General features: G+C 32.8%; 13 protein-coding genes across 13 annotated transcripts; 3 read left to right on the forward strand and 10 right to left on the reverse strand.

Moving 5' to 3' along the window:
- Positions 1-1,294: 1,294 nt before the first annotated feature.
- Positions 1,295-9,181, forward strand: LOC132729595 (glyoxal reductase-like; the record flags this gene model as incomplete). Its single annotated transcript, XM_060715381.1, is given in 8 exon segments — positions 1,295-1,452; positions 2,155-2,235; positions 2,618-2,725; positions 3,930-4,118; positions 5,185-5,276; positions 6,775-6,885; positions 7,818-7,911; positions 8,358-9,181. Coding segments are annotated over 8 exon segments (876 nt in total). The 3' UTR covers positions 8,504-9,181.
- Positions 9,182-10,580: 1,399 nt separating this feature from the next.
- LOC132729585 (uncharacterized) lies at positions 10,581-12,876 on the reverse strand. The gene is made up of 3 exons (XM_060715369.1): positions 12,366-12,876; positions 11,182-12,197; positions 10,581-11,057 (listed from the first exon to the last, which is right to left on the reverse strand). The coding sequence occupies exons 1-3, from the start codon at positions 12,668-12,670 to the stop codon at positions 10,657-10,659; spliced, it is 1,722 nt and encodes a 573-aa protein (XP_060571352.1). The 5' UTR covers positions 12,671-12,876; the 3' UTR covers positions 10,581-10,656.
- A 4,434-nt stretch (positions 12,877-17,310) lies between these two features.
- Positions 17,311-27,402, forward strand: LOC132729605 (sorbitol dehydrogenase-like). The gene is made up of 9 exons (XM_060715391.1): positions 17,311-17,459; positions 18,567-18,600; positions 20,993-21,157; positions 21,629-21,794; positions 22,635-22,753; positions 23,763-23,828; positions 25,850-26,025; positions 26,419-26,543; positions 26,927-27,402. Exons 1-9 carry the CDS (start codon positions 17,412-17,414, stop codon positions 27,081-27,083), a joined length of 1,056 nt encoding a protein of 351 aa, XP_060571374.1. The 5' UTR covers positions 17,311-17,411; the 3' UTR covers positions 27,084-27,402.
- An 869-nt stretch (positions 27,403-28,271) lies between these two features.
- On the reverse strand, positions 28,272-30,080 carry LOC132729612 (BTB/POZ domain-containing protein 6-like). The gene is made up of 2 exons (XM_060715406.1): positions 29,624-30,080; positions 28,272-29,359 (listed from the first exon to the last, which is right to left on the reverse strand). Exons 1-2 carry the CDS (start codon positions 29,878-29,880, stop codon positions 28,714-28,716), a joined length of 903 nt encoding a protein of 300 aa, XP_060571389.1. The 5' UTR covers positions 29,881-30,080; the 3' UTR covers positions 28,272-28,713.
- Positions 30,081-36,555: 6,475 nt separating this feature from the next.
- On the reverse strand, positions 36,556-37,868 carry LOC132729575 (uncharacterized). The gene is made up of 2 exons (XM_060715361.1): positions 37,715-37,868; positions 36,556-37,073 (listed from the first exon to the last, which is right to left on the reverse strand). Exons 1-2 carry the CDS (start codon positions 37,866-37,868, stop codon positions 36,556-36,558), a joined length of 672 nt encoding a protein of 223 aa, XP_060571344.1.
- A 17,491-nt stretch (positions 37,869-55,359) lies between these two features.
- Positions 55,360-57,847, reverse strand: LOC132729613 (BTB/POZ domain-containing protein 6-B-like). The gene is made up of 2 exons (XM_060715421.1): positions 57,542-57,847; positions 55,360-57,081 (listed from the first exon to the last, which is right to left on the reverse strand). The coding sequence occupies exons 1-2, from the start codon at positions 57,799-57,801 to the stop codon at positions 56,022-56,024; spliced, it is 1,320 nt and encodes a 439-aa protein (XP_060571404.1). The 5' UTR covers positions 57,802-57,847; the 3' UTR covers positions 55,360-56,021.
- Positions 57,848-61,034: 3,187 nt separating this feature from the next.
- On the reverse strand, positions 61,035-63,273 carry LOC132729521 (BTB/POZ domain-containing protein 6-like). The gene is made up of 2 exons (XM_060715301.1): positions 62,973-63,273; positions 61,035-62,584 (listed from the first exon to the last, which is right to left on the reverse strand). The coding sequence occupies exons 1-2, from the start codon at positions 63,230-63,232 to the stop codon at positions 61,540-61,542; spliced, it is 1,305 nt and encodes a 434-aa protein (XP_060571284.1). The 5' UTR covers positions 63,233-63,273; the 3' UTR covers positions 61,035-61,539.
- Positions 63,274-67,206: 3,933 nt separating this feature from the next.
- On the forward strand, positions 67,207-93,451 carry LOC132729621 (WAS/WASL-interacting protein family member 1-like). Its single transcript, XM_060715432.1, is given in 9 exon segments — positions 67,207-67,406; positions 71,632-71,828; positions 72,078-72,209; positions 74,317-74,403; positions 88,651-88,752; positions 89,690-90,265; positions 90,267-90,581; positions 91,223-91,330; positions 91,874-93,451. Coding segments are annotated over 8 exon segments (1,536 nt in total). The 5' UTR covers positions 67,207-67,406; positions 71,632-71,653; the 3' UTR covers positions 91,915-93,451.
- Positions 93,452-111,916: 18,465 nt separating this feature from the next.
- LOC132729654 (lysosomal cholesterol signaling protein-like) lies at positions 111,917-147,756 on the reverse strand. Its single transcript, XM_060715460.1, is given in 20 exon segments — positions 111,917-116,008; positions 116,710-116,850; positions 117,770-117,805; positions 121,521-121,585; positions 122,471-122,566; positions 125,754-125,867; positions 126,570-126,853; positions 127,328-127,483; positions 131,072-131,255; positions 131,720-131,813; positions 132,604-132,812; positions 133,416-133,499; positions 136,061-136,141; positions 136,143-136,208; positions 139,468-139,470; positions 140,155-140,326; positions 140,889-141,003; positions 143,140-143,424; positions 144,328-144,813; positions 147,655-147,756. Coding segments are annotated over 19 exon segments (2,835 nt in total). The 5' UTR covers positions 144,767-144,813; positions 147,655-147,756; the 3' UTR covers positions 111,917-115,797.
- A 16,628-nt stretch (positions 147,757-164,384) lies between these two features.
- On the reverse strand, positions 164,385-165,842 carry LOC132729533 (uncharacterized). The gene is made up of 3 exons (XM_060715308.1): positions 165,623-165,842; positions 165,049-165,211; positions 164,385-164,610 (listed from the first exon to the last, which is right to left on the reverse strand). Exons 1-3 carry the CDS (start codon positions 165,689-165,691, stop codon positions 164,429-164,431), a joined length of 414 nt encoding a protein of 137 aa, XP_060571291.1. The 5' UTR covers positions 165,692-165,842; the 3' UTR covers positions 164,385-164,428.
- Positions 165,843-166,391: 549 nt separating this feature from the next.
- Positions 166,392-171,545, reverse strand: LOC132729633 (uncharacterized). Its single transcript, XM_060715443.1, has 3 exons — positions 169,775-171,545; positions 167,336-168,222; positions 166,392-166,572 (listed from the first exon to the last, which is right to left on the reverse strand). Exons 1-3 carry the CDS (start codon positions 171,456-171,458, stop codon positions 166,432-166,434), a joined length of 2,712 nt encoding a protein of 903 aa, XP_060571426.1. The 5' UTR covers positions 171,459-171,545; the 3' UTR covers positions 166,392-166,431.
- A 324-nt stretch (positions 171,546-171,869) lies between these two features.
- LOC132729512 (dipeptidase 1-like) lies at positions 171,870-190,660 on the reverse strand. Its single transcript, XM_060715289.1, has 10 exons — positions 190,447-190,660; positions 189,160-189,543; positions 187,411-187,558; positions 184,811-184,943; positions 183,556-183,706; positions 181,461-181,545; positions 179,290-179,472; positions 175,349-175,476; positions 174,037-174,172; positions 171,870-173,269 (listed from the first exon to the last, which is right to left on the reverse strand). The coding sequence occupies exons 2-10, from the start codon at positions 189,531-189,533 to the stop codon at positions 173,177-173,179; spliced, it is 1,431 nt and encodes a 476-aa protein (XP_060571272.1). The 5' UTR covers positions 189,534-189,543; positions 190,447-190,660; the 3' UTR covers positions 171,870-173,176.
- A 39,433-nt stretch (positions 190,661-230,093) lies between these two features.
- LOC132729644 (uncharacterized) lies at positions 230,094-250,852 on the reverse strand. Its single transcript, XM_060715450.1, has 12 exons — positions 250,753-250,852; positions 249,998-250,064; positions 248,341-248,475; positions 245,516-245,641; positions 241,438-241,542; positions 239,538-239,579; positions 235,947-235,980; positions 234,475-234,570; positions 233,463-233,596; positions 233,196-233,244; positions 231,711-231,806; positions 230,094-230,515 (listed from the first exon to the last, which is right to left on the reverse strand). Exons 2-12 carry the CDS (start codon positions 250,037-250,039, stop codon positions 230,340-230,342), a joined length of 1,035 nt encoding a protein of 344 aa, XP_060571433.1. The 5' UTR covers positions 250,040-250,064; positions 250,753-250,852; the 3' UTR covers positions 230,094-230,339.
- Between the last annotated feature and the right edge of the window lie 25,260 nt (positions 250,853-276,112).

The raw sequence follows: 276,112 nt of genomic DNA on the forward strand, positions 1-276,112 counted from the left end.
GGTCAACTCGGCCCACTTTTAAAAAAGGGTAAAGGACATCAAAGGACTCCTATTGTCACGGGCTATTATTATCAATCAATGTGTATGTTAAAGATACCGAGTAATTAGGTGATAATTATGATTGACTTATTCATTCAAATTTGATTAGTGACCACGTGCAATTAATTAGAAGCTTATGCTTTTAAGTAAACACGTTTTTGTTTCATTTTTTTTTTTTTTGAAAATTACTTTACAAACAAAATGCATCTAAGGAAACACATTTTTATTATATCTATATTCACAGGCACAAGTATCGTACCTGGGAAGAAAAAATATGAAGTTATTTTATCAATCTGTTCATGTTTTTTCTTCCCAGGTTCGATAATCGTGCCTGTGTCTATATTAATTTTATCGAATCTGCAAGACAAGTAAATAACTTTTTTTCTAAATATACTTTATTTCAGCAGAAGTACAATGTATAATTATATAATGATAATAAGATATTTCTTATTATTCATTTACCTTAACAACATGCAAAGCAAAGTAAATACGTTATAGGCCTATATATTTTTGTAAAGTGGGCCGAGTTGACCCGTGCCGAGTTGACCCGTGCCGAGTTGGTATAGGGCCGAGTTGACTCTTTTCCCTAGGGACTGGTTCCCGGATTCCCTTGTATCTTAAAGCTGTTTCTTAAATGTATACAATGTATACCTGCTTAGAGTGATCGAAAACGATTTTAAAGCAGTATAATGTAGAAAAAAAAATAAAATATTTTCCCTTCTTTCTCTACGTAAAATTTCCCCCCTGCCTCTGAAAAAATAGGAGTGAATTCTCCCCCCCCCCCCTCCTAGAATAAACACTGATATACGCTCATTATACTATATATAAAGAATATTCTTTATATATAGTATTATGAGCGTATATGGGTAAAATAATTGTGTCTAGTGCCTGTGAGTGGGGAGGTCACGAGGGGTCCCTGTGTGTCCAGTAACACTTTCCGCGTATTTGTTCCGTTCGCTTTTCGGTATAATTTCTAACAAAATTGACAATAATAGAATTAAACATACAGGGTATCTTAAGCTTATTTACGGGTCTATACTTACACGAAAAGAGAGTTGGTTTGTTTCTCGTGTTGAAAGATGATGTCTTCCAATTTTTGAAGGGAGTTTGAACCAGAAAAATGGTATTTTTTCTGGACTATTTCCCGCGCCTCTGTTTTGGAAGCCTCCATCTTGTTTTTCTGTGATGTCATAAGCATGTGACTTCGAAACTCCGCCTCCTCCAGGAAAGGGATGTCAGAAAGTGATTACCTTAAAATTAACAGGCAACCGTGCGTTTGTTAAATAACCCTGTGGCTACTACATTTGAAACAATTTAGTTTGAAATCGAGACGGCTATCCAGAAATACAGATGCAATAATGAATCTGGTCAAGTTGTCATGCTTACATCATGTAGAAATGCCTATACTTGGTCGTGAGTATAAAAACTTGTTATTGTTACTCGTCAAAATTATCCCGGACTTTCTACACGATATTCGAATTTTTCTTTGGTCACTGTAAAATTTTATAACAAAGAGTAAATTATCAATTTTGTACAAAAATATAGAGTATGTTTAAACTAACGCCAATTTATTTAAACAAAGCCCCAGTATTAACTCGGGAATAGCAGGGATTTTGATATTTTTTACCAAATTGCTCTATCATTCACTCACTCACATACATGTAAGCCTAGTCCTTGCATTAATGTCAAATTCCTGGTAGGGACGTAGATATGTCTGCACGTCAAAGTAGCAAAAAGTTAAAGAGTTGTTTTAAAGAGGATAAAAGAAGAATATTAAAATTGTTAAAAAGAGGAGGCTTGAAAATTTGCATGAGACATCTTCAATACACTGCACTGAACTGCTCTGGGGCAGAGAACAGGGCTACTGCAGGGGATAGGGGTGTCAGATATTCTTCTAGGGGGATAACAACCAGACCATGGTGAATCTTGTAGGAAATGGATAACTAGCTTCTATACGTCTTGAGTTCCAGTTTTCAAAGCTTAAAGAAATTAGCCCAGTTATATTGCTCTTTAATATTCACTACAGATACATTTGTATTTTGTTATAGCATACATGTAGTCTAAACTTTAATCATTACAAAGTTTAAAATGAATTTATGTGTAAACATATTTCAGTTGGTACATTCAAGCTTAAAGGGAAAGATCTTATGTATAAAACTTTGGAAACAGCCCTTGCAGCAGGATATAGATCTATAGGTAATGATTCAGTTTGACATTTCTGTATATGGCTTTTGGTAAACCTTACCAGCTATACTTTTCAGTATTATCACTTTAAGTATAATGGTAGGTACAATGCACCATATTTGTTACCCATAATTATGAATACTTCTTAGAGTTTAAAAAGTATTTCAAATGATTTAAACCTGTTATAGCTTACTTGTGGCAACAAAATTTATCCTTCAACCAAGATCAGCTGTTTGATTTGATTTGATTTGATTGATTGATGGATGGATTGATTGATTGATTGACTTATTTAATTAGTTATATAGGTGGGTATATTGTACTAGGTTGCTTGTGTGTTTGTCTCCTATTTTGTTAGTTATTTTGATTAAATTATTTATTTTGTGATTTATTTCAGATACTGCTGCAGTGTACAGAAATGAGAGTGACATTGGAGACTGCTTGAAAGAACTTCTTCCAAAGTTCAATCTGGAAAGGAAGGACATTTTTATAACTAGTAAATTAGGTAATTAATCAGGTTTCAACAGCTCTATTACCATCTGTTTAGCTCAATAGGTAATAGCATTGGTCTGTGAATTGGGTAATCCAAATTTGATTCCCAGACTGTGCAGGTCCCTTTCATTATGTTTGATTATAAAATTCTTCCTACTGTCATTCGCACTGTACCTGTGCTCTGGCATGCACAGAAGTTAAATGATCAGTTCCTTAAGAAAATGGAGGCAACTAGTACATGTACTTGTAAACTGCTTGACAGCATGCACAGGAATAATGCGGTGACTGAACTTTGCTCTGGTATTAAATTCTATGTGGCTTACTGTCATGATTTGTAGTGACACCTACCAATACCACTACCACCTAGTAAAGTAATGGCAAAAAGGTAAATCAGCACAACATCTATTTTATTTATAATTTCACTTCCCAACCAAAGAAGTCAATACAGTTTTCAGTATGCCATGTGTCTTTTAAGTATGCCATGATAATTTTCCACAAGATTATTGCGAGAATAAACCAGTTCAAATTTTGATGAAGTAAAACTGAAAGCCATGCCAGTTTGCTTCGTAATATTTTCTATTACTTCTATTGTAGTGTTGTTTAAATATAAAATTGTAAGGATATATCTATTTACAGAAGTAAACTTTTGATTATCTGTGTAATTAAGTTTAAATGGTTAAAAAAAGGAAGTGGTTTTCTACAGTCTGCCTCTCAACCCAGGGGTTTATACTGATTAAAGTCCCACAGTGACTGAAGTCACAACCATGTTTCCTGATATTACACCAGAGTTCTGGTTAGTTGAAGGAAGCAGTCTGATACTAAATTGAGTTGATGATAACTGTTAGTTGAAACTTAAAAACTGACTTGCTATATAGATAGTTCCCAATTTTTACAATATTTACCTCCCTTCCCAAAGTGGCTGCCATTTTTGGTGATCATTATTCTATATAGTATAAAATGTATAATTGACGAAATATGAAAAATCAATATAAACAGCTTAATTAGATGAATTGTCAAATTCTTTTATAGAAATGAAAGAAAATATTAAAGCACCAAAATGTAAAAGATAATTTATCATTTTTCATGAAGATGATAGAATTATGAAAGATTTTTATCTTATATAGGGAATGTAATATATTGGGAATGACTCTCAAAATGGTGACCAGGGGAGGTAAAAATTGCTAGGTTATAAAGCATCTATTATTGAACTCTTACAGGACCTAAAGATCAAGGTAAAGGTAAATGTAAGGAAGCTTGCTTGAGGTCAATAGAAAATTTACAGACTGGTTACCTTGATTTATACTTGATACACTGGCCTGGAACTCAAGGCAAGAAACCTGAGGACCAGTCAAATATTCAGCAGAGACAGGAAAGCTGGAATGATCTTGAAGATCTTCATAAAGAAGGTAAATTCTTGTATTTTTTTCATAGACATGAAAACCCTATTTTAATTTTCAGATTTTACACTGGAGTCGGTCACATATACATGATATACATGTATAATTATGCAATGAAAAGTTTAAGCCAATCTTATTTAGTTTGACAACAAAAGTTCTTCAGATTTTTAGTTGCGGCAGGGTCTTACAAAATGAATAGTCTGGAAACAGCCCATGTAAACCCTTCTGGCTACAATTAAACATGTCTCGCTATAACTCAGAATCGTTTGCTATATGTGTTGAAGAAAAGGGCGAAAATTAAATACAACAGCAAAAAAGAAAATTCTAACAACATGGTTTGAAAGACCCTTGTTTAAAACCCCATAGAAGCAGTTGTCTTCTGTTCATGCACAATGTATCTGTTATAACATGAGCTGCCTTTATTATATTATTGAACTAGATCCGGGAAGAGTTAAAAGCTTTTAAATCTTCCCAGATTAGATTGTGTAAACATGTGCAGCATTCATAGTGGATTCGCTAACTTATCTATTGAGTTATTCCCCATGTTATTTTCAAGTAGAAGCAAAAAAGAGAAAAAATTGAAAAGATTTAACTGATTATAATAAGTAAACATTCAATTACAGATGTTTGAACTTTTTGGTGTGGTTATGGGGAAACATCCAATACATACATGTAACACACAGATAAATAGAGGATATTGAATGAGTGAAGGTTCAGTACCAAACTTATTGAACAAGTTGAATAAAATCATATTGTGCAAGCCTGTGGCTAGCATAGTATTGTTTTATTCAACAAGTTCAATATATTTAGTATTAAATGTAAAAGAATATAATCTTCTATTTATCACATTTCAAAATATATTATTATTAATTCATGATGAAAACTGGGTAAAGGTAGACTTTTTCTTGGTAACAGCAAGTAAAATTGATACCAGCCAAATAGGTGGCAGCAATTTTGTGAAAGGTCATGTGCAAATTTCAGTTGTAAATTACATGTAGAATATTACAAAAAAAATTATTGTAGGTCTTGTTTGTGGGTTAATTTATACAAGTTTATTCCATTTGGCATTTTTCAGGTAAACTTCGAGCTATAGGAGTATCCAACTATGAGCAGAGACATCTAGAAGAGCTCCTGTCCACTTGTTCTATCCCTCCAGCTGTACTTCAGGTATGTCATATCATTACAGGTGTATCATATCATTACAGGTATATTATATCATTACAGGTAGGTTTATCATTACATGAATATCACATCATTATAGGTATATAATGTCATAGGTATATCACATCATTACAGTTATGTGATATCATTTTAGGTATATCATATCATTACAGGTATATCATTATAGTAATGTCATATCATACAAGAAAAGTTTCCTTCATTCTTGTAGGCTCATGTAGGTTAAGTTGAGGAAGACTTATTTCTATATAGTTGCGTGATGTCCGTGGCCGAGTGGTTAACATTTTTGACTTCTAACCACTTGTTCCTCACAGCTGTGGTTTAGTTCCCAAGAGGGACTTTGTATTATTTCATGTGAGCAAGTTATCCAGCTAGCTTAGGGAACATCGGTGGTTCTACTTGGGTGCCTGTTTGTGCCTGAAATAATGTACAGAAGGGCACCTGATGTCTTTCTCCTACAATCAGTAAACTAAAGTTGCCATATGTAAAACCCAACCAAAAGAAATCTATATATGACATTGCATTTTGATGTAATTAATATGTTAAAATTGGCATTAAAACCAACCAAAAATGTCAAACAAAAAAGATAAACGATCTGGCTTAACCCTTTACTCCATAGATACGTGTTTTAACGCATATGCGACCAGTGCAGATCCAGATTAGCCTGCACATCCTGATCAGGATCTCCACTGTTTCTATTTTATATCCATAAAAGAATTTCTGACTGAAAAGAGAACAGTGGAGATCCTGATCAGACTGCATGGATGTGCAGGCTGATCTGGCTCTGCACTGGTCGCATATGCGTTAAAACATGTATTCATGGGGTAAAGGGTTAAGTAGTAACTCCATTTAGACTTACAATAGACGAGGCAAGATAAGTGAACCTGTGACAAGCTTAATAACATTTCTAGGACAGGCTTTATACATTTTATACATTAAATGAACATGAATGTTTATCAAGGGTAAGTTCTAAAGTAAAGCTCTATCCCAACACAATTCTAACACTCTGCTGTGAGGGACACATGCTTTGAAGCCAATGGCCTTTACCACTTTGCCACTGACGCCCCTAAAAGCCAAATCAATGTACATTAAATCAACAGATGCTCATTTACAACACAAAGTTTAAGCCTTTTTCATCTCAGGATTTCAGAAAATCTTAATAACCATTAAAAATGATTACATGATCATATTTTTGATGCCTAACTTGTAAGATATTGACACCTGTCAATTATAGACTTGGATGTTGCAATTATGACATTTTATAATAAATATGGGATATATAAAGAAAACAGTGACGGTTCAAATATTTACATTGAAACCAAACCAAAGTTACCTAAGGTCTTTCTCCACCAGTAAAGCTGGGACATCGCTATATGACCTATACTGTGTCGGTGTGACGTAAAACCCAATCAAACAAACAACAAACAAACATCATTTGATAAATAGTAGAAAGATAGATGAATGGAATGTCTTCTATATATTACAGATAGAGTTTCATCCTCATCTTGTACAGAGTTCACTAGTATCATTCTGTAAACAACATAACATACATTTCCAGGCATATTCTTCACTAGGGACAACTTCAGATGATAATAAAGTAAGTCCTTTTTGTATAATTATGTGACCAAAAAAAAACCATCTGTAATTTCCACGTGCTCAACAATCACAAGTTCACAACTTCTGATTTGTACCAAATGTGACAGTCTAACATTTTTCTTTGTATTGGTATATCATGATGCAGGATCCATAAATATATCATTATTAGACAAGCGTGTATGGCTTTTTAATGTGCCATCACGGAACAACATAAGTATTTTATTTCTTTGTTTGATTTTCAGTGGGGGGGGGGGGGGGGGGTCCCAGTTTTAAAACATATTTTGGGGGTTGATCTACCTTATTGGTTTTCTGGATAATAAACCAGTAATTGCCTACATTTCCACAAGTAACAAGTGGTGTCAGAGAGGCAAATGATCATTAGGCTCAATATCACTGAAAATATATGTGTGGCCTGAAAGTCAAACCAACAACACCTGGCTTACTAATGCAGTCCTCTCCCTATTGGGCTAAGTGGGCTGACTGCAAAAGTATTTTTACCAAGGGTCAAATGTTATCAGTTATCATCAATACTTTATAACTTAACTGTTTTTACTTGTATACCAATCAAAACATAAGTGCTCTGATTTCAAACTTTTAGGGAAAATCTATCTTACAAACCTATGACCAGTAGAAGCGTAAAATATAATTTCAAGCATCGAAATCTGTTTGTTTTACAAAGAAATTAAAGTTTATACAGTCAAGTTATTAATTTATTTATCACACTCTGACGTAAAAGAATTGTAATCTTATAGCTAAAGAACTTTTTTAGTTTCTACTAATGTATCTGAATGAATATTTAGCTACACATCTTTCTTTTTCTCAAAATGTTCAGAAGTGGCATGCATACATGTAGGTAAGTGGCCTGATTTTTAAGGTTGGCTTATTGACCAATTTTATCTGTGTTTATAAATAAAGATTCATTACTGCTTTCAGTTGTTAACTGATCTAACAGTTGCTGATATAGCAGCTAGATACGATAAAAATCCTGCACAGATTCTACTAAGATGGGCTATACAACAAGATATAGGTATATACTAGTATACCAATTTGTAATGCATGTATTTTCCATAGTATACCAATTTGTATTGCATGTATTTTCCATAATACACCAAATTGTAATGCATGTATTTTCCATAGTATACCAAATTGTAATGCATGTATTTTCCACAGTATACCAATTTTATAATGCATGTATTTTCAATCTTTCTGACTTTAGACTACACCAGATTTTATGGTTTTCGTCTTGTGACCTCGGGAGAGCTTCTTTAAAACCAGTGTTATGATCATTTTAGAATGGTTGCACTGATATCTGGCAGGCTAACAATGGTATCAGTCAATCACTGTTTTGTAAACCTATTTATAAATATCTTCATCATTGAAAACACTTAGTGATTTACATTTGTTTTTTTTTTAACAAATTTTTGTAGAAAATTAAGTTTAAAAATGTGTTAATTCATTGAATTTCTATTTCAGGTGTCATTCCAAAGTCTACTAATCCTACCCATATTAAAGAAAACATAGATATATTCTCATTCAGTCTGGCTGAATCAGATATGTGCAAGCTCAGCAACCTTGATAGTCAACACCATTACTGCTGGAACCCGGCCTCTGTCACCTGATTAACGTTTACTCAGCCAGGTGCCAGATGTCATTTCTACTTGAACCCAGCCTCGTTTACTTGAATAATGTTAACTCAGCCAGGAGCCAGACGTCATTACTGCTGCAACCCAGCATCTGTTACCTGATTGATGGTTAACTTAGCCAGGAGCCAGATGTCATTAGACTTTTGATAAGTGATATCATGTCACAAGTTGTTAAATACAGTGTAAAGATGCTAAACCATTTGCAAACCATTAAAAAACAAGCGGAGAACTTTAAGCATATTGTGTTCTTTCTTTGTCTGATTCTCAGTAGATCATTTTAAATTTAGTCATAGCCAAAGTTGTCATTCTAAGTGCTCCATCTTGAAATATATAATAACTTAGTTATCCTTAAATAGACCATGGCTTTAACTGTAATCTTAGCCGTGAATAGACTGAGATAGGAAAATCTACATGTGTTTGTTATGGACATTATTTTATCTTTTTATTGGGTTTTAAATAGCATCAGCATTGCCATGGTCAAAGAGTAAGTTTAGTTATAGAAAAATGCTGCAAACATGGCTCTGTGCAGGTAGAAACAATGAAATTATGCAATTATATTTGTTGGGGGGTGAGGGTAAAAGTTGCATGATACATCTCAGTCATATCTGTTCCAATCATTGACCATTCTTTAATAAATATCTTCTTTAAGTTTGACTTGTTCTTGTGACTTGTTCTTGTCTGTTTCATTATACTCCCTTAGAAACATTTATATTTACAGTCGGATTTGGTTTTGAGACATCTATGGAGTATCGATCAGTTTTCAATTTAGGTATTTTAATTACATATACACGTTCTTGGTTTTTCCAGGTATATATACCATATACCTGGTTTTTCGTACGACTATCAGACTATTCTTAGTTTGCTTGAAGTGAGTCTGATAACACATTTGGAAGTTTTACATTATCTAATTTATTTCCATTATACTTGTATTTAATTCCAATGTATTACATCTTTGTTTTAGTAAAATTTACGCACTTTAGATAGGGAAGGCAAGACATATATGCAAAGAAATGAACCGTAATTACTTTTAACCTTTATTATTTCATGATATTTTAAATGGAATTTGCTTTTTAGCTCGACTTTTCTATGAAAAGGGGAGCTATCCTACTCGCCCCGGCGTCGGCGTCGGCGTCAGCGTTGGCGTCACACCTTGGTTAAGTTTTTCGTACCACCCCACTTTATTTCAGAAGTATTACAAGTATGGCTTTGAAACTTACCATACTTGTTCACCATCATAACCTCCATCTACAGACAAGAGTACATAACTCTGTCAAGGTTTTTGACAGAATTATGGCCCTTTTTTGACTTAGAAAGTGTATTGAGCTTGGTTAAGTTTTTTGTACCACCTCACTTTATTTCAAAACCATTGGAGGTATTGCTTTGAAACTGACCATACTTGTTTACCATCACGACCTTCATCAACAGACAAGAGGACATAACTCTGTCAAGGTTTTTGACAGAATTATGCCCCTTTTTGACTTAGAAAATACATTGAATATGGGTAAAATCCACTTATTGCCCTAACCCTTTGAGATATTGCTTTGAAACTTTTAATGCTATTTCACATCATTACCCCCATCTGTACGCAAGAGAAGGTAACTCTGTCAAGGATTTGTTTTAAAAATTAAGGCCTTTTATCGACTTAGAATCTTGGTTAAGTTTTTAGTACCAGTCCACTTTTTGACTGAACTGTTTGAGATATTAATTTGAAAGTTGGAATACTTGTTTACAATCATGATTCCCAAACATGTCCAGGAGAAGGTAATTCTGTCAAAGATTTTATTTGAATTATGGCCCTTAACTGTCAATGTTTTGTATTATAGGCAAGCACTAAAAAACTTAAAAAATCTAAAAAAATTCATTCCTATCCACTTGTTCACTTTACCATAAATTATGTCATAATAAAATAATTCTTCACTAAATATCTTAATGCTCATGGCCATTGTTCACTTTAAAAATACAGAGATTCTTGTATTGCCTTTTACTGCAAAAACTTTTTTTATTGGCAAGCAATAAAAAAGTCGAGCGCGCTGTCTTACGGACAGCTCTTGTTATACATGAATATTATCTGAAAAACGATGTTTTACAGCACCTACATATTTAATTGAGAACGTTACTTTAACATCGCATTAAGCTTCAAAAACATGCATTTCATTTGAGCAGTTTGAAGATATTAGGCACTTTGAAGAAAACGAGTCATAAACAATCGCCTGGGGATTTATGACATTATCTGATTCCTTTACCAGAATCTCGCAGCTTTTCATGTCTTCATTTACCCGGAGAACGTTGTTTGATGCATATCCACAGACAATAAGGTCACCCGCATGATCAACGCAAATGCCACGTGCTTCCGCCAATTGTTGTGACGTAAATGAATTCAAGTATTGTCCGTCAACAGTTATTGTAATGATTCCTTTATAATTATCAGCTATATATATTTTCGTTTCGTCTGCACTGATAGCCAAGTACATCGGTTGCGGTGAAACTATTTTTCCGTCTCTATCCTTAGTAAAAGACCTCAAAAAGACTCCTGTAGAATAAATAAAAAAAACAATGTAAAATATATATACATTTTAAAGATGAAGCATTTACGTTGTACATGAATTTATTACACTTACTCATATCTTAGAATATAGATGTGTAAACATAAATACCTTTTGTGCTATAAACACGTATTTGCCCGAGACCTTCGTCGGCATAAGAGCCACCTCCACATGCAACAAAAAGCTCCTCTTTCTCTCTACTGTAAACTATACCCCGACAATATTCTCCTAAAGATATATCAGTCGTCAGTTGTATATTACAGTTTCCGATCTGGTACAGATTGACTACCTTATCTCGGACCATTGACACGGCAAATTCGTCATCTGTTATACAACATATACTAAAAGGTTCAAATGTGCGTTGATCATCAGAGTTTTCAATGTCAACTTTCAAGTCAAATGTTTTAATGATATTTAAATCAGTATCTAAAATCTTGATATTCTTATTTTCTGCGTCTAGTATTAGAAAATGTCCCGAACTTGTCTGGATAGCATCTTGTATGTCGCATGTTGCACCATCGTCCTCCACATGAACAGAGAAACCAGTCATCTTTACACGAGAGGCGCTTTTTGCACCTGTTGATCTCTTACACGTGCCAATACTTTTTAAAGAACAAACATACTTTTCTAGATGTTGATTTGCGACAAAATTTACTGATGTAATATTTCTTTTATCCCGTAATGATTCGCGTATTTGCTTCATGTCTTTCAAAAGTTTCTGTCCATTCAAAATATTCAAGTTAGATTCAGCTAGATTTTTATTAGATTTTTCCTCTGAGTATCTTATTTGTTTCAGACCCATGTCTAACAAAGTTATAGAAGCTTCCGATTGTCTCAAGTCTGATTCTATAGCGTCATCTTCTTTAATACACTCTGTGTTAATTTCATCAACAGCAATTTTCTCTAGTTCATCAAATTTATCATTGACTTTCTTCCGTAAGTCACGAACATTTGACAGAGACTTGGCAGTGGATTTTCTCAACAGTGACCGGTCGTTTCTTCGTGATACGTTTAAATCTTTAAAGTTGTTGATCATTTCCTGTAGATCTTGAATAAGAACTTCGACGTTTGGTTGTGATTCTGTTTCACCAAATAATTGGTATAGGTCTTTTACGTTCTCACATGAACTGAAATGGTCGTGAAATTACATTATAACTGTGTGAATGCAAAGGAACATCCTTTAATTTCAATATTTAATATCTATTTAAGTACAAATTATTAGATTTCAAAGTTCAAAAAAGAAATAGCTCATAAACGTTTTTTTGAAGTTTTTGATGAAAGTTTTTAATTCTTACCTATGTTCGATTACTACGCATGCGCCGCAACATAAAATTTCATGATCCTCGCAATATGAATCAAGCTCATTGTCAGGGTGCCTTGTGCAATTATTTTCTGTTTTGCTTGCATTTTTGAGCCATTCTGGCATTTCATCTCTGCTCAGTAGTTTATGTTGTTTTGAAACACTAGCAAACTGTTTTATATGTTGTCTTAGACAAGTCCTGCAGAAGTTCTCATTGCAATCGGCACAATATTTAACGGCATCAACTGTTTTATCATCTCTGACACATGGTGTGCAGAGAATTTTAGCTTCAACTGACATCCTTTTCTTCCGTAGAAAAAAAAACACTAGAAAATCGTTCAACTCTTTATAAGTGAATAGCTTTTTATGAAATAAGATAAAAGGTAAACGACTTGTAACAAAACGGTATTGGGTTCCTTTTGTTTCTATTTATTGTGTACGTATAAATGTCAGTTTAATCTATCGCTTGACTAGTGTAATGAATTGTTCTGTCCGTCAAGCTATTCACTAGGTTTTTAAATTTGATATTTCGTTAAATAGAAATACCAATGACGATTTCATTTAGTAATTCAATATTTTTAAAGGCTGAGAATAAGAAACGCTACTAGTATATATTCTATACTTTATTATTTTATAATACTGGAAAAATAGGTCACATATAGACAGATAAAAGTACATGTATATGATTTATTCCAACTACTAGTATCAATTTTATTTTGATACCAGATAGTTGTATTTTAATAAAACTCTTTGCTTAATTCATTAATTCAAGATATACCTGATAAATTATAATTTGTATGACCAATACTGTATTAATTGCCTTTATTTTAATATTTTACACAGAATATTGTCTTCATTTAAAGCTATATATAACATAATTTTGAATACCAGAGTTTCCTTGGCCAAATACTTTAGAGCACAAACTTCTTACTACTTTCTTTTCCTCTCCGCTGCGAGTATTTCATTTTGAAAGATATATATACAATCTTTGTATTAGATGCATTAGATAGGCACTATTTTGATCGATCTAGATTTAGTTTTGTGTTTGCTGTTTTCTTGAGTCACCAACAAAGTTCCTGTATTTGGGTCGACACACAGCGATTGTAATCGTCCGTAACATTGTATCTCTCGTACTAATATACCATACGTTGACATGATAAGAATCTTTCCTTTGACATCTGCAATAAACAATTGGTTAAGGTCCACCGCAAGACTACAAGGCTCTAACTCATCTTGACTGTATTCCCATCTGGTCTTTCCCAACTCATTCATGCAACTTACTTTTCCTCCTACGAAATCTGACAAGTATATTTTACTACCGGCATCGGACATAGCTATTTGTGGAAAGTGTGCCTCTATTTGTATCCTTGATATCAAGGAACCATCGTCGCTGGAAACTATTCGTATTTCTCCGCGGCGACAAACGGCGAACCGATTTTTGCAGTATGCTACACTGTAGCTTCCCCCTCTTCCACTTATACTTATGTCTCTTTTATGACTAAGCGCCCGATAGGAGGCTGTATAGATACTGATGAAATCTTTCTCTATAAAGCTGACTACCACCCCGTTTTCTGAAATTGTTGCTATGTCACATGGCTTAAAGTGAAATACTAATTCGTCAAGGACCTCGCTATTCCTGTTAATTAACTGCACACACTTGTGTTTTTGATCACAGACAACCACTCGACCACTAGTAAGTGCCGCTACGCCACTTAAGTTACACGACCCCTCGTGATCTGAACTAAGAATAATAGGATCATCTCGGATACCTTCTGTCTCTTCATATTCATCTGTAAATTCATTGCCGTGTTCATTACGGTATGTTACTCCCCCGTTTGATCTTCTATTAAATTGGGCATTGAAGGTATGATAAGGATTCGAAATATGCATACCGTATTTGTTTTTTATTCTGTTGTTTGGATACTTTTGTAATAAACTTCTAGGAGAATCATGATTTCTGAAAGATAATGGTGTCGAATTTCCAGCATCTGCGTTTGATGGATAATTGGTCGGTATAGCCGGTGACCTTTGCGACAGTGGTGACGATTCCGAAAACTCGTTAAACTCGTCGAATGGTATCTGGAGCGAAACGTCACCAAATTCCTGGACATTATCCATAAAGTCCAAGATGGCATTTGAAATTCGGAACTGCAATGACTTTGTTGGCATTTTCTCTTGCTGGACTCTAAGTTCTGTCTTTTTACTCTGAAATGCAGATTTCTCCGAGACCAGTCCTGATATAAGCGCTATGTCATCACTTGTTTTTAAGCATACTTTGATACTGTCCTTCATCTTATAAAGATCGGATTCTAAGAGTTGTATGTCGCTCTGATCTTTGGTAAAAGCTCTGCCACTTTTTTCGACAATCTGCTTTAGTTTGTTTGTTAGCTTTTGCTCTATCAAGTCTAAATGTCTGTTCAATTTATCGCGTGTTTTCCTAATCTCACCTCTTATGTTTTTCTCAGAGAGACGTAACCTCTCTTGATACCTGATTCTGTCTCGTTTTAATGTTTTAGATGTTTCAACCATCAGTGACATTTCATCTTGAAGAATTTTTCCAACGGATTTCATTTTCTGTACACCCTCAGATATTGGCATAAAATCACTTAACATGTCGTGTTGTTCCATTGCACATTTTAAACACATGCATTTTTCAAATCTATTTGAGAAAATGGTAATTGGCTCGCCGTGGTGACGACGGCATTGTGGAGGAACTTTCGTCTTTCCGTTCTGCTGTTTTGTTGAAGCCATAGTTTTAATCTTTTCTGTTCGCTTAATGTGAAAAAACAAAACAGGATGTTGTTACAAAACAAAAATGGCACGAAACAGTGAATTTAGGAAATAAACAGCACTATACTTCAGCTTAAAAATTATCAAAGAAAAAAATAGAATTATCAAATGAAAAAAAAAATAAAACGCCCGTGTACTTCAATTTAGCATTCTTATTTTCTTTAGTCATAAGTTATTTTTTGTGAGACGTAGTTTTCTCCTTTATACGACGTATTATAGAGCATTTTAAAAATAACTTAACCATGTTACAAAAGTAAAAATTGTTACGAAAAACTGTTTCGTTTAATCTTGAAAAAAGAAAAATAAGTGCCCACTTACCTATTAAATAAGATAATTCTTTTATCTTTTCTATAAATTACTATTATGGTTTACTTGTTTCAATTAAACGATAAGAATAAACTTTCATTTTAACTTTTTAAATGACTTGATTTCAGGTTAACATAAACAAAGAAGTCACAAAACCATAGCGTGTTCCAATTGTTTGATTTTTCTATTTAAATACCATGCAATGCAAACTTATTATCGGTCATAATGTAAACTTGTATATTATTTCTAGTAGAAATTGATATATCTGTGGTGCCTAAATTAGTAATTTACAGTAGATAAACATGATACATGTGTTGTCTTTTAGAGAAATGAACCATTTGTAAATGAACCAATAAACCGATGTTTCACTTATTTGCCCCGAAAGCAGACATATACAAACATTAATGTATAATAATAGGGAAACAGTAACCATAAAGGCCGACTTAATTTTCAAAACTAAAACAAAAAAGTTGCGAGAAAAAATTTGACTATGACTGTTCATGTACGGTAGAGGTTGATGCAAGTTACCTGCGAAGATCCTTCCACGATCTAGACTGGAACAAAGGTTAGTTAGGTGTCATATAGTATAAACTATATATACGGGAGTTATTTAAAACAAAAATGTTGCGGGGGAAAATGATAAAGCTTGTTCATTGACGGTAGTTGTTGATGCAAGTTAACTTCCACGATTACGACTATAGGCACTTGGTTTCGGGATTTAGAAATCCTTCTGAGAGGTTTGTAGAACTCAAATTGGATTGAATGTAACGATTATTTCAACGCAGATGTCTCGATTTTATAAAACGTCATTTTTCCGATGTTACTAAGTTTTTTTCCTACAAACCTCTCGGAAGGGTTATGCCGAAACCAAGTGCCCATGATCAGGACTGGCGTGAGACTGAAAATAGATTACTTAAATTATCTTATAGTATAAATTATATATAGGGGAGTTATCTATTTAGGTGATGTGCCTGAATTTTTATAATGATTGCGATCATTTGTTGACTTTGTCTTGTAGAAAAGAAGGGATTGATGAAGGGTAGATTATTTCAGAATTTACACATTATGTCAACTAAAACAAATCCCCCTCCCCGCTACCGCAACACTGTTACTTTGACTCGAAAATGTAAGATTTCTGAATAATTCAAACCAAGCTATATTTCTGTCATGCACTTTTCTAGAAAATCTTGTAATAATTAACACTTTTCTGGACAAGTTGCCTCTAAAGGTTTTAAATGGTAGAAATATATATTAGACCCTCTGAAATTTGTAGATGATTTGTTTGTAAATAGATAAAACTCATTACAGCGGGATAATATTTGTAGATTTACAACAGAGCAGATGGTTAATGCTCATGTGTAGCAAACTAATAAAATATTGTTATGGAACATTTTATTCTGTTTATATAAATCGTTTATTGTATAAAAAATACAAGATATGATCGCATGAGTACGACTGCAACCTGATAATCAGATTGTAAAGTCAACAGCTATGACTGTGTCGAATGTTATAAGTCGCAAACATACGTTTTTTGAAGTTTACTTCAATAGTTTACACATCATCGACTTTTGCTGATCTTTCGTTTTTTAAAATTAACACATCCTAGTATGCAGAAAAAAAATTAGTTCGTGACAGATGTTGCATAACCAAATGGGTATTTGAATGGATTATATGTATTTATGAAACATATGTATATAAGTGGAATAAAAACTTGATAATGATATGTTTAATTATTATATAAGCGCAGTATCTTGTTTTATGGATATTTTAACTTGACATGAGAGTTTACTATTTCGTATCATTCAATCACTGATTTGGTTAGTTTTATCAGCTTGAGAGTCATCTCATACTGAGCCCAAGTATAGATTAGACCTTATATAGTTGATGACCGTGCAATAAGGGAGTTATAATTACATCTGTGTCTTTACTTTTCGGTCGTTGCAAAATGGAATCTCTGTCGGCCGTTTTGTGTGGGAAAGAAACGATAAAATTTGTAAGTTTTTATTTATTTTATTTCATTTTTTTTTTAATTTTATTTATTTACAAAAACCACTTAAAGCAATACTTTAAATTATGTTGAAAAGTGCGTGGTCCTATATATTTAATATTATATGTGCTAACTTACAACATGTGCTATTTTTTCATACTGTAAGCTAACTTCAAACATTTGCTGTATACCTATCGAAAGTATTACATACTTTATAAAATTTAAAGAGATGAATCACTTTTTTTACAAAAATAAACAAGAAACTATTTGCTTTTCACAGTCATATAAAACTTTGTTGTTTTCTCCGAAATTGTCGTGCTCTAAGAACGTCATGTCTATTGTTATCTACTGGCTCTTTTGTTAAAAGCAGTCTAGTGAATCACTTACCGACCGCTTAAAATTCATCTTCTTTCATTTCGTAAATTATATGACACTTGTCGTTCGACAAAATGACCCAGGTAATCCGAAAATCCGAAAAACTAAGTATTATATATGCGTTTCTTGTACTGTTTAACACCGACAAACCAAAAAGTTGCTTCTATAGTCCGGCGGCTTGGTCATTGATCATGAAAAGCAAATACTTTCTTGTTAATTTTTGGAAATAAAGTTAAAAGCCGTATTCGCAGATTCATTTTTTTTTAAATTAGATTTAGTATATAATGTATATGCATCACAATGAACACAACAAGAATGTTTATACAATGAATGCTTTATAAATTATATAATAAGTATGTTTTCACAATAAATTTTTCACAATTAATACTACAAGTGAGTACAACAAGTAACGCTTCACAATTAATACAAGAATGCTTTCTTTCACAATAAACTTTTCAGAATGAAAGTTCATGTATGTTTTAACAATAAATGCTTCACAATGAGTGCAACAAGTATGTTATGACAATAAATGCTTTACAATTAATATAATAAACTTGTATGTTTTCACAATGAATTATACACAATGGGTACAAGTTTTTATAAGCGTAACTTAATTTCACTTAAGTTATATCAGTGCTATTTTTTAAATTAAAATAAGCACATGCAGTCAGTATTTCATTCCAAATCAAAACTACATGCACTTGTATATTACACAAAACATAAATTGTCTATTTGTAGGAAAATCGAATTGTACAAGAACCCGGTCCTGGAGGTAAGAAAAAATTGAATATTTCTACTCGAAAACCTTTTTTTTTTCTTTCATGAACATTTTCCTGAATTGAAAGACATTTATGAATTTGCCATGTAATTCATTTGAAACTGTCTTGGTTTAACGATGTAATTTTTTTCAATTGAAAAAAATGCATGTACTTATAAGTTTCAGTTTGTCTAAATATTGGCTATATTTCACGGAAGAATGTGCATACTGGCCTAGCTCTTCTCTGTTGGCTTGGGCAAGTCGTTATGACAGTTTAAACAATTAACTGATCAAAACGAAAGATGATAATAATTTACTTTGTCAGAATGAAGATTTGTATTACATCTTACCACTTTTTTAGAATCTATGTGAATAATTAGAGATGTAAATTTAAGACAAGGAATTGTATCTTGGTTTTGGGAGATATAGAAAGATTTCCCAATGTTCAGATGAGGAACAATTTAACTATTCTGAAGTACGACAACTTAGTAAAGGTCTATTAAGGCACTAAAATTGCTATTTTATAATACATTATTGTATTTCAAACAACTTTTTGTACGTTTTGTTGCAGTATTACAGTTTCGTTTAATGTAATTATTAGCCAGGCTGCTGAGCCATCTTAAATTGATTATTGGTTATTATAATTAATACAGTAATAGTGAATATGTAAGGAAAACATGATACCAATTTATATGTGTTTTGCTTTAATCATGAAAATATTTCATATTCAACACTGCTTCTGATCATACGCGAAAAGTATATACCATTCTCTAAATTCATTATTTATGCATCAAACACAATTGTGGGTTTGCCTTATCCCATGATCATATGTATCTCACTTTTTCAATCGTACCAAGATCAGATCCATTGGTAGGACCTTAATAGACAAGGAAACGTTATGAAAAAGATTATATAGAAATATGATCGGTATTACTTTAGTTGCATTCTTTACTTGATTTAAATCAGAAACATTTAAATGCTTTTCATTTAAAGGTAATTTTGCACAATAAAAAAATTAAAATTATTATTTTGCAAGAAAAGAAAAGCAAGTAAGCGGATGATGTTAAATATTTGCACACAAGTTGTTGATATAGACCTATATCAAATGGTGTGAAACTCTCGGGGAAATATTTCAAGTCCCGTCTGCATGCCAAACTGCTTGCCTCCAGATGAGTCAATTCACACTTCTTGATAAAAATGTTCTGAGATTAAAAAATAATGTAGACCGATATTCAAGATTCAAGTCAATATTTACATAATATATGCAAATATTGACCGATTTTACAGTATTTATCGCCATATTCGTTCTCTACTTGTTGAAAAATAATCATCTTTCTATATAAGTCCTAAACCAATTATAGGCGACAGGTTAGAACGTGGACTTCATTAATCAGCAAAGATAAAAAAAAAGATATATACATATGTTACTATATAACAAAAACCTTGACTTTGATATACGATAAATTCTGAAAAGTAGATAGACGAAGAGCGGTAAACAACTGAAAATGGGTCAGTAACACTAAGGATTGAGAGATCGTGAAACAGGTTTTTGACTTACTATCTACATTTAAATGTTCTTGCACTCCTATGTATTAAACAGGATTTAATACAAAATGAATGTTTACGTTGCGTTTATGCATCGACAAAACGTATTAACTGCATTTAAAATTTATTGGCAATTAGAGTGTTATGATATGTATGTAATTATTATACTATAACATTAGCATATACATGTATATGTATATGACGCAATGCTAGATATTATCAAGTTTTATAAGCATGTACAAATGTTCATTTTAACGAAATACAGTCAAACACGTCCTAAAGACCACATCATAAGGAAGGTAAGGCATATACTTTACTTTTCAAGGCTGGTCGTAGTTGATAGTACGAAATATTCACCCGAAACAAATAATGTCGACCGAAGCGTTGGCCAAGGTTCAAAGCCGCAGTATGATGTGATATTATTGAAATATACCTGGAACTTAAAATAAAATAAAATAAAATAATATATTTTAAGTTTGAGAATATACCAATAAAATCAAATTTTAAGAGAGATATGCCAACAAATAACCAGTGGGCCGTTTGATAATAATTATAAGCGGTCGGAAAAATGATGTTTACTTTAAAAATGATACTTTATGAATATTTTTGCCCTCTGGCGTCACAAAAAGGTTATATAAAGAGAATCGCGTAATCAAATGAAAGATATACAAAAGCAGTTTTATAAAAAAAATCAAAAAAAGTAGCTCTTGAAATGAAAATAAAAATGTAATGATTAAAATTTCAATCTCGATTTATTATGTTTGCTTATGCATGACTATTGAAAATGCAACATATCACACTCCCTAGCACCGATTTAAGCAGTATCTTATATATTTAATTTATTTTCCGATACTTTGAATAGAAGTGCAGCTGTCAATGCGCAATGTGGGTCTGTGTGGATCTGATGTGTACATGTATAAGAACGGATGTCATGGCACTCATAGATTAGGCGGATCAGGAATATTGGGCCATGAGGCAAGTGCTGTTGTCACAAAGGTGGGAGAAGGAGTAACAAAACTTAAAGTTGGTAAGAATATTGTGATGTTACCTTTTATACATTGTTTATTGGTTATTTTGTTGTGGGAATATTTTAAGACATGCATTTATTTAGTTCAAGACGCCTGCTTGTTTTCAATAGTTATTATAAACAAGTTCATACATTTGCTTGTTTATACATTGAACATGATTCTCTAAATTTTCAATTTTATGTTATCTAGGATTAATGATAAGGTCTTGAAATTAAAGATTGCAAAGTGCAGTATGACACCAGGGTCAATGAAACGAGATGTTGGGCGGTGTTATAGCATTGTTTTCATTAAGCTTAGGCCAAGGAAGAATGGATGTTTATTGTACCTTGCACTATCTTTGACGAATCATAAATATTTTTTTATTTTACAAATAAAACTTTACAAAAGCATATGCTCTCGAAAAGTTGCATTTATAAGTACTCTGTGGCGACAATTAATGATTGTATTAAAAGTAAAAAAAATATATTCAGGCGATCGAGTGGCTTTAGAACCAGGAGAAGCATGTAATAAATGCAAGAATTGCCTCAGGGATGTCCGTAATATGTGCCTTACTGAGAAACCGTTTGATGGCAACACTTCCAAGTATGATGGTTATATAACAAAATGCAAACTAATGAGAGCAGACTATTGTTACAAGTACGTATACATTTTTTTGATATAACAAATTACATTTAGAGGACCATTTAATCCTAAAACGATACAATTTTTATTTCATTTTTGGTGTACGTTTCATTGTGGCCTAAGGTAATTAGCCATATACCTTACCACTCTTTTGTTTCTATTCAGCAAGTGGCATGCAGTACAGATAACAATTTTTCATATGAAAGTCAAAAGACCACTTTGTTTACAGTTTGCTACTTTTGTGATAACATATTTTATAATAAGCGTTACTTTTCTCCTACGATATACATCTTATATGCTCTAGATTCATTATTAATACAGTATCAAATGCATGTTTTGCCCCTGTCCATAAAGTAAAAACACAAAAGTATCTCAGAGCTAAACGTGGCTTTAATTTCAGTTGCATGAAAACACGATGTCTCTCTGGTGGAATGGATTATTTTTGCATTAAACATTACACTAATGTCAAAATTTGGCTACTATTTGCTTAATGCATATTTAAGTAATTTGGCTCTAATGTAATGGACTGGATAACTGGATAAGTTTTTAAATGAAATCAGAGCATTTTAAGCTGACAAGTATCATTATGTAATGAAAAGTAATAAAAGTACATTTAAGAAGATTCAAAGTGATGGCAAACGTTTAGTCTGAAATTGTCCTAAGAACAACATTTTTTTCTTTAGTTTAAACTTATTTAGTTCGTCACGAAAGGACATATTTACTTACATGACATGTACAATCAATACAAAAAAGGATTAGACTGAAAGCAACCTAATGCTAATTGAAGTTTTTCCCAACTTTTCTTTACTTACATAAATAACTATAAAAATTATATTGTGTTAAAATGCAATTCAGATTGCCAGATAATGTGAGTGATGAAGAAGGGGCATTGATGGAGCCATTGGCTGTAGCTGTACAAGATTGTAGACGAGCCGGAGTAGAGGCGGGAAAATCTGTCCTTGTGCTTGGTTCAGGTAGCACTGTATAATTTATGTAAAAAGAGCTGATAAATTTATGTATGCTTTTTAGATTATCAATATACCACAGATAGGTATTACTGTAATTATGGTTGACAGAATATTCCATTTTTTCAATTTTGTGCTTATGACAGCTTCAAAGTTCTGTTATGGACAATCCATGAAACATAGCTTTTATCAACACCTTTGTTTTTACAAAGGTATCTCTATACATATTTGCCTATTTAAACAGTTGAAATTACACAGGTAAAATGTGAAGATTCTGATGGAACTTACTAATGAATATATTTATTAAAACGTAAAGTATCATATGTTGAAGGTAGTTAAAAATATATTCATTCATCTCTTGAATAATCAACCATTGTTATAGGTCATTGGTCATACCAATACGTTGCAAAATCATTACTTGTGACTTTACATTTTCAAAATTACATATATCAATCAATATTTTTAACGTTTATCAAAATACTTGAAATTCTCATTGGAATAATTGTTCACAGTGTTACCTATTACAATTTTATTTTATTTCTTGCTCCTGCAGAATATAATACATATGCATTGTGTCCTTCCACATAACGGTTGTATGCATATGGGTCTGTAAAACATTAAATAAGCAATTTTCTCAAACGTGGTATTTTCAGGACTTTTTTAAAATTTTGAAATTCACCATTTTCATGTGTAAATGTTGAATTCTGACTGTTGCTAGTAGGCGTTGACGGTATCTTGCAGTTATCACTGTTGTTCATTTATACGCTAAATCAAACCGAACCTGCAATACATATAACTATGTTCAATTTGTCATTTTGGGGCGCTCCTTAGGGATTCCGTTTCTCTGTATTTACATGATAGACCCATACTGTTGTTAGATAACCGAATTATTTTAATCTTTTGAAAAACATCTACATGATCTAGTTTTGTCTTCATTGATATACTAGTACATTATATCAAAATAAAGTGTCATGGCTAATCTATACGGATATGATAGACTTGATAAAACTTCTTTCAGGTACGATTGGCTTACTCTGCATGATAACTGCTAAAGCTATGGGAGCTACAAATGTTTGTATAACTGGTGAGTGATGGGTACACGTTTTTAAATGTTTCTTTATCTTATTTTAAAACAATACAAACTGTTATGATGACTACTGCATCTAGCAAGAAAATTTTATTTAATTAAATATTTAATAGAAGTTGATAAAACAAAACTGCAAATGAAGATGTCTTTAGTTTAAATTGTAAAAAAACTATATATCTGATGTAAAAATTATTATTTGAATTTTAAGAATAAAATACTTCCAAAATGCTTGTATGAAATAATTATGGTATGGTAATTTATTGCTTTTAAAGTGAATGATGAATGCACAAAATCATTGCTAAACGGATAAAACCCTACTTAAAATAGCATTCTAACACTATCGGATTTTTTTCTATATAGACAAAGAAGGCCGGAAGCGTGCATTATTCTACAACAATGCACTCGCCGTTCTTATTATCTCCCTGTGTATTTTCACATTGAAGGCGCCATTTTGTTTAAAAAATCTGATAAATTAAAACAATTTTTTTCGAATTTTGTTGTGAAAACTATCTAGAATGAAAGAAAATGGTCTAACTAAGAAAATTAATCCGAACACCAATATCTTTAATTCAGTCGTTAACGCTGTACAGACGTTTAAAGTGTTGTTTACGTGACGTCACAATGTAGCGCCAAACAGCACGTGCAAAACAATCAAATCAAGTTCGCCATTTAATGTCGCAAACGAGTTTAGTTTTACATTTATTTCACTTTTAATAATTTGTATTTCGCTTGGAAAATTATAAACTGAAATAAATAAACAAACAAAGTTGTATCAACGTTTTCAAAATTCGTTATTTTCAAAATGTTTCTACAAACGGTAGATTTAACAGTTTTTTTTTTCAACCCACTGGAACGGCCTCTAAAGAACGTTTCTATTGGAAACTCTGAGGCGAAAACAAATTCAACCACCAAACATAAAGTCCAACGTTATAATAAAAATTATATTTTTTCTTGACGTATTAGAATGGAAATAGATATCAATTCTTCGTGCATTATTGTATAATAATGCACGTTTTTCGTTCAAATGCTTTGTAATTAATCACTCAGGCCTATCGGCCTTCGTGATTATATTACTACGCATTTGAACTCAAACCGTGCATTATTCTACAACAATGCACTCAGAATTGATATCTATTTCCTAAATATAATGTTTTGTTCCGGAACATTTTATTCTGTTTAATACGTGCATTATTTATGTGTATAAAATAACAGAGACATTTTATGTTACAATTTATCGGGAATCAAACCACGGATGTAAAATAAATCCGTGATCAAACATATAATAATGGAACCAATATATTTCTACTGTTAAGATAAAGATTTATACCCTTTAATGTGCGAAATGTCATAAAACATAGAACTTAAAATGCAAACGAGTGAAATATATACTTTTCTCGTTAATTAACTGGTTCTGATCTCCTTATATATAATTCATATAACAAATTACACATGCCAAGTGACTAAGGTCGTTAACTTCAAACCACTTGCCCCTCACTGCTGTGGGTTAAAATCCCGCCAGCCAGATTGTGGGGAGTTATTCTTCTAGCTTACGTAACATCGGTAGTTCTACTCAGGTGCATAGAATAATGCACAGAGAAGCATCTGAGGTCTTCTTCCACTAGTAAAGCTGGAATGTTGTCGCCATATGACCTACATAAAGCGTTATAAAAACGCCTACAAACGAGATAGAAAAAGGGACAGGGAAATCATGCTTTTTGACCAATATATCTCATAGGAAAAAAATCAAAGGACCATACTTCTGTCAAAAAATAATCAAATAGATAATAAAATACCAAATACTTGATGACAAACATTTTGTGAAAGTTTGGTTGAAATTTAGGGCTGTTTGCGCACAGAAGAAGTTGGTTATGCACAACCATTAACCCGCTGACATTTACCAATCTAGAGAGCTCTGTTGGAAAAACCTTGTTCAAATTTGTAATTCTTAAAAAGTATATATAACATGTAACACGTATTATAGAGCCGCTATATTTATCATATTTATGATCATATTGCAGATGTTGTTGAAGAAAGACTGAAGCTTGCTAAACAGTTAGGAGCTACTCATACTGTTCTTACAAACTCTTCTGACGTGGACTCTGTCGTCAAAGAAATTCACAGTATCATGGGAGAAATGCCTGACATAACTATTGAATGTACAGGGAACAACTTTTGCCAACGATTAGCTATAATGGTAAGCATGGCATTTGACATATCTGCTTGTTTAAAAGTATGTTCGTTGATAATATTTTTTTTGTACGTGCCCAGCGCTGCACAGTAGATTTCGTAAAGAATATCCTGCATGAAATAATAAGTCGCACTCGACTAATACTTTGACAATGTGTAAACATAGCTCTACTGAATTGAGACCTTAAGATATGTCTTGCTTTGCCGTAATTTGTAAACAACCAAAAAGAGTTACATATTTTGTATATACATATGATACAAATAGTGTGAATTTACTCATTTTCGTTAATTTAATTGTATGGTGTGTTATACCTTTGTGTTTCAAAGTATTCATATAAGTGGTCACAACGAAGTTAATGAATTTTGAATAAATCAAGTCATGGTGTCTGTTCAATTACAGTCTACAACACCAGGCGGCTGTGTTGCTATAGTAGGATATGGGGCAGAAGAAGTAACTTTACCTTTAGCAGTACTGTGTCAAAGACAAATTGACCTCCGACCTTCATGGAGATACGATCAACATTGGTAAATTTTACTTGATGAAATTAATTTCTTAAACATTTGAATTGGATCACCAATGAATGACCTATCTTTTATATCAAGATAAGAAATGGCTCCAAACGATGTTAACCCTAATGGTTGGTCCATGTCGCAAACATTCAAATGGGTTGCACCGTCATAATGCATTGTTTGAATATTATAATTAAATGGCTAATTTTCTGATGCAAATTATATATGTATTAATCAGTACATTTATTTGTTATTATTTGGAATAAGAATGAGTACCTTCAAGAAAAGCAATACGTAAAATAAATCTGCATAATTTTGACACTTTACATCTTATATGAAACAATATATTCAGTAGCTTTTATGTTTTAGGTTCAACTATACATAATTCTGTGTTTCAGTTATCCAATAGCAATAGATATGGTAGCATCTGGTAAAGTCAACATTAAACCATTGGTGACACATAGATTTACTTTAGAGCAAACTACAGATGCTATTCAAGTGGCAGCCAGTCGTAGACCAGGGGTCCTTAAATGTATGATAACTTGTAACGAGTGATACCTGAAGAACAGATACAGTAATACAAAGACCGCTACAGTCGAATTTTTAGTTACATATTATTACTATATCTTCAAGAAAAGATATTGATATGCAAAACACAATAGTATGAATTCATTATTGCATATATTACAAACGATAACGTATTATGTACATCTTGTATTAAAAAATAAAAGCAAAAATGTTAATGAGATTGTATTTTTGTGCTTGTGATGCTAATATTATGTATAGCAGATAGTTTTGTCAATTCAATATTATATAACGTAATATATATTTGAGGTTTTTTTGCAATTAGTATGTTATTAAATGATAAAATTATCTATTTGTTCGGTTTTATATCAAAATATGCTTGAAAATTAGATACTTGTACAGATTTGCTTAAGAATTATGATTTAGAATAATTTATGGTGTTCAAACTATTTTTCCAATGACATATGTTAAGAAACTATTGTTTCGGACTTAATCTACATTAGTGCAATACTGCATAAGAAAACACAACATTGCAATAAATTCATTTTCTTCTCCTAAATATGAAATGAGAAAAATCTAATATATAACATGTAGTAAGTTTTGGCAGGGAAAATGGCGGCCTATAATTTGTCGATATTTCCACCCATATGCATTTGATTCGATTTCTTGTTGGTACTCGGCCATTCCATATATGTCACCTAGTAATAGTTAGTCGAAGATCGGAGTAAACACTTGATATGCATGTAGGTTGTATAACTTTATTTCTTACTAGGTTGTAAGTATTTACTTCTTTCTCGAGTTTAATCAATATGTTTCCATACTTTATTGACATGGTTGAAAATAAATGTAATTTCTCAGAGATTTATTTTAAAAAAATGTTTATTGTCATTACAGTGTTTTATTTTTTTTTATCTTCATATACATCGAATCTATGACAAATACACGAATTTGTGAGTGATGCATGTTTTTATCAAGTTTTCGAAATAAAAAATTCTTATTTTAATACATCAAATATTACCACTGACGACGAAAGAATCTGAATTCTTACATTTCGAATTGGTAATACTTTTATGATAAAATCCTGGCCAGTAAACGAGAAAGCAATGAAAATATAAAGCTGAGCAAGCTAATTTAAACAAAAATATGAAATTTCTTTTTGTTCAATAGTTATGTTTGTCAAATGCGTTGTTTTAAATTAGTTATCTCCTGGCAATTTTTACATTAAATATATCAGTGTTTCATTCAAATTATTGATACTGTTTGACCTCAAAAGTCAATGAAGGGATTTGTCCTCTTGTTGCAGAGGTGCCATTTTTACTATTATCATTTTGTAAGAAAAGAACTTCAAGTGGTCCAGATACGACTTTTTCTTGACCATTTTCTCCACAGAATGTATCAACTCCTGTTAGTAAGGTACATATAGTGTACTCTGTTCCTGGTCTAATATCCACTGGTTTATCAAACAATACTTTTTCAGAAAACTTAGACTTTTCGTACATATAATCTTTAAATTGTCCTTAGATGTCATTTCAGATGTGCTATTTTGCAAACTAACTTTTCCTTGTAAACTTCCTGTTGAATTAGGAGCAAATAAACTTAAACCTAAAAGCTTACACGGAATCGAAACTTGAAAATTCAAAACGTCAGGCTTTCCACTATATCACAAACGCTTACAACGATTCGGTACAAATCTTTGTAGATCAACAATTTCTACTTTAGCCAGTCGTTTACGTGATTTTGTCTGGAAGGGGAGACATATATTACTATTTACTATTCCTGCTATAGTTTGAAATACGTACACTTTTTCTTCTGGCGTCAATATATTTTCAATGGCCACATTCTCAGCAAATGTTTTGAAAGACATTGTAGCAAACCTCACTAGATATATGAGTTCCCCTAACTCACGCCTCAGCTCTTCCCATGAATGTTCCTGTTGATCAGTTTTACTATTACGCTGTGCAATTGCCCAGCTCTTGCATGCATCATACACATTTAATTCGTTAGCACAAAGTTCATCTGATTCAATAATTTTCTTTAAAACTTCTTTGGAAATAGTCGAAAAACCGTCTGATTTTAAGGCCGTTTCAGCGTTCTGCATCACAAACTTTAAACATCGGTTTTCCAAATCATCTTCGTGAAATTCAATAGCATGTTGCAATATTGTAAAGACATTTTCGCAAGACATATTTGTGTTGAGGAACTTTCGACAGGCTCCTTTAAGACGCTCCAGTTCATACTTCTTTGAACAGTATAGTAGAGCCATAACATTATTCTCGTCAACGCAGCATTCTTCCGTATAAATGAACCTTTATAATAAAAGATTGATAAAGTGAATAAGTAGCATAGAAATTTCGTTAGATTGGCATAATATTGCAATATTTGTATGAATCTGTGGCTTATCTAACAGTCAACAAATGATATTTATTGCAATTTCATTATATTACAATGCAGAATTGTAAGCCATTGGTATGTTAGATGCAGATGTCTCTACTTCAAGCAGGATTTTTTTTCTGTCAAAACTGTTTACAAGCTGCTGTAATAATTTTATAAAAGTAAAGCAATTAAAATACCTTAACAAATCGAGGAATATAGCAGGTTCAATATCAGGAACAGGTATGTGATTGGTCTCTGGAAGTGATCCACAAAACATTGTAAAGAAGACTGGACTTCTACTTGCTAAAATAAATCGGTGTGCCATTATTTTTTCTTCCTTTTCGCTCCCCACTAGAAAAGTGATGTCGCAAAGTCTTTCATCCTGCAACATTTGCCAATTGGTTTCTTCAAATGATCTCATAGATTGCCACGAAGTTCCTTTTGAGCACGTCATGCTTGACTTATTCTACAAAAAGATAAGCAATATCTACAAAATTGAAAACTAAAAAATGCGGGCAAAAAGTGGTAAAGAAACATGCAGAGACTATAGACATCATGACAATTCAAAACAATAGTGAGGCAAAGAAGCATGTCGGGATTCCCCTGTATGCATTGAACTTTTCAGTTTTGGTACAGTACTCTGAACCCACAAGCATTTTTGAATTGATAGATATCAATAGATAAAAGATGAGACACTTAAGTATTGAGATCAGTGGATAAGACATCTTTAGAAATGACTTATCTGTACAAAAAGTTTAACTATGTACAATGTAGTAAATAATACAATCATAAAATTAAAGATCTGTATTTTTGTAATACACTAAAATTATATAATTTCTGAAGTGACAAAGAGCTCTTAGCAGTCAAATGAGGTTTATAAGGTTGGTTTCTCCTGATTTTATGTGCATTTTTGTTTATATTGATTTGATGGGCTTCTATATACATTGTTTTCTTTCAAGTTCGATTGCCATACTCTGTAAGTTCGGAAAGATTGTACAATTGGTGAGCGTTAGTTGAAATTTAAAACAAGTGCCTTATTCTGACCGATAAATACCATTAATATAAAGAGTTCAACTGAAGTTGATAACACAAATCATGGAAAGGAAATATAACACATGTTTGTATTTGAATTGTACCAGTGATCTTGCAAACACCAGGGAGCTCACTTCAATTGTGTAAAAATAGTCATTTCCTCGTTCCACTAATATGTTTTATACATTTATGTGTAATCTGTATATCAAATACTTACACATGACAAAGTGTCCAAGAGAGAACAAAAGTTGTCGCCGCGAGGTCGACTTATCAAATATTGAATGCAATTACGAAAGACAAATTATGGGGAAAATATAATATAATTATATCTGCATCAATATCAAGAAATAACAAATGTTATATTCTTTTAACCACATAAAAAACACCCAAAAACTGTCTGGCAACCCTCTGAAATCTAAATCCCTTCGGTAGCAAAGATGAAAAGAGTAAAAACTCTTTCAAACAAAATTCTTAGTTCAAAAAGGTGAAAACTCTTGAAATTAAGACGCTAAGCTATGAACCTTGTCATATTTGTGATGTGAGGGGTGTCAAGAAACAAGTATCTGAAGTCTTAATAAACATTATCAGTAACAAAGAAGATAAAAGTAGGTTATGTAGGGCTTAAGTTCTCAATATTTTTGTTAATAATTACACCTGACTCAATGTCAAAGTAGTGATCAAATTATTTTGCAATGTCATTACCCCCTTTAATCCTCGGCAGCTGCGCGGAGGCTGAAGCCCTTTCTGTGTTCTGTAGTCTATATTTAATGAGGGTCCTCTACCATTTTGTAAATGCACAAAAAGAACTATTTTTTCACTATCGAGTACTGACCTCGGACATACCAACAGCATACCTTTAAAATTTTAATTTTGAAGCACAAAATGTTGTCCGAGCATTTTCCAAAACCTATTACATGTATTAGTTACAGAATGATTTCTGAGTCGATAGAAGGTAACTGTGACGTAGCCCTGCCTGATAAGGGCAGCTTTTGCCAAGCATAAGACCCGTCTTTCAAGTCATCACTAAGAACTTTGCACTCTGGCATCCTGTTACAATTGTAACGTTTTGAAGGCACACAAACCCTGTTTGTGAAAAAGCTAGCTCACCACCGAGAGTGGTTTGTGTCCTTATATATGGGAAATATCCCCTTATGTTAATTTAACAACTTTAGTTTTTGCATATTATCATGCTCATTATGACGTTCTCCCAACGTCGTTAAATTACTTTCCCCTCCGAGAAGTCTCGTCCCGAGACTTGGCCTGGGAAATCTTTGGGTACGGCAACTCCAGTCCGGCAGTTGTCTACACCCCCCACACTGGCCACCAAATGTAACGTTTTGAAGGCAAACAAACCCTGTCGGTGAAAAGCTAGCGCACCACCGAGAGTGGTTTAATTGTTTCCTTATATACGAGAAATATCCCCTTATGTTAATTTAAGTTTTTGCATATTATCATGCCTATTATGACGTTCTCCCAACGTCGTTACACAATATACATAAGTATTTAGTTACGTTTATCACGCCCGGCAAACTGTCGCTCCACTTCAAAATTGTGGTGTACGGTAAAACGAGCGAACGGCATTTCCGAGATAGAGCGGAAGGCCGATTTAAACGCCTAATTGTAAGTATTTTTTATGTTTTTGTCTGTTATTCATTTAAGTTGTATTTTTTTCGAAAAAGGAAAATGGGTTCCGTGTAGGATTGATTTAGGCTTCCAATTATCTAAGCTGTTACAAAAAAAATTGTATTAAGCCCGGGAGAACTTTTCTCCCTGACGAAGCGAACGATGATTTGTAGAATATTGAATTTCCCACCATAGAATGCCATACCTTTCGGATTTCTTGAAAAAGTGTATTAGTAAATTATCAAACCCGTAATAAAACTTGTCCTTCGTGCAAAATAGATTACTCCTGAAGGATTTCTTAAATTTGTAAACCGATATTTTTCGAAAGTAGTGGAGCGAAAGGGCAAGAGATGGAGCAAAAGGTTCGATGTTGAGCGCAAGGCGATATTAATTTGACGTATTAGGAGGAGCGTAGTCTATGATTTTTTACATATAAAAGCTATAGAAGTTAAAATAGACGTAATCAAGTGTTCAGACCGATATACATGTATATACCTTTTGAAGACAACTGATAAAGTGTGATATCATTTCAACGACTCTAGCGTAATAAATGTAATCGCGAAGGTGTCACCTAGAATAGAATTTATTCAAATTTTGCACGATCTTAGATTAATTATAATTGTTGTTATTATTATTAGCGAGCTCGACGAGCTGGCCCGAAGGGCCTGCTCGCAAAGCTAGCTTTACGGTAACGCGAGTACCTGCTAAGTGATGGTTTTGAAAACTTTCGTTCGAAGTACCGAATTTGACACATCGCAACCTTTCGAATTTAAAGATAACGATAAAAACTGAGGAATTCTGACTGAAAACGGATGTGTAAACTGGTAACCCGCGCACGTCTAAGGGAACCATAATTGGACAGGAAAACCAAATAACGGAAGCTGTCGATAAAATAACGAACGGAAAAATTTAAAATGAAAATTGAAGGCGCCATTTTGTTTGAAAAATCTGATAAATTAAAACAATTTTTTTGTCGAATTTTGTTGTGAAAACTATCTAGAATGAAAAAAAATGGTCTAACTAAGAAATGAATCCGAACACCAATATATTTTATTCAGTCGTTAACTCTGTACAGACGTTTTAAAGTATTGTTTACGTGACGTCACAATGTAGCGCCAAACAGCACGTGCAAAACAAACAAATCAAGTGCGCTATTTTAATGTCGCAAACGTTTTAAGTTTTACATTTATTTCACTTTTAATAATCTTTATTTCGCTTGAAAAATTATAGAGTGAAATAAAATAAACAAAGTTTTATCAACGTTTTCAAAACTCATTCATTTAACGACAGGGGCGGATCCATATTTAACACAGTACGTGTAACGTCACACGCACTCGTCAATGCATTTGAAATAAAATGCGCGATTATTTAATACTATTTCACGTTAAAAGTACATCGAGCTCGCTTTGAGGCTTTGCCTTTTTCATATTAGCGAACTCGAAGAGCTGACCCGAAGGGCCTGTTCGCAAAGCGAGCTTTACGGTAACACGAGTACCTGCTAGATAGTGATGGTTTTGAAAACTTTCGTCCGAGGTACGAAATTGACACATCGCAACTTTTTGAATAACAAGATAACGATAAAAGCCAAGGTATTCTGATTGAAAACGGAAGCTTAGACTGGTGCCCTTCGCACTTATATAGGAATCATAATAGGACAGGGAACCAGAAAAAACGACAGTAGTGTATGAACTACAGAATAAAAATTTTAAAGCGGAAAATGTAAAATAAAAATGAACGATTATTTTATACTATTTCACGGTAAAAGTAAATCGAGCTCGCTTTGAGGCTTTGCCTTTTACATATTATTAGAGCAACTTTGGGTAATGTCAACATTGGTGTAAATTCGACACCTTCTTCCTATTATATAATAACAATAAAGCACTATTTTCTACTTGATTTAAATCAATTTTACTATGTCAGAACTATATGTCACGTCATCACTTGCTCTTGGTCTTTTAGGCACTCTTCGTTTTCTAGAAATTTCCGGTCTATAGATGTCATTGCTCGTAATCTTATCCGAAAAAACGGCATTTACATAATCTTATAAGAAGGGTCGATAACTCAGGCACATAACTTTATCACCATTTCGTATTTTTGTATTGGTTTCGATAAAATTAAACCTAAATATGAATGTTATGAACATTTAACCTTGAGTTTATTCTCAATTATAAGGCGCACAGGGGTGTCGAAATTGAACGATACTTATCTTCTCTGTCGGCCAATTTCGACACAAAGTCATAGAAATATTAAAACTTTATATTAACAATAGTTACTAGCTCTACATGCATTAATAAATAATTCAAATACATGTATGTTTATTTAAAAAAACAAAAACAAAACACACACACACACATTATGTTATATTAATTTAAAGTTGCCAAACTGCAGAATGCTATTCATAATTTCCAACGCTGTATTGACATTACAAAATTGACTTCATCAATTTGGACTAATAATAGTTTATAATTAACATACATATAAAATAGATAAGATGGGGAAATAAAAGACAATTGGAAAACTTCCGAGAAATAAAAACAACGGCTTACCTCAATGGTAGTCAGAGCGCTTCTCGTCTTTTATGACGTCAAACCTTCACGTCCAAGTGTTCGTTCAAGTTTGACGTCATAAAGTGACGTCATAAACGTGTCCATAAACAGAACCGTTGTTACGTAATAGTTATACATTTTGTAGTTATAATATATGAAACGAGTTAGTTACGAGGGTATAACACTGGCTCGGGCGACATCTCGGGATGTTTCTGCTAAAAAAATGTCGAGGCCGTTATCATTATTATTATTATTGTTATTGTTATTGTTACTATTATTATTTGCTCCTGGGAATGTTCGTTACCGCTGCCCCAATGGAGCCTCAGTGAAAAATCTACACAGATATATACAATGTTCGAAAAAAAACTAAACCGATATATAGCAGTTGAGTTTTTTTTTCCTATGTGAATCAATGAAAAAACTGTACTGCTATATATCAATACAGTTTTCAAAAGCTCATTGAAAGTGTAGATCTATAATGTATAATGGGTTAGTAAGAACAAAGGAAAAGTTCCAACCCATGCGATAATAGCAATTAACACACAAAACGGGATAAATTTACGTTGGCGAAAGTGCCAAATACTTACGTGTTTAGCAGCGTAATCAAATTGCCTAACTTGAAACAGGAAAAGTGATCGTATAGTGTTTGAGGAGTGATCGTATAGTGTTTCAAAAGTGATTGAATAGTGTTTCAAAAGTGATTGTATAGTGTTTCAAAAGTGATTGTATAGTGTTTCAAAAGTGATTGTATAGTGTTTCAAAAGTGCTTGTATAGTATTAGTAGTACCATAATGGAAATAAATATATCAAAAATAAATAGAAGTATAGTACATGTAGTACTTATATAAAGTAAATTGGTATCTATTACATATAAATTCTTATCAAGTGGTCGATCAGTTTTAAGATTTTTTTTGTTTTTACGATTTTACGTCGCATCAACATAAGTAGTAAAAGAGGTCATTCATGACGACTTACTTGTAAGCTTTACTCGTGGAGGAAGAATCGGTGCCTCCCCCGTGCATTTATTTCAAGCACGAGGCAGCCACCGACGTTCGTAAGATGACTTGATAGCTTCCTCGCAATTTCAATATATTAAAAAAAGGGCATATTATTATACATATTGTTTATATTACAAAACTTGGTAGAGTGAAGTATAAGCTTAAGGTATATGTCTGCAAAATATTAAAAAACCTGGAAGTCATAAGCACTGAGAAGCACTGTCAACGCATTGTAGGTAGTGGTGGCGCGGCCGGAGTGGTTACACGCGTTGGACTAGTAATCTAAATAAGTAATCTAAGGATTGCCTGACCGGGTGGGTTTCAAACCCCCGTTGGGGGCAAGCCGTTTATTTCAGTCAGCAAAGAAAGTTTACACCTATTGGCTAGTTACTGACTGGTTCTAGGAATGGATTCGATTGTTTCAATAAAAGCTTATAGCTTCCAACACAATACCACCGAAGTTTAATAAATTGGTATAAACTAAAAACATTGTAAGCCTAAATTTTAACGGCAGACACCGCGCTGTCTTGTCCTGTAGTTTTATTATTTTTATATTATTCATATATTAAAATTTAAATGGCATTCCTTTTTAGTATATTTTTAGTACATTTTATTATTATTGTTTAGTATAAATCTTAACTAAGTATCAGCTTATTACACTTCTATATCTCAACTACAGGTGTTGTCTCAAAAATACACCTTTGAAGATAAGAAAATACACCTATATTTCTTGGTCAAGCAGATAAAAAGCATACACTCTTCTCCCCTTATAATAAATAAAACGAACATGTATTTGTAAATAGTTTAACACTTTATTTTATGCGGGACAAGAACACCGAAACAATCAGTATATAAAAAATCGTTAATGAATTATGATGTTATACTCTTTCTAATTCCAATGAACCAGTTATGATTGGAAAGTATGATCAGTCATTTATAAATCTTGTTCAGAAAAAGTATGTTACTAATGAAAGAATAGCCCCAACCATTACCATATTGATCTGCTCTAAATCGTTTCAGTTCAACAACTTCAGTTTTAAATTGTCTTCTTGGTATTGATGGAAACGGAAAAGATGTTTTCTTGCTAGCTATTCCTGCTATAGTTTGAAATACGAACACCTTTTCTTCTGCCGTCAATATATCTTCAATGGCCACATTTTCAGCAAATGTTTGTAACGACATTGTAGCAAACCTGACTGAATATATGAGGTCCCCTAACTCACGCCTTTGTTCTAGCTCTGAGCCCTCATGTTTATCACTTTTACCATTACACTGTGCAATTGCCCATTTCTTGCATGCATTGTATACACACAATTCATCTGCATTAAGGTTATCTAATTCAATAATTTTCTTAAAGACTTCTTTGGAAATAGTTGACAAACCATCTGATTTTAACACATTTTCAGTGTTCACCATCACAAACTTCAGACATCGGTTTTCTAATTCATCTTCGTCGAATTAATTCGCATGTTGTAAAATTGTGCAAACGTTGTCTGAAGAAATATTTGTTTTCAGGAACTTTTGACATGCTTCTTTGAGACGCTCCAATCCTTACTTCTTTGAACATTATATTAGAGCCATTACATTATTCTCGTTAACGCTGCAGCCTTCCGTGTAAATAAACCTTCAAAGGGTCATTATAATTTATAAATTCAACAACATTGTAGTATTTTGATATCGATAAAATATTGTTATATTTATATGCGCTCTTGACTTCTCTGATAATCAACATGGAATATTCGCTATGCATTTTTATAAACATACCATGCAAAATCTTAGTGAATATTATTTTGTATGCAGTCTAAGCCTAAATCTTCAATCAAAAGTGACATTTTTGTATGTCAAACATGTTTGAAACGGAACGTTAATACTATTTTTCACACAAATATATTCAAACATTTCCTAGTATATTCAACCAAAAGTTCGCAAAGTTAATTCTTATGACGACTGTAAAAGTACTTCTATAAAAATATTCCTAAATACCTTAACAAATCGCGGAATATAGCAGGTTCAATATCAGGAACATCAACTGTTTTATTGGTCTCTGGAAGTGATCCACAAAACATTGTAAAAAAGACTTGGCTCCTACTTGCTAATATAAATCGCTGCGCCAATATGTTTTCTTCCTTCCCGCTTCCTACAGAAAAAGTGACGTCACAAAGTCTTTCATCTTGCAACATTTGCCAGTTAGTCTCCTCAAACAATCTGTTGGATTGCCATGCAGGTTCTTTTGAGCTTTCCATGTTTGTTGAGTTTTGAATCAGCAAAAATTTTGTTATATCTACATGAAAAATATGAACACAATCGATCATGCAAAGATAGCGTTAATCGTGAAAACTAAAAAACGAACAAACAAACAAAAATGAAAAAAAACTTAGTGCATCAAATCAGTTCTTCACGAATGCTTTGTTTTCTTAACGATTGTTCTTTGTAGCCCAGAGGATTTATATTTATTGATAGGTGAGACCCTTGAAAATTATATTGAAACCAATTTTAACCTCCATCCCCACAATAATTTAATAAAGTGCGCAATTAAGTGCATATACTGAGTGAAAGTCAAAATAAGTTTACATTTTGCCAAATTTCTTTCAATTTATAATTCATTTCGCATAAACGATAAATAACTAACAAGGCCCAAGTGAGTTTATATAAATATACATCAGAATAAATTTGTAACGTTCAAATTTATAAAAAGAGTGGAACAGTCTTTTTATATTTTAAGCAGATAAATAATTTATCCTTAACATTGTTCAATATCAACTATTATAACAGCCAGTCTTTTAAAATATAAAGTCAATTCAGTTCAATTGGACAATGACGAACTGTCCATAATGACACTTCAAAGATGTCATTACAAGATTACCATTTGTTTAAAGAACTATCAATTCCTTGCACTTATACACAGCATCAAATTTAGGAGACAAGTTACACATCACGGATTTCCATAGGTACACGAATGACAAAATGAAGCAAATAAATCGTAGCAGAACTCTTTGTATACTCTGAACGATCTGGGGGTTGTCTGTTTGTTTTGTTGGGTTTTTTTGTCTGTTTTTTTTTTTCAAAGCTTCAAAACACACAAGAATACCATCAATTACTTACGTGTAATTTGTACCGTTGTGCTGTGTTTGTACTAAACGCATAATTATAAAAACACTTAAATGATATAAAAAAATATAAATATTTTACGTTTAAATGAATATTCCGCTTATATATTATAAGCATAGGTTTTTAGGACTGATCAGGGGTAGTAACTGCTGTGGGGAGTTGCATACAAAGCTGTACCTAAATTGTATAAAGGGCGATCATTTATTTTAAGTTTTGCATTTAAAGACATGTATCTTTGTGTAGCCCTGTTTCAAATGTCTGTTTCTATATGGTGCTGACGTCATAATGTGAAACGGTACGCTTAAAGTTAAAACACGTGCGATATCAATATATGAATACTATTAAAACGCTTAAACACCAAATATTGAGTAATCTTAAACTTAATTAGAGCAAGTAACCTTCAACTTAGTATGACACAGTTTAAATACCTTAATATAAAGGAAAAGCTTTATATTCACTTACTTGTGTAATAAAGACAGTAAATATTTAATCAAACTGTTTCCATCCTCTAGTTAAAATTCCCCTCTTTGTTTAAATCTTATAAAAATCTTTTTTTTTTTTTTTGAAAAACATTGAACTTCCGGGTAGTTTTGATAAAGTTGCAGTAGTACACTGCATGTTGATAAAAAAGAAAACATACCGATATGCATAGTCAGCACTAATCTCAACAAATAATGTCTTGTGTGGCCTGAAAAGCAAATTATTGAGTCATCTTTTTGTGTCGCCCTCTACAGGATAGTGGCGACATATAGGGATCACTTCTCCGTCGTTTAACCATACGTCTGTCTGTCTGTCTGTCTGTCTGTTTGTCCGTGATCCGTCTGTCACAAAACTTGTCCGGACTTCTCCTAAAAATTTCATCTTAATTTACAGGCATGATTTGTACCAAATCTAGTTGTTCATATCGCCGCCATTTTCGGCATATTGTGAAGAATTGAGTTCATATGAGTGCATGCTGTGTTATACGTGCTAAACGATGCACAGCAGATTATGTATAAAGTCCTACGAAAAAAAGTGAGTCGAAACTGATTGATACTGTGACAATGTGTAAACATAGCCCTACTGAATTGAAACATTAAAGAAATGTCTCACTTTGTCTATAGATATATGTGAACAACTAAAAAGAGTTACATATTTTGCATACACATAAGACACAAATTGTGTGGGGTTCCTTTCTAATTCAATTAATATGTATTTGTTATAACTCAAAGGTTCTCAAAGTATTTGCATGTGTTTAATTGGTCATAACGAAGGTAATGAACTTTGAATTAATTAAATCATAGCGGTTGTACAATTACAGTCTACAATACAGGGCGGCTGTGTTGCTATAAAGTAAACGGAAAAAGGGATCGAGTAAGCGTACACTTTGCATATTTAGCCCCGCCTATAAATTAAGCACGAATTTCTTATAAAGCGTTATCATCATGATTAAAATAGACTATAAATCTGTGGAAATGATCAGTGTTACTGTATGTTAGTGCATATGCTTAATCCCCCTAATAAATATACACGAATGTCTTATAAAAATGGAAAAAGGCTTTAAAGTGTTAAGTCGTGCAATAATGGTGCTTTCACTCATATGCCAAATGATTTAATCAGCATATGAACCTATGTGAGGATATCAAGTTAGATGACTAAAGGATCATCTGAATGTACATACAATGTATACTTATGTTCATATGAAAAATATATTAGAAATCACATTATAAGAGGACCAAGTTTATACGGATCAGGGGATCATCTAGATGTGCACATACTATAATATTCATTGAACAGAAATAAAGGGATACCGATCACGTTAGATGACCAGGGTATCATCTACATGTAAATTTATTCTTTCTTATTACGGAACAGATATATGGGTATCATGTAAGCTGACCAGGGGATACGATCTATATGTACACATACTTTAGTATTCATTGAACAGATATAAGGAGATCACGTAATATGACAAGTGGGTCATCTAGATTTACATAAACTATAGTTTTCATTTGGAACAGATATCAGGTGATCACGTAAGTTGACCAGGGAATCATCTTAATGTACATATACCGTACTTTTCATTGAACAGATATAAGGGGATCACGTAAGATGACCAGTGGGCCATCCTGATGCTACATATACTATATTTTGCATTGAACAGATATAAGTGGATCATGTTAGATGACCATGGGGTTCATCTAATTTTACAGATATACTATAGTTTTTATTGAACAGAAATTAGGGGATCACGTAGATGACCAGGGGATCGTCTAAGATGTTGCATATAGTATAAGATTCATTTGAACAGATATCAGGGGATCACGTAGATGACCAGGGGAATTATCTACATGTATCTACTCTTTCTAATTATGGAAAGGATATATGGAGATCACGGATAAGATGACAAGGGGATCAACTATATTTAAGATTTACTATAGTATCAAATTGAACAGAAAATAAAGGGATCACGAAAATGAGCAGGGGATCATCTACATGTACATTATTCTTTCTTATTATGGATAACAGATATATGGTCTATCATGTAAGCTGTCAAGGGGATCATCTAAAGATGTACATGAACTCTTTCTTATTATGGAAGGGATATTAAAGGGATAACGTAAGATGACCAGGGGATCATCTTAATTTTACATAATGTCTATATTTCATTGAATAGAAAATAAGGGGATCTTGTAAGATTGACGATAGGGAAATCATCTAGATGTTGCATATACTGTTAAGTTCAATTGAACAGATTATAAGGGTGATCACATAAGATGACCAGGGGATTCATTCTACATGTACATATCTCTTTCTAATTATGCGAACGGATATACAGAAATCATCGAAAGATGACAACGCGGTTAAACTATATCAAAATTTACTATAGTATCCATTGAACAGAATTAAAGGGATCACGTTAGATGACCAGGGGTCATTTAGATGTACTTATATGACTTTCATATTTTGGAGCAGATAAATGGGGGGATGATTTTAGCTGGACCAGGGGATCATCAGATTTACATATACTATAGTATGTCATTGAATAGATCTTAAGGAGAATCACGTTAAGATGACAAAGCTGATCGTCTATTATTACATTATACTATAGCATTCATTGAACAGAAATAAAGGTGATCAACGTGGTAATGAGCAGGGGATCATCTACATGTACATTTTCTTTCTTATTATGGAACCAGATATATGGGTATTATGTTAAGCCAGACCAGAGGGATCATTCAGATTTACATATACTATAGTATTCATTGAACAGATCAAGGAGATCAGTAAGATACAAAGGGATCGTCTATATGTACATATACTATAGTATTCATTGGGATCACGTAAGATGACCAACGGGGATCATCTAGATGTACATAATACGAGGGGTTGTTCAAAAATAGTAATAGGAATGAGCAGTCTTGCATATTCATATTCCATCCCAATCCTAAAATACTTTCATTATGTATCAGTGATCGGTAAAATGTTTTTCTACAATGTATGCATAAGTTTATTTCATATTATTGTGATGAAAGGGCGCGTTTCCCTGTGATACTGAATAACCATGGTAACACGCACCGGCGCGCACAATTAAAAATAGTTTATTAAAGCTATGTTGTACTTCTAATCAATTCATAATTATACTCCGGTTTGTTCCATAATATTCCACCAACACATTTCCTTCATATTGAAATGACATTATATCTAAATTTGACGTCATTCAGGCATGAAATGGCATAATTATTTAGTTTTGAACAGCTGTGCGGTAAATGTAGAAAATATGGCACTCAGTAAACAAACGAAACTTAAATTAAATTACTGTTTGATCGTTAAATTGTGCCAACGAATTGGCAAATATTCTTACAGATACATACAAAATGATAAAATTAAGTAAGGAAAATTATTCTGCCATCAGGACACTCGTTTTCAGCTGGTACAATCAATTTAAAAACGGCGAATACAAAATCTCTAATAGGAAATTGTGAGAATGAAAGCGGAAAATTGACGGGACGTTAGTGACGTTAATTGCAAAAACGCTGTAAATGGATCGACGGTAAACGGTACGCGGACTGTTCCGCGCACTCTTTTTGTCTGCTTCGCGATCTACTTAAGTTTTCACCAAAGAATTGTATATAAAACCATTCTATCAAACACTATTTCATTGTCTCTCATTGGATTATACTTGCAGTTTAAATAAATTGATATAATAATGATTTAACGGTAATGATTTAGTAGTATTTTCCCCCAATTTTATTTTAATAGATGATACTTTTCATTATACATATTGTTATTTTACTTAAATATAATCATATTGATTTAAAAACGTATGATGTGAAAAATAATAACATAAATCAATTTTGCATAATTTAGCATTAAAAGTCCATGCTTGTTGATTTCCCAGTTTACTCAAAATATTCGAGAAAAGTGGAGAATGGCCAGCTATCGGGCATTTTTCTTGGAGAGTTGAACGAAATTGTGATCGGTTTCTTTCTCGATAAATCTCCACATATGAGACATGATCATATGAACATGATTCAATCACCAAGAGCACTAGGAAGAATACTTTCAAGATGGATGACACTTGTTATATTTGCATTTAGTTAACGACGTCATGAAAGTCATTTTCTGTATTGTCAGCGTGCGCCGAGTTTCGTACCCCTTGTCATTTGAAAAATTCAAAAAATTGTTATTTGTAAACATTTTGTATTGATTTTTTCACTTTATATAGAGATCATGTTCCGATATTTGTGTCTTGTAATGTTATGTACGTAAATAAACAAGTGTGAACAGTAGAGCTACAGTCCTATTACTTTTTGAACAACCCTCGAACAATAGTATTCAGTTTGAACAGAAATAAGGGAATCACGTAAGATGACCAGGGGATCATCATTAGATGTACACATTACTATAGTATCATTGAACAGAAATAAGGGGATCACGTAAGACGAGAGGGGATCATTCTAGATGTACATATATATAGTATTCATTGAAAAGAATAAGGGATCACGCAAGATAGGCAAGGGTATCATCTAGGATGTACATATACTATAGTAATTCATTGAAAAATAAATAGGGGATCACATAAGATGACCAGCAGATCATTCTAGATGAACACATGTATAGTTTTTCATTAAACAGAAAGAAAGAGATCAGGTAAGTCGGTCATCTATGTGTACAATCATTCTTTTTTCATTATGGAACAGATATGAGGGGGTAGTATCGCGTAAATGGATCAGGTTGATCATCTTGCCATGTTACATAATTATACTATAGCTTTCATTGAACAGAAATAAGGGGATCACGTGAGATGACCAGGTTGGTCATCTAGAATGTATAAATAATATTTTTGCGTCCGTGGGCCAAGTGGTTAAAGGTCGTTGACTTCAAACCACTTTGCCCCTCACCGCTTTGGGTTCGAATTCCGACAGGCGGACTTTGAGATTCTTTCATGTGATGAAGCTATCCAGCTTGCTTACGGAACGTCAGTGGTTCTTATCAGGTGCCCGTTCGTGCCTGAAATAATGCACGGAAGGGTACCTGAGGTCGCCCTCCACCAGTAAAGCTGGAACGTCGCGATAATCTTACGTGATCCACTTATTTCTGCTCAATGAAAACTATAGTATATGTACATCTAGATGATCCTATCGTCATTTTACGTGATCCCATCAAATCTGTTCCATGTTGAAAACGAGTATGTGCATCTACATGATATCCTTGTAATCTAACGTGATCCCCTTATTTCTGTTCAATGATAACTATAGTATATGTACATCTAGATGATCCACCGGTCATTTTACGTGATCCCCTCATATATGTTCCTTAATATAAAAGAGTATATGAACATCTACATGATCCCTTTGTCATCTACGTGATCCCCTTATCATCTTACGTGATCCCTTTAATTCTTTTCAATGAAAATTATAGAATATGTACATCTAAATGATCCCCTTGTCATTTTACGCGATCCCCTCATATATGTTCCATAATGAAAAAGAGTATGTACATTATATGATCTCCTGGTCGTCTTACCTGATCCCCTTATTTCTTTCTCTTTAATGAAAACTAAAGTATGTGTTTATTTAGATGTACCGCTGGTCATCTTACGTGATCCCCTTTTTCTGTTTAATGAATACTATAGTATATGTACATCTAGATGATACCTTTGTCATCTTACGTGATCCCTTTATTAAATGTATTTGTTCCATTATAAAACAATAGAATATGTACATCTACATGATCCCCTTGTCATTTTACGCCATCCCCTCATATTTGTTCCATAATGAAAAGGAGTATGTACACATAGATGATCCCCTGGTCGTCATATCTGATCTCCTTATTTCTTTCTGTTTAATGAAAACTAAAGTATGTGTCCATCTATATGATCCGCTGGTCATCGCACGTGATCCTTTTATTTCTGTTCAATGAATATTATAGTATATGTACATCTAGATGTTCCCCTGGTCATCTTACATGATCCCCTTATTTCTTTTCAATGCAAACTATAGTATATGTACATCTAGATGATACCCTTGTCATCTTACGTCCCCCCTTATTTCTTTCAATGAAAACTATAGTATATGTACATCTAGATGATACCATTGTCATCTTACGTGATCCCCTTATTTCTGTTCAATGAATACTATAGTATATGTACATCTAGATGATCCCCTTGTCATCTTTCTTGATCCCCTTATTTCTGTTCAATGAATACTTTAGTATATGTACATCTAGATGATCCCCTTGTCATCTTACGTGATCCCCTAATTTCTGTTCAATAAATACTATAGTATATTTACATCTAGATGATACCCTTGTCATCTTACGTGATCCCCTTATTTCTTTTCAATGAATACTATAGTATATGTTCATCTAGATGATACCATTGTCATCTTACGTGATCCCTTTATTTCTGTTCAATGAAGTCTATAGTATATGTACATCTACATTATCCCCTTGTCATTTTACGCGATCCCCTCATATATGTTCCATAATGAAAAAGAGTATGTACACATAGATGATCTCCTTATTTCTGTCTGTTTAATGAAAACTAAAGTATGTGTTCATCTAGATGATCCGCTGGTCATCTTACGTGATCCCTTTTTTTTTTCAATGAAAAATATAGTATATGTACATCTAGATGACACCATTGTCATCTTACGTGATCCCCTTATTTCTTTTCAATGAATACAATAGTATATGTACATCTAGATGATCTGCTGGTCATTTTACGTGATCCCCTTATTTCTTTTCAATGAATACTATAGTATATGTACATCTAGATGATACTATTGTCATCTTACGTGATCCCCTTATTTCTGTACAATGAATACTATAGTATATGTACATCTAGATGATCCCCTTGTCATCTTACGTGATCCCCTTATTTCTGTTCAATGAATACTATAGTATATGTACATCTAGATGATACCCTTGTCATCTTACGTGATCCCTTTATTTCTTTTCAATGAATACTATAGTATATGTACATCTAGATGATACCCTTGTCATCTTACGTGATCCCGTTAAACGATGTATTTGTTCCAAAATAAGAAATATTATATGTACATCTAGATGATCACCTGGTTATATTACGTGACCCCCTTATATCTGTTCAATGAAAACTATACTATATGAACATCTAGGTGATCCCCTTGTCATTTTACGCGATACCCTCATATCTGTTTCATAATAAAAAAGAGTATGTACATCTAGATGATCCCCTGGTCATCGTACGTCGTCCCCTTATTTCTTTCTGTTCAATTAAAACTATATTAAATGTACATCTTCATGATCCCCTTGTCATCTACGTGATCCCCTTATCATCTTACGTGATCCCTTTAATTCTTTTCAATGAATACTATAGTATATGTACATCTAGATATTCCCCTTGTATTCTTACATGATCTCCTTACATCTGTTCCATAATAAAAAGAGTTTATGTAGATTAGATTATCCCCTTGTCATTTATTTGATCCCCTTATATATGTTCCAGAATGAAAAAGAGTATATACATCTAGATGTCACCTGGTCATCTAACGTGATCCCCTTATGTCTGTTCAATGAAAACTATAGTATATGTACATCTAGATGATCCCTTGGTCATTTTATTTGATCCCCTTACATCTGATATGTAATGAAAAAAAGTTTATGTACATCCAGATGATCTTGTAATCTTACGTGATCCCCTTATTTCTGTTCCATGATAACTATAGTATATGTACATCTAGATAATCCCCCGGGCATCTTACGAGATACCCTTATTTCCATAATAAAAATGTTTATATGTATTTCCCTCACATATGTTGTTTAAGAACTACAGTGTTTATACACCTTAAAGACCAGATGACCGTTCTTCATATATATTCCATCACTACTAATGTATATTTACATCTAGATGATTCCCTGCTCATCTTACATTAACCTCTCATGCATCTTCTATCAAAACTAGTATATGTTCATGCAGATGATCTCTTGGTCCTCTTATAATGTGATTCCTCATATATCTTTAATGAACATAAGTATGCATTGTGTATAAGTGCATTCAGATGATCCTATAATCATCTTACTTGATATCCTAACATAGGTTCATCTGCTGATTAAATTATTAGGCATATGAATGAAAAACCATTATTGTACAATTGTATGTCCTGAAGTTTAAAGCCTGTTTCCATTTTCTAGACATATGCATAAATTTATTAGGAGGATTAAGCATATGCATTATTTCACAGTGACGCTAATCAGGATGATAACGCTTTATCAGAAATTCGTGCTTAATTTATAGGCGGGGCTAAATATGCAAAGTGTACGCTCACTCGATCCCTTTTTCCGTTTACCGTTGCTATAATAGGATATGGGGCAGAGGAAGTAACTTTACCTTAGCTGTAATGTGTCAAAGACAAATTTACCTCCGACCTTCATGGAGATACGATCAACATTGGTAAATTTTAATTGATGAAATTAATATCTTAAACATTTGAATGGAAACACCAATTTATTATGTACATTTCATATTATGACAAGATATGGCTCCAAACGAATCTGATTAGTTGGTTGCCAATTTGAGTCTTTGCCACGCCTCAAATATCCAATTGGGGGAGCGGTTGCCTAGTGGTTAAAGTACCTGCCTCTCTACCCAGGAATCATGGGTTCGAGCCCTGCTTGGGTCACGACCAGGTTTCTTCATATGACACCAGTTCTGGTTGGTTCCAGGAAGCAGACTAGAAAGTGATTCATAAAAGTTGCAATAACTTGTTTCGCAATCGAGCTAAAATAAATATGGTAAAATTATCCATTTGAATCGTACATTGGGCGTCTGTGGCCGAGTGGTTAAGGTCGTTGACTTTAAACCACTTGCCCCTCACCGCTGTGGGTTCGAATCCCAACAGGGACTTTGGATTCTTTCAAGTGAGGAAGCTATCCAACTAGCTTACGGAACGTCGGTGGTTCTACTCAAGTGCCCGTTCGTGCCTGAAATAATGCACGGAAGGGCACATGAGGTCTTCATCCACCAGTAAAGCTGGATATCGTCGCGATATGACCTATACTGTGTCGATGTGACATAAAACCCAAAACAAAAACAAAGAATTGTACAGTCATATACATTTTTAATTATGTCTGCTGGAACAAATTATCTATGTTTAATTAAATTATCTTTAAAATGTTATAATTTGTAATATGGATGATAACCTTCACGTGAAACAATACGTAAAATGCATCTGCATAATTTTGACACTTTGCATCTTATTCTAAAAAATTGTAGTTTTTAATGTTTTATGTTTTAGGTTCAACTATACATAATTCTGTGTTTCAGTTATCCAATAGCAATAGATATGGTAGCATCTGGTAAAGTCAACATTAAACCATTGGTGACACATAGATTTACTTTAGAGCAAACTACAGAAGCTATTATATAGTATGAATTCATTATTGTTTGTATAAATTTAAAAAATATGATACCGCATGATGTACATCATGTATTCAAGAAATACAAAAAAAAGTAAATGAGATGGGATTTTTGTGTTAATATTTCGTATCGTGCGAATACGGTATATATTTAGCGGCCAGTTTTATTAATGCAATATTCCATAACGTAATATATATTTGAGCTTGTTTTGCAAATTGAAGTATGTTATTAAATTCGATATTTACTAAGTGTTTTCTATCAAAATATACTTAAAACAAAGACATTTGTGCAAGACTTGCTTATGAAGTATAATTTAGAATAGATTGTTACATTTGAGTTAATTTTTTCCAATGAGTTATATTACGAAATTCTTTTTGGAGGACTTTATTGAGTGCAATAATACAAGAGAAAACACAAAATTGCAATTTATATATTTTCTTTTTCTTGATTTAAGGTATCTCGTGGCCACGACTTAGCTATCTCGTGGCCACGAGATAAATAAAAATACACACATGTCACCTTTGTGCGACCGCAAAAAAGTCAAAGGACCATACTTCTGTCAAACAATAAACAAATAGATCATAAAATACCAAATACTTGATGACGAACATTTTTTTAAAGTTTGGTTGAAAATTTAGGGATATTGCACATAGAAGAAATCTGCTGTGCATTTACCTGATGCCGATCAAAAATCTAATTGTCAAAGAACTCTGCTGGTCAAAGAACTCTGTTGGAATTACTTTTTAAATGTATCTTTACTTGAAAGGATACATAATGTAACACATTTCCCGCGCAAGTAAACCTGTTTTGATTATGATCAAATTAAAGATTTTGTCGAAAAAACCCTTAAACTTGCTTCACAGTTTTGGGCTACACATACTGTTCTTACAAACTCGTCTGACGTGGACTCTGTCGTTTAAGAAATTCACAGTATCATGGGAAAACCATTGAATGTACAGGGAATAACTTTTGCCAACGATTAGCTATAATGGTAAAATATGATAAACAAGATCAACAAGGAAAGGCGTAAGTATGGGCCATTGTTTTTTTTTTTGTTTTTTTTTTTGCATATCTCCTTGTCTATTAAATAAAAGATTACTTTTTGTACGAACGTTACACAGTAGATTTTGTATATCCTGCATAAAAAGCGAGTCGCCCGCGAATAAAGCTGTGAAAATATTTTAACATAGTCCTTCATAATTGAAACCTTAAAGATATGTCTTACTTTGCCAATTGTCAAGATATTACAATTTTGATACCTATATATGTGAACAACTAAAACGAACTACGTACGTATTTTGGAAGTATATATTATACAAATAGTTTGAATTTACTCAATTTAGTTAATTTGATTGTATTTGTTATAACTCAAATGCTCTTAAAGTATTTAGATAATTGGTCACAACGAAGTTGATTAACTTTGAAATAATTGAGTAACATAACAGTCTACAATACCAGGTGGTTGTGTTGTTATAGTGGTGCATGGGGCAGACGAAGTAACCCTGCAGGCACATCAACGTTGTTTCAACGTTGAATAATGGTCAGATTTCAACGTTGAAATAAGGTTGGATTTATATTCGGATTTGAAAGTTTAAACAACGTTGAAATTTCAACGTTGATACAACGTTGCAACTTCAACGTTGGCACAACGTTGAAGTTTCAATGTCATTTCAACGTTGAAAACCCACCATACTTTGATTTTAGGATATAAAGCAAAGTAACCGAGTTTAACAAAATATCAAGACAATATTAAATACTTCATATATTTTATTTCAAAAATACAGTTCAAGTGCAGCTTAAATTCACTATAATACTCAACAATTAAGCTCTTTTCTTTTAGATCTTTCTGGGTATGATGGTGTTTGAGTACTTCTTTGGCTGTCTCTTACTGCTTCTGCAAATAAAAATAAAAAGTTTGTAGTTAAAATTGACTTAGTCAACTTCAAATTCTATATATAATTACTCATCTTAGTGATTTGTTTTTATCTTTAAATGCTTATCTCTAAGATTTACATCATAAAACAGCTTAGCATAGAAATTGACACATAGCTTAGTTTCATACTGACAGCAAATACTGTACATAAAACAACAAAATCTTTTTAAAAAAGAAGCTATTTAAAAGTCTCACCTATGATTGGTAAGAAAAACTGCTTTTCAGGGTTTTCAATTATCTACAGAGATATATAACTTGTTTTAAACTAGCGATCCTTCATGACTAATGATTTTCGGATTTGCGACGAAACGGTCAAAATAAAAAGTAAAGAGTTTGTTGTCGATATTGGGGTACGAATGTTATATTTTCAATAAAACTGGTTTATGACTCAAGTAATAATTTCCTGCGATTTCTTCGTCCATAACAGGTATGGCCATCAGGATATCGAATAAACCATGCAATACGACGTCTGATGAAAATTGATGTTTTGTTGTACGACATGAGGGACACTGTTAATCTATTCGATTTGCAGAGTATCCTGCCAATACCTAAAATTGTTGCCGACATGCTGTGATCAAGAAGAACCAAAATATGCTTCATAAATAGGGGTCATATGAAACAGAGAGACAAGTAAATACCTCTTCAATTATCCAATCTTTAAATCAGTGCACGTGATATAAAACGATGGCCAATATCACAATACCAAAACTTTTGTGTTGACTTCCGTTGAAATATTCCAACAAAATTTCCCAAGCATATAGCATGTATAGGCAATATACAAATTTAGTTTAACACGCAGCCAGTGTGAAATATGTTAAATATATATTTCTAAAGAAATTCTTACATGTGATAATACAAGTATCTGAAATCTTGTTATATACGTGACTATCAGTTACTTTAATGATAGCATATAAATGCACGAGTATTTACAACACATCCCTTCAGGTTTTACAATTGTGTTATCGCAACATCTTAGACCGACATAATATTGAAAAAACAAAACAATTTTAAGCAATAAATAAAACAAAAATGTAAACTACTTCAGTCTACGTTGTGGTGTTAGAAACATATTAATACTACATCTTCATAGAAAAACTTTTCGATATTAATATTTACTGTTTGTTTGTTTGGGTTTCACCACAGGTAAACGTTGCGTGGCCATGACTTACACTAAACCCCCGTTCCCCCTCTACAACCCAAAACCCTAAAAAAATTATAAAAAAAAAATTTTTATGACTTAAATATTATTTAAGTCATAAAATTTTTTTTTTTCATAATTTTTTTTTTAGGGTTTTGGGTTGTAGAGGGGGAACGGGGGTTTAGTGTAAGTCATGGCCACGCAACGTTTACCTGTGGGTTTCACGTCGCACCGACACGGTATAGGTCCATATGGCGACGTTCCAGGTTTAATGGTGGAGAGAGACCTAATGTGTCCTTCCGTGCATTATTTCAGGCACGTTGTTTGAAATCAACGGCCACGGACGTCTTCGATATTAATATGCAACACACAATAACATGAATCATTTTGTCTTTATTAAATATTATAACGCATAATGTACATCATGTATTCAAGAAATACAAAACAAAAAACTGATGATGTTTGATTTGTGTGCTTGTGTTGCTGATATAATATATCATATGATACGATATTTTTCTAGCGGCTTTATCTAATGCAATATTCAATGAGGTCATGAATATATGAGCTTGTTTTCAAATACGATATATTATTAAATACGATATTTAATTACTAAGTGTTTTCTATCAAAATATGCTTAAAATATAGATATTCGTGCAAGACTTGCTTATGAAGTATAATTTAGAATATTTTGTTATATTTGAGTTATATTTTCAATTCAGTGTAATTATACAAGAGAAAACACAAAATTACAATTTATCTGTTTTCTTTTTCTTGATATAAAATCGAGAAAAGTCCTGTATATTACATACGGGAAATGGGAGCCTATAATTAAGATGTCGATATTTCCACCCATGGGCAATTGATTCGAGCTCTTATTGGTACTTGAATATTCCACATATGGCTCTGAAGAATCGAAATAGAAAACAATTGATTTGTTAACAGACTAAAATGTAATTTTAAAAACTGCCCATGATTGAATCGTTTTAAAAAAGTATGCTACAGTTACATATAGGCATAATAACTGTATACGCGAATCATTTCAACTTGCATGGTTTTAAAATGATAACAAAAACAAATTGAGATAGGTGACGCCCAATTGTTTCGCATGAAAAACTTCATATTTCTATAATCATATTGTAAAATCCATGATAAGTTAAAAGCCAATAAAACTGTGCATGGTGTTTTGACATAATGTTATTATTTCGATTTTAAATATTGAAATATTATGAAGTTTGGAACTATTATTCCGTTGTTTTTTCCAATTATCTACAGAAATGTAGCGATCCGTATTGACTAATGATGTCCGGTTGTTTTGTGCAGAAAAGGTCAGAATGAAAATTACAATTTTGTGATATTGGTGTTCGATTCTCATAATTTAAAAATAAAGTATGTTTAATGACTGTAATAATTATTTTCCTTTAATTTCTTCGTCCATATAGGGTATGGCCATCAGCCTATCGAATAAACCTTACAATATGACGTCTCGTTAAAATTGACGTAACGTTGTACGACATGTAATTTTCTTTGTTTGAGAGTAGCGAATAAGAAGAAAATTAATTTCCCTGAATGTAATGAGTGACCGCTAGGTGTCGCTATTCGTATAATTTTTGCACGTGCAAAATTATCGATTCAATAGTCATTCAGCTTTGGACAGTCAGACTGACCTGTACGCTTATTTTAAATTTTTAGCAAGGTTTTCATATATTGTGGACCAACATTATGTATAAATGATATTTCAAGTTTTTCATATAGATGTGACGTAATCGTATAAAGTAATATTGCTAGTATTTCATTTAAGTATATTTATCAGAAATAATGATATTATAAATGATTACGTGTTTTGCAAAATTGTTAAACATGTAAAAGTCAAGTTTTACTGTATTATTATACAATAATAAGGTTGTATGATGTCATATTATAAGTGTTCATCTGACTGTCTAGACGCTTACTCAAATACAGAATTTGTATTGCAACTAGTTGTTGTTTTATATTAAAACAGTTTTAGGTATAGTCATACTCTTATGTAAGGGAAGGAATAGTATAAAGGAAATGAGGGATACTGTCATTTTATTCGATTTGCAGAGCATCCTGCCAATTCCTATAAATTGTAAACGCAATGCTTTGACCAAGAAGATTCCAAATATCCTTCATAGAACTGAGGTAAAAAAAAAACAGAGGGACAAGGCAATATCTCAACAATAATCCAATCTCCAAATCAGTACGCGTTAACAAACACACGACCTTATACCAATAATAAAATACCAATCATTACTCGTGTCATATATCACTTTCTACGGTGCAACACTTATACCACAATATCGGACTTTGCTTGTTGACTTCCCTCGAAATATTCCAACACATTTTCGAAACATATATAAAAATGATATATACGCAACCAGAATCAACAATGTTAACCATATAGCTGAAAAGAAATTTTTACATATGATCATACAAATATTTAAAATTTTATTAGATATATACTTTTACTGAATGAATATTTAAAGTGTTTTTGAATGAAATTTTTTATCGCAAAATCTGCTTGTACCTACATAATACTAACTAAACCAATTTTTAAAGCTGCATTTGTTACATTTCATAAAAGCAGAAATAGCCACTTTTCGTTTATAAAATGGGTTTCATATCAATTTTCTCTCTTATTTTGGTGTTCAGACGACCAAGGCGAGTTTGATTACCGTAAATATATGCAGCCTCCTGGTGGCAAAATTGACATTGCATGAGAAACTCCAACTTTGTGTTATTCGAACAGAAAATCAACATACGTGGTTGGTGCCTGTGCTGGTGCCTGTGCTTTTTATAGTCTTCTTTTGCATGTTACAAGAAAAATATTACATACATTCGTATGTAATATAGGTACGATTGCATACTACTTTTTGTGAAGACTTTATGTTTGCTGAATTAAAGGTGTAATGTAAAATGAACAAACATGTCATGAGATATTTTATATCTTTAAACATTTTCATGGAATGTAATAAATGTATCATCATATTAAAGTTGCATGCCTTCAGATGAGAAAAATGATTTCAAGAAAATCAAAATATGAAAAGAAAATTCACGGTCAATTGACTGCTTTGAAGCATAATCACAAAATAAAATTACAGGAAATTAAAAAACCTTTTTAATACACTTAAGGTAGAATTTCATTGTAAATCATAGTCACAGATTTGAGATATTATTATTTATTCATATTAACATCATTATTGGTTATATATTGATAAAAAAAACGAAAGACACAGTTTGTAAATATTTATTACAATAAAATATGAAAAAGGTATTTTCCATCCTATGCGACGCGCCGAGGTTAGCTATAATTAAAATTCCCGCGCAAAGTCGCGGTGGTGCTTGGGATAATCACTTGATACTGTAAATGGCAGCCATTTTACGATACGAAAATGCCTGGCCCTCCTCGGACAGTTTATCCTGCCGAAAAGATATGAAAAAATACTTGCAATTCAAAGTTTGTTTGCTACATAAAGATTATCGATTTACTCTTTGCACACTTTTTCTCTGCCTGATTGTAATAATATTGATGTGTTTTCATTGGCTTAAACCATCACGTTATCAATACACATAAAGGTGTGAACTAATTTCGTGTTCATTAAAATTATTCCGTTAATAGACATATAACAATCTTATTTACAAATGAAATGATAAAACAATAATCCCAGAAGCATTTAAGATAATAACAATCATTGGAAAAAAATAAATGCATATAAATTGTAAATTTGTGTATGACAACTCACCCCCTAAACAAAACATAATAGACTCAACCAAAACAAGCGCCTGCTTCTTCACCTAACTATGTAGTTGCATGACCATGATTAGCAATACAGTAGCAAACCAAATCTAAGAGATAAACCTATTGTAAAAATAATACTATGACCACAGCAGATTTCGTACAGATAATTAGTAGACGTTACCGAGAATGTTTCCTTTTAAAATAATATTTTACGAACAACATTTGATTAAATCTAAAACAATACTATGCAAAAGGTTAATAAAAAAGACCGATGGCAAAATATTTTTCTATATTTATAAAATGCGTCTTTAAGCAATTAAGAAAACAAAAGAAACACACTTTGAATAATTTTGAATTAAACTTGTTTTGCAACTCAAGGTTATGTGTGTTTCATCTAACTTTATTTCTCTATTAAACAACACTCCTTCGCTGACTAAAACAGCTTTTATTCAACGGAATACAGTAACGTATTAACAAATACATTTTTCATACACTGCTGCATCTGCGTTGTTGAAAAATCACTAGGTATTAAATAATTGTCTGCGTAAAAGGTTTGTGTAATTGCATAATACACAATTTAATGTTGCTTTTTGATCTCGAAAGAGAATGAGTGGAATTGTCCTTGTGATTGAGAAGTGCTATTTGTACTTTTAACGTTGTTTGAGAATTCAACTTCAAGTGGTCCTGAAACGACTTTTACTTTCCCATCACTTCCATAATATGTACTCGCACCTCTAAGTAAGGCGATTATAGTGTACTCTGTATCTGGTTCAATATCTACCGGTTTGTCAAACAAAACATTTCCATAATACTTTGACACTTCATACACTACCTTTATATTATTTTCAGATGTCAATATAGATGTGTCATTTTGCAAACTCATTGTACCTTCTAAAACATCCTCCGAATTATAAGGAGCAAACAAACTTACACCTACAATCTTACATGGAATGGACACTTTGAAGTTCAAAACATCGGGACTTCCGCCGTAGCACCATGTCTGGTGATAATTCGGTCCAAATCTTTGTACTTCTACAATTTCAGTTCTAAATTTTCGCTTTTTAGATATTGCTTGAAACGGAAATGATGTTTTCTTGCTAGCTATTCCTGCAATAGTTTGAAATACAAACACTTTTTCTTCTGAAGTCAATATATCTTCAATGGCCACATTCTCTGCAAATGTTTGGAACGACATTGTAGCAAACCTCACTGAATATATGAGGTCCCCTAACTTACCCCTTTGTGCTAGCTCTGAGCGCTCATGTTTATCACTTTTACCATTACACTGTGCAATTGCCCATCTCTTGCATGCATTGTATACACATAATTCATCTACAATAAGTTCATCTGATTCAATAATTTTCTTAAGAACTTCTTTAGAAATAGTAGACAGACCATCTGATTTTAACACCATTTCAGCGTTCTCCATCCCAAATGTAAGACATCGGTTTTCTAAATGAACTTCGTCGAATTGAATTGCGTGTTGCAATATTGTACAAACGTTGTCGGAAGATAAATTTGTGTTCAGGAACTTTTGACATGCTTCTCTGAGACGCTCCAATCCATACTTCTTGGAACAGTATAGTAGAGCCATTACATTATTCTCGTTAATGCTGCAGTCTTCTGTGTAAATAAACCTTCAAAATTAATAATAATTTTAATTTATTGAATAAATTCAATTGCATTGTTATATATTAAAATTGGTAGAAACTAGAAACCTATAATATTGTAATAAATTTATATTTATATTAGCTCTGGACTTCTCTCACAATCGCCAAAAACATGTAGAAGCCTAAAGCTGAAGTCTAATTGGATCAAATATATTTCTTTTCTTGTCAAACATACTTAAAGTTGGTGTTTTTCAAACAAATATATTCTCTTTTTACTGGTCTTCTTTTACGTCGTACCAACACAGTAAAGGTCATCTGGCGACTTTTAAGCTTTACTGGTGGAGAAAGACCTCGGACCCATGCATTATTTCAAAAAATTATATTCAAGGATTTACAGGTATATGAAACATTTTTAATTCTTACGACGGCTGCGAGTGAGGAGTGTATTTATAAATCAAAGTATTTGAAGAAAAATATTATGAAGTACCTTAACAAATCGCGGAATATAGCAGGTTCAATATCAGGAACATCAACTGTTTTATTGGTCTCTGGAAGTGATCCACAAAACATTGTAAAGAAGACTGGACTCCTACTTGCTAATATAAATCGGTGCGCCATTATTTTTTCTTCCTTCCCGCTTCCTACAAGAAATGTGACGTCACAAAGTCTTTCATTTTGCAACATTCGCCAGTTAGTCTCCTCAAACAATCTGTTGGATTGCCACGCAGGTTCTTTTAAGCATTCCATGCTTGTTGGGTTTTGACTCAGCAAAAAAATGTGTAATATCTACAAGAAAAATATGAACGATAATTATCAAAACAATCGATCGTGCAAAGATTACGTTAATTGTTAAAACTAAAACACGAACAAACAAACAAACAAATGGAAAAAACTTTGTGCATCAAATCATTTCTGTACGAATGCCTTGTTCTCTTAACGATTGTTCTTAGTAGCCCAAAGGATTTATTTATTGATAGGTGAGACCCTTGGAAATTATATTGGACCTCTCCCCCACTAACTTAATAATGTGCCCGATCAAGTGCATATACTGAGTGAAAATCAAAATATGTTTACATTTTGACAATTTCTTTCAATTTATAATTCATTTCGCATAAACGATAAATAACTAACAATACCCAAGTGAATTTATATAAATATACATCGAAATAAACCTTCAGCGTTCAATTTATAAAAGGAGTGTATTTTAAGCAGATAAATAATTTATCCTTAACAATGTTCAAGATCAATTATTATAACACCCAGTCTTTTGAAATAATGAGTCAATTCAGTTCAATTTGACAATGAGAATAATGAGCATAATGTCTCTTTAAGATGATATTATAAGATTACCAATTGTTTAAAGAACTATCAATTCCTTACACTTATACACAGTATTTAATTTAGAAAACAAGTTACACATCACTGCTCAATGACAGAATGAAGCAAATGTTAACATAATTCTTTATATACTCCGAACATTTTTTTTAAAAAGCTTCAAAACATAAAAGAAGAAAAAAACTAGTTTACGCTTAAATTGAAGAAAAAATATGCACCGCTTATACATTATGTTCAAAGGTATCTTGTTTACCATTATTTTGTACTGATTATGGGTAAGTTACCGCTGTGTGGAGTTACATACAAAGCTGTACATTAATTCTGATACCTAAATTGTATAAAAGGCGATTATTTATTTAAAGGTTTGCATGTATCGACATGTATCTTTATGTATCTATTTCAAACTCAAACAAACAAACAAACAAATATGATGCTGACTTTATAATGTGATATGGTACGCTCAACATTAAAACACATGCGATATCAAACTATTAATACGATTAAACTCTTAAACATTACATATATTTCGTGATATTAAATTTAATAAGAGTAAGTTACCTTCAACTCAGTATGACATAGTTTAAATACTTTAACATAAAAGAGAAGCTCTATATTCACTTACTTGTGTAATAAAGACTGAAAAAATGTTATCAATCTGTATTTATAATCTGTATCCCCCTTCTAGTTTAAATAATTGCTTTTGTGTAAATCTAATCTAAGTCCACCTTTTGGAAAACATTGAACTTCCGGGTCGTTTTGATAAACTGCATATCGATCGGTGAACTATAGTGGTTGATTTATGTCATGTATTTTCGCTCCACTGGGCGCCAGACGAAGACACGAGAATACGAGAACCACTTGCCCCTCATCGCTGTGGGTTCGAATCCCGCCAGAGACTTTGGGACGTTATTCTGCTAACTTACGTAACATCGGTAGTTCTACTCAGGTGCCTGAAAAAATCCTGAAAAAAGCACCTGCTGGGGGTTTCCTCCCTAGTACAGCTGGAACGTTGTCACAATATGACCTACGTAAAACGTAAAAACGTAATAAACGCCAAAAAAGCGTCCGATATAGAGTAAAGGACGAAAAAAGTAATGGTTTTTCGTCAATATAACACATAAGAAAAAGTAAAAGGACCATATTTCTGTCAAACAATAATCAAATAGATCATAAAATACCAAATACTTGATGACAAACTGTCTGTGAGTTTGGTTGAAATTTAGGGATATTGCACATAGAAGAAAACTGCTTTGCAAAGCCGTTTACCTGATGCCGATCAATAATCTAATTGTCAAAGAACTCTGTTGGAAATATTTTTAAATGTATCTTTACTTGAATGTATCACATTTTCCCGTGCAAGTAAACCTGTTATGCTTATGATCAAATAAAAGATTTTGTCGAAGAAACCTTTTAACTTGCTTAACAGTTTGGGACTACACTACTGTTCTTACAAACTCGTCTGACGTGGACTCTGTCGTCAAAGAAATTCATAGAATCATGGGAGAAATGTCTGACATAACTATTGAATGTACATGGAACAATTTTTGCCAACGATTAGCTATAATTGTAAGCATGGGGGATTGGTTTATTGACATATCTCCTTGTCTTTTAAATGAAAGATTACGTTTTGTACGTGCCGGACGTTGCACAGGAGATTTGGTATATCCTGCATAAAAAAGGAGTCACTCTCGAATAAAGATGTGATGTTTAAACATAATCCTTCATAATTGAAACTTAAAAGATATGTCTTACTTTGCCAATTGTCAAGATATATTACGTTTTTGATTCCTATATATGTGAATAACGAAGACGAGCTGCGTACTTTTTTGCCAATATATATGATACAAATAGTGTGGATTTATTCAATTTAGTTAATTTGATTGTATTTGTTATAACTCAAATGGTCTTAAAGTATTTAGATAATAGGACACAACGAAGTTGATTAGCTTGAAATAATTGAATAATGGTATTTTTCCCATTACAGTCTACAATACCAGGTCGTTGAGTTGCTATAGTGAGATATGGGGCAGAAGAAGTAACTTTTTCAGGATTTTCAATTATCTACAGAGATGTAGAACTTGTTTTAGACTAGCGATCCTTCTTGACTAATCATGTTTGGATTTGCGTGGAAATGGTCAAATAAAAAGTAAAGCGTTTGTTGTTGACATTGGGGTACGATTTTAATATTTTCAATAAAACTGTGGTGTATGACTCAAGTAATGATTTCCTGCGATTTCTTCGTCCTTATATTGTATGACCATCAGGATATCGAATAAACCATACAATACGACTTCTGATGAAAATTGATGTATTGTTGTACGATATGAGGGATACTGTAATTTTATTCGATTTGCAGAGCATCCTGCCAATTCCTTAAACTTGTTGCCGCCATGCTGTGATCAAGAAGAACCCAAATATGCTTCATAGAACTGAGGTCCTAGGAAACAGAGAATCAAGTCAATACCTCGTCAATTATCCAATCTCTAAATCAGTACACGAGATATAAAACGATATTTACGATCTTACGCCAATATCACAATACCAAGTGTTGACTTCCGTTGAAATATCCCAACACATTTTCCCAAGCATATAGACAATATAGTTTAACACGCATACAATGTCAAGAAAAATGTTAAATATATATTCCTAAAGAAATTCTTACATGTGATAATACAATTATCTGAAATCTTATTATATACATGATTGTCAGTTACTTCAATGATAGCATATAAATGCACGAGTATTTACAACAAATCCCTTCAGGTTTTACAATTGCGTTTTTGCAACATCTTGGACAGACATAATATTGAAAAATCAAATTTTAAGCAATAAATAATACAAAAGAAACAACTTTGAATGAAATTTAATTTTAAATTGTTTCTCATTCCAAGTTTCATTCAACTTCAATTTCTATAACATAACACGCCTTTGCTATGCAGAAGTGTCAACGCTCATCGGTGAAATGTTGACAAATACATTTTTTATTCATACGCACGAATTCTTGTCAAAGACGTTGTTTCAAGTTTTCACAAAGTTGACTTACAATCTTCAATAATAAAGGTAAACGATTTTTGCATATGAGTGTGATAACATCACTAGATCTGCACAAAAGATATGTGCAATTGTATACCATTCAAATTAATGTTGCGGTTAGAACTCGAAAGTAATCGAGTGGAATTGTCCTCGCGTGTCAGATGTTTTATTTGTACTATTACCGTTGTGTGAAAATACAACTTCAAGTGGTCCTGAAACGACTTTTACTTTCCCACCATTTCCATAATATGTTTTCTCAGCTTTGAGTAAGGCGAATATGGAGTAAATTCTTTCTGGTTCAATATCGACTGGTTTGTCGAACAAAACAGTTTCATAATACTTTGACACCCCATACATTATCTTTATATTCTTTTCCGTTGTCAATACAGATGTGTCATTTTGCAAACCAATTGTGCCCTCTAAAATACCTGCCGAACAAGGAGCAAACAAACTTACACCTACAATCTTACATGGAATGGACACTTTGAAGTTCAAAACATCGGGATGTCCGCAATAGATCCAGTGCTGATAATAATTCGGTCCAAATCTTTGTACTTCCACAATTTTCGTTCTATAATTTCGATTTTTTGATATTGCTTGAAACGGAAATGATGTTTTCTTGCTAACTATTCCTGCTAAAAATTGAAATACAAACACTTTTTCTTCTGGCGTCAGTATATCTTCAACGGCTACACTCTCTGCAAATGTTTGGAACGACATTGTAGCAAACCTCACTGAATATATGAGGTCCCCTAACGCACGCCTTTGATCAAGCTCTGAATGCTCATGATTATCACTTTTACTATTACACTGTGCAATTGCCCATTTCTTGCATGCATTGTATACACATAATTCATCTGCAATAAGTTCATCTGATTCAATAACTTTCTTTAAAACTTCTTTAGAAAGAGTAGACAGACCATCAGATTTAAACACTGTCTCAGCGTTCTCCGTCACAAACGTAAGGCATCTGTTTTCTAAATCAACTTCGTCAAATTGAACAGCATGTTGCAAAATTGTACAAACGTTGTCGGAAGAAATATTTGTGTTAAGGAACTTTTGGCATGCTTCTCTGAGACGCTCCAGTTCATACTTTTTTGAACAGTACAGAAGAGCAATTGCTTTATGTTCATTAAGACTGCAGTCTTCCGTATAAATATACCTTCAAATAATTACTATAATTAATGCAATAAATTCAACAACATTGTAGTATTTTGATATCGATACAATATTAATAATTTTAATACTTATATGAGCTCTTGAAAATAAACATGAAATATTATCTTTGCATTTTCATAAACATACCATACAGAATCTTAGTGAGTATTATTTTGAATGCAGTCTAAGCGTAAATCTGCAAGGTCTACTTCAATCAGTAATTATTCATTTGCGTGTCTAACATGTTGAAAACGGGAAGTAATTACAGATTTTTCAAACAATTATTTTTAAAAATTTCCTAGTATATTAATTTCATCCTAAGTTCACAAAGTTAATTCTTTTGACGGTTGTAAATAAGGATCAAAGTATTTGAATAAAATATTGTAAAATACCTTAACAAATCGCGGAATATAGCAGGTTCAATATCAGGAACACCAATTGTTTGACTGGTCTCTGGAAGTGATCCACAAAACATTGTAAAGAAGACAGGACTTCTGCTTGCTAATATGAATCGGTGCGCCATTATTTTTTCTTCCTTCACGGTTCCTACAAGAAAAGTGACGTCACAAAGTCTTTCATCTTGCAACATTCGCAGGTTTGTCTCCTCAAACAATCTGTTGGATTGCCACGCAGGTTCTTTTGAGCATGTCATGTTTGTTGGGTTTTAACTCAGCAAGAAGATATGCAATATCTACAAAAAAGGGAACATATGAACGATGAAATTAAAAGAATCGTGCAAAGATTACGGTAATACGGTAATTATGTAAACTAAATACAAACAAACAAACAAAACAACGTAGTGCAACAAATCAGTTCTTTAAGAATGTCTTGCTCTCTTAACGATTTTTCTCGGTATGTTTTGGCATATTCCATTTGTTAATGTACTTGTAAATCTAGGTAAAAGAACGTTTTAATAACTACTTCATTCATGATGAAACTAGTATTGTTTTACAGAACATTTAAGTTACCTTAAATCTATTTTACAAACAATCAAATGGTACATATATGTGCTATAACTGTATTACTGCAGCAGGATAGATTAGCTTTTAGGGGTGAGGCCGTTAAAATTTCATTGGAACCAATTTAAAAATACGCTTCAAAATATGGCCCTATTAAACAGATAGGGCAATCGTTACACAAGTGCATCATTATAAGATGTATGCACAGCATTAAAAACGAATTCTAACGTTACAGGTGAGAACACGAAAATACGAAAAAGTGATGAATTTCTCGTACTTTTGCCCCGTGGGTCAGCTGACGAAGACACCAGAATACCACAAAGTGGTCACCGTGACTCTTTTGTAATTTCTTGTTTTCGCCTGGCGTCACGAGTGGCGCCCTGCAAAGTGAAAGGCAAAAACACAAAAACAGAATCACAAAGTATAATATCGTATTTTTTATGTTACACTTATCAGATACAGTCTATATGGCATACTAGTATTCAATTAATACCTTTGATAAGCACTGTGTATCTATAAAATCAAGTTATATTTCTTTTTAATTTTACGAAATTTACAAAAACTTACCACGAAAATCTGATCACTTCCCCCCAAAAAGGTATCTAGTAACGACTCGTAATATATGTATTTGTGATAAATGAACAATGCGTATTCGGTAGAAAATACCGATAATATAAAGATATATGAGATATTTATCTAGTTCGTTATCGCAAGAATACAGTTATCAAGATTACGAAGTTTCTCCTTACACGATTTTTTTAATATACAGTATAATTGTCAATTGTTGAAACATAAAAAAAATACGCTAAAATGTGTCAAATAAATCACGGTGATAGTCCAAAGGGAACACACTAAAACTCACGTGACTCACTTTGATAGCCCTATCTAATATTTCCTATCTCATATAAAGCAGGGTGACAATTCCAAGGAAATACAGTAAAGGTCACACAACCCCCAGTAATTGCTTTGTCTATTGGTTTATATCTCAAGTTTACACATGGTGATATCATCAGGGAATACAGTAGAGCTCACACCACCCACGGTGATAGCCCTGTTTAATTATATTATACATTGTATTATAAGATGAAACTATTGCTTAAAATATCTTAAATTTTCAGGAACAATTGTTGACTCGTCAAATTTATAGCTGAGAGGCACATATCTGTTAAAAGAATGAGCCAGTCAGTTGTAACCATGCCCCCATTCATCCTAGGGTGGAACGAGGAAAATAAACCGAGTTTTTCTGTGTATCCCCATCACTATACGTAACGTAAGTTTCATAATGCTTTATATGGGTCTGCACGATACGTAGCTTTCTGTATCGAATATGGACCCCGTACTTGTCATGAGTCATACCATTTATTCTCTTTGAAGCACATAATTTGCCTCTGTGCAATTTCCAAAGTATTAGCCAACGAGATGAATTTTATGCGTAAAGTGCATGTGAAACGTCACTGTACAGTAGTCAATGGGTCACAGGTTATCGGCGTGGGACAAAGCCCTACCCCCAGGGTACACCTTAGGACCCTCTATAATTAGAATTGTTTGATTTTATATTGACATGTATTTTGAATGGGTTGAAGTATATTTGGGTAGTACAGGGGCTCCTGGGTGGTACCCTGTGGGTAGGGCTTGGTCCCACGCCGATAATCTGTGAATGGACACCAAAACGTAAAGTTACCTGAGACACTTATGACAAGGTGAGATGGTCCGGGCTATTATTGCTAAGCAAAGGGTCTGCCTTTGAAGCCTGCCTTTAAAAAACCGTCACTGCGTACTTAGGGTTTGAGTACCCTGGCACTCTCTCTCGTCGTCCTTACTTATTCTGTACGTATGGCCACTCAGGCCAACAGCAGCTGGTTCTCATGTTACAAGTTTCCGTTATTTTTCTCCGTCGCAAGACTTTTCAAAAGTTCTGACGATGCATGGTTAGCCTGTCAACGACTGCATGGGAATAGTGAGTATACATTTCCATCCGTAAGGCTGGTCCTTATAATGCTTGTATTTATGTGGTTTTATATGTTATTTTGATTTTTCTATAAACCAATCTTATGACACACTCGGTTTTAAGTTTCATGCAGCTTCGATCCTATAGCTTCTGATTTGACGAAGTTAATATTGAAGATATGAACCGATTGTGCAGATATTTTTAGAATTGAAATGTAACTATTCCACTCGGTTTATCTACTCGTTTGGTCAAATCTTAAATTCATCAAACAAGACTAAAGTATGTTTCTAGCTGTTAATACTGCTTAAATGTTTTAACTGAGTGTGTCATAAACAGTGCTTTAATTGGTGAACGAGCACATTCAAAATTTTCAACTTTTACCAACTTTTATCAATAGAATGAACACATACATGTAATAGACTGGTGTATGTCACCTACTTGTTTTCAGCAACTAATGACATGCGTATGTGGAGAGAGGGTACCGCTTTAGTAGATTTCGCAAAGAAGGTATACCGACATGGATATGCACCGTGTACTGACCAGGAAAGTAATTATATTTACGAAACTATTATTCCAGGTTATAGTTAGATCGGTAAAGTTATATTTTGATTATTTCATTCCAATTAAAATCTCCTCTCTTCCCCTCGGTACGTGCACGTCGTTGAGAAGACACGGGACATCGGCACCGGAACCAATATGCTACGTGCAAGACGGCAAGTTCGCATGTTTTCTACAGCTCTGAGTAACGTTTAAGGCGGCACGACTTTGCTTGCATGAAGTTAACTGCCGGTGTCCTGACTATTTAAAGGCGAGGGGAGTGGCCCTACTAAGTAGGCTGAGTTGTCAAGGATGGGGTACTAGGGGGTTGAGCCTCTAGTACGAATGACGGCTTGTAATGCAGGCTCTTTGCTTGGCACCAACAGCCGTTTTAAGGGCTACCTCCTTTCATTATTGTCTCAGGTTACTATACATTTAGGTTCTCATTGACCGCCGTACAACTATTTTTGGCTCAAAATTCATATCTTTGGCTAATACTCCGTGGTAAATTATCACTAATTTGTGCTTAAAGGACATGACCGATGACAAGTCCTTATTTCTGAAATTTTATTTTTATTTAAAAACTCATGGCCTTAAAGGAACAACAAACAATACAACAAATAATTATAATACAAAAATGGCACAGAAGTAAATAATTAAATAAGGAAGATGACTTAGTGAAATTTCAGCAGTATTGCTTCAACCAAGCTAGGTCTTTCAAATAGCAAATAATTATTTGAAAGACCCTGCTTTAACAAACATTGCCAGATTAAATAAATTATTTCTGTTATCACTTCACATTAACACGGACATCTATACATCTATATTTAACTCCATGACATTAAAGCCTGAAAATTTAAAATACTAGGAAAACTTGAATAGTAATTACTGATATACTTGTGTCTTTCATTAGTAAAATAGCTACATTTAAAAATATAGTGAAATTCCTCACCTACAAAGTGAGCAGGTTCTATTTTCTCTTTCAACATTTCTCTAAAGGAAGATCAGAATAGAGACATCTAAATTTACAAAGAGTAATTGATATAATACTTGGTAAACATAGTAAATAATGTTCTAATTTAAAATGAGTTTTATATATTCTGTAATTTAAACACTTAGCAGAATTGAAAAATCTGGGTCCGCAGAAAAAAAATGTGTCCCTCAGAAGTATTGGGATCCGCAAATTGACAATTTCACAACCCCAATTGGACAAATAGCTCGCAATTTTGTTTGACACAAACCAAAACAGTTCCTGATTGATATTTTTTGCAAATTTGGAGTACTGAAAAGACCGGATTCCGAGAAACAAATAAACAATAGCATGAGATTACTTAGATGGTTTTATGAAATATGACAGAATCAGGGATTATTGAAAAATTCAGGTAAAAACAGCAGAAGTCTGGGTTTGTTTTCTTTCGGATTTTACTTGTTTTCCGGTTGTTTTATTTCCTTATTGCAACAGAGTCAATATAGGTGCAAGAGTTTAAAGTTAAGATATTGAATGATTAATATTTTTTTTAAAAATTATTTGCTTACTTGTCCCAGTGTGTTGTTAACTTTGTCCCAAAATTGTGGATTAAACATTCCTTTGTATTGTCATTAGTTTTCGCGACATAGTTAAAATATCCATTTATCTATAAAGAGTGCAAATCAAAGTATGGCACTTCAGGGCACTAGACAACTTTTTGGGACAGGTACCCATACCCTCAGGAAGGGGAATTTTGTGTCATTTTAAGACAAAAAGGGGAATTTTAAGCCATATACAAGTTCTTTATATTTAAGTTTTACACTAACTCTTGGCACAATTTCCTACCATTACTTACAATAGCTAGTATATTTATTACTATAGACCTCACAAATAAAACATATAACATGAAGCTTTTCTTGAGACAGGCTATCTCATTGTTTTCTTTATTGCTTTCTTATTGCTCTTGACTGACTCAGACATCAATCAGAGCTCCGGATAATTATATGTTTTTGGCCAAGGGTTTAATACCCCTGAAATTCTAAAGTGAGGGGTAAAATGCAAATTCTGAAAAACGTTAGGGTTATATTAAAATCTATAACAAGCATAATGCATTTTGTTTATGATAAAAAATAAAAACTGACAGTTGTTTTTGTTGCTGTTGTTTAAAAAAACAAAACTTGTACAACAAAAATTGAATCAGTGCAACAAGCTCTGGAAAGGCAGACTTTCCTAGGCAAGGGTATGTTGTACCCAAGTTATTGAAACACAGCAAAACTATTTCCTATTAATGTTTTCTTTATTTTTAATCACACTATTTTAGAACCTGCACTGGTCAGTTCTTAATCTATTTTCTACATATTTCTGCCTGTTCTTTAGATTGAAACAATTATAACAATGATAATTGAAATAAGAATTAAATAAAAATAAACAAGAAAGTTTTATGCCTTTTCTAAAAAAGGTTTTGGTTTCAGAGGAAATTGTCTGTAACTGTAAAACTGGGTACGAAAATATTTGGTACGAAAATATTTGAGTACAAAGCTGCAAGAGAAATACGTTTTTTCCAACAACAACTGACAGTAATTTAAAATAGTTTTGTTTATTGACTAGTAGAATATGACAATGAATGTCTATTCTCTAAACAAATTGAATATAAGGTAAACTCCTACGATGATTATCTGCCACATTAATTTTGTCAATAATTTTACGAGAGTTACCTCCCTTGTACATTTCTCACTTCCTGCTACTTTCGGTTTTAACATACAGCGTTGTTGACAACTGTATTTTAGTTTTCAATCCATTGAAAGTTAAACAGAAATATATTTTATTTTTATACTTTTTTGGTTAAATATCAAACATTTACACTACAATTTTTTTAGGGGAATTTTCTACTGAAATAGGGGAAAAAAGCATATGATTTTGAGAGGGGAATGGGGCCGATATTCGGCCCCAAAAATGGCCAAACGAGTGCCCTGCACTTAAATAATACATATGCAATATGTGTACATAGAGACAGTATCAACATTTCTATGGTAAGTAACTAATTGATTGATATTTGCCAGAAAGAAAACCAGTTTTTTTTTTTAGGAAGTGGCTAGATAGTTGATAAACTGGCCCGTACATGAGCGTTTCAGCCATGTATAAGGCACGTATGGCTAGCCTATACACACTGTATACTGTCGTCGTACAGTATTTTTTCAATGATGAAGTCAGTAACTTGCACATCTTATTATAGATTTTCATAAAAAATGAACATACATATTTTTTCTACAATACATAGTTTTACAGACGATGTTAGGCCATATATAATATGACAAGATATTGGATATATCTATCAGGAATAAATTCAGGGATGGCTTTTCTAGGCGACTTTGGCGCAATAGTCACTCTGTCTCTGCATTTCACCCGGTTTGCTTAGAAAAGCGAAAACAAAGTCGCCCTTATTTGGATAAACACAGCAGTAATTTCCCAAGTGTCAAAATCGTCCACGCTCCACCTATTTTAAAGCAGACTGTAAAACCTATTTTCATTGGTCAGTAAAATTGGAAAACCAATGAAACGCGGAGATACAATTGTGCGGGTGTTGGAAGTCAACAGGTGACATCTTCCGAGCGTTGATTATTGCTGATTAAATATCAATAAACAACAATTAAATAGATTAGCGTGACTCGTTTCAATTGAGACCAATAAGGGGCATACAGTACTTAGCGCATAAATTTTTCAGTAAGTCTAGTGATCATGTCGTATATGTTAGGGCCGTCGTCTGAAATTGTGATATTGATGTATCATCGATTCGATATCAGTACAAAATTTTGAATATCGGTTTAATCATTCAAATAAAAGTGTCAAAATGTAATGAATAAAATATAAGAACATTTCAAATTTAAATCCTTACAAGTTTGTCATTGCAATTGAAATTTTAATCTCCGACCAAAAGCAAAACAGCAGCCATTAATGTTTACATTGTTAGCTCATACATCAATCTTATGACATCAGGTCAAAAATACCAAAATTTTAGAAATTGAACATTTTGACAATAAACACTTGATTTGTGGTGCGGCATGTTTATTTTCCGAAATTTAGTGTGCATTATTCTGTAGACGACAGTGATAATAACGAATTACCAGGCTTTTTAATTTGCATAGCAACATGGTGGCTACGCCATAAATTGCCAGGTTTGTTTGAATAGGTTAAAAAAATAGCTTTGTATCTGAAAAATTTTGAGTTGAAAATAGTTTGTAAAGTTTGCCATCTAATTATGCCATACAGAGGCAATATACCACAAATATAAGGTCACATATTGACAAGAAAGCATTGGTCCGTGTATGCAGAGAGTTCAGTTCCTGTGAGTTATAAATAGTTCTTAGTTGTAAATTTTTTGGGGGGATTATGAATAACAAGAGAACTTGGTTTCATCTGATATTGTTGTATATTTTATGTAAACCATGCAAAATAATTTATTCAAGTATGTTTGCATATGATATCTCAAATTTGTTTCGATGTATCAATGTATCGTTGATATTTACCCTTCAATATATTGATACAAAAATTTCTATCAGCCGCAGCCCTAGTATATGTTTGCTTAACAAAAGCGTGTCACCAAAAACTTAAGTCAAACGTTTTGATGTATAAAAAAAAACAATTTTTTGTCAAATGAAAATGATAGTTAAATGGATTTCTTTAACCCATTACTGCATTTTGTGAAAAATGGCTGTTTTCATTGAAGCCTCCCGTTACAAGTTCAAATTGCTATAAAACTATAAAAACTTCTTCAATACTCATCAAAGTTCAAACTTGGCACAAATGTTGACTGGACCATTGCCTTTGTAACAACATGCTCAGTCTTAAATTTCCTGTTACCATGGCAACAAGGGGACATCTTAAAATTGCCCAAATCACTATTTTGCGTAGATTTTTTCCATGATTTCAAAGTGCTGCAACTTCTCAATGGATTCAGATAGAGTCATATTTATTATTGTTTTAGGTTATGTATTTAAAAAATTCTGTATGGCTAGCTACAACAATGCGTATAGGCTAGTTGTACGTTACTCACATTTAGCTAGCAATACTGGCCCGTACAGCTAGCGACTGCTGCCTGTTTGAAATTTTTGGTATATCTTGGTCACAATTTTATAAATCAAAGTTGAATTTGTTTGTTTTTATGTGATAAATTGATAATGTGGTGTCAAAAACTTTTCTTAGGAAGATCAAAGATTGGGACAGTAAGGGTTGTATTTTAAGACAGGGCTGAAGTGACTAGAGTAGGCGTATCATAATGTCAGATCTAGTATAATGTCAAAAACAGGAGGTCTTAATTTCACATAGAATTTACTGGCAGTACTAGTTCGATTAAAAAGTAACAGTGCATTTTCTTCGGCTGAATATTTCATTTAGCCAAATCAGTTTGATTTTCTAATTTCATACAAAATTTGGTAAAAAAAAGAAAAGCATAACCTGCCTGTGTAACCAAAAATTGCTGTAGTGTAGCCAAAGATGTTTGCAAGTGGCTTAAATGGCAGAGCAAGCCATGTCCATCTGCACAATTTGTTATTGCTGGGTGTTGTTTATTTCAGTGAAAGATAGTGATTTATTGATTTTTTTTCTGTCGGTGAAAGATAAAGATTTATTGATTATTTTTTCAGTGAAAGATAGAGAGAATCAAACATGCCACCACCACCACCTCCTCCCCCCGGGCCTCCACCGCCCCCGGCTGTGAATGCACCAGCTTTAGGTGGTTCAAAAGGAGGTAAAAAGGAAAGAGGAGCTCTGCTTAGTGACATTCATAAAGGAATGAAATTAAAGAAAGCAGTAACTAATGACAGGAGTGCACCTATAACAAGTAAAAGTTTTCTCCGTATTTCATTTATAATTTTTAATTTGTATAGTACATGCTGTAGAATTTAATAATTTTGATGCAATTTACATGTAGTTATATTCATGTAATGCCAAATTAATTGTATGTTTTAAGATTTGATATCCAAAGATGCAATTTATTCAAATAATTTTAAAGTTACATAGAAGTTTATGAAATCTTCTGTTAGGTGGAATACAGTAAATGTATGGATTACAAAATGTAACTTGATTTCAGGTAACAAGCCATCACCAATGGGTATGGGAGGTATGGGAGGTGGCGGGCCCGGAAAGTTCAATACCGTAGCTAGTCGGCCAACCTCTGGCAGTCATGGTGCTATTCCATTTGGAAGAGGCTCTGTTGATGATTGTAAGTTCAAAAATTATGCTTATACCATATTTTTTCTGTTAACACACTTCTCAAAATATGTATTGTACCGTAATTTTCATAATCATTGCTCTTTTTCACACTTCATATAAGTTTTGCAGGTGTAGATGTTAAAAAAATCTGATTTAAACACTGGAAAATTATCCTTATTCCTGCTGTTGAAGCACTGCTTGAGATATAAGTATATATATTGTACCGTATTTCTCATTATTACAGCTCCTTTACTCATGCTGCATATCAGTAATATATGTGTAAGTCTTTTATTGAGTGTAGCTGGTTTAAAAGATCTTAATGCTTCAGATAGCAATTCATTTTCCGACGGTAAAATATTATTCTTTTGTCACAAAATTGCTGATATCCATTGTCAATCAGAAATATATCATTTATATCTAAATGATCGTCCTAAATTCTAATATCCCAAGATAAATTTATGAAACACTAAAAAATGTTCATGAACTATAACAGATCACAAAAAGAATTATGGCTATACAAGCCTATACTTGATACAATAATTATAACCACTACATTAACCCAGCAATTTTTTTAAGGAAAGGGTGGTAAAAATGCAGTGTCAAAAAATGCAGTGTCAAGCTACTTCTCAGGCTATCCTCGGGGTGAGGGCGGTGTAGGAGGGAATTAAATGAATGGTGCATATTACATGCATGAACTATATTCATTGTAGGAATATGTTAAATGGCAGTGCTGCAGTAAAAATGCACCAGCTCATTCCCAGGCTATCCTCCGAGGGGTCAGGGGTTGGGGGGGGGGGGGTGTGGCTTACAATTATATGAACAGTTCAAAATACATGTATCAGCCATTCATGGTCACAATATGTTAAATGGCAGTATTTAAACACATTCTTTTATCTCTAATACAGCTTTTAATAAAAATAACAAGAATAATATACCAGTAACAGGGAAAACAGATATATATGTATAAATGTATGTTTTACAGATGATTAATAACGTATGATACAAGTGATACAGGTGGCTTCTAGTTAATTAATGGCACTGTGCCAATTAGGAAATTACATCTCTGGTTAAGGAAAAATCAATCTACGTTACAGGCTGTGTGAAGGCATCCTTGAAATTCTTTATTTTGCTGTATATAAAAAATGTATATGAATTACTAGTAGCATTCAGGAAGGTTTGAGTTGTTCTTTTGATATTATTTATTTTATAATTTATACTATAACAGACTACATGTATATGATAACTATATGTAATGATGTATATGATATGTGCACTATCTCCTTTTGCTAAATTGTTTGGTAATCTGCTCTGAAAGCCAAACTGTTTAAATAGAATATAAGTTTATAGGTAAAGTGACTTAATTTAAGTTTAATATTACAAAATCTCTTTATGACATCACTTTTTTCAAGCATTCTTCCCTATTTATAGATCCCTACTTTAAGATTTTCTTTGAATAGCAATAGATTTAACAGCAAGCATAGACATGTGTTATTTTGTTAAGAAATGCAGTGTCTTATTACATTAATATGATTATTTGAATAAGACGGATTAAGGTCAAGAAGGGTCATGTAGAGATCTATGCATTCAACATAATTTTTATAAACTTTAATTTGAGTTTAAGTGAATTGAATATGGTAAAATTACATGTAAAGTATCATACCTGTGTATGATTAATTACGCTTTGTTAATTTGATATCTGACATACATTATAGTTGCCATGGTTACGGTTAGTTATTAGTGAGTCCGTCAGTCTGTAGACTTCACACTTCCGTACAATTTCATTCTACTGTATTCACCATAATTGATATATTATACAAGAGGTGTGTGCCTTAGTTCCAGTTGATAGCTTTAAGGTCAAATTCACTTATGATAAAGGTCAAAGTCATTTTTTGCAATATGTGGTTAGCAACAATTTTTTAAAGAGATAGCAAATATTTTCAGTACAAAATGTACTAAATAGTCATATTTTTATAAATTTTTGGAGACATTCATCATTTATGCATGCATAGTAATATTATTATGCAACAACCTGTTTGGTAGGGAACAGATAAAGGGTGTAATTATTGTCAGAGATGTTGTGAAAGTGTTACATGTACATTGTCGAGTGTGAATTTCAGGTAACGGCTCAAATCATATCATAAAACCCCAAAGGAGATCTAGTCGTGGGAGGCCGACAGTGCCAGCCCCACCCCGTCCAACCAATGGTATAACTATATATAGTCGGTCATCATGTTGTTTGTTTACGTACATTTTGTATTTTCGATTCGAATATTTTTGTTTATTGAATGTTGTTACTGTTTGCTTTGCATTCTAATTTTAAGACATTCGTTTCTAAACAAAGGCTATCCTTCACTCATGTGAACTACATGTAACTGTTGTTATAGTTATGCAATAAAAATGTTAATAATCTAGGAAAGCTACCCATGGCAGAATAGTTCAGAATTACTTACTCCTGGGTTCAAACCCTGCCAGAGACTTTGGACTCATTCATATGAAGCCAGGTTTGCAACTGCTCTGGTTGGGACTAGAGTCTGAAATAATATAAGCCTTATGGCAGCCAGCATTTTACTTAACCCATTACTGCATGAGCATTTTGTGAAAAACGGCTGTTTTCATTGAAAAGTCTCCCGTTACAAGTTCAAATTGGTAAAAAACTGCTTCAATACTAATCAAACTTGGCACAAATGTTGACTGGACCATTGCCTTTGTAACAACATGCTCAGTCTTAAATTTCCTGTTACCATGTTGGGAACATCTCAAAATTGCCAAAAATCAATATTTTGCGTTGATTTTTTCCATCAAAAGTGCTGCAACTTCTCAATGGATTGAGATAGAGTCAAAGGCTTTTCAGCGTTCAGGTTACATATTACCTCATGATCGACTTGGGGTCGTTTTTAACCTCTCACAAGTCAAAAAAAAATTTTGCGATGAGGGGGGCTGCCGCCTCCCTTCAAACCCCCATACAAAAGGGAGCGCATCCCCCTTCTGGCAACCCCTTGATGTATCTTTTGGATAGGGGGCGGTGCCGAAAAAATTGGTCATTTTTTAAACAATATTTCTCAAACAAAAACAAGTGTTGGGGGGGGGGCCTAAATAAGGCATTTTTTCACCATTTGAGACAACAAAAATAGGGTGAAAAATGGCGTAAAAAGCTGTGTATTCAGTATATCTGGTAATGGGTTAAAATCATCAAAGCCAGATAGTCATCATTTCACTACTACAGAGTCATGTGATATAACATGGAATTGCAATAAATATTTATAATTGATTACATGTAAGCACATATTATTGTTTTGCTCAGTCCTTACGTAAAGGAGTTTCAAAAAGCTTATGTAAATGAATTTCAAACAGCTACAAATTTTGTTTTCAATTGTCACAAGTTATGCCATTTGAACATTGCATATTAATCTGCACAGTTTTGGATAGCTTTTGTTATCATGTTTTATGAATTTAGGTTATTTAGTTATATTGTGCACTAAGTATATTGTGCATTGAGTCACAGTGAAGGACTTTTAGTTTACATATCAGAGCAAACTGACCTTTATGTTAGGGCATGAAAAGCCAGGAATGCTGTTTTAAAGATATGATTAGCCTACAGTATTTCTTTTGTCATCATGTATCAATACCTCTTTTCTCTTTTTGTTTAAGATGAGAACTCTGTTTCGTGACTTACTCAAAGTTTTAAGCATTTTAATGTAATATTGTCTATTTTCTTTTATGAGATGTTTTTAGATATAACTATACCTTATTATATGAATTTTGAAAAAAGGGTCTTTCTGTGTGAATTTTTTATAATCTCTCCTTGCCATTTTCATTTGCCTTAGATAGTGAATTTCATATATATATACATATATTATATTTATGTTACGAATGCCATTTTTATGCTCCCCGAAAAAATTTCGGGGGAGCATATAGTCGCCGCCTTGTCCGTCCGTCTTTCCGTCCGTCCGTCCGTCCGTCCCCTTTTCTTGTCCGGGACATAACTTTGAAACAACAAGAGGTATCAACATGAAACTTTGTAGGTAGATAGATCTCATTAAGTAGGTGTGCAGTGCACAAGAACCGTAACTCTGCCTTGCCTAATTTTTGAATTATTCCCCTTTGTTTATTTTTACACTTTGAACTTTGTCCGGGACATAACTCTAAAAGTATAAGAGGTATCAACATGAAACTTTGTAGGTAGATAGATCTCATTGAGTAGAAGTGCAGTGCACAAGAACCGTAACTCTGCCTTGCCTAATTTTTGAATTATCCCCCTTTGTTTATTTTACACTTTGAACTTTGTCCGGGACATAACTCTAAAAGTATAAGAGGTATCAACATGAAACTTTGTAGGTAGATAGATCTCATTGAGTAGAAGTGCAGTGCACAAGAACCGTAACTCTGCCTTGCCTAATTTTTGAATTACCCCCCTTTGTTTATTTTACACTTTGAAATTTGTCCGGGACATAACTCTAAAAGTATAAGAGGTATTAACATGAAACTTTGTAGGTGAGATAGATCTCATTGAGTAGAAGTGCAGTGCACAAGAACCGTAACTCTGCCTTGCCTAATTTTTGAATTATCCCCCTTTGTTTATTTTACACTTTGAACATTGTCCGGGACATAACTCTAAAAGTATAAGAGGTATCAACATGAAACTTTGTAGGTAGATAGATCTCATTGAGTAGGTGTGCAGTGCACAAGAACCGTAACTCTGCCTTGCCTAATTTTTGAATTATCCCCCTTTGTTTATTTTACACTTTGAAATTTGTCCAGGACATAACTCTAAAAGTATAAGAGGTATCAACATGAAACTTTGTAGGTAGATAGATCTCATTGAGTAGGTGTGCAGTGCACAAGAACCGTAACTCTGCCTTGCCTAATTTTTTAATTATCCCCCTTTGTTTATTTTACACTTTGAACTTTGTCCGGGACATAACTCTAAAAGTATTAGAGGTATCAACATGAAACTTTGTAGGTAGATAGATCTCATTGAGTAGGTGTGCAGTGAACAAGAACCTTAACTCTGCCTTGCATAATTTTTGAATTACCCCCCTTTGTTTATTTTTACACTTTGAACTTTGTCCGGGACATATTTCTTAATGTATAAGAGATATCAACATGAAACTTTGTAGGTAGATAGATCTCATTGAGTAAGTTTGCAGTGCACAAGAACTGTAACACTGTCTTGCCTACTTTTGGAGTTATTGCCCTTTGTTCATTTTGACACTTTGAACTTTGTCTGGGACATTACTCTAAAATTATAAGAGATATTGACATGAAACTTTGTAGATAGATAGGTCTCATTGGGTGGAAGTGCAGTGCTTAAGAATCATTACTCTGCCTTGCCTTATTTTGAAGTAATTGCCCTTTGTTTATTTTTACTTTTTGACTTTTGTCCTGGACATTACTTTAAAACTATTAGAGATATCATCATGAAACTTTGTAGGTAGCTAGATGTAATTGGATAGAACTGCAACGCTTCAAGAACCTAAACAAAGCCTGGTCTAATTTTGGAGTTATTGCCCTTTGTTCATTTTTTTTATACTTTCCTGTGTCCAGAACCTTCTCGGGGAGCATCACCCGGTTCAACCGGTTCTTGTTCTGTCATGAATTCATTGTTGCCATTTTGTGTAGATAATGGTAAATGCCATTTTTTATTTGGCTTGAATTTATATATAAATTTAGAATGATTTAGTGTGGTTGTTATAGATTTTATTGTTGATTCATGATTTTTTTTTTTTAGAAGATGTGTTTTAGTGTGCTGAATGGACACTGTTTGATACAGTTTAATTATATTTGTAGCAAGATTTTTACATACAAAAGATATAAAAATGATTTAAATGCCAAAGAAAAAAAGACAAAAACCTGTCAAAAGTAAAGTTTAAACTTATTTATCCTAACATATTTTGTTTATACTTTTGTTGTCATGGAATGTTTTTTAAACGCAGATTACCTAATTACAAGATTGTAACGATAGAGTAAACTTTAATTTGTATTTGAAAAAGAAAAAACAACAACAGTGTGTCGGTTATTTTGCAGGGAAGAATGCAAGTTTTATATTAACTTTGCTGTCAATATTTCTTCCTTGAACGACCAGTACTGGTGTCTTGATATGGGAAAACATTATTTGAGCCGTGTCATGACAAAACCAGCATAATGCTTTTGCGACCAGCATGGATCCAGACCAGCCTGCTCATCCGCGCATTCTGATCAGGATCCATGCTGTTCGCTTACAGACCCTATTACAAGTAGATGAATTGATAGCGAACAGCATGGATCCTGATCAGACTGTGGGGATGCGCAGGCTGTCTGGATCCATGCTGGTAGCAAACGCACTATGTTGGTTTTGTCATGACGCGGCTCATTTATTTGTCTGGTCCGCAGGTCTCGAGCGTACATATATGATCCAATGGATCAAATGGCAGGTATCTTAGCTGAACCACGACTCGACAGAAACAATTTTACATTGAAATTATAAATGAATACCCTTTTATTATACTAAAATCTGAAACTTTATGTTACGTGATATTTAATGAGGAAGAAATATATAGAAATATGTACTGTATGGACAAGTGTATTCAATAGTTACTGTATAAGGTCATTTATCATTATAGTCTGTATACAAACCATACTACTTGTATAGTAAGGAAGTTAGTTTAAAGTGTTTCATAATAGAGATAGCCTTATTTGATCAGTCAACACTTGAAATGTAATTGGGAATCCAATCAGTAAGGTGTGATTTATAAAATCAAAGGCCGGAGAAAATGAGCAAAAATTTATCGCCATGAAATTTCTGATAAGAATGATTTGATTTATTGATGTCCAATATAGATAACTATTTTTGCAAACGGATTTCTTATTTTAAAGGCACATTGTGCCTCAGAAATAAATATTTTTTTTAATTTCTTAACAAAGGGCAAACATGAGTTTTATAATGTTTAAATTATTATTTTAATGCTGAAGTGTAAATTTTCAGAGTTGTAGAATATTCGCCCATTATTCTTGAATAAAACAATACAAAGTTGTAAGATATTTGCAAAAACCCTGCAAATTTGTAGAATATTTGCCCTTTATTCTTGCATGAAAACTACAGATTTATTGAATATTCACCTATTATTCTTGCATAAAAACCATGCTAACTTGTAGAACATGTGCCCATTATTCTTCATGCAGGTATGCATTAACTTAGAAGAAATCATTCATCATGATCAATGGATAGTTTCATGTGATCTAGCTCCATTGTTGCGTGTAAATACATTGGAAAATTGGGTGCATTAGCCCTCATTAATCTAGAACATGACTTGTAGTATCATGAAATTTATATTTTATCATACATTATGCTGTATGATAATCATACAGTCTTACAAATATCATACAATAATCATGATCAGATGATTTCCTCAAGCAGATTATTTCAATTGTCAGGAAATTATTCAGTTATCTTTTGGAATATTTAATTGTGCATCTACTGGTACCGAGACTTTAGCTTTGTGTACCAATAGGACAGTTACGAATATCTTCCTGTTTCATTTCAAAAGGTGGAAGTTGGCATTATTATATATATCATTTTTGAGCATAATGAGAAATGAAAATCCTAGAAAGCGATGATAATTTTACAAATTTTGTGCAGTGGGTGTAACTATTGCCCTGTTTTCCCTTATTTTCTCTTTTCTTTTTATGTCCCCACAAAGTGAGGGGCATATAGCGTTGCACTTGTCCGTACGTCTGTCCGTACGTCCCGTCCCAAAATCTTGTGAACGCAACTCCTCTTAAACCGGATGGCAGAGTTTGCTTAAACTTCCAGGGATGAACAACCTTAATGTGTAGATGGTAGTACAGGAAGGAATTTTTGCTGCAACCAAATTTAACAGAATTATGGCCTTTTGTTGATTTTTTCACTATATACCATATAGACATTTTGTGAACGCAACTCCTCTTAAACCGGATGGCAGATTTTGCTTAAACTTCCAGGGATGAACAACCTTAATGTGTAGATGGTAGAAAAGGAAGGAATTTTGCTGCGACCAAATTTAACAGAATTATGGCCGTTTGTTAATTTTGTCACTATATACCATATAATTTTTTATATGTTGTCAGTGGGGGCATGGGCGTGTCCTTTGGACACAGTTCTAGTTTTTATCTTGAGCTCTCATAGAACAGGTTTTTCCTTATTGTAATAGACTTCCTGTTATGTCATAAGATTTTTCGCATAAAATTTCATTTCAGTCAAACTTGTAAAAAGGTGTTAATTCTCTATATTACATTGATTTAGTTTCCTTTTCATGAATTTCACAATGTTCAATTCTAAAAAAGTTGTTTGAAATACATTTATAGGTTTTGATAAACACTCTGGGAAAATATTAAGGAAGTTTAAAAAAATCTAAACATTGGCCTCAAACTATAGTATTGTATTTGTAATTGTAAAATTAAACTTACAGAAATACAAGCTGTCATTATTTAAAGGTGAGTGCACACAGTTCCAAAAAACACCCAACTTTAGAGAAGCATATTAAAAGTTTAAGGATCGTATAAATATCCATGATTTGTTATATGCAAAATTTATAATGAATATACCATAAAATTCCTATTAAACGCCCCCGGGGGCTAAACATTTTCCAAAAGGGGGCTATTATTACAACATGTATTTTCCTAAATCCAAACATCATTTAAAATACACTTAGTGTTAACAAGTGTTTGTAATAACATTAAAATGTGTTGATTTTAAGTTCATGTGATACATTTTTGTGTTTACTTATGAAATAAGATGAATTCTGAAGAATTTGAATAAAATTATGGATTTATTAAAGAGTTCACCACTGATGAGCAGATTTTTTTTCCATATGAAAAAGCCTGGGGGGGGCGGGGTTTATTGGGGGGGGCGGGGCGTTTATTAGGAATTTTACGGTACTATTTTTATTACAATTTTTCTCCCCCATTAATTATAGAATGATACCTACATTTTTATATGTTGGTAAATTGATTAAATATATTTTGTGAATTTAAAGTACATGTACCGGTAAGTTGTAACTTCAGAAATGTGCAAGCTTAAATTAAATTGCTTGTTCACTTAAGATAGGTTTTCCTCATTTTCTGCTATTTTAAGCATTTATTTATTTATTTTGAAATTTTCCCGGTTTGGTCCAGATTGAATAATAGAAATAATGCACGGAAGGGCACCTGAGGTCTTCTTGACCAGTAAAGCTGGAACTTCGCCATATGACGTATACTGTGTTGGTGTGACGTAAAACCCAATCAAACAAACAAACAAATGACAGACAAGTCTATTTTACATATTTAGCATAGTTAGGGTTAAATTAATGGACACAGTTCTTATTTTACAGCAAGATCCAATACACAAATTCATTGGGGCATTTCATTTAGGGCCATTACTTAAACTTCATAAAGTGAAAACTGGAGTAAAATCATTTTATATACTGTAGTACATGTACAGCAATATAAATATAAAGACAATTTATTGATGTTTGTTTTACCCTCAATCCTTTTTAATTAAATGTTCTATGGAAGCAATCAGTTCATATATTCTTTACATATAATTTTAGTGCAGTCTGATCCAAGATCTGGAATCTTTCATTATTATTGTCTGTTAAATTTTTTTACTGAATATTCTATTCAAGTAATTGGTTCATATTCTTAACTTAGTATTTTAAGTGCAGTCTGTCCTAAGATCAGGGTTTTGTAGTTATTATCTTTTAAAATGTTTGTTTTGACATTTAAATCCTGTTTAAAATTTTAAAAAAGTAGACAAAAATGATAGAAATTTCTATGTAATATAACTTTTTTCTTAGTTTTATGAGATATTATACAATGTAACATGTTTGTTCCATTAATTGAATTTGTAGTTTCCAGTATAAAATCAGAATCCAAATTGAGACTGCAATTATGATGCCTTTCCCCGAAATTCTGTGGTTTTCAAAAAAAAGAAAGGAAAAAAAGAAAAAATGAGGGGAGGAATGGAGAATAGCCCTTGATTATCTGTTATATATGGCTGGAGATTAGTAGATCTTGGCTTTACCATGTTTACATTGTCAAATACTGTATTTGTTTGCTTGATATTGTAAATATTTTACAAGCAGCCAAGATTAATTTCTTCTGATACATCAATAAAATACTGACCACACTTTATATACATTGTATAATCATTGATATCATTAATTTTTATGTTGCAAGTTAGAAATATAGGCCTTGGCATTGCATTCATAATTTATAGCTGCACGCCTCAAGATGAGCCAAAATATTTCAAGAAAATCAATATTGAGAAAAATGTACTAAAATTTTAAGAAAGTCAAAAATATTCAAGATCCAAGATATATTTTACATATACTGGGATCCTACATATTACCGGACAAAATATGATGTTTTATCGTTGTAACTTTTATTTAAAATAATAGAAAAGAATGAAATTTTACCCAAATAATTGTGGGTTCTTAATATACGTAAACATTCCTTAATCAAACATAAAATAAAATTTTTGACCGTAGAAATGTGTCTTTAAAGTAGGGCATTAAAAGAGGAAAAAAATCGTGCAGACAACTCAATTTACCGGACACTGTGTTTCAAAATATTTTGAAGTGTTAAATTGAAATTTAGCAAGGAAACTACGACTATTGAATGGCAATGTTAAGATACTGGAAAAAAACCAGTATGTCACTAAAATAGACACGGCAGCCATGCTTGTTACGAAGAGGCCAATATAGGGGTGTAATTGAAATAAACACTTTTAACTCAATTAACGTATTGATTCTTCATGATCCTTAAACGTATGACAAATGGAATTCTGTTCTTTCTCATACAGTTTCCTTTTGATCATCATGTAGCATGTTGCAAAAGCCATAAAGTCTATTTTTTTGTACATTTTATGTAGAGTTTCCTCCCATGTGCATAACCCGTTTCCTTATATGTTTTTAGTCCCCTACCGGTTTAACCGGAGGGGACTTTAGGTTTACCCTCCGTCCGTCTGTCCGTCCGTCTGTCCGTCTGTCTGTCAGTCCGTCAGTCCTTCCGTCCACAAAACTGGATCCCGCGATAACGCAAAAAGTACTGAAAATATTTTTATGAAACTTGATATATGGATAGATGGCAGTATGGAGATTATGCACGTCTTTTTTTTTTCTTCCTATGTTGAAAATTCTGGTTGCTATGGCAACAAATAGTCTGAAAATATGGCAAATTTAACACATAAACTGGATCCAGTGATAACTCAAAAAGTACTGAAAATATTTTTATGAAACTTGAAATATGGGTAGATGGCAGTCTGGAGATTATGCACATCTTTTTCTTTTCTTCCTATGTTGAAAATTCTGGTTGCTATGGCAACAAATAGCCTGAATTTCAAGATTTCTGATTTAAATTTTTCAGCTTTTTCACTATATGTCCTTTATTTCTTAAGGTGTTTACTTCAAACTTTAAATATAAGTTTCTGGTCATCAACCACATCATATGTGACAAGGTTTATAACTCTAGCACAAAAAATATCAGTATTACCTCCCTTGAACTTAGATTTTTTAGGGGAAAAAATGTTGTCTTTTTTAAATAACTTCTTTATTTCCTAATGTATCTACTTCAAACTTCATATATATGTTTCTTATTATCACTCGACATTTTTGAGAAGGTTAAATACTCTAGCAAGACTATTTCCAGAATTATGTCGCCCTTGAACTTAGATTTTTTTCGAGAAACTTGTATTTTCACTCCAACTTCTTCATTCCTTATAGGATTTACTTTAAAATCCCACATCGTAATAATATGACAAGGTTGTATAAACATAATTTACTTACTAAGTATGGAAACTTAACACATTACTGTGATATAGACAAACTTATTTTGTTATGTTTTGTGGTTGATATTTTCAAATACAGACTTCATCCTCAAATTCATTATAAATGGCAATACACAGGAGTGTATGACAATTAAAGAACTTTTTTGAGGGACCGGTAGGGGACTACTGTATTGCTCGCAATACTATCAAATGCTTGTTTAATTTGCATTTCTTTGTAAAAGACAACAACAAGACATTGTTTGAACGAAATTTAAAATCATTTTTTATCCTTAAAATATTTTACGATTGTCTCCTGAGTTAACATTGAGAAGAATTAAAAGTAAAATCTATCTGAATAAGTTAAATAACCCATTAAGGGCCTCAATATTCGGGTATGCGCAGAACAGATTATTTCCCCTCATTACCAGGTCATGGAATAACTAGTAAACTAAAGGATATGTTAGTAAATAAAGAACTGAACCAATAATATTTGCCTGAGAGTGGTTTTGTTGTTATTTACTTTGCAGTAGAAAGTGTGTGTACGATTCAGACCAAATGATTTTTGAATTGAAGCAAAAAATAAAGCCTTATTTGACAGGAATAGATTTTGTCCGGTAAACATGTAGGATCCCAGTATGTGCGGTTTTAGAGAGACTTTGCAGTATTTCATTACCATATCTTAAACCAATAATGGCTGTTTTTGCATTTGTTGCAACTTTTTGGTAATTTTCTTGGATTGTAAGTGCCGATTGCACTATGTTAATTACTTTATTTGTTCACCTCAATATTTTACTATTAAATATTCATTTCTAAAATTTTCATGAAAATTAACATTAATCTGGAGGCATGCTGCTTTAATGTCTCTAAAGTGGGTAGAAGTTGTAAAATTGAGAGAAATAGAATCCCTAAAGAACATACAAAACAGCACAATTGAACATGTTGCATGTTCAGTATGAATGAACCTAATTCATGGATGGTACAGGAAAGTGCAAGCTTATCATCCATTTAAGCATTGGCTTTAAGCGGAATTCAACATTAAGATAATGTTTAATTAGAATTAAAAAGATAAGGGTTTGATTTAAATTAAATGAAGTGTTTCAATCAAAGATCATGATATGTTTCATATAATTATCATTTTGTGACACATTTCATACAATCAACGCAGATATTGTGATTAAATCAATTGTTCTGAAGAACAATTGAACGAGAGCACTTGATTATTTCCTGCTGTTATAATGAGTCGGGGGTCAAGTTGGTGTCCTACGCTGTACCAACTGCTGCATCATCTACTGTGTACAGTATTAATATGTGTCGTCGAATCCGGAACTGTCTGTTTTAATGTGTTTCAGTTGTGTTTACTATGTATATACAATGTATATGTGGTTAGTTTATTGTGTAGGAAGCTATAAGTTTATATTATAATTATACACACTGACAAATCTGTTACTGGAACCAACCAGTACTGAACAATGAGTGTATTGTTTCACATTTTATTTTATATATTAAATTGTTATTGTATATCTTTATTCAAATGTATATATAATTTTTTGGCTCAAAACATTTGGAAACAAATTAGCTTACCCTGATGGAGTTTGATGCCACATGGCAAGTTATCCTTAGATTACTGTCAGACGCATTAACCACAGACACTTGGGGGTCAGACCAATAGGGGGTCAGACCCCCTGGCTTGAACTGCCCTTAACCACCCTTTTTACTATCATGGCGTGTTGTAGCAATTTTGAAGAATAACGTCCCCTATTCTATTTGGTTCTAATTTTATTGAACCCATAGAAAGGTGGTAATTAAGACCTATCTTTTTCACATCTTATAGTACATGTATAGTAAATGTATAAGTTGTGGCATTCGAGCATTTAAAGCCCACAACATCTGTGACGTAACCGTTCGTGTACTTTTACCTGAAAAATAACACCAAACCTATGAAGAATCGATTATTAGTGAAAGGATACAGTGTCATATGTACATTGTATATTTAGGACAATCTTCATATTTCATTGTGTTATATGTAATGAAAGAATTTCTTTACTTTTATAATTTGTATTCATATTTGAATACAAATAAATCATATAACTCCCCATCAGCAGCTATTTTTGATACAAAAAATGTACAGACTCAATCAAGCTGATCTGAGTCTGTAATTTTTATGTCATTTTGCTGTTTTTATCATGCTTCTGAAGGATCACTTTTTTCCAGATATTCAGAAAATTTGAAGAAATTGTGTTGTTGTTTTGTTCTATGCAATGTTGATAAAAGAGATTCCTTTGCATCTGCTGATGAAAATATATGTTACTGCTGTTAAATCTTTAATATAGTTGGATAGATATGCTGTAGGTTAGATGCATATAGGTGTTGTAAATACTTTTCGATATTTGAGACATTTTATTCTAGAGGTCATTTCTTGCGCTTCAGATGTTGATAAAATAGCATATTTTGGAATTTGATAAACAAAATAAATCAGTTTTAATGTTTTGATATGTTGTATAAATGTGTCAGATAGGATGAGGAATTTAGGGCTGTTATAAAACTTGATAAAGGGAGATAAGTAGGGAAAACAGCTGCAATAAACTGGAAATGATTGAACGAGATTGTGCCACACATGTGTTGATAAGGAAACACTTTTCATATTTATATTGCACTTATATCTTGTTAAAATTTTTAAGATGTTTCTCTTAACAAACTAAATTTGAATAATGGACTTTTCCTGGTTTTAAGTTGGAACTGTCCACTGGTAATGTTAGGGATGTTGAAAGTGAAAATGGTAGGAACACTCCATTGGTAACTGGAGGGATATTGATGCAAAATTTAGTGTGCCTGTCATAATTTAGTAACTGAGTTTTGTCAGATTGCATGCCAATGTGCTGCCAACATTTAAAGATATTTTACGTGTATTTTGTTTTATAGAACTTGGAATATTAGACTGTTTGCATAACTGCAACTTTGGTTTTTCGACTTCTTATAATTATTCCTTTGGAAATAATTACCCAAAAGAGGTTTATCCCTTAAACTGTCAGAACCGGAAGTGATAAGCCTTTGCTAGAACTAGTATAGAGACAGGCCAGTCTGCACATCTTGCAGTGCAGGGTGACCAGAAATCTATAATATTGATAGCTTTTTGTTTTTCAGTATTGAAATCCCTTAAACTTTGAATGGACTGAGTCAAAGTCAATGTAGAACAATCCATTCTACCAATTGTATAAATTTAGTCTTGGTTTTAATATGTGGCAAATACATGAATGACACTGGGGTCTGTCTGCCATTTGAGATTTTAGTGTCAAATTTATAACTAAAATTCTTTCCAAAAGAATGTAAAATGAAAAAAAACCAGCTTGATTGGGTCAGTGAAATATTTATAAATCCACCTTAAAGCGGCCTTCAGCTTTTCTAAAGGTTAAATATGTTATTTTGGATAAAATACATAAACAATAAAGAAACATCTGACAGTACCTCTAATCTGCTGGTTCGCTTTCTATATTTAAATCAGTAAAGCGGACAATTTCTTACCCTGATCTTCTATTTTTAGAAAGGAACGTCACTAACGCTCTATATATCTCTAGGAACACTGTTTTAGAGAAAGTTTAACAGGGATATGATTCACTTTTACAAAAGGAAATTGCTTAAATACTTTGTTTGAAACAACACAGAATTTTTTATGCCCCCACAATGTGGGAGCATATAGCGTTGCACTTGTCCGTCCGTCCGTCCGTCAGTCTGCCGTACGTCCCGAAATCTTGTGAACGCAACTCCTCTTAAACCGGATGGCAGATTTTGCTTAAACTTACAGGGATGAACAACCTTAATGTGTAGATGGTAGTAAAGGAAGGAATTTTCGCTGCGACCAAATTTAACAGAATTATGGCCCTTTGTTGATTTTTTCACTAGATACTATGTAGAAATTTTGTGAACGCAACTCCTCTTAAACCGCATGGCAGATTTTGCTTAAACTTACAGGGATGAACAACCTTAAGGTGAAGATGGTAGTAAAGGAAGGAATTTTCGCTGCGACCAAATTTTACAAAATTATGGCCCTTTGTTGATTTTTTCACTATATACTATGTAGAAATTTTGTGAATGCAACTCCTCTTAAACAGGATGGCAGATTTTGCTTAAACTTCCAAGGATGAACAACCTTTATGTGTAGATGGTAGTAAAGGTAGGAATTTTTGCTGCGACCAAATTTAACAGAATTATGGCCCTTTGTTGATTTTTTCATTATATACTATGTAGAAATTTTGTGAACGCAACTCCTCTTAAACCGGATGGCAGATTTTGCTTAAACTTCCAGGGATTAACAACCTTAATGTGTAGATGGTAGTAAAGGTAGGAATTTTTGCTGCGACCAAATTTAACAGAATTATGGCCCTTTGTTGATTTTTAGTTTTCAACTTGTGGCACATGTAGTCCAAAAAATATTTGACCTAGAGTCATAAGATTGACAGAACAGTGGCGTGTGGGGGCATCCGTGTCCTATGGACACATTTCTAGTTTCTAACAGAAAATGAAAGCTGAAGGTGGCTTTAATTTCATATGTGAAAAGTTTAGCCAATTAATTTTAATATGTGAATATATATATGAAATAGGTCATAAACCCAATTATAAGCCTTGTATTTGTTTCCAGTATTAGCTTTTGCCATTACTGTAAATAATTAACGATATTTGTTTTTCTGTATTTCAGCTGCACCAGCGCCACCTATTGGCGGACTAGGGGGATTATTTGCTGGGGGTATACCACGCCTACCTAACAGAGGAGGAAGAACTCAAGGAGGTCCAGGAAGGGGTAATTTGTTTTAAGTTTGACTTTTTGTAGAATAATGGGTTATTTTTCTTGCCATGTTTTTGAATCTTCATAACTCGAACATAATCAAGCTGATTCATCTGGAGGGACGTGTACAGATTGAAAGAAACTAGTTTTTTCAGCATGTGAACATATTTATGTACTTTGATACATAAGTCATTGATGCAAATTGATAGGAGACTCCGAGTTATGGCCCTTGATTAAGCAAAAAAAAAATTTATAGAATTGAGTGACATATTACTGAACAAGTAAAAACTAGTAGAGTAATGAAGTGTTCAAAGAATAGTTGTAATCATGTACATTTGTATACTCATGTACCTGGGTATTTTTTACACAGATTTATTTGAGATCTGCAGAGTTATTCTCCCTGATTAAGGAGGAAACACCTGTGTTGTGAGTACTTGACTAATCGCAAAACTGCTAGAGTGATGAAATTTTCTAAGAATAGCTGTCAGCATGTGAATTATGCATATGTGTTATTTGACACAAATTTAATAATTTGACACAAATTTTTAGTAGATTTGCAGAGTTATGTCCCCTGATAAAACAGAAACAAACATTGATTTAAAAGTACATGTACATCTGGTAGGAGTAAGAATATTAATATGCCATTAAGTGAATTAAGGCACCTTGGTACAATGTAATTAATTCTTTGGAGTTTGGCAGTTATGGCCCTTGAAAAAAATGGCAAGGCGCCTTGGTAATTTAATAGTTCTTTTGAGTTAGGCAGTTATGGCCCTTGAAAAAAAAGGCATATATTTGGGCTTGTAACTCCAAAAATGTAACTCATATGTTTATATCCACTAGTAATTGCACAGCATTTTTGTGCAAAAATACAGAGGAATGTATGATCATACGTGTCTGATGGACACACACCTAGTTTGAAAATTTTTGCTTTAATTTTTGTTTTATTTTTCAGCCCCAGGATCAGCACCATTACGGCCTCCAGGAGCCAACAGTAGGCCAGTACATTCAAATAGCAATAGTGTAAATCATAATGTAATGAATGGACCATCAAGGGGAGGGCCACCGCCCCCACCCCCGACGACAAATAAACCAAGACATGCTCATAGTGAAACTGACTTATCTGAACATAAATCAGTGTCTAATTCTATAGCTAACTTTAAAAAAAGTAGTGATAATATTATTTCTAATTCACATCCCAGTAGAAGTTCAGGGGCAGCTCCAGGAGTGCCTAAATCACAGCCTCCGCCTCCACCAAGCAGAGGACCGCCTTCAGCTCCGCCTGGGGGTGGATCACATGGTGCTTCCAGTTCAAACAGACCTCCTCCTCCAAGTTCAAGGCCGCCTAGTATGGTCGGACGCCCACTTCCTCCTCCCCCTTCTCCAGGATTAGGAAACAAACCTGGCGGGTCATTCCCTCCCCCACCACCCCAAATGCAAATAGATTTGCTCCTCCCCTCCCCCTTCCAGTGCAAGCAAACCTCCCCCTCCCCCTTCAAGTGCAAACAAACCTCCTCCACCCCCTTCAAGTTCAAATAAACCTCCTCCCTCTCCCATGCAAAATTCAAGGTTTCCACCTCCCCCGCCAGCAAATGTCCCACCTCCACCCCCCTCTTCTCGTCCACCCATGATGAAAAGTGGACCACCACCTCTTCCTCCTTCATCTAATCCTCCTGGACGACCAGGTCCACCTCCCCCTCCCCAGAGAACAACCCCTGTAAATGGAACGATAGGAAGATCAGGAAGGTCGGGTCCTCCCCCACCCCCATCCAGACCACAACATTCCCATGCACCTCCACCCCCAGAGAGAAGATCTTCGTCACATTACTCAGGATCTGGAGGGGATGGTTTGTATTTTACTTCTTTTATTTGTTACATTATTTTCCATGCTTCATGTTAATTGGGTCAATGTGAAGGCCAATGAGGCTAAAATTATGTTTTTCTGCATTTTAGCTCACCTGAGCAATAAGTGCATAAAGGTGAGCTATTAGAATCAGTCATTGTGGTCGTCAGTATTTTGGAGTTAGAAACTTGAGGGTTTTATAGTTTTGATAAAATCAAATATCTGTATTTTCTTTTTGTCATTGATTTATGTTATGAGCACCTATCTATGTTATATATGTATTATTGTTTGGCATAAATAATTCTAAAAATATTCATGTATATACATGAAGTTTCATACATGATGTCAAAGATATCTTGACTTAACAAGCTTACGGTAATACAATCAAGTAAGGGGTTGCCTATTCAACCAGTGTAGAACAAGTTTAGCTTGCATATGTGCTGCTTGTGGAGTTTAAAATTTTGATGAAAAAAATAATTTAATCTAGATTAATAACAATGAGTCATTTCGAATAAAAATCTTGGCAAGTTTATTAAGTTACACTGATTTTGTGGTATTAAGGTTCAATACTAACATGCTTTTGGTTTACATTAGATCTTTTGAGTATTTTGTTGTAGCTGATATATATATATATATATTTTTCAGAATTTGAAGTACGATTCCACTTTCATAACGCAAATGAATTTCCTCCTCCTGAGCCGATGGGAAAACAAAATAAAACTTACCCTAGTAAAAATGTGAAAACAAACAATGGTACAGTATAGCTTTGTTTTATACTTTATGTATTTTAAATTGGGCAGCTATCCAGTTTCTTAACTGAAGGTTGAAGGAGCAGCTGTGGCAGAGTGGTTAAGGTCATTTGACTTAAAACCATTTGCCCCATACTGCTGTGGGTTAGAATCCCGCTACAGACTTCGGATTCCTTCATGTGAGGAAGATAGCTTGTGGACTGTCGGTGGTTCTACTCAGATGCCTGTTTTTGCCTGAAATAATGCTCATAATACCCTGTTGAATCTACCCAAGCAACCAGTTCAGACCAACAGACCAAGTTTGTGACATTGGATCATGGTCTTCACCATTCAATCAGTATTTTTAAATTTTCCCTTAAAATAATGAATGGTTCTGTCTGGATTGAAAGATGGACAAGTCCATTTAAGATATTTAGGGTGGTAAGGTTTAAATAACACAATGGACAAGCTCCTTATGAATAAACCTCTGAATTTTCCTGTCTATAGTTCTGTGACTATACTGTCTTAAACTATGCTGTGTTAAATCAATATTTTTTTTTTGTTACAGAAAGAAGAGCACCCCCTCCACCACCCCCAGGTAACCATTGATCAAATTGTATAGACCTAGTGACGGTAACAATCATATAAAATCAATCACTTACGACAAACAGAATCATGACCATACTGTACCTTTTTTTATGGTCATTAGTCTGTTATCACTTTCTTCAATGCACGCATATCGACAATTTTCAAACTTAGAAAATGATACGAATGTCAGATGCATAGCTGCTGTTAGTAATGTTGACTGTGCATTTCTATTGGATGGAAGTTCTTACTGGAATAAGATGTTTTTAGTTTTGCCAATGGATTCAGGGATGCTGGTCGACTTGACCAAAGGTGGAAAAAAATTACTTCTAACAAAAGCTCTACTACCTGAAAAACAGAAAGGAAATAGTGGATATTAGTTTAGAAAGACTTGAGGGTGCAACTTGTAAATGAGTATTATGTTCTAAATTAAGAGTGTTCTCATTTTGGTCTGTGATCTTGATTGTGTGGAAGCTTCTGCTTCAAGATGAGATCCATGTCCCCAAGAATGATGATATTTGAAAGCTTTTGACAATGGTGATCAGATCTGAATCTTTGAGGAGCTTATTTAATGTACTGTTAGTGTGGCATACATTCTTTGATCTTGATTATTTGAAAGCTCTTAACATTTGAGAACAGATCTGCATCACATAGAAGCTTAGTTTGGTGCTGTAAGATAGTACTGCCTTTGCATGATGGGAATGTTTTATATATGTGTCTGCTTGAATTGACAGTTGTATTTCTCCATAGAAATGATTCTTTGGTGAAGGGACCTAGTGAGATATAAAGTAAAAACAATTATTGGAAAATGTGATATTACTAAACCAGTGTTTTTACAATACCCATGTATTATAAATTGCAAAATTGTTAATGTCTGAACAAGAGGGACTCTGATGAAACTGATCAAAAGTCAGTCGATATCAAACATATATGCACAAACACAGATTTAGGGGAACGAAAATTATACTGAACTGTGGGTGGAGCTAGGAAGTGGGTGGAGTCTGAAATTTCCAAGGAGCTGCAACTCATAAATCAAATGTGCATTCAAAGTACTAAAGAGAACCCTGAAGAAATGATGATTTTTATTTATAAACGGCACTGGTCGAAGACGGCCATCACAGTCAATTTGATAACCAGAAGAGAGTGATATTTTTATATCATTAAATCCTGTTCATTCCAGTGATTCTATTAACATTATGTTACGGGGGAGAAAATAGTTATAGATCTATAGTCAACATTTATGATTAAATTCTGTTCATTTCTTGAACTGCTGCCGTATTCTATACTTTAATCAAACAAAAATTTCATTAGTCAATTCAAGCTTGTTTTTTTTGTTTATAATCATGTAAAGATATGACAAAATTTGCCATTACCCATTAATTAGTCATTATTTTGTGGTCTTTTTTTATCAACATTGATAATTTAATATGAGAAATTGAATTTTCAATTTTTGTGGATCATTCAGTCACAAACAGATGCGCAGGCTGGTCTGGATCCATGCTGGTCGCAAACGCACTATGTTGGTTTTGTCGTGTGGCGGCTCAATTATATTTATTTATCATCTGTTTTCAAAAAAAAAAAAAAAACTTTTGTTTCATCAAAACTTCACGAGTGAATAAATTGATATAACTTGAGACACTATAATTTTGTTTCTTTGTTAAAGATAATATTTTAAGTGCATACAAAATGGAATATTTACACTTTAACAGTTGGGATGTTTTCAAGCAAATTACTTATACCCGTATCATGCTATATTTATGTAATTGATTACCTTGATTGAATTTGGAGCGGCCCATTGCTCATGTGTGGGGGGGTTTTTATTATCAAGCAGTAGGCAGTAAACATTGGTCAATCTGAATGGTTGCGCAAGTGTAGCCGCGACTCTTTACGAGTAAGTAAAAGATAGTCGAACCCGAAACTATTTCTTTTAAAAATTGATAAAAAGGTGCTCTTAGTTTTTTACTTCCAAAACCTGAGTCTGAGATTTACCGTATGATAATATGATTATTAATTGCAGTATCGGTCTTACATATGTCATGATATTATATAAGTTAAGTCGGGGGTACTGTAATATTTATAATCAAATATTTGAACTTATTTCAGGTTATAGGTCTAAATATTTGCTTGGCTTACTGCATATAATTCAATAGTTCTCTTTTTTAAGTTTTGGCGTAGAGAAAATGGCAGACAGCAAATTTTGTTTGTAGATTGTTATATGTGTACGATTTTATTTTATATACAGTTGTATGTATTTTTATGTATGTATTTTTTTGCGATTTTTTTTCCGCTTAAGCATTCCCTTCTTTTACATTTCATGTGCTATTTTCAGAGAGGGTGTAATGAATACTGTATTACTATATGATTAGATATACATAGATATATATTTAAAGTATTGTTTCCAAATTGTATATTTATCATTTTTACAAATTTGTAAAAATATAAGATAAATTAATTCCATTACTGATTAAAATAATAAGATCAGTGTTTAAATAGTTTGAGCTCACAAAAAAAAAAACAACACAAAAACAAACCATAAATTGTTAAACAGATTTAAAGTCTACTTTGAGTTGCATTGTGGGTTTTTCCTACAGCAACATTTTGTTGTCATCCCATTAAATTAATTTGCCGGGCTATTTTGGTAAAAGGTAGCCTTGCTCTCAATGACATATATTATCTTTTAAAAAATGTCAAATTAAGGCAAAGAAATAATAATAATGTTGGTGTGCCAAAACATACATTTGTAACTGTGTTTGTCTAACATGGATGAATATAGCTACAAATTCTTGTGTAGAAATACAAATTTAAAGGCTTCAACACTGTAAAAATGACTGATTTTTCGATTATTTTTCGATTGTTCAGGTATTACTTTGCCACTTAATCAGGAATCGAGTTTACACATGACATAATTAAGAACTTTGGGCATTTTAGATGAAACTCATTTCAAAATTATTGGGGTTTCAAAAATATGGTATAAGCATACTAGCTTTATTTTGTTTATTGTTTTTTAAATTTTGTAAATCACTTAAGAGGTTTTTTTGTTTTTAAAAAAAAAAAAAAAAAGATTCATTCAGACATATTTTGTGAAAAAAAGATTCATTCAGACATATAAGTACAAATGTAAGTTTTAAAAACATGACTGTGTACCACTTAATTGATTTCTTGCTAAACCATAGGTCATGGTGTTATATAAATCATTGTGTTGGGAGATTTTTTCCGCAATTTTAATCAAGAATTTGGATTTTTATTTGCATAGTAAAATATATACAATAAATTATATAATCAGTTATACATTTCGGAATTGTGTTTTCAGTATATGATGAAAATATAAACCAGTTATATTCAAGATGGTTTTAAGATTATATACAAAATTAGGTTATATAACAGTTATATGGCCCAAATATAAACAGAAAAAGTGTGTATAACCTGAGGCACTAGGTAAGTGTGATGTTGCAAATAAACCTTACCCAGACATATAACCTGTTAGTTGTCAACTTGGGTTATATTGTAAACAAGTTATAACAAGGTCATATAACCTGTAGCTTGTCAACTTTAGCCATTAAGCAAAGGTTATATAGCAAACAAGTTATAAAATAGCCATATAACCTGTCACTTGTCAACTAACACCACTAGGCAAGGGTGATACTGCATAACATGGCCATATAACCATTCAAAGGTCAACCTGAGTCATTAAGGCAACAGTGATATTGCAAACAAGTTGTAACATGACCATATAACCTGTCACTTGTCAACTTTAGCCACTAGACATGGGCGATATTGCAAACAAATTATGTTTGGACTTATAATATGACATTTGTCAACTTAAGCCACTAGGCAAGGGTTATATTGGCAGACAAGTTTAAACATGACCCATATAACCTGTCACTTGTCAACTTTTTAGGCAAGGGTGCATACCTGCAAAACTAGGCAAGGGTGATACTGCAAACAATTATTAATACATGTCAACCATAGGACATAACCTGCCTTTATGATATTAAGTTCTCAATTTAGCCACTAAGGCAAAGATAATATTGCAAACAAGTTATAAAAAATATAACCTGTCATAAGTCTATTATGCCATATAATCATTAGTCCTTTATATGAAATACATTTATGCACAATTGCTCTCTATATAAGATAAAAATTAATTCATACAATTTAAAGCAGTGGTATATATAGATAAAACACATATAAAAATTGTGATTGTCCAATAAAAATTGATGTTACAAATTTAACTTACAGTTATATAATACGGTGTATAAAAATGAGTTAAAATCATTTTGATTGTTACCTGAATTTTTTTCTTATCTGAATTCTATTTGATATGTAATAAGATTACAGGCAGTAATAAGGATACTTTGCCAGAAGAAAGGGGAACCTGTCTGAAAATAGATCCCTGGAAAATATGCTCAAATTATTATTTTTTTCTTTGCATTCTTTTTGTTTGTTTGTTTGCATTTATAAACTGCTGAATATGTTGAGAGAAAAAAAAACACATTGATTTAAACAAAGTTTTCTTGTAGCTAAAGAAAAATTACATTTTTGAACATATGTTAAATTTATACATTTACATGTTTGTATTGGGAACGTCTTAAAGGAATGGACATTTTGTTGAATGAAATTTGATATACCTATTATTAAATTGAAATGATATAATGAAAAAAAAAAATGAACTTGCATTTATATATTTAATCAGTGATACTTTAATTCTGTATATACAATGTAGAAAATGGTTAGATTTTTAAAAATCTTGTGTATTATACTTGATTGAGAGAGATCTAGTTTATTGAATGAAGTTCAGGCTGGATTCTGACTTAATATTATAGACGTAGTTCTTTTTAGAAATAGAGGTATGGTGTACAGTGTTGGGTATTTGGAAATAATGAATTTTTTTTTTATATAACGAGAGATGAAATTCATTTGAATTTTAAGCTCACTAGTAAAATTTATACTTTTACATAGAGCTTTCTTTTTGCAGTATGCTTGATTTAACCTAACTCTGCAGGGAACGAAAAATGACTAGAGCTTGTGGCACCAGTATAGAGCTTAGGCTAGCCTTCTTCTCCATGCAGTATGATCAGGCTAAATATTGTTGGATGAATAACTTGAAAAATTTCATCCTGAAATCCTAAAAATTGATAATGAACAGTTCCAAAATTAGAAGCTGGGCAAAGTCCATTTAATTCAGCAGAGTGAATTGATCTTTGGTTATTACCATGATGATACTTATTTTGATTGTTTTTACCCCTTAAAACATTAAATTGAATAGTGGACTTGCCCTTGCTATGCAGTTGGAATCTTCCATTGTTTATTTATGGGTGTGTCAGTGAGAAAAAGTGAAAATTCATCAGCCCCCATAAAACATTGAATTGTATAGTGGACTTGCCCTTTCTATATAGATGGAATCTTCCATTGTTTATTTATCGGTTTGTCAGTATGAAAAAGCTAGAATTCATCAGCCAACAGTATAGAGCCTGGGCATGAATATTCAGGCTGGCCTGATTGTATATTGGTGGCGGTGGCAAGTCGGCACTTCAGCTGACATCGACATGTAGTTATAGGGAAATAAAATGTTCCAAAATTATTCATAAAGACGATATTTATCGGCCATTGCTGATAATTAGAAACACATTAAAAGAATTCTTTTCTTACTAAGAATCTGGTTCTTTCTTTACCAAAAAATTTGTAAATTCTATCGAAATAAACTAGAAAATCTCACTTATTTCAAGTTTTAAAAAATTCCTTCCAACCCTTTGTATACCTTTATATATATTAACTTTTCTAATACATCAGTCAGTGAATTCACTGCATTTATGTTTTGTTCACCTATATTTATTTGTAATGCAATCATTTGATTCATGTCTTTATTGTTACAAAAGTTTATGTGTTACATGTCAGATCAATATTATTTTTACATTTTTTTGTCTTGTCTTAAAAGATTATGTCTTGTCTTAAAAAATTCTGTTTAAAGCCATATCAGTAAATGTTGTTAAATTTGTGCCAGTTTTATGTTTTATAATTGAGCCGCGTCACGACAAAACCAACATACAGTAGTGCGTTTGCGACCAGCATGGATCCAGACCAGCCTGCGCATCCCCGCAGCAGATCAGGATCCATGCTGTTCGCTTACCAACCCTATTACAAGTTGAGAAACTGATAGCGTTTGCACAGGCTGGTCTGGATCCATGCTGGTTGCAAACGCAGTATGTTGGTTTTGTCGTGATGCGGCTCAATTTATCTCTTGCTCCTCTGCCTGTAGTATTTCATTTATAATCCTGCCGTGCTTATTAAATGGGAAGATATTGATGGAAATATATCGAGATTCATCGTAGCCAGTACTTACTTATGTCAGTTATTCTAGGTTCCAATTTGACATTCACTGAATCTGCAGAATTTATAAAATGGATTTGCCCTTATTTTGAATTTTGGCAGAGTCCATGTGAAAATTTAGGGATTTCTGTATGAAAATAACAAAATTGAGCTACCAACAGTATAGAACCTGGTCAGACTACATGATTTTGCCGGCTTAGTTTGGCTCTATACTGCAAACAAAGGCAAATCTCATTTGGTTCCAGCCACATATGAGTAACTGTTAATGTAAGAAAATTTTCCAGTTGAGATTCAAAGTGTTAGGAACTTGCTCAAGTTTCTCAATCTGATTTTTTATAGATCTTTAGAAATTTCTTGATCTGAGACATTAAAGTCAAGATCTTAAAACTCAGCTTTAATTCGTTTGTGAAAACTGGGCCTTGATAATTCTAATAAACTGTATACTTATACAATATTAATTAGATATTATATTTGAAGGGTTTACATTATTTAATGAAGGATTGGTGCACTAAAGTCATATCTTATATGCAGTTGTAGAGAGAGATAAGAACCTTTTTGCACTGATTGTAAAAATTGAAGAGTTTTCTATATATAGAAATGCATCACCGCTACATACTTTCTTCCCCGCTAGAAATTCATTTACCGTATATATTTTAATTCAAAGATAAATAAACAGATATGAATAGAAAGTTTATATATGATATTGTTGATAAAAATTATTCTGATTTCTATTCAAAGCTGACATTGATATTTATTCTGTTATACGTTTTCATTTGTTAAGTCAATGTTTTCATGTAAAATTCCTGTCATCATGTACACAACATGTATTTATAAGCGAAAAAAATATATCAGTTTGGATTAATAGTTGAATTCATTTAGTTGAGCAGTATTTTCATGCAAATGTAATATTTAATGGATATTTATTTAAGTATATGTAAAACACCAGTATTGATACTGTGATTTTTTTATGGGAAGGGATAAAGTTAATTAATATTCTTTGAAATATTTATTAATATCTGTTTAAAAATTTATGGCAAAGCATAAAATGTAACTGTACAAATATAGGTAATGGAATTTTTTTTCCTGGGCTCTTATTTTTGTTCTTTGATTTAAATAAGTTTAATGATATTCATGATTGTTAACCCTTTCGCTGCCAGAGGATTATTGTTTTATTGATCACCTTTTTGCCAGAGGTTTTTCTAAGAAATTACTATATTATTAATTAATATAATAATTATTATTTGTTATTAGTATTATAATAATTATATATGTTTCCAAATCTGTGAGTATAATAATAATTATTGTCGATGGTATAATTTTCTTTATATTTACACATGTATTATTATTTTTATTATTATTATTATTAATTTATTATAATTACTATTATTATTATAGAAACGGCTAAAACTGTCCATATGGCAAATACGCCGAAAATTACAGGGACGGCATAAGCCGTTCCTATGGCAGTGAAAGGGTTAACAATCTCACTTAACTTCATTTGCATAGATGAATATTGATAATTTACTTCATTTGCATATATGAATATTGATTATTTCCTTCATTTGCATATATGAATATTGATATTTTGCTGGTATGAATAATATTTTGGTCTCTTTTTTTTTCTTGTCTCAATAATTTTATATTCCTTTTAAATAGATACAAATTTTGGTTTCCATTTTTGTCTGAAAAATAATACATCCATATACTTTAATATACAAAGCATATATATGGAAAGTTGAACATGTAAAATTTACCTCCTTGCTGTTAACTTAAATATTTATTACAGACTTTGAAGGGGGAGTAACTTCTGAAATATTATCATACATGGGTCTCTCTGCTGAAAAGGGGGCACATCCTATTGTATTAATTTTACATCAGTCTGTCCGCTTAATGGGAATGTCAAATAAAATATTTTTTCACAAGGGTCTGTAAACTAAATTTGCGTAGTTGAATCGTTCAAATTAAAATTTTTAACAAAGACCGGTCTGGTTAAGTAAGGGGTGGGGCAACCTATATATTAGTTTATTTTAAATGGGGGATAAGTCTGCTATATTAGCAGCAGTATTTTAATTCAGACAGCTAATATGTACCCTGCTTTGAAAGCTGTACATCACAAATTAGTACATTATGGTTATATTAGAAAGAAAAATTAAGCATTGAATAGCAAAGACTGGTACAGATGTTCAGGCTAGCCTGTTACTATCAATTAAGCATCTGACAGTGTAGACTGGTACCAATGTGTAGGCTTAAGCCTGGTTCTATTAATTAAGCATCACACAGTATAATCTGGAACAGATTTTCAAGCTGGCCTGGTTCTAAAATAGATGTTCAGGCTAGCCTGGTTCTATAAATTAAGCATCACACAGTACAATCTGGTACAGATGCTCAGGCTGGCCTGGTTCTAAAAAAAGATGTTCAGACTAGCCTGGTTCTATAAATTAAGCATCACACAGTATAATCTGGTACAGATGTTCAGGCTGGCCTGGTTCTAAAATAGATGTTAAGGCTAGCCTGGTTCTTTAAATTAAACATCAAACAGTATAGACTGGTACCGATATTTAGGCTAGCCTAATTCTATAAATTAAGCATAAAACAGTATAGACTGGTACAGATGTTCAAGCTAGCCTGGTTCTTTAAATTAAACATCAAACATTATAGACTGGTACCGATTTTCAGGCTAGCCTATTTCTATAATTAAGCATCAAACAGTATAGACTGGTACCAATTTTCAGGCTAGCCTATTTCTATAATTAAGCATCAAACAATATAGACTGGTACAGATGTTCAGGCTAGCCTGGTTCTATAAATTAAGCATCAAACAGTATAGACTGGTACCGATGTTCAGGCTTAGTCTGATTCTTTAAATTAAGCATTGAACAGTATAGACTTGTACTGATGTTCAGGCTAGTCTGATTCTTTAAATTAAGCATCAAACAGTATAGACTGGTTCAAATGTTCAGGCTGGCCTGGTTTTATAAATTAAGCATCAAACAGTATAGACTGGTACCTTTGTTCAGGCTAGCTTGGTTCTATAAATATACCATCAAGCAGTATAGACTGGTACAGATGTTCAAACTAGCCTGGTTCTATAAATTAAGCATTAAACAGTACAGACTGGTACCGATGTTCAGGCGTAGTCTGATTCTTTAAATTAAACTAAAAACAGTATAGACTGGTACTGATGTTCAGGCTAGCCTATTTCTATAAATTAAGCATCAAACAGTATTGAGACTGGTACCAATGTTCAGGCTAGCCTGGTTCTTAAATTAAGCATTGAACTGTTTAGACTGGTTCAGATGTTCAGGGTAGCCTAGTTCTATAAATTAAGCATCAGACAGTATAGACTGGTACCGATATTCAGGCTAGCCTGGTTCTATACTGATGGTATAGGTGTATGTGATGATCACCGCTAGCTCTCTGAATATATAACCATTATAAAGATTATTATTACAACTTATATCAGATAACGTATGCGTGCTTGTAGTTCTGTGCCTGGTTTTTTTTAGCCATTGCAGTTCAAGGGCAGGATTGAAACTTGATAAAAATTGTTATACATTTATGATTTTTTTTTAATCTGCAACTTTCACTTTAAATATGGTGAAAAATAATTATGATACATTGCCTGGAGATGATTTTTTTTATTCTGGGTCAGGAAATTAATATTGCGATTATTATCAAGTTTCAGTTTAGCTTTTGACAATTTTTGTGTAAATATTCTCTCTATTGCCTCGCCAATATTTATTTGTAACAAATATAGTGAAAATATGTATAATAATCAACCCGAATTGTTAAAAAAAGAAATTTTTGTTTTTTAATTCTTTGATATATGTATATAAATGAAAGCTATTAAAATGTAAGTAAACTTTTTGTGTTGTAGTCCTTTTGATTTAGCAGTAAATGATACAAGTGTATGGAGAAAAAGGCTCAACATTTTCACTAAAAATTCCAATAAAGTGCCATTAATCTAGGATCAATAAGGGTCATCTACTAGTCATAACCAACCTTAATACCAAATATGGAGACAACCAAAGCAATCTTAAGCAATTGATCAGACAAGCTTTTTGAACTACAGGCCCCTGTGACCTTGACCTTTGACTCAAGGACTTCAAAATATATAGGGGTCACCTAATGGTCATGATCAATCTCCATGCCATATATGAAGACTGTGGGTCAAAGCAATCTTAAATTATTGAGTTGACAAAGCTTTTTGAAGTGCCCTCAAAATCAATAGGGGTCAATTACCTATCATAACGTACCTCCATGCCAAATATGCAGACTGTGGGTCAAAGGATTCTGGTGTTATTGGGTGGACAACCTAAGTCAAGGTGCTTCTGACCTTGACTTTTGACCCAGTGACTTCACAATCAATTGGGGTCACCTAATGGTCATAATCAATCTCCATGCCAAATATGAAGACTGGGTCAAAGGAATCTTAAGTTATTGGATGGATAAGCTTTTTTATGTCAAAGCCCCTGAGACTTTGACCTTTGACCCAGTGACCTGAAAATCAATATGGGTCATCTAATGGTCATGACTAACCTCCATGCCATATACGAAGATTGTGGGTCAAAGGATTCTGAAGTTATTGGGTGGACAAGCTCTTTTAAGTAAAGGCCCTTCTGACCTTGACCTTTGACCTCTAAATCAAGAAGGGTCATTTACTAATCATAACCAACCTCAATATCAAGACAGTTGACCAAAGCATTCTTAAGCAAATGAGCGGACAGGCTTTTTGAACCAAAGGCCCCTGTGAACTTAACCTTTGACCCAGTGACCTCAAAATCAATATGGGTCACCTAATGGTCATGACTTACCTCCATGCCAAATATAAAGATTGTGGGTCAAAGGATTCTGAAGTTATTGGGCGGACAATCTTTAAGAAGTCAAGGCCCCTGTGACCTTGACCTTTGACCCAATGACTTGAAAATCAATAGGGGTCATCTAATGGTCATGACTAACCTCCATGCCAAATATGAAGACTTAAGGTAAAAAATTCTTAAGTAATTGGGCTCACAAGCTTTTTTTTAGTCAAAGCCTTTCTGACCTTGACCTTTTACCTAGTGACCTCAAAATAAATAGGGGTCATCTACTAGTCATAACCAACCTCAATTTCAATATGAAGACTGTTCAAAGCATTCTAAAGCAATTGAGTAGACAAGCTTTTTGAACTAAAGGCCCCTTTCACCTTGACCTTTGGCCCAGTGACTTCAAAATCAATAGGGGTCACATTATGGTCATGACCAACCTCAATGCCAAATATGAAGACTGCTTGGCTAAGGAAGTTATTGGGGAGACAAGCTTCTTTAGTCAAGGCCACTGTGACCTTTGACCAAGTGACCTCAAAATCTATTGGGGTCTCCCAAGGGTCATGATCCACCTCAATGCCAAATATGAAGACTGTGGGTCAAAAGATTCTTAAGTTATTGGGCGGATAAGCTGTAAGAAGTCAAGGCCCTGTGACCTTAACCTTTGACCCAGTGACCTCAAAAATCGATATGGGTCATCTAATGGCCATGACTAACCTCCATGCCAAATATGAAGATTGTGGGTCAAAGGATTCTGAAGTTATTGGGTGGACAAGCTCTTTTCAGTCAAGGCCCTTCTGGCCTTTGACCGCTAAATCAGGAGGGGTCATTAACTAGTCATAACCAACCACAATATCAAGACAGTTGACCAAAGCATTCTTAAGCAATTGAGCGGACAAGATTTTTGAACTTAAGGCCCCTGTGAACTTAACCTTTGACCCAGTGACCTCAAAATCAATATTGGTCATCTAATGGTCATGACTTACCTCCATGCCAAAAATGAGTTAAGTTCACAGGGGCCTTTAGTTCAAAAATCTTGTCCGCTCAATTGCTTAAGAATGCTTTGGTCAACTGTCACTGGGCCAAAGGTCAATGTGAAAGGGACTTTTAGTTCAAAAAGCTTGTCTATCCAATTGCTTTAGAATGCTTTAAACAGTCTTCATATTGATATTGAGGTTGGTTATGACTAGTAGATGACCCCTTTTGATTTTGAGGTCACTTAGTCAAGGTCAGAAGGGCCTTGAGTAAAAAAAGCTTGTGATTAATTACTTAAGAATCCTTTGACCTTTAGTCTTCATATTTGGCATGGAGGTTAGTCATGACCATTAGATGACCCCTATTGATTTTGAAGTCATTGGGTCAAAGGTCAAGGTCACAGGGTCCTTGACTTCTTAAAGTTTGTCCGCCCAATAACTTTAGATTCCTTTGACCCGCAATCTTTATATTTGGCATGGAGGTAAGTCATGACCATTAGGTGACCCATATTGATTTTGAGGTCACTGGGTCAAAGGTTAAGTTCACAGGGACCTTTGGTTGAAAAAGCTTGTCCGCTCAATTGCTTAAGAATGCTTTGGTCACCTGTCTTGATATTGAGGTTGGTAATGACTAGTAAATGACCCCTATTCATTTTTAGGTCAGTAGGTAAAAGGTCAAGGTCGGAAAGGCTTTGACTAAAAAAAGCTTGTTTGCCCAATAACTTCAGAATCCTTGGACCCACAGTCTTCATATTTGGCATGGAGATTAGTCAAGACAAACAAAGGTTAAGGTCATAGGGGCATTTAGTTCAAAAAGCTTGTCTGTTTAATTGCTTAAAAACGCTTTGGTGAACTGTCTTGATATTGAGTTTGGTTATGACTAGTAAATGGCCCCTATTGATTTTGAGGTCACTAGGTCAAAGGTCAGAAGCACCTTGACTTAAAAGAGCAGACAAGGAAAATCTGACGGATGGCTGGATGGACAAGCTGATTCTAGTATACCCCCCTTACAAATGTGTTGTGCGGGGGTATAATAAAACATGTTAGTACTACGGTTGTTTACATTTTTACTTTCTTCTAATTGAGAACAAAATCAAGCAAAAAGTTATTTATGATTAAGGTCGAAATAGTCGGGCTGGATGCCATTTTGATTTTGTTTGTTTCATTTTACGCCTTTTCCAACAATATTTCAGTCATATAGGCGGGTAGATTCCTAACCATCGTTCCTGGAGAGTTACACCAGTACTAGACTACCTTCCTCCGCGCTAAACTACCAAAGCATCTCCCGGGGATCGAACCCACGCCAGAGAGGTAACTGGATTAGAAGTCATCGACTCTAACCCCTCGACCACGGAGGCGGATATGCCATTTTGAAGTGACTGCCAAACGTTTGTTTAACCTTTATCAAAAGTCTCCTAACTTGCAATTCTCTTCCTAGAAGAGCCAAATCGAACCAGCCAATAGTTTTTACAATCCATCTGTTGAGTGGCAAGGTGGATATACGATAGTTTTGCTTGAACCAACAATGGCACACAATTAAGAAAACAGAGATCTTGGTATGTTACATAGCATACAACATTCATTTTCCACCCAAATTATCTTCCCTTTATGGACTTTGCAATCGTGTGTATCTTAAGTCCTGCAATAAAATATTTTATTCAACATAAATCTTAGTTTTCAACTAAAAAATTATTGCCAGCAAAAAGCCATATGTTGGTATTTTCAATGGAAAATTTTTCGATGGAACAAACAATTTTTTACAGCTTTATTTAATATACAATATCAGAGTAGTTTGAGCATCTGAAAAACCAAGATATAATAAAATAAACAACAACAAATATATATCGTACATATTTACATAAATAAGCTAAAACTTGTTTTTGTTGGATCTTAAGTTTTCTAATTTCTTAAAATCCAACAGAAACAAAACAAAGAAAAACTAGAAAAAAACAACAAGATCTTATTCTTCTTAAGTAACAATTTAGATTTTTTTATAAATCCTATTATCATAAGATACACATTTTATGTTTATAATATAATAAGAATATAATATCATAATTAAATTAATTTTGTATACATTTTTTGTTGTTTATAATTTAACTGTTACTGAAACAGAAAGATAAATTTGAGACAAAGCATACATATAGAATAAAAGGGACCAAAATGGTACAAAAATGATTATGACTAGCCTAAAGGTTTTCATTTACTTTTTTCATGCTTTGATATTTCCGAGGTAGTCTTTAAATCACTTGCCCCTCATCACCGATGGTTTGAATTCCACAACGGAGTTCAGATTCTTTTATTTGAGAAAGCTATCCAGCTAGAGGGGCCGATTTTGAGCCTTGGATAATGAAAAATATGGGTAACTTAAGCCTTCACCATCAAAAAGCTGCGAGACATAATATCCCCTATTAGTGTTTGTATTACTAAAAACCTAACCAGAAAAAAGACTACAGTAGAATCCCTCCTTAAGACCACCCCGGAATTAAGACCACCCCGCTATTGAGACCATTTTTAAAAAGTACGGAATTTTCTGTTCTTTATGTTAATGGTTACATGATCCAGAATTAAGACCACCTCGCTTATCCACTTTTAAGACCACCAGATTTAGTCCCAATTCTTTGTTTTGTTCTTTATTTGACCCCACTATTGAGACCACTGATTTAAAGTCAACACCTACCTAGATCTTAAATTTGTTGTTATCAGCTTGAATGCTCTAAGGCATGACACCTAATTTCACAAGGTGTCAAAAACACATTATATCATTGGGATATTGTATGAAATAAGGTGAGAAAGTAAATTTTAGAGTGGTTTAATCTTGCTTTAAGCACATTGATTATGCGAAGAACTAATTTCTTATTTGATGGGTGAATAATGTACATCATAAAATAATTAATATTGAAATTGATATTGAAATCAGTCAAAATAGAATTTGATATTAAATTTCTTTCTTCCCATCAGATATTAATTTATAACATATTTTTATGTTGTATTTGCAGGTATATATATTGTTTGTTCATACAAAATGACTAAAATAGACCATGGTCAAAAAGTGTGTAAGCGTTGATAAGAATATTCACAATTAAGACCACCCCGCAATTAAGACCACTTTGGTCCAGTCCCGATGGTGGTCTTAATTGAGGGTTTTTACTGTACATGTATAACCTTAGATAACCTAAATTTTAGACTAATAGAAAAATTATTATTTTTGCAAACAATTTAAACTGACAAAGTAATATTCCATGCCATAACTTCATAGAAGTTAATGCCTAAGGGCTTTATATACATATATGAATGTGGCAACAAATTTCAAAACAATCAATAAGAAAAGCAATGAAGTCTGGGTAAATGCTTGATTCAATTTTAACAATTTCCAGAATGATAAATTCAGAAGATGTCAATGCAATGTTAGAGTGATTGTAAAATAATATGAACAAAAAAATATTTAATACTGAGAAAATGTAAAAAAAAATGGAGTAAATATCATATCTAAAAGCATAAAAACTTATTTTTTGCAGAACTTTTTGTATGAATGTACAGAAATTATACAATAATTGTAACACATCTCTTTCTTTTTGCAGAATATTTTGCATTTAAAGCAAATTATTGAAATAATGGAAACTTTAATTCAATACATATAACAGCAATGAGGCCAGATGATGTTTAAAACAACACTAAATGTTACAAAAACCATGTGTGGTCTCAAAGCTTTAATGTGAAGAGAATATAATAAAATATAATTAAATATTTGAAGAATCTAACATACAGACAAAGAACTAATTGGACCCAATACATAGAAAAAATCCTACCAATATTTTCTTTTATTATAAAAATCTATAAAGAGCTTTGAAATGCCTTTGTTCCCTGATTGGCTAACAAGCAACTTTATGTAAAAAATAACAGGTCAATATCAGAGTATATTCACTGTTTTTTTCCCCCCTAAAAATAGATTTTCAGAGTATATTCACTGGTTTCTCTTCTCAAAATAGAGTTTCTGAAAATCCCCGAGAGACTCGAAACTATTACGTGACGTCAAGTTCGTTCTTATTCTTCTGAAAAAAATGTTGGGCGACTCGTAAATAAGAGTCAAATTAGTCTATTTTAGTTACCGTCTTTACATTTTTTTCAACATTACAATTGAACCTGCCAATGCGCTCATTTAAAAGACAGGGCCAAATTATGGAAAAAGTAGACAAGCTGAAATTTAAAATTTTCGATTTCTGTTGTATGCAATGACAGATTTGATAAGCCATATAAAAGATATTTATAAATTATATAATAAAACAGATATGAAATTTTAGCTGGTGAATATGTGATATGTACGGAAAAATTAATATTGACCGAGGCGATTGCTGAGTTCAATATTACTTTTTTCCGTACACATCACATCATATTCACCAGCTAAAATGTCCATATTTGTATAATATATACTCAGTATAGCCTTACCAGCCTGTTCTATACAAAGAGGTCAAAATAGGCCTTGAGTTTGTGAACATACATGACTTAGACATATTGTGTATTAAGAGTATTTCTGGGAAATTTGATTAAAAGCCCTAATATAAACCTGAAAAAAAATCTTTCTTATGTATATAATATCAACAACAAAAAACTTTTTAAATGTCTTTCTAAAATTATATAACAGATGATCTTTTAAAGAAAGTGACAATTTTGTGACAAAGAATAATTAATATCATAAGTAAACAAATTATATGAAAAGAGGCTGCCATCACTATAAATTTTAGACTACAATGAATTACCCTTACATTGAACACCTCTTTAAGTATGCAAATTAGATTTAAAGGGCTACACAGGCAAATTAATGACAAAAATATCAAAATTATCTTATGTACTCAAATTACATAACTAGAACTCCGCGAGTGGGATGTGTCGCCTTGTGAACAATATAGTTTAAGAGAAATGGCAAAGACAAAAATGAAATTTGAAAATTAACAAAGAGCAATAACTCTAAAAAATAAGAAATGCAGATCAGCAGTTTCTGTGCACTGCACTTCTTATCAATAAAATCTCTCATCCTATTAAGTTTCAAGTCTAAAGCTTTTATAATTTATGAGAAATGGCCTGGACAAACATAAAGTATGAAAATTAACAAAGGGCAATAACTCAAAAAATAAGAAATGCAGATCAGCAGTTTCTGTGCAATGCACTTCTTATCAATAAGATCTATCATCCTATAAAGTTTCAAGTCCATAGCTTTTATACTTTAGGAGAAATGGCCTGGACAAAAATAAAGTATGAAAATTAACAAAGGGCAATAACTCAAAAAATAAGACAACGACCCCGACGACGACACCGACGCCGACAAAAGTAACCCCTATATGTCGCCTTTTTCAAGGCGACACAAAAAATGACATTTGTAAAAGTCCAAGCATAAATTTCTGTAAAAAAAAAAAATGTATTTTGGGTTTGAAGTGTAAATATATCTATATATTGAACGAAATTTAGACGCAGAAAGAATCACGAAGTAGTTTTAAAACTAGTCATGTGACTTGAATAGACCCTGGAAATTAGAACAACAGATATTCTGGATATTGTATGATTGAAATAAACCTAAATCATTCGATATGCTCTTTAACATTTCCAGAGCTCAATGTGACAACTATTGTTAATTCTTTACGCCCTAACCTGACCCACATGGGTCAAGCTAGGAAACCACCATTTTATTCTTTATAAGAAGAAAAGTTTTGTTCCTGTGACTGCCTCGTGTATTCATTTTGAGGACATTTACAGATTAATGAATGAAAAATTCAAAACGAAGAAATGAAAATTTTGCCTGTGTCTCCCTTTAAAGATAATATATTATCAAAAGTTACAACATTTCAACAAAATATCTGACAATTTCATTCTAATAGGCAGTGATTATTTCTATAAGAAAAACAACAAAAAACTAATACATGTAATATATTTGCTACTTATATCAAAGTAGGTTGGGACTAGCTTTTCAAGAAAAAACTAAAATGTGCCTAAATTGCTCACCTGAATAAGTGAAAAAAGTTGCAAAGGTTCGAATCATATTCAAGAAATGATTTTGTAAACGCTCATTAAATAAGTAAAGGTACAAACCAATTATCTAAGTTATTACATCAAGGCCCTATAATTTTAGTGAAAAAATTACTTGAAAAATTCGTTATTTCCCCTTTTGTATAAGAGTTGCAGAGTATGGCTAATTTCAAACCTTGGTCAACTGCACTATGTGATATTGTAAAATAAAATATCAGGGCCTTGATATGTTTCTGACAAAAAAGGAACCACTTATACATGTACACAGTCAAGGAACTTGTCATTATGTGACTGCTTCCAAGGATCTTGAGGAGAAAAAGGTCACCCATATGACAGAGGAGTCTCTTAATACAGGTTCTCATAGAAAATTAAAATTTAAAATTTACCATCAAGCCTGTTCTATATATCAGTTGGTGACTTAACATATAATGATAACTGTATAACAGGATGAAGGGACTCCACACCTATAAATTGCAAATTACACATAGGGTACCTGTAAAATATATATAAAATAAGAACATGTATAATTGGAATCATTATGGTACAAATAAACTTGAATTTGATCATTCAAATCCTTAAAATAAAATATCATTCTTTTTTTAAACAACATATCCATATTAAGTCTGGTATCAAAACATTTTTCCGTATTATACCCATGCAGCCATCAATATAAGTTATAAAAAAAAATTCTGCTACCTAAAGAAATCTTCGTTTGGCACTACCCATAAATTTTTTATTTAAACACAAGTCTTAAATACCAGTTTACTCAGTTCATTTACCACCTTGGACCTCAATTTTGTTAACACACATCAAATTGTATCCCAACGCTACGGACACTCCAGAACGGCTACGTCAACATCTTGACACCTCATATATGCACATGTAGACAGAATCAGGTGTGTAGAGTTTGTTTGAACAGTCTACTGACTACTAGGATTATAATTGACTTAATTATTTTGTCTCTCTGGTGTTAAAACGGTATTATTTATCTGATTAACCGGACAATTAAAGGAGTCGAAAAGTCGTTTAAATCAGACTAAGCAATGCATTGGGGACCAGATATTAGGGTCGCTTTTCACATATGACAGGGAGTCGTATAATTCAGACCATTTATATAGGAAAATACGTTGGGAGGACTGAAACAAGGTCGGATAAGACAGGGAGTCGTTGAAATCAGGGGGTCGCTAAGGCAGTCTCGACTGTATATGAATTTTGCAAGGTCAACCTGATGATCATTTTTTATGAAGTTTCATCAGAATCTATCAAGCAATTTTATAAGATATGTTGTCTTATGAAAAAATGGACACCAACTGAAGAGGCACATAAAACAGACATCTGTGTTAACTTTTGGACCAATCTGTGTTGACAGAAACTTAAAGGTCAAAGCCTGTTCTGGAAAATAGTTATTGTCTAATAAAAATATCTAGATAAATAACAGATGAGATTTAAATACAAAACAATGACTAATTAGTTAATTATTAAGCACCTTAATATATATATTATCAGTAAAATAAAAGTACATGTGTATTAAATAAATTAATGAGAAAAATGAAAAAACAAACAATCGCATTAACAATTATCTCAAATAAACAACTGTTATAAAAAAACTTTTTCTAAAAATTACATTAATTAAAATAATCAAAATAATGTGGAATTACAATATATTAATTATATAGTTATACATTTGCAATTTCTATCACAGGGGTTAAACAAAACTAAACAGACCTGGGGTAGCAAACAACCCTTTTTTTTAAAAACCAAAAATTGCCATTGATTTAAAAGGGGAACTGTGACTTTGGCCCTTTTATACCTATCAAACAAAATACTGCACTGAAAACCACTTTTTAGAATGAAAACATTTTTTAACTTTTTTTAAAATTAATTTTAAATTCTGATCTTAAATTTTCATCCCGATTTCCCGCCAAAAATATAAATAACCACTTACAAAAATAGAAAATGGACCAGTCAATTAAAGAAACACAGGAGGTGAACGGTTAGTGAAAGATTCAACATTCTCCACACAGACATTGTAGCATTAATGAACAATTAGGTATATCTGACAATGACAACATATTGCACAAACAAAAAAGACAAATTATAGAACAAGAGGGCCATGATGGCCCTGAAGTCGCTTACCTGTATATAGGCCCCTGGAGCGGGGCCAGTTTAAACCCCAGGGCTTTTATTTGAACAAACTTTGTAGACACTCACTAGAAGATGCTTCGTGCTTAATATCTAAACTCTAGCTATTTGAGTTTTTTCAAAGAAGATTTTTTAAAGTTTTTGTATAACACATATAAGGAAAAGGAATGACCCCCGGAGCGGGGCCAATTTTAACCCCAGGGCTTTTATTTGAACAAACTTTGTAGACACTCACTAGAAGATGCTTCGTGCTTAATATCTAAACTCTAGCTATTTGAGTTTTTTCAAAGAAGATTTTTTAAAGTTTTTGTATAACACATATAAGGAAAAGGAATGACCCCCGGGGCGGGGCCAATTTTAACCCCAGGGCTTTTATTTGAACAAACTTGGTAGACAATCACTAGAAGATGTTTCATGCTTAGTATCTAAACTCTAGCTATTTGGTTTTTTTCAAAGAAGATTTTTTAAGTTTTTTCTATACACATATAAGGAAAATCAATGACCCCCGGGGCGGGGCCAATTTTGACCCCAGGGCTCTTATTTGAACAAACTTGGTAGACATCCATTAGAACATGTTTCATGCTAAATATCTTAGCTCTAGCTCTTTGGGTTCTTTAAAAGAAGATTTTTTAAGTTTTTACTATATGCATATAGGGAAAATCAATGACCCCCTGGGGCGGAGCCAATTTTGACCCCAGGGCTTTTATTTGATCAAACTTGGTAGACACCCATAAGAAGATGTTTCATGCTAAATATCTTAGCTCTAGCTCTTTGGATTCTTTAAAAGAAAATTTTTTAAGTTTTTACTATATGCATATAGGGAAAATCAATGACCCCCTGTGGCGGGGCCATTTTTGACCCTAGGGCTTTTATTTGAACAAACTTGGTAGACATCCATTAGAACATGTTTCATGCCAAATATCTAAGCTCTAGCTCTTTGGGTTTTTTAGAAGAAGATTTTTTAAGTTTTTACTATATGCATATAGGGAAAATCAATGACCCCCTGGGGCGGGGCCAATTTTGACCCCAAGGCTTTTATTTGATCAAACTTGGTAGACACCCATAAGAAGATGTTTCATGGTAAATATCTTAGCTCTACCTCTTTGGGTTCTTTAAAAGAAATTTTTTAAGTTTTTACTATATGCCTATAGGTAAAATCAAAGACCCCCTGAGCGGGGCCAATTTTGACCCCAGGGCTTTTATTTGAACAAACTTGGTAGACATCCATTAGAACATGTTTCATGTCAAATATCTAAGCTCTAGCTCTTTGGGTTTTTTAGAAGAAGATTTTTTAAGTTTTTACTATATGCATATAGGGAAAATCAATGACCCCCTGGGGCGGGGCCAATTTTGACCCCAGGGCTTTTATTTGAACAAACTTGGTAGACACCCATTAGAAGATGTTTCATGCTAAATATCTTAGCTCTAGCTCTTTGGATTCTTTAAAAGAAAATTTTTTAAGTTTTTACTATATGCATATAGGGAAAATCAATGACCCCCTGGGGCGGGGCCATTTTTGACCCTGGGGCTTTTATTTGAACAAACTTGGTAGACATCCATTAGAACATGTTTCATGCCAAATATCTAAGCTCTAGCTCTTTTGGTTTTTTAGAAGAAGATTTTTTAAAGTTTTTACTATATGCATATAGGGAAAATCAATGACCCCCTGGGGCTGGGCCAATTTTGACCCCAGGGCTTTTCTTTGAACAAACTTGGTAGACACTTGCTAGAAGATGTTTCATGCCAAATATCTAAGCTCTAGCTCTTTGGGTTATTTAGAAGAAGATGTTTAAAGTTTTTTCTTTTGGTTGCCATAGCAACCAGAGTTCTGCATGGAATTAAATTCTTTGAACAATTTTTAAAGGTGACCACCAAAGGAACGTTCCTGTGAAGTTTGGATGAAATAGACTTAGTGGTTTATGAGGAGATGTCATTTAAAGCAAAAATTTACGGACAGAAAACGGATGGACGGATGGATGCCGGACGAAAAGCGATCACAAAAGCTCACCCTGTCACTTTGTGACAGGTGAGCTAAAAATTAAACATAGATAGAACAGGACACCGTCCTAGGTTATTAAGAAATTCTCTGAGCTCAGTTTCAGATCTCTGGTATTTGATTGGTCAGAAACTGCTACAGAGTATACACTGACCAATGAAAATCCTGAGATTTAAGACGGAACTCGGCAAAAAAAAATTATAACCTCTAGACCAGGCTTTGAGGTTAAAAAACATAAAAAAATATGAAAATTTCTCACTGAGAATTTTTCATGCAGCACTGTGTATGGTGGATATGAAAAGTGGTGCAATAAATAGTTTTTATGAAATACAGAACATATCTCACTAAGAAATTCCTGAAGCAAAATAAGAAAAATGCTTTTAAATTTTACAAAAAAAAAATATATTTTTTGTTATTTTATGGGTAGTGAAAGTCTTCACTTTGAGTTATATAAATTATATTTCACTAATGAAATACAGTATCTCATAATTCATCATTGGCTCAAAATATTTTTTTTTATTATTATTTTTTTTTATTAAAACTTTTTTCTTTAAATCTATACACTTTCATATAAGTGTAAATCCTTTTAAGTGTATAATGAATCAAAAGCCTTCAATACAACAATATAAACATAATGAGACAGTGTATCCAATAACAACTAAAACATCTGATTATCTGCATAAAAATTCCAGCAACAAAAATTCAGTTTAGACGATAAAAAGCTTCTCATAACAAGCAACATATTTCCAAGTAATTTTACTGTGCTGATGATTTTATCCAATTAAATCATAAATGCAAAAACAAGCTCCTTAATGCCCCTATGACAAAAAAACCCACAAAACAATCCTTACAATCGGTTTTATCTACAAAAATAAACTTGCAAATTCCTACAAGTCTGAAATGAAATTTACAAGTCCAGAAGATCCAGGTTTAACGGTAATGAAAAAGACAAAAGGACATATTAAGTTCAGGGCTGTAACCAGAGCCGACTTTTTAGTAGTAGTTTTAAGGGAAATTTACTGCATTATATACATAAATAGAACGTTAATATTTGAAATTAAATATTGTCAAAACTGGTCCCAAAAAATACATAAAGAGAGCTACCTCAATGTGCCTCCACATAACTGTGGCGCTGAACTTCAAGAAATAATTTACAAAAACCTATTTAAAAAAGTTATCACTATTCATTGCTAATTCTTTTTCATGAAAAAATTTCGTTCCGGTGCATACCCGAAAGATGGTTAAGCACAGGCAGATCACTTTTCCAGTTGCTTATTAACAAAGCTCGGATAACATGCAAAGTAATCTTCAATGGTGATCTATAGACAGCAAAGCAGATATTGGATGGCCACTTCTGACTGAATGTAACAATATTCATTTAAAAAGAAAATTTAGGAAGACTACCCTTTGCTCAGAAGTTTCAAAAATTACATCTGTGTGTTTTCACAGTAAATAAATACAGACAGAGACCTTTGTAAAGGTGTATTGCAACAATAAGACTAGATTTGTTTCCACATAAGGTGACAAAGTCTCCGGTATGCTCCAAAACGAAATTCTTTCAATAATTTTTTTTTAAACAATTAAACGAGATTTACCTGAAAAGAACTGATATTTAATTAAAGTAAGCTTTGATTAAGTTTTTAAATTAATTATCATCATTATCATCTAAAAAACTGTAAAAATATGGCATATCATGAAAATCGTGTTCTGCAGTCACATGACATATGACCTGGCCTTTAAGGAGTGTCTGTCCATATGTTACAGCCTCGCCCCTGCCTTTACATAGACCAACTTCAACCATCCAGTCACAGAATGATGTACCACAAAACACTCTGTTATATGTTCTGAACTTGTAACTGAAAATAGATTAAAAATCATCAACATTTTATCATCAACACACTCAAATTATATTTAAAATAAGTGAATAAAAAGTTTTTTTACAGGTTTAATAGCCTAGTATGAATAGTATTCAGCAGTCAACAGCTACATGTAACAACCATTAAAACAGTCCATCAAAATACTACCCTGTCAGGGGCAAATCGTTGCTTACTTCATATCATGCCCACTTACTTCCACATCATGCCCACTTATTGTGTATCATGAACACTTCATATCACATCCACTTCATATCACTAACAATTACTTCATACTACAAACACTTACTTCATATCATGAACAATTACTTCATATCATGAACACTTTCTTCATATCACACCCACTTACTTCATATCACCTAACAATTACTTCATACCACAAACACTTACTTCATATCATGAACCATTACTTCATATCATGAACACTTTCTTCAAATCACACCCACTTACTTCATATCACTAACAATTACTTCATACCACAAACATTTACTTCATATCATGCACAATTACTTCATATGATGAACACTTACTACATACCAAAATCAATTACTTCATATCAAGAACACTTATCATAAAAACTTATGTCATATCATGAACACTTACTTCATATCTCAAACACTTACTTCATATCAAGAACACTAACTTAATATGACAAACACTTATTTCATATCAAGAACACTTACTTCATATCACGGACAATATCCTGTTGACAATTCTCACGATGATATTTAACAAACTGATCACAGAGATGTTTCTCCTCCTCTGTCAATTCTGTCTTGGACGGAATGTGAACAATTTCAGCCCCATACATCCATTTACGCCACCTAAAATTAATTTTCAAAGCATAAATACACATAGATATGCTATGTTTCTATATCATTTATATATTTATATCTATTTTTTTTTTCTGACTCAATTTTTTTGTTTCCATATAAGTATTTATTCAATCAGATCTTTTACTGTTATCAAAAGTAAAGAAGTTGTTTTTTATTTTGGAACTCTCCTTGCATTTTATTTTATCAAATCCTTCATTTTTTAACCTCTATAAAATCACTTCTTATTTGCTCCTTCATTTGCTAAAATTTCTTTCTAGATTTTCTGCTCACAAAATAATATTGACATACAGTCGAACCTTTGTTAAAGACCACCTCTGAATAAAGATCACCATGTGTATAAAGGTCACTCAGAGACAAACTTTTATTAGATAATATAGAACAAGGTAACCTCTAAATAAAAACCACTTGTCTTTAAAGGCCATGTTTGGCCTCTCCCGTGGATGGCCTTAGTTAACAGGCTTGACTGTAATAAACAATATTGTCATCATTTATCTTATATAGATATTTGCTTAAGGTCTTAAAGATTATGCAAAAGAAAACAACAGCTGTCTAGAATGATGTCAACAACATTGTCATAAGACCATATTGATAAATGTTAAAGCAATAAAGGGTGTGGTTTCAACTTTTAAGGTGGGAGGAGTCAAGGAAAAAGGGGGAGGGGTTTTAGAATTTATGAAGCATATTAAAGGATAGAATACCATATGACAATCATTATTGCAACATTTTTTTGCACACAAAAAAAACAACAACACAATATTTTTAACATACCGATCTAGAAAACACAAAATAAACATTAATGATATTAAAAAAATATATATAACAATAACAATAAAAATAAAATAATTTGGGACAACAACATTTTCTTCACATGCATTCCGAGTATAACACTGCAATGGACAATGATTACCTATAAAACAGATTTTTCACAGCCTTCCATTGTTTGCTGCATGTAAGATATAAAGTAAATTATATCTATCACAATGTATTATAGTCCAAAATTTCAGCATAAAATTATTTTAATGGCAAATATACATACATACTTTACATAAACATGATACAGTCTATACAACTGACCCCAAGTGATTCTATTTTCTTTTAAATATGTGCAAATTAAATCTTGTCACTAAGGCTTCCTATCCGTTCTACTTAACAACATTTACAACGATGACGATTATGACAACGCAGCGATTATAAATTCATAATATCTCAATATTTTTTTCTTCAAAACAGACAAGCTAACAAGCAGTTTCTTTTCATACAAAATTAAAGGACAGACAGACACAAACCATTTGACATGACAAATATTGGACATAACAGACCAACAAAACAGACAGACAGTCAGACAAAACAATTAATGATCTTGATAACCATTGATGACTCATAGCTGATGAGTGATGATTTTAAACAATCCCCAATAATTTCTGAACACTATTCCCTCTCTTTGACAAACAACAAGGATTTTCACATCACATTTCCTTATTCCAAAGCATTTAAAATTGTATGACCCTTTGACCTTTTCTTACCTTTTCAACATTCTAAATTCAGGCCTACATTTGCATCTATAAATAAATTTTCCCAACTTGATTTACTACCTAGTAGCAAATATGGTGGTTATGTAATATATATCTTAAAGTCTAGACATATGTTTTTTTCCAAACAAAATATTTATGTAAAGTTTAAAAGTTACATTATTATTTACTGTTTTTGATAATAACATTTGGCTTGCAGCAACTAAATATAAATATACTTATACAACAAGTGCTGACCAAGATAAGCCAGTACATCCATGCCATCTGATCATAGACTGCATGGTTTGCTTTTCAGTCAGTACATATATATATATATTTTAAATTTTCCCTAAGCCAATAAATGGTTTTGTCCAGATTGAAAGATGGACAAGTCCATTTCAGATATTTTGTGTTACAAAGTTTAAGCAAGAAATGTGTAGGACACTTAGTATATAAATAAAAGCTTATTTACTGAACCAATAAATCACACAATTTTATCCTGGTAACCTATTTTCCATGATTTCTGGATTCTAAATATGTTTCTCACTTTTCCAATCTTTATAAACTTTTAAAAAAAAGTTATATTTGTTTACTAGTTGGGTTTATTTTCAGTGACCATTCAGTTTAACTTCTGGTACTAAAGTAACTTTTTGTGGTACATTAAGTTCACTATCTTGGACTAACATGAATTTGAAGGACAATTCTGTTAAATATCTGGGACTCGAACGATTTCGAGGATTATTCAGTTTAATTTCTGGGACTCGGGCAATTTCGAGGACTATTTAGTTTAATTTCTGGGACTTAAAATTTTTCATTTTTCATTTTCAGTGGACATTATCAAAGTTTAATATCTGGAACTTGATTTGTCTACAGTTAAACACCCAGTTTAAAATCTAGGACAAGAATAATTTACAATATCATTCAGTTTAATATCTGGGTCTGAATTTCAATAATTTCTAGGACTGTGGTCATGGTCAGGAACCAGTCAAAGTTGGGAATCATACTGTCCAAAAACTAGGACTGGGATCAGTTTTAACCTTCCCATACTAAAATCTTAAATGGACTTGTCCATCTTTTAATATGGATGAAGCCATTTATCATTTTAAGGGGAAATTTTCAAAATATATACTGGCTGCATAGTGAACAGTGCAGACCATGATTAGATGGCACAGATGCATGTTGGTCTGCACTAATGTCATGGGATTAAAGAATTGTTAACTTCATCTGTGACGGTGTGAAATTTCAAAACATTATATACTGACTGAATAGTGCATTGTATATTTTAAGGGGAAATTTCAAAATATCTATTGACTTAATAGCAAACAGTGCAGACCATGATCAGATGGCACAGATATGCTGAGTTATCATGGTCTGCACTGGTTGCATGGGTAGATTTTGAAGCTGACAGCTGTCTAAAAATTAAAGGATTGTTTAATTCATTTTCAATGGAAAAAATGTTATAAGGGACTGTATAGGTAATATCTTAAGATTCTAAGCATTTTGGTAAAATAATGATAACAAAGTAAAATAAACAAAACATTATCTGTAATACAGAAAGTTACAAGCAATTATCATAGTATTGCAAGCAATCCATAAGTCCCCTACCGGTTAGAACCCCATCAACATTCTGAAGGGCCATTGGCCATTCACTAATGTTTCAATTTTTCTCTATTTTAAGTAAACTTGTTGGAAAAGTTCTTTAAAAGTGATCACAGCAAACAGTTTTTATGAACAGACGGACAGACGGACTGAAGGACACTCTAAAGTTAATATTTGAAACATCCCTGTTACCAAAATATAACATTTTAAAAGCAAAATTCTTAAAGAGGAGATAACTCTTGAATTAAAGATGCAAATTCATAAAAAAAGTTCAGCTCTTTTTGACTAATCACAAATATTGTTATATTTGCCATGTTTTAAGCCTATTTGTTGCCAAGGCAACTGATATTTTTTCAAAATAGGAAGAACAGATAAGACATGCATAATCTCAAGACTGCTATCTACCCATATGTCAAGTTTCATAAAAATATTTCCAGTACTTTTTGAGTTATCACTGGATTCAGTTTATGTGTAAAATTTGCCATATTTTCAGTCTATGTGTTGCCATAGCAACCAGAATTCTCAACATAGGAAGAAAAGAAAAAGACGTGCATAATCTCAAGACTGCCATCTACCCATATGTAAAGTTTCATAAAAATATTTCCAGTACTTTTTGCTTTATCACTGGATCCAGTTTATGTGTAAAATTTGCCATATTTTCAGCCTATTTGTTGCCATAGCAACCAGAATTTTCAACAGAGGAAGAAAAGAAAAAGACGTGCATAATCCCAAGACTGCCATCTACCCATATGTCAAGTTTCATAAAAATATTTCCAGTACTTTTTGCGTTATCACTGGATCCAGTTTATGTGTAAAATTTGCCATATTTTCAGCCTATTTGTTGCCATAGCAACCAGAATTTTCAACATAGGAAGAAAAGAAAAAGACGTGCATAATCTCTATACTGCCATCTATCCATATACCAAGTTTCATAAAAATATTTTCAGTACTTTTCAAGTTATCGCGGGATCCAGTTTTGTGGACGGACGGACTGACGGACTGACAGACAGACGGACAGACGGACGGACAGACGGACGGAGGGTAAACCTAAAGTCCCCTCCGGTTAACCGGTAGGGGACTAATAACTTATTCCATTATATACAAAAATTAAGTTTAGTTGTTAAAATTGGCACTCTTTGCTTGTGTAAAAAAAATAAAGGCAGTTATGTAAGATACAAATCATTTATCTTTACTGCCACTGGCACTTTGACAAAGTTAAAGTCATTGCCTAACTTTAAGGGAAATGTAAAGAAAATGCAGCCACTGACTTAGACTTTCACTTGAAACCTCACCAAGAGCTAGAGGTTCATATATAATATATCAACCCACTTAATACATGTATATAAAATTTCTGAGTCAATTAAGAAAGGTGCTAGGAGAAATTTGTTAGAAAATAAAACTGAAGGATGAAAGAACTGACTGCCCCCCCCCCCCCCCCGCCCAAAAAAAAAGATTCAGAAGCATATAAAAGAACATACAATAGTATATGTTACTGTTAGTTTACATTTTTATTCCTACCATCCAATGAAGTATTAAAAAATCTACACATACCTTCTTATACATGGTAGAATCATCAGACGTGTATCAAACCCAAATATTGCAAATACAACCAACCCCTGTCAAATAAGAACAACAACAGAACACTTTAAAAACTAAACAATATAAAACTTTAATATTCCTACACAAGAATTTTACCAAAATCATAACTAAAACGAATAAGTTCAAGAGATGGCATGGTTTTATTGCAATTCAATGTGTCACCAAATGTTACATTATGATATTAGAGCATATTGTCTGTGTGTTTTTTGTTTGTTGTTGTTGTATTTAATTCCCGGGCTTATGACTTATGTACAGTCATGTAAAGACTCAATCAAACCAAGTCTGCAATTTTCATGTAATTTTGCTTTTTTTAATGCTTCACAGGGCTCACTTTTATTTTTTTAAGCACAGAGACTCAAGATGGCCACCAATATGGCTGCCAAAAACAACAGAAAAACTATATATTGTTTTGGTTTCTTTACTTTTAACTTTAAAAATTATGTACCATTTAATTCATATGGCACAATATCAGACAAAATATGTCTTAAATATGTTTAACTTATTGTCAGAAGAAAAATACCCATAGTGATGTCCAAATCTCCAACTCTAGGTAACAAAGTCTATAAAAATAAACACTTGACCTTACTGAGCCACATAACAGCCGTCCGCTTAGCTCAATAGGTAGAGCAATGGACTGTGAATCAGGTGACCCCGGTTCGACTCATGGGTCACTTTTGTTGTGACTGATCATCTGCTCTGGTATGTACTGAAGTTTCAGTTTCTTGTGAAAGTGAAGGCAACTAGTACTGGTTAACTGCTTGACAGTCTGCCCAGGAACAATGTGGTGGCTGAACTGTGCTCTGGTAAATTCAATGTTGCTTACTTCCATGTTCAGGAGTGAAAACTACCAGCACCACCACTGGGCCACATAAATAACATCAGGCATTATAGACTCAACATACCTGGCCATAGTTTAGAAAACTATCTAGAAACTCTAGTTCCACATATATTCCTGACTTGCTATTGTTAAATAATCTCCAGAGACAGATAAATAACCCCTGAAAAATATATATATAAATTTACAAAAATATATACATGTATAACAAATAGACATTGAAACTGAATTTAAGCTGCAGGCCTCAAGATAAGCCAATTTTATTTTCAAGAAAATCAATGTTGAGAAAAATGTAATGAATGACATATTTTGCAGTATTTATCACCATATTTCTACTGCTCAACTAACGCAGTAAGGATAATTTTGCATATTTTGACCTTTATTTGATCTTTTACGTAATAGAAAAGTGTTGTTTGCAAAGTGTTTGTTTGTTTGTTTTTTTGGATTTACGTCACATCGACACAGTATAGGTCATATCGCAACGTTCCAGCTTTACTGGTGGAGGAAGACCTCAGGTGCCTTTCCGTGCATTATTTCAGGCACGAACGGGCACCTGAGTAGAACCACCGACGTTCCGTAAGCTAGCTGGATAGCTTCCTCACATGAAAGAATCCAAAGTCCCTGTCGGGATTCGAACCCACAGTGGTGAGGGGCAAGTGGTTTGAAGTCAACGACCGTAACCACTCAGCCACGGACGCCCCACTTGTTTGCAAAATGTTAATTACTTTATTTGTTCACACGACAATAATGACACTTTTAAATACACTTCCAAAATGTTCATGAAAATGAACATGAATCTGAAGGCATGCTGCTTTAAGCACAAGAATACATAATTATAGGATGAGGTACTCCAAAGTATTTTGATTCTTAAACATTGTACACAAATCTCCAATTAATTTCTTAAGAAAATGTGTTGAAAGATATTTGCATTGCTATTAATCAGTTCAGTTAAAATATAGTGCAACCCCTGCAAAGAAGTGTAATCTTTATGGATGTACATGCTGGCCTGGGTCTATACTGCAGGGACTACCTTGGACTGAAAATTTAGGGAGAAGTGACTTCTCCCTTCAGGAAAAATAGGGAGAAGTTTTGAAATTTAGGGAGAAGTGATCATCAAATCATTTCAAGTTATATCATTGGATTTTTTTTCTAATTACAGTTAAACTTCGTTCGCTCGAACTCGGATCGCTCGAATACCTCCCTTCGCTCGAACTCATCGCCCAGTCCCGGCAAAATTCCTATATAATATATATTGTTCTACATCGGATCGCTCGAACACCGATCGCTTGAACTCTCGAACCTGATCTCTGGTCCTTTCGGCAGAAATATAGTGAAAATTACACCTTTTCGGTCGAACACAAAAAGACAAGTCGGTATGTCCGAAATAAATGACAGTCGGCGACACATGTTTTTAACACCTCGTGATCGTGACAAAGGTGCTACAAAATAAGAGGTGTTGTAATCGATTTGTATGTTATGATAATATTGTTGATTTGCCGTTGATGGTAAAGATAAAAAGAAAACAACTTGTGAAATAAGTGAAATAGGCATGCCAATAAGGAATGACGTTTACCCATGGTAAACAACCGTGGTTCATGTATAGTGAATCGTAACAGTGTTATCTATTTATAGAATGATACTTGTATGTGTGTTTATTAGTAAATGACTATAAATAGATGCTGCTGTAAATGTTTTTAATAAATATTTCATTCATTTATTTTTTTTAATTGAATTCATCCCATTATAAACATATAAATATATTTTGAACATTCTTCAACAAGTTTGGTGTGATTGCCCAATCGAACTCAACCAATTACTATATTCATGAATATTGATTAACACAGCGTACCGTTGATACTATAAAACACTAGGATAATAATTCTGAATATGAAACATGTGAAATATTCGACGAACAGATGTACTAACAAACAATTATGTTGACGCACTTATCATTCGACCGATGTAAGCTAGGAAACCCTTTAGGCATTTGATCAATGTAATAATAGTTCAACCTCGGTTGGCTCGAACTACTGATCTCTCGAACAAATTTTCACAGGCCCTCCGAGTTCGAGCGAACGAAGTTCGACTGTATTTCACAAAATATACATGTACACCTTTATATGTACATGCATATAACATATACATGTATATGGCATGGAAAATAAACAAATGTGTATTGATGATATTTAATGAAGTACTAGTTGCATTTGATTTACACCAACACAACATTTTTCTATAATTTTTTTTTAGGTTCAACAGTTTCTGACTCTAACTTTTAAATGCAATTTATTAATTAAAATGAAAAGTTCTTTAATTCATAATAATTATCCAAATTCTATCAATTTACATCAGTTTTAATGATGAATATTACTATCTTAAATGTAATGGTGATAACAAACGTATATGGGATATTGTAAATCAAACAGGACATATAGGGGAAATAGTAAATCAAACAGGACATATAGGAGAACTAGTAAATCAAACAGAACGTTTAGGGAATATTGTGAAACAAACAAAACGTACATGGGATATTGTAAATAAGACACAAATATACGTATGAGGTAACTTAATTATCAATTAGCTTGCTTTTTATCATCTGCTGCATCCATATCAGGGTCTTTCACAGCTTAAATTTACTGTATAATCAATGCGCTATTTTTAGCGATGTGGATTTCCAAGTGTGAATTCCAAATGTTGCTATGGCCACGCTTCAGCGCGTGTGCTAATTACGTCAGATTACACAATTAAATCTGCCTCCAGGCAGTATTATCGAGTGGAGAAATATACATGTCAGACATTTCATAGAGATTTTAGGGCGACTAGAATTTCGCTTTTCAGATCATATAGGGCGAAGTGAAAATATTTACGGCGAAGTTTTCGCCTGACTTCGCCCTGAACGCAGTCCCTGATACTGGTGCACATATCTATATGTCATTATCATGTCTGCCATTAAAGAGGTCATAAGTTTTTATTTTCTTGTTGGAAAAACATTTCTGTGCTGTTTAATACTAAGTATTTCAATAATTTTATCCTGGAAATATGCATCATATCACTGTTAACAGCATCCCGAGAGCTTTTTATAGCACATCAGTGATGTTTGTTTCTAAAAATTGAATATCAGGAAAGGAATCATCCGCTTTACTAATTTCCATATAGAGCGCGGACCAGTAGATAGCAGGTAACGAGGGGTTTCCTTATTGTTTATGTATTTTATTGGCGGCAAATTTCATTTTCAGCCTTAATCTCTTTTCACTTGACAACTATATGAAAATATTTATCTAAAAATAACTTATTCAACCTTTAGAAAAGCTCAAGATCACTGTAAAATGGGGTTAAGTTAAATAGCTCACCATAAACATTGAAACTTGTAGAAACAATAGTAGAATGAGGAATTTCCCAGTCTGATACTCATCTGTTTCCTTGCGTTGTCTTACTTTCACCTCAACCTCTCCTGTTTCACCAACCTAATGTTTCCAAATATAATGTTTAAAATATTTATGCTTCCAAAATGTCACATAAATAGTTTTAGCTTTGTTAGCTTAAACTTGCTTGTGGTGAAAACTGTTATGTTTTTTGGTTATTGTCTTACAAGTCAACAGTTTCAAAACAAATCAACATACTTGTAGCTTAGGTTTGTTGGTAGGAAAACCCATTAAGTCGCTTGTTAAAAATTCAATTGGGGCAGAGGTAGCTTAAAGATGACTTTTTAATGAAAAAATAAGAGCCCAAGTAAAACCATCAAGACAATGATCATTCTAACTAGGAAAGGGCTTAATCAAATATATAGTCAGTGTAACACCAATTTCCTGGTGAATCGACAGAAATGATCCTAAAACTTATCTGCTTAGTGCAGTAAAAGGCTAACACCTATTCAATTTCAAGATGAGTTAGCCTTTTATTGCACTAAAGTAATGAAATGAGAAAGATATACAAGTAGGTAACAGAAGGTTGGTAGTTCTATTTTGGGTGCTTGCCAAAACACAGAATAAAGCAATAACTGAAGGCCCTTTTACACCTAACTGAACTGAAATTTTGTTCTGTGGCTGTGTGATTCAAAAACAACTACATATGAAGATAATTGCAAAAGCACTAAATAACCATCACTCCAGCTTAAACGCTACCAATATTTTAAGAGACTAATGAAAGATCAACAAAATAAAACAAACCTGTATATTTCTACTTGAAGCATTATAACATCGTAAAAGTCCTGCACATTGCCTTCTCTGTTGATAACTACACGTTCCGTTACTACACTCGTATGACTGTATGGTATCACAGTACGCATCATCACTAGTTGAAGATGACGATGAACTACTTTCCGATTTTGGTGTGTCTTTAGTAGCGGTCACTTCCTTGGCGTTACGATTACCACCATTTCTTTTGGGCCGATTTGGTTGCATGTTTTCAGGAAACGGAATGATATCTTCAATATTTGTAGAAGTCTGACGAACTGAAATAATAATTCTTGATTTTTTGTTACAAAGAAATACAAAGTATTAGCAAAGATAAATATCTGTATCATCATACAGTTTGAGTTTTAATGTAAAACTAACTGACCAGTAATTGCAAATTTCTCTACAAGTGACTGACTACTAATTCCAATATGATATTTGCAATCAATTATGTTAATGTAAATAACAGTAATATAAAATCAATGACATGGATGTATCATTTTGATTCTAACAAGACATCATTGAATAAATGCTGCCGTACCTGATATCAAGCTTAAGTTTGCCTGATTTGTCTCCGTACTTATTTTCAGCGTGCCACATTTTAAAAACTTATGTCACATGTCTTATGGTTATGTCACATGACTAAATATAGAATGTCAACAGTGATTTTATTGCATAATAACACACACTTTCGGTGCTTTTATGTTAAATAGGTAAAAATGCTGGTCATGTTAGAATGTAATAAACAATACCTGTATGTTTGTATAAATTGACCTCACAATCCTCTGTGCAAGCAGCACACGACATTGATTTGTATCTCCTATTATCACTATTCACATCTTCATCAGGTAGAAGCTTGGTTCTACTACTACTCTGTGTGTGCTGAGGGCTTGGAATTTCCTCATCTTCTAAATATAGAACATAATGATAATTCAGTGAAAACAAGTCACTAATTTGCATGCAAAATGTAAATATTTTACCTGCCCCTCATTAAAAATTCAAAACAATCTAATTTAGTTTGTTTTTTGTACTACATTAAACAAATGAACATCAGTACCTGGCATGATCTTCATATAACAACTGTTACTGACATGCAAAGATAATCAAAATATTATATTCACATAATTGTTCACATTTACACACAGTTTCAGAAAACTAGCTTAAAGTTACATTTAATGAATTTCATAAACAAGAGGGCCATGATGGCCCTGGATCGCTCACCTGACACAACCGCATCCAAGCAATGTCTTAAACAAGCATCATGGCCAAGTTTGATGACAACTGAGTCAAACATGTGACCTCTAGTGTGTTATAAAGATTTTTCCATATTTGGGCAATGTGACCTAATTTTTGACCGGCCACGACCCGTATTCAATCTTGACCTAGAAATCATCAAAACAACCTTCCTGACCAATTTCCAGGAAATTTGGATCAAAACTGCAGCCACTAGAGTGTTAAAAAGATTTTTCTATTTTTAGCTCCTGTGACCTAGTTTTTGACCGGACATGACCAATCTTAGCACTTGACCCAGAAATCATCAAAACAACCTACCTGACAAATTTCCAGAATATTTGAATCAAAACTGCAGCCACTAGAGTGTAAACAAGCTTTTTGTATTTTTAGCTCCTGTGACCTAGTTTTTGACCTAAGATGACCCATCTTCGAACTTGACCCAGAAATCATCAAAACAACTTTCCTGACAAATTTCCAGAATATTTGACTCAATACTGCAGCCACTAGAGTGTTTACAAGCTTTTTCTATTTTTAACTCCTGTGACCTAGTTTTTGTCCTGAGATGACCCATCTTCGAGCTTGACCTAGAAATCATCAAAACAACCTTCCTGACAAATTTCCAGAATGTTTGGATGAAAACTGCAGCCACTAGAGTGTTAACAAGCTTTTTCTATTTTTAGCTCCTGTGACCTAGTTTTTGACCGGAGATGACCCATCTTCGAACTTGACCTAGAAATCATCAAAACAACTTTCCTGACAAATTTCCAGAATATTTGGATGAAAACTGCAGCCACTAGAGTGTTAACAAGCTTTTTCTATTTTTAGCTCCTGTGACCTAGTTTTTGACCAGAGATGACCCGTCTTCGGACTTGTCATAGATATCATCAAAACAACCTTCCGGACAAATTTCCAGAATATTTGGATGAAAACTGCAGCCACTACAGTGTTTACAAGCTTTTTCTATTTTTAGCTCCTGTGACCTAGTTTTTGACCCAAGATGACCCATCTTCGAACTTGACCTAGATATCATTAAAACAACCTTCCTGACAAATTTCCAGAATATTTGGATAAAAGCTGCAGCCACTAGAGTGTTTACAAGCTTTTTCTATTTTTAGCTCCTGTGACCTAGTTTTTGACCTGAGATGACCCATCTTCGAACTTGACCTAGAAATCATCAAAACAACCTTCCTGACAAATTTCCAGAATGTTTGGATGAAAACTGCAGCCACTAGAGTGTTAACAAGCTTTTTCTATTTTTAGCTCCTGTGACCTAGTTTTTGACCGGAGATGACCCATCTTCGAACTTGACCTAGAAATCATCAAAACAACTTTCCTGACAAATTTCCAGAATATTTGGATGAAAACTGCAGCCACTAGAGTGTTAACAAGCTTTTTCTATTTTTAGCTCCTGTGACCTAGTTTTTGACCGGAGATGACCCATCTTCGAACTTGACCTAGAAATCATCAAAACAACTTTCCTGACAAATTTCCAGAATATTTGGACAAAAACTGCAGTGACTAGAGTGTTAACAAGCTTTTTCTATTTTTAGCTCCTGTGACCTAGTTTTTGACCTGAGATGACCCATCTTCGAACTTGACCTAGATATCATCAAAACAACCTTCCTGACAAATTTCCAGAATATTTGGATGAAAACTGCAGCCACTAGAGTGTTAACAAGCTTTTTCTATTTTTAGCTCCTGTGACCTAGTTTTTGACCCAAGATGACCCATCTTCGAGCTTGACCTAGATATCATTAAAACAACCTTCCTGACAAATTTCCAGAATATTTGGATGAAAACTGCAGCCTCTAAAGTGTTAACAAGCTTTTTCTATTTTTAGCTCCTGTGACCTAGTTTTTGACCCGAGATAACCCATCTTCGAACTTGATCTGTATTTCATTGAGACAAACATTCTGACAAACTTTGATGATGATCCAATTAAAACTGTGACTGCAAGACTGTTAACAACCCAATTGTTAGAGTGTTAACAAGCTTTTTCTATTTTTAGCTCCTGTGACCTAGTTTTTGACCGGGGATGACCCATCTTCGAACTTGACCTAGATATCATCAAAACAACCTTCCTGACAAATTTCCAGAATATTTGGATGAAAACTGCAGCCTCTAGAGTGTTAACAAGCTTTTTCTATTTTTAGCTCCTGTGACCTAGTTTTTGACCCGAGATAACCCATCTTCGAACTCGATCTGTATTTCATTGAGACAATCATTCTGACAAAGTTTGATGATGATCCAATCAAAACTGTGACTGCTAGACTGTTAACAACCCAATTGTTGACGACGAACGACGCACGACGCCGGACATAGCCCCATCACTTTACCTCACCATGACCACTTTGTGGTCAGGAGAGCTAAAAACTAAATAGCGACATTTCATTATTAAATTGGGTTTTATATCGACTCCAGGTCTTATTTTGGTGTCAAAACAACCAAAATGAGTTTTATTAGCATAAAAATAGGTAACCTCATTTTGGCGAAATGGGAAGTACAGTTTCTGTTTGCATGAGAAACTCCGCCTTCGGATCATCCGTACATCAATATTAAATCAACAAACATGACTATAAGTGGCAGTCCTAATTTAACGGTATATTTCCGCATTGTAACGGATGTTTTCATACAAATTTAATCTTTTTACGAGATGATTACTTTTACTGAACCCCAGGTTTAGTGCACCGTGAAGCTTAAACGGTTAAAGTGTGTTTGCACAAGAAAATATTACATTTGCTGTGTTCCGGATAGCAACTATAAAACTGTGACGTAGCGCATACACAAGCTCATTATAGTCTTCATTTGCATGTTAAGATTCGTATACGAACTTTAGTGTTACCGTGGGGTTTCCCGTTTAAGATCCTAATTTATGAACAATATTTGATGAGATTTACAACAAAACTTTTAAACAGGCTAATGAAACTGTAGAATGTTTGATTTTTAGGCAGACGGAAAAATATTTTTACATATTTATTTAATGTAACTTTAAATAGTATATTAAGTTAAGATTTAACTCACTAGTTTTGGAGCAGTACCTCTAGAAGCTTGCAGAAATCACGATCACAAATTAGGAAAATATCACTTTTTACACTTTTTACACTGCTTCGAAAAAAAGTTTAAGTTTAACCAAAAAGCATTTTGACAAGCACTTTAGACTGATTAAAAATTTCTGTTACAACTGTGAAAAAGTTACCTTGACCCTTACAATGACCTACTCCTTATTGACCTACTTCTAATTGTTCTTATAACATATTGCTTACCTGGTAAAAGTCTATCTGTAACTGACTCCTCGTCACCTTGACCTCTATGTCTTGACCTTTTGACCTTTGACCTGACCTTGATGTCATGTTTAGCCTTATGCTGGCGAGAATTTCTCTGTTGTAGCACGAGGAATGTGATATTGATAACTGAGCAAACACTCAGTAAAACCACAGATAGTACAGCCTGTAATAAAATGTTAAATATATACAGTTTATAACTCTATGCCAAACCTCTGATACAGAGCATAAAATTTATCTCAAATATAGTCTTTATCATTTCAAAATTGTTTATACATTAGAATATTTTCATGACACACACACACACATTCTTTATAATTTTTTTCACTGCTCAAATATCTCTTCATATCTTTACCACATGCATTCATGCTCAAATGTCCAATTTTTATCACCAACAGTTCTGCCCGACTTTTCATCCATCCACATTTTTGACTAACAATGAATGCTCTGCTAATAATAATAATAAATGACTTATTTAAAGAGGCAATACAGGTAGGCAAGACCAGTCTTTCCTATGAGCCTCTATAATGAAATGCACAAATGTTATTGAATTCCTTTTACTGTTTGTGAACAAAATCAAGATTTTATGTAGGGTTTACAGCATTTAATTATCAATTTATTTGGACATACCTGATCTACCCCATAGTGAAATGATGGATCAATCTCATCATGCATGTGATGTTTCCCTAGCAACAACAACATTCCCGTTGTAAACACTGGTAGGCTATAAATAGAATATGCAAATTATGTAACATTATTCATTTGCATTGCATACAGAGTATTTTTAACTATACAATGATAATTTAATAATATAACAAAACATTGATAAACAAAATTCTTCATATTTGTTGAAGTAAGAAGAAAATAAAAAGGAAGTCCTGACACTTTCCCCCTATATATTCTCATGAAAAACCTATATACTGCCATAATTTTTCATGAAATGAGCTTTCCAATGTTTCTATGCATTGTTCCTTACAAAGTAATTCATATACATTTTACAATAGGTAAAAGAATTGTGTGACTTGAAAACTATGATTTCCGGGATCATTTTTTTACACCTTTATGGCTGCCTACACAGCTTTAAATATGCATAAATCATACAAAAATAAGTGCAACAAACTAAAATACGAAAAGTATTATTACGTAATAAAACATGTGCACAAAATAGATATATACAACATGATATAACATGGATAACATGAACATGCAGTTAACTAATATTGAATCAATTAAGATACGACCCATTACAAATAATTGTTTGTTTTGTTTGGATTTACGGAATACCAACACAACTTACATCATATGGCAACACCAAGGGTCAAAACCATTTCACATACTGGAGCTAGGAAATGCATAGACTCCAGTAATTTGAACCCATATAGTCCCACTTACAATCACACAGGGATTAACGGAGGCTGCAATTCTGATGCCACAACCCTTAAAGGCAACCCCTCAGCCACAAGGGGACCATTACAAACGTAAGTAATTCTAAATTTTATGCATATTGTACTTACCCAAGACCAAACAGGTAAAACCAGATTTTGAACCGCAGTACAAAGCAGAGACTTCTGCAATGAAGCAGGTACAAGACCACGGACAACACAGCAGTGAAACATCGACTTGACAAAACTCCGACAATCAGTATGATGAACTGCGTGTAGTGTTCCCATGCTACCTTTGTGTCTAGTCCATCATATATAATCATTCCAATACATGATAATGTCTGGAAAAAATACAGATTATACATTTTATTATAAATATAATACTTCTTATATAAATCAAAGAGTCAAATTAATGAGTGAGATTACTATCATTCAATAATGGCTATTTCAAGAGCTATATATAAGTCTGATGGTTGGAATGGTTTAATGTCACAGCAACACTGTAAAAGTCATATAGTGATTTCCAGTTTAACTGGCAGAGGAAAACCTCAGGTGCCCTTCCATGCATTATTTCAGGATGAAGGGCACCTGATTAGAACCACCAACGTTCCATAAGCTAACTGAATAGCTTCCTCACAAGGTACCTGGCAGGATTCAAACCCACAGTGGTGAGGGGCAAGTGGTTTGAAGTCAAAAACCTTAACAACTTGGCCACAGACGCCCCATAAAATCAAAGTGTGTAACGTTACCCATCCCAGTGGAGATTAGTTTAAGATCAGATGATTGATGAGATAAATATTAAACTTTCTTCTTTACCTGCATGAATAGTGCAATACCCACAAATTTTGTTGAAGATCACATGGATAAAGCAATGAGATGAAAAGGCCAAACCAAACAGGCAAGATACATGGTGAAAATACTTGATAAAAGCCATTATCTCTTACCTGACAGAATACTAGACACAAAAGGAAGTGATGCGGCATCTTTTTATGTCGTCTGCTGAGACAAATCACGAAGAAAATCCAAACCTGTACGTAAAAGCAGTGACAAAGTTTAAACACAGTAATTCTAATCGTTACTCTAAAGAAAATAGTTCCTTCTTAAACCTACTCTGAAACAAGAGCTGTCTGTAGGACAGCACGCTCGACTATTCTAAGTGCTTGATAGTAAAAGAGCCTTTAATATTGTTTTAATTTTTTTAAGTCACAAAAGGGCTAATTTTTTTGTTATAAAATTCATGTTATAGGCCTTAGAGAGAGTCCTAATTATACAGTATTGGCTTGACTATTTGGAAGGTAAATGTCACAAGGGTGTTTATTGAGTATATATATAACTAATTACCTAATGAATTACATAAATTTGACAGAAAAGGTACAAAGGCTTGTTATTAAGATGTTTATCAAAGTAAAATCACTGCTTTATTATTATATGAATGCATAAATTGTCCAAAAAAAGGCACAAACCCTTCAGTAGTTATTGAGATAATCAGCTTACTAAGCAAAACTTTTTTTAGCGCATGAATTTCTAAGTTGAAAAAGGGGAGAAAAAATCAGCCTAAATTTAATGCAAGAATAGAATTATGGATTTTGTCAGTGACCCTATAAATGCTTATATGAAGTTTTTAAATTAATATCTTTAATAGTTAATTGAGATATGTAAAACTTGCATGTAAACATTAACCAAGAGACTAAGTAAGAAAAGGGGATATGAATCAGCTTAATGCAAGACCAGAGTTATTGGAACTTTGATTCAGTGGACGAAGGGAGCGTACATACAATTATGACCCTCCAAATTATGACCCTAAGTGCATGTGTAAAGTTTCAAGTAAATATCCTTTTTGAAGAACCTTTAAACAAAATTTCTAAGATTCAAAGGGGCAAATAATTCTGCCAAATATTGCAGGCAGAGCTTTATGCAATTTGCAAACTGATGTACATTGTTACTATATAAAAAGTATTTTAAATTTCAATGAATATCTCAAGCAATAATTGAGATATTTCACTTTTTACCAAAAAAACTTTAACCAAAACTTTTAAGTTACAAAGGGGCATAATTCTGTTCAATATTGTAGGCAGAAGTTATCCAACTTGTCAATCTGATGTACCTTGTTACTATAAATAAGTATTGTAAGTTTCAATTGAATATCTCAAGCAATAATTGAGAGATATTTGACTTTACACAAAAACTTTAAACCAAAATTTTCTAAGTTAAAAAAGGGGCATAAATTCTTGTCAATATTGTAGGCAGAGTTATCCAACTTGTCAAATCTAATGTACCTTGTTACTATATAATAAGTATTGTAAGTTTCAATTGAATATCTCAAGCAATAATTGAGATATTTGAACTTTACAAAAAACTTTAAAACCAAAATTTCTAAGTTAAAAAGGGGGCATAATTCTGTCAATATATTGTAGGCAGAGTTATCCAACTTGTCAATCTGATGTACTTGTTACTTATAATAAGTATTGTAAGTTTCAATTGAATATCTCAAGTAATAATTGAGATATTTGACTTTACAAAAAACTTTAACCAACGCAGACGCCGACGCGGACTCTGACGCCGACGCCGGGGCGACTACAATAGCTCTCATATTCTTCGAATAGTCGAGCTAAAAATAGTTCCATCTTAAACCTGATATAACCCCGCCCTTTTTTTCCTCCTATAAATGACCATTTAGAGGTGTTTTCCTACAAAAACATACTGTGTTACTTTCCCAAATTTTTAAGGATGGGCCCTTCCCTTTTTGAAGGGACCTTTCACTGTGAAACAAGCCCTGTTATAATTGACTTTTTTTAACCTGGAACTTTTGACATATTTAACATACAAGTATTTATAAATGTACTCATTAACCGGACAAATCCAACTGAAGGTAAAAGAAATGTATCTGCTCAAGTTTGTATGAGGTAAGACATCAATGAAACTACATGTAAATGCATTTATTTACTATTGGTACAGCAAAAATATGTCATTATTGTTTTTTAAGCATTCACCACTTTGGCAAGCTGTATGTAATATACAATTTTTAAACCAATGATCTAAAATAAAAAAAAACATATTTTAAAGGGACTGCACTGAGGTTTTTTGACATAACGGGGACTGGAAATGATTTTTTAATTCATTTTCAATTTGTTGAAGACCTTAACTTGTGTGCAAAATTTCAGATCCAGAATGTTTAAATGACCCAAAATTGAAAAGCGTTGCACAGCTTCAATCTATTTCTGAGTATATCTTAATTATCTGTTGCATATCTTCCTATTTTAAGGTGCCCCAGCTCATCTACGTAAGAAATTCCTCAGTAGAGTTCCTTTAACCCTCAGCCTGCTTAATTTATTATCAATTTATTATCAAATAATTATCAATTTATAATCAATTAAATATCAATTTACTATCAATTAAATATCAATTAAGAGGATATCACAATGAAAAATTTGACACTGATATCAGCCTACCGTATAGAACCTGGTCAGACTGCGGGAAGGGAATGAGTATAAAAAAAGAAGCCTCGTCAGACTTGTCTTAAATTTCTATAATGGTAGCAAAGGTTTAATCACTTTGGGTCCCAGAGGGATATAGGGATAAAACAACTTACATTGCACACAAGAGAAACAACACTGAGATCAAAGGATGTATCCACTAGCAACGCTTTGTAGTCCATCTCACTGTTTACTACAAACAGTTCATTCATCTAGTGATACAAACATTCAGAAGGTGCCTGACAGGAATGTACATGCTAATACCTTAGCTACCCACAAAAAATAAATTGCAAAAAATTTTAAGGCATGGTTCAAATTGTGAACTTATCTCATATTTTGGATTTTTCCATGTGTCAAATTTGAGCTGAAATTGGACTAATATATTTCTTAGATGACTGTTTTAATGGTGATTGACTAAAAGTTGATACTGAAGAATGTAAGGATAAGTTAAACCAGAGAGCCATTGATGGCCCTGAGGCAATCGCTCAACGTATATAGCCCCCCACAACCCCCCCGCCCCCACGTTGCAGGACAATTTAACCCAATGAGCTTTTTTTATTTGCACAAACTTGGTAGCCACCGCATGAAGAAGTGTTTTCATGCTAAAACATCTAAGCTCTAGCTCATTGGGCTTTTTAAAAGAAAGATTTTTTAAAAGTTTTTACTATCCACTATTAAAAAATAGTTTTTTTTTTTAAAAAAAAAACAAATGGAAACAAAAAAACCCCTTGGGGGGGGCCCCCCTCCCCCCGGGCCAGTTTGACGCCCAGGGCTTTTAATTCTGAACAAACTGTTGTAGACACTTACTAGACAGATGTTTTCTTGCTGTAATATTCTAAACTCTAGCTAATTTGGGTTTTTTCAAAGAAGATTTTTAAGTTTTTGCTATACACATATAAAGAAAATCAATTGACCCCCGGGGCGGGGCAATTTTGACCCAGGTCATTTATTTGAAAACTTTTGTAGACACTCACTAAAAGATGTTTTCATGCTTAAAATTCTTAACTCTAGCTATTTGGGTTTTTTCAAAAGAAATTTAAGTTTTTGCTATACACATGATAAGGAAAATCAATGACCCCCCCGGGGGCGATGCCGAATTTTTGACCCAGGGCTTTTATTTGAACAAATCTTGGTAGACACCCATTAGAACATGTTTTTATGCTAAATATCTTAGCTTCTAGCTCTTTGGGTTTCTTTAAAAAGAAGATTTTTTAAGTTTTTTACTATATGCATATAGGGAAAATCAATGACCCCCTGGGGCGGGGCCCATTTTGAACCCCAGGCTTTTATGATTTGAACAAACTTGGTAGAACACTTATTTAGAACATGTTTCAATGCTAAATATCTTAGCTCTAACTCTCTTTGGTTTCTTTAAAAGAAGATTTTTTAAGTTTTTACTATATGCATATCAGGGAAAAATCAATGACCCCCTGGGGCGGGGCCAATTTTGACCCCAGGGCTTTTATTTGAACAAACTTGGTAAGAAGCACCTATTAGAAACATGTTTGATGCTCAATATCTTAGCCATAGCTCTTTGAGTTCTTTAAAAAGAAGATTTTTTTAAGTTTTTACTATATGCATATAGGGAAAATCAATGACCCCGGGGCGGGGCCCCAATATTGACCCAGGGCTTGTTTATTTGAAACAAACTTGGTAGACACCCATTAGAACATGTTTTATGCTAAAATATTCTTAGCTCTAGCTCTTTTGGGTTCTTTAAAAGAAGATTTTTTAAGTTTTACCTATATGCATATAGGGAAAATCCAATGACCCCATGGGGGCGGGGTCCAATTTTGACCCCCAGGGCTTTTTATTTTGAACACAACTTGGTAGAACACTCACTAGAAGATGTTTCATGCCAAATATCTAAGCTCTAGCTCTTATGGTTTTTTAAAAGAAGATATTTAAAGTTTTTTCTTTCGGTTGCCATGGCAACCAGAGTTCTGCATGGAATTAAATTCTTTGAACACTTTTTAAAGCTGACCACCAAAGAAACATTCCTGTGAAGTTTGGATGAAATTGGCTTAGTGGTTTATGAGGAGATGTCATTTAAAGTAAAAGTTTACGGACAGACGATGGACGGACGGACGCCGGACGAAAAGTGATCACAAAAGCTCACCCTGTCACTTTGTGACAGGTGAGCTAAAAATCTGAATAAAATATAAAAAGAGACTGCTTCACTCTTTATATACATTGAAAACGTTACAGGTAAATTCTGATGGATATACATGTAAAATTTCCTTAGGCCAAGTGCGTCATTTAACGTTCAATTGAAGTAAGTTATAAAATTTAAAGAAATTATGGCAAAATGTGAACTGTTATTTTCACTTCACCTGTACACTCACTATAGAGTAATACCACTGGATGGGCATTATGTCACTCTAAAAGTTGGGTAATTTTTGCTGCTGTTGGTTTTATTTAGTTTCGTTTAAAGTCACACCAACAATGTAAAGGTCCTTTTTATATGGTGATTGTCAAGCTTTTTTGTTTGGTTGATTTCACGCTGTTTTTAAGACATTGTTTGGTCATATCTCTGAAGTCGGTCCACCCAATTGGCTTTCCGGGATAACTAACCAGTAATTACCAACTAGTAATTCTCTGCAAGTAACTTACTACTAATTCTACATGATTTCTGAAGCACCTATAAATGAAAAATGAGAAACTGAATGTCCTAGATCAACTGTCATGAAGAAATTTCGTCTCGTCTAAGGATCTAACCTGTGATCCCTTGATTGCTAATCTGATGCTCTTTCTATTCAGCTAAATGCTCAGATTGATAACTACATGTAACAAGAGGGCCATGATGGCCCTGAGGTCGCTCACCTGTATATAGCCCCCCCCTCCCCCCGGGCCAATTTTTACCCAAGGGCTTTTATTTGTTTATTTGAACAGACTTGGTAGACACCCATAAGAAGATGTTTCAATTGCTAAACATCTAAGTTCTAGCTCATTGGGTTTTTTAAAAGAAGATTTTTAAGTTTTTGCTATACACATATAAGGAAAATAAATGACCCCCGGGGCGGGGCCAGTTTTGACCCCAGGGCTTTTATTTGAACATACTTGGTAGATATTTACTTAAAGATGTTTCATGCTTAATATCTAAACTCTAGCTATTTGGGTTTTTTAAAGAAAAGATTTTTAAGTTTTCTGCTAATACACATATAAGGAAATAAAATGACCCCCGGGGCGGGGCCAGTTTTTGACGCCAGGGGCTTTTATTTGAACATACTTGTAGATACTCATTAGAAAACATGTTTCTATGCTAAATAATCTTAGCTCTAGGCTCTTTGGGTTCTTTAAAAAGAAGATTTTTTAAGTTTTTAACTATATTGCATATAAGTGAAAATCAATGACCCCCTGGGGCGGGGCCAATTTAGACCCCAGGGCTTTTATTTGAACAAACTTGGTAGACATTCACTAGAAGATGTTTCATGCCAAATATCTAAGCTCTAGCTCTTACAGTTCTTTAAAAGAAGATTTTTTAAGTTTTTACTATAATGCCATATAGGGAAAAATCTATGACCCCCTGGGGCGGGGCCAATTTTGACCCCAGGGCTTTTATTTGAACAAACTTGGTAGACACCTCATTAGAACCATGTTTGATGCTCAATATCTTAGCCATAGCTCTTTTTGAGTTCTTTAAAGAAGATTTTTTAAGTTTTACTATATGCATATAGGGAAAATCAATGACCTCCTGGGGCGGGGCCAATTTTGACCCCAGGGCTTTTATTTGAACAAACTTGGTAGACACTCATTAGAAGATGTTTAATGCCAAATATCTAAGCTCTAGCTCTTAGGGTTGTTTAAAAGAAGATATTTAAAGATTTTTCTTTCGGTTGCCATGGCAACCAGAGTTCTGCATGGAATTAAATTCTTTGAACAATTTTTAAAGGTGACCACCAAAGGAACATTCCTGTGAAGTTTGGATGAAATTGGCTCAGTGGTTTATGAGGAGATGTCATTTAAAGCAAAAGTTTACGGACGACGGACGGACGACGGACGGACGGACGGACGCCGGACGAAAAGCGATCACAAAAGCTCACCCTGTCACTTTGTGACAGGTGAGCTAACAAGTATAAAAGTATTCAACATTACTATGCTAGACTACTTAGGTAAAAGAGGAGTGATTCAGTCAGTTATTGAATTGTTCAGCAAATTATACCTTTTAACCATGAAAGTCACAAATTCTTACGTAACATAATCATAAAACTGTACTCACAATGTCCTGAGCCACAGAGAAATGACTAGCGTAAAGGAACACAGAGGGCGCTGTTGGAAACGTCCCATACAGGAAGCCATACATACTGAGAGATTTCGAGTTATTCATCTGGTTCATTTCCAGGGCACCAACAACTTGCCACGTAATACATGGAAGTAAAAGTCTGAAATATAAAAATAGTTAATTAATCAACATGCATCAACAATGCTTTAGATTCAATACTATATTAATCCTATATGTTTAAGTTTGTGAATACTGGTAGTGGTAATTCAAGCGTTTATCATAAATGAGCTAAAAAACTGAATTAAGGATTCATATAAGAATAATTTACCTTTTTTAAGTTACCATTGAAATATAAATAAATTTTAATACCTTTGCTATGTTGAATTGAGCTAATCTATCTTACCTTACAATGTTTTCAATTACTAGTTTGTACTATTTTCCTGGCTGGCAAAATCAGATTTTGCTTAACTAGTCTGTATTCTTTACTAGTCCATATAATATAAATAAAACAAAATCTGAAAAAAGTTTACTTGTCTGTACAGGCTGTTGGACAACCTGAGCAAAACAAACAATTCATTTTGCCACCATCTGATTTTATACAGATTTTATACAGAAGTGCAAATGCATAAAAATAACAGCCAAGCTACAGATCATTTTTAACCGACCATTATCTATCATAATATGGTATCATTATAAAGTAAATGTTCAACAGAAATTCTTACGTTTTGGCTCCTATCAGAAGCATTGGGCCAATGAGATTGACTCCCAGTTGACCTTGAACTTTACCCACTAGGCTCAACCCAAGATAAAACAAAGCTGTGGCACTGTATGCATTTCCTGAAAATTTATAAAACAGTATTATCATTATCCTGACCTCCATTGTTGCACAGGGCTTCCATTCAGTTTAAAAATTTGGAAGCCAGAGACTGCAAAATGTCTAACATAGGAAGTCACTTTATATAAGTAAAGAAGGAAAAGTATTAGATTTTGGAAGTCAAAAGCCAAAATCAAGGAGTAAATGACTCCCAAACTTCAAGTAACGGAAGCCCTGGTTGCATATAAATGGTTTTTCGCTTTTGCAAAACCCGCGTGTCCCCGCGGATGTGACTCATCGCGGACGAAAATTTGCTCAAATATTGTCCGCGTGACCCAGCGGACAGAAAATTTTCACCACCGCGGACATAAATCTACAGCCGTAAGCGTTTCCCCCGCGGAACACTGTGGTTAATTGCGGGGGGAACGCAGTGGTCAATCTCCGTGGACCGCGATGGTAGTCATCGTGAAAACGAATGAATTTTACAAGTATTTTATGGAACTTGTAAACTTTATGAAAAACATGTAATAGTACAGTTAAGAATTTATATTAGAGTCTGCTAAAATAATTTATTTGCATTTATTTTCCATTTCAGAATGTTTTTGAATGTCAATTTCAGAAGTTGCAACAGCTAGCGTCCGGGGCCGTACCGCTAGTCAAAAGTTATTGCAACCTGTATTTTTTCCCTGACCCCGATTATTTAAGTTAACGTAATAATGCATTTATTTCCGTGTGAATAGACATATTTTTTTAAATGACAAGCTGTACGGGCCCATTTTGCTACCAAAAAAAGTTTTTTCACCAGGTATTTTCCGTATTTTTCCAGTAAATCCGATCCTTCAATCAGTTACAGGTGCAAACATTTTTTTATACAAATGAGTATCCCTATTTACCGACAAGAACCGTCAAGGACCGACAATAACCCATGTGTTGTTAATAAACATGTACTCGTACATATTTAATACATGCAAGGCTTATTCATTTTCTTTTAATCTGAGTCTTTGTTTTTTGTTTCTTTTTTTTTTATATATAGAAAATTAAAAATATGGTGACCGACAAGAAAAAAAATCTGATGCAACGCGTGTTACATTCGGAGATTGGCAAGTAAAAATTTTAACTCTATTCTAATATTTCATCGTAGATTGTAAAAATTTGGGGTGCTGTTATTTTTGTTGCAAGACATGAAATAAACATGGGGATGTAGTAAGAAATGTACTATTAAAATTCAGAACTGTGTCAAACATTGTAAAATTGAGGGAACACTGTTTTTTTTGTAGAAAGATGTGTTTTCCGTTGACTAAAACATTCGGAGATTGGCGAGTAAAATTTCCACTCTCTATTCCAATATTTCATCGTAGATTGTAAAAATTTTGGGTGCTGTTATTTTTGTTGCAAGACATGAAATAAACATGGGGATGTAGTAAGAAATGTACCGTTAAAATTAGAACTGTACCATAACCAAAGAAATATCTTTTATATCAAAGAAAAGGCATCCTCAGTAACCCAGGCCGTATACCGGTATCGGTATTAAAAAGCAGTATTTACGGATAGTGTACCGTGGATTCTGGCGATGAGAAAATAAACAATTAAAATTATTTTAAAAATGCAAGGACTGCGTATAAATTACTTATTCTTCATGTTAAAATAAAAGCATATCCACGGTCATAGACTTATGTAAGTTTTTTTTGTTTGTTTACTTTTTTCTTTTCTTAGATTTACTTATTCTGACCCCCGCGTTACCCCGCAAAACACGGATGACTGATTTTAACGATAATATGACTGCAATCGTCGGATTTTGGTCCGCGGTGGAAACAACTAGACCCTGTGGATTGCGGGGGAAATTATTGTTTTTATCGCCGACCTCCACCGCGTTTGTCCGCGGTAGAAAAAAATCGTCCGCGGTGGTATCGCGGAAAAGGCAAAAGCCGCGGTGAGCGTACTGTATCAGCAATACAATTTTAGAAGTATTTAAACAGAGCAAAAAAAATTCAACCATCAAAGTACACAAAATTATTTCCATAATTTCTTCTTGTTTAAACAGATTATCTTTTTACTCCCTTACTTAATAATAAAGACATAAAACATCTAATTGATCCTTACCAAATTTTGAGAAGTAATATATTGAAAATTAAAAAAAAAATCATGAACAGTAATATTACCTAGAACTTCAAGAATGTCTCCAATCACTGTGGGCACGTTCTGTTTGAACAGGAAGTTGCCTGCTATCCCGATAAGCACCATGAAGACAATAGGATTGGACAATACATCTTTGGTCACATGTAGTACCAGGTGACATTTTCCGCTGCGCTGCGACACATCAGCATTACGTCGGTGAATCTCCAACATGGTGAATCCAACCGGATTTAGGAAAAGCAAGGAGATTGGTGCAATAAGATAGATATATTGCAAATATTCCGGGTTGCTCTCCGAATACAAAGCTTTCACTGCAAAAATACACATAAAATAGTCTCTTCTACCATAAAATTGTTATATCCTTACACACATTTGTCATTTTCTTTCATAAAATTGTAATGTTCTTCATAATATAAAGCTGTCATGTTCTTTATACATAAAATTGTCATATTCTTAAACAAAATAGACATGTTTTTTTTTATAAAAGTAACAGTGTAATAAAATACTAAATCAAAGACCAGTAGGCAATCTTTAGTAACTGTGTTAAAAAATCAAAATTTCAAAAGTCAAATATCAAAATTATTATGTTAAATAAAATCAACATAACATAGCATGCCAATTATTTGGAAATCTCAATTTAAAGCAACAGGATAGTGTAATTTGAATAATATTATTTATGTCTTTAAGAATCTTATATACTGAACCAAAAAAGAAACTTTCCCAAAGTATGTGCCAGTTGTTCAAGGGTACTACTTAGATGTACACACTTATATACATGTAGTAGCTTGTAAAACTCGTTTTGTTTGCAAAATTAGTCAGCTAATCCCCGTATAAAAGCCCGATATGTTTATTCAACGTAAAAATCGAGTTTCAAAAGGATTGAAAAACTGTACTAACATATCTACATTCAAACTTGGAGAAAGTTTCTTTTTTGTTTCAGTATACACGTTATATCTATTTCAAGGATTTGTTGTTTGTTTGATTGGGTTTTACGTCACACTAACACAGTTATGGTCATTTGGTGACGTTCTAGCTTTACTGGTGGAGGAAGAACTCAAGTGCCCTTCCGTGCATTATTTCAGGCATGAACTTAGTAGAACCACCTACGTTCCGTAAGCTAGCTGGATAGCTTCCTCACTATTTCAAGGAAAAAATTAAGTAAAATTGAATAATAAAATATATAAATGATAATATATATCATATGTAGGACTTACAAATAGGATACCCAAGTGCAAAATCATTGCTCTGAGTGGCAAATATAGCAAACATTCCAGCATATCCTAAGTGCATCGGTCTACGTATAAGCAAAGTCAATACCACCACTATTAAAAACACGCCTGTTTTTGAGATTGCTATTCCTAGTAAAAAGTACCAATTCACTTGATCGAAGTTTAGCTCAACCATGCTTTTGAACAACAAGGCTGGCAAACAAAATTTACCAACAAACGTCCCTATGCCTTGACCCTGAGACTGAGTGATCAGGTCAGCCCTCCCGGCAATATAACCAGCAAGAATAATAGTGAAGCACTGAAATATGGCTGGATAAAGGTTATCTATAGATAGTGTCCCTGAATGGGTGACTGTGCTGTTTGTTATATTGGTTTCCATGGTTGCTACTAGAGTGTTGCTAAGCAACGCGGTTGAGTTCGCCATGTTCAGCTGGTTGATGGAAGGTTCCTACAATGTATTTTGTCTTTATCCTGAAAAAGAGTACATACATTACATAAAATATACTGAATATAAATATATAAAACCTTATTGATAACTCTAATGTCAGACTCAGTGATAACTAAGCTTGAACGTTAATTTTAGGACAAAAGATAACAGAAGTACACAAATAGCCCTGATATTTGGTTCACCTAATCTGTCTTATATTTTGCTCCAGACATTGAACAACCAAGCACATGTTTATAGGGACTCATGCTGACAGGGGCTAATGAGCCAATTTGCTTCAAAATAATTAATTGGCTCGAGAAAATCTCAATTGGCCCAAACTTACAAAAAATATGCCTTCAGAATCTCAAGTCTACGGTAATTTTTTATCCCGTTATTTTAAGAATGGGAATAAGTGGTAATGGTAATGGATAATATAATCAACTAGTCTCTGTTCACATTTATAAATATTGTTAAGGTATGGTTGCGTCAACCATGTTACAAAATTGTTGTATGTATACTACAGTCAGTGTACATGGTTCCTCACACTTTCCCATTTTTCATTTTTTTCTTGAAAATTCAAATGAATATACTCAGTTTTCATTTGTGTTTCACTGAACTTGCATGTTTTTACAGGATATGACATCATCTCAGATCTTGCAACCCAGCCTCTCTTTGGAGAGTGCAGACGAAAATGTAAATAAATGTATGTAGCTGTGTATGTCACACAAAAAAGAACATCTTATTCAGCAAGTAAACCATGCTAATTTATATTTTAATGTTAAGATTATTATGAAAGATATATTTGAAAAGAAATATATGTTTTGCATGTTTTTGTTATCGCAAATTTGCTGTTAGTTATGAAATATATGCACATGAATTAACTTCTCCCAACTACCAAACGTCAAGTCATTTCACCTTGATTCTTATTTTAAAATAATACCAAACTCTTAATTGAGCAAATCATAACTAAATAGAAGTTAGATGAAAAAAAAAAACTTTCAATTAATGTTTTATGTCATTGTTTACAATCTACAAATGGTAAAAAAGTTTGTTTCCATTGCTGTTTAATGTTTTCTGTGTGCTGCTACATGTATGCTTGGAAATAAATGTTTGTAGATTGTAGTAAGAATTTGTGTTAAATTAATTTGAAGTCCTGAAAATTTGCAAAAAATCTATCTTATCTGGACTTAACCATTTAAAATAATTTTCAAACATGTTTAAGATGTAACACAACCTTTCAGTATAAAAATGGCCTTGTGTGCGGAGCCGGGCCCACTTTTTATTATGTTCAGACCATTCCTGTTGCTTAAAATCTAGCACGCCAAGAAGTATGACCTACTTAAGATAGAAACGTTTTGGTCATCAGTTTTGATTGGCAAAGGATGTAATTTTCAAAATAGTATCAATTATAAGAAGAATTTTGAACTATAAAATATTTTTCTTATTTTTCCTTTACACAGGCGCGTTCAACAACGTGAGTGCTCGATTAACCGATTAGCAGGCAAACAAAATTGCAATTGAACGCAATCGAGCGCTCTTTCGCAAACCAATATGGCGTCCGTTGATAAAGATCTTAGAAAAATAATTTTAAATGTTGTAATAGACGAGTTGTCTGACACTCCAGAAGTTATTTATAAATGAGGATTCAGTGATGGAATATTTAGCTGTTAACAGAAAAAGAAGACCCGAGTTGTTAGGTACCAGCAGAATTAAAAATTATGTGGATCAAACTGTCCCAACATACAGCGATCCATTGTTTAGGGCACATTTCTGTATGACACGGGAGTCAGTGCAGGTAAATAAAATGCAAAATCAACTTTTAATTGAAAAAAAATATTTATGTAGGTTTTTTCACACAAGCGAATCCGCTTTTTCAGTCCAATTTTTGCTTTTTTTTCCCCATTTACTTGTTCAGTGTTGTCCAAAATTCCATCCATCATCATCATTTTTACTTGTACACAAAATACTGCATGTACTTCCATTTTTATGTTCAGGTCAATTTAGGAGTGTAAATTGCTTTGCATTTACAAGATATATTTTGGGCCCGAGGCCTTAAAACAAAAATAAAGATATTTGAATATTGAACCTAAAGCTTAAAGTTATAAAGCATACAGTTTGGGCAATTAAAAGACTAAAGTTGGGAGTGCAAATAAATATCCCGGTGTAACCTAAATTCGGCGATATAAGAACAAATGTCAATGGCATTTTTAATAAACTACAGTAATCTATAATTATACTTGATATAATTTTACTACAAATATTTAAAAGTTACTTTAAGTTCATTTCTAACAATGTAATCGTTCAGCGGTTGCCAAATATAAACAAATATGGCTGATGTAAAATCTTACTACGATCTGAAAACGTCACCTAAATTCGGCGATTCTGATTGGTTGCAGTAATTTTTTTATTTTGGCGGGATTGTGACGTAGTATGTTGACCTAGATTGACAGTTAAAATAGTTAGTTTAATATTAGATAAAAAAACGGCGACTGTCAAATTATTTTAAGCAACAATATCAATCAAATAGAGGAAAGTATAGATAAACTTGAAATTGCATCAGGTAAAACACACAATTTTCTCCATGTCATATACAATTTTTAATGTTTACCAGACGTATCTCCATCTTTAGCGCAGAAAATCACTGGAGTTGTAAAAATAGACCGTGGGACATAAACATGATTGACCTTCACCTCTGAAATCTCGCGTGAATGATGAAAAACAAAACATCGCCGAATTTAGGAGAACGCCGAATTTGGGTCACGGTAGGATACTTAATTTTTGTCGCGAATTTTCATTACAAATTCAATAATTGAAGAATAATAATGTAATTCGGTTTTTATTGTTCAAGTAAATATACGAAATATGAAAACATACGTTATACTTACAAAAACTATTCCATATTTCGTGTTGTTCTATAGAAGAATGTATTTAAAATAACAAAATATGTCCTAAAAAAAATGTTGTTGTTGTTGTTGTTGTTGTCGCCGTCAAGTGCGTTTAAATCGCTTTATCGTGGAAATCACGTTCATCCGTTCATTATTTAGGTTTCAAACGACTAAATATTTAATTTTCTCCAGAATCAGAGGTTAAGAGAAAAATATGTCAAAAATTCATATTTCAACATCTATATTATTAAAGATCTATATTATTATAGATGTTGAAATATGAATTTTTTTCAAAACGGCTTTTATTAAGTTTTTTTGATATATATGATCAGTACATGTGCTGGGATTGACAAATATGCATTTTATTTGGATTTTAAAGGCGTTTGAGCTCCAAACCCCAAGTGTCTGTGGCCCAAACCAATGTTATGTCTGGTCATTTGTTATTCCGTTTCTTTTCATTCAAGATATAGCCTAAGTTTAAGATGTATTTCTTAAAAATGTGCGTGCGTGTCGAAAATCGATTGAGCAAAATGATGTCCTAGTACTGTGTGTGCCCATCCTGACTGTGTATTACAGCCTGACAGCGTCGTGGCATCGATGTTACATACCGTTGTAGATAATTTTGGGGTCGGCGAGGAAAGTCATCAACCCGCCATATGCTCTGCACTTAATGTTTAGCCCTCTTATGGTAATGCGATGTACACCTATGCGTTGCACAGACTACAAATAATACAGACATGTAATTAGTAAATACAAATATGCATTTATGTTCGTCTTTGGTAGAAACTGACTTTAAATGATTTTCGGCTTTTACAATGCAAAGGAATTAAAAGAATTATTAAACAAATAAATTTTGTTACCAACCTCTTTTTGGTGTACTCCAGCGTTGACCAAACGTAGGGCTATGCCACGCTATTGTATAAATAATCTACACATGTTATGTTTTTCTGATATGTGGATCTCTGTCTCATCCGGGAATATCATGTGCAATCGTTTTTCACCTATTTACACAATTTGTTCGAGCATTGTGTGAATTTCGTGCGTTCATGGTTGAACGCGCCGTATAATTAAAATTGACAAGTTTGAGCACGGGAAAAGTGTGGAAATGCAGCCAATAGTCAGAACACAAAATTTTGTAAAAATAAATATTGACAAACGAAAAAGTAATAAGGACATAAAAGGTGCACACTTATAAGATTTGTTAAGTGTACTTAATAAAAATTCAAAACCCGACATTTGCGTTTCAGTAGTCTTATGGGAATTAGTCACCAATTATTCAAAGCAAATCCCGCCAGGAAAGGTTTTTGTGTTGTTGCTTTAATTTATTTTGTTACGGATTTTTGGAGAATAGACAGTGCCCCCATCAAGGGCCGCTAAACTCGTTGAAAAAACAGGTCCAATATATGGGAAACTACAAAAATGGAGGAAATTAAACGAACAGTAAATAGAATAATAATACTTATATATTTAAAGTGTCAGTCTGGGAACTAAATTAAAAAAAAGGGCAAATGGTTTAAAAAAATGAGAAAAAAGTCTGCACAAATACACTTCTAACATAAAAGGGAATAATAAAAACGAAATTATAATACAAAAGAATGAATAGAATTTCTACAACTAAAAAAAACAGAGGCATAACATAATATAAAAAAATAAGAGAGGTAATCTCAGAACTAAAGAAAATCAAAAAAAAAAAATATTGAGATGTGATCAACGAAAGCTTTAGGAAACGAAAAGGGAGGGGCAATTGAGAATTGTAATTAATTGATTAAAACTGTTTTCAAAATCTGCAACATTAAACTTTGTATATAGAATGCCCCTCAAAGTTTTTCTAGGAAATACCAGCCTCTCAGAAATTTCAAATTTCAATTCAGAAGATATGTAAACACGTTTGAAATAGGAGTACCTAAGAATATTTGTTAGATGTATGTTGCTTGACATTTTCCTTATTATACCTAGATTAAAAAAGTTATGATGTTCTGTGATGAGGCCGGTCCATAAGAACGTACATCCGTTCGCACGTACTTGCCTGATCAATAACTTAATAAGTTGAGAAGGAATAAGTCATGATTTATGTAAATTGGTAGGGACATTGCCCATGGCTAATAGATCAACTCAATTGTTTTTAGGTCATAAGGTCAAAAGTCAAGATGACATTGACTACTCAAAGTTTGTTGGAACTCTTTTGCCAAAATCCATAAGAATGGGTTGGAGGTTGGTCACGGCTCGTAGTTATTAAGGACATTAGGTCAAAGGTCAATGTCACCGTGACCTTCGCAGCTAAAAGCTTGTCCAACGTATAACAAGAAAGCACTTTTTATACAGTCCTAAGATTTGATGTGGAAGTTGATCATTACTAGGTGAGTATATATTGGTCATAACTAGTATATGACCCGTAATGATTAAAGGTCATAGGGTGAAAGGTCAAAGTCATAGTCGCAATGCAAAATACTTATGCAATCAATCACGTGAGAAGGTTTATGTCAATTTTTGTACATTAAAATGGACATTGTACATGTGCAGAGGATTCCCACTTTTGCATTTTTAGGTCCTTTGGCCAAAAGTCAAGGTCACAGTGACAATTAATGTAAATTCTTCGCCTCACCAATAACTTTTTTCAAATCAAATCAAATCAACATTTATTTATTGTCGGTATATATATATAACATTTTACAAAACATAAGCTATGTATAGCTTTTGACCGACATACATGCATAATGATATAAACATAAAACTCATAAAAGAAGCACATTAAGATAAACTTTGAAAGACAAATGGTAAAAGACAAGTTAAATTACTATAATATGGGATGTAGACACTAAATGTTATAATTTAAAATAAAATAATAATAATTAATAAATAGTAATGCTATGCTAAGGATAGGCTTAAAAGTTCTTTACTGTATCATAAGTGAATAAAATAATATATATCTAGATAAAATGCGGAACATATTAGCACATACATAAAATAAAATTACATTAAAAGTGGGTGGATATTGCTGATATTGACCCAGGCCTAGACTGGACTGCTATAAAAGAAAGGAAATACAATATTGAAAACAAGTAAAATGGTTTCCTGCGGTGAACATTTTAATGATATAAAGATATTTCATTTAACTATTTCAACATTAGTTGGGGGGGGGGGGGGGCGGGGTGATAAATAAACGTTTGTAACAGGAATATAGTTGACAATAATCGAACAATATAGAAGAAGGTCTTTGGAAACTGCATGTGACCGTTGAAGACCGGAGATGATCGAACATAAAACAATTATTTCTTTTCAAGAAATGATTAAATAGGCCTACCATTTTATGAATAATTCCGAGCAAAAAATAAATAAAGTAAACACACAAGTTTACGCAGAAAATATCTCTAATTATTAACATGATTAAGGCAGATGCCACTACGAATATTTTAATTTTGTAGATTTTCAGTATAAACAATTTATTGTTTGTAAAATTTGAGATAGATATTAAAGAAACATTGATAATTTTCAAACACATCATTCAAGTTTTTCCACCTTAAACGGTAAAATAATAATAGAAAATTAGAAATATCACGTAATAGATTTTTGTTCTCAATTAGGTGTAATTCGGACTAATTCCCTACAGGTAAATCCGTAACGTACCGGCAAACGGTATTTAGCTGGGTTTTCGAAAAGGTCAATTAACCAATCGTATACGGTTTACAGATCACATGCTCCTCCATGTACCGAAAACAGGTCACGTGCTCCTCCATGCCTCAAAAGTTAAACGCGTACCAATACCCTGCGGTCTCCAGACCGCAGGGAATGAAAAGGATCACAAAACTGTTACCACTAATTAGGTTTTATACATAAAGATCCCCAATTCAAAATTTGCAAGAAGTGATCAGCAGCCTCCTCAATAAGCAAACTTCGCAAAAAGCTGACAATAAGCAAACAAAAATTCAAGCATATTGGAAAAATAATACATGTACATAATCATTTATGTTGAGAATATTAACAAAATTTAATCCAAATGTGAAATAAACAGATACATGTAAGTAAGCAGCAAAACAAAAGAAAGCAGGCAAGAAACAAAACTGAAGATGGAGCTAAACTATAATGCAGGTTTATTGACAGAAAGTACATGAGCAACTCTCTCCATTCCATGCACCAATTAAACTTTTAAATTGGTCATAATTCACTTCCATTCTGAGGTGTTGAGGAAGTGAATTCCATAGTTTAGGTGCATAGGAACGAAAAGAGTTGCTGCCATAACTGGTGGTTCTTACCTGAGGGATAATGGCTACATTTTTATACCTAAAATTAAAAGAATGAGATTTTATATTAACAAGATCATGTAAGTATGTTGGTCCTTGTTTATGAATAATTTTATGAATTTCGAGGGCTATAGTTCTGATTCGTCTTAATTTTAAATTTGGTAGTTTAGATTTTATTAAAAGTGAGTCATAGTCTGATTGATAGTCATCATAAATGAATCTTAATGCTCTTTCTTGAATTTTCTCTAGTTTTTTTGTGTACTTTTCTCCACAGAAGTGCCAGGTGACAGGGCAGTAATTAAAGTTTGACAGTATAAAAGAGTAATATATGTTCAATTTCCCCAATTTACATAAATTTTTACCTATTCTCTTTAGCACGTTTAGTTGTTTTTGAGGCTTTTTTACAGATATCAGAAATATGATTATCAAATTTGAGTTTAAAATCAAAAGTTACCCTAGAAGTTTAAACAGATTCATCACATTGGATTGTACTATCATTTAAATTGAAACTAATATTTTGATCCCTAGTTTTTTTACCAATAGCAATAGCCTGGAATTTGTCGGGGTTTGCTTTCATATGATTGTCCGAAAACCATTGTATTAATGACTGACTATCTGACTCTAAAGATTCAACAACATTGTCAATGTTTGTGTCACTGCACGATAAAGTGTTGTCATCTGCATAATTATAAAGATCACATTTGTGTACAAAATCAAAAATGTCATTTAAAAATATGTTAAATAATACAGGGCCTAGAATAGAACCTTGAGGAACCCCTTTATAAATATCTTTGAAAGAACTTAAATTTGATCCAAGTTTGACGCACTGTTTCCTATTTGTTAAATAATTTGTTAATAAATCTAGGGCATGGTCGGAGACCCCATAACATCTAAGTTTCATGAGGAGGTCATGGGGTAGGCAGTCAAAGGCTTTTGACAAATCCATTAAAATAGCTGCTATGTATTTGTTTTCATCCAGTGATCTTTTCCAGTCTTCAGTTATTTTAAGTAGAGTGCTTTGACAGCCGTAACCTGGTCTAAAAGCAGATAAGTAAGTATTAAAATGGTCATTGAAAAAGTCAGTTAGTTGGGTATAAATAGACCTTTCGAAGATTTTAGATAAAATTGGAAGGATACTAACAGGTCTGTAATTACCTTTATCTAGAGTACTATTTACTTGAGAAGTATATGAAATTCTGATGGGCATTGTCAATGGTCTGTAAGATAGACCTATTGACCTTGACGTCATATTAAGGTCAATGTCATAGCGACGCATGAAACAGACTCTGCATTGTCATGAGTATTAATCGGGTATAGATCTTAAAGTAGTCTTAATAGAGGTTATCACCCGTTTCGAAAATTTTATGAATAAAATGCCATCTTTTGGGTTATGTTACAAAATCAAAAGTAAAGCCGATCCCGCCAGCAAACAGTTAACAATATTGAACAACGCCTTTATTGAAATAACAACCAATTTATTAAAATGCAGAAATTAATAAAGCTCTCAATACAAAATAATATAAAAATGTATGTAAAGGGGTGATTGTGTCTTGTCGCCTGAAAAGAAAAGAGAGAAAAGGATCGTTATTTATAAATCCTAATTGATTCAAATTAGATGAGATATAGCTACTTAATAATAAAGTCTTATATTAAAAAGATAATATGTTTATTTCTGTTGTGAAATAATGGTAGGATCCAAATAAAGAAATACCTTATACATTGTATGTCTATTTGTTGAAAAATGATAAAAATATACTTTATATGTCTATTTGTTGAAAAATGATAAAAATATACTTTATATGTCTATTTGTTGAATAATGATAAAAAATATACTTTATTTGTCTATTTGTTGAATAATGATAAAAATATACTTCATTCGTCTGTTTGTTGAATAATGATAAAAATATACTATATGTGTCTATTTGTTGAATAATGATAAAATATACTTTATTTGTCTATTTGTTGAATAATGATAAAACTATACTATATGTGTCTATTTGTTAATTATTGATAAAAATATACTTTATTTGTCTATTTGTTGAATAATGATAAAAATATTTTTTATGATACAAGAAAAAAATGGAGTAGCTTAAAAATTCTTGAAAAAATGGCAAACATGTACGTAATCGATCAAAACCATTTTGTCAATAAATATCAGAAAGTTATTTTTTTATTTCAGCGTCTATTTAGACTTTCAGATCGTTGCAATGAGTACTTGTTTTATATAAATGAAGTCCCCCCCCCCCCCACAAAGCAAAGATTTCATGAATATTTTTTTTTTTAACTTTTTCTCATGCTTTATGTAAAGAGACCGTTGCATTAATCGACCATTTGTGTGTGTCTCTTGCGCAGTCGGTTAATACAAGTTTGACTGTACGTTATTTGACTATTTGTTGGTTTACTAATTGCCTGTAATGAAACTAGCTTTTAATGACCTATTTTCTAGATAATTATGGAAACTGTCTTATAAGAAGTATGATACGAACTTTAATTCACCCTCAATATTACTGGTAAAATTTCATATATGATTATGTACTTACATTTTAATCATTTGGAAGTCCTTGACCATTCTTTCCGTTTGATACAATTCCATGCACATCTGTATAAATAAAAATAACATAAATAGAGGGTATTGAATGAGTGTAGGTTCATCACTATTGGACGAGCTCAATAAAATCATATTATACGAGCCTCTGGCAAGCATAACATTATTTTTTTCAACGAGTTAAATATATTTAGTTATGAACTTACACGAATATAATATTCTATTTATCACACAACAAAAAAATAAATACTTTTTAATATGAAAAAGATTCATTTCGCTCATTGTGTAACGCTGCAATGTTAACGTTACACTATGAGCGCGTCAATGAAAAAAATAAATCTTTTTCATAATAAACAGTATTTTATTTTTTGTATGTGATAAATAGAATATTATATTCGTATAAGTTCATAACTGGATTTATTCATATGTATTTTACCAGTATGGAGATACATGTAAGCCAGACTAAACATCCGTGCAAACTGAACCAGCTCTTTACTTATAGCTAACTTCACAGGTATTCGGTGTGTGTCAAAAATTCATTTTATTTTGATGACTATATATAGAGGATATTTGTGTAGTTCAGTGTAAGATCGAAATATATTTTACCGAGTGAACACCAAAAGGTATATTTCACGAGTGGCGCAGCCACGAGTGAAATATGAACTTTGATGTTCACAAGGTGAAATATATTTTAATCTTACACTAAACTGAACAAATGTTCTTTTTATTTCATGCAAAGAAACGTTTTAAAAAGACATTAAACCTAATACTGAATGAAAAGCGCGCCAAATAATAATACAACGTGACGTCATTTACGACGGCACGTCATTGAGTTGGTACCCAGTACTGTGCACGCTGGTATTTCACTGAAACAACGTAAGGGGCTTAAATTCAAAACAGTGAAATTATCAAAGTGGTAATTTTACTGTTTCAAACAGTGAAATTACCAGTTTTATATCACTGATATTTCTATAAACCACCGAAAAGCATGTAATAAAAATTGTCAATTTATATAGTAGTCAATTTTTTTTTAATTAATAAGGTAGTCGGGTTGTAGCATGTGGGATGGTGGGAGAGGGGAGGGGTGGTCATTATGGTCTTTGACACACGCCGAATACCTGTGGCTAACTTTAGAAAATTCTATCTTGATATTCGCAGATTGATAGACAGGTTTTTGTTGTTGTTTTTTTTTAGTGGAAGGTTGAACAGTCAGCAGGTTAAGATAATTAAGGCTTGCAAATATGTAAAGTCTTACCAGTGTCAAAATTGACGGCCGGCTCAAGTTTAATCTATTTTTTTCATACAGCCCATTACACACTACCTAATCTATTACAAGCATATGATATAGCAATGAAATAGAATGTCCCCAGGTTAAAATTTGCAAAGTGTGAACTATGATTATCTCCCATATTTGATATATGCAAAAGTTTTTTTCAACAAAAAAATGAAACAATTATGTTAAAAACATAGAATGAAAAGTAGAAAAAAACTGTAAACTCAAAATTTTCCAAAAAATTAAATATGATCTTTTTAAAATTTCAAAGCGGACTTAATTGGGTGAAAGACGATACCCGTTTAGTTTGCATTACTATTATCGTATATAAACCAATTTAAGACATATCTGTGAAAATTAGCCTCCTTATCAATAACTATAAGGAAAAGGCATAATTTTAGTCTGCCCTTTATTAAAAGGGCGGACAACTTTTTCAGTCTGCCCTTTAAAAAAAGGGCGGACAACTCTTTGTCCCTTTCTCGTATGAGAAGGGGAATCTTGTGATGCGTGTATGTGGTCGCACGGTCACTTTCCTGAATTGTCCTCGATGCATGTATGTGGTCGCATGGTCGAAAACTCTAATTAAATTACAACATCTTTAAGATCGCTTTAAGATCGCTTTAAATTTAATGTTCTTTAAAAAAAGCCCTGCTTAACTAAAAAGGAGGTTCAAAATCCTAAATAGGACTTTGTTACTTTTTTAGTATTTTTAAAATCCTAACAAGGATTTATAACTTTTAATTAGGAGTTACAAAAGCCTTATTTCGACTTCGACACTCATAATTAGGATAAATAAGCCTAATTACAAATTTGTAACTCTTAATAAAAAGTTTTAAAAAGCCAAATTAGGAGAAATAATAAACAAAATTAGGAGCTGGAAAATAAAATATTAATTAAAAGGGTCTTCAATGTAAAATAAAATCCTAATTTGAACGTTGTAACTTCTTATTAGGTTTTTATTTCCCCTAATAAGTCATTAAAACTTCTATACAAACTCTTAATTATATTAAAAACGTCACGCCAACACAGTAAGGTCATATAGCGACTTTCCAGCTATACAGGTATGAAGACCTCCGGTGCCTGTCCGTGTACGAAAGGAAACTTTTAAAAGTAGAACCACCCATGTCTCTAGCTTCCTCACATGAAAAAAAAATCTTCTAAGTCCCTGGCGGGATTTGAACCCACAGAAACGAGGGGCATGTAGATCGACACTACAGTATAGTCTGTCCCATTAAAAATGGAAATGAACTTTTGCCTGGTATGAATTAACAAAACGATGTTGAATAAAAAGTAAAACATTTTTGTAAACTAAAAAAAAGTCACCCTCGAGATTTTTCAGGATTTTACTGTAAAGTGTCTACTTTTCTTGTGAAAGCCAATTTTGATTTCTCTATGGAAAATCTCTGTTGTTTATTTTCCGTAGCCATTGCCGAAGTACTCTTCATTTGAAGATGAACGGGAGAAAGCACGTGTCATGTTTCTAATATATACATGAGGTTCTCGGGGTTGTTTCATGATTATTTTACAAAGCTGGATCTACAAGATGTAACGGTTTAGTTGCAATGCATGATGGAAAACTTTAAAAAATGAGACAGGGTTCCCACTCTTAGATATTTTGAAAATTTAAGGACTTTTCCAGGACTTATCAAGGACCTTTTTTGATTTTTTAAGGACTTTTTAGAAGATTAAATTTCAAGCTATTTGATTTTTTTGTCCTATGAATATGTTCATGGTAATGTTTATAACAACATTTAATAACACCAATATAATACATGTAGTTCATGACATAAATCTAACTCTATCTAAGAAATACATTCAGTGTCTATAAATAATGTAATGCACTTTGTGACAGCAACTGTTTTTGCAGGTTGTCTGCAATTTTCATGTAATTTTGCTGTGTTTAATGCTTCCAAGGGATCACTTTTTCACCAGATATTCATAGTACTTTAATAAGTAACCTCACATTTGACCTCAGTCCACTAAGACTTCATAGAATGGCAAAAGCATGTCACACTGAAGGGTATATGAAAACTGCCTGCAGGTGTTTCTACATTCAAAATTTCACAACTTTCATGTTTAAATGTTGTATTTACAAAAAAATAATATGACTTAGCCAACTATAACTTTCATTCATTCCATTGAAATTGGCAGTTCAGATGTTGTAAGAAAAAAAAATTGTAACATTTGCTTATCTAACTGTTAGGTTCATTAATGAATAGGCAAATGTACTTGCAAGATATAATATTTGTTGTCCACATTTAAATTTGTAGGGTATAATTTTGTTAAAATTACATACAAGTTCATTCGTATTATTTTTTTCATTTAATAGCTTTTATGGAGTATACTGTATTTGGGTATATTTTGGTTCAAAAATGTATATTTTGGGTACGTTTGATTACATCTTAGTGAAAGTGTATATTGTATTCATGATTAAAACAGCACTTTTTTTAGTAAAACACATTTATTTTTAGTATATTTTGGCTATATTTTGGTATTTTGTGCTACCCAAATATGGTGTGGCCGATTGGCTGTGCTCTGCCTTGACATTATAGTTCACATATGTAATACTTTTGTTTATTTTATATTAATTTACCTTTGGCTTTTTGCATGGTTGTGAGCAATTAGGATACAAAAATTTGCCCAAGGAAACAACCAGACCTGTGAGCAGGTGAGCTTTCATCTTAGCACGGGCCAATCAAGCAAACTTGAGGTCGATTTGTGACTGTCTTACTAGATTTTCCAAACAAAACCCCAATAGTAACCAGAAAATAAATGACAAATCTCATAAATGTCAAACTTGGCCTCCCAAAACACATATAAATCGAAAAATCATCAACATTCAAGATGCGGAAGTCAATATACTGTGTTAAGACGGCCATTTTGGTTTTTTTGACTTACCTCCCCTTTTCCAGACTAATTCCCGTACCTTCCCGGACTTTTTTATGTTACAACACTAATTCCCGGACTTTTTAAGGCCGGGAGCTCCTGTTTTCAAATTCACGGACATTTCCCGTTTTCCCGGACAGCGTGGGAACCCTGATGAGAAATAAGCAACAAGAACACCGAGTCACATGGAGTAGATCTAGAAATTGCACTTAATTTTAAGCTTAATAGATCTAGAATCCGATGAACTTTATAAACGTCACGACAAATTCGCATATATCTATTCCTTCATTGCCAGTTTCTATCCAGTTCCGTAGATCCCACTTTTTGACTTCAAAAATCCTTAATGACATGAGTCATGACTCCTACACTTTTGATGATCCAGTTTATTTAAACTGATAATCCGTCTCATTATTAAAACATTCTTCAATTTGTGGAGTTATCTGGGTTAGCAAATGAAATATGTAAATGAAACACATCATAATTCATTATGTTCCAAATCCATAATTCAAGAACGGCCCATCAATTTTAGTTGTCTACATCACAATGCTTATGGATTCCTGACGAAAAAAAACTTTATTACGTCAACAACAATTGACGAAATATATGACGTAACAAAAATGTCTCGCGCTTTTTATGGATGATTACAGTTGCGGCATTGACAGAGGGCGGTTAGGCATATGTAACCTCAAACAGATAATTTTAAGCATTGAGATAAATTTGTCTTGATGGCATTTAAAATAATTTTTGTAAACCCAGATTTTGCAAATTCCACGTTCAATTCATATATTAATAATATAAAACGTTTGATAGATTTCTAACATTTAAAAATAATTTTAAACACACTTAAAATGACATGAATCTTCAACAGTACAATAATTCTTTCATTAACTAGATCCTACATATAAAATTCGTTTTGATTTTATGTTTTTGAACATTTTTTATATTTCTCAGAAATAGTTTCCCTACATATTTATCGTTATTCAAGACTTCTGTAAATCTTACTCTTTTATCTACAAAATATACAATACGTGGTATTTTTCTCCTGCGAAAAATATGCTAGATTTTAGATCTATTGTTTTTGTAAAACACTGAATATTTTAAAATTTTAGGAAAGCTAAAATTATTGAGAACGTCACTCGATGTTTCTCTTTGACTCGATCTACCCTTCATATAAACAAAAGGATTATTTAGTGTCCAGCTTTATTTGTCATCCAATGTTCAAAAACGCTGTATTTCTTAAAAATCATGTGTGTTAATTTTCATAGAAGAAAAAAAGTCAATACTATATTGAAATCCGTTCATAGTCGCCTTCTATTTTTCATAGTGCTTCATAGTACCGCGTAGTGACGTAATCAAGGGCCAAATAAAGCTTGACTATAAATATGTTAGTGTTCATCTTTAGCTGTTCTATAGAAATTAGAAACATTCTCCTGTCGCTATAGCTCCTGTCGAAGTTTCTAATTTCTGTAGAACAGCACGGATGAACACTAACATATACATGTAACATTTTGTGTCTACAAAAAAACCACTTATTGTCGCTTATTGAACACTCCAATTCAAACTTTCTCTAAATAATATCAAATCACTGCCGGTATTTCTGGACATTTTGTTGAATTGCGAGACGGAAAGTTAAACATGTATTTACGAGCTTAAATTGAATAGGCCTACGTTTGATTGCTTAAACTAGAAAGCATAATATTATATTCTTATAATTTACATTTTCCCCGAACGCGAGTCTCCCGTTAGCGACGGAGTTAGTTAAAGTAGACACTGTGGTAACAAGCAAACAAATGCTGAACGTATAGTGAATCAGTTTTCTAAATATTTTTTGTCAGATTTGCATGATAATGTAGTATTTGTTGGCGTTTTCTTGTGAAAGTTGAAACCTACGGAAAGTTTTAGCGCACGAACATCGCACCCGAAATAAGAAGGGTAACATATTTTTGTATCCCATCGAACGTGGTCACTTTATTAATTTTTGAATAGACGTGTTGCACTCTAATGGACAGAATTCAGACAACTTCAGAATTATTTAAATTAAACATTGATTAGCGAAGAACCATTTTTATAGTCTTCTAGCTGGTATTCCCGCTCCCCTACGACGCGTTGCGGTATTCAAGACGCGCTTGATTGAAAAGCTATAATCAAATCACTTTCTTAAAAAAATATGAAATACGACATTATATCATGGTAACTAATTAAATCTTTGTGTGTTAGAATTTATAAACCTTACTGATATTTTCACTTCAAATGATTTTGATTATTTTAAATAATGGTTTGCTAGTAAAATTGCCTTTTTGACTCCAACTTTGTTGTCATTTTTCATTTTAATGATAACCTTTAGCTTTTGACCAGTAAGTGAATAAGGATAATAGCGAGCTCGACGAGCTGGCCCGAAGGGCCTGCTCGCAAAGCGAGCTTTACGGTAACGCGAGTACCTGCTAAGTGATGGTTTTGAAAACTTTCGTCCAAAGTACCGAATTGGACACATCGCAACCTTTCGAATTTAAAGATAACGATAAAAACTGAGGAATTCTGACTTAAAACGGATGTGTAGACTGGTCACCCGCGCACGTCTATGGGAACCATAATTGGACAGGTAACCAGAATAACGGAAGCTGTGTATAAAAAAATGAAAATCGAAGGCGCCATTTTGTTTGAAATCTGATAAATAAAAACAATTTTTTGTCGAATTTTGTTGTGAAAACTATCTAGAATGAAAGAAAATGGTCTAACTAAGAAAATGAATCCGAACACCAATATCTTTTATTCAGTCGTTAACGCTGTACAGACGTTTAAAGTATTGTTTACGTGACGTCACAGCGTAGCGCCAAACAACACGTGCAAAACAAACAAATCAACAAGTACGCTATTTTAATGTCGCAAACGTTTTAAGTTTTACATTTATTTCACTTTAAATAATCTTTATTTCGCTTGAAAAATTATAGAGTGAAATAAAATAAACAAAGTTTTATCAACGTTTTCAAAACTCGTTATTCATTTCACGACAGGGGCGGAGCCATATTTAACACAGTACGTGTGACGCCACACGCACTCGTTACTGCATTTGAAATAAAAATGAGCGATTGTTTCATACTATTTCACGTAAAAAGTACATCGAGCTCGCTTTGAGGCTTTGCCTTTTTCATATTATTTTTTTATAATTACCGAGTATATTTCACGCTAATTGTGAGACGAACCCTAAATGACGTCTATCAATCTCCACACAGTGATCTCCCCTTAATTCTTCGGCGTAGATCTCTGCCACCAAGGTCCCGATATATCAGAATTTCTGATATACTATATTTTTTCAAAAATTGTTTTATCTACTGCTTTTATCTATCAGATAAGTTTTCTCTCATTTATTTAACAATGTTTATGAATAAATAAATAAATAATATGAATATTTAGAAATAATTTTAAAAATTATGAGATTATTTTCTTCCGAGACGATATTTTGATATTTTATATTTTTTAGCTTTTGAATTTATTTTTCGTTATTTTGTATACTTTCGATAATTTTTTGATAAACTATATCGAACGTAGGCACCAAAAGTTAAAAATAAAACAGAAAGAGAAAAATAACGTTAGATTTTCTTTGTAACGGTCGATATTTACATTTGAATTTCGACGTTACGTCATGTGACTTTCATCATCATGTGACGTCTTTGAAGGCAGTGATTACAATTCTGCCAAGGGAGGTAATCACTGTGAGGAGTTTGGACGTCTATATGGGCGCCGCCATTTTGAAATGGACGTCACGTCAGGTTACAACGTAAGTCAACGGGAAAAAATATAATTTTAGCATTTTGACAACATTCGTGACTTTATGAAAAAAATGAAAAACATGCCTAGAGATATTGACGTCAGGGTTAACATGACATTAATTTAAATGATTTTACTTTTATATTAAATAAAAAATGGAATGTTCAAATTTGATGGGACAGACTATAGTCTAGTTGCGTAAGTATACTTAAAACATGAGTATTATAAATACACTTAACATGTAGAATAGTTTCATACTATTACTTTAATTTTTTCCTTTCACAGTTTAATTGAAAACAAAAAGGACATTTAATGTGATTTCGTCTTAGAAAGTATGGATTTAACATAAATATTGATGCTGATAGTAAATTGTATTTAGTATCGTGTGTGATAATGAAAGAATAATATGAAAAAGGCAAAGCCTCAAAGCGAGCTCGATGTACTTGTATGAAAGCTCATTTTTATTTCAAATGCAGTGACGAGTGCGTGTGACGTCACACGTACTGTGTTAAATATGGCTCCGCCCCTGTCGTGAAATGAATAACGAGTTTTGAAAACGTTGATAAAACTTTGTTTATTTTATTTCATTCTATAATTTTTCAAGCGAAATAAAGATTTTTTTAAGTGAAATAAATGTAATACTTAACACGTTTGCGACATTAAATTAGTGTACTTGATTTGTTTGTTTTGCACGTGCTGTTTGGCGCTACGCTGTGACGTCACGTAAACAACACTTTAAACGTCTGTACAGCGTTAACGACTGAATAAAAGATATTGGTGTTCGGATTCATTTTCTTAGTTAGACCATTTTCTTTCATTCTAGATAGTTTTCACAACAAAATTTGACAAAAAAAATGTTTTTATTTATCAGATTTTTCAAAACAAAATGGCGCCTTCGATTTTCATTTTTTATACACAGCTTCCGTTATTCTGGTTCCCTGTCCAATTATGGTTCCCATAGACGTGCGCGGGTGACCAGTCTACACATCCGTTTACAGTCAGAATTCCTCAGTTTTTATCGTTATCTTTCAATTCGAAAGGTTGCGATGTGTCAAATTCGTTACTTTGGACGAAAGTTTTCAAAACCATCACTTAGCAGGTACTCGCGTTACCGTAAAGCTCGCTTTGCGAGCAGGCCCTTCGGGCCAGCTCGTCGAGCTCGCTAATATGTGGATGTTGATGGAACAAAGAATTAGTAATTCATCATATAAATGTCATGTATTAAATCATGTAGAACTAGATAGACTTTTTTATAAGAAATATTTTGTAAGAATACCCAAATGATATACGTTTCTATTGTTTTTATCAATATTTGAAATATTTCTTGAAAAAAAAATGCCCATTGGAAACAAATCCACTTTAAAAAGCATTTTTTTATTTTGAGTTCATCAGATTAATCAGGACATTCATTGATGTCCAAAAGTTACTAAATATTAAGTACAAACATTTACTCAATACTTAATATACATGTAATTTAATACCACTAGCTAACTTCATTTTACATCTTGCGACATTAAACGGTAGTGTTGCGACATTTAACAGCAAGGGAAAACCGTTCGACAGTAAACGTTATCATTGTGACATTTAACTGCAGAAGATTTTGCGACATTCAATGGCGACAAGTTCTGCAACATTTAGCGGCGTTGAAACATGTATATAACGGCGCCACACACATCATTTGAGCCGTGTCACGACAAAACCAACGTAATGCGTTTGCGACCAGCATGGATCCAGACCAGCCTGCGCATCCGCGCAGTCTGATCAGGATCCATGCTGTTCGCTTACCAACTCTTTTATAAGTAGAGAAACTGAAAGCGAACAGCATGGATCCTGATCAGACTGCGCGGATGCGCAGGCTGGTCTGGATCCATGCTGGTCGCAAACCCACTATGTTGGTTTTGTCGTGACACGGCTAAAAATCTTATCAAATTCAATGGTTTCGGAAATATTACGTTGTGTCAGTGTTTGTTAATATGTAAAAAGTGTCCCTGCATAACCGGGTACTTTAGGACTTTGTTTTTATTTTCACCTTAAAGTAACAATATTAAACTATCACCTAAAACGTCTTTATTGTAAAAAAAAACATATTAATAAAGAATCAGGCAATAACTTACGACTGGTCACACTAGATGTCGTGGAAATATTATCGTCTGCGTCCATTTGGATAACGTTGCGGTTGTTTAGCAACTGTGCTTCAGACGCCAATTTTTCGGCGGCTGCTTGAAGAAGTCTTGCCACACAATCATCAGCTAAAAAGTAAGTAAAAAAACTAATCAATTTTGTCAAAAATGTAATATACATATTTATTCTTAGAAACAAAATTTAAGCTCCTGATATATTCAGCAAAAAAAAATAATAAGTGCACGAGCACTTTTTTAGATAAAGGTGAGTGTATTATGTAAGAAGTTGTTCTGCTTAAATGTCCTAATAAAATTATATTGTTATCAAGAGAGACTCAATTCTTTCTTAGTATTTTAGAAAAAAATACTTTATAAGAGTATCAATGTGTAGTCTTGCACGTCTTTAATTACATTAAATTTTGGTCTCTTAATATTACACCATTGAATGAAACTAAGATTTATTTGGGACACCAATTTGATTACTTTGCAAACTTGTAGCATTCATTTGTGCTAAGACAAAATTAGCATTACAGGAAATAAGATGCCAATAAATTGTAAAAAATCAACCTGTGACCGTGTCTTTTGCGGCAAACATATCAGGTATATCAATATAATTCTTGGACAACACCATATCCCGTGCCCCTGCCTCATCTAAGTCCGTCTCAGGATCCACTCGTTGGCCTCGTCTGGCGTAAAAGCGGCGACGGAGTCGGTTCATTGTTCGAGCCCACTGTTAACACAAAGCAACACGGATTATAATCCGGTTGGATAATTTCTGAAGTTATCTTAAGAAATCACGACTGTGCCATATGATTGAGCGAAAACTACGATTACCAATTTCATGTCCAGAAATTGTCCTTGATTGATTTTAATATTTTGTGTTTAATACTTGTTTGCTGCTTGAAGATGTCCACATAGGCCTGGGTTTATTTCATTTTATTTATATTTTTTTGTTTATTTCTTTGTTTGTTTGTTTGTTTCTTTCTTTCTTTCTAAACATATTCATTCATTCATTCATTCATTCATTCATTCATTTATCAGTTTTTAAATAATAATACAATTAATTAAACTTAGATACTCATATGTAAGTACATTCCCTTTCTAAAATACTTTGTTATACAAATCTTAGTGTATCACTTACTCTTTTATTACATGCTTGTTTCGCTCTCACACACCAAGCGAAACATCCTGTTTTATCTTCTTCAGCCATTATGAAATAAGTTGCAGTAGTCAACGCAGAGGTACAGTATGTCTTCGTTGCTTGAAAACGACGTCAAACATGACTATGACGTCATGACGTTGTTAAACAAAGGGAGATCATTGGAAAACTTAATTATTTGTAGGTTGTTTATATTTGTGTTAGAACTTTTGAATAAATTATTGTCTCGGTATTATTTTGCAGTTGATTGGTCCACGTGATCAGTACTATGTTGAGAACACATGCTGTTAATTAAGTAAACATAGAGATATCATTGTCCATAACACTGGTTGTCTCCCTTGATAATAAATCATAAACCGCCAAAAAAAACTTTCCTCATTGCAAAAAAGTTTCGTAAATTTTAATTTTGAGTTTAATAGAACATTTAGAAATATTTAGACAAGGCAGTGTTTTGACTTTAATTCACTTTAATTTTACCAATTGCCAAAGATGCAAAAGATAGTTCATGTATATAGAAAAATTAGATACCAAAAATAAACAGTTTTTGAGAATGAATAAAAATGAAATCATTTCTGAAGCGTAATGGGCCTTTAAATTTTGGAACTCTTGAATTCGTAGTGAAAAACAAGTTCGTGATCCTGACAAAGGCTCCAGAGGTCGACCCTTAACCATCGTTAGATAATAATACTATACTGTCAGTATAGTATATGTGATTAAACAGAAGCAAGGCTAAAAGTGAACAAAGAAGTCATAGCGATATTACAAATTTATTTTACATACTTATTTTGTTATCAATTGAGAAAATCAGAAACAAATGAAATGGGTATGCTCTTCGGAGCTTTTCCTTTCTTGTCTTTTCTTTTCTTCTTATCTTTCTTATCGGGAGGAGAAGCTAGGGAATATTTGTCTTCGATGTCTTTAAGTCTTGGATCCTGCAATCAGGAGGAATATGATTTTGTTTATTTCTTTTTATATTTGTTGTTACTGAATTGTTAAAAGTTATTTCACATGAAGTTACAAAGTTTATTGATTACCCGGACTATTATAATGATTTCTTGATTAGCTATGAATAGCTAACCGTTAAATTTTTAAACACATTTTGTCATGTATTATCAGTTTCGGTTTACCTTGTGTTTTTCGATAAGATATTGAAATTTATTACCTTAATATATATGCATATAGATCTATATATCATTTTAAAAATGAAACAAAATTCATAAAATTTTACAGGATTATTTATTTAACAAGAACAATGTGACGACATGATTTGATGACATCATAAATGAAAGCGCATATCGTTACGCGGAGAAAATCGGTAAAAAAATAATTGAAATCCCTAAAAAAAGCATTAAATAAATAGATATTATGTTTGTTTTATATGTAAGATCAAGATACATTCCACTCGTGAACTTGAATTATATTATTTTGGTTACCGTTCTATCTATTCAAAGATAATGGCAAAGAAGAGTTTCAACATGTCTGATAAACTAGCGTTATTTGAAACGTCTGGCTAGTACAGTAAAAGCAACAACATAGAATACAGCATGATGAATGTTCAAAAACTTTTCAATGCCCTAACTCGTAGACTTTCTAAAACTGGTTTAAATCGATACAAAATATTTTCATTAAATGTTGTGTGACCAAAACGCGTGTTTAATGATCATGTGAAAATAGTCCGTCAAAATTGTTACTCACGGTTATTCGGATTATTTCTTCGGGTACCATCATGTACTCTCTGTTGTCTAGAATCTGTGGTTGATCTGTAGCGCAGACGACAGTTGATGACGTATTAAGCTCTTCATTTTGTTCTGTAACCGAATCCTCCAATTCATTATCTTTACCGTCTTCAACTGATAAATCAAGATCTTCTTCGAATTCTTCGTAATAGTATGCAGGTTTTTCTTTCTTTACTTTCAAATGTTTATTTGCTTCCCCTTTTGTTTTTATCTTTTCTTTTATTCTACTTTGTAACTTCTTTTTATTTGGACGGTCACCATGGCTTGGTTCAACAACGTGACGACTGTAATCTACGGTTGCACTCGTCTCCAAGAATGCAGGTTCCTGTGTCGATTCGGTAGCCTCGTTTTCAGTTTTGTCAGTGTCAATAAAATTTAGGGGCGGTAGTTTTTCAAATAATTGCTGTTCTTGTGTTTTTCGAGTGCACATGTTGTTAATATTTTGGTCTGTGTATTGATTATACATGCATTTTTGTTCCGTTTGTTGAATTTTGGTTATATTTGCTTCAGCTTCGTTTAATTTGATATCTTTTGGTGACCTATTTTGAATTGTGGTGTCATTTTGCTCCTCGTCTTCATACGGTGTCTTTGTTAATATTGTGTCTTGAATTGTAGTGTCGTTTTGTTTTTTGTCTTGTTTGTGAACGTTAACATCGTTTGTATTTTTGGTTTTCTTTGACGTAATCTCTTTAATCTGATTAGGTGAAGTTTCTTTTGGTTGAGTCTCTGTTGTGGCTACTTCTTTTTCTGCTGATTGCGTCTGCAGTCGTCGCCTTACTGGTATAAATCTTCGCATTTTATGACCTGGTTCTTCTTCAGTTTTTGTTTCGTTGTCTGGTAGAGTGTCTGATGGAAATAAACATACTTTTATCATTCATTTTGGCATAAATAGTGTGAAATAAAACATTAAGAATTCGTGCCATTTTAATATCGAGTCTATATCATTCAGTATTATACCTTACATAAATGCATCCCCTTTCTTTTTTATATAAGTGTAAGAGGGCCTTAAAATATTATAATATTCGCGATGACGTTCAGGGGTCCGTAGCCGCTTAAGCGGAAACTATAATGTTTTTGTCGGACCGCTAAAATTTAGCGGGGTAAACCATAGGGAATGTCTTAAAACAAGCACGCAATATACAAGCTCACTGACAACAATTTTCAGTACATTTTACAAAAAAATTTTGCTATTCAAACAATATGATTTTCTCCCCCTTAAACTTTCATCAGTATGTGTTAGCAAATGAGTTATAATAAAAGAAGTAGCACACAGTACGTCGGACCTCTTAGCCTTATAGTAACCTCCCAGTCAGCCCAAAACATTTAAATGCCTGTGCACTGAGGCTTTCGGTGTTTTGTTCTATTTCTTAAAAAATATCGTGTATTTTACTGTTAGTATCTAGATCTATACCAGTACTGAATTATGTTTATATTGTTTTGCATGTAAGATTGAAATATAATTTCACTGAGTGAACACAAGATGCAATATTTTCACGAGTGGCGTAACCACGAGTGAAAATATAATAGCTGGTGTTCACTAATGAAATGTATTTCAATTTTATATGTAAAACAAATAAATTTTCTTTTTATTTCATGCTTTTTAAGTGATTTTAAGTATTTTTTACTGATTTTGCCGCGTAACATCGCGCATTCTTCTTTGTGACGTCATCACATCATGGCGTCACATCATCAATTTTGAAATATAGTTCTGTTAAATTTCTCTAATTTTGTAACATTTTTATCATGATGTATGGTGACATCGACTTTCTTTTCCTAAAGAAGCAAAATTTACGCATGACAGCATTTATTTCTGCCTGTTATTCCATTTAGTTATGATTTTCTTTTCATCCGCATTCAGATATATAGTCCGGCTACAGTGAAAATTATTGTTCTCTTGTGGTAGAAAGGGATTAAATGCTCCAGGGAAATCAATTTTAACTTTTTTACAGGAAGGGATGTCTATACTTATCTGAGTTCTCTGTGGCGAATATTTAGAATTTTTGTTTTCATCTTAAATCTGTTTTTGTTTTAACGAGACTCCTTGTAAAGCGTTTAGTGCTTTCTTCAGCAAAATTGTTGAAAAAATGCATCATGTTAAGGGGAACTTTATCTTAATGAATTTAGCAATGCAGCTTTTCAGAATTTTGGATTCATATAATCACGTTTTCAACTTTATGAAACTTCATAATTTACATATAGTTAAAACGTCCACGCCGGTTAATTAAGCTGTCACCTGTATGCGTGGGAAATGGTTATTCAAGACCAATTTATCAAGACGCAGTGATCTCCCCTTATCGGTATCTGCCATAGAAGGTTATCAATGTGACGAGTTTATAATAACGACATATTTATCTCCTTTAAATGTTTAAACGGCTAAAACTGAGTATAATATACTTACAATTTGGAATAGCTTTAAATATGTTTAGTTTTTCTCTGGCCATTGCATCATTTAATTCTTTTGCTAAAACTTTTGGATCCCCCTTAAACATGCTATTTTCAAATTCTTGAGCAGTTGTAGTTGTTAAGGTTTCCATAGCTGTACACTGTTCTTGAGGACTTTCTTTTTCGTATAAAAGACGGAGTTTTTCAAGCTCGGCATATTCATTATCGGTCATAGGTGGGCCGGTTTTAAGGACTTCCTCTAGTCCACCAGGTGGCAGTGGTTTGATTTCAACTCCTTCCGGAAGTGGATCTGTTTCATTTAAATAGTCAACATAAAAACTGATTGAGCGGCATTGTTGAAATACAGGAGCGTTTTCTAGCTTTTTAGTAACACTTGTTTCCAAGTGCTGTGACACTATTACGTAACCGTTCACTGTGCTATAAATAGAAGTACTTATGCACGACTCCGGGTCCCTATTCGGTGCAGGGTGCTGATTGTCAATTTTCTGCATTTGTAATTTAGAATTTTGATACATGTTTTCAAAATCAATCAAATCAGGACATTTTTTTCTTTCAGCTTCTTTCTGCGGCTTTTGAAACTTTGGAGTTTTCTTTCTTCGATTGTTTGATGTATTCTGCTGAAAAGGGACGTTTCCGGTTTCTCTTTGGGATATCTTTTCTTTCTCAAGATCAAGCGTTTCTGTGCGAGTTTGATAATTTCTTTCAGTTTGGTAAGAATTTATTCCTTCTTCGAGTTTAGTCTTCATAAAAATATTCTCTTTAAAGTTTTTCTCTTGTTGAATCATGTCGCCGGCTCCACCTTTGATTACGCTGAGTAACTTTTTAATTGGGTTTATATGGCAGTTCCTCAAATTTTCGCAGAATTCCTCGAGGGATAGGTTCATTTCATTTTCCTCTCGGAGGGTGTAGAGCCTTTCAGCGAGAGAATCTCTCTTACTCTGAATCGCCCGGAATGACAGCTGTTCTCTTACTTCCCTCGGTTCACCGTTAATCTCCTTTTTCAAATAGATGAACTTGGTAAATCTACTCAACCAATGTAGAAGATCGGCTTTTGAAAAATCGCGTCCATTTTCTCTCACAAACTTATTAAAAAGAGATGTAAAATCAGAGAAAGAAATTCGACTGTACTTTAAAATTGCCTCCCTGTATTGAGCTACTTTATATGGCTCGATCTCATCTTTTTGCTTGTTGTTAATGTCTAGGGTTGATTCATTTGGCGCTGTTCTGTCCCAGCGCCGTTCAGTAAACGCTTGGCTATTTATTGTTGAATCTACATCATTATTACTGATATTCGAATCCAAAAGCTTCAAATCTTTCAACTGGGTATAGAATACATCATTAGCGTCCGCACTTTTTGTGCCTATCTTATGCAGATTCCGTACAGGCTCACTAGAACTATAACTTTTTGTCAAAGAGTTGAATCTTCTTACTGTAGACGTTGTAGACATCTTTGTCGGTGACTTCCTTTCTTGAATTCCTTGGAAACATTTAACACATGTTGTTGATTTAGAAAGTGTCTTTCCATAGAATGTTACTACGAACAATATGGCGTTCCGGACAAGACAGAGAAAATTTAGGAGTATCTCCCAAAAAAGGCGAATCGTGTCAACAATATCATAATATGTGAAGTCGTCGCCGTCCTCGGATTTGTCGTTTTCTCGATATTCAGAAATTCTCATCAATTAGTTATTGTTCAAATGCACATTTTAAATTCCGCGTTGTTACATATCCGGCGTTGTTTGTTTTCCGCACTTCCGTTTCCTGTTACTGACGTCGACGGCGTCGCGGGAAAAGACGGTCAGTTTTGTCGAGCCATTACGCTTCATTACGATTCTTACTCAATATTCTATTAGTAAGAGTTTAACTTAGACTCTAAATAGTCCGGAACATAAATTTAATTTTTCTTTCGATATAAGAAACAGATATTGAAGTAAGAGACATGTTTTATATAATTATATATATAAAAAAACAACAAAACACGAATGAAGCGGGTTAACATGTAAGAACATGGAAAAAAAATAATTTAATACGACCTATTGAGTGACTCAATGATAATACATAAATATGAACATTCTTATTCAAACAACTAATACAGTTTTACGCTTTATTCTGTCCTAAATACATTACAAATCAGCCATTATAAGGAAATATCATAAACATAAGAAAGACAAGAATGAATAAACAAGATTTGACTTTTTAACACTAAGACTATAGAAAAAAAAAAGAAAAATATAGATCTAAGCATCATCTCTATATTCGTATGAGTAAACAAGCAGATATATCGCTGAGACAAAAAAGGCCCATAAAATGTGGACCAAATTTAAAATTATAAAAGAAATGTATAACCCGTAACGGAAATTTTGTCAAAATCCGATACATTTTGCCTCTTTCCGATTATCGATCACTTCAAATAAGCGTTATAAACACCCTGAGCAAAACACTTTTAAAATGGCGTATGCAATATTAATTATGAAAATGACGGAGTTTGCCGAATAGGACACGGATAATGGCGAAATTGGCGGAATTTTTACGGGCGCTTCATTTGTTAGATATATTGATATGTAAATATAGAATTTTAATATCAAAATGCTAAATTAAATTTTAAAAAAAGATACAGTAGCAGACGACAGCAAGTGCATTGACTGGTCAGATAAGACTAAAGTTTTAACTGGTTGACTCTTCTATAATATTTAACATTTTTTACATTTTTACTAGATTTTAGTATATAATTTTTTTTGTTTGTTCTAAACTTAACAGAAAATGTTCTAAACTTAATACAAAAGATTTGAGTACTTGTTCACTATAAATACGAGCGTATTAATAAGTCGGGAGTAAATTGTAGTTCTTTTCTACAGTCAATCCTGTGTTAAAGACCACCATCGAACATAGATGACACTGTTAATAAAGGCCACTCCTCAACAATCCTTCATTAATAAAATACGAATTAACCTCCAAATTAAGGCCACATAACTTTAAAAGATAACGTTTGGTATCTCCATTGGATGACTTTTTCACAGGTTTGACTGTAATATAGTGCATAACCATAAAATAATCTGATGAAACAATATTGCTTTTATGTTATAATTTTTGTCCGTGCCAAAGGATTTACCTCACGGTAAATGACCTCAATATTGTTCTAATTATAATCCCAAACGATAATATGATAATAAACCATTGTTGTTAAGAAAATCATGGAACAAATTTTGAATATTAAGTTCTCACATTGCGACTTTCTGACATCAGTATGTTTGCATATAATTAATCATTCGTAGAAAATAAACTAAAAAATTAAACACAACTTTGTTATTATTGCGAGCTGTTTATGGAATAAAAACATCTCCGCTATTCGCTATTTTTACAGTAAACAATAAGCGTTCCAGAAAATGATATGATTTCGTTAAAAGTCTGTGCGACATTGGTTTTCCGGCCATCTTTCGTTTTCTGGGAGAATATCTTCGTATGGATCCATATACGACATTTCATCACGAACCTGTAATGTATAGGCACTTGGTTAATATAAATACAAGAATTAAAAAAATGTGACCATTAAAGGAACTCGACTGAGGTTCAAGGGCCTAAAACATAAAATTTGAATTTCTTAAATAGGCCAGCTGGAAAACTTTAAACAGAAAAATATGCAAAAGATAATTAAGAAATATACTCAGAAATAGATTGAAAATGGTATTTTTCAGTTTGGGGTTATTTTTCACACTTAGAATAATTATTCTGGAAAAAACGGAGTGAGTGAATAAAATCTCGCACACAAGTTATTGGTCCAGATGGAATATTAATTCCGAATTTCTTTTGCAATTCCATCATATCAATAAAAATTAAAAATAATTAAGACCAGTGCAGTCCCTTTAAAAATTGTATTCAAAGAAAATCCTACTTCGGTTGTACTCTCTTTTATAAAAAAAAATTTTAGAATTTTCCTTTTGAATAAATAAAAAATTCAGGAAAATAAATCAAAAGTCTTTGCACTAATAAAAAGAAATTTAAACATAAATTGACAAAAAAAAGATGAAGTCCAAATTTCAAAAAATTTGCCCAAAATCTTCGGGAAATTTAGGGGGCCCCCGGGAACCCAATATTCTTACAATTTTTCTTTTGTAAAATTTAAAGGGGTTAGAATTTTTTTCCAATTTGCTCGCAAACTTTCCCAAAAAAAGAAATTAAAAAAAAAACAAACTTTAGAATGGTAATAAAACTAATTCCAAACGTTTGTTGACCATGTTACTAAAAATAGATTGAACATACCTTTTCTGCCTGCATGAACGCTCGTACAAGATTTTTTCCCGCCAATTTTTGGAGATTTTCTTCATTCCACCCACGACGTATTAATTCGGCAAATAGTGCGGGATACGTGGATACGTCCTCCAAACCCTCGGGTACCCTGATAACAGGCAATGAATATGTGCTTTTAAATAGAGTTTTTATTTCATGCTTTCCAGTGTTTTATTGTAATATATCAGATGATTATATTCTGATAAACCACTAGTGAAATTTATAAAATATAATATTTACTGTAGCCGAACTATATCTGAATACGGATGAAAAGAAAATCATAACTAAATGGATTAACAGGCAGAAATAAATGCCGTCATGCGTAAATATTGCTTCTTTAGGAAAAGAAAGTCGATGTCACCATACTTCATGTTAAAAATGTAACAAAGTTAGAGAAATTTAACAGAACTATATTTCAAAATTGATGATGTGACGTCATGGTGTGATGACGTCGAAAAGGAGAATGCGCGACGTTACGCGGCAATATCAGAAAAAATACTTAAAATCACTTAAAAAGCATGAAATAAAAAGAAAATTTATTTGTTTTACATAAAAGATTGAAATATATTTCATTCGTGAACACCAGCTGTTATATTTTCACTCGCCACTCGTGAAAATATTGCATCTGGTGTTCACTCAGTGAAATTATATTTCAATCTTACATGCAAAACAAACACGTTTGTAACGTCGCTTTTTATTGGATAATCGAGACGTTTATAAATATTAATTATATACATGGCTGTTGTTATTAAATGAAATAATTTCCTTTTTTTATCAAATTTGCTGTAATATTAATATATGAATTTAACCTTCGCCTTAATTTTACTATAATTATTTACCCTGGTATTTCTTGAATTAAACCATATGTCGTGTTGACAAAAAAGCAATATGTTGTAAAATATATGGTTTATGCTTAACGACATGTAATTAAAATGATTTTTAAAATAAATAAAAGTAGGCCATGTGGAAATAAACATTAGAACCATGTGCTTTCGGAAAGTCTGCAAAATCCTAATTATTCGTGGGGCACTAATATGGTCAATCATCGAAAATTTTCTTTTCGTCTGCTAAACGATTATTTATAGCGTTAAATTATTTGACAAAAAAAAAAAAAAAAAAAAAAATAGCCCGACAATCCACGAATTAGAGATCCCACAAAAATGTCCATTTTGACAAAACCACGAACTTTAATGCCCACGAAATAAATTTTAATTCACAGTACATGTGCAGCTTAAAAGTGGTGATATGGATATAACTTAGAAATGGTTATGTAGAATCAACTTACGAAGGAACTCCATCATAGTCTGCTCCTATGGCAACGAAGTCTACACCAATGTAATTCTTTATATAGTCAATATGATCTGAAAGAAAATAAGATATATGAATGTACTTTAACATGGTACGCTTCGTTAACTATAAAATAAAGAAGATTCCCTCCCTACAATTTTACCTAAAACATTAATAATCATAAGTTTTCTGAGGCCAGTAGATCTATTCCTAGTAAATTCTTTTACAATATTCAGTGATGTCAAACATGACGTCAAAGAATTACATGATATAAGTATTATTAGAACTTCTAAACTTACTTAAGAATTTAATACCTATGTAATTACTATGAGTCGTAAATGATTGATTTTATTGGTAACTGTAATTACTTACAACCTGGTGTAACCTTACTGACATTGGTTGTCAGGCATTTATGGCAAAAAATCTGGCAAATTACTTTTATCTGTAAATCCATTAAATTTTTCAATTACTTTATTACAACTTGTATTAAAAAAGCACCGTATTATGACCATGTAATCGCCCTGTCAGGAACCACATCTATGTAATGACGCAATCAGCTAGGGTTGTCCAGGCGAAAGAATTATTAATAACTTCCATAATATTAATCTAAAGCTTGGTTAGAGAAATTAGTCAGAAAAAGATTGTATACACTTTTACTTGATATTGTATACAGTAGTTAAATTATTAGTTATGATGTTGACCAAATTCTTTGAAGCTGTCTGTCAATATTCAAGTCTCTCTTTTTATGATGTTACAAAGTTGATTTACCCACTTACCTGCGAATTTTAGAAAAAGTGTTTTCTATTGTTATGTTGGGGTTTTCCCCGGACAGTTTATATATTTAAACCCTAGAAAATTTTCCCCTGACAAAACCCCCCCGTTCCCTTTCTTTTAAAAAATAAAAAACAACAAAAAACACCAACATTAACCAACGATAAATGCACTGTTGAAATCATTTACGCATAATCAAACAAAACATAATTATATAAATATTGGCATTTTAAGCCAGCAGATATTGGCCTTGTAAACTTGCAGATATTGGCATTCTAAGCTTCTAGATATAAGCATTCTATGCTTGCAGATATTGGCATTCTAAGCTTCTAGATATAAGCATTCTATGCTTGCAGATATTGGCATTCTAAGCTTCTAGATATAAGCATTCTATGCTTGCAGATATTGGCATTCTAAGCTTCTAGATATAAGCATTCTATGCTTGCAGATATTGGCATTCTAAGCTTCTAGATATAAGCATTCTATGCTTGCAGATATTGGCATTCTAAGCTTCTAGATATAAGCATTCTATGCTTGCAGATATTGGCATTCTAAGCTTCTAGATATAAGCATTCTATGCTTGCAGATATTGGCATTCTAAGCTTGCAGATATTGGTATTCTTAGCTGGCAGATATTGGCATTCTTAGCTGGCAGATATTGGCATTCTTAGCTGGCAGATATTGACATTCTAAGCTTGCAGATATTGACATTCTAAACTGGCAGATATTGACATTCTAAACTTGCAGACATTCTAAGTTTGACATTCTAAACTTGCAGCATCTAGCTTGATACATTCTGGCAGAAGCATTCCTTAGCTGCAGATATATTGACATTCTAAACTTGCAGATATTGGCATTCTAAGCTTGCAGATACTGGCATTCTAAGCTGGCAGATATTGGCATTCTTAGCTGATATTGCATTCTTAAGCTGCAGATATACATTCTAAACTGCAGATTTGGCATGGCATTCTTAACTGGCAGATATTGACATTCTAAGTTTGCAGATATTGACATTCTAAACTTGCAGATATTGGCATTTTAAGCTGGCAGATAAGGACATTCTAAGCTTGCAGATATTGGCATTCTTAACTTTCAAATATTGGCATTCTAAGCTTGCAGATATTGACATTCTAAACTGGCAGATATTGACATTCTAAACTTGCAGATATTGACATTCTAAGTTTGCAGATATTGACATTCTAAACTTGCAGATATTGGCATTCTAACTTGCAGATACTGGCATTCTTAGCTGGCAGATATTGGCATTCTTAGCTGGCAGATATTGACATTCTAAGCTTGCAGATATTGCACATTCTAAACTGGCAGATATTGACATTCTAAACTTGCAGATATTGACATTCTAAGATTTGCAGATATTGACATTCTAAACTTGCAGATAATTGGCATTCTAAGCTTGCAGATACTGGCATTCTTAGCTGGCAGATATTGGCATTCTTAGCTGGCAGATATTGACATTCTAAGCTTGCAGATATTGACATTCTAAACTGGCAGATATTGACATTCTAAACTTGCAGATATTGACATTCTAAGTTTGCAGATATTGACATTCTAAACTTGCAGATATTGGCATTCTAAGCTTGCAGATACTGGCATTCTTAGCTGGCAGATATTGGCATTCTTAGCTGGCAGATATTGGCATTCTTAGCTGGCAGATATTGACATTCTAAGCTTGCAGATATTGACATTCTAAACTTGCAGATATTGACATTCTAAGTTTGCAGATATTGACATTCTAAACTTGCAAATATTAACATTCTAAACTTGCAGATATTGACATTCTAAGCTTGCAGATATAGTCATTTTAAGCTTGCAGATATTGGCAATCTAAGCTTGCAGATATTGACATTCTAAGCTTGCAGAAACTGGCATTTTAAGCTTGCAGATTTTGGCATTCTAAGATTGCAAATATTGAAATTCTAAGCTTGCAGATAATGACATTCTACGCGTGCAGATGTTGACATTCTAAACTTGCAGATATTGACATTCTAAGCTTGCAGATATTGACATTCTAAACTTGCAAATATTGGTATTCTAAGCTTGCAGATAATGGCATTCTAAGCTTGCATATATTGGCATTCTTAGCTTGCAGATACTGGCATTCTAAGCTTGCACATATTGTCATTCTTAGCTTGCAGATATTGGCATTCTAAGCTTGCAGATATTGTCATTCTTAGCTTGCAGATATTGGCATTCTAAGCTTGCAGATATTGGCATTCTAAGCTTGCAAATATTGGCATTCTTAGCTTGCAGATATTGGCATGCTAAGCTTGCAAATATTGGCATTCTAATCTTGCAAATATTGGCATTCAAAGCTTGCAGATACTGGCATTCCAAGCTTTCAAATACTGGCATTCTTAACTTGCAAATACTGGCAATCTAAGCTTGCATATACTGGCATTCTAAGCTGGCAGATATTGGCATTCTTAGCTGGCAGATATTGGCATTCTTAGCTTGCAGATATTGGCATTCTAAGCTTGCAGATAATGGCATGCTAAGCTTGCAAATATTGGCATTCTTAGCTTGCAGATATTGCCATGCTAAGCTTGCAAATATTGGCATTCTAATCTTGCAAATATTGGCATTCAAAGCTTGCAGATACTGGCATTCCAAGCTTTCAAATATTGGCATTCTTAACTTGAAAATACTGGCAATCTAAGCTTGCATATACTGGCATTCTAAGCTTGCATATATTGGCATTCTAAGCTTGCACATATTGTCGTTCTAAGCTTGCAGATAATGTTAAGGAATTCTTTTGTACTTTTTTCTAATCCCATACTGTTTTTGTTCTTATTATTTCCATGGTTACTTGAAAATAAAAAAGCACAAAGAGAAAGGCAATAATTTGGAAATATTCTAAATACTGAGATGTTATACTAAAATTAAATTACCTATCTTAAGTACTCCAGTGAGATATTGAAAACTAGTAAACTAGTAATGAAATATAAGTCATATCACACTGCTTGAAAATGATTGAGATATAGAATTTTGTTTCCCAATTATTTAGCTGCCAAATATATTGCAAAGATGGACATTTTGAACTTAACATATGTCACTATGCGCTCGTTAAAATATATAACTATTCTTAATTATCAGTGAGATATTTTCAATATCTACTTAAACAAATATCATATAGTATATCATTTATATCCTCACCGTCATCTTAAGAACATCATCTTGCACATTCCTGTAATGATTACACAGTGAGAAGGCCGAGGAGTGACTGTATATTACAGGGGCCTTGGAGATCCTTAGTGCGTCAACCATCGTATCCTTGGCAACGTGAGACAGATCAACGAGCATGCCCAGTCGATTCATTTCCAGTATCACTTTCTGAAACATCATTGTGTATATGTTTGTCTCATACATACAAATGCACATCGTTTTCCTGCTACATATCAGTACTAACACATTTAAAATACATATTTCAATAATTTACAATTTTGCGATATTTCCAATCACGTGTCATTATGATGATGGTGACGGCGATGTTGTTGTTGATGATGATGGTGATTATTATTATGATGATGATGATGATGATATGGTGATGAAAATGACGGTGATGATTATGTTGTTTATGATGCTGATGATAATGTTGATGATGATTACAGTGATGATTATATTTTTATAATGATGCCGAATATGATGATCATGTCTATGATGATGATGATAATGATGATGATGATGATTGGTGATGATTATGACATAAAGAACATCGAAAACCAAAGCTAACAGTAAACAAGAAACAAGAGGGCCATGATGGCCCTGAGATCGCTCACCTGTATATAGGCCCCCGGAGCAGGGCCAGTTTAAACCCCAGGGCTTTTATTTGAACAAACTTGGAAGACACCCATTAGAAGATGTTTCATGATGTTAAGTTTTTACTACACACATATAATGAAAAACAATGATCTCCGCCCCCCCCCCCCTTTGGCAGGGCCAATTTTAACCCAAGGGCTTTTATTTGAACAAACTTGGTAGACACCAACAAAAAGATGTTTCCTGCTTAAAATCTAACCTCTAGCTCATTGGGTTTTTTAAAAGAAGATTTTTTAAGTTTTTACTTTACACATATAGTTAAAAACAATGACACCTCTGGGGCGTAGCCAGTTTTGACCCCAGGGCTTTGATTTGAACAAACTTTGTAAACACTTACTAGAAGATGTTTCAAGCTAAATATCTAAACTCTAGCTATTTGGATTTTTTCACAGAAGATTTTTAAGTTTTTGCCATACATATATAAGGAAAATCAATGACCCCCGGGGCGGGGCCAATTTTGACCCCGGGGCGGGGCCAATTTTGACCAAAGGGCTTTTATTTGAACAAACTTTGTAGACACTGACTAGAAGATGTTTCATGCTTAATATCTAAACTCTAGCTATTTGGGTTTTTTCAAAGAAGATTTTTTAAGTTTTTGCTATACACATATAAGGAAAATCAATGACCCCCGGGGCGGGGCCAATTTTGACCCCAGGGCTTTTATTTGAACAAACTTTGTAGACACCCATTAGAACATGTTTCATGCCAAATATCTTAGCTCTAGCTTTTTGGGTTCTTTAAAAGAAGATTTTTTAAGTTTTTACTATATGCATATAGGGAAAATCAATGACCCCCTGGGGCGGGGCCAATTTTGACCCCAGGGCTTTTATTTGAACAAACTTGGTAAACACTTATTAGAAGATGTTTCATGCTAAATATCTTAGCTCTAGCTCTATGGGTTCTTTAAAAGAAGATTTTTTAAGTTTTTACTATATGCATATAGGGAAAATCAATGACCCCTGGGGCGGGGCCAATTTTGACCCCAGGGCTTTTATTTGAACAAACTTGGTAGACACTCACTAGAAGATGTTTCATGCCAAATATCTAAGCTCTAGCACTTTGGGTTTTTTAAAAGAAGATATTTAAAGTTTTTTCTTTCGGTTGCCATGGCAACCAGAGTTCTGGATGGAATTAAATTCTTTGAACAATCTTTAAAGGTGACCACCAAAGGAACATTCCTGTGACGTTTGGATGAAATTGGCTTAGTGGTTTATGAGGAGATGTCATTTAAAGTAAAAGTTTACGGACGGACGGACGGACGACGGACGGACGCCGGACGAAAAGTGATCACAAAAGCTCACCCTGTCACTTTGTGACAGGTGAGCTAAAAAACTACATGTAGTAATTACATTGTAACATAATCAATTTTACTAAAGCGCAGTATGTACCAGTAAGCATTAACTTTAATATGTGTACTTACGAGCTGTAAACAAAATGTTCAATGTACAGTACCTTTCTTGTGATTTTGTGAATAATTAATTGAATATAATATATGTGTGTACCTCTCCAAAATCTGTAAGTCCGCCATGTTTTTCTCCGTCCTTCGTCACATTATACTCTGGCGTATCAGCAATCCAGTTGTCTGCCCTTGAATTAAATAGATACATGATTGAACATCTTGTTTATTTCATAAAAATGTAAAACAACAACAACAAGGAGAACAAAAAGAAAAAAATAATTTTATATTTCTTAGAATGCATTGTTGAAAACGGAGTACATTCATTGATTTGTAATTGTTACGGCATTGGTTTGGACAGGGATATTCGAATTTGTTCGAAAGACTATCGTGTGACAGACAAATGGCTTTGTATCATATAAATCTCTGAGTAAGGCGTTTGCTTGGGTTAAATATTGACATTTAAGCATATTGAAAACTACTTATAAAATTCATACAAAATTTGCATCGTGTTAGAATGATCAGCGAGAAACAAATTAGAATTCACCGAACTCGAGCTATCTGTATTTGAATTTGATTTTGTTTCTTGCAATTTTAATCTTACATCAGTCTTACAAACCCTATCATTTACTTTATTACTGATTCGTGTTTTAAAGCTCTTTGCTGGAATTCAGCTACATGAACGCAGAAGAAAAAATGCTATGCTTACACCGACGTTGTGAATTATCCGCACTTGAAATGAGCAAATTCTCAAATTCAAGGGCAGGTAACCCAATTTTTTTCGCCGAAATTGTTTCTGTTATCAAACTTTAAGATTTGCAAGGCCAATAAATGATTTCTTTTATGTTGTTTTCATTATGCTATATGTTTGCCTATATGTAACCTTACCATATGCCTTGAAAGCAAAAAAAAAAAAAAAAAAAAAAAAACAAAAAAAAAACAAACAAAAAAACAACAACAACAACAAAACAAAATAAGACAAACAAATGCCTGTATATATCATTTCAGTTAGTCTAGTTCATTCCGGGCCTTTCAAATGGACTTAATTTAAAAACCCTGGCTCATGCACCTTTAATGATATGTAAAGACTTATTAAAATATGTTGGGGTCTAAATGATCAGTAATATCATTTGCAAGTGCAGATATCTCATTATACAAATCGTGTAGGAATACAAGCGTTTACTTTAAAAACCTGTTTACTCAGTAAATACGCTTGTTAAAAATAGTAAATATCAATATTTGATGCAAGAGAGACGTCGCGTTTAAATATTATATTTGAAGATAAAACAAACGTGAGACTGAATTTTGATATTATACAAACAATCTTGAAACTAAACAAAAAAGACATGTATTGTGAATAGGAAAAACACTGTTTTATTTTTCAAGATAAAAAAATCTGTGTTCTGATTGGTTTGCAACTTGTCCTTGGGCTCCTACCTTTACTATATGTGCGATAACAAAAGTGTTTTATTTGTTTATTTGAATTCTGACTACAGTCGAGTAGATATCAAGTTTAATATACACCAAAATCATGATACTGATCCGAACACGTGACGTGCTTCTCAACTTCACCTACTTTCGTGGGCATGAAATTTCGTGGTTTTGTAAGAACGGACATTGTTTTGTAGATTTTTTATTTCTAGGGTTGTCTGTTTTTGCAAAAAAAGTCAAATGGTTTATAATGTTATGTGAAAATATTTCTACAGCAGACAAAATAAAATTTCGTTGGAGATTGATGTTACTATACATGAATGCAATGGAAATTAGTGTCCCACGAATTATAATGATTTTACAGTATGTTTACTTTAATAATATAAAAAATGCATATCGTAAATTTCGATGTAAAAAGGATACTAAATGACACTACCGATTGAAATGAGCAGGCGAATACGTTACAAATAATAACTTTGTCTGCTTGATGTATATATTTTAAATATATATTGTAACTGCAAAGATTTTGTCTCTTGAATTTTTTCTTCTTTTCACTAAATATATTAAACGGAATCATTTAGTGGTGTTCAATCTTTAAACTCGCGGAAAAGATAAAGGTGATCAGTTCGTTAAGAAACAGTAAAACAATAGCAGCAATAGTCTGGTTCCATGCCTTCTATATATTCTGCGATAACGTAGTAATAGGGACAGGTTATCCAGACTACAGCAGCAGAAGCAGTAACAACAACAACAACAACAACAAAACAAACCAAGGTGTGTTGCAGCTATGGGTCACGGTCATGTATCGCACTCCAAGGTCGTAAAACATCCGAAGTGTCCCTAAACTACTATCAATAGAGTGACCTCCCTCTAGGCCGACCATGCTGCCGACTTTTCCCGCCCTAAATGCGTCCAATATTCCTGAAAATTATATTTCAAAATTGTCAAAGGGTGAAAAGATCTATGTTTATATGTCTGTAATTGTCAGAATTAGTAATGTGATAAAAACAGACCAAAGTACCTTCCTAGAAAGAATGACGTTAAATTTTTTATGAAAATAGGATGCGTGAGCATGAGGTGATCTCTAAATAAGCGACGACAAAGCAATTATAGCTATGGAATATTTTCTTGCGAAACGTTTTTATTCTCTTCATAACGAAATACGCTCTAATATAAATGTTCATTGTATGCCAATTCTAAATATTTTAGTCTCTGCTATGTAACATGATTTTTCTACATCTATTACTAGTATTATAATCGGACTTCTGCAATGACATGTTTCAGCATAGGTCATCTTCCTAAAGCTTTTTAATTTATGTAGGTAGCTAAACTATAGCTGTTATCTTTGTTGTATACATTTTCATATTTAATTTTTTCAGGGCCCAATCAATTTTAAAGACCCGGCCTGCTGTACGGTATAAGTGGATATTTCTGCGTGTCGAAAAGTTAGCGAATTTAAAAATTATAGACATTTCGCTGGAGGAAATATAAGCGAATCGTGCAAAGGTAGAATTTAATGACCAGTTGGTTGACATTTATGCTAGAGGAAATTTTGGCAATTTTCGTCAATTCGCGAAATTCGCCAATATTTCCGCGTCGCTAACTTATTCACTTATACGTGTACAGTATATAGAGGTGCCTGTCCGTTAAGTATTAGAAAGAGCATTGAAACACGAGGCTATCTGATTTGTACGAGGGGGCGTAGCCCCCCGAGTATTAATCAAATTGCCGCGTGTTTTAATGTTCTTTCTATTTTGTATCATAGTCAAACATAAAAACACGCTGTCACAATATGCAACCCTAGAAAAAAGTAACCAATGAACGAGCATCTGAATATGATATTTCTATCGCTTTCCCTTTCTGTGCCGTCACAATAAGTATACCCCGGCAAAAATGAGCCTATCAATAGGCTTGCTCAGGAGTGCACTCCATTTAACGCACTGTGCATGTATAATTATGTAAACGATTTAACTCTTACATATTTTTAACAGAAAGGTCCCAAAACTATGATACAATGTGTATTACCTTGAGCTGTCGTTACGAACTGAAAAGTATCCGGATACTTAGCAACGTATTTCTTTATGACGTCAAGCTGCTCTAGGGACAACCTTATAGCATCTTTGTATTGTGAACCACAAGGCACGTAGCATGCCCAAAACTGAAAATATGATACAAATCTATCTGAAACTAGTGTAAACAGTACATGTGATTGCTATTGCTTATTTTATCGTCATCGTCATAATCAACAATTAACATGGCAGTGTTTGTTTCAATCATTTTTCTCTATCATCGTCATCATCATCATTATCATCATCACCACTATCATCATCATCATCGTCGTCGTCGTCATAATTATCATCATCATCATGACTACCACAGTATTACATCCTATTGTCACCACCATCAACATCATCATTATCAATACTCAATGTTTTGATCATCATCGTTGTCGCCATCATCATCGTCACGACCACCACCATCACCATCAACATCATCGTTGTCGTCGTCGTCATTATCAGTGTTATTATTCTACCAAATGGACCTTTTAAAATGTTTTCGTGTTCAAGTAGTCAGAGTCAAACTTTGTGGTTGCGGTTTTTTTCTAATGGTCAGATATTGTAAATTTTCATATTAGGACACTTAGTTTTTCTTTATTTTTATAAACTTTATCTTGATCGAGGTGGAAAGAAAACTGCCTATTCATTATCCTCTCTTCACATTCATCGTCAGGTCAAGATGTAAATTGACCATACATTTCTGTAACGTGCTGTGCATTATAAACAGGATAACAATTGAATTACTACTATAAACCAGCACAATGATTTACTTTATACAACGGAGCACCTAAAGTGACATTATTTAAGCTTGTTATTTTATTTTCGTAATTTCAGTTCAACGAATTGTCATCTCGCTGAAACGAAATAAGATTTCCTTTTAAAATAAACAATATAAGACATATTGTCACGCTAATTTAACGGTTGACATATTTACTGATTTTTCTTTAATACAAATTAATTTTTTGTCTAAATGTAAAAAAAAAAAAAATATTTCGTTTAGTATTTGATAGATACGAGCAGTGCGTATTGTGCAATTTTTGTTAAATTTGGTAAACGTGCTGTTAGTGAACGACTTTCATTCAAATTTTTAAATAAAAACTTCACTTTAAAAGAAGCAGCGGGTTCACGTTGTCATTATGTACACATAAAATTGACAGTAAAACTATCTGCTGAAAAGCAATACAATAGTTTCCTTTAACAGTGTAGACTTACACAAATACACATAAAGTTTTCATGTAGTCAAGTGCGATTTGTTGAAAAAATACTTTATTTTGGTCCTCGAATCATCAATGGGGGATATTTTTAATATATATGCATCAGTTTTATTTTTGACCAATGATAATCTACGGTCCATGTGATGAAAGCTCAGTTTGATTGAATTCATTTCTAGTCCGAATCCTATAATTTAGGACTGTGTTGGCTTATGAAGAGTAAACATGGTTGCTATTCCAGTAAGGATCGAAACCATGACCCATAGGTAATCAGGCATACATCTTAACTACTACTGTACAATTAGGTTAAGAGGCACACTCTTAAACTATTGGACAATTAGGTCGAGTGGGACAATTCCCCATTGTGGCTGAGGGTTGAATTTCTTAGCTCCAACAAGTGAGGCGGTTTTGACCCCTGGTGTTGCTTTAAGTTTGTGGCATCCGAGGTTAGCCAAAAACATCTTTCTTGTCTCGGCGCCAAATGACTTAAATTGTGTTTGTGTGCCGTAAAACCAAACAAAACATAACAATACTTGACAATTCCTCTGTTTATATGATGTTTATGTACATGTTTATGTTAGGAATGTGTCCGATGTCATTTCTTGTGGCTTTCAAATTAAAATATTTAGAGTAACCTAACGAAATTTGCATGAAATGTCTTTATTCCAACCAATTAGGCACTAACTAACATGTGTTTATATTCTAGACAGTTGAACAGTTAGTGTTGCTGCGCATATATTTCTTTTTAATAACAAGGAATATGTAGAGATACATGTATAATGTCCTTGTAAACATATAGGGATAAATAAATCTAAACATGTATAATGTTCTTGTAAACATATAGGGATAAATAAATCTAATTAAATCAGCTCCTTAATCTTCTCCTCATTAACGCTACGCTTTAGGATCTGACGACCATCAATACGTTGTTACCATCTCGCGGTCCATCAATTTCTCGATTTTGAAAGCGATGAGGTTTCTAATTTCAACCACTAGAAAACTTATTTTCGCGATTTCGAGAACAAACACGGTATTGTCCATACAGTCGACAGGTAAACAAGCAAAACAATTTTACCCTTTAAAAAGTCTATGATTTCCAGTTTATTTGTATCAAATTACTTTAAACAATTTCTTTTTTTAACAAAAAACAAAAAAATGTTTTGCTTCCACGCATGCTTCGTCTTATGCCTATTTGTAAATGACGGTTTGATTGCTGGTCGCATGCTTTCTCAGGAAATACGAATCACAATGAAGGCGAACCAAATACGGTGGCAATCAGATCTACATGCAATAAATAATTTAAGTAGATCAGAACTTTAATCGGAATGGGAATGAAATAAATTTATCATGCATGTACCTGTGCTCCAAGCTTCCCAGCACGTAATCTTGGAATGTCCGTGTGAGATAATGATGTATTCCAAACTATACGAAGATCATCTCTGAGGTCAACGGAATATACCGAAGCATTCGCATACATTCGATAACGGTACGGTAGATCATTGTGGCTGAAAAAGAATAAAAAATTACCTTTACCATATCATTTTGTAAACAAATGGGACTTCTTTTGGCGTCAGTCTTTATTTTTATTGAAGCAATGAATGTAAAATGTTCTTTTCATCAATGAATGTCATACATGTTTGAATAATACTGAGAAACTGGTTAACTGTTTGTGTAAAAAGATTTGTGCTTTCGGCCACTCTGAACTTCAATATTGACTCGTTTTTAGATCCCCTGCGCCCAAAACATTTCAACTGGTGCTGTGTTATATTTATTTGCTGTCATAAATATTGCACATAAAAACAAGTTTATCAACTAAATGAGCTACTGTTGCTAAAGAAGAGTGCTTCAGAGTATATTTTAGATAACGACCAGGACATCAAATGTGTAATAAATATATCTGTGTAAATACATACATGATGACTGACAAACTTTCACACAGTTATATGATAGTAATAAATTCCAGTTATGTAAATAAACACCAACGAGTTGTTATTCACGAAAAGGTTGAAGTACCCTAAATCATAGATACGGTAAACGAGACACATTAATCGAATCGCATTTCCCTGCTTTGTGATAAATACATTGTCTACACTTGTTTAACTTTGGCTAAATACTTTGTACTATAACTTTAGAAGGTATGCATACCATTTCTTTTTTGGCTATACTTTATTTTCAATATCCGTGGAATATGATAAAACTTTTAAAATTTACGCTGAGTTTGTTTTTATTGCTACAGAAACCCAAGCAGTTCATTGAAACAATTTGAGACAATAAAGCAAATCGAGCAAGTCTTAGATTGTCTGAATTCTATGATAAAGGTTTAGTTATCCTGTTACTCGTATTTCAACTTTTTATTTTCAAGCTGTTTTCTTTACTGAAGGTGGATTGGCCTAGCTTTTATTACGATGTAGTTGTGCTTGTAGGCAACCTTTCTCGGAAAAGAGTCATCAAATATAACCAAAACATTTTACTCAAAGAGTGCACTTAGGTGAAACTCGGGTTTTATTAAAGTCCTTTATATTTTACTCAGGTGCTATCATGTTTCATTAAAACTTACACGAAATGCATTCAAAGATAAGTACATTCTACTCGGATGCCAGCATAGTTCAATACATTTTACTCGAATGGTTACCACACTAGTAATTATATTAGTCATTTTGATTTACAATTTGATGAATAATGTTGACGTCAACCATGACGCCATTTTGTAAAATTTCGTTATTTCGCGGCTGAAGTTTTGTCGCTCCATATTTGGCGTATTATCGCATTAAATGGTAGAAATCAGCCACGCCACCATAGACCCAGAATGTCAAATGTATATGCTAACATACTGTTTTGCGACGCGTTTCTACCATTTAAACTTAAATTAAAATTCTCTTTTAAACGACCATGAATTTATTATGTTTGGGACTAAACATGTATAATAAAGTCCATGCTTGATGAGGTTCAAACCACCCTTTCAGGCACTGAGAATACAGACTTGACTTATTATAATACGGAAGTATACTTTTATAAATATAGTATGGTATACATAGAACTTAGACGCTGTAACTATGAATATATTGGTCATCTAAAATACAAGATTATCAACAAGAACATTTCTTACCCGTCCACAAGCGGATAGCTATCAAGCACGCATTTCGCTTTTTCCACGTTATTTACGGCATACGAGCAATCTGGAACCGGCCAGTAAGAGTTATCGCCCCCATTTTCTCCAGATGGCGTAGTGACGTCTTTAATTCCTTCTGTCGTACCGGAATTATTATCATTATCATTATTTTTGTTGTCCGTCGCCACCAAAGCCACGGCTATAGCTAAAGCTATAACCAGAACAACAAGTATGACAATTGCGGTGTAAAGAAGCCGAGTGTTCATTTTGGAACCGTTTCCTTTACTAAATAGTTTCGTATTAGAATGTACAGTCTCTGAATCGCCGTCCTTCTTATAATGTACTCCTGTCGGTCCAGCTGGATTATCCATGAATTAAACGCTGCAATTAAACAAAACCAAGCACTATCGTATAATTATGACGTAATTCTTTAATATTCATGGGCATGCGCAACATCGGGTCAGCGTGTTGCTTGATAATAAATCTTGGTTATTTTCCAGTCAGCGATTTTAATAACGCATATAATCAAGTAGTAAGTATAAATTTGAAATTTTGAAGTAATATTATTACAGATTATACTTTGTTTGAGTACATTAATCTCCAATTTTCACGCAATTATCTCCCTTTATTCCTCGGAGATCAAGGGAAGTAACCGGTCGGAGGGATTTGGTTACTCTCTACCCCAAGAACATAACTGATTCTCTCAAAAGTTAAAAATCATCCTACTTTATAGAGATTAATCTTTCAAAAAAAAATTTATTAAATTTCAATATAACGATAGATTACTCTTGTTGGAAGCTGAAATCGACAAAAAAAAACAACAACAAAAAAAAAAAAAAAAAAAAAACTTCAGTAAAATATCGTTAGATGCAGTGTTATATGCATCTTATTCTATATTTATCACATGTCATATATTTAAGATGCATAGAAACTTTCTTCAGACGTGTAATTAAACGTTTGAATCAAACGTAATAAATGTTTATATTTATTTCATTAAATTCAGTTGAATGTGTGAATTGCACAGTTGTTATATTTTATTTTTATAATTATGGGATTGTTCTTTTGGTTTATATCATGCAGAGTAGAGTGATATTTAAATTTAATATAAGGTATTAAAATTTAAAAAAAACTGAGCTCACCAATTGGATCGTATATAAGTACAACTACTCAAAACAAACACATTTTTTTCCGAACCCCGCCAATACAAAACACAATGAAAGCAAACAAACGGGGCTGAAAATAAAAACTTAAAAAAAAAATAAATAAATAAGAAAATCGAACTACCTCCTTCCTTTTTATTATTCCTTTTGGATTAAATATATAAATGTACGCAGTATTATGGTAGCGGTTGGACTACGTTTTTGAAAGGTTTAAAGGTATATACTCAATTTTAATTCATCAACAAAATTAAAGTAAGGTATAAGTGTCAACATAACACGAAAATGCCTTTCGTTTATAAATTCGATGTTTAAAAGACAGTCGCACTATTTGTTTTATCTGTATTGCCGTCTACTTCAAATTTATGAATATTTATTTCCATTCTAATCACGTTCTTTTGTTTTGTTATGTAAATTTATTGTAAGACGTTTGACTGGTTAAAACATAGTTCTTTATATACGGTTGCACCGGCTTGGGTTATATGGTTGTACAGCGCTTTATACTTGACCATATAACCATATAACCATATAACCTATCAATATCTTTATGATAATAATAAATCCGTACTTTACGAATAACTCGATAAATAAAACTGTTTTGTATAATTTGTCTCAAACGTGTACATAAAAACACAAATATCTTTGTCTCTTGTATATAAAAGGTCGCGAAAATATACCATAAACGGCGTTTTATGCTTCACTAGCTTTGAAAAGACATTTCTGCTATTTCCTTAATTCGCATGAAAATGATAAGTATACTGAGGTGTAATGCTTAGATATGTCAAAAACAAACAAACAACAAAACAAAAAAACAACAAAAAAAACAAAAAACAAACAAACAAACAAATACAAGTTTTCAAAGTTATTTCACCATTCAGAACAAAAGTTCTGTTTCATTTATTTATTTATTTATTTATTTATTTATTTATGTATGTATGTATGTATGTATTTTTGCGTTTTTTGTTGGTTTTGTTTTGCTTTGTTTTGTTGATTTCTGTTTGCTATACTGTCATGAATTCCGAAATATGACCATAAAGGTAGACAAATCAAAATTGTATTTTAATTGTTCAATTTTCATTTAATTAAGTGTTTTAGATATTTTGAGCCTCTTGTTCAGTTATGTCGGAAAAGTGAAAAATTAAACGTGTGATTTATGCGTTTTCAACAATTTTAATAGAAAGGAAGGTCTTCCCTCTTTTTCATACTTGTTATATTTATTCACATAATCTTCATAACCGCACATTTGTTTGAAATTCTTTTTTTTTTTTTTCGTAAAACATATCGTAAACACTCATGATTTATTATTTAACATTAAATATCTAAACGCAGTGAAGGTCAAACAATTTAAGAGTATTTTCCATTTATATAATTTGAACTGAACGAGATAAACCATAAACCTACCAAATTTGTGTAATGGATTTGCCCTGTTTTGAATTTAGAACATTCCATTCAAAGTTTTAGGGATTCGTTAAAGGGGTTGCAATATTAAATAAAACTTTGAGCTGCCATCAGTATCGAGCCTTAACAGGCTGTCCTTGCGACCTTGACTTTATACTATCGACAAGGACCAATCACTTTTTAAAAAAATACCGATAACTTGTCTTAAAGCACTTGGTATTTAAACAACACCTTTGCGTTAATATAACATGCGCATCAATGCGCATCAATTAATTAGGACATGTACGTGCATGTAAACAATATCGTAATGCGTAACGACAATGTCTCTTTATCTCTGACACACTTAATTATTATAATTTATTCATAGTCAAATAGAATATAACTAAATTACAATATAGCGTACCAAATACTCAAGTACATCTGTGGTGCTTGTCTTTCGCACGGTGACTCATCTCTGAATCTCTGAATGATTTATTTTATAACATGTCTCTGTGCTGTAAGTTTTTCTCACATCTTCGAATACATGGAACCAACTAGTACTGACAATCGGAATGTCCTCGGCTATTATCTATAATAACATCGGAAACAATACGGAGTGAAAGTAGTTCTACCGATAAACATAATATAAATTGAATGTACATATAATTTACATCCAAAAGAAAATTAAATCTGTTTAAGTAAAAATATGACCACTGATGTACAATTTTAAACAAATGCGACTAAATGTCAACAGGTTGGCATTTTGTACTTTCGGTTCTTGCAACCATAATAATAGATTAATAATAGATATACAAATAATGTATTGCTTGCTTTTGTATCTATGAATTCACTTATTTTAGGTTGGCATTTACTTGATGTATTGGAAATAAACTTGTCAACAACTATCAGCATTAAATTACTATTTGCTTACATGTCTGGTTTCTTAGCGTTGGTTAGACCAAAATACCGTATCCTTTCTGTTCCTTATCCGAATACTGACGGAAAGGGCCGAAAAGTTGCGCAATGAGTGTAAAGTTTCTTGCTCAAGGAAACAACGATTTGCCTCTGACGGGGTTTGAACAGTACGGTTATTGTTTGCAGGGTTTTTCAAATTGACGATATACTCGTACATGTATAATATTCTTGTCGTACAAATGACGTAATCATTAATTTGCTTATCCCAGTTATAATAACAACCAAATAAAAAATAATTACATGTACAGCATAACACAAAAATATTCCAATGCCTATCGTACTCAAAAATAATAAATTATTTAAATTGTAGAAACGGTCTGTATGTTTAAAGCAGCGTTATAATTTTTCGTTGTTGGAAAAAGAAAGATTTACAGGAGCAATGAAACGTTTAATATGGAACGCCGTTATTGCCTTGTGTAGAGGTATTTCAATATGTCTTATTCTCTGGGTATCAAATACCGTTGATATATAACAATGCCTTACAGATGAGTTGCTCTTTGATATAGAATTTGAAATGGGGGGGGGGGGGTGAGTTGGTGGTTTGGTGCGCGCGTGTAACGATGAAATGTAAATGTTCAAGTTAGACAAATAAATTTTCTGTTTTGTTCTGTTTTATGATAGAAATTGTAAATACGCTACTCTGTAAGTTTTTTGTGTGTTTCAATGTGCTAATTTATTTCAATTCTACATTAAAATTTAACAGAGTGCATAATAAATAGATAGATAATTAAATGAACGAATTAATGAATGAATGAATGATTTATATGTTATATATGTTGGTCATTCAAATATTGAAATACAGTGTAATGCACTGAATTAACGCTTAGAACTAACGTAATTCCAACATTTTTAATATACTCGGGTTATTAAGGAACTGATATCACAGAAAATAACAATATACATGTACGCATTTTTGTATATAAATCGACATCTTGCTTTTTGCCTGCTACTTTCATTGAAGTCATTTAATGAAAAAAGTACAAAGTACAAAATCATAAAAAAATAAAAACATGCCATTCTAAAAAGTCATATCAAAAGGTATTAACTACTTCATCCTTATCTTACCTTAAATTATTTAAACTTAACAAATATCTAAATGAGCGCTTCATATATATACACACACAACATTGTCTTTAAGACATGAAATAGAAAGAGCATGGAAACACGAGACTTTCTGATTTTTTTTATAGGGGATGTAGCCCCCGAGTGTAATGTTAGATTACCAAGTGTTTTTTTTTTCTTTTGTATCTTAGGCAAAAATTAAAACACTTTCCTGGTTGTCACAATATGAAACCCAGAATAAAGGAACCAATTTACGAGCATTTGATTATTTTTTTACTATCATCATCTCTTTCCCTGTCGTCATATTAAGTAAACCCCAGAAAGAATGAGCCAATCAATAGACATGCTCTGGAGTATGGTTAATTAATACCTGCACTCAAGTTAACGCACTGTGCATGTATATACGATTTAACTCAGAGTCTGACACATTTTCAACAGAAAAGGTCCCCAAACTATGATACAAGTTAATAAACCTGACGTACATAGCCTAATCTAACGTCAATTGGTATTATTGGTCAATAATATTTTGTGTGCAATATTTCCCAGGGGCGAGTAATTTATTTAGACTTAAAAAAACGTAATGTTCGTGTTCTCTCCCCTGGCCGCTCACATTAAAAGCTAGTATGCTACTTGGTAGTCTTCATTTGGTAAACATTTTAGCTGGGCATAAAGTACATTTTGTTATGATAAAAATCAATGAAGATTAACTCTTGGAGTAATAATGCATCATGTAAAAATACATTAAAATGTTGGTTCGGTATGATAGAAAAATAACACATGTCTCTCGGGGTAAAAGTGCATATTAAGACCCGAGAACAGAAATGTTACCTTGAGAGACATTTGTTAGTTATATATTACACATATACACGTATAGTAACGTTTAAATTTGTGTGAAATGTTCATCCATCAGGACCCAATAAATTTACAGAAGCATCCATGGTTGCACCTCATGCTACTTTTATGCACGTGTCATTTCAAATCAGAAACTGACCGATTTTATTCAACACGAAAATCAGTGTTATCTATGTATTCCAACAAGCTTTATACAGTAACACTTCATTTCTTTTGTAATAATAAGAAGTTCGGCGCAAATTTACGTGTCGGATTTTCAATGGCCTACCTTATGCATGCAAATGGCGAGCGCACAACTGGAATTCCATGATAGTCATACCACGTTTCAGTGATAACTTTGAGCAGAAAGAAGCCAATCAAGTCCTGTTTAAAATTGGAGAATGAAATCTAACGCCATTTTTATGAAAAACGGTTTTTAAGGTATTGTATAAGAACCGTCTTCGTATGTCAATCTGTTAAATTTCTTTTAAGTGCATATTGAGCATTTAAAATCATATTAAATGATAAGAAGCAGAGTTACGGTACTTTTTAAAACTTTTAATACATGTTTAACATTGAAATATTCTATAATTTGCACTCCTTTTAAATCTAGATTTAGATTTTAAGCAAAGGAAAGCAACTCTTAAATTGATAAAGTAATTTTCATCTGTTGTATTGCCGCTCTTGTTTTCCGTCACGCGTACAAATAAAAAGTAAGAACAGTGTGTATGTAAATACAATGTTAAATTTAATGTTCTATATATGTATGTTTTATACGAATAACTAGCCTTATGCAAACGTACATAGAAGTTTATTGATACATTGTATTGTACATGTATTTCTATATGTGTATTGTACGTATATATTAGTTGTCGTGTAAATGTGCATAGATGTATTATTGATACATTTCTTTGTGCATTATATGTATAATAGGTAAAGTAACACAATGCTTATAAATGCTATAAATTCATACACTGATCTTACTTGTATCATGTTTAAAGCATTATATGCGTTCAAATGTATAGTTTAAAAGTAACATTCCTTTTATCTGTATAATTCAAATGTTTGTGTCATATTACTATTGTAATAAATCAAAGTCATACAGCTTAGATTAGTAAATGTACTACATAGATCAGTGTATGGAGTAAACTTTCATGCATGTTTTTGTAGTATACATTTATCTTGAAATTTAACTTAAAAGGATACTATGTAATAGATGCCAACACTGTCTCTCCCGAGATTGCAAGTATTATTCATACATTAATTATTTCTTACTATAATGTATTTGAATGTAGAGTCTCTAAAGAAAAGTAAATAACTTGTAAATTGAATATCTAATGAATGATAACCGTTTGTAATGAAAGAAAAGATATACTTGCAGTCACGTCATCTTGCTATGTAGGCCTATATGACTCTTTTGATAGTTAATTTACAAAATAAAAATTCTTCTTCTTCTCCTCCTCCGTCTTCTTTTTATTATTATTCTTCTTCTTCTTCATCTTCTTCTTCTTCTTGTACCTATTATAACCAATATGTTACACCTTTGAGAACATTTGTGTGAAACAATATCCTTCAGATTTTTAGTCCCGTTATAACACATTTTGTCAAAAGTGCGAGGAAACCTTACTTATTTGTCATTAGACGTAATACATTATGTCTGTCTCAGTTAATCAAAATTGAAGCATTAACCAACGTTCAAATTTCTCCGAAAGGTCAGTCAGAGTGTCATGATGACCACACACTCAAAATGATAAATATCAGTTTCTGTTTTTTTTATTTGTTGTTTCTTTTTATATTGTTTTTTTTTTAATATGATTTCTTTAATAAATATTATTTGCAACGCATGAAGTCAACTTACCGAAAGCTAGAAAAGATGCCTTTGCTGACCTTGCAAATGATTCTACTGAATTTTTTTTTGTGGCATGAAACAGTGTTTTACAGCACTTTTACTGTATGGGTTTATCCCAGCTCACATGTAGACTGCAGCTTCAGTGGAACCATTTATTTGGGTAAAATAGTTGCGCAATATATTTTCCTTTTTGGATGGGGTTGGGGTGGGGAGCAGAGCCTGTAATAGATGGTATGTTTATGCCGGAAGGTAAAGGAAACCAACCTTTTGTGTGTGGTGGGTTGCGTGGTTGTTCAGAATAAAATGAACTGACCGACGGGTACCTACATATGGCCTAAAACATACATTGTATCACTCTGTAAACACATTGGGAAGTAACGAATCTCTTTTCACGAGACCAATGTTGCTAAGAATCTGGCAAATAATAATTGCACTATTTTAGAAGACGCTGGGAACGTATCAGTAGAGGTCGGGGTTCTCTGTCCACCGGCAGAAAATTACTTTAGTAATGCTACACGCTCTTATATGTCAACGTAAGATTGGTATGCATCACGGGGGAGGAACTGTTAGACGAAAATGGAGTTCTTATGATAACATGTCAGGAGTTCTTGTGATAACTGTCACGGAGTTCGTCGGCAAACTTTTTATATACTACAAAAACAGTCTTCAAAAATGATATTTTTTATCTTTAAAGAGTTTTAGGTTGCTCAATTAAACTTTCATAATAAAGTTTGCCTTGCATCTTGTATTATGTGTCAAAAACTAAATCATAAGGCATTTTTCATCGCCTCTTGCTTAAAAGCTGGTAGTTTTGAGTAAAATTTTCAAAATATTTGCCAATTCGCACATGATTTTACCATAATTGAAAAACTTGATCAGAAATTAAATGAAGCGCATGCAACAACGAAAAGCTCAAAACAAAGTGCTCTTATGGAAAAAGTGCTATCAAAACCTACGTATATTACGTAAACATAGCAATTAATAAAGTTATGTAGTTGATTAACATTTTTTTGGAGAAGTAATAGCAGTAATTCAGGAAGCCGGAAATCTATACACGCAAGATTCTTATTGTGACCTTTCTACACAGTGAAACTATATCTGTCTAACAGGTCCTGAAAATGTGGATATGTCCTCACATAACATTGAGACGTCAACAGTTAGACAACGGACTGAACTTATGCATAGCATAAGAAAAGCAGCTTGTGTTTCTGGCAGTACTTGTCATTGTGCTAATGAACTCAGTGGTTTAAAGGGACAAAAACAAAAAACAAAAACAAATATAATAAGTAATCAACGGAATTGAAAAACCACAGCCTACAAAAGAAACCATTGAACGGATGCAATACAAAATATATAATGAAATCAATGCTGAGGCGACTTTGACATCTAAATTCTTGCCTGTTTTCTGCCTGGCACAAATTTCGTTGAAGAAGAATATGAAATCGTCAGCCACAATGGTAAAGTAATGATTTTGGTAAGCCTAGATGGCAGCATTCGTGAAAAGGATGACTTAGATATACAATATGCAGTGGAAAACAAATAACCATATCCAGGAAAAGAGTAAACGACGCCTGTGTACTAAATGCACTGATATTATGTATCACAAGTCCTAATGGAAATGTATGTCGACTGATGTATGTTTTGCTAAAGTTCTGAGAGCTCTTCAATTTTCAAAGCGCCATTTGACGAAATATTGTGGACATAAATTAACTACTGAATGGGGATGACAACCCTTCATTATGACAAGACTGCCTTCGGTAAATAAAACTTTGATTGAAAAGATGAAAACCTATTGCAGTGAAAAAGTAAAGTTTATTGCCGAAATAACATCAGTGAAAGTGACCAAAGGTCAACATGCTGAACAAAGTGAAAATGAAATTGATGTTAAAAGAAACAAACGTAAGACAATCAGAACAACAATAACCCGTCACCATTGGGAATTATGACGTATTTACATGAGGCAAAAGAAATGCTAAAAGAAGCTAATGACGTACAGAGACATTTAGCGAGTGAAGTTCAAGTGTTTTTGATTTCAGACTTAGACAGAATACACCAAAGGGAAAGGCAATATGAGATTCCTGTGGCGTATGCATTAAAAGGTTACAGTTTGACTTCATCGACAATGGTTGACAAGGTCCTTTACGATTGTTTTAGAATGGGAGTATATGTTCCTGCTTCATCTAATGATGGACAGTGGTCAAAGATAGCTGTTCGGTCGAAAACAGATTTTCCATTAACATTACCTCAATAGAAGGACATTATGAAAAAGGCAAAAACACGGATAAAAAAAGAGATATTTTAAATATAATTCTGCTGTCAAATTGAGTTAATGCTGAAACGTTTGAAGATGTCGTTGAGAAAACTGTCTGTGAAATAAAGGTAGATAGAAAGGAAAACTTCATCTCAATTGATCTCCACCGTGCTAGATGTTACTCTAAGAAGTTCGATTGAATGAGTTCCCTTCATATGGAATATTTGTCAAAGGAATCCCGCATGTAATGTTTGAGGGATGGTTAACAAACATAGAGAGGAAAAATCAGATTACATTACACCATTTGCCAAATCCGGTGACTTCTGTCCAAGATCTATCGGAAGTCTAGAGGCCGAAATTTTTTTGGCGAATTCCAGGATCTCGATCCAAAAGGGGCTGGGGTTATTCGACCTGAAGATATACCCAAGGCCTTGAAAAAGGCTTGTGAAGTTATATCAACACTGCGAAATCCAAAAAAGTATATTTTTATTTATTAATGCCAAATAAAATGTTTCAATAGGAATCAGGTGCCTTTTATTCAGGAATATGTTATTACTGAAGACTGAAGTAAACATTGATTAACGAAAACAGAAATTCATCAAGTATAAAAATTCACGCCTTCAACTTTACTCATTGAACAAAAATATCCGAAATGTTGAAATCGTGATATCATGAAGTTGAATTTTTGAATTCATGAGATTTCAAGGACTATGAATTGTCAGTAAGTGTTGTTAAAATCAACAATTCATGAAATTGAATTTGTAAACATTTATATTGTGTATTCGTGATTTTTTAATTCTAAAACATTTTTACATGAAATTCGCATAATTATGACTGACGTAAGAAATTGAATCTATGCTCAACTGTAATTCAACTGTTTGTCATATGCTCATGTGCTATAAAGGAGAGTCCCCAGTCCCAGTTAAATCAATTACTTTAAAAAATAATTATTTGGCACACAACACAGAAATGGTTGTGGAAGTTTCTACATGTATTTTCTTTGATTAAAAAATCAAGTTTACTTTTCTTACTGGTATTGAATTATATTCAAAATAAAAAGGTAGTGAAGTTTTTAATAAAAGTGAGAAAAGATGTAACATTCACGCTTGTATTCTAATTTAAAAAGTAAAGATAAAGAGCAACATTGAAAACATGGTTATGCTCGACAAGTACTTAACTTTGTCCTATTAAAGGTTTTTACTCGTCCGTAGACAAATTTTTATTTTATTTGATTAAAGGTCTCTTTTGTGTCGGAAACTGCTAGGAAACCAGTAGGCTCTTTGAAAAATCAAAAGAATTACTCAGTTGTGTGCAGTTTACGTATGATAACAAAGACCTGGCCTCCATTTATAAACCTTGTTACACTTATCACAATGAAGCTTCGGCCCACAGTGAATGGCTTTATCGTGATCTCTGAGGTGACTTTGTTAGTGAATTGTTGCTCCAATTCGTCGCAATCATATTTGACGTCATCATGTATAGTCTTTTTATGGCGGTATAAACTGCTTTTATGTTGGAAAGTAAGGTTACATTTCACACATTTCTGCTTGGTGTGTTTAACATGTGATGATACGTGCCCTTCATATGGAAGCAACTGGTTAAATCCTTTCTTGCAAATCATATTTGAATTGTTTAAATTGCTCATTTTTTGTGGGCAAGGTCATTTCAAATTTAGACATGAACTGTATTCCGCATACATCTCAAATCAATGTAGTTTTACTTGAACTATTTCACAATTAAACCGCATTTTGTCATCTTTCTTTGGATTTTGTGGTATATTACATGGTAAGCTTTTAAAATCGTTGTTTGATGTCAACAAAAAGGGCATTACTGGAAAATTGTGGTGAGAAATCGCATTTGTTAAAGGAAAAGAGACTTTTACTGCAGGATATATGCTGGGTAAAAAGTATTTCATTTAAGTTCTACTCATAAAAATATAATTTATTCTCTGGTTATTCTGTATTGAAATAGTGTACCTGTTTTTCACTCTACTGTGGCGTTTGCCGTGTACAGCTCGCTTGCAAGCGGAAGTTACAGTTGACGATGGGGTAAGTGTACGCTGTGTATGTATTATCTTTAAAGATAAGTCCAACTGTCTAAAGTTCATCTATACCACTCAAAGACTTTTGTTTGACTAACAAGGTACGTGTGTCAGGTTTGTCTTGTCAGATTAGATGTTTCTGAAGGAAACTATCTGAACTGTTGACAATTCTTTGTTAAAGACATTTTCTACAGTTTTATGAAAAATTAATCCTTTCATAGAATTTTCTAAATTTTTTGTTTGATGAGTAAAATTTGAGGACGAATTTAAAAATAAAAAGAAAAATATATGTTGACGTGTTGGATTTCTTGTAAAATGGCAGTTTCCATGGTAACCGTATATCTAAAAACTGTCAAAATAGACTAACTGTGTTATAACGAATAGAAAATGTATAAGATAGCTTAAAACGTACAACGAGCATTGTTTTATGCAAAGATAACATTATCTAATGATTCTGTATGAAACAAATGATAATCTGAACATATTTCTTTAAAAAATGAGTTTTCCATGTTCCTCAACCGAACAAAAAATGAGAAAAATAAACATGAATTCTGAGAATAATTAGAGATATTGAAAAAAGTGTTTCATAGGATTTTCTAATTTTTTTGTATGTTGTGTAAAATTTATTGACAAATTCAAAAAGAAAAAGAAAAATATATGTCGGCGTGTTGGATTTTTTGAAAAATGGTAGTTTCCATGGTAACCGTATATCTCAAAATTGTCAAAATAGCCAAACTGTGTTATAATAATGTATAAAATAGCTTATTACACTCACAATAAACATAATTTTATACAAAGCTTGCTTTATCTTAGGGTTCTGTATAAAACAAACGATAATTGGAACATATTTCTTTAAAAATGAGTTTTCATGCTTTTTAACTAAACAAAAAATGAGAAAAATAAACATGAATTCTGTAAAAAATTAAAGCTATCAAGAAATTTCTTTCATAGAATTTTCTACATTATTGATATATCAAGTAACATTTGATGGTGGATTCAAAAATAGAAATAAAATATATATGTTGACGTGTTAGTTTTTTGTAAACGGGCAGTTTCCGTGGTTACCGCATATGCCAACTGTCAAAATTACCACGCTTTCTTAAGAAATATCAGTGTTATACTAAAGGTATTGTCCAATATACAACAAAAACATGTTGTAATAAAAATTTCTTTTTCTTTTGATGTTATATTAAGTAAATAATACTGAATATCTTTTTAAAACATATCTAGGGCCATATTATTTTTTTCACTTGACTAACATACCCGAACAGTAAGCAAGTATTCAGAAATTTACGAAGAAAATAATAAAATTTGGAACATTTCTTAGATATTTTTTTTTATTCAACACTTTTAAAATATATCATTTTAAACTTCTTTGCCCAGTTGTCTGCCAGTAATCAAGTCGCGACGCACTTTCGTCACTATACCACAAGTGGGTGGGGTAACGCGCGCAGAATTATCATCAATGCTGTCGTATTAATGCTTGGAGAAATCCTTTATGTGATGTTGTCTAAACGACCTCTTATTCTTTTGAACTTATCTCCTTTTGAACATTTAGAAATATCTATTCTGTATTATTTACTCATTATTTGCTTATAGCCGAAATTTAAACACTTATCCGAATACTATTCAACTTGACCTTCATTTGAAGAGTAATTATCCGTGATTATCTTTCTTGGAAGCGCATAACGATGCGCACAGAAAACTACCGAAAATGTCTTTAAAGTGCCGTTTTCTGGATGCCTTAATGACGACGTTTTCGAATAAATAAACGTTGAAACTACAAACTGTTGAAACTTGATTGCACAAAAATCCGTTGATCAAATGGCGAGAAATTTAAAATGACATTTTCGGGTTTTATACCAAGCTCTGGCAATTTCATAAGTGTCCATTTGATATAAAATATATGTTAATTATGTAACCTAAAGTGTAGTAAAAATTTCACACCTACTTGTAACTTTTTTGAGCTTTGCGAGCGGCATATGACCGCAGTTGGAAAATTGTTATAGTGCCGATCTTGGATTGATATATGGGTAACGGGCTCTCATCGATATCATACTGACACTCAAATATTTTGTTATTAAAAAAACGGATAGGATGAACATTGCGAATTAACAGCCACACGGTTAAAGAACAACATTATTTTAATGAGGAAGAAATGTAATAATGTTTTATCAAGAATTGATAAATATATTCATATAATTGAGACCAGGTAATTTCTTGATATCACCTCGCAGTATAATCATCTTATTTTGTGATTCTCATCTTCTTTTGAATTCACATATATATCCATATTTCATAATCAAACAAACTATAGTATCTGGAGGGTATATATTGATATCTTTAAAGTATTGGCGAGAGCTTAGTGCCATTTGTTATTGTCGGGTCGGCATTTATAGAAAGCTATGTACATAAAGTACGCCTATAGTGTTATATTTCAATCCGTTTCCTTTACTTGAGAAAGATGTTGAATCCAAACTCACATTTTAAAATTGCGCCACGCATTAAGTAACCGGCGCATGTGTAATATAATTTGTTGGAATACATATATTCCATGTGAACCTAGTAGCCCGTCTATAGAGAGTCATATATTATTATAACAGGTGTTGCAGAGTCGTCAAATGAAAACTGCTTTGAAATAACCGCCAATATAATTAACGATCAACTGGGACTTGAACCAAACTCTTTTAACATTATGGACGCCTGCAGACTAGTTCGCATTATTAAGCCCTGAGCACCCAATCTCTGTCCGGCTCCATCACCTAACAAAAGATTCGTTATGGTATTATTTAGCAATTCATTAGAAGTAAACCTCTTAATGCAAAATGCTTACAAACTCAAAGGGAGCAAGATCGGATTAAATCGCGACTTCCCGCGAGAAAAAAGTGATGCCAGGAAACTATTGTGGACGCAGTTTAAAAGTGAACTTGCTAAACATGGTGTAAAGACTGTGCAGTTAGTGTATCCGGCGGCTCTGAAAGTTATAAGGAAAATAGTTGAAGACATGTATGAGGTATGAGGTACTCCGGGGCTCTCGTCAATGAATGTTCGCCAGCAAAATCACTCAAAACACTGAGAATGAAAAATAATAAACAAACGATGAAGCATAGCAGAAGGCCAACCACATCACTAATCTCAACGAACGCACCACTATCCTCAAGAAAATTCATCGGCGACAGTATTTACAAATTACAACACAAACAGAGAATGGAAGCTCTGAGAAAGAGAGAGAACATTATAGCACAACCAACTAACAAATAGTTCTCAACACAAAAATGACACCGCAATTTTTTTTCTTCAGACGCAAAAGGTATATATCTCGTAACACGGACTGCAAGCCAGGTAACACACTCACGAATCGCGTAGGGAATGCAGCCCGAAAACGGATCAACGCTTGCTAATTAAAAATCGCCTCAAACACATGCATATAACATATGGAACACCCAGCCAATCGTGCAAAGATGCATCAAGATGTCAGACATTACTTTCGGCACGCATCTGGAGGGAAGTAAAATTAATGTATCTTATTGAGCTAGAAGGTCGAAGTCATACTATAATATAACATCGTAACACCATAGGTCGTTAGTCCACAAAAAGTCCATGTCAACAGCAGCAGTAGTTGTGGGCATCTACAGAAAGTAGTCATGCTTTGTAACCGTAAAATCGAGAGAATGGAGCAATGATAGAATTATGGATGGATAGCATTCTGGACGGGACAGTTGCTCAGATCTGATTGTTTGGACTAAGGAAATAATACTTGTCAACAAACGAGGAATGTATCTCACACAGACTATACATAACCAGAGCACGCTTTTATATATGATAGATTTGTGTTAAATATAGAGCATGCCCTTCTAAAACAATCGTAGATATGTGAATTCATTATTCACGTAACAAAAAACAAGAAGAGGTTAACAAATCAGTGACATACAAGTATAGACGTAACTCCCAATAACTAACAAAATTCTCCAATATAACGTTGTAGCAAGCTAGTATAGAAACACATTATTAACTCCATGAGTAATGTATTTCATCTTTATGAGGCGTACAGCAGTATTCAAACAAATTTACAGAGTATATGTCAACTATTAACAATAAATATGAAAATTATGAATTGGTACATAATTATGTAATAATATTTTTCGTATTTGTCAGAGACGCTAAATGTTTATTATTTATGATTCTGTTTCTGTGCCATAATTAATATGGATAATAAATTCCACCTTTATTCTAAACGCTACGGGGAATGAGTTTAGATTATTCGAAAGTCAGAAGATCGAGGTATTGGTTTCTCTAGTTCAACTCAAAAAACCACGTTACTCGAGTCTCATATGAAAATTAAGTATAGTTGACTATGAAGGAGAGATAGATGATTTTTGTTGGGTAATAAAATTGTTTAATATTCTTTGTGTTTACAGATCTAGATGACAAGAATACGTGTTATATAGCGTACTGACTATTACTATAACTATTAACTTCTCTCTAACCACAAAAAACATGATCGAGAGTAATCATCATGGAAACTGGAAATATTTCTAATAGCATTCTTATTAATGTACCACTTGTTTTTTTGTGTGTAAAATAGTTTTCAGATTCGATGTTTTAAAACGGTCTCTTACTCATCCATGAGTAATAATGCATACACAATATTGTAACATTCTGGGAACGATCAAGCAGATCTGAGAGCACACAAGTGGCAAACTAACCCTGATTACGTCGATATTTTGATGAGATTCTCACATAAACGATATTTGCAATGCTTTATAAGGTTGACGCGTATTTTTAAAGTCAATGCTCACATAGAATCTAAGCAGAAGAGTATCTTGCTTAGAAACTATTTAATTTTGTAAAGAAATACTTGCAGCTATTTGAATCAAGTTGACTATCTTCATCAAGATAAACAAATAGATCTCAACTATAGCTTAAATGGGTATATTAAACTCTAGATGGCTCACATACACAAGACTTGTCTCAGGAGACACAATGTTTTAATATACAAATATTGGTATGATAGCAATATGATTTTTAAAAGACACTTGATCGAAGTTACATATTTGAAGAGATCATTGCGGCAATAACATATTCTCCGCTAGTGAGCAACGATTAACTTGTTTTTTTGTTATTGTTTTTTTTATTTTAAGTAGACTAGAATTATGATAATAAGTTAAATCACTCGAGATCTCCGGAAAATTAACTCACTGTTCAGCCCATTAGAATCATTTTCTCAATTGCAGTACAGTAGAAAGGCTGTTAACAAATGTGAAAGTCTAATTAAGTAGTTAGTCGAGGGAGAGAACCATTATTGGTCTGGAAGAGATATTGGCCAGACATTTCCATGCAATAGCGAGACTATACACAGATAGACCATTTGCTAAAAAATGATTCATTGCTTTTCCGAAATAATTGTATAACACAATTTCAAACATTAATAATAAAGAATAAGGTTAACGCGCGAGGTTGGGCCAACTTTCGCTAGAATATAGTGCGGCGATACACAGCAGTGAAATGAACGAGATATTACATGCATACACCTCATGAACTCTTACTATAGAGACGAAAAGTTAGAAGGGCGGTAACAGTTATATGAATATCAGAAAGATGAATAGCTTAATAAACATAAAACACAACAGAGATCGTAATAGATATCAAAACGAAAACTCCGTCATATGGCATTCAAACGCGCTAAAGAATTTCTGGAAAACTTCTTTAAATATGTTTTAATTACTCAGAAGCGAATAAAACAAAATCACTCCGTTCTTATAAAAATGACCCATGTATGCTCCCCTACCGAGCCAATTAGTCATGTGGTCAGGTTATTATGACAGTCTTTTGACCTAGTGACAACAACATCAATAGGATTATCTGCTGGTCATGACGTGTCCGCAAAGGTAATTGTGAGTATATCAGTTGAATCAGGCCTTGTAGGTCCAGGCATTTCATTAATGAACAAAAGTTATCACACATAATTTTTTGTAACACCAAAGAGATGTTATGCTACAATTTGTATGAGTCATGTAGCTCCTTTTATGGCAAAAAAATTGTGTTATCTATGAGAGCATAAACGTTTGAAAAATGTGATGAGTATTTTGTTATAATAAAAGGTATAACACCCATAGAGGAACTTGAGTTTTGTCGCTAGTATATAGTTGGCACCAAATACAAAGGATCAATAGAGTGACTTGCCCTTTGACCAGACAAAAATCATAAGGGTACATCTACTGGTCCATGAGCATCATCATACAAATTTAAAATTCCTAGGCCTAAGCGTTCTTTAGTTATTGATCGGAAACCGTTTTTATGTACAATGTCAATGTGACTGTGACCTTTGACCCCTTGACCCCAAAGTCAATAGGGGACATCTACAAGTCATGACCAATCATCATACCAAGTTTGAAGTTCCTAGGCCTAAGCGTTCTTTAGTGTTTGATCGGAAACTGATTTTACAAACAAGGGCAATGTGACATTGACCTTCGACTTCTTGATCCCTTAATCAGTAGGGGTCATCTACTGGTCATGACTAATCATCATACCAAGTTTGAAGTTCCTAGGCCAAAGCGTTCTTTTTTCATTAATCGGAAACCGTTTTTTACAAACAAGATCAAAGTGACCTTGACTTTGACCTCTTTACCCCAAAATAAAAAGCTTTCATCTACCGGTAATGACCAATCATCATACCAAATTTAAAGTACATATGCCTAAGCATTCTTTAGTTATTGATCGGAAACCGTTTTTACCTACAAGGTCCATGTGACATTGACCTTTGACCCCTTGACCCCAAAATCAATAGAGTTCATCTACTGGTCATATGACCAATCATCATACCAAGTTTGAAGTTCCTAGGCCTAAGGGTTCTTTAGTTATTGATCGGAAACCATTTGGTCCACGGACCGATTGTCCGACCGACAGACAGACAAAATGCAAAGCATATACCCCCATTTTTTGAAAGGGGGCATAATAAAATGCCAGATTTTTTACGCATTTTATAAAAAATACTAATACTGATACGGAATATTATGACAACATTAATTTTGACTATGACATTCATTCACAATGATATTCTTAATGGTAAAATCTCTTCTGCAGAAATAAGTAAAGCGATTCGGAAATGTAATAACTCAAAAGCTGAATCACCACAAGACTATATATATAACGAATATTTAAAGAGTACTAAACATATAATGACATCAATTTACTGCGACTATTTTTACAAAATAGTTAATTCCGGTATTCTTCCTGATAGCTGGTTAATATGAACTAAAACCCAAATTTTTAAAACGAAAGAGTCCCCACTCGAAGTGGAAATTATAGACCCATAACAATCTTAAGCTGTTTAGGAGAGTTGTTTACTGCAATTCTAAATAAAAAAAAATAAGTTTCTTTCAATAATGCATTGAACGAAAACCAAGCAGATTTTAGATGTAACAGTTCAACGTCAGACCACGTTTTACTTTAAAATTTCTTATAGATACGTTAAGAGCTAAAAAGAAAAAAAAATGTTCGTTCAATGATTTTTCTGCAGCCTTCGACAAAATTTGGAGGTTGGGTTTATGGGACGCAAGTTCTACACACGAACCGTATGCTAATATAAGGATAACTTTTTCACACACAGGTCATTTTAATGCGATGTAATGCCTATGTATCATTGAAGTGTCATGATGTCACATTAAATAAAATAATAAGGTCTTCTAGAGTCTTAGCCATGAGTGGAGTCAGGATAACAGATGTCAAAAATAGTTCTCACCGAGGATCCTGTCTTTCTTATATATATCTTAACGAAACATAGATCAAAAATATAGCCATAAACAACAACAGGTCATCTATAATTACTACTCCCAAATAACTGTGAGAGCATCATTGATTTTATTTAAAATTAATTGTCCAGTCGGCATCAGCGAAAATGCAGATACATTTCAAAACTTATTGAACGATTTTCAAAAATATTGTAAAACTTGGAAATTGAAAATAAACATGAATAAAACAAAAATAATAAATTTTGGAAAGAACTAACCGGAAAGATTTAACATTTTTCTTAATGGAGAACCAGTTGAAATTGTAAAAGAATATAAATACCAAGGAGTTTTAATTTCATCTTCAGGAAGCTTTCTCAGTGCCAGAAAATTAATTTCATTTTGAGTCAAGCAAACAAAGCAATGCATGTATTATATACAAAAATATTTAACCTTGATCTTCCTATAAACATTCAACTTAAATTATTTGATCAGACTATACTACCAATACTAACGTATAATTGCGAGATATGGGGTTTTGAGAATATTGACATTATTGAAAAAGTACATAACGACTGTCTCAGAAAAAAATACGAAAAGTAAGAAAAGTACACCCCTCTCGGAGAATAAGGCAGATATCCCCTAGAAATTATAATTACCTCAAGAATTATTAAATTCTGGAGCAAATTAGTCTCCGTAAATCAAAATAAAATATCTAAAATATGTTACGATAATATGTTAAACTCCAATACAAATAACAAATGGTTGAATTTTGTCAGAGATTTTCTTAACTCTATGGGAACACCTTTTTTTTGGATACACCAAAATACCAATAACCTTAAAAATGTTAAAATTATCAAACGTACTCTTATTTATCAGTTTTGACAGAAATAGGATAGCCAGCTGACCAATTCGTCAAAAGGCACCAACTATAGAATTTATAAAACTGAGTCACCGTAAAACTTGAACCATATCTAACAAATCTTACCAAGCCATTTTAGACTGACTTTATTTCATTTTAGAACTGGTAACCATAAACTACCGGTTGAAACTTGGCGATAGTACAACTCCCACGTCCAATACGAAAATAGAAAATGCGTTTTGTGTCAACTTAATGAAATCGGCGACGAATTTCACTATTTATTTAAATGTCCCTTTTTTAGACAAGCGAGAATAAAATATATTCCGAAAACTTACTATAAGAGATCTAACGTCCCGAAAATTTCGGTACTGTTTTTTTTTCCGATTCACCAAGTGTATTATTTAACGTAACGCACATGTCGCGACAAATAATGAATCATTTTCGAAAAAAAATAACAAAGGTTAACCGTGTAAATACAACGCATGCAAATATTGCACATTATTATTAACACTTATGTCTTGCTTACCTTTCATCAATCTCAAGCGCCCGAATCAATATGAATATTTCTATGAACAATACATTCATTTATTTTTGTTTCTTCACACTGACTAGAACGCGAGCACTTTTGTTTTGTACTTTGATTTTCGACCACACAGTTGCTTGGTTACGCCAAAAGATCTTCATCTTGGCAATGCCTACTTTAAATAATGTATGAATGGAAAATCGCGCTTCCCATGTGCCACGGTCGTTGATAGTAAAAGTTGTAAAAATTACTTCTAAATGGTGTATTGATTTCAGTTTGTCCCGTTAGATTTGAATAAACCTATTTATTTTGTTTCTATATACGAAGATACTTTATTTATCTAGAGAAAAAAAACCTCACTACTACTTTTACAAATTGTATATTGTTAAATTGTTACATACGGAAATTACTGTTCCCGCCTGTTTCATATATTACTTTCATTATATAGCTATAGCCATTCAATGTTATTGGTTTGAAAATATAATCAAAATGCCCACAATTAGAAAAAATCTTTTTGATCAAGTTGTTGCATTTATATAACCTGATTCTAAATAAAAGTATTTTATGTTGTTGTTGTTCTTCTTCTGCCGAGACATTACTACTTGCAGGTTCATTAAAAGCATGTTAACATTGAACAAACAAACTGTTTGTCTTATAATATGATGATGTAAGATTAAAATTATCAAATTATCATTGTTTGACATATAGTTTGAGACTTAGGTATTTGAATTTGCATTCGTAAGCTAATTCATCATGAGTGTTTCATGGGGCGTCCGTGACCAAGTGGTTAAGGTCGTTGACTTCAAATCACTTGCCTCTCACCGCTGTGGGTTCGAATCCCGACAGGGACTTTGGATTCTTTCATGTGAGGAAGCTATCCAGCTAGCTTACGGAACGTCGGTGGTTCTACTCAGGTGCCCGTTCGTGCCTGAAATATGCACGGAAGGGCACCTGTGGTCTTCCTCCACTAGTAAAGCTGGAACGTTGCGATATGACCTATATTGTGTCGATGTGACGTAACCCCCCAAAAAAAACAACAAACAAACAACAAACAAACAAACAGTTTCAAAGTATAGAATAAATATTTAAATTGTGAGTGCATTCATATGAGATATTATGTCTGTCTGCATGAACCTACCATCTCTTGTCTTGACTGCACTCTATAGTTTGAAGTGAATGTTAAAAGCACAAATAGCCATTTCTATAGCATATTTACAGGATTGAAGATTTATACTAGTATCAAACAATTTCTTTCTAGATAATAAGAAAATACTTTTAGAAAAGTTTCCATCTTTTTTGACCATAAGTAAATAGTACTGAGGTAAAGTTCTACGACTAATGCTACTTTATTGAACTTGAGTTTATCACTTAAGTCGACTAAAAGAAGTTTGCCTAAATGTAAATTATGCAATCCACAAAGCACTTTGCGTCAAGGGTAACAAATTGTGGTTGTATTTTTCAGACAACGGTTTTCATTCAATACAACAATTGTCGCTGTTCTGTGAACCTAGTAGATTTCATACTCACGCTTTAGCTTTCTTTCGATAACACTTACATATAGAAATCATATTTTTTTATTGTTTTACTTTTGTTTTAAAAAATAAACCAAATGAATGTTGTGAAAAAAAACGTCTTGGACTCAATATGCAAATCTCTAAGAGGTGGTCCAGAATAGGCTTGGAGCGAGGTCGGTGGACCTATAAAGACTTTGTACCTGTGAGGAAAGTGAGGAACATTAATTAAGGTTAAGTAAAAAATTGGGTTGTGTATTTAAAGTTATACTCATGAGTGATTCATTTTACTATATGAATCAAATGTTTTTCTTTGATTCAGACATAATAAAATTTTGGGAAAATTGATAATTTTTGGGATTTTGGTGTCCATTCTTATTCTTTTGATACCATACCTTGACCACATCATGTATATATGTTTTGGTTTTATGTATTGCTTTCTTTTGGTTATATTATTATATTATCAATAATTTATGTTGTTTGAGGGAACGACAGAAAACATATTAATTTAAGTACAATCTATGTTAAATCTGAAGTTATGTTTTGCATGACAAATTTCCAGAAAACAAAAAACATAAAGCCTGTCTTTCGTATAGTATAAGAATTAAAAGTGTATTGCATTTTACGAATTTGTATTTATAACCCGTGTTTGAAATTACGACATTTTCTTTAGGGAGATTTCTCAGAAATACAAAAAAACTACTACTGTAATATTAGATAGATGTTAATTTTCAATTAAATTAATAAGATATATTTTTAATATCCATGTCTTAAACCCTTACCTTTATGGCGTGTTGATAGAATAATTTCATTTCCAACCTCTAAAATATGAACAAAATGTTATAAAAAGCTATAAATGAAATGAAACATATTTCATGTTTTAATTACAGATATTGCATATTTAACTTTGTTAACAAAGAAATGGTTCTTTGCATTGAACAGGTATACATGTGCTGATGGCAGCGAAAGGGTTGAAACTGAGTTTTAAAATACTTTCATAAGTCAGACCTTAGACATTGGATTTGTTTTGTCTCAAATTTAAGGTTCTAGCTTATATTTGACTGCTGGTGAGACTGGATTGTTTAGGGAACTGCGTTTTGTGGACTTGGCATTGCCTTGCTGGTCTTTATTCTCATTTTGTATGTGTTTTTGTTTCACGACGAGTTTCTTTTCGTTCAAAATTTTATGTGATATGCACAGCAATACTTTCTGTATTTTGTTCGTTCTTTAAGGTTTCATTTTTTTATCTTGCATCTTTTTTATTATCTCATTAGCGTAACATGCACTGCAAAAAACAGTCTACATACATTCTTTCCCAAGTGTTATTCTTCCGATCCATTGACATTTATTTAGTACACGTATCTCTGATATTTTTTGTCCCATGGATTATTAACACTATGTATTTTAATGTGTTTTCTTTAGTCTTTCGGGACATTGATTAAACACTTTGAGTGATGAATTCGGTGATAGAGGGCATGAGAGACTTTGCGCATTACCTTGCCTCTCATAAATAGCAAGCAAAATTGTGTCAACTATTTACTTTATTATCATGATTGTTATTATTGCCCTCTAACGATCTCCCCTTCCATATTTCATTGATAGTCACAAGAGTGCCACATTGGATGTTTTCTCTCTGTCTTGTGCCCTGTCCTGTTTTTGTTTGGTCTCCTGCTGGGCTCCTTGCCGGCAGTCCTTTGTTGCTGAATCGTGCATGTTGGGGTTGCGTTCGTTGAGCGCAAAGCTTCCTTGATCATCTTGTTTTTCATATTTTTTCCTTATTATTGTTGAACAAACATCTGGATGAAATATAAGTCTAACTTTTATGGTTTCGTAAACTGCATCAGCCAGTGTATGAGCTAAATGTTAGCTTGCATTCTACAACTATTGTCCGAAACAGGCTCTATCTAATAAAACATGCGTGGCTTTTAGTGAAAACAGTGTATGAAGTTTAGTTTACCCAAACATCATAATTTGTTATAACGAACGTAAATTATTACGGGTATATTTGATTTTCGAGACATTTGATATCCCTACATTGCGTACATGGGCTTTGAGGAAAAAAACAGACTTTTCATAATATTTGCATTAACGATATTTCAGTTAAAATAACAACGGAAAATCAGAGTTCTAGCAGCACAGTCCACTTCGACAATACACTATGAAGCCACACAGACGGGTGCATAAAAATGATACCAAACAACATACAATACAATAACAAACACAATGTTATCTCGGATTTCTTTTAATTATGGTTAATTCGTTTTAGGTTATTTCTGAGATAAAATCACAAATCAAGCAAATAAATTTTATTGACTAATTTCTTAACTATGACCTAAAGATTTTTGTTTACTAAATACATATGCTAAGGATACTAACATATTTATAGCACATTGAAAATAACATAACAGAATTTATTTAAATTTACATGATCTTAAATATTATAACATGAATATTTTAAGTGAAATTCAATTAAGGGGCTTAACGACCTCGTTTTTGAATTATCTGCCTATGCATTTGGCAATTAAGCTGACCTCAAAGGCAAATAATTCAAAATTAAGGTTCTCCAGGCCTTTTTCTGCTTTCTATAAAGCTGGCTTTCTAGTGAGTGATTGCGCAAAATTTCAAGAGTAAGTTATATGTAGTTTTGCTTATTTTTTCTTATTGACTTAAACCTATGCCAATTTTCGTTTAAAATGACAATGCTTATTTCAAGAACTTTCAGTCTCCATTCTGAAACAAAACAAAGAGAAAACAAGCAAAAAATGAATGGAATTTTATGAAAGTTTGAATAATGACTAAGAGTGACCAAAGATGATATGAAAAACAAAACCAAAATTATAAATTGAATGTTTGTCTGACTTAAGTTTTAGTCATATGCCATTAAAAAAACCTGATATAACAAAAGATGTAAGATCAAAGACTGATAACACGATTACGGGTCGGTGACTTAAAAAGAATTTTTGGTTAAAATGTTTCAATTGTCATATTCTAAGATTATTGGAATTTTAAATAATTTCTCATTTGTAATTCTGCTTTATGACTATATGTAACATAAGCATACGCCTTAAAGATTCTGTATGTTGTAATAGATGGTTGTTACCACACTGAAGTGAGATTTTATATATGTATATAATTATGCTTATAAAACAATTTTCAAACATCGAAGAATATGAAAGATATATACTGCAAATATGTGTGCACATTAGTTTAAACATATTTATTTTTTCATCAAGTTACAATATTACACACCAAACAAAAAATTTATACAAAATCATGATAAAATGGATTGAACTGGAAGCTAAAAGCTTATTGTAATTCTCTCCACATCATATGCTTTCATTTCTTATTGAAAAAACTGACTTGGACTTTATAGAAAAAAAAATCTAATTACCTCCCTTTATTTACATGAAATGTTAACTTGGTAATATCTTTATAAATAATGCTTTTTGGAACTTAGAATATTGATTAATGTGAATTTAAGCATAATATTTATGATATAAAGTCATAAAATATTGTGTTACAGGATCTTTAAATAGATAGTTTTCATAGCAAATGCATCATCTATGTCACACTTTTACGCTAAATATTTTCCAAAAGATTAAACTCTCTACTATATTACTATGAGTCTAAAAAGTCTATAAACTGATATCAAAGTTTAATTCAGCATCTTAAAATACTGTGTATATTTCCAAATTTCAAAAATTGTAGCTGCATTTAAAAACATGGGTCACAAGTTCAAAATCTGTATCAACTAATCCTCAATTTCAAAGGATCATTGTGCAAATTTTAAGCTTAAATATCTAATTACAAAATGATCACTTAGTCAAAACTGTATCAGAGCTCAGTCCTGCATCCTAAACGTTACACATGTTCAAATTTCATAGTTTTTATATAAAAGAGGCATCTTAATTAAATTCTAGGCCATCTAATATCAGAGTTAAATTGTTCACATGATCTGTAAAAAAAATCTTAAAATATAGGTAACTAGGTCAAAATCAAGGTCTGCTGATATCAGAATTTAAATCTAAATCTGTAACTGTGATGATCGTCCAAATTTCATAGTTGTAATTAAAATAATAATAAAATAATTACTGAGTCCCCGTGGGTAGGGCCAATTTTGGCCAACGGGGCATGCATTTAACAAACTGGGTAGTAGTTTTATGTAAAATGCAGGAGAGGTCAATTTTGACCCTATTTCAGGATTTTTATAAATTTGAAAGGTTCACTAGAATCTGCTTCACAACAAATATATCTAAGTTCCAGATATTTGGAGTTTGGCAAAGAAGAATAAATAATTAGACCCGGGGACAATGTCTATTTTGACCCCATAGTCATGCTTTGAAAAAAAATCGGAATGGTTTACTATACGATGTTATATATGAAATGCCTAAGCTGTAGATCCTGCAGTTATAGAGAAAACATGTTTTAAAGGTTTATCTATATGATTCCAAAAACACACAATTATCTCCCATGGCAAGGCATATTTTATGATGGTTATGATTTGAAGCCTTTAGATTTCAATTTAGCAATATTAACATTTTAATCTTATTAACAAGCACTAGTATGTCAAAGAAATAATAATAATAAAAATGACTTTTCAAAATTATGTAAACAAAAACCACATTTATTTTTAAACCACTTTTTCAATGACCAATTTTATAGATTAAAATCATTTCAGATTTTGACAGCTTAAAATTTTTCACACAGTTATTCAGCTCTCGTTTCTTCTGTATATAAGGTAATAATATAATCAAAAACTGCTGACAAAATTAAATATTGTATTCAAACAAGTCGAAAAATTAATTAAATTGCTTTTATGTTGTCGTTGTTGTTTTTTGATGTTGTTTGTCTATTTTTACAAAACATTTCAAAATTAAAAAGAATCAACAAATATAAACTGAATAGAGACAAGCATAATCATTTCAAGTAGCATAATATTAACTTAGAAAAAGTAATTAATAAATACCCAAGTATAGAAATAGTTATGTGCGTGCGTGTGTGCGTGTGTATGTGTGCGTTCGTGTATATGCGTGCGTGCGTGTGCGTGCTGGTTATGTATTTGCGTGAGACAACTGTATTCACAATGCTTATCACATAAAATAGGATATTTACATTCAGTTGAAAATAAGTGAAGATCAAATCATAAAAAGAAACATGTTCTATAAAGTTGTTTCTCGTGAGTGATTGTGCAAAATTTCAAGAAAACGTAATGGGTAGTTTTGCCTATTTTTTCTTATTGACTTAAACTAATGCCAAATTTCTTTTAAAATGACAATGCTTTTTTGCCTTTTCAAGAACTTTCAGTCTCCATACTTAAACAAAACGAAGATAAAACAAATAAAAAAAATAAATGGAATTTTATGAAATGTTTCATAATGACCAAGGGTGACCAAAGATGATATGAAAAACAAAACTAAAATTGTTTGTCAGACTTAAGTTTTACTCATCTGCCATTAAAACATCCTGATATAACAAAAAGGCAAGTTCAAGGGCTGATAATACGATTACAGTGACTCAAAAATAATTTTTGGTTAAAATGTTTCAGTTGTCATATTCTAAGATTATTGCTATTTTAAATTTCTCATTTGTAATTCCAATATCTGCTATATGACTATATGTAACATAAGCATTCGCCTTGAATAGATAGTTTTCAAAGCAAATGCATCAACTAGGTCACACTTTTAAGCTAAATAATTTCAAAAAGATGTAACTCTCTACTATATTTTCTAATAATATCTTGTTCTAGGCTTTTAAGCCACATAAGCTATTTTAGCTATTATTTTCATGGCTAGAAAAAAATAAAATGTTAAGGTGGATAAACAAAAATAGGACGAACAAGGCAGTGGCTATATGCACTCCCCAGCATATGAGACCCAATATTTTCTCTTAACAAAATTAAAATTTATGTTCGGCATCATCATTCGAATTCTCCATTTGCGGCATATACTATTAATCTACTCTTTCTAAAAATGGTTAATCATAATATAATCTTATCAGGTACTAAAATAAAACATTTCTAAATCAAAACCTTTATAGCTTTGGCCTTTTTTTATTAATCTGTACCAAGTCTAAAAAGACTATAACCTGGCATCAAAGTTTAATTCAGCATCTTACAATGCTGTGTATATGTTCAAAATTTCCAAAAATAAAGCTACAACTAAAACATCAAAATCTCTGTCAACTAATCCTGAACTTCAAAGGAACATTGTTCACAGCTCTGATAAAGGTAGTGTGTGTGTGTGTGTGTGCGTGCGTGCGTGCGTGCGTGCGTGCGTGCGTGTGCGTGTGTGTGTGTGTTGTCGGTTATGTATATGCTAGAACAAACATACACACACCCACACACACACCCGCACCCGCACGCAAACACATCCGCACGCACACACACACACACACACACAAATTCTATTTGTTCAGCACTTTAAAAAATCAATTTTATTTTAATTGGGGTTTTGGACTTCATGCCATTTTTTCCCCCTCGCACCCCTTCACAACTTTCTTTCCCACAAAGGGGGTTTAAAAAATATTTTTCTAAAATTTGGGTTTTACACATCTGAAAAGAAACAATTTTTTTTTTCGCTCTTTAGGGGACGCTTTCCTGTTTTTGCACCAACTGTCTCGTGCCTTTTATTTAATAGGGGAAAGTAAAAAAATTTATGAATATTTATTTTTCTAATCTAATTTACACCATTTTCCCTAACTTTTTTAAAAAAACAAACATAACCTTTTTAAAAAAACACAACTTTTTTTCGTATTTTTTAAAATTTTTGTGCTTTACAAAAGTAATAAAAAATCCCAAATTTTTGCAAAAAAAAATTTTTCCCAAAATTTTGATATTTAATACTTTTTCTGAAAAAATTTAATCAAGGGGAAACCCAATTTTTTTCTTTTGAAAAGCTGCCCAAAAATTTTGTAAATTTTTTATCAACATAAATTTTGGGGACCCACATAAAACAAAAGACACTTTCGTGATGATTTAAAAGTTAAATATAACACTTTTTTCAGTTTAAAAGAAATAAAAAAGACTTTCTGTTTATTTACAAAAAACAAAAAAGTTTTTTAAAAACATTATTTTATTAGTTTTCTATTTCGAACAAACTCACACACCCAAACTTTATACCCAAGGGGGTTTTTTCCAAAAATAATATATTTCTTTCCGCATTTATAAAGGAAAGTTTTATGTTTTAAAAATTAAAACCCCCAAAATGAAACAAATCAAGAGATAATTTGTTTTTCTTTTAACACGGGTTTTCAATTTAAAAAAAATTAATTTTAAAAATTAAAATTTTAATTTTTCGTTTAATTTGGTATATTATCTCAAATTACAGGAAAACAAAAGCTCCGTTTCTTCCTCAGTAATATTTTGAAAAAAAAAACAACAACAAAATCAAACAACAAAAGTAAACATTAAACTTCATTGTATGCAGATTATTTATTCAACTATAGAAGTTTTGTCATATGGCGACTTTCCAGTCTTACTGGTGGAGGTAGACCTCAAGTGCCCCTTTTATGCATTTATGGATATTTCAGGCACAAACGGTCACCAAAATAGAACCACTGACGTTTTGTAGTCTAGATTGATAGCATTCTCACATGAAAGATTCGGAGATACTGACGAGGATCGAACATACACCAGTGCGAGACAAGTACTTTAAAGTCCACCATTTTAACCACTCGCCCACGGACGCCCCTATCCAATTGATTGACGCAATTATTGGCACGTTCTGTAATAATTCGAGCAAATTTATCGGAAAAAAATGAAGTTTCAGGTTGGGAAAAAATATATTTGTGTTAAGTTTATTAAAAAATACCATAACCCAAACAATAAAAAAGGTTTTTAAAACAAAAGAAAATTTCATTTTACCTTTTTGGTTTACGGGGGTTTGGGACTGTGGTGAGCAACCCCTTTAAGTTGGTTTTTCCCTGAAAAAAGGGATTTTTACTTTTAAAATTTTTTTCACCCCTTTAAAAAAATTTATTTTACTAATTTTGGGATCTATTTTAAAGCTTCTAAATTTCTTAAAATTTTTCAATTTGTTTTTTTTTAATGCCTTAAAAGGATTCTTTTTTTTAATTTTCAAAAGGACAGTTTGGTCGCATTCTGCTTTACTTTAAAAAAAATTTTCACTTGGGGGGGACCCCAGGTTTTAAAGAGACCCAAAAACGCCCCGGCCCTTGCCGTTTTTTTCCTCCTGAAAAGTATAACATATTATTTATGATAAATTAAAAAGACAAAATCATGTTAATTTTGGGTGTTTTCGATAATTTCTCTTAAAAAGCCCGTCCGAATCAAAATTTTTGTTAAAGGGGGTTTCATTTTTTGGGAAGACCTTTTTTTTTATGGGAGATTGAAAATTTTCTACAAAAAACAAGGGTTTGGGAATTGATGAAAAAATTTTCAGCTGATTTAGTTTTAAGATTTTCTTTTAACATTCCTCAATCAGCTGCGTCGGCGTTTCGTGGTGTGTTTTGTTTTTTAAGATTTTAAGCCCTTTTCAAACTTTTTAGGTTTAAAAAAGTGTGAATTAAAAAACCTTTTTCAAAGGGCCAAAGTCCCCTTAAACATGATAAAAAATGGAGCTCCCCCAAACAAAAGTGTGCACTCCTTTAAATTTAAATAAAAACATTCAGTTTAAAAATTTCCCCCAGATTTTTCATAAATTTTTAAAAAATAAAAGATTTTAAAAATTGAGCGGAAATCTCGAAAAATCTTTAAATGGGAAATAATTTGAAAACCCGGGTTTTTATTTTAAAAATATAGCCCTGAAAATATAGGGAAAAATTTTTTTCGCTTAAAACATCGTGAGTGTTTAAGAAAATTTATGTACTTTTCATTGGGAAATATGTTATATGATTGGTTAGCATGGTTACCAAACCTTAATTTTTCCCTTTATAACAGTTTTGCCAAGGGGAAAAAAACTCCTATTCACTTTTTTTCACAGCGCTTTTGGTATCGTTTTTCCAGTGCCTTTCCATGACCATTATATAAAAAAGAAAAAATTCGCCCCCTTAAAAAATTTTTTGAATTTTTCAACAAAAAAATTTAAAAAAACGGTTAGAAGTTTACCTTATGGGCTAATGCCTGCTTCGGAATATTTATACCATTCTTCTACATCAAGTTCTTTCTTTAAAGTCTTAGAAAAAGCTGACAGCATTTTCAAATTATTTTTCTTCCAGTTTTGACTAATTCCATAAGATACTAACGAAAACGTACATAAAACAAATCCTGGGAAACCAACGGGTGAGTAGTTAAGGTTATTTTTAAATCACTTGAAACCTAGACTGTTGGCAGAAAATAACGATCGCTTTTAAAAACTTTAAAAAAGTTTAACAAAATACAGAAATTAAAGCATTTCTCTTCTATATTTGAAGATTGTTCATTATGTTGTGTTATTTTCCATGTACAATTCGTTCTTGTTATAACTCTTGTTTCTCAAGTTTGTTTTTTCAATAGGATATTCTTTAACACGCACTTTATAACTTGCCTAACGATCCCTGACATTTACATTGTGCTTAGTTCACTTCCTGATAACTAATTTGGGGTATAACTGGGGGCCACCGGACACTTTTTTCAAAATATCAAAGTTTATAATTTATGGTAGGTTAATGTTCGTGAAGTTGGCAGCCTAGCAGCCTGGCAGCCTAACAGCCTGAAGTTGGCAGACTAGGATCCTGGTGTTGGCAGCCTGGAAGCCTGGCAGCCTGAAGTTGGTAGCCGAGCAGCCTGACAGCCTAGCAGCCTAAAGAAAACTAAGAGTCGTACAAACATGAAAATGGTATGAAATACACCAGTAGCACTTTAGATCTTTAGATCATTCCATGCCTTTTTTCAATTCGTGATCTTTATTTTTTAAAATGTTGTACTTTATCTTTACATAATTTTTTTCATTCTAACGCTTTGAAATTTGTGAAGTTAGCAGCGTAGCAGCCTAAAGGAAAGCCTAAGGATAGTACAAACATGAAAACGGTCGGAAATGAATCGGTAGCATATACTAAGATCATTCCACGTCTTTTTTCAATATCGTGATTTTATTTGTTTCTAAAAAATTGAACTTTTTTTTTCATTTATGATCGTTTCGAATTCGAAAATTTTTTTAGCAGCCTAGCAGCCTGGCAGCCTAGCAGCCAAAAGAAAACTAAGGATAGTACAAACATGAAACCGTCGGAAATTAACCGGTAGCACATACTTAGACCATTTCACGTCTTATTTCAATATCGTGATCTTTATTTTTATAATATTGAACTTGATTTTTTTTTTCATTTTGACGCTTTGAAATTTGTGAAGTTAGCAGGCCAGCAGCCTGGCAGCCAAGCAGCCTAAAGAAAACTCAAGATAGTACAAACACGAAAACGGTCGGAAATGAATCAATAGCACATACTTAGACCATTCCACGTTATATTTATATCATGAACTTATTTTATTTTTTTTAAAGAAATTGAACTTTGAAAGATTTTTTTCTTTTTTTAAGATAACCATTTATTAATCTGACGCTTCGAAATTCGTGAAGTAACAAAAACCTTAAAAATACTAAGAATTGTACAAACATGAAACGGTCGGAAATGCATCGTTGGTGCTTAATTAGAGCCGACCTGTGGTCATTGTTGAGCGCAAGAAATTTTTTAGTGTTGCTAGAAGCAAGTGTAGACCGCTGTTTCCATTTTGATAAACCTCTGTCAGTATATATACTGCAGCACAGATTCTATAGTGGACGAAGCCTGCAACAGTGAAGACTCGCACCGTGTCTTCCAGCGTCCACACCACTTCTTCTAAAAGTTTCCTTCTTTTTTCTACTCATTGACGCACTAAAAGTCTCATTCATATGAAATGCTAAAAGGACCATGTTTTTAAATAACATAATGAAGTAGTTTAGCACAATTTCTCGCGCGCAAAAAAAAAAAAAAAATGTGGTTAAATTGGAAAAAAAAGAAGCGACGTTTATGTGTGTTATTTTTGAGCAAATGCTATTTTGTATGGATATGTTTTCATGAAGTTGACGATGTTCAAGGCATATTTACTTTAGGTCTATAAATGTGTTGAAACGTGAAGAGAAATACAATGCATATGTTTAAACGAACATATAAATGAACATAAAGATTATCTGAACTTAGGAACAATAGCCATTTGCTCCATGGTTGCCGCATTCGTGGTCTTGTAGACGATAAAGCCAAGAAATGAAGCGGTGTGTATGCCTCTACAATTGTTTTGCTGATAATTTTACTACATATTTATATAATTTTCATTTTTTTCGATAAATGTTACGCTAGTTACGCCCCTGGTCAGGCTATCGTACAGGAAAGTTGAGAATATCAGCTTAATATCTTAAATTTATATATTTTGACTTTCATTTTATTTTACTTCGTAAAAACAGGTTATTGTACATATTGATAGTCATTTTACTTTATTACCCCTCACTTTTTTCGTAATGCTAATTTCCCATAAAGGCCCTCTGGGAGTTTTTTACTGTTAATTTGCAAGTGTACCACGTGACTTTAAGAATTTTGTACTGTTACATAGGTAACAGTATTTTAACAGTATATAATCTGTCACGTGGTCCTATTTTTCTTAATAAAATGAATAAATGGCCGCCATTTTTTTCTCGATTCATTCTTATTTTCGTACGTTAAACCCCGATAGGACATCAATTCTTCTCTGAGTAACTATGAGACTCATAAAATTTAGTGTGTATATTTCCGCACCCTGGGTGCTTTTCGCGTATAAAATATCTTTTGTTGAATAGTCAAAAAGTGAAAATTCCGTTTTCAACGGAAAGTAGATTCTTATTGCAATGTTAAATAATTATGTGTCAAACGGAACATGGCAGACGATTTTAAGCTGCAACAAAGGATTATTTAACAATTTTAATCATTAAACAATTTTAATCAGTGAAACGTTTACAGATATGGTGGACAGACATAGGATATCATCGTTATTTGTTCAAAAACCATGCTAAGAATATCCTGGGACACAGAAGGATCAGATTTCACATTTTTTTATCATAACCGTGTAAATGGGTTAGTGTTTTGTTTTCTAGAAAAACCTAGCTTATTGTATGTTTATGATTTGTAGATATCACCAACTTGCTTAAAGAATAAAAGAAAAAGAAAACTTCTCAAGTAGGCCTAAAAAACACTTAACACTTTAAAGGTAAGACATTTAGTTATTGTTACCCTTGGTTTTTTTTGTTACAGTTAGATTAAGTTACAATTTCAGATCATCACAGTATTTTTGTTCGGAGGGTAATAAAATAAAAACACATGGGTTGGAGTAACAGTAAAAATATCACCCCCAATAAAAAAGACTGTTACCCTCGGCTACGCTCGACCGGTAACAGTATTTTCTCTCGGATGTATATTTTTTACTGTTCCAAAACCCAGTGTTATTTATATATAGTTCTTTCTTTAAATTTTTAAATTCAAAAATTTAAAATACAAAAAAATTAATCTAAAAAAAAGCACACAAAAAAATAAATAACCGCATATTACAAGTCATTGAATAACGAGTAATGGTGCGGACGACTATTATTATTATCATTGTTATATTTTATTTATTTATTTATTTATCTATATTTGAATACAAACACACCAATACGACGCGTCTAAGCATTCGTCATGATCACAATCGCGGTACCGATTATGTAAGATTGCGTATCAAATGTTAATTGTCCAGACTGACATTTTCTGTAAGAAATCTGCTGTGAACATAGTATTATTTTTTACAAAATAGCTTAAGCTCTTAAATTAAGTTTGCAAATCATGGTCATGCAACTACATAATTAGGTAAAGAAGGAGACGCTTGTTTTGGTGAGTCTATTATGTGTTGTTTAGGAGGTGAGTTGTCATATAACAGAAATTTACAATTTATATGCATTTATTATTTTTCGATGATTTCAATTATTTTAAATGATTCTGGGATTGTTTTATCAAATTATTTGTAAATAAAATTGTTATATGTCCGATTAAAGGCATAATTTTAATGACCATGAAACTGCTTCACACCTTAATGTATATTGATCACTTGATGGTTTCAGCCAATGACAAAACATCAACTTATTCGGGCAGAGAAAAGGTTTATCGATAATCTTTATGTAGCGAACAAAGTTTGAATTGCAAGTATTTATTTAATATTATATTTTCGGCAGAAGAAACTGTCCGAGGAGGACCAGGCATTTCCGTATCTTCGTTACAGTATCACGTGATTATCCCACGCACCATCGCGACTTAAAGCGAGAATTATAAATATAGGTAACATGGGCGCGTCGTAAAGAATAGGAAATACCTTTTTATATCTATTTGTAATAAATATTTACAAACCGTATCTTTTGGGTTTTATTGGATCAATTGATAACAAATAATGATGTTTTTTGTAAATAAATAATAATTTCTCAAATCTGTGACTATGATTTTCAATGAAAGTCTACCTATAATATATTAGAAAAGTTTTGAATGCTCTGTAAGATAAAAAAGAAAAAAAAGATCGTGTCCGTGTTAGCTATGTTTTTTTTTTGGTGACCAGATTTACGAGTTTATAAAACAAAGAACTACTCGAGCAAAAACGAGGTTTTATTGTTTATATTTCTATTTCTGTGGGTTTGCAAAATTTTCATATGGTCTGTTCAGTGGAAGATGTGTAATTTTGTGTTTATGTTTTAAAGCAGTAAATTGGTCGTGCATTGTTCTTTTCTTGAAATCATTTTCCTCATCTGAAGGCATACAACTTTAATATTATGATACATTTATTAACGGATTTATATTACAAATAAATCCATGATTTATTACATTCCATGAAAATGTTTAAAGATATAAAATATCTGATGACATGTTATTTTTTCATTTCACATAACACCTTTCATGCAGCAAGCATAGAGAGTCTTCACAGAAGTTAGTATGCAATCGTACCTATATTATATACGAATGTATGTAATATTTTTGTTGTATATGATATTTTCGGCAGAAGAAACTGTCCGATTTTCGTATCGTAAGATGGCTGTCGTTACACTATCACTTGATTATCCCAAGCACCACCAATACGTAGTGCGGGAATTATAAATATATCTAACCTGGGCGCGGTATAGGATAGGAAATACTTTTTTAGAAATATTTACAAACCGTATCTCATCGGGGTTTCATTGGATCAATTGATAACAAATTATAATGTTTTTGTAAATAAATAATGATGTCTCAAATCTGTGCACAATTTTAATATATTTTGTTCAGTGGAAGATGTGCAATTTTGTGTTTATGTTTTAGAGCTGTAAATTGGTCGTGCATCATTTTTATATTTTGATTTCCTTGACATAATTTTTCTCATCTGAAGGCAGGCAATGTTAATAGATCTCTTACATTTATTACATCCATGTAAATGCTTAAAATATAAATTATCTGATGACATGTTTGTTCATTTTACATTACATCTTTCAAGCAGCAAGCATAAAAGTCTTCACAGAAGTTAGCATGCAATCGTACTTATATTAAATACGAATGTATGAAATATTTTTCTTGTTAAGTGTCTATTAACCATGAGAAATCTGTCGTTTACAAATGAGCGTCTTCTGATATGATCTGTTTAAAAGATGGGTAGAGCGGTGCTTTAACGGTGAAATTTACGATGCAAAGTTTTCTCCTGGTGATGAGACAGACTTTTTTCTACCTCTTTACCTTTTTATAATGATCATAGTTCAGGAATAGTGAATTTTGTTATTTGATATAGTTGGCATCCTTAAAAATATGTAATTTGTCCAATCTCTGAAAAAACCACATATGATTCATTTCTTATTTACATTAGATTTGAATTATAATGACGAAGACTAAATTTATGTTGATGATTTAGATTATTATATTTGAAGGATGATGATGATATTATTGTTGTTATGCAAAACTGTCTGCTATATTATAGTTACTGGGCAGCACGGGTAGAGAGATTTAACAACGCAGTTGTTCGGTTTCTTAATATTTTTACTCATGATATTACAGAGAGGTGATGCCAGGTAAATTTAGGCGGGGATTATCAGCTAGCTGACCAATAGCATGGAGCTAAATATAGATATATCTGTGCCAATGGGGAGTCAATATATAACAAAAGTCTTACACTGATGATTTCATAAACACAGTGAAATTACCAAATATAAATTTTCACTGCATTCAGACTATGTTTGAATGCGGATGAAAAGGGGATTAGGCAAGAAATGAAAAACATTTCTATATGCTTACCCTGAACGGCGATTCCAAGCATTATTGGAAATGTTAATACTTGTACATATATTCAGTTCTTCCATTTAAATTTTACCGAAAACAGACGGTCTTCGGGGTAATATCTATCTCGTAACTGCATGATTATAGTTGGTACATCTGTTTGCATATTTCTTTTAAAATATGCGAAAAATAAATTAAATGTTTAAAGGAACGTTTCGATGTACGCTATATTAAAGAATGCTTAATTTTCTTAACTCGTAGAACGTACATTTTGTATATGTAAGCGTGACCAACGCCGTGACATCATATTAAATTAACAGTGCGTATACGATAACGTCACACCAATTTGCAAGTTATGGTTGATCCCATAAGAGGGAGTTTACTGGATATGAATTGGTGCCTTTGATAGAAATCCTTGGAGATGACACCCTTTGTTAATAAGGAATAACGAATGTCACTGAATTTCCTGTATACAATAATATCGCTATAATTTCCTATTTCTCATGATTAAGGAAGTGAAGCTGTTGACGACTGAAAAAATCGCACCAGTCCAGTGCTATATCAAATCCCCATCATACCCCATATACCATATACATGTATATGCCCTATTTACCATATACATGTATATGGTACATATTCATATTAAGGTGACATGTTGATGTTCTGTAAAAAAGTGATAATAAAGTGTAATAAAGTTTCTGTGTCTTCCCGTATTTTAATAAAGATGAACTTAGAAATATTAATTTAACAAACTTATATATAAGTATCCATAACAATCTCTTTTTCTACTGATCTTTACCCCTAATTTATTTTTAATGTTGGTTAAAACAAATAAGTGCACAGAGAGCTCAAAAGACATTTGGCCATCAAAGTATGATTTCGATATGGACGAAAACGAAGGCATTACGTCAGATAAAGTTTAAACCCCGTCATAACAGATGCATAAAACTTTGAAACATCAGAATCCTAAAAGTACATTTTATCGTCTGTAATCCTGTAAAGTCTTTTGATTGTAAGACATTTCCAAACATTTCACTATGTGCTATATTCTTCATCTTCTAAATGATGATAGGCTGCCAGGCTGGATATAATAAAAAGGCTTGGAATGGTCTCAATTAGTGTCACTGATGCATGTCCGAATGTTTTCATGTCTGCAGTATTCTTAGGTTTCTTTACGCTGCTAGGCTGCTAATTTCACAAATTTCGAAGCGTCAGAATGAACAGAAAATAAAGTTCAATATCTAAAAAAATAAAGACCAAGACGTGAAATGGTCTAAGTATGTGCTACCGATTCATTTCCAACGGTTTTCATGTTTGAATGAAATTCCTTCTACAGCATACTTCTTCGGTCGATTACAATTGTAACTTACATTCACCAATGCTATCGATAAACATAATCAAACATAATTAAGTATGTAAAAGTTGAACTTAACTATAAAGTAGAAATATCGCATGTCATCACAGACGTTTTGGGAAGTGTCATTCTTTTACGTATAATAAAGAAACAGAATCATGTCCACCAACCGACCTTGCAACAGTTTTCAATGGCCGCGTTGAAGGATTTTCAATGTTTTCATTTCGCTTCTTGCAAACAAATTTCAAACTTTGATTCCTTTGTATACTTTAAACGATAAAGATATAGTTCGTTACATTTGAATATTTATTTTCTCAAGTTATAAGTTATTTCTACTTTATACTTCTTAAAGTGTTCAAAACCTTACAAATCTCTAAATCTTTACTTTGTGTCAAACTGTATAAAAATGTGGAAATTCTCCAACTGGACTCGTTTGCATATTATGTCTAGTATCCACTTAAAAATGTCAATATAATAATAATCTTCAATTGCATTCTCTTCTATTATAAATTAAGTTTCGCAAGATGATGAATTATCGTTATAAACTAAAGGAGTTCCAATGAAGTTCAAATGATTTGAATTTCTTAAAAAAAATTTTTTTAAGATTTGAATTTCCTACATGGATCAGGTGAGATATTTAAGATAAATACAAAATATGCAGAAGATAATCAAGAAATATACTCAGAAATAAATTGAAAATAGTATTTTTGTGCTATTCTTAGTCCGATTTCATTGAGAACGTTGCAATGATTTTCACTTTTAGATCATTTTCACAATAAGAATATTTATTCTGGAAAAAACAGAGCGAACAACTGATCTGAATTTTTGCAAACAAGTCATTGGTATTTTGAAAAATTATTTTCCGAACTACGAGGTAAAAAAAGGATCAGTGGAGTTCCTTTAACATTTTTACTAATAAAAGTCTGTACTACTTATTTTATCAACTCATCAGGTAATAAGGTAGTTTTTATTTTTAGGATATACTGACTTTAAAAAGACTTTCATCGGACTTAATATCAATATTCACTTTACCATTTCATAGATAATTGTTTGGTTTAATCGGAAACAGAGACAAACACTTGCTTTAACAAGAGGATAACTATTTATGGCCTATGGGAAACTTACATAATAAAAAAGTGAGGGGTAATAACATAAAATACGAATAATACGTTCTATATGAACATTTAAAAAGACGACTATTCTTAAATAATAAGGCATAGTACTAATAGGTTATTGGAATCCATTAAATGAAAATTGGTGGGATTATACAACATAAGATCATATGATTTTCAGATTATTTATTCTAACATTTCTAACATTATGTTTTTTTTTTAGAAAAAAAACAAATACATAGCAGTTTGGGGTTATGGGGATCGGCATTAAACATCATATTTTATAGAAAATGTATATTCAGCTTTTTATTTTGTGTGATTAATTAAATAGTGGTCTTTATTTCATTTCTACAATTTGAAAATGTTTTGTATTATGTACTCGATTCTATTGAAACAGTCAAATTTCTAAAAACTATGTTTTGAAATATGCACGAAAAGCCATCTTGTTTCGTCGACCACTTTTTCAAATATATTAACCAAATGTTACATCAATATTACCTAAGGTACTTTTTAAACCTATTCTTATACAAATTAAAATTTCATTGTAGTTTATTTTGATAGAGTGTCAAAGTTTTTTTGATAACATTTAATTGTAGGGGTGTGGATCGTCGGATAAGTGACGATCCGATCCGAACCACGATTTAGCATTTACGATTCACAAATCGAACCACAAATCTTTTGTTATCAAGACACTCATAAAAACATGTACCATAGTTATAAAAACATGTTTATTTAAAAAACACAGCAACAATACTAAACATTTAACATATAAACTTTGTTTATGTTTTTATTCTTTGGATGAGTATTTTTATTTTGTTTTTTGAAACCAATTACTTCCTAGCTCAGCATCATGGTACATAGTCTTTAACCGGCAAATTGTATTTATAGGTAAACTTCATATAATTTATATTCACATTGTACTCACGATTTTAAGAGTGTGAGAAACAGTGAATGTATATAAAAAAAAATTAGATCGCGATCCACGATCTCTGGGCTAACGAATATTGAAACTCGATTTTTCACTTTGATTCGTGATTATCCGAGTACTCGGATACTCGCCCCAGCCCTATTTAATTGATCGTTCGATCAATTCGATTCGATCTCTCTAATATTACTTCAATTTCATCTAAAACACTTATAAATGTATTCATTCAAACGCGGCGTCTATTTCTTGTAAATATTTTGTTCATAATTGTTCATCGACTGAATGAAGCAATGTTTTACATAATTATAAAGTAATATATTCATTAGAGTAATATACGTCCATGAATACAGAAATGTACACAAATGAATAAAAAAAAATCTTGACACATTTAATGCATTTCCCAAAACCAAAACAAAGCTTTTTCGATAAGTCATCTACTCCTCATTTATTTTCACAGCCTCTTCGATAAATGATCTGCACACAGGACAATGATGAAGAAAGCCTTCACAATATTCACATGTCGACATGTGACGACAAGGAAGGAAAACGATGCATGCATCACTGTCGAGACATACTTTACACCTAAGAAGTTGGTCCAGTTCTTGTATCTCTGAAATAGATCATAAGTGCATTAACTATATGACATTTTATATGTACAATGTAAATTGAAATATATTATTCAAATTTATGTTGAACAGAGACTTCAAATTTTCATTTATTGATGTGCATTGGATCTCCCGTTTTCATTTTGCTCAATGATTTATTTTTATTAAAACCTTTTCTTAATTACATGATTATTGGAGAAAAATATTTTATCATCAAACATCTGAAAAACAAGTAAATACTACTTAAAGTGTCTCATGCATAGAATTTCCGCATAGAACTTACATTGCTAACAAATATATTGCGTGAATTCATCATTTAACTTTGGAATTTGGTATATCTAGGTGTTTTAAAAAAATATTTTATATAAGGTATGGAGCATGAAATGTTACTCTTTATTTCGTTTTGCATGTGTTACTTTTGTCTGGTACAACATACCTTTATTCCATATGTTTACTTACTATACGATATAAGATAGATATATAGGGTACTGTCACAAGGGAAACACATTACTGTGTTCCCTATTTGTGAGGCTTTTAAGATAGAATTTGACTAATACATCAGCAAATGAAAGATTTAATTATTAAGTTATTTAAAAAGAGTAATCTTTTGCATTTTAACACAGTCATCTTTTCACTTAACTTTTTGTCCCTCTGTTTTAAACTATTTTCGTCTAGTTATCTCCTTTTTTCCATGTCGAGAAATTATTATTAATTTGACATAGGCAATATATCTTACACATTGGACATGCTCAGCTCGACTCTAGGATCCTTTACAAGATAATACTTACGTAGTAGTTACTCATTATCTTCTTGTTAAAATGTTTGAAATTAAACGCAAGGACAGTGAACTGTTATTACATAATTATGTTGTATGTCTTTACTAAAATGAGCTGTAGAAATTTTTTTCCGGTGAGAGTTTGATCCAGTGTGTAATTTATGGATTGTTATTTAGCATTAAAAACATGGAAGAAAGAGGAAATAAATATGTTTTAACCAATCTAGAAAAGTTCACAATCAAAAACATAAACATTAAGACACCAATTCTTACATAAAACCTATTTGAGTTTTGTTAACTTAGTATTTTTTTATTTTTCGCTAGACATTCAAAACTGTTCAAATGTTTTGTAATGAATATATTTGTATAGAGAACGTCAACGAAAACAATGTCCAAGTTTTTATCTGCAAGTTTCGAGTATATACCTTTTTCTGTATCGTCAAACTCGCATTGATCTTCAACGATGTCATTTAATTTTCCGCTTTGTTGGGGTGCAGCATGTAGCGTTATAGCATTTCTTCCTAGTAAATATTCAAAAAGCAGCAAAATGGTTTTCATAAAATGTTTGTATGAAAATACCCATAATAATTATAACAAATAAAAGTTATAACAATAATCAAAGTCTGACATTATGAATGAACATAACTACCGGATTCGATAACAATCCTCAGATGCATCATTTTTTCTCAACTTTGTCCAATTTATTTTCATGCGTTATTATTTGTACAAAGACGTTTTAATCATAAAGACAATGTTTATTGTAAATTTCTTCTGTAACAGTTATTTCACATTAACTTCTCATTAATGCCATTAATCTTTCATTTATACATTGCAAGTATCTATCGTTATAAACATACTATAAAGAACCTCTATAATATCACATCCTAAGAACCTAAGAAGTACAAAAAGCAAACCCAAGCGAGCTCCTAAAATAGCCTTCCTTACAATATCTCAATTCTGACTTTATCTATCGTCCGGAAACCACTTATATATTTTTGTAAGTTTGACCTTGACCTCGACCCTAAGTGATCAAACAGCAACCAAATGAGAGGTTCTACATAAGTTTGTTTTTTTACAATGTCTTATTTCTAGTTCGGAACCAATAAGATGGACTTATATACAGGCAGACAGACAGACAGAAAGACAGAATGAGGGATCCTAACAAGCTCAATTCTTCGTTTGACGGGGTATAACTTTAACGTAATATCTTTCTAGTTATATATATGTATCAATGAATATATTAATATGATCAGAAAAATTGAAAATTTGGTTTGAACAAAATCTTACAGTAGAACAAAATCTAACAGTGCCGAACATTTTGATATTTTAAGTATATAACATATGAAAGGTGAATATATAGTGGGAATACTCGTACATTATTTATCTTTAACGATCAACTAGTTTCTTGTTGTTGTTTTTTTGTATCGTTTGATTCTTTTTTTTTTTGTTGGGGTTTTTATTTTACTTTGAATCATTTAAATAAATTAAAATGTAACATTTCAAAGTAAAAACATAAAAACACATAAAATCAAGCAAAAGTATAGTAACTCACTCCATAAGAATGTGTGAGTTTATAAACGGAGTGTGATAATTAATTAAAAACTACATAAAAACATTTAATTGCATAGTGTGAACAGTAAACAGGCCATGGACACCCCTATCCCATTGATTGACACACTTGTAGACATGATGTGTAATAATTCAATCCTTCGATTTGAAATAAATAAATTGACTTTTACACATAAACATACTATTTGCTTTTAACTTATTGTGCCCAGTAAGTATACAATTGATGCATGTGCATGATATGATTTAATTTGTGTAAAATTTATTAAAACTATCCATTATCAATATAATAAATTATGTTAAAAGTAAGAGAATTTGCTAAAACTTGCTAAAAATATCTTCACCTGGTTCGAGAACTGGAACTGTTTGAGTAGCAACATCATTAGTTTGCCCCTGAAAAAGTGTATTTATTGTTAATTTTCTTCCACAAATGACCTTCGTTTGTCAGTCTGTCCGTCCGTTCGCCGTCTGTCCAACTTACATTTGGATTTTTATGTGGCTAGAAGTACTACATGTAAATGTACGTTCTCTTTGAAGTCATTCATTCCGTAAGGCTTTTTTATTTCTTTTTCTTATCTTAATCATAATTAGTTTGTTTTAGATGTGCTTACCGCATTCCGTTTTTTATCATTTACTACAAACGGACACTTAGGTCTGCATTCAGCATGTACTACAAAAAGATTATCAGCCTGTCCAGGACGGGATTCAATATGACAGTCGGCAAATATTGCTCGTTTTCCTCTTACTGAAATGTAAAACATATATTTATATAGATAAGATATAAAATTGATCAAATCTCATATTTATTTTAGGGTGTTTACGATAATTTCTCTAAAATGCCAGTCCAAATCAATTGATGTGTTAAGTGTTCCTGTTTGTCTATTGACCTTTTGTTATGGGTAATTGAACAGGTTCATGTTGAAGACTCGAATTTTCATTTATTGATGTGCATTTGATCTCCCGTTTTCATTTTTTTTAAATGTCTGTTAATTTTCATTTTGTGGTAATTTCAGCCTTTATTCCATGTATTTCCTTATTATACGATATAAGATAGATAATAGGGTATTGTCACAAGGAAAACACATCACTTTGTTACCTATTTGTGAGGCTTTGATGATAGAAAATGACTGATACAATAAAAAATTGAATTATTGAGTCCCTTAAACTGGCCAATCTATCGCATTTTAACACAATGATCATTCCATTTAACTGTGTGCCCCTTTCTTCTAAACTATTTTACGTCTAGTTTTCCAATGTCGAGAAATTATAAATTTGACATAGGGTTTATATCTTACACTTTGGACATTCGCACCCTTTTCAAGTTAATACTTCTGTAGTAGTAATTTATTATCTTACCTGATTGTAATTTATGTATTGCAATTTTTTATGGAAACGTGGAATAAAGAAAAAATTGATAGTTTTTTAACCAACCTAGAGAATATAAAAAAAAAACATAAAAAACGATACCAATTCTCACAAAATTCTGTTTGAATTTTGTTTATTTAGTATTTTTACTCGACATTCAAAACTGAAAAAAAAACGTTTTTGTAATGAATAAATCTGTATTGAGAACGTCATCGGAAATAATGTCCAAGTTTTTATCAGTATGTTTCGACTATATACCTTTTTCTGTATCGTCAAACCCGCCGTGATCTTTAGTGATATTGAAAAAAAATTCTTTTTGCTGGGGTGCTGTATGCTGCTTCATAGCATTTCTTCCTAGTAAATATTCAAAAAGTTGCAAAATTGTTATCATAAAATGTTTGTATGAAAATACCCATAATAATTATAACAATAATCTGTCTAACATTATGAATGAACATAATTACCGGATTCGAGAACAAATTACTTTCTCTATCCCTTAGATGTTTCACTTTATCACAACCTTGTCAAACTTTATTTTGATGCGTTGCTATTTGTACAAAGATGTTTTAATCATAAAGACAATGTCTCACATTTTATTGTAACTTTCTTCTATAATGGTTATTACACATTCACCTGTCAGTAATGCCATTTATCCTTCATTTTTACATTGCAAGAATTCTATCTATATATACATACTATAAAGTACCTCTATAGTATCACAAAAATAAATATTCGCAGAAATATGTACAAAAAGATATCAACCGGGAACAATGTTACTATTTCAACTTAAACCTAGGGTCTCCAAAAGCAACAGCAAGCGAGATCTCTACATAATATTGCTATATACAATGTCTGGTTATAATATCTCACTCCTAATTCTAGTTATCGTCCGGAAACTATTTTTTTCTAATTTTGTCAACAGTGACCTTGTATTTGAGCTAGAGGGTGGGGATCAAAAACCAATCCAAAACGAGGTATCTATTTTCTATTTTAAGTGACTATAGTTATCGTCCGAAACCTATTTTCTCTTTTCGTAACAGTGGTCTTGGCTTTAAACCTAAGAAGTCCAAAAAGCAAAACCCAAGCGAGCTCCTAAAATAGCCTTGCTTTACAATATCTCATTCCTGACTCTGACTATCGTCCGGAAACCACTTTTCTATTTTATTAACTGTGACCTTGACCTCGACCCTAAGTGATCAAACAGCAACCAAATGGGAGGTTCTACATAAATTTGTTTTTTACAATGTCTCATTTCTAGTTCGGAACTTATAAGATGGACTGATAGACAGGCAGACATAAAGACAGAATGAAAGATCCTGACAAGCTCAATTCTTCGTTTGACGGGGTATAACTTAAACCTATAAACTTTCATGTTACATATATGTATCTATATATATATATATATAAATGCTTAGGTGACCATCAAAATTGAAAACTTTGTTTGAAGAAAATCTAACAATACAACAAAATCTAACAATGCCGAACAGTTTGATATTTTAAGTATATAACATATGCAAGGTAAATATATAGATGGAATACTCGTACATTATTTATATTTAACGATCAACTCGTTTTTTTGTTGTTGTTGTTTTATATCGTTTGTTTACCTTTTTGTTGTTGTAGTTTTGAATCATACTTACTTTGAATCATTTAAATAAATTCAAATGTAACATTTCAAAGTAAAAACATAAAAACACATATCAAAATCTAGCAAAAGTATAGTAACTCACCAAACATTTCAAGGTATTCTCTTAGATTAGATTCCTAGAAATAGAAAATAAGTGGAACATGTAATGCACGAGTATAAATAAGTATATACATATTATCTACCTTAATGTTATTTTGCAGAAACAGTTGTATTAAGTGATTGATTTTTCCGTTTCACAGCCCTTTCATTTCTAATTGTAACACAATTTAACATACAAACGATTATTTTTGCAGCTTGCTTTTCTACACAGTGCTGAATTTATATTCATTGTCCTAATAAGAATAACAGATGTAAGGCGGAAGTCTGTGTTGGTCTACTACTTAAGGTATCTTTGATTAATTTGAAAGGGATTTGCTGTGACAGAGCAGCTTATGTTTTGGATGGCTTTTTGCGCAGTTTTAACATGAGGCCCTTTTTTGATCTGCTGCACTTTTTAAACCTGTTTCACTTTTGGACTCACTGAGCCTCTTGGATCTGCTGCACTCCTCGGACTTGCTATACTTTTTGAACTGGCTGCGCTTTTGGATCTGTTGCGCTTCTTTGACTTGCTGTGCGTTTGGACTTGAGGCACTAATTGGACTTCCTATTAAATCTCAGGAGAATTGAATCATCCGTATATTAATTCTGTCAGCAAACCTTAATTTTGTTTAAGCACAAAGGCTTGAACAGGTAACATGTGGAGTATTTGCGGTACTGGTTATGACAATCGTACCGGCATTTAACCTATTTTAATCCTTTAATCCCCCCCCCCCCTAAAATCGTTTAATTCTTGTGAGTGACAAATCAAGTTGACTTTTGGTTATATCAACTCATCTCATTGGTCAACGGTTTAATTTTTAGACTTCTGATTGCATTTATTTAAATTTGTATTATTGTGTTTGATAGATTGTTCAGCTTCCTATATTAAGGTTAATTTTTCACATATATGTACAATTGTTTAAGTTTAGATTTTCATTGATACTTTGCTTTTCTTTTTTCTTCAGTTTCCCGTTTAAATCGTCAAGAAATGTATCATAATTTTCGATTGTATTGCCTAGCATGTTGTTTCTGATATTTAGGACACTGATATTCGATCTTTCTGAAACACTATTTCACACAATTGCCTTCAAAGTTAGCCAAAAGAGCAGTTAATTTGAATTATGATAATAACATTATTCATGTTGACACCAATGACATTAAATGTTTATCTGCTGGAAAAGTTTCTTCTTTGTATTGAAATTTAATTTGTAAAATCTTTTACTGATCAATCTGATACTATTCATGTGTCTTCAGTTTTGCCTCGTCCAGATAACTTTGTTAGTACTGGCATGAAATCCAAACTTTTAATATAGCTTTAGAATTAATTTCTAGCTAGGAAAATTAAAATTTTGAAGTCTTTTCGTCCATTCATTAAACCTAACCTCCCTCTTACTCGTATCCATATTATTTGTACTATATGTAGATTGATTATACTATGGAAAATTGGGAGCATATGTGTTTGAATTATGTTTCAGGGTGCTCATCTTGAATTAGATTCTTTTCAAGTTAGCTATGTTTCTTTACCAGGTAAACCCTAATACCTTGGAGAAAATATTTCTGGTGAAAATGGTTTTTCACGTTTTCCTAGAGAAGATTTGTTCTTTCTGTATATAACTGATATTTATAATATTTGTATTTAATATTTGTTAATTAGAATTTCATTTATATGAGTTTATGAACTCGGCTGAATACTTTACAAGGTAAAATTTCATAAGTTGGAGTATTTCATTCTATGGGCAAAAGTTCTTTCTTTGTTATTTCTAGAGATTATTAATATTTAAATTTCTGGCTTAGTTTTTCTTTGTTAAATTTTAAATGATCAATGATTTAGTGCAACCTTTACTTTCGCCATTTTGTTTTGGAGAAGTTTCAATTTAGGACAGGATGTGGGTTTGTAAAATTATCATGTTTATGTTTTATTTACTTATGTAATTTTGGACGTGATGGATGGAATACACATTTGTTGGTTGACAGGTAAGCATTTTAAATATATTTACAGTGTTTTGGAGTATGGATTGCTGCAGATTTATTTTTGATATTTCTTCTCCGTACTGTAAAACCTATGCTAACCGTATACTTTTGAAACTTATAAATAAGTATTAATCACTTGGCAATACTCAATTGATGTTCTACCAGGTATGAGCAACATTATATATACTTCATTTTAGAGTAGCACATATGCATGGCTGATTTGAATTGTTAAATATCTGGAATTATTAAGGTTGCTAAATTTAACAAACAATTATACAAGTGGTATAACATACTAAATTAACCAATATGAAAAGCCGTTAGGTAAAGTAAGTGGTTGCATATAAATTCCCGTTCAAATCAAAAGTTTCATGGAAAACAGTAGAATAAGATTAGTATTGCATATATTTATGAATACAATAATGTTGTTATAAAACTCTTAACATTCTAATCGTGATTTTTTCATTTGAAGTCAGTTATTCATCCTTGGTTTACCGAAACAAGCAAGAGGTAAAGTGTGTAAAAGGTGGTATAACTTTAACTTTTCCTTTTTAATAGTTCAATACATAAAATATGCACGGGTATATTCATGGTAAAAGTAAAAGGGGGTTCATTTGTGAAGTGGTGCTCTGACAAGGTAATCAACTTTTTTGTAGAAACAAATGTGCCATTTAACTTGGCAAAATATGCTGTTTAATTTTAAGAATATTGCAATTTAATGTTTATTTTAAAATAATAAATAAAACAAATGCACTGAGGTATGGATTGATTAACATTTATATTGGTATAACGAATTAAGTATTTATCATAAGTACAATTTAGTATTGTAGCTTATCAAATAAGTTATTGTAATTTAAAAGAAAAAAAGACGTCTGATATATATAATTTTGCATGTTTCACGCCTGTGTCTCAGTCCATATGAGAATCGAAGCATAAATTTCCCTTGTAATGAACGAAAATAAACATTTAATGAGTTGATTTTATGCTTTTATTAGAATTAATAAAAGCAAGAGATCCGAGCGATAATTTATAGTCTAATAGTAAGTAAAAACTGCCGTTAGATGCATGAATAGAAACAAAAATATATCAAAGAAAAAGAAAAGAATGAGGACAAGTCTTTGATCTGACAATGATTTTACTTAAAGTGTCCCTGTGATCTTTACATTTAACCTTATGACCCCAAAATGTTAATGGTCATCTACTTGCCATCCGCAGTGTTGGAGTTTCAAAAAAATATCTTATGCTATTCCGTCAGGGCTTACGAAATCATATAATATATGACTTGTTTAATACAAACAGATTTTATGTGTGTACGTTACCAAAGCAGGAGTTTCTCTAGATACATAACCTGTCATCATTACTGTAAGTACTTCAATACTGAACGAAACATTTATCACAAGTTGATTATATTTTTATGCTTACCTTTGAATTAGAAACAAAACTTGTCGTTTTACAATATTTACACGGACAAAATCCTAAATACATGTACGTGGATGATAAAAAATTAAATTCTATGTTGTGGTTAACTTATATTTAAAAATCACATTTTCATTAATAAAAAAACAAGAAATTAAAGAATTGCTAATATAATTTGATACTTCAGTGTATATTTATTAAATTTTCATACCAAGAATCTGCTAATCTTCATCTTCTCATCAAATGGATCCCACTGGAAAACATTTTTTTCTTCTTAAATATTATTCTTATATCTTCATAGGATGAAATTCAAACAGAATTCTGTTTGTTAAAAAATACAATATCGATCGTAAGGCCTTTTAGTAATTCAATTATGAACGAAATACTTTCAACAAATCGATCTTATTTCTATCGGGTTATGAACAAAAGTTTAAGTTTATAATTAAAGCATCAGGCAAGACGTAATTGTGCTGAAAGTAGGTGGTGTTGAAAGATACTTATAATGTAAGCGGAATAAGTTGTAAATATATCAAAGAAGTTCTTGATCGACAAAGAAATCTACGGTAAATATAATATTGACTTTTACCTTTAACCTTATGACTTAAACATCATTAGGATCATCTTATAACAATGGGCAATATACCTACTAAGTTTCACTTATTCACGATTTGTTAGTTATTGATCGGTCAAGATTCTATTTCGATGTCACTGTGACCTTTATATACATCAAAATAATTTGATTCATTTTAATTTCATAGGCAATCTTCTTTGGTTGTTATCTTTATGTATTCTTGTTCTTTATGTTTTCATTATCCTTTTATTATCATACCAACAAAAATAGCTACGTAAGAGCGTATTTAATGAATGACATCATAAAAATGACTTGTTTAATACAAACAGATTTGTAAATGTGCACGTTACGAAAGCATCAATTTCCCTAAAGACAATATCTGTCATAATCACTGTAAGTACTTCAATACTGGACGGAACAATTATAACTAGTTGATTTCATTTTAATCCTTATCTTTGATTGCAAACATTACCTGTCTTTACATAATAATTACATGGCTGTTATGCTTATTACGTGATATATATTGAGTAAATAAGAAACATTGTGAGTTAAATAGTTTTTCCCCATCAATTTGCCCGTGTAAATAAACACGCTCGTGTCTTTTTCAAACAGTAGCATTGAAACAGCGGAGCTATATTTTTTACTGCGAAAAACTGCAAAATGACATAAAAACGAATTGATTGCAGCATGTCCAATTATTTCGAAAACGAGGTGCCAAGTTATAATCTTGGTTGGTTTCAACTTGCACGGCGCAGTTTAATGGAGCATAATTTTTCGGGAAAAGGATTAGACTTCCTTCCTGTAAAATATACAGGGAAGAACTGTTATAGGTAGATGTCCATTACTCAGTTTGTTTGTTTTTTAATCTTTAATCAGGGAATCTTATTAGTCATTTTTCGAAATTAATGAAATAATCTAAAGATTCTTCCTGAAACTCTTGCTCCCAATTAATCTAAAGGGGTTTTGAAATCAAAGTTTCTAGTTAAATTTCTCAGATATTTGAGATCTGTGAACCTTGCTCTTAATCATTATACATTTTACAATAGTTAACACTACTTTTGAAATTTGATTAATTCTTGAGGATACAATATATAGAACCTAAGAAATAACCTATATATAAATGATATTTTATAAGTTTTGTCTAAAATGACGAGACCGCCAATAACGCTCACGATCCCGGACATTACATTTGTACATAAAAAGTCTTAACTCTGAACTTTTTCTTCTAATGATTTTTTTAATCAATGAAAAAAATAATTATTATTTACAACATCATCATATGCTTAATTTAACATTACTTTTTAAGTGTAGAAATATAAGACTTTCATTCCTTATTCTACTTTTTGCTATAAAGCATAATAATTGTACATATATTAAAATAAACCTTTTTTTATATGTGCTTGAAATAAAATCTTGAAGTTTGTTAAAGTATAAAAATGGCTTAAAACATCATTTATTATACCCAAAGCAACAGATTAGTATTAAATGCACGTCGACTTTGACCGAACTCGACGTTAAAATAATCATTATTAAGAATTACCTCTATTAGCGTCCTTTGAAACGCCATCACATCCGAATACGACAGCGTCGATTCCTCCGGACTAAACAGCTTCCTTTCGAAAGGTAACGGTATCAAGTGATTTGGCTGGGAAAAAATATGTATTAAGAAGTAGATAATAGCACCGGAACAATTTTATGCATGAAGATTTCATTCATCAACATATCAAGTAAATTCTTTGATATTGTTCAACGGCAAAAAGCTATCGCGTGCGCAAGTAATTAATAAGAAAATCATATGTCCCTTTTATGCCACCGAGGATACTACCTTTCTGTTGCTTAGAATATTTCTTAAATCATATATAAAACTTTAAGAATCGGAAAGAAACGTGTCACGATTAATAACGATAAGAATGGTCTCGAATGAATTGGGTTATGAATACTGCACTGATAAAGATATTCATTGTGAATTTGTGACGTGAGGAACAGGGATATTCTTTAAGTTAATATATGACTCCTATGCAGAGGCATGAAGTTTTTGATGGACCGGAAGTGTCCTAAAAGGTATTTTGGATACATAAAACACAGAACAATGGCTTAAAGCCGTTATACGGTGGGCATAATTATCACCTTTTTAGTTTTTATGGAAGAATGTGAGACAAATGTGTTTCGAGTGTCCTTTTTATTGTGTGTCGAACACATCTGCCTCATTTCCAATTTGTCGCAAATATGAATGTATATGAGCACATCAGTCACACGTCGTGAGACAAATGTGCTCCGAGAAAAATGTGCTCCTACAGTGCCTAGTTATAATCTTGACTGTATGTTTTCACGACTGTATTCAGTCTTTTTGCGACACGGTTTAATGAAGCATAATCTTTCGGGAGATATCTGTCTGAGAACGATTAGACTTCCTATAAAATATACAGGGAAGAACTGTTAATATGTTGATGTCCATTAGTCAGTTAAAAAAATACTTAAATCAAGGAATCTCATTAGTCCTGTTTCTAAAATTAATAAAATAATCTAAAGGTTCTTCCTGTCAAAACGCGTGCACGTCCAAGTTCCTAATTAATTTAAAGGAGTTTTGAAAGTAAAGTTTCTACCTTAATTTCCCGGATATTTGAGACGTGTGAACCGTGCTTTCCCTTATTAAACATTTTACAATAGTTTACACAACTTTTAAAATTAATCAATTCTCGAGTTTACAACTTACAGTATAGGACATAAGAAATAACTGTGATATAAATGATTTTTTTTTAGTCTTTGTCTAAAATGACGAGACCACCAATAACGCACGATCCCTGAAACTCATGTGCATACTAATGCCAAACGACACTTCATTTAAACATTAAAAATCTCTGAAGTTATTTTGGTACTATGAAAAAATAGTTTAAAGATATACTGTTTTAAATGTTCATGCCATGATAAGTAAATGCGTTTGTAATATATTTGATTTAGGTCTTTTCTATAATACGATATTAATTCTTTTAGTAGATCTTAAATTGTATATTTTGTTGTTTGATAAAGTCATCAACTTTGTCATATAACTTGATGACAAGTTATTTAAAGTTTTAAAAACAATTACCGCCGTGTGATATTCACATCTGTCATGAAATGGTAACCTGTTTAGAGCTTCGAATAGCTTCATTGACGGAGATCTTTGTGGTTGCTGTAAAATGATTTTAGCAATTCGTTTTGTAATTTACAACATTATTTATGTAGTTTTTGTTTCCTTTATCCCATAATACAACAATAGTCCATAATGGGCAATATATATGCATTGTACTCTCAGTAGATTATATTCAGTGTTCATGATATTATATGATTATTAATATGTTCAATTGATTTGAATTTCATGATTTTCATACATGTATGATGGCATATTAATAAATCACATACTGATGTGTGAATGAATACGCCGGTGTAAAGCAGAAACAATTCTAACAGTGTATCCTAGTTCAAACCAATAAATGTTTTGTCAATTGTGGTAAAAATATATTCAGTATCATGTAAAACACTGTCATTATAAACAAACAAATGTTGAGCTTATATTTTCCGCCGAAATAACATACGCAAGTTAAAGATACTTCTTGTTTTTCTAAAGACAATTTCGGTGTAATTGATTCCTATTAAGGCTGATAAGACATTTTTGGGTGACCTTACTTTAATAACATATACTTTAAAGAAAATATTGCGAACAGTGAAAGTTTGGTTTTTTATGATGCTAGCCTTTATTTATACACATTTGTACATTTCGTACTTGGTGGATCATTACAAGTCCAAAATTAGGTACACGTATGTGCTGTCGGAAAATGTAAAACAAGAGCTGTCACTGAAAAATTATGACTTGTGCCTTCGAAATGAAGCTTTGACATAAAATCCGCAACAAATGCCAAAATACCGGTAATATACGCCCGACTGCCTTTGATAATATCATTCCTTAAATTTCATTTATTTCATTAGTGTTGTAGAAATAGTCTAAACAAATTTTACTGAAACAAAATTTTTCTATTTATAGCTCTGGCGACAATTTTGTGCAGCCAATGTATGCCTAGGGATGGTACTGATCACTCATGTGAAGTTTCATTGAACTCCCGCCAGAAGTTTGGACAAGAATTTTCTATTATATCTCTGGCGACCATTGTGCGCAGCGAAGCAGAACGTGCCGACGATATGCACAATTAGAGATGGTACTGATCACTTTTGTGAAGTTTCATTATAACCCCACCAGCGGTTTGACCTGTGAAAGCCAAACAAGATTTTTCTATTTATAGGTTTTGCGGCCATTTTGTACAGCCATGTGGAATGTATAGATATGGTACTGATCACTCCCGTGATGATTCATTGAAATCTCGTCAGCAGTATGACATGTGAAAGCCGGTAAAGATTTTTCTATTTAAAACTCTGTTTTAAGTTTATAATCTTACACTTGCAACTTACAGTTGCATTGTAACAACTGCTAGTACGCCAGACATGTTTTGATGAATGGCCTAAAAATGACACACACATGTATCATTTTCAACTTATTGATATTTTGTGAATTTGCATATTTTAAGTAACATCATTTTCAATTAAAATTTACATGTTCCAAAATCACATTACCAAAGATCCTCAATAATAATAATCATACCAGAAAAGAACAAACTAAAAACTTAGAGTTTGGTATAAAAGAACATTATAAAGGAATAGATTTCAGGAAATAAAGGGAGGTAACAAACAAATATATTGGGAGGAACATTTTGTTTTATGTGATTAAAACCACATAGAACCAATATAAGCCTGAGAATTTTTTATGGAATGAAGAAAATTCGCTGCTACCTCTTGTTCTTATAACCACATAAACCCAAAATGTTTGCAAAGACAGACAGACGGACGGACAGACCACCAGGTGCATTACATTTTAATCGCCGATAGTGTTTAGAGTGTATAATAAATAAAAACTTGAAGAAGGTCTTGATTAGACCAGGATTTTAAATTTCAGTCTTACATATACCTCGAATTCGGACCTAAGGCATAAAACTCATGAGAGGTCATCTACTACATATACGATACGTTCCTACGTACACGTTTTACTAGCCTACTCTATGTTTTGTAACAGTAAGAGGGCTTAAAACATCTTAGGAATATGAACTCAAAGCAACGAATTAAAGGCTAAGGGAAGTCTATATATTTTATCCATGTCGACTTTGACCAAACTCAATGTAAAAATATTTTAACTAGAATTCCATGACAAATAACCAGGAACTTTTCGATCACCCACGTACTTTTAGTATGGTCTACTTAACTTATTTATTAATAAGTGTTCATATACATTAAATCATTACAATTTACAAGCGCTATGCATAACGTTACAAATTGATGTTCTTTATCATTATGTATGTATTATTGTATATTTTACTATTGGGTTTCTGTTTAAATTTTGTTTTCGTACTTAAAGGCTTATAAAATCAAACATTCAACCATACTTATTTTTGCTCTATAAAAATGATTATAAAAAATAATTAATATAGATTTCCATTGAAACAAAAACAAACATTTTAGTTACAAAATATGGCTAAAATATATCATAGAATACTCACATGTAAAATAAAATTATAATATACAATTGTTATCATTACCTTATTGCCTTGCTCCTCCTTCATCCCCTTCTGTGCCTCTTTTATCTTATTCTCCTCGATTTGTCGTTTCTCCAACTCACTTATCTTCCCCTTCAACACATCCATCATGTTCAGGGTATCATATTGCTGGAAAAAATATATTTTGAGCAAGCAGATATTAGCAACGAAAGCATTTCATACATGTTGTTTTGACAATTAAACATTAAACATTTGACATTAACAATAAAGTAAAGTCATAGATATTGTAACGTCAAAAATTTTCCAGTAATATGTTTTTATTAGTCATAAAGCTCCTAAGGGAAACAATTCCCTTAGATTCTAAGAGTTCCCTTAAAAAACGTAAGATTTCCTTAAAAAATTTCCTTAATTGCTATTCATAAAACTCCTAAGGATAAAATTTTTATTAACTTTGGCCGATTTTTCCCTTAAATATTAAATATTCAATTAGAAAGAACAATAAACATTTGCCCTTAATGGCCAATCTTTTTCATACTTCGTGAATAAAATCATAAAAATGACTTGTTTAATACAAACAAATTTGTATTTGACTTTGTAACCAAAGCATGAATTTCACTCGGGACAATATCTGCCATCATAACTGTAAGTACTTCGAATCACTTATCACAAGTTGATTATATTTTATGCTTTAATTTATAAACAAAATTTTTCTTTTTCAAATTAAGGGACAACTTACCCATTTTTAGTACCTAAAAATTCGCAGTGAAAAACAAATTATTTTGTTAAAGGAAATCAAAACCATGAATGACGGTTGAATAATCGTCTTAAAAGTGAGATAAATGTCTACCTATTCAGCAATAGAATTCTCCTAACTTTTGAGAAAACATAAAAAACGAAATTTACATTTGAGACAAGTTACGTTATTCAAAATAAAAAAAAATATGTCGGTTATATCCTCTTGAAATAATTCCATACTCCAACTTCAAATAAATTCTTTAATGAGTGTACAAAGGCAAATATTTTTAAGCAATTTGTTTTATGAAATAGATTTTCCTTTGTCCACATACTATTAAACAAAACAAAATAGCAATGTCAAAAAGGCCTTTCTAATGAACTTAAACATTAATTACAATGTCTTTCTGGTTTGTTTTTGTTGTGTTTGTTTTTTTCAATACCATTTTTTCTCATCTTCTGTTAAGCCGGCTCACAAAATTTAGTAATAATTTTTTACTATCACTACTCACTCATACTTAATCATTCATTTACTTCAATATAACTGAACAATAAACATTTGCTCTTCATGGGCAATCTACCTTATATTTTTATCATTGTTCTTTTATCATCATACAAATTCAAAAGCTACGTGAGAGCTAACTTCATATAAATAAAATCACTAAAATGACGTGTTTGATACAAACAGATTTGTATTTGTTTATGTTACCAAAGCATGAATTTCACAAGAGACAATATCTGCCATCAATAGTTTCGACTCGGATTGTTTCCCTCGCGTGATCTGACGTCATAGAGGATTCCCAATTAAAGTTGATAATAGCAAAATTACAATTACTGTTTTCTAAAGTTGTTTTGACGAAATAACAGAGAAAAACAATATGAAAACCTACAGACATATAAAATGAATGTTGGCGGTACGATATAGTTAAAAGATTGTTAAGTTGAGAAAGTTTAATTATTAGCATATTTGCAAAACTATTTTCTTGTTCCTTCTTTCGTCGGCAAGAACTGTTAAAACAGTAATTGATCAGGTAATAAAACAGTTATTTCAAATGTGATTTGGGAACAGTCAAACAGTTGTCGGGGGCCTTCGGCCTCGGGCAACAGTTCATCCATCTCGGGCCAACAGTTTGACTGTTCCAAAACCACATATGAAATAACTGTAGACTGAATAACAATAACTTTATAACAAACATTTGAGAACATCACAATTCACACGTGTTAAATAACATACATTATAAAAAATGATATACAAGAACACGTTTTTGCCATTGTGACAGATATTTTGGTATTCAGTCTCATAGTTTTTGGATAAAATATGAAGAAAAGAACAATCACAAAAAGCACAGGTTTTTCCCAAACAAGGGTGTCTATGCAAATATGTAGCCAACAAACATTTCTTACCAAAAGAATAACTGTTAGACACCGCATATGCCAATTAATCACTTGGCGTGTGTGTTCAATTAATAAAATAAACAAGAAAATATATATTTGCAATACTATTTGCAATTAGTACACGTGGTGGCTCATTTTAAATGATACAATATTTCAATTTATTTTGAATCTGCAATATAATTCAGAACTGTTGCCGGAAACGTTAAAGACGGTAAACTAAGATCTCGTGAGACTTTAATCAACCGTATATGAACCTATCCAGTCTTTACATTTTTCTGCAATTTTTTTCCAAATGATAACCTGACCTAGTTTTTACAAAAAAAAACATGCGGTTCTATTTGTGATACTGTTTTTTTATGATACCGATCTAAATTGTCAACAATATATATTATTAAAAAATGTAATTAATGCAAAACATCTATTTTTGACACAATTTACAATCGAGTATGACCAATATTATGTCAAAATACGAAATATTTACATTTAAAACATTTGTTATTAACTCAAACAATCAACAATGCTTTTTTTAAATATTTTAATATGGTATTTTTTCACCTCCTGTTCAGTCGGACCCGCCATAATGTAATCATTTCTTATTATTTCTTCTCACTGACACTTAATTATTCATTAAATTCAATATGAATGAACAATAAACATTTGCGATTAAAACATATAGAAACATTAATTAATCTGATTCATATAATATAATAGAAAACTCGCATACAAAGAATAATAGTTACCTTGATTTGAACTCTTATGCATCGCCCCACAAACATCACCTGTCTTTTTCTTATCTTATTCTCCTCCATTATTCCTCCCTCCTTATTCTGCTCCTTATTCCTCGACTCCTTCAGCAGCCTCTTATCTTCAAATGGCTGACAAACAAAATTTTTTTGAATCGTCAATATTGTACAACGGAAATATTTTCAAGTAAGTTGAATAAGTAAAGACAGTTACTTACTGTACATTCCACGCGACATTTACAAAATACCCCTCCCCCCCCTCCCCTAAAAATGTAAAAATATGAAAAAACTAGCGATGACTACGCTAGTCACGCACTGAAAAAATAGAGATAAATTTGCCAAAACATTCATTAGTTGCACAAAACATTTAAAATATTACTTAAATATGGATTTTTCTTAAATCTAGATTCATTTTTCTCAAGTATAATTTTCTTGAAATAGTTTGACTCATCTGGAGGCATGCAGTTTTAAAGACTAAAGAGACACAATTTAATCGAGACTGCAATTTTATGTCATATTGTTGTTTTCACCGCTTGTCTGGGATCACCCCTTTCTCAGCTTTATTTTTATGTGAGACATTTAATGGAAGTGAATAGTACTGGTCCTTCTCATGTTCGCTATACCATAGCAACTGTTAAAATAGACTCTGTCCGGAATTAAGAATATTTTGGAGTTTTCCAGCTAGTCAGGCGGTACAAACAAACTTTTACAGCTACAGCTTCGAAAATAAGCTCAACAGGTTGATTAATCTATTTTGACCGGTAGTGCACCGTGAAACTATAACAGTAAAAATTTGTTTGTACCGAGGGGCCCGGGATAAGCTTGGAAAAACCAACATTTGCCGATTTCCAGATAACATCTATTTCGCTTGGTAGGGAATCATTTTATTTACACTATCTCTTTTCCTTCGTCTTATATGAATTTTGTGGGACTTATAGTAAGGTACAGTGCACACCTTACCGGTTTTTACTCAGCAGGCTACTTATCAAGCTAAGATTCTGTCATACAGATCTAAAACGAAGCTATCTGATTTGTACAAGGCAGTGTAGGTATCAATCTGATTGTCGAGTGTTTTGATGTTCTTTCTCTTCTATATTATAGGCAAACATAAAAGCACACTGCCTGTCGTCATTATAGCAAAGCACAGAAAAGGTTAGTTATGTAAGAACATCAAAATATGACGTTATATTTTTCCCTGTGGTCAATGTAAGTTCACACCATCAATTATATAGCCAATTAACGATCATACTCAATGTTAATCCCTTACAGACAGTGCCAAAACTGACGTGCTGGTTACTTGCAATCATGGGTATACGATCAAACTTTGACACTCAAATGAAGTATACAATATTGCATGGAAAACTAAGCAACAATATAATTTATAAAGCTATGAAGTTCAAAATTGTTTTCGTTATAACTCCATTATAAAAAATCCGACTGTCGGACGACAAACAGACTCCGAGTGAACCTGCTTTATGTACGTTGTCTAATAGCGGTCGTTGTTATAATTTCCTTCTCATCGGTTCAAAAAGCAAGCGAACACGAAAATGCTTAATGATGGACGACCAGATTCATAATATTATACCCTTAAATTATTTTTAGCTTATGTAAAAGAGAACGTATTCTGAATGGTGGAAAAAGAAATTGAACCTACCGTTGCCATTGCCTCCTGAAAAGACCTCGTTTTCCCCATCATTAATCAAACGTCTTTATGCTGATCTCTAAGTGTACAAATGGAATTAGATAATTACAGTACATTGATGATAGAATAAGCTGATTAGAAATGAAATCACAAATGGGGCCATCTTTTCCGTTTAAGCAATAAATATTCACTGTAGTTTTCTTTTTAATTGTCTCTAGTCATACACGATAAAGCCCAGTCTGTCTCACTAGTAAAATATCGGGATAGATGATCCAGAAAGGGTTAATATTCTTACATAGAAGTTTTGGCTCATTTGTTGAGGTTTTTTTGCCTTTTCACCAAAGAACAATTAGTTTGAATTTAAACCATAGTCGGGCTGTAATCACGAGTGTTCAACACTTCACATGCAAACTTATTTTTTTTAATTTTCTATATTTGACCTACATTGTATGAAAGCAAAAAATGTCGTGATGGTGTATTATTCAATTTCCTTCGACACAAAAATTGTGTAACAACATTAAGATATTTGAATATCAAATAATGCACACAAAAACTACTGATAGTATTTATCCAATTTTTCAGTCGCAGACGCCATTAGAAATTTTGCCATTAAAGGCAATGTTATTATTATCACATATCGTTAACATTGCATGTGATGTATTACATCATAAACTATAACATACACAGAATATGATATAAAGTCATCGTATTCATGATTGTTCCTTTTTAATTTTTATCTTATTATAACTAATCAAGTATATACTTACAAAATATATTCACAAATTCCAGATAGAAGATATCCAAACGATATGGCAATATTTCGAAATTACATGGATTTGAAAATAGCATTTCTGCTCTATATTTGTCAAATTTTTAAAAATAGATTGATCTATTTTTAACTTAAAAATCAGTTTTTACCATGTTAAAAATACTTTTTCATAATTATTTATAGAAACCAATGAAAAGAACCAAATTTGAAAAATCTTCATTGGTAGGCCAAACTAATTTGTAACTGATTTTTCTCGTAATAAAGAACAACAAAAACTTGGAAACAAAGTGAAGCATTAATCGCAACAAAATTACATGAACATTGCAGACTCAGTTTGATTGAGTCTGTACATGAGGGATAATGAATAAGTGCAACATCCCTCACGCCCCCTAGCACCGACTTGAGCGGTACTCAATTCTCAACACTTAATAGTGCTGACATCAATGCTCCTGAATGACCAGTAAAATACAACAACACTGAAGTGAAGTACGGGGTAACGTTTACAGCTGCCATACAGCACTTGACACCTGCTGTTGTGCCGTATAAAAAACTGGAAACTAAGTGATCCTTCGGAAGCAATAATCACAACAAAATTACATGAAAATTGCAGACTCGGTTTGATTGAGTCTGTACATGTAGGATAATGAATATGTGCAATCTTCATCATGCCCGCTAGCACCGACTTGAGCGGTACTCAATAAAGTACTTAATCGGGTGTAACAAATTACTAATTAGGCCTTTCTTAATGTTCTTTCGTGTCATTAGGAGTTTAAAAAGTCATCTACTTTTAGGGCTACTAAAATTAATAAGGTCAATTTTCTTAATTATTAGCCTATGAGAGTAGCAAAATTCTAACTAGTATTTTTTCTTCTAATTAGCTGTTACAAAACCGTATTTGACTTTAATAAACATTAAGAGGACGTAATCGTTAATATTGCTTTTTACTAACATCTCTCATCATAAAGATTCATTATTTATCTACTTCAATATCAAATGTTTACTATCTTTTAAAGTTTTTACAGATAAGCGAGCTTAGCATACTTTTAAGGTAACGTCATTTATGTACATTGTAAAATCATATGACCAAGTGGGAAACCATTTGATAAGTTATCTTTTGGAACATGTAAAGTTTTAATCATCACTTATACTGCTTATCAGAAATAACGTTACCACTTTTGGAAGGCAGACAACTAGGACATTAAATGTGTGATTTGATAAACCAGAGTTATCCCTTTTAAAGTACTTTTTCTTAATACCTTAAGAGTTAATAAAATAATTTCTATAAATCCTAAGAGGAAAGGATCAACACAAACACACAAAAAATGAAGATAATGATTTGGAAAAACAAAATACAACAGTTATTAATATATCGAGGCCAAAAAAGAGCAACGGCTGAAGTCTTCAAAAAACATGATAAGCCTAAGATCATAAGTAAGAGATGCATTCATGGAACCAAGCCGTCTTGATATATGAAATAATGTTTGGAGTATCTTAGTTCTATTTACCCAAAATACATCCAGAATGTTTAATATCCGATTTTTGCTGAGTAAAGAGAGAATCTAAGTTTTGAGCATCCTATGAATTTCCAAAATAAATTTTATTTACAGTATTACGTAGGCCAGACTCTTGTTCAGTCCTAATGAATTCAATAAACGAATATTATTTATGGTATTGGCATTCAGACATGATAATCTACGCACCATTGAACACTTCCATCTTTCTTGTAGATGCCTGATGGTTTAATGTATTCCGTCCTCAGCATTTCCAAACATTCGAATCCAACAAAAGCTTTGTCAAATGCATGTACATATCTCTAAGATGATCAGGTAAACTTCATCAATCCATAATCGGAGCTACATAAACTTTTTCTTCTTATACCTGCCGCCACCATTTCCATTTTTACAGGGCCAATTACCTTCTCTGGCATTTCTTATTCTCTACCAGGATTATTTGTGTTATAAGATAGGAAAAATGTGCAGCCTGATCGGGACTCAAACCTGGGACCTCGGAATACCGTCTACCGACTCAGCTATCCGGCCTCTCACACATCCTCTCCCCTAAATAGTGATCTGTTCTGAGCCGTGATATACTCCTCCGCTTTATTATAAATTGTCCTCGAATTGCTCAGGGTGATAGAGCAATGCAAATTAAATTCTGAGCTATATCCAGTCACGGTCCATGTTGGGCGCAAAATGTCACAGGTTGAGAAAAAATGTGCAGCCTGACCGGGACTCCAATCAGGGAACCTTGGGATACCGTTCCGTCTCTCTACCGACTGAGCTATTCGGCCGCTTACACATCTTCTTACATTTATATTGATTGAACTTATGAACCGTGACATTTAACTTTACAGCCTTAATTAAATCTGCTACTGTATCCAGCTGCTGCAACATCTCAACTGAGTTTATAGTCGCTTGCGCGGCAGAATCCGCAACTGCCTGACGTACATAGCCCTGCATTGTACCATTTACTGAAAAAGTAGACTTCGAACTTACATTCTAAATTAACAGTATATCAACCCGATCTTTTTTATCTTTATTCTGAACATCCCCCGTCTCTGTATTATTGTATTCCAAGACACAATCTTACATATGCACGGCATTTTCACATATCTGGGACACATTTCAATATGACTTTAATGCATTTCTATATGACGTAATTCCTGAGTCATTTCGCCAGTCTCTTTTTATCGCTGTGAGTAACCGCAAACATAGGATTAATTAAGGATGACTATTCCCTGCTCCCTCGCATCTCATACCTTTTCTTTATATCTTAATTTTTACCTGTATCGATATAAAAACAAACTTTCTTCGGACACTGTGTCTTCACTTTTCCTTCAAGCCTGTACTGTTGGCCATAACGTCTTTTCTTTTTATAAAACTGTAATTTTTCTCAACCGTGTTTTCATGCATGAGCTCAGCTTAACACTGACCATCTTCGGCTCTAGAGCATAAAATATGAAAAGCAAGATCAACAAGGAAGGGTAGCGTTCAATGAACATACGACCAAGACCAAGAGAAACCATATCCATTTTGTCAAGTCTCTCTACAGTTTGATCTGTTTTACTTTTATCGGCCTCTTGCCCTACTGACTTGACAGCATATGTTTGTGACGCATTAACCTAAACATCTTTCTCGTTTACCTGTCTATCCGTCGCGGTTCCTTTGAGCGGTAAAGCGATGGGTCTTCATCGCCGACTTTATCCCATGAATGTTCCTCTATCATGGATTTAGGTTTCACATCTGCTATTTGTTCAACAACATCCTTAGCCGCACATCCAAGACAAATTTCTGTTCAGCCTAGGCATACATAAAAGAACCTTGCAAAAGATCTGATTATGATCTTGTGAAAGATGTACACCAACTCATCAAAAATTTCAGTGTTTCAATTAAATTGTCTTCAAGACAGAGAACAGCATATCTTTTTTATTAGACCTAGATATATTTGCGTTGAATTGTAAAACTTCCATAGTGTTCATTAAAGATTTTTCGGCGCCAACTAAAATATACTATTATCATCTGCACAATAATTCAGTACTTCATTACTTTTGCTATTTTGAACGTGATGATGCATAAATTTCTTAAAAACAATATTAAAAGAAAAATCAAACAGTAGATATTTTATATTTTGGGAATAAAATTTCATATAATATTCTTATATTTGTCCCATTTAACCTTCCTTGATCATAATATATAATTTTATTAATCCGCGTTTTTTAAACAAAAAATATGATAAACAAGATCAAGCAGGAAAGGCTTCTTTTAAAGAACGCAAGCCGACACTACCAAGCAACAAGGACCAGCGGCAAGAAGCCCAGGAGGACCACAAAAAGCAATTGCTGCTAAAGAAATTTTATATGCTTAATTAAGAAAGAATATCGGTTAAACTCTGGAGCAGATTTACTCATTGGTTTATTAAGAGGTACTCTTAAAAGTCTTTGAGAAATAACAATCCTAAAAGTTCAATTTTGAGATCAGTGTAAGTTTCTTTACCTTGTCGATCAAACGAGTTTAAAATGAAATATCTATATATAAAAAACCAGATCACCAAGGAAAGGCACCGTTCAATGAACACAACCCCTAAACACCCAGCAACACAGGACCACCAGCAAGGAGCGCAGCAGTACTCCAAACAAAAACAGTACAGGGCACAAGGCAAAGCATGGACTGGACGATCACTTAAATAATACACAATAGGAAATAATAGAATACGTCAAGGAAATTAAAGAAGATTAATTAAAACCGTCTTTGTAAGTACATATTCAATGTCTACAGCTTAGATATTTGGCATGTAATATCAATCATTCTTCTACAAAAGTCATATGATTATGCATTCTTGGAAAAATTGACCAATCTCCGAGGATCATTTAGTTTATATTGACTATGTATTTATGTACGCCCTGGGGTCACGTCATATAGATCATCGGATCACTTTGTGATCATCTAGAAGAGATTCTTGGGACAAATTTTGAATGTCGCTCTTGCTTTTGGATCTTTCTTTTCAAACTGTATACGGAAAACACATTTAGATATTCGTGTGTAAAAATGTTCGATGTCCAGCGCTTTGTAAGTATAATAACAATTTTAAAACACAACTTACTTGTTGGATTGTTAAAAAACTCAGCGTGAATATATATTAATAATCATGAAATGATGCGGAGCAAGTACTAATAAATAAGTCTGGAAAAAAGGCAATACCTCGGAAGCTTTAATCACAACAAAATTACATGAACATTGCAGACTAGGTTTGATTAAAATATGAAAAACAAGACCAACAAGGCAAGGGAGGCATTCAATGAACGCATCCCCAAATACAGGACCATCACCAAAGAGCGCAGCAAATTACATTGATTAACTCTGTAAATTATAGATAAAAAATGCAACATACCTTACGCATCCTAGCACGGGTTTGAGCTCTACTCAATTTTCAACACTTAAAAGCGCTGCAATCAATTATCCCGAAGGATCAGAAAATTATAACAACACTGAAGTGAAATACGGTGCAAATTTTACAGCTGCCACACGGCACTTGCCACCTGCTGTTGTGAAGGATCACAATCTTGAAAAGATTGATCCCTAACACACCGTACAATCAAATATGTGGAAAACCGTTCAACGCGGAGACAGCCGTACTAGTATATACATGTCAGTATAAAAACATAACTGACGGACGGTAAGTATTAATCTATTTTAAACATAGGACTAAATCAATATAATGGATTCGTACCCAACATCTAAAGGAGCCTGCTTACAAATTTTCGCCCCTGTGCAAGCTTAACTTCACGTGAATTTTGATTGAAAATAACCACACTTTCCGATGAGATGCGGCATATTTTGTTGTTTTTTTTAAAGTCACAAAAACTAACGTTTTATCAAGATAATTATAAATCATTTTAAGATTTAACATTTTGTCATTAAATATTCCAAACCATATCTTCAAAACTGCCTTGCTTTAAATAGGATATTTAAATTTGAATGTCTTCAAAATTTGAGTAACGTCATCAACCGTTTGCTGCTATTTAACGATAACATCGACATCCACTCATCAGCAAGAATGAATAACGCTGAAAACCGTTCAATGAAACAATATTTAGGACTTTTATGCTATAGTCACTAGGAAAGAGTAAACATTTTTTTGTTCATTTAAAATATATATTAATAAATGGTACTTTCTTGTGGACCCTATGCTTACGAAATCCATCTACGCTTCAATATGCCTCAACGCACACCTTGTTTAATATGCATTTCCGCGCTTCATAAATAAATTGCCCTAGAGTTCGGCGGGAGCGACCGACGGAGAGGAATGATGTGATGTGTGATTCCTCGATTGAAGTACAGCTTTGCTCTAGGTCTGTCTCACTGTATAGTATGGAGGCTATTCGGTGCCGAAAATCCAGCCTTTGAAATTTGACAATTCATACTTCGGTTCTAATAAACAGATTAGTAAAAATCTAATTGTCGATCTGAGAGTTGCAAACTGCACTGTATTAAGTATTTTGATTATCTCGATTAGACAAAATGGAAGCTGGTAAGATGTAACTTAGGTAAATTGCAACAAACTGTATTAAGAAATGTATAACAAACTGTATTAAGAAATGTATAACTTTAAATTTCCGACATGTAGAAATGTTAACGATAGAACGTACACAACACGTTTAATGCCGAACATCATGATGTTGAGAGCTAACACTCTCAGGTTGACAACACCACACTTTTCTTTAACATTTGTAAACGATTTTGCAACTTCAATATATGGCAGTATCACGGAAATATACGGCAGTAACATGGAAATCGACGGAGATTAAAAGGCGGAGTCAATTTTCACGAGAGCTGAAAATAAAGAGAGGCAACGCTTTATAATATACAGTTATAATGAGTACAAAAATATATGACACATACATCAACTGCATTATAGTTGACTTTGAATATCCTCTGATTTTGTTTGCAGGATATTTAAGTAATACAAAAGTTGTTAAGATATAATGTAATGTATTGTAATTGTACGAACTGTTCAATCGTACTCATTTGTTTTACATTCAGCAGTCAGTACTAGAATGCGATACATGTATTTCACTTTTGGCAAAATATATAAAAAGACCTGAACAGTAAGTTTGTGCTTTCTTTCTTCGAAGGACTATATTGAGTTGTAGAAAAACCCAAGTGTGTGTATAACCAAGAACTATACGAGAAATACTACACAGAATATTTATTAATTTTTGTAAGGGATGGCTTTCTTAGAGATAAAATAAACAAGAAATACATAAATTGATTATCAACATACTTACCTTTCGACTCCTTTAAATATTGTTATAAAAAATATGGTAAAAACGGGAAAATATATCTATACAGTATGGTAAAAATAAAAAGTTATGTACGAAGGGGTAGTTGCTATACACAACTTTGATTTTAACTAACTTAACTTTTGTTAAAATATTTTTCTTGTCAAGTCATACGCTAGTATTATGCTACTTCTGGGAAAAACAGCAGCAAGAAATTGGTCTGTATTAGTATCTGGTCATAGCAAAATCTTTATAAGCATTAAAAGTCCACTGATGTTGATTGAATAAAGGCAAATAATGGCAATCATACAAGTAAATTATGTTTAGTGAATACCTGTCATGATTTGCAAACACCTAAAAGGCTCCAAAATGTTTTTACCTTGAAATGTGTGGTTAATCCAAGCCGGTGTTCGTCCTTGCTTCCTTGTGGTCTCATATCGCCGCAGAAGAACCATGCAGTCGCTGACGGAAACTACCGAAAATACGGATAAATACGTTTATTAACGATGGTGTAGTGGGCGGGGAAATGGGAGGAACTTATCTATCTCTTAACAGCTGGATTATGCTGATCCTAATGATGATGGTTTGACAATGTAAAGCTGTTTTGTCAGCGTATGCACAAATGAGTATTCCGTTAAGATAAACACTTGGTATTGCTACTCTCAGAAAATCAGTTAATATATTTGTAGATATAGCAAAATGTATTTTGTTGAAATACATGTTTACAAAGAAATACAATTGTATTTTGTCCGTTAACAAACTGTTCAACTCAAATCAACAAGGAAACGAATAGCTTCTATATTAGTTACCCTCACTGTCTGTCGGGGATAAAAATAGAGCATGTTCGTGGATTGGCTACTTTTTCTGGAGCTTATTTATTAAGACGCCAGTGAAAGGCATAACGCAACGAGAATAAAGTCATTTTCAGATACTCGCACATTGTATACTTTTTTCTTGTATTTCGTATTGTTTCGACAGGGAGCGTGTTTTTTTTTTGCCTATGATACAAGAAACAAAGAACATCAAACACTCGGCAATCTGATTTATACACGGGGGCAACGCCCCCTCTTACAAATCGGATAGCCGCGTGTTTCGATGCTCTTTCTATTACATGTGTATTTTTACCGCAATAACATTTCAAGATTATAGGAAGATCTCTTTTTTCTTTTTTTTTTCTTCCTTTTTTTACCCCGTTATATCATTTCATCGTTATACATTGTCAACGTACATGTATATGCTTCCTAAAGCAAAGAGGGAATGTGAGTTGGTTTAACAAAAGCATAATTGCAAATTATATACAAACAAAATTGACATTATGAATTAAGAGTTATTTTTATCATTATTAAATGGCAGAAATAATGGTAATGCTTTTATGATGTGAAACACTGATGGTTGGTTGGTATCAATGAAGAAAACACTTTTTTTATTGTTGAATTATTAATTAAAAATAATTTAATTGCTTTTCGTACTTATCATAAGGTTACGAAGAAATCGAAAGGCGAAATTATGTATGTACATGTAAGAGTGGGTATTGTTACTTGCCGATGCTCAATTGTATTATGAAAATAACACATGTCTCTTAGGATAATAGTGCATATTAGCACCCGGGAAATAAAACCCGAGGTAGAACAAGAGACATGTGTTATTCCTTTCTTTACCAACATTTTAATAATGTTATTTTTCACCGCTATGCTTTATTACGCGGATGATTTTATCAGGGGAGAGAGCTGGAACATTACGTTTTCTTAAGTCTGTATAGATTACTCGCCCCTTAAAAAATATTCATTGAAATAACACCATGTGACGTCACATTACATAAAGGCTTTACAGTAAAACGTTAAAGTTTACGTCAGGTATAACAATATTACTTATTGAACCGATTTAAGCGCCCTTATAGGTCATCAGATATACATGTTATAGAAAGTGCACCGAAAAACGAGGCTATTGTCGTGTGTTTTGATGTTCTTTCTTTTTTGTATCATAGATAAACGTTCTATGTTGTCAAAAGATGCAACTCCAGGGAAAAAAAGTAACTAAAGGTTGAGCATCTGAATATGATAATATGATATTTCTATCGCTATCCCTTTCCATGTCGTCACAATAGAAAATGTGCAAATCATGGGCATGCTCTGGAGTGCGGGTTACTAAAACCTGCACTCCAGGTTACTAAAACATGCACTCCAGTTTACGCACTGTGCATGTATATAATCTAACTCTGACACTTATTAACAGAAGCGTCCCTAGCTTACCCTTACGTCTTCAGCGTACCCTTTTATGTACTATGACATGACGTGAACGCTGAAGATAACCCCGTAGGGAAAGTCCACCAATAATCGTGCCAGGAATCTGACACGCTCGTATTTATTCATCGAACATGCCATGAAGTAAAGTAAAGCATACCTTGATAAAACTATATATAATCTGTTGATAAGCCAATGATGGACAAAAAAAATCTTATTAGGAACATAAACTACCTAATAGTTTCCGACAGGAAAAAATTTCGGCACTTGGCCGCCATATTGCCAAAATGTTTGACCACGTGATTACGAGATTGACCTTTATGAACCCATGTGCCTCCAATGTTTTTATAGATTACTTTTTTTAAAGATATTGAAAAAAGTGATTTACTGACTTTTATATTCAATAAAATCATTATTTAAGTACTGAAAAAATTATGAAAATAAATAAAAACATTATCTTGAATAAAAATATTGAAATCATGTCAATAAAATGTTCTAAATATAGTACACGACTCTATTCAAATCTGTTCCCGCGAATGACGTCATACGAGGTCTCGCGTGGCACCTGAATGTCATGGCCGACTGTAGTCGGAGTAAATTGATGTTTTACAGTTAAATAGGCAATTTTAATGACGGTATTAATATTTTGATACTTTAATTGGTATAGAATGATATTAAAATAATTGTTTTATCGTAAAATGCACAAGAATTGATTCGGTCAAGTGTATTTGCAAGTGAAAAACAAGAATAAATCAACTAATGTTATTCTGGTTAGGTTTCGTAACGGGTCTAATCCAAAACTTTAATGCCGCATCAGATGAAAAACAAAAATGTTAAAGAGCGGCTTATAAAGTTTTGGAAGCCAGAACTAAAGCGTCCCCAAACTATGATATAGAGAATATTTGTTTGTTTGTGTGCAAGATGAAATATTTCATTTCATCGATTTGGCTTTAAAAACAGTATTCTCACGAGTGGCGTAGCCACGAGTTTAAAGTTCGCGAGATGAAATAAAATTACATCTTACACAACAAACAAACAAATTGTCTTTTAACTTTATGCTTAAAAACAAGTTTAAACGAAATTTCCTTAATATTTACGTTAATATTAAAATCAGTTTTTGTCATTGAGAGCCTCATTTAGTCGAATTTCTCATGAAATACAAGAAGTCTTGGGCTGAATAATAAATTCGACAATCAACGTTAAATGGCGGTGATAATATTCATTTTATTAAAAAAAATATCAATGATCGCTTGTGTTAATAAAAAACCCAAACAATTCTAGTATGAGAAAAAGTCAAACCATGCATCCATTGTTTCTGTTACTTACTGTGGATTTATATTAGACCTGGCTCTGTTAAATGTAAGCGGCCGCCATTTTTGAAAGTTGTGTATTTCGCGGGAGGAAAAAAAATGTGTTTGATTCAGAGGGGTATCATTTGGATTTACTAGTCATACACCTTTTTTAAAGAAAGAAAACTTATTTGAGGATTGTAACAGACAATAAATAAGTGTTGACAGATATGTAAACATTCAAAAAAGTGGCTAGGAAATTGGGGGGAAAAGGCTGCCTTACGAATGCTTGGTTGTTTACTTATTCTTCGGGCTGTAAAAATGAAACAAAAGAATTAATGAATAGAAGTAAGTTTTTTTCCTTTTTATTACTTTTGATATTTAAGTTTTTTTTATCAATTTCAGCTTTGCTTTTCCCTAAACAGCCTGACATTGTCAAAATTGTCAGCAAAAATAAAATTGGTGTACCATATTGGGAAAATCTTGAAAAAAGTAGTTTCGTCATTGAAAAGTGTGAAATTATATTTTGATAATTTTTAATGTGAAATTATCAAATCTAATTTTCACGAATAAATGAATAAGCCACTGAAAAGCATAAAATAAACAGGTATATTTTTATGCTGTTCCTTTTCAATGAAAAGAGAAATTTAAAAGAAAAAGCAACAACTCTTCGATCAATTTGTACCATATTTAGTTGTATAACAATTTTAACATTTTAATAACGTTACACGTATTTTGGTCTATAATGGAAAGTCTGTAACACATTAAAATAGTATTGATAGTATTTAGTATGCTTAAAGCTTGCCAAAAGTTCTGGCCGTACATGAGTCACGTACTGCTGACCAGGACACTCTGTATTGTCTAGCCCTACGGCACTTTTATGAAAATCGAAAATGCATATGTTATTTTGTGTCTTTAACGAGTATTTTAACCATGAACCTGCATTTGTCCGCCATAAAGATGTTCCGCCATTTTGTAAAAAAAAAGAATACGAATATAATTTTGAAAAGTGCCGTATGACTAGACAATACAATGTGTCCTGGCTAGCCGTTCGTGACTCACATGCGACTAGAACTTTTGGCCAGCCGGCCTGTGTCAGGTATATTTGCAAACCAATATTAATAATACATTGATGTTGTTGGCCAGTTCGATATTACATAATATTATATTTATATAGCTCATAAAAATTCTAGAACAAAACCTTATTTTTCATCATATAATTTTTAATACTAAATTACTTTTACTTTGTAATCATTCGTCGGAGCAATATTTTATAAGAATATCCAAATGATATATTTTTATTATTATCAATATTTGAAATTCTAATGAAAAATGTGCCCAATGTAGACAAAAACGACAAAATGTACTTTATCATATAATATGGGTTTCAGTTAAGATATATTTGTATATAAACATGTTTATTGATTTATCTTATATTGTCTTGTGTGAATTTTTTTTACCGAATAAGCCTTAAGTTGAATGTGTTATTTTACATTAAAAAATGTATTAACCTTGCTTTTGAAATGTTGTTAAATAAAATGAATGTTTTAGATTTATTGTTTGTAATGCTTGCATAATTGTTTCTATGCGGCAATATTTCATTTTTATGCTTGCACAAAAAAGTTTTCTATGCGGCAATATTTTGATGTAAATATGCGGTTACATTGTGTGTCAATTTATTCAAGCAAATCAGGAAACGTAAAAGAGCTACACTGTAAAAATATGTAGCATTTGAATAACAAAAAATATCCTGGTAAACGGTACATATATATGTTTATTATTCAAATATCGAAAGATATCACGAAAATATACCAAATAACTTTTATTTTATAGGCGCGGTGACTCACTACTACCGTAAACAAGTGTCACGTGATTGTACGCCCATTTTAATATTAATAAGGCAAATACTCAAAGCGAGCACCCCGACAGAAGTTATTATACGTAACACTTTTATGTATTTATTAAACCCACAGACTGCACATTTTTTACTACTGCACACTTTCGGCCGAATAATTCACTCAACACTTCTAAACACCATATTTTCGTTTGGAAAAAGGGGTCATTTCATCATACTAGTATAATGAGACCGGAAACCAGAAAAACTGTTTGCCGGCGTGCAGGTAACCTGATGGTACTGTTTCCTTACGATATAGTAAGTGAATCGAACACGGGGAGGGATTTGAAAATGATAACTATGGATAGTACACACTGGCCATAGCTTTTGCAGAAGCGGTGGATCCATCACAGCGGCGGTGGGGTATTCGTCGCAGAAGCGGTGGATAAAATATGGACGTTTGCTATTGTCGGTAAGTTTATGACTGAATTTTGTTTTATGTTTTCATGTTTTACGGAAAATGCCTAGTGAGACTTGAGTCCACATATGTACTCTTCCAATTAATTACACTCACATGATGATACACATTGCCATTTATGCAAACACTTCTGTACAGTTTGACGAGGGGACACCACTTTTGCCTAATTTTGGTTAAAGCACGTACACATGTGTGCAAAACGACCCCTAGATACACCGGCATCACTTCGTATGGATGACGCTAACACAAAATAACCATATTTTGGAACTTTTTGAAATCGTTATTGTCTGTTTAAAAAGGAATTGACTAAAAATGATTTCAACGCAGACGGCCCGATACCATTTATGTTTATTTTCAAGGTTTACTGGACATAACGCACTTTTCAATTAAGTAAACCATTTTCTTACTTTGACATCAGCGAAACATGTTTATTTTGGTGTTTAAAACAATATGATTATATATACAAATAGCTGTCCGAGTTCCGCCTCCATTTTCCCTGCATTGAAAATTCATTTGGCAGGTATTATAATAGAATAGTCCACGTTCAACTTGAGACTTAAAAGATGGTAAATTTCAGATTCAGCAATGTTTTTGTCATACAAACATATGAAAAATATTCTTGTTAACATCAACAGATTATGCTTCTTGAATACGGATAACAATCTTAGTTTTGAATGTGACTGTGTTCCGATATTCCGTCCCAGGTATGTTATATTATAATATTGAGAACAGCAATTTATATAAATTTTATCTTAACAGCGGAAGTGTTATTTGAGGAATAGTTTTCTATCTACTAAGTATTACTTTTTGTAAACACGTGCGCGTAATATAGCTTTTTACTTCTTTTCCTTAAAGTGTGACATTTATCGAAGAAAAATGGTTAAAAATTGTTTTTTTTTAAAGAATTTGAAGAAACTCTAATGAAATTGAAAAAAAAATCAAAAACATTACATGAAACTTAATGTTTTTTTTGTTTTTTTTTTTTTTAAAGGAGATCGGTGACTTCTTAGTTTTTACGTTTGCTCATGTTTCTGTTATCATTTTCTAACATCATGCCAAGTTTAAAGAATATACATGTAGTATATTGAACATCTATGTGGTTATAATACTGCATGTTTGTCACGTCGTTTTTCATTTGATAATCGTGACGTTTATATCATTTATATACACGACTGCTGATGTTAATATATGAACAAACTCTGTAGAAATGATTGCTGTTTTATAAAGAGTTTCGAGAGTTTATTTAAAAGACATTCGGGCAATATGCCCATGCACACACAGTACGTATAATAAATAAGCATATAATACAATCAAATGGTCAATGTTAATTCTTTATAAAACATAATAATATTATTACGTTACACCGTCATTTTAACAATCAGTAAACGTTAACTAAGTATATAATCTCCTTTCACTTAGTGACACAAGTATCAACATGTCTCGAATTATACTACTAATTACTATTATATTTACTTAATAAATACTTAGGGCAGATACCATCCTAGCAATAAGGGTGTAACTCACAAAACAAAACAAATATAAATATATATAATAACAGTGTTACATGGTATAAATTCGTTATAAATATTTCTGGCAGGTTATATGGCGTATATTAACGGTTGTTTATATCTGTAAAAAGTCTTTTTAAAAAAATATATAAATGAATTTGTTAAAATGCTTATACATGTATGTGAAATCAGAAAATAAAATAACAAATTAAAAAAACAATCTTAATATCGAATAACATAAACGTCACGACTATCCGATGAAAAGCGACGTTACAAACGTGTAGTATTATAACGTTTTTTGTTTTGTTTTTCTAACAATGTTGCGTTTTTGTATACATTGCTTGCAATGTATACAGAGTTATAGCTGTATTTCAGATTTAGTACACCTAACGTGTTTTGCTGAACAACATCCACCTTTGGATGAAACCTCGATAAAAGTAGATCCATATTTTGCAGGATTGTCTCATTAAGATCACTTTTTATTAATATGCTGTTTGCATAGTGGTCAATAAGCTTTGAAAGTTCAAAACTATGCACTTTCAGTTCAAATAAACATTTTCTAAACATGAAAGCAAAAAATATGAAAATTTCTATTTCATTCATAAAAGCATTGTGTAAACCTACGCTTCAAACTTCGTATCCACGCATGCGCGTGCAAGAATGAATGAATTACGACATACTCTGTATAAAAATATGTCCAACACCCAAAATTAATATTAAATCAAACAAATAAACCTTATTTACTTTTAAATATAGACTTGCATACTTTTTCTATTTCAAACTGTTTTAGAAAACGAGCATATACAGATATATATGTCTTATTTAGTGTTATGTAACATTGTAAGCGTCTGTATGAATGGATTAAAGTTTACGTTCTGACGTATTGTCATATAATTGCATATAATAGAACCCTATCAACGTGGTGGCATCGGAGGAGTATGCAATTATTTGTTTCACACCTGCAGTGTGAAGTATTTCTGCCACTTTAGTGAAATATATCGTCCAAAAGCCATTTTCGGGAAAGGGAAGATTCGTACTCAATATTATTCGAACTAAGGATTTGTACTCAATATTATTCGAATTTAGCCTTCGTAATCGGTATTATTCGAACTGACAATCATGGCAGATATGTTTAGACCCCCTGGACATTTAGATGTTGAAAATGGTAACATATCACACAACTTTATCAAATGGAAGCGCTAATGGAAATTTTCTTTACGAGCCATCCAACACTCATACAACGACACGTAGTCGGACCACCTATCGGGCTTAGTGACCATGATATCTTATCTGTAACAACATTTATCAAGCCGGTTATTAACAAACTACCGCCGAGAACCGTGTTTAATTATAGAAAAGCGGACTGGCGGAAAATTAAAGATCGTATGCTATCATTTCAACACGAGTTTCTGCGTAATATGCATAACAACACAGTTGATGTAAACTGGAACAATTTTAAACAAATATTATTAGAATCAATGGAACAATATATACCGAAGAAAACTGTAAAAGGGAAATCGGACATACCGTGGTTATCAAAGAATATCAAACGGCTTATTAAGAAAAAACGCTACTTATATAACATTGCAAGAAAAAGTAATAACGCAAGTGACTATAAAACATTTAGTGACCTTCGCAAAACTGTAAGGAATAAATTACATACTTCCTACTACAATTACATCAGTAATCTTCTAGATCCAGAAAATGATAAATCTTCGAAATCCTTTTGGAAATATATAAAGTCTCGTAAACAAGACAGCGTGAACATTGGAACATTGAAAAACAACGGTCAAATCGCCGAATCCGCTAGTCATAAGGCAGAAATGCTTAACAACCAATTTTGTTCAGTATTTACGAAAGAATCTTTGGACAATCTACCTAATAAAGGATCTTCGCCATACCGCTCGATGCCCAAGATAAACGTTACATTAAATGGTGTTGTTAAGTGTATTAACAGACTTAATCCCAAGAAAGCTTCTGGGCCAGATAAAATACCTATCATAGTCTTGAAAGAATGTGTAACTGAAATAGCACCAATTATACGGTCTTTATTCCAACAGTCAATTGATAAATCTGAAGTACCATTGGACTGGAAAAACGCTAACATTGTACCAATTTTCAAAAAAAGGCGACAGAACCAAACCATCGAACTACCGCCCTGTAAGCTTAACCGCAGTTGTTTCTAAAATGATTGAACATATAATAGTCTCACAAGTAATGAACCATTTAGACAGCCAGAACATTCTTCATGAAAACCAACATGGGTTCAGGGCTAAACGCTCGTGTGAATCTCAACTTCTATTAACTACAGATGACATTGCTCGTAGTGTTAATCTTGGTCACCAGGTTGATATGGCGGTGCTTGACTTTTCTAAGGCTTTCGATAAAGTATCACATCAGCGTCTCTCTGTGAAAATGCAATATTATGGTATATGTAATGAAACCAACTTATGGATTAATGAATTCCTTAACGGTCGTTATCAACGAGTAGTAGTAGACGGAGAATCATCAAGACCGTCACTGGTAACATCTGGCGTGCCCCAGGGAACCGTGCTTGGTCCTGCATTGTTTTTACTATATATTAACGACATCGCCTCGGATATTAAGTCATCAATTCGCCTATTTGCTGATGATTGTGTCATTTTTAGACCCATACTCACCAGTGAAGATCATAATATTTTACAAAAAGACCTGGACACCTTAGTTGATTGGAGTAATATCTGGCAAATGGAATTTAACGTCGATAAATGTGCAACCATGTCAATAACAAATAAACGTAACAAATCTGTATTTGACTACAAAATGAAAAATCAATCACTACATATTGTTAAAAACCATCCATATCTGGGAGTTGAACTAGCAGATACTATGAAATACAACCTACACATCGATTCAATCACAGCAAAAGCTTCTAGTACTCTTGGTTTCATCAAACGGAACTTAAAACATTGCCCGACCACAGTAAAGGAAAGAGCTTATCAAACTTTGGTTCGACCTAAACTGGAATATGTGTCACCAATTTGGAATCCACAACAACTTAATACATATCAAAGAAACTTGAACAAATACAACGGAATGCGGCAAGATTCGTCATGAATAAACCATTCAATCGTAACAATCCATCTAGCGTAACATCAATGCTACACGACCTAAAATGGCCAACACTTGAACAACGTCGTCAGTGTGCGGACTTAATTCTTATGTATAAAGTGTTTAATAACCTGGTGGCTGTACCAGTTGAATACCACCCACAACTATCTACAAGATACACAAACTCGGTAAAGTTCGTCACTTATCACTGCAGACTTAATGCGTACAAACATTCATTCTTTCCAAGAACTGTACCTTATTGGAACAACTTACCAACTAACATCACATCTGTGGACAATCTGGACAGTTTTAAAACCGCTGTCCAGTCATACGTATATGTGTAAATTATTAAAATCGTGTATAGTGTACAAACATGTTGGATTTTACTTCACACTACGTTTTCACATTATTTTAACTCGAACGCCTGGTGCCGCACATGGGGGACAGGTTTTTAGCCCACGTTTTTAATGGAGCACATTTCACATCACCACTCGTCGCTGATGTCTGCACAGCGGATTTACAGACGAGATCAACATAGAAGTAGAAGTAGAAGTGTTGACTGCCAGTGGAAATGCTGAGAAAGATGAAAAGATACAAGTAAATATCCTATTACACTGTGCTGGACCTAAAGTTATCAATTTACATGGGCAAATGCAGAACATAAACTGAAAGTGAAAAAAAATTATTTGACAAAATAGAAAGCTATTGCAATCCTAGAAAAAATGAAGTGCTAGAATCACACAGATTTTGGGTAACAAATCCAGATAATTATTCATCATTTGACAGTTTTCTTACAGAGTTTTGAAAGCATGTTGAGTCCAGAAATATATTTTGAAATATGTTATTTACAATCAAATCACTCAGTCAGGCTGAGCCACCCTTAACATTTTTTACATAACTCCTTAGACTATTGATATATATATATAAGGTAAAATTATTAGCCATATATGAGCTTATGATTGCATGGGCAGTTAAATTAAAGCCATTAGTAAAAAAAAGGGTTGACCTGGGATAACCAAAGTGAAGAGTGAAATATGACACTCAACACAGGTACATTCTAAATATTTAGATTGATGTTTATGATCAGATTTAGCACAAATAGTAATTTAATTTCCCCCGATACCACAAATTCTAACACGACCCGCATTTTCCCCTATTGAACATAGAAGAACAGAAAGTGTGTGTTATTATGCAATAGAGTCACTGTTTGACGTTCTATATTTAGACATGTGACGTAATCATTGTACACGTGACGTAAACACAAAAAATCCGACGCGCTGAAAATAAGTACGGAAACAAATCAGGCGCAATTTTGCTTATCTATCAAGTACGGCAACATTTATTTGTTGGTGTCGTGTTAGAATCGAAATAATATATCCAAATCAGTGATTTTATCGCTTGATAACATCACTGTTTGTCGTTCGGATGCGCATCATTATATCACTCGGGCTACGCCCTCGTGATATAATTCCTCGCATCCGAACTCCAAACAGTGATGTTATTGAGCGATAAAATCACTGTTTGGGATATATTATTTCTTAATTTGAATTTATTTAGAGTCCTGAAGATCTTTTTATGATGAAATCTTAACTGAAAAACCAGGTTTAACTGAATAATTATAAAATTCCTTGCCACAATGATAACTAGAAGGTACATAAAGCCAGTCAAAAAAAATATTTCTATTCATATTCATCATTCCTGGACCTCCATCCATTTGATGAATTTCTCCAACTGGTAAATTTTTCATCTTATTATGATTTGTTTGTTAATATAAAAGATTTTTTATGTTTATATAAAGCTAGAATAGTCTGTAATGGCTAAGATAGACAGATAAGAACAAACTATTTAGTAAACATGAGTTACATCCCTTCAAATGGAGATAAAGATGAAACCCATAAGAAATTGCCATGTCTGACAGACAGCAAAATTATAAAATTCTGCAGGCTCAGTTTACTTTGGCCCATTAGGAGGTAGTGGTAATAACTGTGGGTCAAAAATGAAATGATATCATTTTCAAGGGATGTTTCTGATATGATTAACTTTAAATAATGGGTCATTATCAATGAATGTTTCTTTGACTTCTTTGCCCATGTGTAATAGATAATTGACATTGCCAGCTAGATAGCTCAGCTGAGTGAGTCAGTACAGCCCACATACATGTATAATATTCTGATTCAGGTTTGATTCCGGTCAAACTGCACATTTTTCTCACCCTGTGATATTTTCACCCTGTTACTTTTAGGGTCCAATATATGTTTATGATGGTACATAACTGAGTCATAAGTCAATTCACTTTGTTACTTAAGTGTGCCAATGAAAAAGGAAACATTTCAATATGCTGTGGATTATGTCAATACATAGAACTATGAGACTGAAAATATTTAAGCTGTAGAGCTGCTGTATGGTATTCCAAGGGTTCTGGGTTTTTTGGTAGTGCTGAGGTATGGTATTCTGAGTGTCTCTGGTTTGAGTTTTAGTCAGTCTGCATTTCATTTTCTCACTCTTTGATATTGATAAATATTTTCAGCTCATTATTGGCTGGACTGCATATATTAATGATTTATTTGTATTAAATCAATATTGTTAAAAATTTAGTTATTGTCTATATATGCATGTGACTTTATTTTTGATAAGGCATTGTAACAGTACTACTTCTTAATTTGACCTTTTTTGTATTGGGGGAGAAGCCCTTAATTAACTCCTTACCAGTAAGTTTTATTGTACACGATGATGATAGCTTGAAAGGATTTAGCTAAAAAAGATACTACATGAATCTTTTTTTTCCTATTGGATTGTGAAATATTTATTGATTGTCAAAAAACTATATGGAGTTCTCCTCGGTGACACTAAACAGTCCCAGCTGGCCATACATGCACGACCTTGCAGACCATGAGACAGGATGGTCTGTACCAAGACAAATCCGATATCGAGACCAGGTGGACAGGACAGACAGTGATGTTCAGATCCCCCACTCAGAAAGGAAGTTACTACACTCAAGGTCCTGGTCTTCAATTACTTCATTTGCGTAAAGGTGCCGGAAACAATAGTATGGTATCACAAAAAGCACAGACTGTGATAAAAGTCAAACCAAAAAAGATACTATAAACTGAATTCATAGATTATATAAAAGAAATTTATTAATTCTTTAAGTTTATAGTTAACAAAAAAAAAGATACTGAGTATTTAATTTTGATATATAGCATATTAACACACACAAAGTGCATTATGCCATATACATTTCAACTTAGTGCTTAAATACTTTCTGAAGAACTCAGTAAGCAAACATGATTTACTAATCTTTGGATTCCCACACTCCTCTCCACCTAGCTCCAATGAGATCCACTTGGTTGACCATAACATGTACCATACCTCATATTGTTTGTTTACAGTTTGGAATGAAAAAATGAAAGTTTATTCTAGATATTATAAAGCTTAATTTTATTAAATTTCACAAGGCTTTCAACACATCAACAATGTAATTGTCATTTTATTTTTTGAAAATGTGTTGGACTGCTGGTCTGATGCATGTAGATGCTGTGTTGGCATATAGCGATTCCCCTCTTTTGTGTGTGTGTGTGCATGCATGCGTGCATGTGTGTGTGTTTTATACATTATGTAGTTAACATCTTTTGAAAACATCTTGTCCAATTTCAACCAAATTTGACAGGGTTGTTCCATGAGTAAAGGGCTTCCAAAGTTGTTCAAAGACTTAAATGAGGCCTAGAGCATAGATATTTTGCAAAAGGCATTGTCTGGTAGACATTCACAAGATTTTCACATTATACCCTGGGTGTCAAATTAGCCCTGCACTAGGGTTCATAGATTTTCTTGATATGTATGTAGTTAAAACTTAAAATCTTCTCCTCTGAATTGACAAAGACTAGAGGTTAGATATTTGTCATGAAACATTTGGTAGTTAACCTCTACCAAGATTATTCACGTTACAGCCCAAGGGTCAAAATTAGCCTCACCCCTGGGGTCATATATTAAGGTTTTCCTTATATGTATATAGCAAAAACTTTTTTTTAAATCTTTTTATCAGAAGGTTTAAGGCTTAGAGCTTTAAAGATACTTGGTAAATAATATCATAAGTACGTCCTTTACCAAAGTTGTTCAAATGTTGCCCCTAGTGAAATAGCACCAGGGTGTCATAGGTTTTCCTTAAATGTATAAACATGTATAGAAAAAAAAACTTAAAAAATATTCTCCTCTGGATTGACAAAGGCTAGATGTTTGATATTTGGCATGAAACCTTTACGTGTGTAATAAACCTCTATCACTATTGTTCAAATTATAGCCCTGGGGTCAAAATGGCTCTGCCAAGGAGTCTTTTTGGGTTTTCATTATATGGTATGTATACAATAATTTTTTTTTTTAATCTTGTCTGAATGTACAAGGTTTACCAGGCACCATGGTGTCTTAGGATTTCCTTAAATGTATATACATGTATAGAAAAAAAACTTAAACAGTATTCCCCTCTGAATTGACAAAGACTAGAGGTAAGATATTTGGCATGAAGCATTGTGTAGTCGACCTCTACCAAGATTGTTTTAATTTTAGCCCTGGGATAAAATTTGCCTTGTAGGGGGAGGGGGGGGGTCATTAATTTTCGTAATGTACTTGTAGAAAAAATTTAAGAATGTACAAGGCTAGAGCTTAGGGCTTTGATGCCTAAATTTTGTCAAGTACAAATGCTTTTATTTTGAATCAATAATTGCACTATGGAGTGCATTTTTTCCAGTGAATGCGTTTTGCATGTAAACAAAAAATGTTCACCTAACTTTTAAGTCTTGCTGAATGATTCAATACCACATTTTTGTAGACTACAAACCCACATGTTGGTCTTGTTTTTAAAGTAATAGATAAAAACACTTAAGACTCTATTTTACTATTTTAGCATTGTATACTGCAGATAATAAACCGGTTTTTGAAAACTGATTTCTGTATTGCTCTTCAATTTCGCAAACCATATAGTATTGTACAGGAGCTTCAAGCTCATATGTCTCATATGATGATATATTTGAAACATTAATTGATCATATATTTTTACCAGTAGAAAAAGTTGATTGTGTCGATACTTGTAGCATACTTGATGATAATTGTCTTAATGTATCGAGACACCGGCCAGTTATTTGTTCATTGTCACTTCCAGTCATTAAAGAGACTACATATGATGTTTCGTCCGATTATCGTATCAACTGGAAAAGGTGACTTCAGATGAATTACAGATATACTCGGAAAAACTTAACGTTTCAGAACAACTCCTAAAAGCCCGATTTCAACCGATTGTAAGCAACGATGATATTGATCAACAATACGAGCTTATCGTGTCCGCCATGAAAACAGCCAATCTCCACGCAGTGATCTCCCCTTAATTCTTCGGCATAGATCTCTGCCACCAAGGTCCCGATATATCAGAATTTCTGATATACTATATTTTTTTTCAAAAATTGTTTTATTTACTGCTTTTATCTATCAGTAAAGTTTTTTCTCATTGATTAAACAATGTTTATGGATAAATAAATAAATAATATGAATATTTAGGAATAATTTTAAAATTATGAGAATATTTTCTACCGAGACAATATTTTGATATTTTATATTTTTTAGCTTTTGAATTTATTTTTCGTTATTTTGTACACTTTTTGTTAATTTTTTGATAAACTATATCGAACGTAGGCACTAAAAGTTAAAAATAAAACAGAAAGAGAAAAATGACGTTAGATTTTCTATGTAACGGTTGAATTTACATTTGAATTTCGACGTTACGTCATGTGACTTTCATCATCATGTGACGTCTTTGAAGGCAGTGATTACAATTCTGCCAAGGGAGGTAATCACTGTGAGGAGTTTGGAAAACAGCATCGGAAGAATCAATAAGAAAGAGAAAGTTTAAGCCTTGCCTTAAACCTTACTGGAATAAAGACCTATCAAATCTACACAATGCTATTAAAAGCACTCGTGCAATATGGGTAAAGGCTGGAAGGCCAAGACAAAATGATGCTTTATTCCTAGATTACAAACGCGCTAAACAAACTTTTCGTATAGTGCACCGGAAGCAGGTTCAGTCATTCCTGGAGGAGCAGATAGCTGAATTCGAAAAATCTGCAGAGCTCGAACAAGATTTTTTCTGGCGAACGGTGAATTCAAAGCGAAATGGTAATGGTACCAAAGCCGGATGTGAACTTAAATTTGAAGATAAAGTTTATCGTGATCCTTGCGAAATTACAGAGCAATGGAAGCTTTATTTTGAGACCTTATATCAACCTTCAACTAGTCAGAGTTATCATGAAGAACATAAAGATCAAGTGTCATCTATTGTAAATAACATGAAATCTCAATTTAACGTGTATACACCTTCGGAAAGCATTTGTGTTTTACCAGAAACTGTCGAACAAGAACTAAGAACTTGTAAACGCGGTAAAATGTGCGGTCATGATGGCATATACTATGAACATATTATTCACGGTGGTGACAATATCTTATGGGCATTATCAAGGCAATTTACAGCAATGTTAAAAACCGGTCATATCCCAGCTAATATGAATAAGGGTGTTATCATTACATACCACAAAGGTGCAAAAAAGAACAAAACTGACCCAAATAATTATAGAGCAATAACGCTTACGTCTACAATACTGAAACTGTTTGAGAACATACTACTTCTTCGTTCAAAACCTAAAATACTTTCTAAACTCAGCAAACAACAAGGTGGATTTCAACAAAATCTTGGGTGCATAATGACGTCATTTTGCCTTCGAGAAGCAGTTTTGTATGCAAAAGAAAATAATAGCAAAGTATATGTATGCTTCCTTGACTGTCGACAGGCATTTGATAGAGTGTGGCATGATGGCTTGCTATATAAGTTAAATGTGTGTGATATTGACCCCATCACTTTGCGATGCTTTATTAATCTTTACTCTAACATGAAAAGCTGTGTGCGTAACAAATCATACATGTCAGACTGGTTTGAGGTGAAGCAGGGAACCAGACAGGGCGGGAAAAGTTCGCCGTTGCTCTATCTTCTTTACATCAACGGTCTTATATTAAAACTTGAACAATCAAACCTAGGTTTTTGTATGTATAACATGAACATAAGTAGCCCTACAGTTGCAGACGACATGGTCCTAGTTTCTCATTCAAAACATGGTTTAGATCAAATGATCAGTATTTGCTATCGCTATTCAACATTATGGCGTTTTGAGTACAATCCTTCTAAATGTTCTGTGGTTGTCTACAATGAGCCAAAGATTGAATACGAGAAAGCAATTTGTCACAGGAAGTGGACAATAGGTACAAAAACAATATGCGAGGGTATCGAATATGTACATCTTGGAATAACTTTAAACAAGTACTCACTGATCAACGATAATATTTACAATGCAAGCTGTAAATTGCGAGGAATCCTTTTGAGTATAGCAAATAGTGGTGTTGACTCTGGCAATGATCTTAATCCTTCAACATATTTAAAGATATATAACTCAGTCGTACTACCTAAGGCTTTGTATGGATGTGAATTGTGGAACTATATGACACACTCAAACACACTAACTTTAGAGAGAGCCCACCGTTTTTGCGTCAAATTCATGCAAAAGTTACCATTGTTTGTAAATAATGATATATTGCTTTGTTTGCATTAGGAGTAAACTCTATATTACAACGATAGACTATAACAAGTTGCGATTTTTGGACAACTCTGTCGGCTTCCAAATCATTACTTAGCAAAACAAATTTTTGTCCATCGGTTAGTTCGGTATGTAAATTGTATAGAAAGGCAGTGTCTAAGGTTTTTACCAGATATATATAAACTTTTAGCTAAATATAATTTAACTAGTCATATGAATATCTTCTTAGAAACATCACGATTTCCAAGCAAAGGAGCATGGAAGAGTATCCTACAGTGTAATTTATTTCAACGGGAAATTAATCTGCGGTATGAAAACTTGTGTCAAAAACTGTCATTAGAACACATCTCAAATATTTTCAACATTAGTGGTCAGTGTAAATTTTGGATATACAGTAAAAAACTTCCCGGCGGCAAGACTATACTGCTTCTCTGCTCTGACAATTTTAGCCAAGTTGTTTTCATTCAATAAGATTGAGGCATGCAAAAAGTGTAATTGTGTTGTTGAAAATTCGAC

This window comes from Ruditapes philippinarum, unplaced genomic scaffold (assembly GCF_026571515.1).
Source record: "Ruditapes philippinarum isolate M1 unplaced genomic scaffold, ASM2657151v2 ctg742_1_1_1_1, whole genome shotgun sequence".
NCBI classification, from domain to species: domain Eukaryota; kingdom Metazoa; phylum Mollusca; class Bivalvia; order Venerida; family Veneridae; genus Ruditapes; species Ruditapes philippinarum.

Bases quoted from the DNA above. Each gene is read 5' to 3' on its own strand.
- LOC132729585 (XM_060715369.1), bottom strand. From the start codon at position 12,670: ATGTCAGTTGAAGCTAAAATTCTCTGCACACCATGTGTCAGAGATGAT. The intron at 12,198-12,365 runs GTAAGAATTAAA...CGACCATTTCAG, and splicing joins TGCGTAGTAATCGAACATAG to TTCATGTGAGAACGTAAAAG. The intron at 11,058-11,181 runs GTATTTATGTTT...TTTATTCTACAG, and splicing joins ACGTGTTTATAGCACAAAAG to GAGTCTTTTTGAGGTCTTTT.
- LOC132729605 (XM_060715391.1), top strand. From the start codon at position 17,412: ATGGAATCTCTGTCGGCCGTTTTGTGTGGGAAAGAAACGATAAAATTT. The intron at 18,601-20,992 runs GTAAGAAAAAAT...TACTTTGAATAG, and splicing joins ACAAGAACCCGGTCCTGGAG to AAGTGCAGCTGTCAATGCGC. The intron at 22,754-23,762 runs GTAGCACTGTAT...AACTTCTTTCAG, and splicing joins TGTCCTTGTGCTTGGTTCAG to GTACGATTGGCTTACTCTGC.
- LOC132729612 (XM_060715406.1), bottom strand. From the start codon at position 29,880: ATGACGTGCTCAAAAGGAACTTCGTGGCAATCTATGAGATCATTTGAA. The intron at 29,360-29,623 runs GTATTTTAATTG...TTTATTATAAAG, and splicing joins ATATTCCTCGATTTGTTAAG to GTTCATTTATACGGAAGAAT.
- LOC132729575 (XM_060715361.1), bottom strand. From the start codon at position 37,868: ATGGAAAGCTCAAAAGAACCTGCATGGCAATCCAACAGATTGTTTGAG. The intron at 37,074-37,714 runs GTAGGAGCCAAG...AATTCGACGAAG, and splicing joins GCAGCGATTTATATTAGCAA to ATGAATTAGAAAACCGATGT.
- LOC132729613 (XM_060715421.1), bottom strand. From the start codon at position 57,801: ATGGAATGCTTAAAAGAACCTGCGTGGCAATCCAACAGATTGTTTGAG. The intron at 57,082-57,541 runs GTACTTCATAAT...TTAATTTTGAAG, and splicing joins ATATTCCGCGATTTGTTAAG to GTTTATTTACACAGAAGACT.
- LOC132729521 (XM_060715301.1), bottom strand. From the start codon at position 63,232: ATGACATGCTCAAAAGAACCTGCGTGGCAATCCAACAGATTGTTTGAG. The intron at 62,585-62,972 runs GTATTTTACAAT...AATTATTTGAAG, and splicing joins ATATTCCGCGATTTGTTAAG to GTATATTTATACGGAAGACT.
- LOC132729533 (XM_060715308.1), bottom strand. From the start codon at position 165,691: ATGGCTGAAGAAGATAAAACAGGATGTTTCGCTTGGTGTGTGAGAGCG. The intron at 165,212-165,622 runs GTAAGTGATACA...TTGTGTTAACAG, and splicing joins AACAAGCATGTAATAAAAGA to TGGGCTCGAACAATGAACCG. The intron at 164,611-165,048 runs GTTGATTTTTTA...CTTACTTTTTAG, and splicing joins CGCAAAAGACACGGTCACAG to CTGATGATTGTGTGGCAAGA.
- LOC132729633 (XM_060715443.1), bottom strand. From the start codon at position 171,458: ATGAGAATTTCTGAATATCGAGAAAACGACAAATCCGAGGACGGCGAC. The intron at 168,223-169,774 runs GTAAGTATATTA...TATTTCCATCAG, and splicing joins ATTTAAAGCTATTCCAAATT to ACACTCTACCAGACAACGAA. The intron at 166,573-167,335 runs GTGAGTAACAAT...TCCTGATTGCAG, and splicing joins AAGAAATAATCCGAATAACC to GATCCAAGACTTAAAGACAT.
- LOC132729512 (XM_060715289.1), bottom strand. From the start codon at position 189,533: ATGGATAATCCAGCTGGACCGACAGGAGTACATTATAAGAAGGACGGC. The intron at 187,559-189,159 runs GTAAGAAATGTT...ATTCTTTTTCAG, and splicing joins AGCTATCCGCTTGTGGACGG to CCACAATGATCTACCGTACC. The intron at 183,707-184,810 runs GTAATACACATT...TATAATTTTCAG, and splicing joins GTTCGTAACGACAGCTCAAG to GAATATTGGACGCATTTAGG.
- LOC132729644 (XM_060715450.1), bottom strand. From the start codon at position 250,039: ATGATGGGGAAAACGAGGTCTTTTCAGGAGGCAATGGCAACG. The intron at 239,580-241,437 runs GTAATTCTTAAT...AATGTTTTCCAG, and splicing joins TTCAAAGGACGCTAATAGAG to TGGGATCCATTTGATGAGAA. The intron at 234,571-235,946 runs GTGAGTTACTAT...AATATTTACTAG, and splicing joins AGAATACCTTGAAATGTTTG to GAAGAAATGCTATGAAGCAG.